The sequence below is a fragment of the Phocoena phocoena genome, chromosome 3 (assembly GCF_963924675.1).
Source record: "Phocoena phocoena chromosome 3, mPhoPho1.1, whole genome shotgun sequence".
Classification (NCBI taxonomy): Eukaryota; Metazoa; Chordata; class Mammalia; order Artiodactyla; family Phocoenidae; genus Phocoena; species Phocoena phocoena.
In genome coordinates, this window is record NC_089221.1 from 70017154 (window position 1) to 70305511 (window position 288358).

The following is a 288358-nucleotide window of genomic DNA, read 5'->3' on the forward strand; positions in this document are numbered from 1 at the left end:
CTGCTTTCACTGCATCCCATAGATTTTGTATGATTGTGTTTTTAATTGTAATTTGTCTCAAGGTATTTTTAAATTTCCTCTTTGACTTCATCATTGACAGTAAATTTCAATTTACATTGGTATCAATCAGCTTTCCTATAAACCAATCAAAAGATATATTTTAACACTTGTAGCAAATGAATTTAAAACTCAATAAATTATTTGAATCATTTAGAATAAGTTGGAAAATTCTTTTTTAAGTGTGCAGATAAAGGAGCTTTATAGGTGCTGTACTTAATCATTTTCAGCCATGATATCCCATAAACATGGAAAATTTTGCAAAGATTTGTATTCAAAATTCTCTCCCTATAACACACATTTCTCTCAAAAATAAGTTGATTTTTCACTAACTGCTAAAGTACTATTTTTATCTTTAAGGAACAAATTAAATACAAGCATTTTTTTTTCTAAAAAAACTTCTGGGTAAAATACATACTTGGAACAATTGTCTTTTTGTGATGAAAAATGACTTACTCGTCTTGGCCTCATCAGTCCTTGGGACCTTTGTGCACTTACTCCAGCAGCTATTGCAGCAACATTCTCTGTGGACTTCAACCAACTTCACACACATACAAGCTAACAGTGCCTCTCCTCCAGCCCTGGGACTCTCTTTTGATGCTGAAGCGTAAGATGCCACAGGACTGCTTGGCAGTCATGCAAAAGTCAGAGTGTGGGGGAATTAAAGCCCCACAGGCTGAACCTTTGTATTAGTTAGAGTTCTCCAGGGAAACAGAATCAATAGTATATATGCATATATAAAATGATATTTATTATAAGATATTGGCTTGTGTGATGATGAGGCTAGGAAGTCCCACAGTCTGCTATTTGCAATCTGAAGACCTAGGAAAGCCAGTGGTGCAGTTTGAAAGCCTGAGAGCTGGAGCCCTGAGTCTGAAGTTTTGAGAGCCAGGATCGCCAAGGGCTGTAGAAGATCCATGTCCCATCTCATGTATGCATTCAGGCAGAAAGTAAATTCAACTTTTGTCTGCCTTTTGTTCTTTTCAAACCCTCCACAAATCAGATGTTCCCCCCAACCCCAACACTGGTGAGGACAATCTGCTTTAATTAGTGCACCAATTCAAATCTAATCTCTTCCAGAAACACCTTCACAGAAACACCCAGAAATAATGTTTAACCAGGTGTCTGGACATCCAGTGGCTAGATAAGTGGACAGATAACCATCACAATCTTTCATTAAAAGAAGGAGGCCAGAAGACTATTACTTCCTAATTTGTCTTCCCAAGGGATGATGGAGGATGAAGTCACTTATACTGTTTCATGGAAGATGATCTCATAGACTGAGCTGTGGCATTTGATACTAATGGTGACAAACTTGATAATGCAACTTTGTATTGGTTCTTTCTCATTCCCTGCCACACTCCCCTGTTCTGTCACATGACACTATAACACATAAACCTTCCCTTCAGACTCTGAACCTAATGTAATATAAATACTTTTCCCTGAGATAAGTTATGAACCTTTTATTGTATAAAATATATTCATGTAATACTTCTAATTATATACTATTTCAGATAATATAGGAAGTATAACCACCTGATCTATCCAGCCAAAAACATATAAACTGCACTACGTGGTAATATGATTTTACACAAATGTGGGTGCCAGTGTAAAATCTTCCACACTGTGGGACTCTTTCCTCAGTCATACCTCACATTCTGTAAGTAAAGTGAATATCTGTCAGAAGGTCTGATTTTAGTCAGATACATATATATGGATCTCCAGTCAATCCATATATTAAACATAAGTAAAGTTTAATATCTCTATCTGTATTGAGTTGACTACGCACCCCTTCTTGGGGACATACATCTCACTAGGGAGATAAGTGTTCTAGAAGTTACAGTCAATGTCTCTATTGCAACAGTTACCTCCATGATAGTAGTGAAGTCATTAGTCATCTATTCCCCACAAAGAAAGAGTTATAGCCAAATAGGTGGGAAAAATCATATTCAGAAATTGCCAAAATTAATTTTAATTGCTTCCTGAAATGATACAAGGCAATGCTTTTTAGAGCAGAGGATTATTTTCTTAAACAGTATTTGCTAATTTCTTACTCAACATCTAAATATAAATTAATTGTTCATTTTGAGATAAATTGTTCTATCAAAGATTTTGTGTATCATCTACCACTAATTTCATATTTTAAGTATAGCTATTAATTCTGAGCCTCAATTGAAAATATTTGGCATTATACCCGGACTTATTCAAATTATATCTCCTCTGATATTAGTCATCTCCTGCTCAACTCATTTATACTTTAGCATTTAAACTGATATTTTCTGTTCTATAAAAAGTAATATTATTTCACAAATTTTTAAGAATATGTGTTTACTTCATAATAAGTTTTGCAGACATTAGGGAAAGTTTACCTCAGAAAACAGGCAAAATTCTAACAGCTACATACTGGCTAAAGATCAAAAATCACAGATTAAGTAAATACTGTTGTTTAAAGTTATAATTTAAATACCAATCATAATTAAGTATATTAACAAGTTTGATGTTTATCTTAAATAATTGTATATCAACAGATGACATTCCAATCATAACCTCCAATTAGAAGGAATATTATGTAGATCTTTTAAAAAATGTTCATTTGTTCACTCTCATCTTTCTAGTCTAAGATGACTGCCCTATGCAGCCATAGTATTGTTTTTACAAGTAATGTACTATTCATTGTAACATTTATAAAGCAAACAAACTGTTTTCAGATTAAACCTTCCAGAAAGATGGTTCATAATTAGGCCACTCTCTTAGCGTGGGTTCGCCGGAAACCATGGCCTGGTAACATCTTATGGGCTATTACTTTATCTTCGATTCCAGTTCCAAGGAAGCAAGAGTGCGAAAAATAGGGTGTGAGGCAGAGCGTGTTAGGAAGAGTGCATTACCCAGTTGCCATTGTTTGGTACTGAGCACAACTGATTGCTTGTCATAGGACTGTCTTCCAAGGTATTATATAAATCACTTCTTCTCCAGACACTCCATAAAAGAAGGGAGAAGAATTTACATGCCAGCTCTTATTTCCCATTGCAAGAAGTTCTCTGCACAGGAAATTACTCTGTTGCTCTCCCAAGCTGGGCCTGCCTGGGTTATGAGGGGGTCCTATAGCCTCTTATGATTCAGAGGTAACAGGGAAGTCCTGGTGTAGAAGGTGAGAGGCAAATGACACAGGCTTGAGGAGAAGTGATGTTGCATTGTAGCCCTGAGGAATTGGTTATGTGGATGCAGCAGAGCACAGCCTATAGAGAGTTCATGACAGCAGCAGTGGCTGGGGTAAGACAAGAACGTTTGAGGAAATGCCAAAGAGTTGTCTTATGGAGTTGCCAACTGTGTGTCTATTTTCCTCACTTTAAAAAAAAAAATTCAAAAAGTAACACAGACCCAACATAGAAAAGGAATATTTTAGAAAGAAAAACACAGCCAAAAATTACTATTTATGTTTAGTTGAATTCTCTTCCAAAATTGTAGTTTCTTTATATTGCTCACATAATGGATATCTAACTTTTTCTAAAGCTATTTACTTAAGTATATAAACATACAGTCTCATGGTAAAATTTCAAAAATACAGAAAAATATAGCTACAAGTGAGAAAGCAACCTTCATTTCTCTAGCCTTCTTGCCCCAAACACTCACCCTTGTCCAAAATAATAGTTTGGTGTAGGATTCTATCAAGCCATTTTCTATATATATACACACACACATATATACACATATATACACACACACACATATATATATACATATATACACATATAGTGTATAAATTATACACTTTATTTTTTAATAAGTAAGATTTTATATACATAAATAGTCTGTGACCTGCATTACTCAATTACATCTTTGATATATTTCCATGTTAGAATACCTCAAAATATGTCAATTTTTTAATAGTTTTAAAGTATTACGTAGTATGAATACATGTAATGGATGTAGCAGTAACGTTTTAATGAATATTTGTGAAGTTTTCAGTTTTTCACTATTGCAAACAATCCTCAATGAATATTTTTGTATGTGTGTCTTTATACACATTATTTTTTAAGAGTATGGGTTCTGACAAATCCCAGCTCTCCTACTTCCTAACTCTGTGTGACCATGAACATGTGGAAAACCTCTCTGGTCCTCAGTTTTCTCGTTTGTAGAATAAACAATAGTAGTATTTACCTGATAGATAGTTGTTGTGAGAATAAGTTTGGAGCATTCAGAAAATTTCTAGTACGTTGGAAGCATCCAATTTGTGTTAGCTATTATTACGTGCAAGTATTTCTGTAGATACGTTTCTTAAGTAGGATGGATAGTTAAAGGGTATATGCGTTATACCTTTGTATAGATACTGCCAAGTTACTCCACAAAAAAGCAGTACCAATTTAAACTGCCGTTAACAATGTATGAGAGTGCCCAAGTCCATACATCTTGTCAGTATTGGATATTATCACTTTTAATTTTTGTCAGTGCAATGAATAAAAAAATACTTTATTCTTGCATATTCCTGATTACTGGTAAACTTGGATAATGTTTTCATAGCTGTTAGTCATTTATACTTCTTCTGTGAATTGCTTGTTCATATCCTTTGGCCATGTTTACATTGAGTTGTCTTGATCTTATTTGTGGGTCTTTTTTATATAATATAGATATTAAAAATCGATATGTATAGTGCAAATATTTCTCTTCAGTCAGTGGTTTGTCTTTTAAGGTTTTTTCAATGGTTTCCTTTATCTTGCAGACATTTTAAATTTTTTAAAAATAAATTTATTTATTTATTAATTTATTAACTTTTTGGCTGCGTTGGGTCTTCGTTGCTGTGTGCGGGCTTTCTCTAGTTGCGGTGAGCGGGGGCTCCTCTTGGTTGCGGTGCGTGGGCTTCTCACTGCGGTGGCTTCTCTTATTGGGGAGCATGGGCTCTAGGTGCACAGGCTTCAGTAGTTGCAGCACGCAGGCTCAGTAGTTGTGGCTCGTGGGCTCTAGAGTGCAGGCTCAGTAGTTGTGGCACACGGGCTTAGTTGCTCCGTGGCATGTGGGATCTTCCCGGACCAGGGCTCGAACCCATGTCCCCTGAATTGGCAGGCGTATTCTTAACCACTGCACCACCAGGGATGTCCCAGACATTTTAATTTTATGTGCTCAAATCTACCAACATTTCCATTATGGTTTCTGATTTCTGGGTCTGGCTTAGTGAAGATTTCCCTATGTAAAAATTATGAAAATAGTTTCTTATATTTTCTTCTAATATATTTATATCCATTGGTTTTATTTAATGCTAATTTGTCTTGAAGTTTTTTGTGTGTATGGCCTAAGCTTCAAGATTTTTAATTGTTTCACTGATCTATTAATATAATCACATAAACAATTCTCCACTTCTGCTTTTCCTTCACTGTTTTTTAAATTTTTTAAATAATTTTTTGTTTTTATTGAAGTATATTTGATTTACAATATTGCACTAGTTTCAAGTGTACAGCATAGTGATTCATTTTTTTGCAGATTATATTCCATTATCAGTTATTACAAGATATTGAATATAATTCCCTGTGCTATACAGTAAACCCTTGTTGCTTATCTATTGATATTTTATGTTTAGTAGTTTGTATCTCTTTATCCCATACTCTTAATTTGTCTGTCCACACTTCCCTCTCCCCTTTGGTAACCGTAAGTTTGTCTGTGAGTCTTTCTGTTTTGTATATAGATTTATTTATATTATTTTTTAGATTCCACATATAAGGGATATCATATAGTATTTGTCTTTGTCTGACTGATTTCACTAAGCACAATATTCTCTAGGTCCATCCATGTTGCTGCAATGGCAATATTTCATTCTTTATTATGGCTAAGTAATATCTCGTTTTATATATATGTATATATATACATATACATAAGATTTATATATATGTATATACATTTATATATAAAACACATCTTCTTAAGCCAATTGTCTGTTGATGGGCACTTGGGTGACTTCTTATTAAAATAATACATTCTCAATATAAAAAGTTTAAACAATAAGGAAAGTTGAAATAAAAACATCACCCCAGTTCCCACTGTCAACAAATTTTCATTGAGTGCCTACTTTATACACTGAACTAGACACTGAAGATCTAGCAGTGAATAACTCCAATAAATTTTCCTGCCCTCATGGTACTTGTATTCTAGAGGGTCAAAAATCATATTTAACATTGGAATAAAAATCATCCCAGACATCTCTTTACACAAATATATACAAATGAGAGAATAGTTTGATAGAAGAAATATGTTATAATGGGATGACACAGCCTGTTTCAAGTAAAAATATTAAAGTTAATTTTATTGGAATTTACCAAAGGTGAAAGGTCCTAATGTGACTGAAACAATTAACATCAGATAAATGTTTCTTGATCTCCAAAAGATATTAAGGTTTTTTTAAATCACTCTAGCTTGAGGAAATATTAAAATCATTGAGTTTGAAGTCATTGTGTATTTTTTTAATTCCTTGTTTTAATTTTAGCCATTTCTTGATTGACTCCCTAATAATAAATAGAGGAAACCAGCATGCTTAAAAGCTTCCTCCTGTCTCCTTTTTATCATCTCCCAATCCTATTGGTATTTATTCCATCAGTTTGAATAATATCTACCCTCTGTCCTCTGACATAATATCCACATTGCTTAGTCTTAGTTCTATATTTAAATGGATTTAATATTCACTAGAGTCCTTTTATCACAATTTCTCCATTCCTGAGTTGTATTGTAATTTTTTCTTTTTTTTTTTTTTTTTGGTTTGGCTGGATTTATTTGAATCACAACTCTTCCCTGGGTCTCCAGCCTGCCAGCCCTACCTGCAGATTTGGACTTGCCAAACCTGCACAGTTGTGTGAGCTAATTTATTTAAAAGTTCTCTCTCTTTCTCTTTTTATGTATATATCCTGTTGATCCTGTTTCTCTGGAGAATCCTGACTACTACAGTAGTAGGAATTCTTTCATTATTTTCTTCTCATAAATATTTCATGGTTATTCTCATATTCCAAATGAAATTAAAAGTTATCTTGTGAATTTTCATTAAAAATACTATTCGAATTTTTAATTGGATTACATTAAATTTGTATTTTAAATAATTGATATTGTTTCAAAATTATTTTTTCCCTCCAGAAATAAGGCAAATCTTCCCAGTGATTCAGAGCTTTATGTATGTTGTTCCAAAAGTTTTGTAACTTTCTTAATAGAAATTATACACATTCTCTTCTTTACTTTTATTCTCAAATCATAAATATTTCAAGCATACTGTCAAATATGTAGAATAGTATAAAAACCATATACTCAGAATTCAGATGTAAACAATATAAATGTATTCCCATGCTTGTTTTAAATTTTTATTTAAATAAATAAAACATTTGAATACACTTGCTACTCCTTTGGTAGTTGTCCCCAAATTCCATTTCCTTCACAACATTACTAATCACTAGTCTGAAGTTGATATTCCTTCTTACCCATATTTTTATGCTTTCTAGATAAATATGGGAGCTTAAACAATATGAAAATTAGTTTGTATGTTAAAATTTATATAAAAGGTTTGATATATTATATATATTATCCTTTTGCAACTTGTTTTTTTGATTCAAAAATACATTTTTGAGAAATATCTGTATGGATACATATAGGTCTAGTTCACTTATTTAACTTGACCTGTATCATTCTACTGTGTAAATATTAAAAGATGTATTATTTGTTTATTAAGAGACAATTAGATAGTTTGCAGTGTTTTATGATCAATGTTGCATTGTGGACCTTATGCATATCTCCTTGTACACATGTGCAGGATTTCCTATAGGTTATAAAATAGATACCCAATTTCCAGTTTTTAGGATAAGAACATGTTCAGCTTTACTATATATTGACAAATTGCTCACCAATACAGTTTGCCAAATAGGGTTGTTATCCAACCAAACTTAAGTCAACTCTCCCATGCAATAAAGCCAATCTACTGACACTAGGTTGTGGTGAAGGAAAGTGCAACATTTATTGCAGGGCACCAAGCAAGGAGTACAAGGAACTAGTGTTTAAAAGACCCAAACTCTCCTCTGGCTTTCAGGGAAAGGTTCTTAAAGACAGGGTAAGGGAGAGGGGTTGTGGGGTGCATGATCAGCTCGTGGACATTCTGATTGGTTAGTGGTGAGGTAGTCTGGAGTCAGTATCATCAGCCTTCTGGTTCCAACCCGTCTGGGGTCTAGGTGCTTGTGGGCAACACACAGTTAAATTCTTCCACTGTGTGGGGGTTTCAGTATCTGCAAAACAGCTCAGAGGACATGGCTCAGAATATTATCTATATCCCTTGAGGGAGAACTAAAGGTCTTGCTTGACTGTTTTCCTTTCTGCATTTTCTCATTTCTCTGATTAAAATTATTTTTTGGAACTTGGGGAAGGCCTAGGAGGCTAAAGTTTTTCTGCAAACAACAGACAGGTAGAGGAAATGGGGAGGGGCGGGGTCCTGTCCTGGGAAGGCCCCATAGGGTCCTGCTCAGTTACAAGATGGCACTTGGCTGCATGTGTAAAAGAACGTAACTATAGCAACTGATATGTTTGCAATTCTCTTTGTCTTTATTCTTGGTGACAGGATAGTTGCCACAGCTCCAGCCATCATTTTTAAGTACAAATAAGGAAGTAGAGTGGATAGGACAGAGACAGCAAAAGTTTGCACAGAAACAACACCAAAATATTTCTCCTTATGTCTCATTGGCCAGAAAAGTTTCACACAGAGCTGCTATCTGCAAGGATGGCTGAGAGAGAGGGGAGAAGTCATGTCTGGGTCAGACTAGTCATGAGTCATCATTGGGACCCTACCTCTTTTGGTTCTGGACAGTATTGTGCGTTTATTCTTTAGGAAGAAGGAGGGATGAATATTGGATAGGCAGTTAACAGTGTCTGCTATAGTAGTTGTTCAAATTCATGCTTTTATTAGTGACTTTCTGGTTTTGTTTGATTTGGGAGTATGTATGTGTGTGTGTGTTTTACATGCTGACACTTTAAGGCTTTTTGTTTTCTAGTTAATTCGAGTTTTGTATATCTGTTCTGTGTTATAGGTAAACTCAATTGTTCACACTGGCATTTTTCTGATACTAAAATAGTTGAGCATTTTTTCATGTTTATTAGCCATCTGGGTCTCTTCTGTGAACCATGTTTATGTCTCTTTTGTTATTCTTCATCTGTTTGAGGAGCTCTTTATGTAGTCTAGACATGAAGTATTTTATAAATTGTATACATTGTAAATATAACAAGTCTGTGACTAGTCTTTCAATTTTATTTTGATGTCTTTATTGGAACATAGATTATTAATTTAATGTTATCTAATTGTCAATATTTTCATTTTTGTGCCTGGTTTATGAAATCCTTCCCTATCCTCAAGTCATAAATTCTCCTGTATTGTTCTAAAACTTTTAAAGTTTTGCTCTTTACATTTAAATTTCATTCATCTGGATTATATTCTCAGAAATAATGTAAAGCAAAGATTTTATTTTTTCCCATGTAGTAAACAGTTATCCCAGCATCATTTATTGAGTAGGGTTTTTTTTGTTGTTGTTGTTTTTGGGTTTTTTTAGCCCTGAATTGTAACATCATGCCTGTCATATACCAAGGTCTCGCATATGCGTGTCTCTTCCTATCGCTGGGTTTTGTTTTATTGGTCTATAAATTTATTCATGAAACAACAACACAGCTTTACTAATTTAACTTTAGGATATCAATATTTAGTAGGGCAAAATCAGTGACACATTTACACATTGCATGGGAAAACATTAAGTCATCGTATAAACCTCATTAACAGCTGACATACAGATATTCTATTGATTTTGGTACCTTGCTCTTATATTCAGGAACTCTGCTTAACTGTCATATTAGTTCTAGTTGTTTGGTTGTAGATATTATTGGATTTCTGTACAAATAATCTTCAAATAATAAATATTTGATTCTTCCTAATTCATACAACTGTTATTTCTTTCTTATTTTATTTCACTGGTTAGAAACTCCAGAGCAATGATGATTACTGGTGGAGATAATAGGTATTATTTGCTCATTCCTAATACTAATGGGAATGTTATAATGCTCAAACATTAATCCTGGGATAAACCATCCTCAACCATAATGTATTTTTTAAAATATTTGTTTGATTCAATTGGTCAACACTTTAAGATATTTGCTTGTGTACTCATAACGGAGGTTAAGCTATCATTTTTCTTTCTCTTACTTGCTTTTCTAGTTCTGGTACCTAAAATACATTAACCCTATAAAAGCAGCTGTAGAATTTCCCTCTTTTTGTACTTTTAAAAAATTTTTCTGCACAAAAAAGGAATTTTTCTGTCCTCTGAAGTATTGGTAAAGCCTGCCTGTAAGATTTTCTGGACTTGGTGCCTTTATTTGCTATAGATTTTTGTCTGCTAATTCACTTTCTCTGGTGGTTGTTTCATCAGATACAAGTTTATTCCTTTTGAGTTAATTTAGGTAATCTAAATTTTTATAGAAAATTTTCCATTTGAGTTAGTCTTAAAATTTGCTTTTATAAAATTTAACATATAATTTTTTTATGATCTTGGTATTTTAATTTGTACTATACCTGTCATTATCTTATTTCTATTCTTAATATTATTTATTAATGTCCTCTCTTTGCATTATTGGTCATTCTTTCTGATAATCTTTTATTTTTATTACTCTTTGGGAAGATCCAGCTTTTGTTTTATTGATCAATGTACTTAGTCAAGGACCCAGTCATCTTTCTTCTTGTGGCATACAATCTTCATCATGTGGTCTCCACGATCACCCCAAAATGGGAACAGAAAATGGAGGATGGGGCACATAAATTATTTCTGTGTACCAGGACTAGAAGTGGCATAGGTCATTTCTGTCCACATCACCCCAACCCAAGTGTAAGACATCTGAGAAATGTATTTGAACTGCTGGTCCGGAAGAAAAGGAGAAAAGGAACGTTATGTGATCATTTCACTCTTAGTTCTACATGAAGAATATACTCATCTTCTCTCCAGGGAAGACAGCACAAAGTGCCTTCCAGTCAGTGCATTCTAAGTCCAAAATATCCGAGGAATGTGCAGTCTTCTCCAATACATGATTATTTGGCTTCTCCTAAAATGGAATCCTATGAATGTAAGACAAGCTTATCTTCACGACCACTCCCAAACACACAAACACACATCTAGTATAAAATAATGGATCACAAACAGGATAACTGTGATAAAAACTCTGATCAGTATGGGGGGAAATGGAAGACATGTAGCAATACATAATGCATATCTGTCTTCAACAACAAATCTCAAATATCACTGCAGAATGGAAGAGTCTGAAAGGTCACACATCAAAAGAGTTAATATACCAGACCTAGAAGTGGCAAATGTAATTGGATATATTCCATTGGCTAAAATTCAGCTACACTGTTCTAATAAAATTATAAGAAGCCTATGGAAGGATTTTAGCTGCCCACCAAAAAAGAAGAGAAGAAAATGAATATTGATAGGCTCCAGCAGTCCTTGTCTTCACAGTGAATTGATCCTTTTATCATTAAGTAGTCAGCTTCTTTAACCCTAATAATGATATAGCTATAAAGTGTTTCTTCTAATATCAATATTACTCTGCCAGATTTATTTTGGTTTCTTTGTGTAACCTTTTTCACCCCATTATTATCACCTCATTACTTTCAATTTGCTGAGATTATTATATTTTAGGTGTGTTTCTTAAAAAAAAACAAGTATAGCTTAAACTTAGATTTTTAAAAATCTAGTCTGAGAATCTCTGTATTTTTTCAGGTGAAGTTAATCCATTTTCATTTTTACAAGTTTGGTGCTAGGAAACAAATATCTTCAAAGGATAAAACTGTCTTTTAAGATTTATTGCAAAATAAAGACAGTTATCAGGAAAAGAAACCTAGTTTACCACTTGCAGACCCTCCTTAAAAGAAATGCTAAAGTATATGGGATGCAAGAAGCAATATTTGTGTTTTAAAAAACGTGGTAAACATGTTGATAAATCTTACTAAGCACTGTAAAAAATGACTAATCTTAGAGTGCTTAAAAACAAGGAGGACTTAAAATACAGTATAACTAAATATAGGAGTGGGATATCAAGCTTAAAATATTTCAAAGTAGTTGACTTTGGAGGGAACAGAAGAAAAATATTTGTGGAAACTGTGGGCTACAGGAATAGGTTTGGCAACTAATAAAGAAGGAAGAAAGTCACAGGAGTATTTTTGGATGAAGCACTTTCTCTAGCGGACATGAATCAGAGTAATTCTAGGTAATATAGTAAGGTAGGCTAACAGCTCTGAAGAAAGAACTCAAAGTGTACAATGGCTCAAACACAATAAAACTTTATTTTTCTCACAGTAAAACCGACCAAGACAGCTGCAGGTTCCTGGGTGGAGATGAAAGGGATTCTGCTCCATGCAATCATTCAGGGACCCAGGCAGAAGAAGGCTTTTTCATATCTTCCACGTTGAGCATCAACATCTATCCAGTGAGGAGGAAAGGAGCATGTTGTGCCTTTCTCAATGTATCATAGCAGGAGGCAATGATGCTGACGCGTCTCAAAGTAATATCATCAGTATGAGACGTGTCAGCGTCATGAGCCTCCTGCTATGAGGCAATGAGAAGGGCACATCACTTCTGTGGTGAGCTTGCCAAAAATGCCTGATCTGAATGTAATCCTAAGGAGATGTCAGATAAACCCAAACTGAGTCACATTCTTCAAAATATGTGACTTGTACTCTTCAAAAGTGTCAAGGTCATCAAAGACAAGGATCTCTCAGATTGGAGGAGACCAAGGAGACATGACAACTAAATGTAATGTGTGATCAATTAATGACATTTTACTAAGACCTACAGATTAATTAATAGTTATTAATTTCCTGCTCTATAATCATCCTGCGATGTTAACATTTGAACTATCTAGGTGAAGTAAATACAGAAATTCTTTGTAATATTTAATAATTTCTTATAATCCTGAAAATTTTCCAAAATGAAAAAAAAATTTTTAATGAATAAGCAAATTAAGTCCCATCATGCTTCCACACAGATGGACAGCTGTTGTCTGACATAAAAAGTATTGTGAAGACCACTCAGGTGCCACTACTCTTTGTTTTTCATCCTATATCTAGAGTATCATTAGATTAGCCGCACCCGTGTGATTTTTTTTAATAACTAGGGTGACCCCTACCCTTTCTGGAGTGTAGCTAACACACACGTTTACCTGAGAATATAAGTGTTTAATCCCTAACAGTCCTGCAATAGCAGGCATCCAGATCACGAATCTAACGTGTTTGGAAGTACCCACACTCTCTCAGTTATGTCTCCGGTATTCCTCTCAGACTCTTTAGTGTCTGGAGAGACAGGGAAGTCCAGTCTGCCTCCAAGCATTAGCTATAGAAGAGTGCAGTATAGAAGCTGGGTGACGTCTTGGGTTTTCTAATGCCTCAGATTCTAAGGTCGTATTGTCTCCAGCAATCTTGACTGGTCCTAATCCAGGATTATATTCAGTTAACAGAATTTTTACCTGAACTAATCAGGGTCCTTTGAGTTAAAGGACATGGAACAGTTGAGATTAGGGATAGAGTGGACCAGTGCTGTTGAGCCCAAGATGAAATGCGAACACATCGTTTTCTGTATAAGTGATACAAGCTCAGAGAGGAGGCAATAGTGAAGACTCTCAGGTGGAAAGGATGGGCTACAAGAAAAGAGTTGATGACTTTTCTCATTTGTTAAAAAAGAAAATCAGAAGTGTATTCTCTGATGGGGCACTTTGTCTAGGGTACTGAATTTAGTTAAGGTAAACTAAACTGACTAAGACCTGTAATAATTTGACCCAAATTTATAATGGTTCAAACATAATGGAAATTTATTTCTCTCATACATAAACAGACCAAGGCGGCTGAAGATTTTTAGGTTGCATTGGGGTTTATTTGCCCCACCACAGTCATTCAGCACTTCAAACTGTAGCAGACTTTGCCTACTTCCACTTACGCCTTCCAAGATCATCCTTTAGCAAGTGAAAGAGGAAAGGAGAATGTAGGATCACATGGACCTGGTCTAAAAATGACACACCACACTTTCTTAGATTCCACTGGCTAGAATTCAGTCATATGGACATACCTAATTGCAAGGAATGCTGGGTAGTGCTTAGTGGTTTGTCCTGGAATAAAAGGAAAAGGTCATAGTGAGCAGAGGTTGTGCCTGTGCCAAAGACTCCCATACACGCATATGCTTTGTAAACAACTAAATTTTTACCATTTCTTTCTAGGTGCAATATATATATATATATCAGAGTCTTTGTTCTCTAGAAGACTACAGGGATTATAGATTTTGGGATACTGGAAGCATTCTGTTTACTCCTACTCTTCCTAAGGTATAGCTTTTTTTTATGACAGATGGGGAGGAGGTCAGACAAAGTACAAAATATGTGTAGTCCTTAAGAGTTGTTCTCTCTTAGAAGAACAGACCATGAGAGGGTATTGGTGCTTGCACTGGATTGCAAGCCCCCCAAAGTTGGTTCCTCTTCACTACCTTTTTCAAATTCATCCTTCCTATCCTTCTGTAATGAACTTGGATGTTGTGTGAAGTATTTTAAGCATCATGAAATCAATGTGAAGGATTCATCCCTTGCAAGATCCATCAGATTCCCTTTGTTTTGTAGTTGCTCCTTTTGATTTCTTTCAGTTGACACTAAGAGAGACAAAGCAAAGAAATTCATGCAAAGAAATTTCTATGAAGATGCAAACCCTTCACCACTTTTGGAAAGAAGATGAATACAATTTTTTAATAATGCTAACCTCCAAGCATTATCTTTATAAATGAAATACAGCGTGCTATAGTAAGAATACAGGCAAATTATGGGCTGTCTATATATTAAGATACTAAATGGAAACAAATTCATTTTTGCAACTATAGCCACTCTGTCTTGACTGTTCCATTCTTCAATCCAAAAGTGTATGGGATTCCAAAAGTGTATTGGATTCAGAATTAGAAGACTCAGTTCTAGTTCCTGTTCTGCCACTTAGTAACTTGAATTTTGGCAACCTAATTTCTCTATATAATTTATTCATCTGTAAAATGGGGATAACAAGAACTACTTTGCCTCACCAGGATGTTATGAAGTAGAAATGAAATACAATATATGACAACCTTATAAATCACTCTACAGATTACATTTTTACATGATCACTAATGGTCTTAGGATCAGAGTGACAAGGATCTGATCCAGGGTGTTTTCTTATTTCTGACATTACCTCATGCTCTTGGCCATGGTTGTTGACCTTCAGGGCATTGTGCCAGAGATACCTTTTTGTGTTTTTATTCCGTTCCTGGTTTCCTGCTAGGATGTGTTTTTTTACTTCTGTTTTTAAGCAAAATTTCATTCTTTAGCAAATACACTTCAGTTGATTGTAGTTTTTATTTTTATACTACCAGAGTTCTGTCATTTGTAAATCTATTTTATTAAATTTAAAAATCAACTCATTTCAAAATGATTAAATAATTTTAAAAGACTAATAGAAATACTCCAAAGGTTTTGCAAAAAAAAAAAGGAAATCTTAATTACAAAAAATTTTTGACAAAATTTGGTTAATATGAAAAGAAAACATTATAATGAAGGAAATGACTAAATTTCATATGATCAATGGTAATACATAAAAATATGTACGTATATCTAATTATTTATTATAAGGAAAAAAAAATATGAAAAAGCAGTAAGTTTTCCATGCCCACAAATGTTCCTTTATTTTCAGATCACTGCTGCAAAGTTACTGGTTTACTCAGACTTTCCCTAGGAAACAGTCACCATCTGCCTGATTAGTCTGTTTCCTTGGTATCCTGCCCATTCTAGCTATTTAAGTTTCTGCTCTATTTCGAGAAATGTACTCATTAGGATGGTCACATCTGTTATCATTTGAAAAGAAGTACACATATTAAAAAAACATATAATAGAGCCTTGATATTTTATTAACTATAAACAGGAAAATCTCCTTTCAACTATCTTACCCTTAAGTGCTAACAAAGGATGACATGATCTCTGAGGTCCCTCTCTCAAATTCCATGAATCTGAAATAAAAAAGGAGTGCTCAAATAGTAAAATGACAACTTATACATTTTCATTACATACATATTTATAAGCACATTAAAAAATACCATCTATTAAAATTATTTGACTGAATACTAGCAGAGAATAACATGTAAAACACCTATATTGGCCTATTCTGATGACAATTTATATCTGCTTATCTCCTAAAGCTTCTGAAATGGTAACATACTAGTATCTTACATATATATATATGTCCTAAACTTTCTAGAAATGTATGCTTCACATGCTTCATGTGGTATGGTATTTTTATATTGTTTTCCTCTAATGTGTCCCATGTAATTGGCCACATAGTAAATATCTGATTCTTAGTTAGAATTCTTAGATGGCCTTCCAAGATTCCTGGCTCCTGATGTACACATATCTTCTTCTACTTATTCAGTCAAAAACCATGTGTTGGTTTGAAGGGATTTTACAGATGTAATTAATGTCTCAAATCAATTGACTTTAAGATAGGGAAACCACCCTGGTGGGCTGGACCTGATCATATAAGTCTTTAATAACAGAGTTTTTCTCTGCTGATCACAGAAGAGGAAGTCAGAGAGACACATTTTGACTGGTCCACAAGATGGCAAAAGCCAGCTGTGCATAAGACCATGTAGCAGGGAATGGTGGGCAGCTTTTAGGAGCTAAGAGCAACCCACAGCTGAAGGCCAGCAAGAAAGCAGGGTCCTCAGTCCTGCCACCACAAGGGGTTAAATTCTGTCAACAACCTGAATGAGCTTGGATGGGAACCTGAGCCCCAGATATGAAGTGCAGGCTCAGGCAACACCTTGACTTCAGCCCATGAGACCCTAAGCAAAGAATCCTGTCATGTCGTGCCTGGACTTCTGACCTACAGAACTTACAAGTTCCCTTTGATCTGGCCACTCTTATGACCTTCTTTTTTTTTTAATCAAGAAAGAAGATCTACCACCCTTGGCAGATATATTTTGAGCAACTTTATATGTAGTAATTGGGAAGAAAAGTCAAAGAACATGTTATGAAAGTGACAACATGGTACAATGAAAAACATTAATAAAACATAAAGGCAGAAAGAAGAGTTGCTAAACAACATTCTGATAGGGATATGTTTCCCCTTGTCTTGGCCACTGATTACGAGAAGATTTTCTTATTTGAATTATTTAAATATAACAATGCCTGGTTGAGTTCTTTAACTGTGATGTTTTTTGTTTTTTTGTTTTTTTGACTGTGTTGGGTCTTCGTTGCTGTGCACAGGCTTTCTCTAGTTGTGGTGAGCGGGGGCTACTCTTCGTTGCGGTGTACAGGCTTCTCATTGCAGTGGCTTCTCTTGTTGCAGAGCATGGGCTCTAGGCTGCACAGCCTTCAGTAGTTGTGGCACACGGGTTCAGTAGTTGTGGCTCGCAGGCTCTAGAGCACAGGCTCAGTAGTTGTGGTGTGTGGGCTTAGTTGCTCCTTGGCATATGGGATTTTCCTGGACCAGGGATGGAACCCGTGTCCCCCTGCATTGGCAGGTGGATTCCTAACCACTGCACCATCAGGGAAGTCCTACCTGTGATTGTTTTAAAGGAAAAAAAGATTTGTTAAGGATTTCTATTCTATACAGAATAATACTTATATTCCATTAAACAGTTAATATAAGTATATATATATACTCTTTATTTAACAGTATATATATATGAATAAAGCATATTGACTATAAAGGCTAGTCAGTGGGGTCCTCATCAATAAAATACTGAAAGCTATCATTAAGGACAGGTAAAAAATAAATTTTGTTCTGGTCTCTAAATTTCTCTTTTTATACCATTGGTCTTCCATTGTTTTACTTTCAGTTAACTTCCTATCTTGATCCTATCTTTCATTATACAGAAATACAAACTGCTCTGGTTTTATTAGAATAAGTTCAATAGTTGAAGAAAGAGTGTTTGGAGTGTAACCAGAGCTGTTATTCAGTTATTTATGCTCTATTTAACAATATCTGTTCTGATTGGTTGCCATCCATGCATTACTAGTAGTTAAATATATTGACTGCAGTTACTTGGGTATTAGTACCTTCAAATAAGCCTGGCCTAAAAAGGTAGGTTATGAAAATAATATGACATATGTGAAAGTACTTTGAAAAAAGTTAAAAATATCATGTAAAACAAGATATTACTATTATTGCACTTAAATGTATTATGTTGTCCCATAGTACCAGAAAATGTACTTACCTTTCGCTTTGTGGAAATCTAGGATTAAAACAGCCTTGCTTTAGAGATCCTGAAATGGAACTAAAATATCCCTGTCATGATATCAGAACAAAGTGGATATAAAGGCAAGAAGTATTGTTAGAGATAAAGGGATTCATCCACCGGAAAAATATCATAATTCTAAATCTGTATGCACCTAAGAATATATATTTAAAATATATACAGCAAAAATTGACAAATCTCAGAGGAGAAATATACAAAGCCACAAACATAATAGGATACTAATAAAACTCTCTCAAGAGTCAATAAAAAGAGAAGATAGACTATCACTGTGGGTATAGAAAATTTAAACAACACAATGAACAAATTTGAGCTAATCAGTATAGATAGAGCACTGCATCCAACAATGTCAGAATACAAATTATTTTCAAGTGCCTATGAAATAAAATAAATAAAAGGCACAAAGATCATGAATAAATAAAACTGCCATTGTTTGCAGATATGATTGTGTACACAGAATATCCAAAAGACAGCATACCAAAATTAATCTCAGATGAATTGTAGAGCTAAATATGAAAGGTAAATTATAAAGCTTCTAGAAGAAAACATAGAAGAATATCTTCATGTCTTTGGAGTAGGCAAAGGTTTCTTAAATGGGACACAAAAGATGATAAACTAAGAGGAAAAAAGATGTTTGGCCTTCTTTAAAGCCTAAAATTTTATTTACCAAAAGACACCATTAAGAAAGTAAAAAGGCAAGTTATAGCATGGAAAAATGTATTTGCTGTTTATATGTTTAACAAATACCTCATATCTAGAATACATAAAGAGCGTATACAAATAAAAAAGAAAATGACTGATAATCCAATAGGTAACTGAGCAAAAGACTTAATAAAACACTTCACCAAAAATAGCCAATAAAATGTGAAGTAGGTGAACAACTTAAATATTTGTCAGGGTAATGCAAATTAAAACCATAAAGTGACAACACTCTATGTCACCAACATTGTTAAAATTAAAAAGAGACAATATCAAGTGCTGGTGAGGATGCAGAACAACTGGAACACATACATGCTGTTAAGAGTGTAAATTGGAGCAACCACTTTAGAAATGTTTGGCAGCATCTACTAAAGCTGAATATATGCATACCATATGTTCTAGGAATTCCACCTCTTGGCATAAACTCAACAGAAATGTATATACATGTTCAACAAAAGAAATGGGTAAAATGTAACATCACTATCTATAATAGCCAGAAACTGGAAACAAGCCAAATGTCCATCTACAGTGGAATCCATAATTCTATGTTCATACCATAGAATAATATATGGCAATAAAAATGAATGAACTACAACTACAACAACATAAATGAATATCACAAACAAAATGCTGAGTAAAAGAATCCAGATATTAAAGAGAATATACTCTATGATTCTATTGATAAAAGTGTAAAACAGGCAAAATGAATCTGTGGTGTTGCATTCAAGTTAGTGGTTACCACTGGGATAAAGGGTGTAGGAACTGGAAAGGGGTTTCTAAGATTCTATCATTGTTCTATTTATTGACCTTGTCACAGGTTACTTGGGAGTGCTCATTCTGTGAAAGTCAACTGAGCAGTACAGTTATTTGTATACTTCTATGCATATGTTATATGTCAGTAATATTTTATTAAAAAGCAAAACTAAAGCACCATCCGTCTCACCAGCAAAAAACTTCAACAGAATAGCACTTCACTTACCTGTCTCTATGTACCTGAAAATGTAGATTAACTGAAAATTAAACTTAAAATCTTGTTAAGCTGGGAAATGCAAATCAAAACCACAATAAGATATCATCCTCACACCAGTCAGAATGGCTATCATCAAAAAGAACCCAAAGAACAAATGTTGGTGAGGGTGTGGAGAAAAAAGAACCTTCATACACTATTGGTGGGGGGAATGTAAATTGATGCAGCCACTTCAGGAAAAACATTATGGAGGTTTCTCAAAAAACTAAAAATAGAACTACGTGTAACCTGGCAATTCCACTCCTGAGTATATATCCCCCAAAAACAAAACAAAACAAAAACCCCCCACTAATTTAAAAAGATACACATACCCCAGTGTTCATAGCAGCATTATTTACAATTGCCAAAATATGGAAGCAATCTAAGTGTCCAACAGATGAATGGATAAAGAAGACGTGGTACATATATACAATGGACTACTACTCAGCCATTAAAAATGAATGAAACTTTGCCATTTGTAACATGGATGGACTTGGAGGGCATTATGCTAAGTGAAATAAGCCAGACAGAGGAAGGCAAATACTGTATGATATCCCTTATATGTGGAATCTAAAAAATAAAACAAACTAGTGAATATAACAAAAAAGAAACAGACCCACAGATATAGAGAACAAACTAGTGGTTACCAGTGGGGAGAGGGAAGCAGGGAGGGGAAATATAGTGGTAGGGGATTAAGAGGTACAAACTGTGAGGTATAAAATAAGCTACAAGGATATATTGTACAACACAGGGAATATAGCCAATATTTTATAATAACTATAAATGGAGTATAACCTTTAAAAATGGTGAGTCACTATATTGTACACCTGTAACCTATATACTATTATACAACTATATACTTCAATAAAAAATAATAAAAAATTAAAATATACTCAATAACTATTAGAAAATTTTTAAAAAGGTTGTTAAGCCTATTGCTAAAACTTCAGATAAAACTATATAAGCACTAAATATTCATTTGAAATCAAAAAGCATGCTACTAATCTATAGATATCACACACATACACACAAACATTTTCACTCCTTTGTTTGTAGTACCAAAGATGATTGTTTATAACTAATTAATATCTGGACATTAATTTGTACTTTAAACATGTGATTAAAGGTATTATCAATCAAATTATATGATTAACAAATATTGAGGAGAAGGTTATGGTTTGTCAGTGATAATTAATCTTCTAATAGGATGTTCTAAAAAATTAAAATGATAGTAATCCAGAGGCAATTCAACTACTAATCTATGCCAGAGGCCATAAAGTCTAAGGTTTGGATAATTAAGGACAAAGAAATATATAAACTGGGGTAATCAGTGCCCCAAAATTTCAAAAGTAGGATAATGATACTAACATTTAATATGCAAGATAAAGAAGCTGGTGGATTATAATAGAGTTATAGGTCCTGTGTTAGTTTTCTATTATTGCATAACGAATTGTCACCAGTTTTGCAGTTTAAAAAAGGCACAAGCTTTTTGTCATGGTTTCCGTGGGTCAGAAGTCAAGGTATGAGTTAACTGCATCCTCAACTCAGGCTCTCACCTGGGTGTCAGATGGAGTTCTGATCACATATAAAGCTCTGGAATCCTCTTCCAAGCTCACTGGTTATTGGCAGAATTCATTTTCTTGCCATTGCAGGACCGAGTTCCCTGCTTTTTTGCTGGCTGTCAGCTGGGACCTGTTCTCAGCTTCTAGAGGCTGCCCACCATTCCCTACCACATGGTTCTCTCCACAATATGGCAATTCTTCAAGGTCAGAAGGAGAATTAGTCAGCTTAGGTGGAGTCATATATAATATAACCTAATCAAGGGAGTAAATATCTTGTCATATTCATAGGTCCTGCCCATACTCGAGAGGAGGGTCTGTATACCAGGGAGAGTGGATCCTAAGGTTTGTTTTAGAATCCTGCTTACATAGGCGCACATTAATCATATATGAATTTCCAATATAAGGAGCAAATTTAATAAGCCACTCTGTCATGATGTGAAGATTAGAAAAGAACGCGAGAGACATATTTAAAGAAGGAGGAAAAGGAGGAGAAACAGTGATGGCTCAAGGTTAAAAACTACATAGATAAAACAACGCAAACATAAAATGATATAAATTGAACATTATTGTCCTAAAGTACAGTACACAATTTTAAAATGAAAAGAAACCCATTTGGGTTACCAATATTTGTACTTTTTACCCTAAAATAGTTCATTTTAAGAGAAATAACCCATGCAAGGATGTTTTTGAATTTTTCTAATATCTTACACAAAGGATAACTCTAGAGATCATTCACAAAAAAATAGGACTAATTTTGTTGTAGCTAACATATCTGTGAAACATAAACTGTCATTGAATTTGTTTAATAACTACAAGCATTTACACATATCTTAAATTGTAGTCAACATTTCTAAAATAAAATGCAGCATTTTCTTCCCTGAAACTCCTGTTCCTTCCTAATTTATCTATTTCTATTCATGGCATCACCATCCTCCCAGTCACTAATAATAGAAACTTCAAAGTTATCTTCCATGCCCTTCCCTACCTTATCCCCATAACAAATAGAGTCAGTTCGTTATATCATTCTCCTCATTCATTAAATAAACACTTACCAAGGACCTGCTGTCTTTAGGTACCATGCCAGGCATCAAAACTGGCACAATGAGTAAGTCATAACTCCTGCTTCTAGGACCTCAGGGCCCAGTATAGTGGTTTTACAATGTTTCCTTTAATTCCCATTGTCACTGCTCCTGCTTTATGTCAAAAACCTCTGGACTAGTTGCCTTGCCTCTAAATTCTGCTTTTATCTAGTTTGCTCTGCATACTGCTGCCAGATGAATCATTCATTCATTCAGTGACCCCTCTGTTAGGCACCTGTCTAAATGCGAAGACTACAGCAGTGAAGAAGACAGCGAAAGTCCCTGCCCTCAGGGAGCATACGTTCTAGCAAGTAGGAGGATACATATGTAAAAGAGTGTATCATATAATATCGGAGAGCCACAATTACTCTATAGAGTCTCCTTCACTGTGTCACCCCATCTCAATCTTCATTTGCTTTTAATGCTTAAAAAATAAGTCCTTAACTTTAGGACCTTCCTCAGTGTGCTTTTTCCTCCTTTTCACTGCTCTTTTTTACAAATCATCCCCTTTAGTTAGGCTAGCCTTCTGACTTCATTTTACAGCTTACAAGCCCATGCCTACATTTCCTCCCTCTCTTCTGGCTTCCTTCTTCCCTCTACCTAATTCTACCTAAACATTCTCTCATTCATTACAAAATCTTTCCTGACTGATTCAACTCAAGGTGCTTTCCCTCTTCTGACCTACCCATAGTATTAAAGCTCATATTTTCTGGTAATATTGTTAGTTGCTTTTTTGCAAGTATATATGTTTCATATTTCCACCAGGTCTCCATCTCCTTTAGGGTAAGAACTGTTTCTTTTGTGTCTCAGAATCTTTAATACTAATTTTGTTGAAGATACAAATGAACATTTCTGTCTTTCAGAATTAATCTCCTATCCAATACCTAGTCCCTTTAGACAGTAGTCATTGTCAGATAATTAAATCATTTATATATAATTTTTCCTCACAAAAATGGAGGGGTACTTCATGTAAAGAAAACAATTACAATCACTAATACAAAAATAAGAAATTTGTGGGAAAAAAGTCTTGAAAAATTCCTATAGAAAGTCTATAAAAATAACAAGACCTCTGTGTCCAACCTATTTTTGTATTCCCCAGAGTGCATTCTTTCCAGAATTTTGTCATCTCCAAAGCACCATCACTTTGACACCCTAGTCACTCACCCCATAATAACTAGCTATATTGAGCACTAACTATGCTCCAGACACTGTTCTAAGCATTTTATGAATATTGTCTTCAAATCTTACACTCATCCTAAGATATCTGCTATTACCGCCAAGTCACATAAAGACAGACTTCTGTTACCAGCAATATGGCAATCTATATCTGAAAAACCTCCAAAAGAACACACCAAAAAATGCTTGATAAAATATAAGAAACCTCCTTTTAAACACATAACTGAGCTTGCAACAAAGTAGAGGAAACCCCTAGAGGTCAAATGTGAAGAGAAAACTAAAAACTAAAGCTCAAAGTGTGAGCTGATGGTGGGGTTGTCTGAGGGAGGACACAGGAATGGTTCTCACTCACTATAAGCATAGATATGGGGGAGACAAGGATTGGGCCAGGCAGGGTTGGGGGTTAGAACTGATCCTCTGCAAAAAGATGGACTAACGGTCATCCAGGGAAAGGGTGATGTAGAAAAAATTAACCCAGTAACACTAAGAGACAGAAAAGCATGTCATCTCCCTGCTTTCTGCTTGAGAAAATAGCCTCCCCAGAATTTACCTCAGAACAGCACTCAGATTCGAGATTTGAATTTTTACTCTCTGTAGGGCCTGGAAAACTTTAAGCCAAGAAATTCCCAGCCTCAGTGCCAACTCCCAGCCTCTTATTTGTCTAAGGCCCACTCTCCTCTCCCTGTGTGTCCATTAATATCAAAGCTAATAATACTCATAGGGGGACTTGCAGAAGCAAACACCGAATCAGTCTATAAAATTTCTCTATCCTTGGTAACATTCTTTGCTTTGGAATCTATTTTATCTGGTATTAACATAGCCACTCCAACCTTCTTTCCTTTGGTTAGTGTTAGCATTGTATATTTTTTTTCTGTCCTTTTACCTTAAAACTGTCTTGTTATTTAAAGTGGGCTTTTTGTAGATAGTGCATGGTTAGGTCTTGCTTTTTATCCAATCTGTCAATCTCTGCCTTTTATTGTAATTAGGGTCCTTAGAGTTGAGGAGACTCTACAGGTCTCTAGAACTCTCTCTCTATGAAGCTCTCTCCTCCTTGATACTGTGCTGTTTAAATTCCAGTCTCCTTGGCCTTTTACATTCCCAGTTCCACCTCTTTACCTCAAAAAACTGCCAGGCTCCTCTTGTGTGCCCTTTCTCTGGAAGCCTTCTTAATTGTGGAGCTCACCTCATTCATTTCCTATCTCTCAGAGGTCAATTGTCTTTGTTCTTAATGTCTGTTGTCTTTAAAAACTGTTGCTCCATATATTTTGTCCAGAATTTTAGTTGTTTCAGGCAGGAGGATAAATATAGTCCCTGTTACTTCATCTTGCCTACATGTAAAAATACAAACTATTCTAGAAGCATAAGCATAGATATGGGGGGGACAAGGATTGGGACAGGCAGGGTGTGTCCATGGCAGAAGGACACACCATGTAGGATTACCACAAATAAAATTCTCATTATGATGCACTCACAATCCAAAATTACAAAACACATGAGGAAATAATCCATCGTGTGTTAGTCAACACACACAAGAAATAGCATGCTTATACCCCAACAACTTTAGAAAGTAGAATTATTAGATATTGACTACAACTTAAGTATGTTTCAAATAATTCATGATTTTTTTAAGTAGAAAAAATGACATTCTCAAACAGTATCAGGCAATTTTGAAAAAATACCAAGTGGAACTTCTAGAACTAAAAAATATAGTAATTTTAGTTATATATGTAGAAATAGAAGTTTGTTAAGTTTGATTTGCTTAAAATCACCCTACTTGTATATGGTGAATCTGAAAACAATGCCTGTGATCTTTTTATTATACTGAATCCTGAGTTTAGTGGGAAAATGAGTGAGCAAAGAGGGCTTTCCATATATAATGTCTCCTTCCAGTCTTTTGATTTTATATTAACTAATATTTGAGTCATTGATAATGAAATTAACATAACATCTTTATAATGGTGGCCTTAAAAAGCAGCATTAACACACGTGCTTTAGGCTAATGTGAGTGAAGCTCATTTTATAGAACTGAAACTCGAATAAAACTGGGACTACCTTATTTCAACTTCAGACCCATATCAACTTGGAAACACATCCAAAATAAATGTAGATGTAACTCTAAAAGCAAATTATGCATATTCTGATCACCCTTCAAAAGTTCATTATAACCTTCTTTACACATCTTGCTTTCCCCCAAACTACTTTCTCTGCCTAATAAAATGAAACAAGCAACAATAACAAAACACAACTCTACTCCCCTTCGTATTGTTTTCTCTCCTGTCTATTCCTTCATTATGATGCCATTTCTTTATTGTATAAAATCTTATTCCAGTTCCTCTCATTTACATCTTTGTGACATACTTGAAAACAATTTTGATGTTTAATTTTTGATTTTACTTGGTCCCTTCTACCCCACTGTCTCCCTTTTTTTATTGTTTTCTTAGATAGAGATGAAAATAAACATTATTTAGCTTTTGGTTTGAATCACGCACAGGAGTGATTTGGCTTAGCATCAAACCATACCACATTCAATAACCCTTGCCTCTTGTTCTTTTAATTAACATTTTTGCAGAAGTGAATCCTGGTAAAAATGAAGCTATATGATTAGAAAAATTTGAGTGAGAATTCAGTACAAGCGTGGCTTTAATGTACATCATGCTATTTGTCTTATTTCATTTCAAATCAAAGAGTATTTGAATCTTAGAATTGAAATGGAACTTAGAGGAGGTATATATATATATGTGTGTGTGTGTTAATTGCTTTATTTATTTTGGTTCTTAACTAATATAAATGTCATGCTGATTTTATTTTAGATTCTCAATTTGCCTTAACGAGTCAAATGTATAGTGAAGAGAAAGACCCAAAAGAAATAATAAATAGCTACAAAACTATGACATAATGTCCTAAAAGTGGGGTGTGATATTGACTCATAGCATCTAGTCAGTCACACTAATGGAGTGTTGTAATGTAACCTCAGTGTAATGAAAAGACCTTGTGTTTTCAAGAACGTTTGGTAGATGTCTTCAGATCCATTTTGTACTGTCCTCCTTTCAGGCTTTTCCTTCTTCTGGGCTGGGCAAGTGTTATTTCCAAATGCTTGGGAAATGATAATTTTTTTATTTCAGTTGTTGGTTGATATGAGTGCATCTCTCTGAGGTGAGCCCTTCTCAGCTCTTGCTGGAACCTCCTCCCCCATTGTTCTAAGGGTCTTTATACAAAGTGAGTTATAAATAACTAATCGAAGTTTAAAATGTTACTGTTTTTTATTCTATTTCTATGGAACTTTTCAGGTGTACATCAAAGTAGAATGAATAGGATGATAAACCTCCAAGTACCATCATCACCCAGCTTCAACAAGTATTCACGTTTTGCCAATTTTATAAAAAATTATGTTTTCTCAAATCTATTTATAAAGATGCATAATATTTTAAAGGAGCTCTTCCTATAATCTATGTGCCTAACTTAGATCAAAACTGTAAATGGGGGGCTTCCCTGGTGGCGCAGTGGTTGAGAGTCCGCCTGCCGATTCAGGGGACATGGGTTCGTGCCCTGGTTCAGGAAGATCCCACATGCCACGGAGCGGCTGGGCCCGTGAGCCCTGGCTGCTGAGCCCGTGCGTCCAGAGCCTATGCCCCGCAACGGGAGAGGCCACAACAGTGAGAGGCCCACGTACCGCAAAAAAACAAAACAAAACAAAACAAAACTGTAAATGGTTGTAGTCCATCTGTAAAGAGAATCGTGATCCACTCAGAGGAAAAGGGGATGCATGAAGCATATCTCCACTGCAGAAAGCAGTGAGTGATTCCTTCTTTTGTTAAAAAATACAGTGTTTAACTACAAAAAGCCCCTGTTTAATTTTCAAAAAGTGCAGTGCCAGAAATCTTTTTGACACACACAAAAATTTTCAACAAAATTTTGGATAAATCAATATATTTCACATATATTTATGGAAGTTTCTCTTTTCCTCCTTGGTATTTTCACTCTAAAGTGGATGTTTGTATGAGGTGGAAGAAGGAAGAGGCATTTTGAGAAGGTCGATTTTGATCTCCCATTATCCAAACTTTTAAATATAATAAAAGCTTTCCCGAATGCCAAAGATAATTATAATATGAGAGGCTTATTGGTGCTTCCTCTTTTTAATAATACCTCACTCTGAGAATCAAAGATGTTTTTAAAGCAGCGTAGGTGTGTAATGGGAGAAAAAGCAGACAGTAATAAGTGCAGAAAAGGAGGAAGTTATATTTAGAGAGAGAGAGAGAGAAAAAAGGTGGATGACTACTTCACTCCTTATTCCAAAACAAATTCCAGATGAATTAAAGATTTGAACAACACAGAAACTGAAACCATAAAAGCACCGGAAGATAACTTGGGAGAATTTCTAAAAATAGTCTTATAATGAAGGAGGTCTTTTTAACAATGACAAAAATCTAGAAGCCATTAAGAAACCCATATGGATCACGTGGCTGTGTTTAGTTGTAAGGGTGTGTGGGAATTAAGTTTCTGTCAAATGGGAACAGGGTTGTTAAAGACTGCTTGGAGCAGTTAGGATTCCTTGCTCAAGAGGGCTCATTGCTCTCCTGAAGAATTCATGATTCAATTAGCAGGAAAGGAGGTGAGAAGAGGTTTGTGGATAAACAACTAACAGGATCTGCCATAATCACTGTGTCCGTTCCCTGCAGAATCCTTAAATTTTGTCATAATACTTCCTGATCTTATCTTCTCCTAATATTTTAATTACAGAGGTAGAAATAAATGCTACTGTATCAAAAAATTAATCAAAAATATGTTATAAAATATGTGCTATGATAGAATATGAGACTAACATAAAAGTTTTAGATAAGTACTAATGTTATAACATGGAACAATGGAAGTCTTAATTAAAGAAAATATATTTACCTAGTCTGTATAAAATGAAAGAAAATGTTAATATTTTATCAACTTGACCAAAAAAGAAAAATTTCAAATCAATTTAAAAATAATTACTATAAGGAAGAGCAAATTGTTTCAGATAAAAATGAATTACAGAAAAGTAATTCCTTTAATAAATCTCAGAACTCTTCTTCACATCAGAGGAATAATATAATATGAAAACTTTATAGCTGCAAAATATAGAAAAGAAAGCAAGTATAACCATATAATCTTCCAATAATTATTTAACTAGTTTTAAATTTATTACTGTGATGTTATAATGATTGGTTTAGTAGAACATTTTATAAAGCTAAATATATTTACATCATCTAAGAACAAAGATTATATAAGCAGCATATTGTCCATGACTTCCGTCAGAAAGGTCAGGAAATAAGCTCATCAATATATAATGCATTTAAGAATCTTCAGGCCAAAATCATCTCATGGTTTGGTTAATGCCAAGTCTTAAAATTCTGTTTATTTTACTTGAAGAAAGCACAATTTTAAACAAATCAGACTATGTGAATAAGTCATAAATTTTTAACTACTAGGAAAATAACATGGCACTGTATTTTTCAACCTACTATGTTTGTTTTGATCTTTCAGCAAAAAAGTTCTTGACCAGATTTTCTGGTTTGTTCAAGCATTCCAAAAAGTATAGAAATTTAATGGATATCCTTTTTATTAGGTAAGACATAAAAAGTATTTATACCAAATATCAAAGTACAAATTCAGAAACCCTCAATAGCTTTAGGACTTATTAATAAGCAAAGTGAATGGAGATATGGCAAAATTGAAAACATAAAATCAGTTTGAATACCAAGGTCTAAAAGAACAAAAAAATCTAGATTCCAAACAAAAATTAATTATCTATGGTATCTATTACGACTGCTCAAAATCTGTAGAAAATTAATGCATCTTGACCTACCAATGGCTCTGTAGACAGTTATGTAGATAAATCAGATTTTAAAGCCTTTTCATTCTTCAATAATCTTCATAATCTTATGGAAGATATTTTTTGTTATTCCATATGGTAACAAAAGCTCATTTATAATTCAGATTTTAGGCTATATAAAGTTGCAGCATTCTCAGTCCATTAACATAATCCTAAATCACCATTACTTTTCACTATATTTGATTCTATTCATTATAGGCCCATCACCTTTATCAGTCAACTTTGCTTCAAGAACAAATGATCCTAGTAATCTGTTACTTAAAATAACAATGGCTTATTTCTTGTTCACATTACACGTTGGCCAACAAGTTTGCCTGTAGTTTTACTCCATGTATATTTTCTTATTCATATTTTGGTACCTCGACTGGAGGAACAGTCTCTGGGTAGAACACTCTGTTCTTATTGGCAATGAGAAAGAGCAAGATTGTTGGCAGAAATGTCCAGTGGTATGTGTCGCTTCTGTTTACACATCATTGGCCAAAGCAAATCACATGACCAAACCTGACAGTGGGTCAGGAAAGTATACTTCACTGAGCAGGGGGCACTGCAAGTCCCAGGGTAATGAGTAGGGACACATAATCCCTCTTACAGATAAGCAGGGAGCAACTCAGGAGGAATATAATCTACCAGTCCTATCCTCTTAGGCTTAATATATTGGAGTCATTAAAAAAAAAAGGAAAAGAAAAGCCTTTGTCTTCTTTGCTTCTCACACCCAGTCAGTTACAAACTCTCTTTAATTCTTCCCCTGGAGTATTGCTTGATTCGGAGATCATCCTAATAAGGATCTATAATCCAAGACAAGTTAGAGAATACTAAATGGGAACATGGTTGCTTTGAATGGACTCCAACAAATAGCTTCATAAAAATTACATCTTAGTCTACTGAAAGAATTTACAGATGTGATAATGGATTCCCTGATACGCTGAATGAGTTGTTGTAATGATTACAAGAGAACCCAGAAGATAGATGTTGGATATATGTTCTGATTAGAAGAGTACTGTAGTATAGGGTGACTTGGCAAGTAGTTTAAACTTGGGAGCTTTGGTTTTCTTATTTACTGAATGGGAATAGTATTATTTCCATAAGTTCACTGACAGGATTAAATGAGATGAGATGTAACACAGAGTAGAATTTTAAAATATTAGCTCTTTCCTCTATTAAAAAAAAAAGTTTCCAGAAATGCATAATAAATATATCAGTGCCTAACAAAACTTTAGAAAACATCATTAACCAATTGTCTTGAGTCTAGAATGAAAACAATGATTAGTTATGTTCACCAAGAAGAAATTCATAACAAAATATATGAAGCTCTCCTTTGTTTTATTTTGGGTTTATTTTGATAAAGTTATTAAATTGATAGATGGAAAAATGCTATAGACATTCTTTTTGAAATTAGAAGGTATTTTTCAAAATCACTTGTAATATACATAGAAATAAGATAAAGGTAGGTTAAGAGGATATATTGCTTGTTGAAAAAATACTCCTAAATAGTATTTAAAAATGGATTCATGTCCACACAGAAAGGTTTCTGCTTTGTAGTCTTTCATTGTATTATTGATTTGGATTTGAGTGATGATATACATGATTTGCTTTTCACATATTTGGACACTGTTTTTGCCAGAGTTCTCCAGAGAAACAACTAATATGAAATAGAAAGATGATAGTTATATAGATAGATAAATAGATAGATAGATAGAAAGATAGATAAATAGACCTAGATATCTCTCTATATGTCTCTAAAGAGATCTCTCTATAAATCTGTATTTATCTCTATCTATATAAGATATATGATATGATATGATATATATGATGTATATATGTGTGTATATATGTGTATATATATATATATATATATATATATATATATATATATATATCTCAGAGAGAGGGATTGCGACTTTATTTCTAGGAATTTCCTTACATAATTGTGGAGAAGGCAAGCTAAAAATCTATAGGGCAGGTCAGCAAGCTAGAAACTTGATAGGGGCTGACAGTGCAGTCTTGAGGCAGAATTTCTTCATCAAGAAGTCTGTTTTTGCTCTTAAAGCCTTAAGCTGATTGGATGAGGCCTACTCACATTAAGAGTACTCTTCTTTATTTATAGTCAGCTGTTAACCATATCTTCAGAATTCCTTCACAGCAACACCTAGACAGTATTTAATTAAATAACTAAGTATCATAGCCTAGCCAAGTTGACACATAAAATTAGTCAGCACAGATACCAAAAATGTGGAAGAAACAGTCAACATATTTTATTACATAATGTGGATTTTTAAAAAATATCTTGAAAGCTTGAAATATTAAACCTAAATTAAAAGAATGCACCAGATTAAATTCTATGAGCTGCATAAACACAGCACTGGGGAGACTTCACTTGGTGAGCACTCAGAGGGAAAATATTTCAATAGTAATGACTCTAAACTCAATGTTTTTCAACAATGGGTGTGAATTGCCAAGAATTCTATTCATTCCTTCCATTCTTCCTTCCTTCTTCCTTTTTTTCCTATTCTTCTCTCTTTCCACAGAGATTTGTTGAGAACTTACTAGGTGGCAGGCACTGCCCTAGGCAAGCAGAACATAGCAGTAAATACAGGCAGAATTCCTGCACTCATGAAGCCTATGATCTATTTGTGGAGGTAGACAAGAAACAAGTAAACAAATGAAAATATGCCATAACTTCAGGCACTGAAAAGCACTAAGAAGGAAAGTCAAACAGTGTAAGTGGAGGTTAAAGTAGTCAGTGCAGGACTTTATGAGGATATGACATTTGAGCAGACTTCAGGGAAGGGAGGAAGTAAGACAGGCAAAGCTCTGTTGAAGAGCATTTCATGCAGAGCGTATAGTAAGTCTAAGGACTCTGAGATAGTAGACTTTTTGGTGTATTCGGTAAACAGCAAGACATTCAGTGTGAGAAGACTACAGTAGAGGGGTAGAGGTGTGTGGTAGGTCTTAGGGTTAGGAGAGAGGAAGAGGTCATGTCATGGAGGACCTTACATATCCTCCTGTAAGGAGGAAGTTTGCATTCTATTACGTGTGATAGGAGGATCTTAAAAAAGGATGTGAGGTGACTTGATTTACATTTTAAAAAGGTCATTCTGGCTAATGTGTGCAGAATAGGCAAGAGGAGTAAAAGTGGAAACAGGAAGATTGCTAGAAGATTCTATTATAAAAGTCTAGGTAAGAGATGATGGTAGCTTAGACTGGAGTGTTAGCAATTAAGATTGAAATGTAGTTAAATACAGGGTATCTTTTGAAGGCAGAGCTGACAGGACACGCGGATGAATTAAATGTGGGATGTGAGAAAAAGAGAGGAATCAATGATGTTATTTAGGTTTTTGGCCAGTAAGGGAGCGGAGATACCATTTGCTACATGAGGATACTGGGTGAGGAGCTTTTATGCATAGGAAATTCAAGAGTTCTAGTTTGAACATGAGATATTCAAATGGAGCTGCCAAGGGACAGTTTGAGTTAAGAGGAGATGCTGGGGTTGGAGATATTAATTTGGGAGTTATTTGCATATATATGGTATTTAAAGTCATGGATCTAGATCAAATTATTTAGGAAGAGTAGTAGACAGTGAAAAAACCAAGGGTACTCCTGACATTTAGAACTTAAAAAGGTGTCTTGAAGGAATTATTAGTTATCTTCAAGTATTATAAGGGCTCTATGTTTAATATAAATTTAGAAACATGAATCAGGACTAATGTGAGGAAGTCACCAGGAGCACATTTCTGTTCAATAAAGGGAACCACTTTTTAACACTTATAGCTAATGCCATATCTTATGAACATGGAATCACTGCAAATGTTCATATTTTCACCAAGTCACAGACTTTCTAGAAAGGCCTTTTGTATTGGGTAGGACTTATTCTATATAAATTCCAATGTCTTTTTCAAGATTTAAGACTCAATGTTCATCCTTCAATTTTTGTTTTCATGATGGTTTTCCTTATTCAGCAATCTTCAGAAGGTGCCTATTTGCCTCAAGATAAAATCCAAATGCCTCTGATTAACTTTTAAAAACTTCCTTAACTTTGCCCTAACTTACAACTTCATCTTCCTTTGTGATTATGAATTCTCTGCTCTAGTAAGGCTGCTTCTTCCTTCTCTACCACAGAAAAATGTTCATCTTGTCTTCTTACCTTTTCTTATCTCCTTGCCTGAGAGATCCAGTCCCTTTTCTTTCACTATTAAAGGAGTTAGAAACTCAAGGAAAAGCTTTGCCCTTTTTCTCTAGGACACAATCTATCAGACTCTTCTGAACTGCCATTGTGGAAATATAACATGTTAACTCATGTTAACAATCACATATTGAATTTTACATTGTAGTGTGTTATTATGTTACCACGTCATATCTCATCCTCTCAACAAGAATTTTATTCATTGTAATAGATACAGTTTATTGAGTTCCTACTTTGTTCCATTATCTTCTTATCTCAAATCCTCATAAAAACCTCCTGAAGGTAGGGTGTAGAAGCTCTCATCGCCTCACCCACATTCCCTTGTCACTCACCATTCTAGTGCATGGCCATGGAATCTCCCTGGTAACTCCCAGCTTTGCTTTCTCTCACCTGTGAGCATGGGACATCTCAGAAGTACAGCGAGTTAAAGAATCTAGGAGCAGCCTTCACCAAAGGTGGAAGGGAGTTGGGGCATAAGTACCTCAGCTTCCTCACTCCTCATGTAGTATAACTCTGAGGTGTGTTTAACAAGATTTCCCCTAGTTCCCCATCAGATTGAGCTCACACCCCTTGCCCACACTGATTACCTACTTGATGACATACCCTTTATTGGCTTCCTTCCCTTCCCTGTCTCACTTCCCTCTGCAGTGGAGTTTCTTGGGATGATCTCTCAAATAATTTATAAACCAGTTCTAGTCTTGGAGTCTGATTCTGGGGGAACCCAACCTCACAATAGGTATTGCTACCCACACAGGTAACAGATGAGAAAACTGAGACTCAGAGAGGTTAAGCAACTTGACCAGAGTTATAGAGCTAGCAGTGGCAGAGGAGGGATTTACATACAATCTCTCTGTCCAAGCAACTCAGGTTTGGAGCTGATTTACTATCTATGTTATCATACTGTAACGCTCTGTGAACACCCAACAAAGAATCTGTCAAGTGACTATAAAAACCATAAAGATTTCAAGACAGTTTAGCTTTTCTTTCCCTAATATCATTTATCTTAGTGTTAAACGCTGCATTTATTTATTAGATGATTAAATGTTTGCCTCACTCTAAATTGTATGATCCATGAGAGCAAGGACCATGCCTATTTTGGCTCAGCATTGTTTCCTTGGAACTTAATAAATATTTGTTAAGTGGAAGGAAAGATGTAATGGAAGCCATGAGTAAGCAGGAATCCTGAGATAGAGAGGTGTGAGAGAGAGGTGGTTGGGGGTGGTTGATACTGGGGGCAGAGTCAGAATCAGTGGCTGTGTCGAGCAGAGAAATAGAGTGAAGGAGTGACAGGGCTCCTGAGCCATGGGAATGGTGGCACCGTGAAAGGAGATAATAACATGGTCCCCATTCTTCAGACATGACCACAAGCATGGCTGTTAGTGATCTTACGGTTCCCTATAAGACTAGATGTTTCGTTGGGGGACAGTTTGCTTCTCCTACCTTACTTCCCTAGAAATCCTTATAATAAACCTTCATCACTTAAGGTGAATCGACCACACCTTTGGAACTCAAAAGCTTACAGATCTGTCTGTTGAAGATAATAATATTGTCATACTTTTTCAGAGTTGTGAAAGAGACAGTGCACAAGAGAACACTTTGACAACTTTAAAAGTTTCTATCAATACAAATATAAGGCATGAATTTTGTACAACTTTTAACAAAACAAAACATATTATCAGATTATTTCTTCACGAATGCCACTGTAATACCCATGATAGTTTTTCTTGAATTTTTCCCATTTGGTCGTCAATGAGCTCTTTTATGTCCAATGCATAACCACTTTTGCTTCTATCCTATTATTTAGCTGAAAATACATGTTAAAAAAAAGACAAAATATATTTGAATCAAGCAATAAATAGTCCTAGAAAGTCACTCCCTCTGGTCAGCATTGCTCCAGTGATAACATTCATGACTGGGAAATGGGTTCTCATCCCAGCCACACCATGACTAACACTGAATAAGCTTAGCCGTTTGTGCTAAATAGCCTTAGTTAGGCCATACAATAGGATAACTGAAATACAAAATGACTCCAGTATAACAAACAACATGCCTATATTTAACAGAAATAAATTCTTCATCACAGGGGTTCTCAAACCCTGGTGTAAGTAGTGCGAAGCCCCTACCCTTTGGCATTCATCTGTTCTATGCAGGCAGTGGTCTCTCACTGCAAACACCAGTTCCTTTCTACCTGTGGGCTTTCTCTGGCCAGGGGAGATGCTCAGGCTGCACACAGGGCAGTCTGGAGGTGTTGGAAAGGAGATGCTTTCAGAAGCAGCCCTCAACCAATGACAAACAGGAGCTCAAGAATAAAAACCAGTTTCAGTGTCCTTCAGGTGTGTCAGCTCTCAGAGGAGTTCTGTGCTCTCTCCCAGAGCTCCCCGGTAGGATCGAGCCCCAGCTGCTCTCAGCAGTGACCAGATCCTTAACACATCTTGTATTAACTTCCTTCCCTTCCCTACTCTCCTTCTGAAATTTCCCAGGATCACCTCCCAAATAAACAACTTAACACTCAAGTCTTAGTTTCAGAGTCTGCTTCTGGGAAAACCCAAACTAGGATACCTGGTCTGCAAACCAATGCCAATTTTTAAAAATCCATGGAAAAATGAAAAAGAAGGACATAATATACCATGCACATTTCATGAAGCTAAATTTATGTAATTCAAAAGACTTTGCTTTTTTGCTGAAATTATTTCCTTCCCTTTTCTTTTTTTTTCCCTCTCTCCCTTCCTTTCTCTCTCCCTGTCCCCTATTCCCTGACCCTGCTTTTCACTATTTCTGCTAGAAATGTCTTTTCCTTTTATGAAATAGAGTTGTAGGAAATGATAGTTAATAATAACAAAATACTCCTCACTTCACAAAATTCATAATTTAGTAGTCTCTCAATTTTGTTGAAGCTTTAGTTGTCTGTAAAATCCAGAGATCTGGAAGTTACTGCTGTACTACATGTTATATTTCATTGTTATTTTCACAATTAAAGAATGAAGAGAAAGTTAAAATATTAAAAAGTTGTGTTAAGATAAGTGAAATTGAGTTCTTCGAAAATGTGAATTAAGAAATAATTATAGTTAGAAATATCTTAGAAAGGTAGTTTTAGTTAGGTAAAGTTACATTACTCACAATTTCTTTTGATGTACATAAAACTCACCTTATTTTATCTGTAATTATCTCAAGGCTCTATTTAACCCTTTCATTGTATAGTTACTTTAAAGCCTATTAAAAAGGTTTGTGTATTTGATGTACTAACTAAATTCAGAGATGAATGGGTTACTGGGAGATTCTCAGGTAGACCCAAGAATGCAACCTGAATTCAGAGACTTTGCAAGATTCCTAAGGTGAAGAGGCCAAAGGTTAGTTGGATTCCATGACTGTGTTTCAGGTGGTATTTAAATTGTTACAGACAGAGGCAAAGAATGGGAGTGTAATGATGAGGAGAATGTGAACTGGAGTCCTATACCACCTTGAGTCCCCCATTTCCCTTGCCCTGAAACCATTCCACTTCCTTTTCTTTCTTACTTCTAGCATGGAGCACTATCATGTAAAGGAACCTGGTGCAGAAAGGAAAAATAGAACTATTCCTGGTTAGAGGAAACTAGTAGGCAAAGAAAAACAGACTAGAATTGATGAAGGGGAAAAATTTCTGATATAGAATAATGAAAAATCAGCAAAATAAAGACCAAAGGATAAAAATAACCTAAATAATAAAAAATAAAGATATTTTTCTACTCTTCTTTCAAGAGAAGGGATATTTAGATCTAACTGATCTAAGCTCCTTTAACCATATGTAAGTTTAAATGTTTTAAGAGGGCTCCTAATAATTTTCTTTGAAGTTTATTTTACTGCCTCAGAGATTGTACTTTTCTTTAATTTCTCCATGGTGTTTATAATTTTCATCAAGCTTAGTTATTATACCACATACTGTAACCTCTGCAGAGCTATTTACTTTTTCATCAAAATAATTTCCATTAACCTGTATCTCCTCAATGTTATTTGCTCAAAACATCTCCCTAATAAGGAAATTTGTGCTCTTGAAAATTTTAAGATGAGGTCAACAAATGCAGTAAGGATATTAGGGGTTAGGAGAAAAGGCTTCTTTTCAAAATTCTGAGGTCAATGAAACCTTTTGACACTCTTTAGAGAAACTTGGAAGCCTATTTGTTTAGCTGAGTATGCACTAGGGCATGAAACACAATAATACTCATCATGACTTCTTGCTTAGTTTTCCCTTCAGAAACTACTCAGATATTTGATCTAAATTCCTTGAGTTTCTCTAAAATTGTATTACTGAGTCAGTTACCTTTTCACATATTGAGTTATCAAAACTGCAAAATGTTTTGGAATGTATTACATTCATATTTGAGTGGCCAATAAAATCAGAATGAGCCAAATTCATTTTTTAAAAAATTGTGTTCAGGTTCTTTTACCCATGTCTTTGCCCAGCATTTCTGATTGTTTATTCTTCATTAAATACTATGTTTAATTCCATATCTGGAATAACTTTTCTTAAATCACAGATATCAAAAATTGTTTTACTAAAAGTAAAAGCTATTTTGAATTTTCCTCTTTTGTATACTGTTTTTCAGTGCCTCCCTGTTTAATATTATCTGTGAATTTAATTAACAGACTGTTTACTTCCCTTTGTTAACTAATGTTACATAACACCACACCTAACACCAGTCCCTGCAGAAACCCTGTAATGCCCCTCTTCAAATAAATATTTCATAGGTTTTTGTTCTTTTAAAATTTTCTTCAGTTTTTGACTCATGAAACTTCAAGGAGTGTATCTATGTCAGGAAATTCAGGGGCTTGGAAGAAAAGGAAAGGGAAACACAGAAGAAACTGAGAGAGAAATTAGCAGAAAAACAAAAACAAAAACATGAGACTATAGAGACTGTAAATGAGAGATGGGCAGGTCAAGGTGAATAGAGAAAGAAAAAAGGCAATAGATAAAAATAAAGGAGGTAAAACATTTAGCCCTTTTGGAAAAAATTGAAAGTCAGTGAAGATAGAAGACTTGATTTGAGATTAAGGAAATACACAAAGAACAGTAAAGATCAAGGCCTAGATCCATCCAATAAATGGAGTATATAAAAAAATTTGAAAATATCTCATCAAAAATATTTGGTAATCTCTTTAGATGAAAAGGACAACACTACTCTAAGACTGAATATAATGTAAGATATTGGTATTAGGTTGATACACAAATAGACATAGTAGATCCCACTGGTTGAGCAATTGATGTCTAAAGATGTGAGCTGATCTAATCCAGGATTTGTTAAAAGAATGGAGACCTGTTCAAAGCAGTTGGCAAGCATTGGGCTAGGCAGTAGGATAGACTACAGGTTGTATCTGCAGTATACCTTTGTAGTAACTAGAAAACAATATAAATCAGTATGTAATCGATGTTGGACTACATTAAATATTGGCCTTTAGAGGCTAAAGAATTTTCAAAAAAGGGGAAGGACATAATTCCGCAAATTAGGGTAGTGAATCTTACCTGGAATCTCAGGAAGAATACCTATGGTGTGTGAGCACTTAGAAAATATCAGTGATAACCCAGAGCTGGTGATTACCTACCAGTCCAATGTCTTATGATGGCTGATGATGGTGTTGCATACCATTTTCTTGTTTAGCGTACTATAATATAGTGGTTCTTAAACTTAAATGTGCAAATCTTGGAGGGCGTGTTAAAACACAGATTACTGCATTTTCTGATTCAGAGGGTCTAGGGTTGGAGGGGTCCAAGAATTTGCATTTCTAACAAGTTCCTAGGATATTGCTGGTCTGAGACCACTCTTGCGATTAGTCAGTCCATCTTCACTCTCCCAGGTAGTACACTGCATAAGAGGTGAGCAGAATGAAGGAGTCCTTAGGATTACTGGTAATCACATTGTCACTGATGTGGCAAATAGGGTTATGGAAATAGACATTTCTAAAGGAAAATGTCTTGTGTGCACCTTGCCACCTCGTTTACTGGTCTTTTCCTTTTTCCCTTGGCCTCTATTTCAGACCCTTCCCATCCTTAATGTGCTTCTTGTTGGTTTGACTATCCTTAGCAGAGAAAATACTGATCTCAAAGATCAATATTTAATGGTATTTAATGTGGGATTCCTCCTGGGAGAATGCAAAATATAAGAATAATATATGAATCCAAAAGGGCAAATCAGATACTGGAATTTCAAAAAATGGGAACGATTCCTCCACCTATGTTTATACATATTCCAGTAGAAAAGACAAAACAAAAACCATTCTCTTCGGCTATATATTGAGTGAAATTTCAGTTTATTGATAATTTTTGAAACCATACATAATTGTAACTGACACTTTGGGACCTTGACATCTGCCAGTTGAAAGTGCTCTGTGCATTCACATGTACATCGTGGAGTATGCCCTGCCGTGTTTTGCACACAAACGAGGACAAAAGGGCGTTGATTAATGATGTCTGGGGCACCTCTCCTCTCCACACCTTATTAGTTACCCAACAGACTTGCAGTGGCAAGGTAGTGTGTGTGAAAGAGAAAGAAAAAGAGAAAGGGAATAGAGGGGGAGAGTGGGAGAAGAAAAAACGTGTACGGTGGTAGAAATCTGACTTCAAACAACCACTATTTCTACTAAAATTCTTAGCCCTCCCCATATGGCCCCCCCATTATCCATCTCGCTTCCTTTGAGTTTCAGAACCCAGTTTTTAAAATTTCATTTTATTTTTTAGCTTGTAAGAGTCATATAGTAATTTATACTATGAAAAGAAAACGGAAACAGTAACAGTACGGTCTCGACCTTCCAAGCGGGCCGCCCCCTCCAACACCCCACCTCCGAGGGCCTTGAATGTCTGGTTTCTGCGCCGCCGGCCACGGGTGTTTGTTCTACCGGTCAGGAAGCAAGGAATTGGCTTCGCGGCATCTTCCTTTCCCTCTCCCCGGTCCTCCCTCTTCAACCCCTCCTTGTCTCTCCCGTCTCTCCGGTTTTCACCGCGCTGAGCGGCCGCGCGCTCTGGACCCACTCCTCCCCTCCTCCGCCTCACCGGCCCTTCAAACAAAGCCCAGGGAGGCCGGCGCGCGAGATTTGCGGCCGCGCCGCCACGCGCTCCACCCAGAGCGGGTCAGCGAGCGCGGCCGCGCACCGCGCGTCCCCGCCGCTTCCTTCCCTCCCGACTCTTCCTTTTCCTTCTCCAGGCCCAGTCCCCCAACCCCCGCTCCGGGAAGGCGCCTGCGCAGAAGCTGCCCTCTCCCTCCTCCTTCCCCGCCCTTCCTTCCCTCTGCTCCTCCTCCCGTGCCCCGCCTTCCTTTCTCTCTCGTCGATTTCACTGAGCGCTCCAGGTTGCGAGCAGTTCAGTCCGTTTTCCCACTACCCCGCCCCCCTTCCTCTTTTCTCCCCACCCCTAGCGTCTCAGCCCCGTGGAGGATGAAGCGGCTGCAGCGGCCCCAGCCCCAGCAGCGGCACCGGCGGTGGCTGCGGTGGGGGTGGCCGGAACTGGGGTGGTGAAGAAGCGGTGGCGGCGGCGGCCGTGGCGGTGGCTGAAGGAGCAGCAGCCGCCCCAGCCGCTTCCCCTGTGCTTCCCTTCCTCTTGAGTGCAGCCAGGAAGTTTTTCGCTTCTGTGCATGTGTGTGTGCGTGAGTGTGGGTGTGTAAGGTGAAGATTTGGGCGGCGTTTGTGCAGGCGTTGGGTTTTTTGCCCACTTCTCTTCCCGTAACCCGGGTAGCTCCCGAGCCTGGGCTGTGGCCCGAAGAGGGGGCGCGGCGGCGGGCTCTCTCCTTTTGTTGTTGTTTCCTCCGCCTGGGGAGCTGAAGAGGGGACGCGCCTGGGTGGGGCGGCTCGGAGCCCGGGCCTGGTGGCCCCCGGGGCTCCCGGGCGGGCAGGGTAGGGCAGAGTAGAGCGGGCTTCAACATGATGGCGGCCGAGGCCGGCAGTGAGGAGGGCGGCCCGGTCACCGCCGGGGCAGCAGGAGGCGGCGGGGCCGCGGGCTCCAGTGCCTATCCGGCAGTGTGTCGGGTGAAGATACCCGCCGCCCTGTCTGTGGCAGCCGCCCCCTTTCCTGGGCTGGCGGAGGCTGGAGTGGCCGGGACTCTGGGTGGCGGAGCCGCTTTGGGGTCAGGGTTCCTGGGACCCGGGTCTGTGGCGGGGGCACTGGGGGGAGCCGGACTGTCAGGGGGAGGTGCTGCTGCTGGCGTGGCTGGTGCTGCCGCCGCCGGACCTGGCGGGGAGATGGCTTTCACCAAGGGGACCACTTCGTTGCCTGCTGAGACCTTCGGGGCAGGCGGCGGATTCCCTCCTTTGCCGCCTCCTCCTCAGCTGCCCCCTTTGGGCGCGGGCCTGGGAACAGTGGACGAAGGTGACTCTCTGGATGGACCAGAATACGAGGAGGAAGAGGTGGCCATCCCGCTGACCGCTCCGCCAACTAACCAGTAAGTCAAGACCGGTGTTTTGGGGGAAGCTGACTCCTGGAAAGAAGTGGGAAAACATGCCTCGTTCTTTCAGCTGTTACTCGTTGTGAAAAGTTTTGAAGCTTATGGTTCTGTGCATAGGGATTTAATTTGATCACTCATCTTCCCTACAGGCACACTCCCTGGCGGCTTGGTATATCTGTTGCTCCTCTGGAAAGATGTAAAGTTTTAAAGATGGGAAGCATGGGAAAATGTGTATCCAGTGAGAACCGGATATGGTTCTGCCCCTTCCAAATTGAGGTGGCGTCCTGGGATTCAGCTGAGCTTGCAGCTACCAAGGCAGTCGTAGTCTATATTAACCTGGTTGTGTTCCCTGTTGAAGCTAGATGACTAGTGAGAAGCTTGGAATACAAGCATTTAAATGAGTATTGTGTTAATATCATTCGAAACATGCATTGGTCAGAATGCTTTGTTTTTGTTGCACTGCAAATCCCAGCTTCTGCCTGTTGAAATCATTGCGATGCAGAGAAGTCTTTGGATCACTTTTGAAAACGTGGGTCAGCGAGAAAGGAAAGGAGTTCTGATAATTACAGGTGTGGTTAAGGGCTCATACTCCAACAATATTTGTAACTTGTGCCGTAGAATTCCCATTTATTAATATTAGTGTAATTCTTCTATAAGTTGAAGCTTTCTAAACACAGTATTGGAGCAAAACAAAATCAATAGTGTGCTTCCCTTCAACACTTTGTTGGTGGCAAATACAGTATTCTATTTGAAAATTAATTTTGCCAGTCTACTGCGGAATATATATGACAAATGACTTTTCTATATATAGTACCTCCCCCTTGTTCTCTTCATAAGTGAACTTAGGTATGTATTTATAAAGCTGGACCTTGATGAGAGGAAAATGTTGATGGGAAGAGGTAATAGTAGGTAAAACTTGCTTTATAGATCCCTCATATCTGTCTTAGTTTTCCTTTAGAATGTTGACAACCTTGGTGAGTATCAGAAGAAGAAAGATTTGGTTTCTGTGTTGACAATCACTCTAGACAATTGCAGGTTTTTTTGTTTTTTCGTGGGTTTTGTTTTCGTTTGTTTTTTTTGATAAGCTTCTTTGGAAGAATTAAAAAGGACTTAACGAATTAGGACATTTTTGACTTAAGGCTACATCTTTTGATGGAAAAGTAAAGTTAGTCTTACTTGGGTCAGCCATGGTATAGGGGTGTTGTATTCCTTTTATATTATTCATTGTGAGTTCAATTTTTTGGTCTGATTTCATACCAACTTATCATTTCACATCTGTATATTGCAGACTTTTCTGAAGGTGTTCTGAGAGTGTTAAAAATTTAAAATATACTGCACTGCTTACACACCTTCAATCAAGCCTTCTTGAAAAAATCACTTAAGCATTAAGGTTCCTGTGGTTACGATAAAGTGCAACTTTTCATTATGAAAGAATATAGGCTTATGCCAGTTATTAACTAAATTGAATTAGGCATATTTAGTATATTGCAGTTTTAAATATTTTTAAAGGTAGAATTTATTTTGTAGAGCAATTTTAGCTTCACGGCAGAATTAAGCAGAAAACACATAGTGTTCCCATTAAATTTTTAATAATAAACATGAGTGAGTATATAGGAAAAATTATGTTTCTGAGAAGTCCATTTGAGATTTTCATCATTATTGTTTATATTTGGGAATAAAAATATTATTTGTGTGACTGTGTATACAAGAATTGTACCTGTTCTAAAAGGTATCCTCCATTTCTAGCATGTTTTTTAAATTTGCCACTGAGAAGTACAAATTTCCCTCTTTATCTTAGATATCAACCCAAAGTCACTGGAGGCAATACAGTGTAGTGGTTAAGCGTGCAAATTCTGAAGTTAGACAAGATTTGGGTTGGAATCCTGACTCTGCTACTAACTAGCTGTGTGATCTTGGAAAGGTCAGTTTCCCCATCTGTAAAATGGGGACAATAATGGTGTCTCCCTCATACGGTCGTGTGTGTTTTTTTTTTTTTTTTGCGGTACACGGGCCTCTCACTGTTGTGGCCTCTCCCGTTGCGGAGCACAGGCTCAGCGGCTATGGCTCATGGGCCTAGCCGCTCCGCGGCATGTGGGATCTTACCGGACCGGGGCACGAACCCGTTTCCCCTGCATTGGCAGGAGGACTCTCAACCACTGCGCCACCAGGGAAGCCCCATATGGTCGTTTTTAAGGTTAATGAGAACCCCCTGAACATATTCAGCACAGTCCCTGGCACATAGTAAGTGTGCAATAAATTAGTAGTCTCCCCAAATAATAATATATTATTTTATTGTCATTAAATTGCCTACTAATTCTATTGCTATAGGAACTCCCTTACTAATAACTATTTGAGAGAATGTTTTGAACTCCGAAGGTCTGTCTACTATGATTGATTATATCAAAAATTTTATTTTAAATTCATAAAGGCTTCTTGCAGGCTAAGCAGGTTTAGAGATGGAATTCAAGTGTTTTCTATAAATTCCTATTTTTAAATAAAAGGAAAAGCCTTAACGACTTTGTTAAATAATGTCAAATCTTTCATAAAAGTATTGAAGAAATGCTTTTGGACTAATACATGATTACTAGTGACTGGTCACCTTAGTTATTGATAGCATGATATTAAGGAGGTTCAGGTCATAGGATCGCATCCACAGTGGGTTTGTTAGATAGACCAGGGCTCCCTGATCATGGAGTTCAACCATGTGTCCAGCTGGTTCAGTGCTGTTGGTCACAAGAGTCAAGTGACAATATGTAGATAGACCAGTGCAAATATAATAACACTATTAGTATTTTGTACCTTGCTTTTCTGTGTGCATGGTGAATCATTAGTCTCATGTTTATTACTGAGCATTTTCATTAGTTGGGTTAAGGCCAGAAAAGTTTGTATAATTTTAACTATTACATGTATTTGAATATTCTTTTTTTTGGTGCAAATTTTGAGGAAAAAATTTTAAAAAGAAAAAGAATTCTCTCCATATATTTTTATGCTATAAAAGGTTCTGTATCTAAAACTGCTGAAAAAGTTTTTTTTCAATACAGGTACTCCCTGTATTGTTATGTAGCTGCTTTTCGTGGTCCTTGTTATTTCTTTCTCTTTTCCCCAGGGGTGAGGGGTGATAGGAAAGGAGAAGTTCCCTTAGTCCACCATCAGTTATGTACAGAGATTTTTAACTATGAGCCTGCAGTAGCAGGAGGCTCTTGGGCTGAATCCAACTGACAGATATATATTGCTTGCTCGTAGTGTATTTGGAGCATTTAGTGATTACTTGCCACCATTTAAAAATAGGAAAACTTCATGTTTAAGAAGTTTCGATTTCTAGCATCACTTGAGAAATCAGAGGAGTTGGCTCTACCTGGTTGCTGTTCCTGCTTGAGAATAGATTTCTAGAGCTGAGTAGTGATTGCCCCATTTAGGTGAATTCTGAGCTCTACAGTTAACTGTGGTTACTACCAGGCCTGCTTTGCCTTTGATGTTATTTGCCTGGCATCTGGCTTAACTAGATCTTACCTTGGACCTAAAACGCAGGCTTTCTCAAGCCTGAAAGTCGAAGGAAAAAAGAAATAAGGAATGTAAATAATACCTTTCTTTTCCTTAAGAATCATCTTACTGTTTCTACAAAAATAAAATCATTCTTAAGTCAAATAATTGTTAAATGTTAGTACTAAGACATGTAGCATTCATTAACTTTGTCACTGATTGCATTGTAACTCTGGCTGAGTCATTATTTCTTAATAAAAATGGGGGTGAGAATTGAAGAGATTAGTTATGGACAAAGTGGTTTCTGACCAGGACCAGATATTTTTGCTATATGAGTAGTAGAGCAATGTAGTAGGAGCTTAATTTAAGGGATACAACAATGAGTAAGATACCCCTTTTCTTAATGTCTCTCTAGTAGAAAGTTAAGTTACCAATTACTGTCATTCAGGCTAGCTTAAGATAAATATCATGAGTGAAGTATGAGCAAAGGGTCATGGGGGTTAAAAGAATAAGATATTTATATAATTAGAATCAGTAAAGTCTTAGAGGAAAAGTAGCAGGTATGTTTTCAATGCTGCTTAATTTATTCTGAACAAGAGGTAATTGGTTCCTATGCCCTTTGCCTAAAGATTCTGTCAGGTAGAAAAGAATTACAAATTAATGAGTATAAACTTTTGACCTTTAGTGAGGAGTCTGTCCTACTGAACTCTTTTTTTTTTTTTTTTTTTTTGCGGTACGTGGGCCTCTCACTGTTGTGGCCTCTCCCGTTGCGGAGCACAGGCTCTGCACGTGCAGCCTCAGCGGCCATGGCTCACGGGCCCAGCTGCTCCGCGGCATGTGGGATTTTTCCGGACCGGGGCATGAACCCGTGTCCTGTGCATTGGCAGGCAGACTCTCAATCACTGAACCACTAGGGAAGCCCCTATTGAACTCTTAATTATTTACCTGTGGTCTGGGGTAGGTTGAAGGGGGTGCCTACAGTTAACTGAGAATACACAGCACTACCAAAGGCTTGAATTGGTCTGGATCATTGATTAGCCACTCTGGGGAAACCAGGTGAACATTATCGACAGAGCCAAAAAAAAGACCCAAAAGCCAAAACAACAGCAACAAAAAAACCTTACAGGGGTAAATTAGGAAGAAGAAGGGGAAAATAAAGAGGTCTTTTGGTTGCTTTGCTCCCTATCTCTTTACTAGCCATTAGGGAACTGAGAGAATGCCTTTAAGAGCAGCTCAAATACTCCAAACAGTACCTCGGTGGGGGCAGGTGATGGAACTTAGAGCGATTATTGTCAGGTATTACTGATGACATTTCTTGGTTGCTTACTACCTAACAGGAACTGTTCTAATTGGTTTACATGTGTTGTTGTAGTTGCCTGTTGCTTCACTCCAAAACTTAGTTGCTGAAACATTTATTTGCTCTTGATTCTAAAATTTGGGCAGGGCTTGTTGGGGACTGCTCCATGTGTCACCTGTTGGCTATAATGTCCAAGGTATCTTTTTAACTCATAAGTCTGGTACCTCAGCTGGGATGGCTGGAACAGCTGGTGGATAGCTGGGCATCTGTGTGTGTATGTGTGTATCTGTGTCCATGTCTCCCCCCACCCCAACTTCTCCATTTCATTAGCTTGAACTTCTCCACAGCATGGCAGATGGGTTCCATGAGGGAGCATTCCCAGAGGACAGGCCTCACCTGCCGACACGTATTAAGCCTCTCTGTTCTTCATGTTTGCTAACGTTTCAATGGCAAATGCTAATCACGTGAGTCAGTCTAGATTTAGTGTGGGAGTGGGCTATAAAAGGGCACCAATATTAGAAGGTGAGATTTCTTGGGGACATCAGAGTAGCTGCCTACTGCATGTATTATTCATTTACAAGTAAATATTAGATAATATTAGAATACTAGTGGTTAGGGAGAGCGTGGGAGAAAGGGCAAGTACTTTGAAGTTTTTCCCTTAGGGTCTACATGGTAAATTGTCTTTCATCGAATGGTCCAAATATCCCCACAATATATTTTGCTTCTGACCACCATTATCTTAATTTTAAACCAAAGATACTGAATATGGATGTTGGTTATGGCTCATTGTTTGAATATGCCAATGTATGTACGGTAGGTGTGTTATCTTGAAATCACCTGCAGTACATTTCAGTTGTGGGCTAAATAAAAAATAGTTATCAGGTAAAATGTATGGATAACTTCTCCATATGTCTAATCACATCTCAGTGGGATTTGGAGTATGCTTTTAGGTGTTCCAGTGATTACATGATTTTGTGAGTAAAACAATGAACATTGCGGGGGACAGAAAGAAATATAAAAGAAAGTACAATGTAGCTGGACAATAAGGCATTAATGATATAGAAATAAGATGATAAAATTAATCTACGGACACATTGTACTAATTTTTCAAATTAGAGGATAGTTTTGGAAGAGTTGAAAGAATGAGAGTGTATGAAAGTGATTTTGAAATTTTATACTGTAATTCTCTTTTACTAAAGCTTTATAGCAAGTTTAATTAGCTTTTGTAGCATCAGTATTTGATGTTATAGTAGTTCCCCCTTATCCACGGCTTCACTTTCCACGATTTCAGTTGCTCTCGGTTGACCATGGCTCAAAAATATTAAGCGGGGCTTCCCTGGTGGCGCAGTGGTTGAGAGTCCGCCTGCCGATGCAGGGGACATGGGTTCATGCCCCGGTCCGGGAAGATCCCACATGCCGCGGAGTGGCTAGGCCCGTGAGCCACGGCCTCTGAGCCTGCGCGTCCGGAGCCTGTGCTCCGCAATGGGAGAGGCCACAACAGTGAGAGGCCCGCGTACCGCAAAAAAAAAAAAAAAAAAAAAAAAAAAAAAAAAAACAAACAAACAAAAAATATTAAGCGGAAAATTCCAGAAATAAGCAATTCATGAGTTTTAAGAATTGTACACCTTTCAGAGTAGTGTGATGAAATCCTGCTCCATCCCGCCCAGGCATGAACCATACCTTTGTCCAACGTATCCTGCCATCACTTAGTGGTCCTACCGTGGTCGTCAGATTGACTGTTGCACTATCACAGTGCTTGTGTTCAAGTAAGCCTTATTTTACTTAATAATGGCCCCAAAGCGCAAGAGTAGTGATGTTGGCAATTTGGATATTCCAGAGAAGCTGTAAAGTGCTTACTTTAAGTGAAAAGGTGAAAGTTTCCTACTTAATAGGGGATGAAAAAAATCATATGCGGAGATTACTAAGATCTACAGGAAGAACAAATCTTCTATCTGTGAAATTGTGAAGGAAAAAGAAATTCATGATAGTTTTGCTATTGCACCTCAAACTGCAAAAGTTATGACCACAGTGTGTGATAGTGCTTAGTTGAGATGGAAAAGGCGTTACATTTTACAGAAAGATATTTTGAGAGAGACTACATTCATGTAATGTTTATTACAGTATATCGTTATAATTGTTCTATTTTATTATAGAACGTATAATAAATGTTATTGTTATTGTTGTTAATCTCTTACTGTGCCTAATTTATAAATAGGTATCTATATATGGGAAAAATAGAGTATGTATGGGATTCGGTACTAATTTGAGGTTTCAGGCATGCCTGGGAGTCTTGGAATGTATCCCCTGAGGATAAGAGAAGACTACTGTGTAGTCAGGAGAGTGATATGCATAGATACATAGTATTTTAGTAAACGAGGAAACTCTTTCATTGACCATTGCAGAAGCAGACTCTGGTAGAGTGACTTGCTTAAGGTCAAAGAGCTAGGTGGATCTGGGACAGAATCCAGTTCCCATGATTTTTTAGATATGTTTCGATTTGAGTAATATTTAATTAATTTTTGCGGGGGGAGGAAGTGGAGAGGCACAGGCCCATTATTGAGTAATCATTTACTAGATTCTAGGCAGTTTACATAGGTTATCTCATTTAATTCTCATAACTATACAGTGAGAATAGATATTATCCACATTTTTTTTTGTTGAGAAAACTGGTAGAACTGGAATTCTCATGCAAATACTTGTTCCATTCCAGTGCATATAACACACACATATATACGTGCACCCATACAAAACTTAATATACTCCAGGACTGGCTAGTCATGGGGTGTTGGACTGAATTTTATCTCTCCAAAATTCATAGATTGAAGCCCTAACCCCCAGTGTGACGGTGTATAGAGTTAGGACCTTTAAGGTGGTAATTAAGGTTAAATGAGGTCATAAAGGTTGGATCCATAATTCTATAGGACTGGTGTTCTCATATGAAGAGGAGGAGACAAATGGGAGCACATGTGAACAGAGAAAAGGCCATATGAGTTCACAGTGAGAAGGTGGCTATCTATATATAAGCCAAGGAGAGATGCTTCACTTAGAAACCAACTCTGTTGGCACCTTAATCTTGGACTCAGCCTCCAGAACTGTGAGAAAATACATTTCTGTTGTTTAAGCCATTTAGTATATGGAATTTTGTTATGATATCCTGAGCTGACTGATACACTGCATAAACCTGCATCTTTAAAAATGGCTTTGGAGGATTTGGAGCAGATTAAATGCTCATTTACTACTTGAGAAACAGGGTCTTCATGCTTTTATTTCCTATTTTTCACTGTAGGAAAGAAAACCTTTCCTTATACTTTAGCTTCATTCTTCATGAGTTCGTGACTTAACATCTCCTCTTTTGGCTATACTTGTGTTGAAAGTTGGAAAGCATTTAAATGCATGTCTGATTATTATAGTGTGAAAAGATCCTACAGAAGACTGTGGGTGGTAGCTGTAGAAAACCTATGGGTGAGACATTACTCCAGGAGATTTTCTGTATTCACTCTGTGTTCATTGTTGTAACATTCAGTGTTACTTTTAAAATTCTTCTCTTTTATGTATCTGTGTCTAGCTAAGGGAAAGACCTAGAGATATCCCTCTCAATTCATTTAAGTCTTCTTTGTAGGTATAGCCCTCTACACTGGGTTCACAGTTAAGATACTTGTATAATAGTAGAACCATACCTCTCTTCCATCCATGTCTATCTACCTAAATATTGATTTATCTCTCAGATTTTCCAATTAAACTTCTTATTTTGAGATAATTGTAGATTCATATTTAGTTGTAAGAAATAATACAGAGATGTTTCCTTCACCTATTTTTCCAGATATATGGCAATATCTCGTGATATCACAACTAGGAGTCAATTTCATTGATATAGTTCATTTATTCAGATTTCACCAGTTCTACATACACTATGTGTGTGTGTGTGTGTGTGTGTGTGTGTGGTGTTTATTTAAATCTATGCAGTTTTATCACATGGGTAGATTTGTATAATCATCACCACAGTAAAGATACAGAACAATTTCATTACTCCCAGGATCCCTTGTGTTGTCCTTTTATAACTAAACCCACCTTTCTCCATCTTTAATCCCTGGCAACCACTAATCTGTTCTTCATTTTGTCATTTCCAAAAGACTATATAAATGGACTCATACAGCTTGTAACCTTTTTTTTTTGGTCAACGTCTTTACTGGAGTATAATTGCTTTACATTGCTGTGTTAGTTGCTGCTGTATAACAAAGTGAATCAGCTATACGTATACATATATCCCCATATCCCCTCCCTGTTGCGTCTCCCTTCCACCCTTCCTATCCACCGCTCTAGGTGGTCACAAAGCACTGAGCAGATCTCCCTGTGCTATGCAGCTGCTTCCCACTGGCTATTTTACATTTGGTAGTGTATATATGTCCATGCCACTTTCTCACTTCATCCCAGCTTACCCTTACCCCTCCCCGTGTCGTCAAGTCCATTCTCTACATCTGCGTCTTTATTCCTGTCCTGCCCCTAGGTGCTTCAGAACCATTTTTTTTTAGATTCCATATATATATGTGTGTTAGCATACAGATTTGTTTTTCTTTTTCTGACTGACTTCACTCTGTATGACAGTCTCTACGTCCATCCACCTCACTACAAATAATTCAATTTCGTTTCTTTTTATGGCTGAGTAATATTCCATTGTATATACGTGCCACGTCTTCTTTATCCATTCATCTGTCGATGGAGACTTAGTTTGCTTCCATGTCCTGGCTATTATAAATAGTTCATACAGCATGTAACCTTTTGGAATAGCATTTGTCACTGAACACAATTCCCTCAAGATTTATTCAAGTTGTTGCTTGTATCAATACTTTGTACCTTTTTGTTGCTGAGTAGTATTCCATGGTTTGGATATACTACAGTTTGTTTAATCATTCACTCATCAGAGAACATTTGGGTAATTTCCAGTTTTAGCTATTATGAAAAAAAAACTGCTATGAACATTTGTGTTTATGTTTTTGTGTGAACATAAGTTTTCATTTCTGTCAGATAAATGTCCAAGAGTGCAACTGCTGGATCGTGTAGTAATTGCATGTTGAGTTTTATAAGAAACTGCCGATCTATTTTCTAGAATAGCTGTATCCTTTTACATTCTCACTAACAATTCATGAGTGATCCTGATTCCCTATGTCCTCACTACTAACCATTTTTTATTTTAGCAATTCTCATTGCCTAGTGATCACTAGATGCCTAGTGATAATCTCATTGTGGTTTTGATATGCATTTTTCCTAATGATTGATGATATTGAAACTTTTTATGTGCTAATTTGCTATCTGTATATCCTCTTGGGTGAAATGTCTGTTCATCTCTTTTGCCCATTTTCCAGTAGGATTGTTTGTTTATTATTGAGTTTTAAGAGTTCTTTATGTATTCTAAATATTAGTCCTCTATCTGATAATGTGGTTTGCAAATATTTTCTCCTATTCTGTAGCTTGTCTTTTTCTCCTTTTAACAGGGTCTTTCACAGAGCAAAAGTTTTTAATTTTTATGAAGCTTAAGTTATTAATATTTTCTTCTATAGTTGTGCTTTTAGAGGCAAGTCTGAGAACTCTTTGCCTAGCCTGGATCACAAAGATTTTCTCCTATGATTGTTTCCAAAAGTTTTGTATTTTTATGTTTTACAGTTAAGTCCATGATCCATTTTGATTTCTTTTTTATAAAAGGTATGGTTTAGATTGAGGTTCATATTTTTGCCCAGGAATATATGATTACTCTAACACCATTTGTTGGAAAGGCAAATATCTTTCTTCCATTGAATTGCTTTTGCACTTTGATAAAAAATTAATCGGGCATATATGTGTGGGTTTACTTCAGGGTTCTTTATTGTATTCTGTTGGTCTGTATGTCTCCATTTGCTGATATCACACTCTTGATAACCGTAGCTACGTAGTAAGCCTTAATATTGGGTAGAGTGATTCTCTTTTCAATATGTTTTTAGCTATTCTAAGACGTGTCTTTATGTATAAGTTTTAGAACAAGCTTGTCCATGTCTACAAAAACTTTGTTGAAATTTTCATAGGAATTGCATTAAACCTATAGATCAGTTTTGGGAGAACTGACATCTTTACTATGTTGACATGATATGTTTCCATTTATTTAGTTCTTTGATTGCTTTAATCAGCATTTTGTAATTTTTAATATATCAATCCTGTATGCCTATTGTTTAATTTGTACTTTTTTTTTGGTTTTGTTTTATTTGGAGCAGTTTTGTAAATGTTATTATGTTTTTAAGTTTCCACATGTTTCTTGTTAGTATATAGAAATGCTGATTGATTTTTGGTATGTTGGTCTTATATCCTGTGACCTTGTTAAACTTCTCTTTTAGTTTTAAGAGACTTTTTACAGATTCCTTGGGATTTTCTACATAGACAATCATGTCAACTGCAAATAGGGGCTGTTTTTTTCTTTCTGATCTGTATGACTTTTTTTTTTTGTCATATTGCAGTGGCTAGAATTTCTAGTACTATATTGAATGAGAGTGGTGAGAGCAGACATCCTTGCTTTGCTCCTTGTCTTAGGTGGAAAACATTTAAATGTGTTTTGCCATTAAATATGATGTTAACAGTAGCTGTTTTGCGGGGAGAGTGGATAGATACTCTTTATCAAGTTGAGGTTGATCACCTCTCTTCCTAGTTTACTGTGAGTTTTTACCATGAATGGGTGCTGGATATTTTCAAATTCTTTTTTCTGGGTCAATTTATATGATCATATGATTTTTTCCGTAACATGTTGAGATGGTAGCTTACTGATTTTTTTAATGTTGAACCAGCCTTGCATAGCTGGAATAAATCTCAGTAGGTTATGGTGTATAATGTTTTTCAAGAATTGCTGAAACTCAGGTTTTTGATGTGTTGAGAATGTTTGTGTCTAAGTTCGTGAGAGATATTGGTCTGTAGTTTTCTTGTGATATCTTTGTCTTGTTTCAGTATTTGAATAATACTGGCCTCATAGTATGGGGTAGGAAATGTTCCCTACTCTTCTGTTCTTTGGAAGAGTTTGTGAAGTATTGGTATTAATATTTGGTAGAATTCTCTAGTGAAAACATCTCAGCATGGGATTTATTTTTTTTTTGGAGATTTTAAATTATGAATTCATTTAAAATGGTTATAGGGTTATACATCTTATTTATATTATTTTGGTTGGATTTTGGTAGTAAGTGGGTTCATTTCTTCTAATTTGTCTAACATAGCAGCATAAACTTGTTTGCATTATTACCTAGTTACCCTTTTGATGGCTGTAGAATAGTGATATTCTCTTTTACTCTTGATACTTGAATTTGTGTCTTAACTCTTTTTTGTTTTGTCAGTCTTGTTAAAGCATTATCATTTCTATTAATTTTTTCAAAGGGTTAGCTTTTTGTTTCATTGATTTTTTTTCCTTATGGCCTTGTTTTCAATTTCATTGAGTTTTGCTCTTATTTTTATTGTTCTTTTTTTCTGATTGCTTTGGGTTTATTTTGTTCCTGTTTTTCTAGCTTCTTGAGGAAGGAATTTAAGATGATTGATTTGAGACTTTTCCTGTTTCCTAGAGTAAGCATTTAATGCTATACTTTTCCCTCTTAACCCATCTTTAGCCATATTCTGCATCTTTTGATATGTTGCCTTTTCATTTTCACTCAGTTCTGTGTTTCTTTTTTTAACTTTACATTGAGACTTACATTTTGACTCACGAATTATTTAGAAGTGTGTTGTTTCATTTCCAAGTGTTTTAAGATTTACCAATAATCTTTCTGTTATTGATTTCTCGTTAGTGTCCATTATGGTCAGAGGACATACCCTTATGATTTCAGTACTTTTAAATTTGTTGAAGTTTGTTTTATAGTCCGGGATTTGGATATGGTCTATCTTGGTGAATGTTCCATGGATGCTTGAAAAAAATGTGTATTTGGCTGTTCTTTGGTGGAATGTTCTATATATGTCAATTAGATTCTTCTGTTTTGTTCAGAACTTTTAAATCTTTCCTCATTTTCTGTTTAGTATTTCTGTGAGTTTCTGAGATAGGAATCTTAAAGTTCCCACTATAATTTTGAATTTATCTATTTTTTCTTTCAGCTCTATCAGTTTTTGCTTCATGTACTTTGGGGCCCTGTAGTTTGGGTGTACACATTTAGGATTATTATGTATTTCTGGTGGATAGATCCTTTTATCATTATCTAATGTCCCTCTTTTGTCTCTAGCAATTGTCTTTGCTCTAAAGTCTATCTAATAGTAATATAGCAACTCCTGCTTTTATTTTGTTTGCCTGTACATTTTTCCATCATTTTACTTTCAGTGTGTCTTATTTTAAGTGATCTAATTATAGAGAACTTATAGTTGGGTCTTTTTTTTTTTTTTTTTTTCATGCTGTTAATCTGTCTTTACTTGCTGTATTAAATATGTTTACAGTAATTATTGATATTTTAGGGCTTAAGTCTGCCATTTTACTTTTTGTTTTCTGTTTGTTCTCTTTCTCATTTCTCTTTTTCTCTTTTCTTGCTTTCCTATGGGTTACTCAAACATTTGTTAGGATTTCATCTTGAAGTATTTATAGTGTTTTTTCAATATATCACTTTGTAGATACTAAAATAACATGTAATTTACCACAGTCTGTGGGTATAAGCATTTTATCAATTCGAGTGAAGTGGGGAAACTATTCTTCCACTTAGATCCCTTTACCTTCCCACTTTGTAAATATTGTTCTCTTGACTATTTCTTCTACATACATTGGGCAGCTTTTCAGATGGTGTTAATATTTTTGTTATTGTGATAAAATATACATGACATAAAACTTATTTTAATCATCTTTAGGTGTATAGTTCTGTGGTATAAAGTACATTCACATTGTTGTTCAACCATTGTCACCATCGTTCTCCAGAACTTTTCCATCTTCCCCAGCTAAAACTGTACCCATTATACACTAACTTTCCAATCCCTTTTTCCTCAGCCCCTGGCAACCACCATTTTACTTTCTGTTTCTATGAATTTGACTACTCTAGGTACCTCACATAAATGGAGTCATAGAATATTTTACTTTTGTAACTGACTTGTTTCACTTAGCATGTCTTCAAGGTTCATCTGTGTTGTAGCATTTGTCAGAACTTGTTTCTAGAGTCTGAATAACATTCTAGACTTATTGCACATTTTGTTTATCCATTTATCTATTTGTGGGCGCTTGGGTTGCTTCCACTTTTTGGATATTGTGAATAATGCTGCTTGAACATAGTGTATAAATATCTGTTTTAGTCACTGCTTTCATTTTGGGAATAGGAATTTTTGGGTCATAGGGTAATTCTGTGTTTAAGTTTTTGAGGAATTGCCATATCATTTTTGATAACAGCTATACCATTTTATAGTCTCACTAGCAATGTATGAGGGTTCTAACTGCTCCATATCCTCACCATCACTTGTATTTTATTTTTTTTTTTCTTTGTTTGTTTTTTGGATTTTTTTGGAGATGAAATAGCTATTCTGATGGGTGTGAAATGGTTTCTTATTGTGGTTTTGACTTGCATTTTCCTAATGAATAGTGATGTTGAGCATCTTTTCATGTACTTATTGTCCTTTTTTATATCTTCTTTGTAGAAATGTCTCTTTTCAAGTCCTTTGCCCATTTTTTAATCAGGTTGTTTGTTTTTGTTAAGTTGTAGGAGCTCTTTATATATTCTGGATATCAGTCCCTTTTCAGATAAATGGTTTGCAAATATTTTCTCCTGTTCTAAGGAATTGCTTTTTCACTCTGTTGATAGTGTCTTTTGATACACAGAGGTTTTTAATTTTGATGAACTCCAGTTTTTTATGCCTGTATAATTTTTATTCCATTCATCTGTTATGGTTTTAAAACCTCTTGAGTAGAAAGGTAGTCTATTGTATTTACCTATATTTTTGCTTTTCTCATTGTGCTTTCTTCTTTCCTGATGTTCCAAGAGTCCTTGTTTTATCAATTGAAGAACTTCCATAGCCATTCTTGAAGGATACATCTGGTAGTGACAAATTCTTTTAGTTTTCCTTTGTCTGCTGTGTCTTTATTTCTGCTTCATTCCTGAAAGATAATTTTGTCAGATACAGAATTCATGGTTAACAGTTCTTTTCTTTCAGCACTTGAAAAATTTTTTGTTACTTTCTTCTGACCTTTGTGGTTTCAGATTAGAAAGCTGCTGTCATTTGAGTTGGTGTTCCCTATAGGTAATGCATCCTTTCGATGTGGTTGCTTTCAGGATTTTTCTTTGTCTTTCGTTTCAGATATGTATGTCAAGGTGTAACTTCTGTGGGTTTACCTGTTTGTGGTTTGCTCACTTTAATCTGTAGCTGTACATCTTTCTCCAGATTTGGAAGTTTTCAGCCATTTGTTGAATACTCTTCAACTCCACTCTTTTTGTCTTCTTTTCATGGGGCTCAAAATGATATGGATCTAGATCTTTCATTATTGTCCCATCCATCTACGAGACCTTGTTGTTTTCAGTGATTTTTCTTTTTTGTTCATATTGGGTAAATTCTGTTGATCTGTCCTCAAGTTCACTGATTCTGTTCTCCATAATTCCTACTATTGAGCCCATCTAATAAGTTTTTGGTTTTCTTTCTTATTGTAGTTTTCAGCTCTGTAATTTCTTTTTGGTTCTTTTTTTTTATATTTTCTATTTCTTGGGTTGAATTTTGTCTATTTCAAGAGAATTTGTAATTAATGGATGGAAAATTTTTATGATGGCTGCTTTACAGTCTTTGTCAGATAATTCCAATATCTGATTCATATCAGTGTTGGCATCTGTTAATTATCTTTTTCTCATTCAAGTAATGATTTTTTTGGTTCTTAGCATGATGGATGATTTTTGATTGTATGTTGGACATTTTGTCTTCCATGTAATGTTTTTAAAATCAGTTTGTCCTGTAAGTATGATTTTTTTTTAAAATTTGGCTGCACTGGGTCTTAGTTGCAGCATGCGGGATCATTTTTCGGTTGTGGCATGTGGGCTGTTTAGTTGTGCCATGTGGCCTCTATTAGTTGCACCATGTGGGATCTAGTTCCCTGACCAGGGATTGAACCTGGGCCCCGTGCATTGGGAGTGCAGAGTCTTAGCCACTGGAACTCCACCAGGGAACTCCCCCAATAAGTGTGATTAATATATATTTACTGTAGAAAATTTGGAGACTATTGAGAAATACAAAGAAAAAAATCACTTTTCTATTGCCAAAGATAGTTCCTGTTATGAATAATACATAACATTTATCTGAAAGGAAATATGTACAGGTATGCTTTGGAGGTATTATATTGCAAGTTCCATTTCAGACTACCACAATAAAGTGAACATCACAATAAAGCAAGTCACAGGAATTTTTTTGATATCCTATTGAATTAATTTTAATTTATCCATACTAAAATTATGTTGATGGTGGTGGGATGAATTGGGAGATTGGGATTGACATATATACACTAATATGTATAAAATAGATAACTAATAAGAACCTGCTGTATAAAAAATAAAGTAAAATTCCAAAAAAAGGTACAGAAAATTATATATGAATTCAGAGAATACAGGCGATCATTAAAAAAAAAGTTATGTTTACACTGAACTATAGTGTTTGTTAAGAGTGCAATAGCATTATGTCTAAAAAATACACATACCTTAATTAAAAAATACTTTATTGCTAAAAAAAAAAATTAACCGTTATCTGAACCTTCAGCAAGTCATAGTAGTAACATCAAAGATCACTGATCACAGATCACCGTAACAAATCAGTAATAAGGAAAAATTTTGAAATATTGTGAGAATTACCAAAATGTGACACAGAGACACAAAGTGAGCAAATGCTGTTGGAAAGATGGACTTGCTCCATGCAGGGTTACCACAGACCGTCAATATGTAAAAAAACAATTATTTGCAAAGGGCAATAAAGTAAAGCACAATAAAATGAGATATGCCTGTGTATATCCCCATCCCCTCAAATATAATTGTAGCTAACACTTTCACAGATGAGGAAATTGAGGTAAGGAGGGTTTTAGGTAACTTTCCCAGATCACAAAACTACCAAATGATTCAACGCAAACTTTTGATTCCTGGGTTTATGTGTTTAACCACTGTGGTACAGTCTCTCTTGTTCTGGTTTTTTTTTTTTTTCTCCCCCTGTACCACTTCAGAAAAATTGTTTCAGTAGGAGAATTAACTTATTTTGGGAGGGATAATCAATAGGTTAACAGCCCTCTAAAAGGCATTTTGAATAGTGTTTAAGTAGTTCAATATATATGTCTATAGATACTTGAATGTGTTTATATACATATATATACACATATGTGTGTTTGTGTGTGTGTGTATATATATATATATATACACACACACACACATATGCATTTTGGAAGATTATCTTAGGTAGTAGAGAAAGGAGTTTTGATACCTCTTGTTAGGCATCCACTTGGGAATATTTAAATAAATGAATACCTCCTTCCATTTGAATGGGAAGCAATAACAGGCTTTTTTTTCTTTTTACAGGCTTTTATCTTCCTTGAAAAGAAAGTTGTGTTTTTGTTTTAAGTAAATCATTGTTAGCTTCCTTACTCATTTATTGAGGAACAAATTGTGTAGAAGTTCTTCCACGCATTTTTTCACTTAGGTGACTGTAAGGTCACCCATCACGTGTATGTAGTGAGCTTGGTTGTTTATCCATATCAGCGAGTTTTAGGGTAGCTGTCTAAGAATTGATTTAGGGGAAATTCCTAATTATTGGGTTAAATAGTGACTGTATGAGGGCTTAGGAATAACTCACTACCTTTTAGTTTCTACCTAAGAAAACTAATCCAGTTATCTAAAGTGCAATTGCTACTGTATGTATTTACTTATGGGACACAGCAATGGTAGCATGATGGTAAGAGAAATATCAAGAGAAATTAAATCTTCAGCAATTCTTTGGAATCCTATTAGAATTCTCTACATTTGTCATTGCTGGCAACTAAAGATGAGTTAACGATGTGGTTTGATGTTTGCTTTTAGTCATTACATAAATGTGACTTTTCATGGAATTCAGGAAAAAGGAACACACTGACAGGGGCTGTATCCTCTAGTTAATAGTAGAATTCATGAATATTATCCTCAGAATATTTTCATCATGAAACCATTTTGAAATAATTATAAAAGTGAATAGCATTTAAAATACCTAATCATTTTATTTGACACTTTTTTAGGGACCTATTCTGTGTAATTTGATAAAATGACATTTATCACTACAGAGTCAGAAATCATACAAAGTCTTAGAGTGCTGTGGAGAAATAGTACAATACGTTTTAATAAATTAGTATTAACTTTCATGGAAATAATATTATTTTGCCTAGTGCACAGGGCCTGTGAATGAGTACAGTGGACGAGAGGTTGAAATGTAATAGCTAGCAGACATATCTTGATATGTTGTAAATGCCATGGTAAGGAAGGAGCGGAGCCTGAGCATTGTCCTGTAGGCATGTGGAATCCATAGAAAGCAATCTTTTTCTACTAAAGTTTTCAAAACTTTTTTTTTTAAGATTTCAGTCAATTTGCCCTTTTCTCCTTTCCCACTTCAATGTAATCATTTACTGTGATGGTTCTTTTCTACTTCCTAAATTGCTTTGGAATCTAACTTTTTTAAAATCTCCTGTGGCTTCAAACCCTCATTTTCTCTTTCCTTCTGTTGGGGTAGTCATTAATTTTTCCCTGTCCCTGATCTCTCTCTTTGCCAATTAATAATTCGTTTTGCAGTGGTTTTCAGAATTTTCTAATTTCATCCAAGTAAAAATTAAGAAATTTATTGTACATTGTGACAAAACTTGGGTGTGTGTAAATACAAAGAAAACCAAAAATTGCATGAAAAATACCCTTTTTAATGACTACTTATGATACATTTTGCTGTCTTTTTTTAAACTCTGTTCTACTTAAAAAAAAAAAAAAAGACATATTGGTGGAGAGTAAATTGAATTCAAGACTCCCAGCAGTTTTCAAAACTGCTTTATATTACTGCCAGCATGATTTTTTAAATATAGACTTTACTGTACACTCTCTTGAGACCTTTCTGTGAGTCTCCATTGTCTAAGAGAGTAGTGGCTTTCAAACCTAATTTTGACCATGACTCACCAAAAGAAATAGATTTTACATTTGTGACCCAGCGCACACATATAAACAAACATATATAACAGAAACAAAGTTTAATGAAACAGTACTACCTGGGATGCACTCTATTTATTGTTCTTTTCTATTTCACTTCATTAGAAGAAAAAAAACCAAAACTGATTGTGACCTACTAAATTGATTTCTTGACCCAATGGCTTGAGACCTGCAGGTTGAGATCAGAAAATTAAAGCTTTATTACGACATATAATGCCATTTTACACTGTTCTCCAATATTTAATTTTTCATCAATACTATGCTGTTTATTCCTTAAACTTGCTATGGTATTTTTTTTTTTTTTTTTTTTTTTGCGGTACGCGGGCCTCTCACTGTTGTGGCCTCTCCTGTTGCGGAGCACAGGCTCCGGATGCGCAGGCTCAGGGGCCATGGCTCATGGGCCCAGCCGCTCCGCCGCATGTGGGATCCTCCCGGACCGGGGCACGAACCCATGTCCCCTGCATCGGCAGGCGGACTCTCAACCACTGCGCCACCAGGGAAGCCCCGCTATGGTATTTTCTGTTACTCCATTTACTATTCTGTCTGGGGTGCCCTCTCTCTTCCTTGATTGTGTGACAAACTTTGTTCATTCTTCTGAATTTAGCTGAGATGTTACTGAAGGTGGTGGAGAATGACAAAAATAAAAGTTTCTTCTCAAGAAATGATGACAGGGATCTCATCAGACAAACTTGGAAAGAAATCTTTTCTTAGAGAAGTAAACCACAATATCTCAAATTAACGTGGTGACTTAAAGACGCTTTCTGTTTAGAAAGATCTGACAGTAACAAGTTGGTGGTATTGACATATTTAAAGAATGGGGATTATAGCAAGTGACATAGTCATATTGGACTCATAGAAAATGGAGCCTTATTCAGGATAAGTGTGTCAGTGATCATCTATACGTTCAAGGGAGTGGGAGCCCAAGGATGAAACCCCTTTGTTTCTGGTGCAGGTTTTTTTTTTAATGTTTTTTAAAAATGTTTTCATGCTATATATGAATTATATATATCCTTTGTGCAGATTTTGTGCTCAGTAAGCAACCTCCCCCCACAATTTTTTAAGTTGAAAAATCTGCAGAAAAGTTATAAGAATAGTGCCCTGAGTAACTATATATCCTTTACCTTGACAGTTTGCCACATTTCGTTTATCCTTTTATCGTTATACATCCACATATTGTATATTATTTTTACTAAACTGTGAGTTACTTGCAGAGATCATGTCACTTTCCTCTTAAATATGTATGATATGTAAGATGCAGTTCCCTGCATCTTACATATCCTAAGAATAAGGGCAGTAGCTCACATAGTCAAATATAATGAATTAAACACTAACATAGTATTCATGTATCTTCAATTATTCCTGTAATGTCCTATATATGTTTATTTTTGTTTGTTTAATTCCATTTAATTGTTATATCTCTTTAGTCTCCTTTAACCTAGAGCAGTCCCGTCAACTGCTTTTTCTTCCACGATATTGACCTTTTTTAGGAGTCTAGGACAGTTGTTTTGCAGGATATATCTCTATTTGTATTTGTCTGATTGTTTCCTCATAATTAGGTTCAGGTTAACCATTCTTGGCAGGAATACTCCATTGGTTCTTGGTACATCACGTCCAGGGCGTATGATGTCAGTTGTCTTATGGATGAGGTATATAAGTTTGAGCTTGGTTTAGGTAGATTCTACCATATTTTGCTATTAAAAGGTAATTAATAAATAATAAGTACCCAGGGGTTTTAGTATTCATTGATGATTTTTACCTGAATCAGTTATTACTCTGTTGTAATGGTATGGTAAAAAGGTGATTATTATTTTTTCCTATTTATCATTCCTTTGAAATGTATTAGTTAGCATTCTTCATTACATAACCTTGTGATTATAATTTGGCTTCCCACTTAACAGGATTTCAGGAGTAAAGTAAGCTGGAAAAAGATGTGTGAAGGCTTTTTCCTTTTTTTTTAAGAAGATGTTGGGGGTAGGAGTTTATTAATTAATTTATTTATTTTTGCTGTGTTGGGTCTTCGTTTCTGTGCGAGGGCTTTCTCTAGTTGTGGCAAGCGGGAGCCACTCTTCATCGCGGTGCGCGGGCCTCTCACTATCGCGGCCTCTCTTGTTGCGGAGCACAGGCTCCAGACGCCCAGGCTCAGTAGTTGTGGCTCACAGGCCTAGTTGCTCCGTGGCATGTGGGATCCTCCCAGACCAGGGCTCGAACCCGTGTTCCCTGCATTAGCAGGCAGATTCTCAACCACTGTGCCACCAGGGAAGCCCTGAGGCATTTTTTGTTGTTGTTAATAGAAAAATTGTTAGTTTGGTTTCTGTATTAGTCACTTGTGAGCTTTGTTAGGATGGATCAACAGCCTCGAATCCAGTCTACTATCGAAACTTGACTAATTTGAATTTGAGTAGCAGATCCTGGAGAAGTCACCTTGGCTATTGCTACTCTATGAGTCTCTTGGCAGCCAGCACCTTACCCTTTTGTTTCAGTGTTTTACAGTGATCTTTTCAAAATAATAAGGGCTGGAAGAATGCATATCAGAAAAGGTGTTGGATTTAATATTAAAGGTGATGGGTAATTAATAGGAATGCTATTTGGATATTAGAAAATAGTAAATGCTTGTAGATAGGCTTAAAGGAGTATTATTTTCCAACTCATTTTTTTTAAGTTAATAAACTTAATTTTTTTACAGTAATTTAAAGTTCAAGGAAAAATTGAACAAAAAGTACAGAGAGTTATTATATATCCCCTGTCCCCACACATGTACAACTTCCCCCACTATCAGCATCCCATACCACATTGGTACATTTGTTACACTCGATGAACCTACATTGACACATCCTTATCACTCAAAGTTCATGGTTTACATTAGGATTCACTGTTGGTATTGTATATTTTATGGTTTTTGACAAACGTAAATGACATGTGTCCACCACTGTAGTAACACAGGGAATAGTTTCATTGCTTGTTCTGTTTGTTCATCCCTCCCCAACCCCCCTCAATCCTTGGCAATCTTTTGTACTATCTCCATAGTTTTGCCTTTTCCGGAAGGTCATATAGTTGGAATCCTATAGTATGTAGCCTTTTCATCTTGGTTTCTTATACTTAGTAATATGTATTTAAGGTTCCTATATGTCTTTTCATTGCTTGGTAGCTCATCTCTTTTTAGTGCTGAATATTTTTGCATTGTCTGGGTGTACTTCATTTTATTTATCCCTTCACCTACTGAAGGACATCTGGGTTGCTTCCATGTTTTGACAGTTACCAATAAAGCTGCTGTAAACATCCGTGGGCAGGTTTTTGTATGGACATAAGTTTTCAATTCATTTGAGTAAATACCAAAGAGCGTAATTGCTGGGTTATGTGGTAAAGGTATGTTTAGTTTTTGGAAACCCTGAACCTGCCCTCCAAAGTGGCTGTACCATTTTGCATTCCCACTATCAGTGAATGGAAGTTCCTGTTGCTCCCCATTCAGGCCAGCATTTGTGTTGTCAACGTTCCAGATTTTGTCCATTCTAATAGTTGTCAGTCCTTTGGTAAATGTCTTTTGCAAATATTTTCTCTTAGTCTGTGGCTTGTCTTTTCATTCTGTTGACATTGTCTTTCACAGGTCAGATATTTTGAATTTTAATGAAGTTTAGCTTACCTATTATTTTAATGCCTTTGGTGTTGTATCTTGAAAGTCATCACAATACCCACGGTCATTTAGATTTTCATCTATGTTATCTTCCAGGAGTTTTATAGTATTGTGCTTTACATTTAGGTCTGTGATCCATTTTGAGTTGATTTTTGTGAAGGATGTAAAATCAGCCTAGATTCCTTTATCTTATTTTGTTTTTTTTGGCATTTGAATATTCAGTTGTTCCAGCACCGTTTGTTGAAAAGACTATCTTTCCTCCATTATATTGCCTTTGTTCCTTTGTCCAAGATCAGTTTGGCTATATTTATGTGAGTCTGGTACTGGGTTTTCTGTTTGTTTTCCATTAATCTGTTTGTTTATTCTTTCACCAATACCACTCTGTTTTGATTACTGTGGCTTTGTAGTAAATCTTGAAGTCAAATAATGTCAGCCCTCTGACTTTGTTCTTCTCTTTCAATATTGAGTTGGCTATTCAGGGTCTTTTGTCTCTCCATATAAACTTTATTTTATTTTATTTTTTGCGGTATGCGCGCCTCTCACTGTTGTGGCCTCTCCTGTTGCAGAGCACAGGCTCCGGACACTCAGGCACAGCAGCCATGGCTCCAGGGCCCAACCGCTCCGCGGCATGTGGGATCTTCCCAGCCCGGGGCACGAACCCGTGTCCCCTGCATCGGCAGGTGGACTCTCAACCACTGCGCCACCAGGGAAGCCCTCCATATAAACTTTAGTTTGTTGAGAGCCATAAAATAACTTGCTGGGTTTTTTTGGTTTTTTGTGTTTTTTTTTTTTTGCGGTACGCGGGCCTCTCACTGTTGTGGCCTCTCCCATTGCGGAGCACAGCCTCTGGATGCGCAGGCTTAGCGGCCATGGCTCACAGGCCCAGCTGCTCTGCGGCATTTTCCTGGACCGGGGCATGAACCTGTGTCCCCTGTATCGGCAGGCGGACTCTCAACCACTGCGCCACCAGGGAAGCCCCTTGCTGGGGTTTTGATTGAGATTTCCTAGAATGTATACATCAAGTTAGGAAGAAATGACATCTTGACAATAGTGAGTCTACTTATCTATGGACATGGAATATCTCTCCATTTATTTAGCTCCTCCATGATTTTGTTCATCAGAGTTTTGTAGTTTTCCTCATATAGATCTTACACATGTTCTGTTAGATTTATACCTGAGTATTTAATTTTTTGCTAATATAAATGGTAATATGTTTTAAATTTAAAATTCCATTTGTTCATAGCTTGTATATAGGAAAGCTATATTAACCTTGTATCCTGAAATCTTGCTAAAATCTCTTATTAGTTCTAGCAGGTTTTTTGTTGATTGATTTGAATTTTCTTCATAGATAATCATGCCATATGTGAACAATGAGACAGTTTTATTCCTTTCTTCCCAATTGTATGCCTCTTATTTCCTTTCCTTGTCTAATGCATTAAGACTTCCAGTACAATATTGAAAAAGAGTGGTGTGAAAAGACATCCTTGGCTTGTTCCAAACTTAGTGAAAAACTTCAATTTTCTCACCATTAAGTGTGATGTCACCTGTAGGTTTTTTGTAAAGTTCTTTAAAGTTGTGAGATCTTTATTACGTAAAGGAAGTAATTGTGTTTCTAGATATTTGAGCAATTTTCTCTTATCATTAGTGAGTGTTGGACTTTGTCAAATGTTTTTCCTGCATCTATATGCTCGTATGATTTTTTTCTTTAGTGTGTTGATGTAATGGATTACATTGATTAATTTCCAAATGTTGAACCAGCCTTGCATACTTGGGATAAATCTCACTTCGCCATGGTGTATAATTATTTTAATGTATTGTTGGATTTGATTTACTAATATTTTGTTAAGGAGTTTTACATCTGTGTTCATGAGATATTGGTCTGTAGTTTTTTCTTGAAATGTCTTTGTCTGGTTTTGGTCTTAGGATAATGCTGGCCTCATAGAAACAGGAACTATTCCCTCTACTGTCTTCTGGAAGAGATTGTAGAGAATTGGTATAATTTTTTTCTTAAATGTTTGATGTTTGGTAGAATTAATCAGTGAACCCATCTAGGTCTCGTGCTTTCTGGTTTTGAAGGTTAGTAATTATTGACTTAGTTTCTTTAGTTGATATAGGCCTATTCATATCATCTGTTTTTTCTTGTGTGAATTTTGGCAAATTGTGTTTTTCACGGAATTGATCCATTTGATCTAGGTTATCAAATTGTGGGTGTAGAGTTTTTCATAGTGTTCCTTTATTATCCTTTTAATGTCCAGGGAATCAGTCATGATATCCTATCTTTAATTTCTGATATTAATAGTCTGTGTCTTCTTTCCTTTTTTCTTAGCCTGGTTAGAGGTTTTTCAGCTTTATTGATCTTTTCAAAGAACCAGCTTTGGATTCATTGATTTTTCTCTGTTGATTTCCTATTTTCAATTTCAATTTCAAAAAAACTGAGTTTTGCTCTAATTTATATTATTTTCTTCTTACTTTGGGTTTAATTTGCTCTTCTTTTTCTAGTTTCCTAACATGGAAGTTTAGATCACTGATTTTATATCTTTTCTAATTTATGCATTTAGTGCTATAAATTTCCTTCTAAGAACTGTTTATACTACATCCTGAAAATTTAATAAGTTGTATTTTCATTTTCATTTAGTTAAAAATATTTTTAAATATCTTGAGATTTCTTCTTTGATGCATGTGTTATTTAGAAGTGTGTTGTTCAGTCTGCAAGCATTTTGGAATTCGTGAGCTATCTTTCTGTTACTAATTCTGTTTTTAATCCCATTGTTGTATGATCTCTATTTTAAATTTAAGATGTTTTTATGGCCCATAATATGGTCTGTCTTGGTGAATGTTCCATGTGGGCTTTGGGAAGAACATGTTAACTGCTGTTGGATGAAGTAGTGTATAGATGTCAGTTATATCCAGTTGATTGATGGTGTTGTTGAGTGTAACTGTGTCCTCATTTTCTGCTTGGTGGGTCTGTCCATTTCTGATAGAGGATTGCTGAAGCTTCCAACTGTAACTGTGAATTCATGTGTTTCACCTTGCTGTTCCATCAGGTTTTTCCTCACAAATATTGCTGTTCTATTGTTAGGCATGTACACACTAAGGATTGCTATGTCTTCTTGGAATATTGATCTCTATCATTATTTAATGCCCCTCTCTATTCTATCCTTAATAAATTTCCTTGCTCTGAAACCTGCTCTGTCTGAAAGTAATATAGCTACTCCAGATTTTTTTTTTTTTTTGGATTAGTGTTAGCAAGGTATATCTTTCTGGATCTCTTTACTTTTTTTTTTTTCTTTTTTTAACACATATTTACCTAGTTACTTTTTTGTGGGGGTGGGTAATGAGAAAGTTTAAGCTCTCCATCTCTTTATCTTTTTAACTTTTAGTCTTTATGTGTCTTTATATTTAAAGTTGGTTTCTTGTAGGAAACATACAGTTGAGTCTTGCTCTTTGATCTGCTCTGACAATCTCTGTCTTCTAATTGGTACGTTAGACAATTGACTTTTAAAGTATTGATAATTATTGCTATGATTAGATTAGTATCTACCATATTTGTTACTGTTTTCTATTTGTTGCCCTTGTTTTTGTTCTATTTATGTCTAACACATTTTTTTCCTGCCTTTTGTGGTTTTAACTGAGCATTTATATGATTCCATTTTCTCTCCTTTCTTAGCATGTCTGTCATAATTCTCATTTTACTTTTTTTAGTTTTTGCCCTAGAGGTTGCACTATACATTTACAACTAATCCAGGTCCACTTTCAAATAATATTATGCTGCTTCACAGGTAGTGCAAGTACTTTACCATAACAAAGTATTACTAATTCCTCCCTCCTGTCCCTTGTATCATTCATTTTATTTATATATAAGCTTATATATATGATATGTACATAAGCATACATAGTCAAATATATTGTTGCTGTTATTTGGGACAGACTTTTATTTGTTAGATTAGTTAAGAATAAGAAAAATACAACTTTCAGCCATACCTTCACTCATACGCTTCCTTTCTTTATGTAGATCTGAGCTTTTGACCTATATCATTTTTCTTTTCTTTGAAGAATTTTTAACATTTCTTTCAAAGCAGATCCATTGTGAACAAATTCCCTCAATTTTTGTCTGAGAAAGTGTTTCTCTTGCACATTATGCAGGGTACAGATTTCTAGGTTGGTTGTTTCTCTCAGCACTTCAAATATTTCACTCCGTGTTCCTCTTGCTTGTATGGTTTCTGAGGACAAGTTAGATTTAATTTTAATCTTTGCTCCTCTCTAGGTGTAAGGTGTTTATTTTTTTCCCCCTCTCGTGCTTCTTTCAAGATTTTTTCTTTGTCTTTGATTTTCTGAAGTTTGAATATGCTATGCCCAGGTGTAGTTCTTTTGGCATTTATCTTGCTTGGTGTTTTGAGTTGCCTGGATCTAGGGTTTGATGTCTGACATTAAGGGAAATTCTCAGTCATTATTGCTTGGATATTGCTTCTCCTCCTTTCTCTTTGGTTTCTCCTTACGGTGTTCCCATTACATGTATATTATATCTTTTGTATTTGTCTCACAACTAAATCTAAAAATCTGAACTCTCAAAAGTCTATTTTTTTAACTGAAAATGTAAATTTATAAATATATTTAGGAATTAGAATGCTGTAGGTGGCAACATGCAGTTCATTGTTTTGTGGTTTTATTTTACTTTCTACTTGTGTTTGCTTAAACAAAATGACGGCTTATAAACACATAGAAGCACTTTATTGCCCATGATATATATATATATATATATATATATATCCTTTAGAAAAATTAAAAAGAAAAAAAAAAACTAAATTCACAACTAAGTTCTTTGGATATTAAAAAAATTTTTTTTTCCCCAGTTTTTTTTCTCATTGCTTTTCAGTTTCAGAAGTTTCTATTGTCATATCTTCAAGTTCAGAGATTTTTTCCTCAGTTGTTTCCAGTCTACTAATGAACCTATCAAAGATCGAAGGCAGTCTTCATTTCTGTTACAGTGTTTTTGATCTCTAACATTTCTTTTTGATTCTTTTGTAAAATTTGCATTTTTCTGCTTACATTATTCTTTTGTTTTTGCATGTTGTTTACTTTTTTCCGTTAAAACTCTTACCATATTAATCATGGTTTTTTAAAAAAGATTTCTGGTCTGATAATTCCAGCATTCCTGCCATATCTGACTCTGGTTCGGGGGCTTGCTCTATCTCTTCAAATTGGTTTTTTTTTGCCTTTTAATGTGCCTTGTAATTTTTTGTTGAAAGGTGGACATGATGTACTGGGAAAAAGTAACTGTGGTACATAAACCTTTAATTAGGTAGTGCTAAGGTCTGGAAGGCAGAGGGAGGAAGTGTTCTATAGTGCTATGGTTAAGTCTTAGTCTTTTGGTGATCTCATGCCCCTGGATTGTGAAATTCAGTGCCTCTCAGTTGTTTTATTAAAACAGGATGGCTCTAGAGGATTGGACTTGGGTATTTCCCTTCCTTCAGGTGGGTTGGGACTCCTGATAAAATCCTAGCAAGTTAGCCTCTGGTAAATTAATTTCTCCTGGGGACAGGCCTTGTTAAGAAAAACAGAATGCTCTGGTATATTTCAAAATGGTTTCTTTCCTTCTGCCTCCCAAAAGCATGAGGTGGTTTTTCTCAGATATTCACTGTGAGGACCTAGTAGAGCTTCTGAAAGTTTTGGGGTGCCCCCTTAATGCCTGGGTCACCCTGGAGTTAAAACTCCATAAGTTGTCCACACTGAACCTTCAGTAATTTGTCAGATACAGTTCAGGTTTCCCTACTCTGTTGCTGGTTCCCTGGGGAGATTTCTGCTCAGGTAAAGTATGATTCGCTTCATCTGGCTGGCTGTCTCTCAATTTGCGGGGCAGCAGTTTGCCTTATGGCTTCACTTCTCTGATGGATCTAAGAAGAATTGTTGATTTCTCAGTTTGTGCAGCTTTTTACTTGTTAGGACAGAGTAGCAACTTCTTAGTTCCTAATATGCCTGATTGGAAACTGGAAGTGGCTTAAAGAGGTTTTAACTTAAAAGTTTTTTAGCAATTAAAAAAACATTTTTTTCTTTTTCAAAATATTAATTTATTTTTTGGCTGCATTGGGTCTTCATTGCTGCACACGGGCTTTCTCTAGTTGCAGTGAGCAGGGGCTACTCTTTGTTGCGTTGCACAGGCTTCTTATTGCAGTGGCTTCTCTTGTTGCAGAGCATGGGCTCTAGAGCGTGTGGGCTTCAGTGGTTGAGGCATGTGGTCTCAGTAGTTGTGGCTTGTGGGCTCTAGAGCGCAGGCTCGGTAGTTGTGGCACACGGGCTTAGTTGCTCCGCGGCATGTGTGATCTTCCCGGACCAGGTCTTGAACCCGTGTCTCCTACGTTGGCAGGCGGATTCCTAATGTCTGTGCCACCAGGGAAGTCCTTAAGTTAAAAGTTTTAAAGAGGTTAAATAGTTTGGTTTATGGGAATTTGGAGGATAAATCCTTCAAGAGAATGGTAGCTAGAGGAGATAGCAAAGTAAGGGGAGCAACTTTTTCAAAGTAGAAGCAGAATGAGAATATTTTTATTCCTAACAGTAAATATTTAGGTGTCTTTTGAAGCAATCACTTGGGTTGAATTTCTTGTTTTTACTCAAGTATATTCAAAAGCAAGTTGTGCTTTATTTTTCAATCTATGTTAATACATTTAATCAAAATCTAGAGAATTAAGGCAGAGACTTTATCATTAGAAGAAAGTAGTTTGAAAAAAGATGTAATTACTAGCCAGCCAACAAGAGTCCACTGTTTGTGTCTTGTAGCGTTTTATAAATTGCACACTGCATTGTTCAATTATAGGAATTGGTATTCTATGACTTTTTTTTGACAGTTAAATAATTTGGGTCTGTGTTTTTGGAATTCCAGAATGCACACAGTACAAGATTCCTGAGTCTTTAATATACTAAGCAAAGCTTTTTGTTAACTCTGCTTTTCCTAAACTTAAGTACACGCTTGATGAACATTCTTTGTAGAGCATGCTTTGAGAAACATAGTAATAGCAAGTAGCTAGGTTTCTGTCCTCTTGGTGCTTATAGGGGAAGTGTAGTATAGAGGAAGAACCCATAGTTTAGTCTTTGGAAAAGTTGAGTTTCTGTTTTTAATGCTTTTAGTGAATCACTGTATTGGAAAGTTTATTTAATTTCCACATGCTTTAATTTTCCTTTTGTGAAATATGATAACTTTTCTCCTTTTCTAATTCAGTGATGTTGATGTTTTATAATTATCAAAAAAGCTTTAGTAAAACATATATAAGGTTTGTATATGGTTCTTATAGAAGGTGAACATTTGACGCCTACCTTCTGGGGGCAGGTGACGTTGATGTGAATTGTCATAGAAACCAGAAACCTGTATAAATATTGAAATAGTAAATGAATCAAGTACATAAGTGAATGGCTTGTTAATGTTAAGTCGAAGTAGGAGTGCTAAGAACTTATGTTTTCATGTAGGTTTTTTCTTTGTACATACTATAACATGTGACCACAATAAGATGACAATAAAGCAAGAGTAAATATACATTTTAGTGTTACTCATTAAGATTTACAGGGATAAGAGGAAGTTTCCTTAGCAAGGAAGTTTATCCTAATTATTAATGACACAAATATGATAGAAACAGGATAGAACATTTTGGGGTAAAATCATGCAGTTGTTTTTGAGATGACTTACACACTTTTAATTGCTTTGTTCTAAGGAAGTTAAAACTGAGTTTTAGAATAATGCCTACAATAATTTGGGGTGGAAGAGCTTTCTATATGGAGAGAGACTGAAGTATTCACAATTTTTTTTATTATTGAAAAAGCTTAAAAGTGATGGATATGAGTAACGTTTACATAATTACTTAATGAATAAAGTGAAAAATGGTGACAAAATCCCTAGAGGTATAAAAATACGCATGCCAAAGAGGCAAAAGCATGTATTCCCATCATATCTCTGACCTCAGTGGTCATAAGTCATGGGAAGACAACAGGTGAGATGGGGCTAGAGCCTGGCTCTGTGTCATCCATTGACTCTGCTAGTACTGACCATAGACTCTCAGGCTGTTGAGCAGAAGATAATGTAAATTTGCAAAAGTTACCACAGTCTTGACCTGTGCAAACATTTGGTGGTATTGGGGGTTAAGGGAGTTTGGGTCCAAGATATAATAGATGAGGGGGAGGGCAACAGTATGCTGGACAGTTGTACAGTATACTGGTATGAGGTATGTAATATAGATATAATTTTGACTACATAATGTTGTTTGCATGTGTATAAAAATGTATTTAAGCATGTTCCCCTTTAATATCAAAATTAAAGTTTTAGTGTAAAGAGTTTTTCTGTATTTCAAGTTACTTCTTTTTTAAATTTTTATTTATTTTTTTGAATTCTATTTTATTTATTTTTTATACAGGAAGTTCTTATTAGTTATCTATTTTATACATATTAGTGTATATATGTCAATCCCAATCAAGTTACTTCTTTTTAAGTATGCTTTTTTTTGACATATAATGTACATAAAATGTACATAGCATCGTAAGTTTTCATCTCAATGAATTTTAGCAATGTTATTAATAGGTGTTGTATGTACATAATATTATGTATTAATACATATTAATGCATTATTATTTGCTGATAATACCTATGTAATCCAGCTTTAAATCAGGGAACAGTATTAGCAGCATCCTAGAAGTCCTTTTGTGTCCCAGTCTAATACCCATACCACTTATCCCAAAGATAGACACAATACTAACTTCTTATACCAGAGATTATTTTTGGGTTTTTGAATTTTTGAGTTTTATATAAATTGAGTGATATAATATGAATTCTTTAGTGTTACTTCATAAACTTTATGAGGTTTATCCATGTTGTTGCATGTAGCAATATTTCACTCTTTCATTGCTTGTATTGTTACACTGTGACTAACACATTTATTATCTTTTCTGCTATAGATAGACGTGACATTTAGGTTGTATCCAGTTTTGTCTATTACAAATTGTTGTACTACTATGAATTTTTATTGTATTTTTTGATTAACATATATATGCAGTTAGGATTAGAATTGCTGGTCATAGGATGTTCATATGATAAGGTCGGTAGATACTGTTATTTTTGCAAAGGGCTTATACCAGTTTACATTCTCAGTAGCAATATATGAGAATTCCAGTTACTCCACATTCTTGCTAATGGTTGGTATTGTTTTATTGTAGCTATTTTGGTGGGTGTGTAACGAAATAGCCCTTGTGGTTTTAATTGGTATTTTCCAGATGTAATGATGAATGATGGTGTGTATCTTTTCATATTTATTGACTTATTTGGATCACTTCCTCCATAAATTGGCTGTTCAAGTCCTTTGCCATTTTTTCTGTTGGCTTTTCTTCTTTCTCCTTCCTGATTTCTAGTTGGTCTTTTTCCTGGGCCTGAGTCCTTCATTGGATATACATCTTATAGATAGCAATTTTGTACCTTGCTTCATCCTCCTTCCTCCACCTCCTCCCCCTCCTCTTCCTTTCTTCCCCCTCCCCCCTCATTCCCCCCTCCTCCTTTTTAAAATATTGATATCCAGTTGACCCAGCAACATTATCTGAATGACCATATTTTTCAGGTTTATTATTGTCATAAATTAATGGCAGGCTATGTGTGAGCCTGTTACAACTCAATTTTATTCCTTTGGTTTACTTGTTTGTCTTTTCAATAAGTCTTGATAAATGATAGTGTAACTATCATTTGTATCAATTGTTCTTCTGTAGGACCTTTGCTTTTCTCCCTTTTCATTACTGAAAATGAGAATTTATGACTTTTTTCTTTTGATTAGTTTTTCTAGAATTAACAATTTTGTTACTCTTTCCTGAAACCAACTTTTGATTTGCTGTCTGAAGTTTTGTTATACCTTTGCTTTTGAATTCATTAATTCTGTTATTTTCTACTTTCTGCCTTTTTCAGATTTAACTTTTTGTTCTTCCTCTAATTTCTTGAGGTAGATACTTAAATAATTATTGTCATTCTCCTTTTTTGATATAAGCATTTAGGGCTACAGATTTAACTCTTAAGTATAGCTTAGGCTGCATGTCACAACTTCTTATATGTCCTATCTTCATTATCATTTATTTAAATACTCCCTATTTTCCATTGTGATTTCTTCTTTGATTCAGTAGTTAGGAGGTATATTGCTTAATTTCCAAATAGCTGTATGTAGTGTTTTTTGTTTTTTTAAATTTTGTTTTAGTGACTTGTTAGTATCATTAAGTCCAGAGAACATACTCTGAATGATATCAGTCCTTTGAAATGAGGCTTCCTTTTTGATTTAGCATATGGCAGTTTTGATAAATGTTGCATGTTCACTTGAAAGGAATGTATGTTTTTTTGTAATCAGATGTTATTTCTGTGTAGGTCTTTACATTATATTTATGAATCTTGGCCATATGTTTACTGTTCTTTTTGTTTGTTTGTTTGTTTGTTTGCTTTTTGTTTTGTTTTGCGGTACGCGGGCCTCTCACTGCTGTGGCCTCTCCCGTTGTGGAGCCCAGGCTCCAGACGTGCAGGCTCAGCGGCCATGGCTCACGGGCCCAGCCGCTCCGCAGCATGTGGGATCTTCCCGGACCGGGGCACGAACCCGTGTCCCCTGCCTTGGCAGGCGGACTCTCAACCACTGCGCCGCCAGGGAAGCCCTGTTTGCTTCTTTTAACAACTATTAAGAGGAGCATGTTAAAGTTTCCCAACCTACTGTGCTTTATATTTTGATGTTCCATTATCGTGTATATGCACCACCAGCTTAGCTTAAATTCCTGGTGAATTGGTCCCTTAATTATTATGAAATGCCCCTTATTATCTGTAATAATACTTCTTGCCTTAAAATCTAGTTTGCCTGACATCATTTTTTATTTGATTTTGCTAGCATGGTATAACTTTTTCCATCCTTTCACTTTCAACTTTCTTGTGTTTGTTCATTTAAGATATATCTCTTACAAGTGTGTTTTATTTTTTATCCTTTCTGACAATCTTGATCTTTTAGTGGTTGCCCTAGAGATTACAACACATATCATTGACTTATTGCAATCTACGTAAAATATTTACTCTTACCACTTCCTTAACAACGCTAAGAACTTAGAACACTACATGTGCTTCTCCTGCTTTTTACATTATTGTTGTGAATTTTCATTTATGCTTCAGTACTCATTAGATAGTATTGCTTTATACAGTCAGTGTTTATTTAGATTTACCCATATGTTTACCTTTTTTCTTTTTACTACATTTCCATGCTTTTCCGTGGGAATCTTTTTTTTTTCCTATAGAACTTCGAGTATTTCTTTTGCTAAACATCAACTGTCAACAAATTTGCTTTGTTTATCTAAAAGCATGCTAGTTTTGGTTTTTGAAGGATATTGTCTTGGGCATAAAATTCTAGGTTTGCAGTTATTTTCCTTTAAAAATGTAAAGATAGTCTAGTTTCTTGCTTCCAGCAGAGTCAGTGAGGAGTTTTATTCTTTCTTTGAATATAATGTCTTTTTGTTCTGAGTGCTTTTAAAATTTAGTCTTGTCTTTGGTTTTTAGCATCTTTACTGTAATGTACCTAGATGAGGCAGTCTTGTCTTTTTCTTTCTTTCTTCCTTCCTCCCTCCCTCTCTCTCTCTTTTTCTCTTTCTATCTGTCTCTGTGTCTCATCTTTGGGTTGATATCTTTCATTGGATTTGGAAAATTCTTGGCTATTTTCTCTTCATATTTTGCCTTTGCTCCATTCTCTTCCTCTTCCTTTTCCTTCTGAGATGCCACATAAATAACCACTTAAAAAGTTATGTCCCATTTATCTTTTTTTCATATAATTTTTTATTTATTTATTTTTGGCTGCTTTGGGTCTAAATTGCTGCGCACAGGCTTTCTCTAGTTGTGGTGAGAGGGGCTACTCTTCGTTGTGGTGAGCGTGGGCTTCTCATTGCAGTGGCTTCTCTTGTTGCGGAGCATGGGCTGTAGGCACGTGGGCTTTGGCAGTTGCGGCACACCGCTCAGTAGTTGTGGCTCACGGGCTCTAGAACGCAGGCTCAGTAGTTGTGGCGCACGGGCTTAGTTGCTCCACGGCATGTGGGATCTTCCCGGACCAGGTCTCGAACCCGTGTCCCCTGCATTGGCAGGCGGATTCTTAACCACTGCGCCACCAGGGAAGTCCCTGTCCCATTTATCTTATATGCTCTTTTCTCTATATTCTGTCCTTTTCTTTTTGTGCTTCAGTAAGGATACTTTCTATGAAAGTTGTCCATTTATTAGCTTTTTAAAAATATACCTAATCTGCTGTTACTCTAATATATACTTAGTCCTTAATTTTGTAAATTCAGCTACTTTTTTTTTTTTTTTTTGCGGTACACAGGCCTCTCACTGTTGTGGCCTCTCCCGTTGCGGAGCACAGGCTCCGGACGCGCAGGCTCAGCGGCCACGGCTCATGGGCCTAGCTGCTCTGCGGCATGTGGGATCTTCCTGGACTGGGGCACGAACCCATGTCCCCTGCATCGGCAGGTGGACTCTCAACCACTGCGCCACTAGGGAGGCCCCTCAACTACTTTTTTTAATCATTCCAATTTTGTGGCTAAATTCCAGCGTTACCGTTTCACATATTTTCTTGGATTATTAAAGTCTCTGTTTATTAATTTCAAATTAATTCACTTGTGAGTCTGAGATTGATAATTTGTGACATTTTTCTTTTTCTGATCAGTCTTTTTAGAATTTCTCCAAGTTATTAGTCTTTTCAAGAACCAATTTTGAATTTTTTCTGAAGTTTTATATTGTATCTTTGTTTTATTTTGCTTATTTGTTTCATTTTATTGGGTCCTGTCTCTTGGCATGCTGTTAATTTTTTAATTAAGTGCCAGACCTGTTTGACAATTTATAGAAGATATGAATGATAATTTGATACAGAAGGTGCCTCACCTTTTCCTCTGCTAAGCAGATAGAATGCAGTCAAATTACTTTAATCACAAAATTTTCCAGTACTTCATTTTGCTTTGCAGTTTTTGCTGAGCTTCTTATCCCTGTAGCTTCAGAATTCAGTCTCTGGGAGGGAATTAGTTCAGACTATGGTTCAATTTTCTGTTTCCTTTATAACGGGAATCCTGGCCCTTCAAGTCTCTAATGTTTCACTAGCTTTGTGAGACTGTCGAAAAGCTCTACTGGATCCCTTTCCTCCTACTAGGACCCAGGCAGAAGAAGTGGTCTCTTGCATGGATTATCAGCCTCTTGCTTTGTGACTGCAATCAGCAAATACTCAGAGGGGAAAGGTAGGCAAGTGGCTACTGAACGGCACTCTGACTTTCTCTGTAATTTTGGCTCCTCAGATTCTAATTGCCTTACCAGTTCTTCGATGACTTCAAATGGACAAACCTCTTTTTTTTTTTTCTTGTATTCTATTTGCCATTTCTGGTTTTCTTAGTTGGAGGATTATTCTGCTGCAAGTAATGTGACAAGAATTAATAAATACCTCTTGTTAAAAAAAAAAAAAAATTACAGGGCTTCCCTGGTGGCGCAGTGGTTGAGAGTCCGCCTGCCGATGCAGGGGACACGGGTTCGTGCCTTGGTCTGGGAAGATCCCACATGCCGCGAAGCGGCTGGGCCCGTGAGCCATGGCCGCTGAGCCTGCGCGTCCGGAGCCTGTGCTCCACAACGGGAGGGGCCACAACAGTGAGAGGCCCGCGTACCGCAAAAAAAAAAAAAAAAAAAAAAAAACAGGAAAATGTCTACTCCATTTCTTCATACCTCCCTAATCTCACTGTTCTTAGTAGTAGCCATTGCTATTATATAGTATATACATAATATATATTTTTATTTACACACATATATGTATAATATTGAATACATATTGTTATGAGCATTAAGATTATTAAGTTTTCAGTAGGCAATATATACTTGCACACAGGTTAAAAAATGCAGTATGTATAGAAATGTATACAGAATTATTCTTTAGTTAAAAAAAAAAATCCCTGTCTACCATTGGCTCTCAGTTCTCTAGTTACACTTTCTAAGCTCAACTATGTCACTTTTTTGTGTATTTATTTATTTAACAGATAAACGTTTTAGAACCTATCATATACCAGGTACTGTTCTAGATGCTTAGGATAAATGAATGAACAGATGAAGATACTTGCTTCTTTGGCGGTTACATTTTGCTGGGGGAAAGACATAAACGTAGTAAATAAATCATACAAAATATTAGAGGTAATAAGTGCTATGGTAAAAAAAAAACAGAAAAAATTGGATAGGATAAAGGAGGTATTAATAGTGCCAGAAAGGAGGGTGCAAATTTTAATTAGGGTAGTCAGAATAGGACTCATTGAGGAGATTTTGTACTTGTATACATTTGGATTATTCTTTTAAGTAGCTACATACTTTTCTATTGGATGTACATAGTTTATTTACTCAGATCTCTAGTTATTAATTTTTATCTAATCTTTTGGAATTGAAAACAACTACAGTGATGTTCCTTGTGTGTGTTATATGAGCACATGTGTGCACTTAAAATTTTGCTTTTATTTTGACATACTAAGTTTTTGTGCTGTCAAATCTCAATCTTTGTAGCTTTTTTTTTTGGCTTTTAAGCATGGATTATCATATTAAGATTTATATGTAAACCTATAGTTTTTATAGTTTGATTTAAAAAATAATTATTTAATTTCTCCACTTATTTTGTGTATTTTGTTTGGAAATCTTTGCCTGATGACTTTCCAAACAGCTAATTGGTTGTGGCAGGACTATTAATGAATACTTTTTGTAATATGCCTCCCACTGCATTCAGTTTTTATGTGCCACAGGGTCATTTTCTGGAATTGATGTGTGTGAGGTGCTTGACAGATGTGCTGCTGGCTGGGTGATCTGGAGAGAAGGCTTTAGGGGGGGAAGAGGAAAGAGGCATATGTAATGTTTTGACTAGAGGAAAGGCTCAGATTGTTCACTATGGCAAGTCATGTCAAGGAACTTATTGACTTTGAAGGTCAATTAGATGATAATTGGCTGGCTTGAAGTTGATTTCTTTGAGCATAATTTAGAGTGATCTGTAAGACATTCCAAAATAATTGCTGAAATTATGTTAAAGGTAAGGAATCAAACCATCAAGTGGAAACTAAGGAATTTTTAAAGAATTCCATAAGCCTGTAATTCAACTAAAGAATAATTACTAATCTAAAGAGAATGGAATTATTCATCAAAATATTAGTAGAGAAAGATGTCAAAGCTAGGAAGTTAAAAAAAACTGAAACGTCAATAAAATAAAATAATGTTTGAATTAATAAAATATTTGGAAATAGGGTGCTTCATAACAGAGTTGATCTTATATAAAAACAATGACAACGGAAAATTCATAACTAATGGAGGCTGGGTGAGCTTGGCATAAAGAAATAGAAAGGGAAGAATTAAAATTTTGGTTATAATATTGGCAATGGCTTTGTCTTCCATATTAAAGGTGACAGGCTTAGCTGAGATGCTTCAAGAAGTTGGAATAGCTTCCCTAGGACTCTTGTAAAGTCTGCTTTGACTAGGATATTGGCTTCGAACCCTGGGGTTCCTTGAGACCCTTTCGGAGGTCTGTAAAGGTTTTCATAATACTAAGTCATTATTTACCATTTCCATTTTGTTGACGTTTGCACTGATGGTGCAAAGCAATAGGAGGTAAAAACTTCTGGTACTTCAATATAAATTAATGCAGTGTCACCAAACTATATACTACTAGGCATTTTATTTATCACTGCCATACACTTGTAAAGAAAAAGAAAAAAGGCAGTTTCAATTAAGAATGTCTTTGATGGAGCAGTGAAAATTATTAATTTTATTAAGTTACAATTCTTGAGCATATGTCTTTTTAATATTTAGTGTGATGCAATGGAAAATTCACATAATGCTGCATCCCTAAGTACTTTGTCTTGAAAAGAAGTTGTGTGATTATTTGAGCTGAGAGCTGAACTGGCCCCTTCTTTTATGGCACACTATTTTACTATAAAGAATGATTGACAGACAAACCTTGGTTAGTCAAACTTGAGTATTTGGAAGAAACTTTTTTGGGAAAAGAACAAAGTGAGCCTCTTACTCTAAGGGAAATAACTGACAGTATTTGGTGCTTTCAAGCAAAATTTGAGCATTCAAGTAAAAATTAGAATTTTGGAAACCTTGTTATCTGCAACTGTAAGTTTGAGAGCTTCCTATATACTTAATGTCTTTTCTGATGATATTTTTCTTTCTGGGCAAAGATTTCTTATGGCATTATTAAACTATTTAACATTTTTTCAAAATATAAGAACTAGTTGGATGAAATATTACATCCTATAAGCTTCATATACCTTATGAAGGTATACGAAGCTTCCATGAGCTGTGCTCATTTACAGACTGTATATAGTTTAACAGGTATTTTTGCAGCTTATTTTTTCCAAAGAGAAAAATCATTTGTGAGGAATTCTTTTCTTGTTCCAAGATAAAATTGCATGCTTATATTTAAATTCCTAATATATTTAAAAGAATAAATCTAATATTAAAAGGTATAATTAAAAAAATAATCCAGACTTGATCTGAGAAAAAATGTCAATTGATAAGCATCTCAAAAAAATTCAGGTCAGTATTTAAATATACCATTTATTTGAAATGCTACTAATCCATAAACTATAATATAGATATTTTTCACATGTGCAACTATAATAGCTAGAATTAGCAACGGACATGACATTTCACTAAAACAAAACAAAAATTAGAACTATTATGCTGAACTCTAGAACAAATCTGTGGTCACCTAGAAAGGATATATAATGTACACATGTGATGCTTTTTATTTCTTGAAGAACACCCCACCAAACCCAGGGTCAGATCACTTTTTTGAAGACAGTGCCACTTTTTCTTCAAGGTTACACTTACTACCTGAAAAGAGTTGTGACACCCATGTTATATTGATGCCTGTTGTTGGAGGTTCCTAAAACCACACTCAGTTTCGGTGATTTTCTAGAGGGACAAACAGAACTCGGCAGAGCTGTTACACTCACAGTAGCAGTTTATTATAGCCAAAGGACACATTAAAATCAGCTAAGAAAGAAAGTGCATAGGGCAGAGTCCAGGAGAGAATAGATGCAAGCTTCTAGTTGTCCTTTCCCAGTGAAGTCACACAGACAGTGCTTAATTCTCTCAGTAACAGTGTGGGACAACACATGTGAGGTATTGCCAATCAGGAAAGCTCACCTGAGCCTTGCGGTTTAAAATTTTTATTAAGGTGTAGTCATGTGGGCCTGGCGCCCCCTTGTGGCAGACCTTAGTTACTGCATCAGTTTGACTACAGGTGGACCAAATCCCCCACCATAAAATCATATTAGCATAAATGATCTGGCATGGCCCAAGGTTCTCAGTAAACAAAGAGACTCTTACTGGGCAGGATATTTTAAGGGCTTCGAGGTTATCTCCCAGGAGCTGGGCAAGGGGGAGATAGGCAGTTTAGACAACCCAAGCCTACCTTATTGTGTAGTGGTGATATAAAGAATGTGATATTTTGATATTATAAAACATGTTAACACTTGGGAGATCTTCATAACTCAGTGACCCAACATTGCCAAGTGGCTATTGCATAATGCTACAAAATACGCATGAATAAATGGTACACCAATGGATTTTAATAGCAGAGTGGAACATTTATAGGTGTGGTTAGATTGTACATTTTATTTAACTTTTAAGTAGCTTCATTGAGTAGCAGTTTTCGTAACCTATGAACCAAAACAATATACAGCAACTGATTGAATTCAGAAACAGATATGAGAATCCAGCTGTCTTCTATTCAGTGAGCTATGAAAGAGTATATAAAATTTAAGGCTACTCTTTTTTTTTTTTTTTTTTTTTGTGGTACGCGGGCCTCTCACTATTGTGGCCTCTCCTATTGCGGAGCACAGGCTCCAAACGCGCAGGCTCAGCGGCCACGGCTCATGGGTCCAGCCGCTCCGCTGCATATGGGATCCTCCCGGACCGGGGCACGAACCCGTGTCCCCTCCATTGGCAGGTGGACTCCCAACCACTGTGCCACCAGGGAAGCCCAAGGCTACTCTTTTCACTAAATGTTTTTTGGAAATTATAGTTATCTTATATAAGGAATATGTTTTCTATATTGACAATATTAACTCCACTATGTGTTAATTTAAAATTAATCGTAAACATTTAGAATGTACTCAGTTTTAATTTCTATTAATATTGATAGAAACTACCTACATAAACACATTTCTTGGGGGTCCAGTAATTTTTTAAATATGTGAAAGGACCTGGAGATCAAAAAACTGGTCTAGAGGTAATAGATGGGTGAGATGAACAGCTAAACTAAGGGAAGGGTAGGCTTGTAACTGGGATCTCAGAGATAAGTGCAACAGGGGTTTGAATGTTCTCATGAATCTTTAGTTCCATCTCTTTATCTGTTTGGCCCTGTCACCTTCATTCTTTCTTATTATAGACTGGGTCTTCCAAGTGGTGGAAAACCTAGCAAGTAAATAAACAAAAACCCTTTCTTTGACCTTACTTCCTGTAGCTTTTGCCTTCAGAAAAAGACTGACTGTCAGTTTCAGCGTGAAGAACTCTGCTTGGTTCAGGTGCTCATCATGGAATGATAGATTTGACTAGGCTGCATTCTTCAAAGAAAATGAAAGCTTCCTCAGAAGTGGGGGAGGAAGAGTATCCAGAGGGTGGTGTGAGTGTGTTTTCCCCGAATGGGATGGGTGCTGAATAGGCAACAACCAAATCAATGTCTTTGAGTGTCAGCAATTTGTATAAATTGCCAATATTGTGAAAGTTCAGAGTAGGAGAGGTTGGGGGTATTGGGGTATTCAGGTGAGGGAACTAATATTTCTACTCAGTTTTTCTACTGAGAAAATAGATGTGACTACAAGGCATATACTAGATGATTTTTAGACTTGAAACATCACTTTGGGCAGAATGGTCTTTGGAAGATTCCTTTGAGGGGTTGGCATTTGGGCTCAGCCTGGAGTCACGGTGTCCCCTGGAGGGAAGAGTGATAAAAGATCTCTAGAATGCAGGTGGGAGGACAGTGCAGCTTGAGGAAATAGTTTGAATGAGAGAATGCAAGGCATTCTCTGTGTGGATTCCAGTAAGGGATTATGACTTGAGAATTTCAGCGTAGGCAGGAATTTTTGACAAATTTGTTTTTCTTGGCCTCCCACCTGTCAATGCCTACCATGCTGAAAGCATTGTGCCAAGGGCTAGAGTAGAGAATGTGAAGATGACTTAACGTGCCCAGTGTCCTCAAGTACTTTTCAATCTAGTGGAAAAAAGAGATGTGAAAATGACTAACTATATTACAGTAAGATAAAATATCAAAAAAGAATATAAGAAATAAGCTGGTAGTACGATAGAAGAAGATTAATTATGCCCAGAGGTTCAAGGAGATAGCACGTGAGGTAGGCATTGAAGAATGACATGGATTTCCGTAGGCAGGCAATAAGGGCATTTCAAATGAAAAGACTAGCATGATCAAAGGGATAGAGGCTTCAAAAGTATGTGCTTGATGTGTTTAGGAAGTGACAAGTAGTCCTGTGAAGACTGGAAAAGTCATAAGAATTACTGAATGTCATGTCAAAAGTTCGGATTTTATTCTATAAGCAATGGGACCATTTCAGTTTTTGAGATGTGGTTTCAAGCATAGCTGTTTGGGGAGGTATTATTACAGATGTATAAGGAAATAGAAGAGCAGTGAAGCTAGAAGACCTAATGCAGGAATTACTACAGGACATGATGAGGAAGAATGTTGACAGTGAGAAGGGAAAAGACTAGATAGATAAAAGGGTATTGAGAATTTGGAATTGTTAAGGCTTTTTGACTAATTGGATATGAGGTAAACAGAATAGAGGAATAAGTCAGAGGTACTGATGAGAGGTTTCCACTAGGTTGAACCATATGTAATTGTTTTTTTGACCTTAAAAAACACAGCAGTATATAGTTTTACCTAATAGTTTGGGTGAGTGGATTGATGTGTGACATAAGTCAAGATGAGAAGCAGGAGAGAAAGAAGAGAAGGGATGTGGGAAAGAATGATGGGGAAGTCTTTTTTTTTTTTTTTAACATCTTTATTGGAGTATAATCTTTGCACAGTTGTAGGACGGGTTGAACTAGAAAGAGAAAAAGAGGGCCTGAACGACAGTAATTGGTGAGGTTGGAGATGCAGTATGCAAGTTGGCAGTAGTGTTATGGGTAGAGAGATAGGAAGGAATCAGTGTTGCTTTTGAAGTTTTGAGTCTAAACACTAGGAAAGATGCTGGTGCCATTAACAGGATAGAGGAGTAAAGAGGAAGAGGGGTGTGTGTGTGTGTGTGTGTGTGTGTGTGTGTGTGCGCTCATGTGTGTGTTTGTAAGGATAGTTGCTGATATTTTAGATTTGGCTATAGTCATCTTAAGGTGAAGCTTCTTAGCAGATACTTGGTAACTTAGGCCTGAAGCTTAGGAGGAAAGCCAGCTTTAGGGAGAACAATTTGGGAATTATCCTCATAGAGAAGTTATAATTTGAGCTGAAGAGATACTGATATTTCTATGAGTGAGAATAGAGAAATAGAAATTTCTGAGGGAAAAAAAAACATAGAAAATACCTTAATTTTAGGATGACTTTTGGCTAAATTGCATAATCTTTTCACCTTATTTAAAAAAATGTTACATAGGAAAAACATTTTGAGAAAGCATAGGGAGAAAACCTATGTCTAAAACAGTGCCTAAACATAGCAGGTGCTTAAAAAATATGTGTTGAATGAATAAATGCAATTTGTCTGGGATATAGGGAACATAGGAGAGAAAAATGGACTTACGGTGGAGAACTTTGAGTGCTGTGTTCTAATGCCTGCCCACTGCCCCCACCTTGGGTTATTGCTGGGAGCAAATGAGTGGATAGATCTGAGAATATTTTGAACTTTTAAAATGTTCTTTGAGATACATTTCTCTTTGAGGTACGGAAAGAAGTTCAGCAAGGAAGGTTATAAATCTAGTCTAATTCAGAAGGTTATATTCTTTCCATATTATCTGATAAGAATTAGGCTTGTAAAATATATTTTGAAAGTTTAAAGTATTCTCATATTCCCATATCTGTATATGAATTTTTTTTGGCCTTTGCTTGTCTTTACTTTTTCCCTCTGCCAGTGACATCTTTCTCACCTTCTCAGTCCCTTGCTTTCTCTGAATTAGTTGCTACTTAGCTTGTAGGTTTCCGTTTAGCCATCAGTTTTTTCAGGAAGTGTATACTAAAATGCTAAGACTGAAGTTTTTCCATATACCCCCGCATTCTAGTACTTGCTGTAACAGATTGCAGTTCCCTGATTTGTCTGTGTTCTCCATGAGACCTATGTCGTGGAGTTCTGTGGTATTAACTTGTTTTTCTACCATGTAGCCCAATGCTTGACACATAGTTTGTTGGAGATGGACGAAATAAAAGGCCATGCCAGACTAAAGTTTGCTTTTCAACTTCAGATTCAGTGTTTTAAAGGTATATCTTAAAATACAGGTTAAGAAATGTTATGGTTGCAGTAGGTAGCCACTGAATCACCATACCCTCCAAAGTTTTAGATTGAACATTGTGAAATTAAACAAAGCAAAACAAAAAAATCACAGTGTTTCTCTTTAAGTAGAAAAACTACCCTTCAAGATAGTTTACAACTATGTTGCAGTAATGCATTCATTGGACCAGATGGTCACAAGTCATTTCGTTGCCCTCTTTTCATGTACTTAGTTACTGATATGACCCTGTAATTGTTGAAGTTCTAAGAAAAGGTCAACTGTAAGAATTGGTAGTTTTTTTTGAGAAATGAAATTTCACTGATATAAGGGCTAGAGGCTGTGAGGTAGGAACTGATGTTAGCCTCGGGCTAGTAAGTATTGTGCTTTTCCTTTTTTTTTTCCTTTGGTTTTTTAAATAAATATGTTTGATTAGTGTATAACATTTTTCGGAGAGGGTGTGGCTCTTTCTACTCTTCATTATCTGTTTTCTAGGGTGATGGGAGTTAAGGTTAGTGAGAATGAGACTATCTTGGTCAAGTGTACTTCAATATAAACTTTTTTTAAGTCTTTACTGAATTTGTTACAATATTGCTTTTGTTTTATGTTTTGGTTTTTCGCCTGTGAGGCATATGGGATCTTAGCTCCCCTACCAAGCTTTGAACCCGCACCCCTGCATTGGAAGGCAAAGTCTTAACCACTGGACCATCAGGGAAGTCCAGTATAAACTTGTGATTGCATAAGCATTGTGTTGTTGGTCCCACCTTTAGTATATTAGTCTTTCAGTAAACTGAATTTTTGGGTGGATGGACATGTAACAGTGTTGTTTCTTTAAAAAATACTCCTTCTTTGGACCCTATAAATATGTTACCTGTGGCAAAAGGAAATACAATTTCCTTTCTTGAGCTAATTTGATCTGAGATATGTAACTAAATGCATAGACAAACACACACATACATACATACATACTTCTTATTTGCCTGGACACACAAATATACTCAAGATGTCAAACATACACATGAATATTTCTTAAGTAATGCAGTTGGTCTAAGGGGCACTACACCTCTTATGCTTAGTCCAGTGGTTGTTCAGGTGAATTTACTAGTGACCAAATTTTAGCCTGTCTGCATAACAACGTGGGGGAAAAAAAAGACAATAAAATCATTTACTATAAGGTATCTTTACTTTGCCTTCACTTTAAAAAGTCAGTTTATTTTTCTTGACCACCAGCTCAGACTGTATGACTGTGGGGACTATGTTAGTTAAAAAGAAATATGGAGAGCTTCCCTGGTGGTGCAGTGGTTGAGAGTCTGCCTGCCGATGCAGGGGACACGGGTTCGTGCCCCGGTCCGGGAAGATCCCACATGCTGCGGAGAGGCTGGGCCCATGAGCCATGGCCGCTGAGCCTGAACCTCCGGAGGCTGTGCTCTGCAACAGGAGAGGCCGCAGCAGTGAGAGGCCCAGGTACCGCAAAAAAAAAGAAATATGGAGGTTTCAGGAGATTTATAGTAGTTATAGCAAATGTTTTTAGTATATGTCTTAACCAGACTGAAATAACCAATTTAATTTCAGAAAGGACAGCATGTGTGAGAAAATATGATTAACATCTTTGAGAGTTACAGAAAAACTTTAAAAGTTCATGGTATGATCAGGCACACAGAGTTCCAGGTAATTCAGGTGACAAGAGATTGTTTGGCAATTAGATTTCTGCACTTAACGTTTCTCTCTGAGAACTTCGGTGCCTGTCAGTGACATAACTAGGAAGAAGAGCATAGTGGAAAGTAAAAGTGATCTGCTGGGAACTTCAATTTAGTTTCCTTTTTAGACAAAGGAAGCTTGTTGATGGTAGTGCTATTTTAATTGTTTTCTACTGTAGTAGACAGTTTCCATTTAGTATTGTCACGTTAGTTTTAAATAATTGTGTAGTTTGAGTTGTATCTGTCTATATTCACACCAGGTTGTTTTCTCATTGTATAGATTTCTATATTATTCTACCTGATTAGGAGAGACTAAAAAACACAAAAGCCCTCCCAAGGCCCCTTAAATATACTGCACCAATGTACAACATGTTTATAAAAACATTCATGTGATTCCAAATTTAAAAGTAAAATGATTCCTGCAGCTTGTCCAACTTGTCTCTTTTCTTGTTGACTTACTTAATACGTAGTTTCATCTTGGATGTTTTATTTTAGATAAACTGATTGTGTAGTGTCTAAGAAAATGAAATCAAGAGACTCCATATCTGTCTGTAAGATTTCGCAACCAAAAATTGCAAAACTAGCTGAGAAAAATGTATTTACTTCTTAAATTTCCTGCGGTTTCTTTTCCCAATCTTCCTTGAAAGAGAGAGAGAACAAGAGAGAGGGATAGTTTACTTTTAAATAGAACATTAGATATTTTATTATTAGTTTAGGCAGATTTAAGTCACAGTATCTCAAATGCATATTGTCTTTGCCATTCCTCCAAAGAATATATCCACATTGGGGAAAGAGTGGGGCTATTTGAGGGTTTCCTTTTAGAATTGCCAGAAGTGGAAGAATTTCTAGTTTATGAATACTTTGGAGCTTCCAATGTCAATTAATATGTATGATCTGTTACTGTTCAAAAAAGGCGCTTTGGAAAAAGAAATTTCCTCTTAAAAATCAATGTTTTAGCAGAAATGAAGATTGGTTTCTCCCGTTCTCTTCCCAAAATTAGATGCAGTGTAAACAGGACTGGAAGGTAGGAAGATAACAGAGGCTTAGGTGATCTAATCATCCATTATGCAACAGTATAAAATTTGATATTTTCATTGATGAAGCTGAATTAGCCCCATAGTCTGTGTATACTGTATATAATTTATATGTATATAATTTTATATGTATTAGTTCATTTATAATAATATCATGCAGCCTTCTATGAACCAGGTACTGTTATTATGTGCCTTTTTTAGATGAGGAAACTCAGGCTAAGAAATTAAGAAATTTGCCTATATTTGTACAGCCAAGTGGCAGAGCTAGGATTCAAACACAAGCAGTGACTCTGGAGTCTTTACTCTTAACCATTATACTATACAGCCTATATAGTGCTTTTTCAGTTTTGTTTTTCTTTGAAGGAGTTTAGGACAAATATTTAATGTGTTCTAAGGCTGAGATGGAGATTATGTTCCTTTTTTTTTACAAGTGATAGTAATGAGGTACAAAGTATAGAGACTTGACCATAATTATGGAGGTTTCTGATAAGTCCTAGTCTCACCAGTCAGCTTAATCTCTTCTGAAGACGTTTAGGAGGTATCAGTGCAGCCATCCTATCTGTGCAGATATTTAAAATATTCTTGTTAGTATGATTCACCTTGATAATTTGAAGTGAACAATAAAGATAATTCAAGAAATTCTAAGTTTTGATTAAGACCATTCAGTTTTTTCCTAGAACAGCTGGAGACTTGTAACAATGGAATGTTTTGAGGATCACGCTCAACTACATATGTGCTCATAAGCCTATTATTGGATAACTTAATTTCAGTTTATAGTCATAATCAAGAATTGACATGTTTTACCTAATGTGTTCAAAACTTAAGAGTTTTGGGCATAAAAGGAATTACTAATAATCAGGAAACAAAGTTGTTTATTAAGATTTATGTCTCTGTCTTGAACTGAATACCTGTTTTAATGCCAGAATCTTATAGAAAGTACATAGATGTAAAAACTGAAAATCACAAATATATAAGTCTTTAGTCAGGTATTTATTATAAATTAGTTGTTGTGTAATGCCTCATGCACCTTTGTGTATCATCTCATGGTGAGTTCACAAGATGAATGAGATTAAAAAATCTTTTAATCTTGACATTTTGCTTAAAACACACCAGAAATTTAACAAGTATCAAGTATACAAAAATAGGTACTTTGTTTAAAATTGTCCTTAATTTTGTCTTTGTTCAATGTGTAAATCTGCTCTGTGGGTTAGCTCCACTACTTAAGGTAATAAGGAATGTACCAGCTTCACATTCCAAGGTTGTCCCATATATTTTCACAGTTAAATAAATTTCTAGCCTAGAATTTCAAAATATTGTCCTGATCATCTACCATTAAATTTTAGCTCTTCAAGGAACTTTTAATGATCATTGGTCCAAGCTTTTCCTATTAGAATTAAAAAAAAAAAAAAACTACAAACAGCTCTTAAAAGCTAAATTTGCTTGTCAGTATCCTCAAAGACAGTGGTTGAACTAGACTAGAATTTTAGAGGAATGCAATGTTTATTGTTCTTTCCTTTCTTCCTCTAATACTAATGGTTTACAATTATGTTTTTTTCTATTGAGTTATACTGAAGCTTCATGATTGTTTTTCATCATTTATTTTATTTCTGTCTTATACACAAACTGTCAAATAAATGGGTTGGGTTTTAGAAGAAAATTAACAATAATTCTTCGGGGAAGTTCTAAGTTTTTTTTTTTTTTAAATAAACTAAGGAGTCAATGTAAGCTTTCATTACAGCAATCTTACAAAAATAGTCATAGTTCTATTATAGTCTTGACTGTCAACTTATGGCTAGATATTTAAGTATATCAATGTAATATGAATGTTTATTATTTTCCTCTGAATGTTTCAAGTTAGACAAGTACCAAAGGAAAGTGTAAAAATATTTCATAACAATTGCTTTGTAGATTTGTTACCATGACCATATGAAAATTCCAGTCTGTTTCTAAGTGTGCTTCTGTTTATATCAATCCATGTGGCTTTTATAGGCGTAGATTGGTAGTATGGATAATGCTAGAATTGTAGCCATGGTATAGCCAGTCATTTAAGCAAATCATCTAGTAGTCTGGTAGGTAGAAGATAGTTAAATTGAGAGCAGGAAAGTTAAAGGGACAAAGGTATTATTTATTGGTTTGGTCAAAAAGTTCGTTTGGGTTTTCCTGTAAGATGTTATGGGGAAACCAAACGAACTTTTTGGCCAACCCAGTATTTCCCACATGTTTGTTAAATAAATGTGAAGAGTTCAAATGCGTGGTTATGGAATGGATTATCTTAAGACAAAAGAGAATAATCAGCTTCATATTGAAATAGGAAATTAGAATAGCAGCCTTTAGACAGTGTCATTCTGTTTTTCTATTTTAGGGCACAAACATTAAAATGGAATAAAGTTTTATTTTCTCCCAGGTACCATGTGCCTTGTTATATCAAGTCTTGGTTCCTTAGTATATAGAGAGGTAGTAAATGAACCATTTGTTTCCATTTGCCCATCTTACTCTCATTTTTCTAGGTAGGCATTAGATTGTAATAAATGTTTCTATCTTGAACAGGTAGACAGTCCTGGAGGTAGAGAGATGGGCAGAAATAGAAGAGGTGAATATGTGAGGTGATTAGACCTGAGCTTATCGAACAGATTAAAAACTGAGTAAATGAATTATTTTTGAGAGACTGAGAAATTAAAAACAATTGAGTTAAAATTGGAATGACTGGTTCAGAGTAAAATGTAAATGTCTAAGTTACATGTAGGTATGTAAAATCTGTAGTAGTATGTTTTTCAACTGCCAATAGTAATTTTATGGTTGCTATTTTTATTCTAATCTCTAAACCTTTTTTCTTAGGTGGTATCATGGAAAACTTGATAGAACTATAGCAGAAGAACGCCTCAGGCAGGCAGGGAAGTCCGGAAGTTACCTTATAAGAGAGAGTGATCGGAGGCCAGGGTCCTTTGTACTTTCATTTCTTAGCCAGACAAATGTTGTCAACCATTTTAGGTAAGTCTTTATTCCTACTATGAGGCTACATACTGTAGCTATTTTGCTGTAGTATTCATAAATATACCTGCTTTAGTGACATTTAAATAATGGAGAAAGAAATGTGTTTTCAATGAAATGATTTAATAAGTGATTTAGAGTAGATACTATTGAATGCTTACTTTTTTTTAAAAAACAGTATCATTGGACTTTTTTGTGCTAATCATAAGTGTAGTTATCACTTTTAAAGTATAAAGAATTACAAAGAAACTTTGAGTGGTAAAGCAGAGACAAAGGAAATGTATACTTTCAGACCACAGAGTAACAGAAAAATATAGAAACAGTATTTTAAGAGTGCAGTTTAATTCATTTTAGCTTCACTGTTCTGAAACTCTTTGCATTCATTTCAATTAAACAGGCGTCTAGATTTTCAAGTACAGATATCAAAGTCTGTATCAATATATTTACATATATTATTGTCTTTGATTTCATTTTTATGGGAGCCATTGAAAAAAAATTATCTAGTGCCTGTAAAGTTAACTGATAAAATGTTTGTATACCCTTAATTTTCAGATTTTAAAATAGACTTTAAGAGTACTGTCATATCACATGTAAAATGTGAAATTATTATTATACTCTGTAAATATTTCAAGAGATCTGTAAACTACTTTTAGCCAAAGAAAACTAATTAAAATTGCTATTTTGTCTTAAATATGGAAAGTAAGAAGAGTTATCTGAGGATGGATTTATAAATATTTTAATGAATTATGTAATTGAGGTTTATAAGTCAGATATGTATTTCATATCAAATGCATACATATATCTTTTCAAAAGAAATAATAACCTCAAGTAATTTGCATATGGTGAAGGTATTAATAAGTGGTATTTTAATATAAGGATGCAGATAAAGGAAAAGTATGAAAATTATCGGTTTATAATTTATATGGAACTTGGTCTTAAAAATTGGATATAAAGGTTTTTGTTTTACTGTATTTTTTTTCCTGTACAAATAGGATTATTGCTATGTGTGGGGATTACTACATTGGTGGAAGACGTTTTTCTTCTCTGTCAGACCTAATAGGTTATTACAGTCATGTTTCCTGTTTGCTTAAAGGAGAAAAATTGCTTTATCCAGTTGCACCTCCAGAGGCAAGTAAAATACCTTTCAAAACTTTATTATTTCATTTTACTAATGGGTTTAGCTCTTGTTCAGTTTCTTGTGACGTTTATTGTAATATAATTCAAGATTTAATTCTGGTTGTAGTGTCAGACCATAACTGGCAACTTCTTTAAAAAAAGAAAGTAATTTTTCTGTTACTTTATATTTAAGTTACTAGATTTTTTTTATCGTACTGTATGGTGATACCCTAACAAATATTTCTGAATGAATTAGGAGTAATTACTGATATCACAGTGCTAATGCTGAAGTTGCTGCAAGATTCTGAAATGTCTTCTGTATCATTGGAGAAAGGTTACTTTATATGTTGCGTAGTGTATTTAAAATTAAATGATAACTCATATTACCTGATTAAAAACATATTGGTTATACTGTTAAAAGAATTTCTGTCCAAACAACAACAAAACAAGATGAGCATTTCCAGGGTTTGGGTATTTAGAGCCTCAGTAAAAAATAGTTTGAATGATCCTACAGAATTTATAATGTGGAGTTTTACTGGCTTTAACTTTGTGTGGACATACCCAATTTGACTTTGACATAGAAAGGTTATCTTTTGTAAATCAATTTTTTTATGGTTTCTAGCCAGTAGAAGATAGAAGGCGTGTTCGAGCCATTCTCCCTTACACAAAAGTACCAGACACTGATGAAATAAGGTATTTTATAATATAATCTCGTTTATAGGCATTTGAAACAGGCATTTGAAAGACTGAAAATCTGTTGCTCTTGGACTAGGAAGGTTTTGGAAATTGAGGAAATAGCATCCAGCAAAGCATGCCCTTAATATCAAGTCCATTGTTCCTGTCCCCCTGTGTTGGCTTATCTGTTCAGACTGTGAATTTGGATCAGAGAGGCCACAGTGAAGATGACAGGAGAAATAACTTAGCTTTCATTAGACTATCTGTGACAAAGTGAGGAGAGTTCTTATATATAATTTGTTTTTATTATTTCTATCGAATTTGATTTATTATATAATTGGATAATTATTATCAAATTATCTGTATCTTTCTATAAGTTTAGCTTTCTGATAGAAAGTTTGTTTATTATTGGTAAAATGTTAAGGCTACTTTGAATAATTACTGATTCTGAGTTTACAGCTTCTCACTGAAATCAACAGCAGTATTTAAAATGTAGTGATAACTTTTGGGAGGTACTAAAAATTTCTGGAAATATGGTATTTTAAAAAACAAAGATTCAACTATCTGAAATCTCCAAGTAGGCATTCCATTTTTATATGATTGTCCTCAAAATAACTTCTCATTTAGTTCTTATTGGCACACCTTTTTTTGTGATCTAAGCTGGAAAAGCCAGTGAAAGAAAGAGAAGGGAAAGAAAAACAGCACTGAACTGCAAATTCGGGAATTTTGGGTAATTTGTAAATTCCCAGTGGGATCATCTAGGACAGCAGCTCTCAAAGTGTGATCCATGTAACCCTGGGGATCCTTGAGATCCATTCAGAAGATTCATAAGATCAAAACTATTTTTATAATAATACTAGGACATAATTTGCCTTTTTCACTGTGACATTTACATGATGGTTCAGAAGCCATGGATAGTAAAACTGCTGGTGTCTTAGCACAAATCAAGGCAGTGGTAACAAATGTATATCGTTTTTCACTGCCCCATGCTTGCAGTTAAACAAAAAAATCCAGTTTCGCTTATGAATGTTCCTGGTGAGACAGTAAAAAATATTTGTTTATAAATCTCAACCTATGGCTACACATCTTTTTAATATCTTTGTGATGAAATGGGACATACTCATAAAGCACCTCTACCGTGTACCACGGTTCAATGTCTTGAGGAAAAGAGGTGCTTTGAGAGCTGAACTAGCTGCTTTTTTTTTTTTGTGCACATCATTTTCACTAAGGAGAATGGCTGACAGGCAAATTATGGTTATTCAGACTTGAATATCTGACTTTTTAATTTTTTTAAAGAACAAAGTGAATCTGTTACTTCAAGGGAAATAACTGGCAATATTTGTTGCCAATGACAATTTGAGCTTTCGAGGAAAAATTAGTATTTTGGAGACCCTATATTTGCCATCAGGAGTTTGACAGCTTCCTAGATACTTAATGACTTTTCTGATGAAATGTGCTGATGTTGAAGAATGTGATGTTTTGATACTGTATAATGTGTTTATATCTGGATGATCTGCATAGCTCAATGAACCAGTATTTTCTAAATGATCAATGCATGATGTTACAAAATTATGGCTGGGTAAAAGATCCATTCACAGTGCAAAATAGACCAATAGAGGTTATTAGAATGGTACAGAAAGTTCATTGATACATAGTTTTAGATTCCACATTACAACCAAGCTCCAAGAAAGTACCACTAGTCAAGTTTTGGGGTTAATGTAATAGAATATCTATAATTATCTGAGAGGCTATTAAAATACTCATCCCTTTCACAACTACATATTTGTATAAAGCCAGATTTTCCTCATATACTTTAAGCAAAAAAACGATATAGCAACAGATTGAATAAAGAAATGGATATGAGAATCCAATAGTTTTCAGTTAAGCCAGACATGAGATTTGCAAAAATGCAAGACAATAACATTCTTATTAAACTTGTAAAGATTATAATTATTTTTCATTTTTTATGTTACCATGTTAATAGGGCATATTATTATTTTAAAAGGAATTAATATTTTTAAACATTTACATTTTAAATTCTAATATGGTAATTATCAATAGATATAATCCATGTAAGTGAATAAATGAAAGCCTGTTAGGTAGGGTATCACTTTTTAAAACTGAAGGGGTCCTGAGAGACCTTCCAAAAATTGAGTACTTCTGATCTAGGAAGATGAAAATTTAAACAAGAATTAGAATGACAGAAATATGTATGAAGTTATGAGTCTTTTTAAATTTATATATACCTGAGAAGTGTTTTGTTTTTTTTTTAAAGTAAAAACATCTGAAGATTAATGAGATTTAATAAAGCACTTTAACCTGTTTTGAGGAAAAATGCAAAATAATGCATAATTAATCTTAGGATTATGATATTTCTGCCAGTAAGCTTTTTATTTTTCATGTTTTTGTTTTTTGCATCATAAAAAGTTTGTAGTATAGAAACAAGTCAAAATTAAAAAAAAAAATCTTAGGACTGCTTTTGACCAAAAGTGAAACTTGTCATTTCTCATTTCTCTGACTTCTATTTTAATGTATTTATTTAGGTGGTTGGTTCCAGAAAGGAACAATTTATGCTTGGCTAAGTGGTAATGTCTGCCCCCTTTCAGCTAGTGAAATACTGGTCATTGTTAAGAGTTGTAGAATCAAGGTAGAATGCAGTATTCTGTGCTTATTCAAAAAGAGTGCATCTGAAGCATCGTGTACAAGTTTTTATCCTTGAACTGGTCCAAGTAACAGTGAAGCTTCAGATATTTTAGAGAAAAACAAAGTTTTCAAAGGTATGAGAAGAGATTTACTTACTATAACTTTGGTTTGTGAATATTAAGACTTAAAGGAAAATCTATTTTAAAAATACATATATATTACAGATAGGGATATAGATACAGGGTCAATGGTAGCATCCAGTCAATCTTAAAACCTTAAGCACTCAAAGGCATTTGTTCAAGCCTAAAAGGAAAAGTTCAAGGAATTACTGATGGTTTTATATTGATGACATACATCAACAGCTTTTTAATCCTGTGATTGTGTGGAGGTTGAAAACATCTAGATTCCAATTAAAAGAAACTAGATTGTGTATACATCCCTCCACTCAGGTATTGGTAACAGAAAAAACATGCATGCATTCTCATTATATATACCCCTTGGTACCACTTTCGGAGAAAGAATGCTATACTTGTTGGACCATGGATAGCTGAGTGAATTAAATAAACCCTAATGCTTTTTTATGAGAAAAACGTTACTCTCATAAGCATCTGTGTGATAAGGCTAATTATGCTTATTTAAAATAAACTTCTTCTAAAGTAACCTTATCTTGTATATGTGGAATGAGTTAATAATATTTAGTTTATGTTTATAATTTTATGTCTAACCTATATCTGAAAGAGTAATAACATTGAAACTTAAATTTTAAAGTTCAGTTTTCTTGTAGTTACACCCCAAAGCCTGTAATATATGTATAATTACTGTTTACATAAATTCCTGTTTGAATCTAACAATAATCCAGTGATACAGATAGTATAGGTACCTTTATTAAACCCATTTTATGCGTGTCGAAATTAAGATTCAGATAAGTGTCTTTCACATGTAGATGATGACAGAAACAGGACAAAAATCTAGAGTATTTGACTTTAACCCCTTGCATTTTCCAGTATCATATTATCTCTGTGAGGTGGTACATAATCAATTAAATTTCCATGTTTAAAAATTTTATTTAATTTTAATAACTTCATAATTGCTATTTTCAGTTTCTTAAAAGGAGATATGTTCATTGTTCATAACGAGTTAGAAGATGGATGGATGTGGGTTACAAATCTAAGAACAGATGAACAAGGTCTTATTGTTGAAGACCTAGTAGAAGAGGTGGTAAGTTTTGTTCTTTTCTTCTCCTTCTCAGAATTCTAAATACTTTTTAAATTTTGGAACTTGTCCATAATCAGGGAAATTAGCTATGGATATATTTCTTTTATGAAAAACCTCAATTCATAAGTACAAGTAATTTTTCATTAAAACGTATTTACTGTTGGTAATGCTATTTATTTGTAAATAGCACAACCAAGCTATCATGTTTTAATCTGTGGTTGCCAATTTTCAGGATGTTTTCATGAGTTTCTAAGAATTAAAAATGTATTAACATGTGTGCTTATTTGTATCCCTTTTTGTCTTCTTGGTCTTCCTTATAAATGATGTTATGTCCAACTGATCATGGGATCTCAAATGGTTGCACGTTTGCTTTCAAACACTTTATCTCCCAAATATATGTATAATTTTCTAGTAACCTTGGAAAAATGGAGTTATATTACACATATATTATCACATGGTTCTGTATTTTGAATATTTCCCTTGTTTTCAATGTCATCACAAAATACATTATCAGTAGTCTTAGACACTATAAATAATCGTGTTTGTGCATTTTTAGATACAGATCAGCGTTCAAGCGGCATATGCATTTCAGATACAGTATTGAGTATCACTGAAACATATTAAACATTGTATTATAGTTTTGGAATTCACTCTTCTCTTTTGGATTTGTCCAGCAGGATGGAATGGTTGTCTGTTATTTTTTACAACCCTCAGAGTGACTGTTTTTAAATTATGCCTTGAACCTGATAATATGCTGAAACGTGTGCTCTATTATTGTTCCAGGAGGACGGCAGTGGAGAATATTTTTCTTTGCTATTAATTCTCTTGTCTGCCTATTCTGGCAGCCAGATCTTGATATGTAGCAGTAAAACATACTGAGGAAAAGTGGGAGGAGTTGAGGAAATGGTATGATACGTTCCATACTCATAGTCACATAGTTACTTAGTGGAAGAGCTGGGATTAGAACTAATTCCTAGATTAGAATTCTGTACTCTACAGCAAGAGTGATGTTTATTCTGTATGGACAGGAAGTGTTCAAACTGAAGAATCTTAACATCTACGTTAGTTTTACTACAAAGTTTCTTAGTAGTATGTTGGACTTTCTTTCTGCTGTAACCCCCCCTACCCCCATTATTCTGATTATTTAAAGGAATTGAGGTGTAGTTGAACTTTTCTCTCAAGCTCTTGGAACTCTGGGTCAAATTTAACAAGATAAATTTTAATAAGGATAAGTGAAAGTTATCCATTGAATATAGGGGAAAACGGAAAACAAAAGCCCAGTTTAAGATAAGGAGACATGACCTAACATACAAGGAAAGAAAAAAAAAGGAGAACAAGTTAACAACTCAGTGTGAGTGAACAATGTGATGTGGCTGTTAAAAATGAATATGGTCATACTTTGAATTAGTAGTGGAATGGTTCCAAGTTAGAATTATAAACAGTTTTTACTTCAGTATTTAGAATAATTTTTCATAATGGTCTTCATTGAAACATAGTGAATCCTTGTAGATTGGAGAGCCATTTGGAGATTGTCTAGATTTCAGACATTTGGTTGCTGGATGGATTTAAGGAAGTTCCCACCCTGAAATTCTAATTTTCATTACTGTTCTCCAAGCACATTTGTACTATATTATGTCTTAATTCCAGAATGTAAGCTCTGTGAGGATTTTTGTCTCTGATTCAATGTGTCCCTGTTGCCTAGAATAATGTCTGGCATTAGCAGGCATTCAGTAAATGTTTGTTGAATGAATGGATGTCTCTATGCCTATTCTTTTCCCTCTTCCTTGACACTCCTGCCCTGCTAAACTGCTTTGTAAAATTTGATTCATCTATCAATTCGGCTCAGATGTTGCCCCTTTTTTCACACCCTTTCTTAGGCTAAGTTGTTTCCTCCTGTGTTTCCATAGCACCTTGTTAACTTTATATCCCATTACATTTAAAATTAATTTATTCTGTAAACCTCTTATATAGAGATTAACTCCTTTTGGGCAGGGATAATGCATTTTGTTTTTATGTAATTTGTTTTTAGCATTTTGTAATATAGAAGGCATTTAGCAAGTGTTTGATTTTAATTTGGTTAGATATTTGATATTTGAGTGAGGACCAAATTTAGAGAAGTAAATCCATGTGTACTTAGTTCATTTTTCTACCCTTTCCTTTGTTATTCAATGGAAACTTGATGCCAGGTACTGTGCTGGGTACTAGGACTACAATTCAACAGATATTCAGTGAAAATTATGTGCCATGCGTTGTGCTAGTGGTTGTGGTAGTCAGTGTTAACAAAAAAATGGCTCAGGTCTTAAGATGCTTATAGCCACGATAATGGAATGAGTATCACCTAGTATATCTTAAATAATGGCAATATCAAATAGAGTAGGGTAAAGTTCAAAAGATGAAAAAGAAGGATGTCTTTTCTATTCAGAGTAAAAGTTCATGTTTATGTTTTAGGGACTCAGTGTCTTACTGAGGAGGTAGTGTTTGAGATAGATCCTGCCTAGATGGTTTAGGTTTTAACTAACAGGTAGGAAGTAGTGAGTGGAAAGGACATTCTAAGTAAAAAAGAGCAAGCTACAGTGGTGGGAAAATGTAGATTAGCAAAGAAGTAGTTTATGAGTGACCATGGTCTAGATACCTAAAGAGAAATGGTAGTATGAGACAGGAAACGTAGACTTGAGTCATTTGGTAAAGGATTCTGGTTGTAAACTGAGGAGTTTGTGGGCAGTAGAGAGGTACTAAAGGTCTGGTTTTTAAAATTCGTTTATTTTTGTTTGGTGTGGTTTGGTGTTTCTTAATGCAGGGCAAAGTTGCAGTTGAAACTGATGAATCCAGATTGGAGTGGTGGGGTGGGATGGGGCACAGAGATAATTATACTAGTTGGCTGTTAATAGTTTAAGAAAAGAGAGGAGAAGGGCCTGGATTAGAGTAATCACAACAAAAAGAGAAGAGGACTAAGGGGGAGACTTTTGGAAAGACCTTTCATGAATAGAAGCACCTTTTCTTGTATATACATAAATAAATATGAAGGTCAGGGTGTAGATATGTTTGAAGATAAGATTTTATTAATTTTAATAAAAATATATTAATAATTACATAAAAACTGTCTTAATGTTTTTCCCTTTAGGGCCGGGAAGAAGATCCACATGAAGGCAAAATGTAAGTCTGTGTTAACTATTAAAGGGGAAAAAAATATATTGTAAACTTACTAATTGGAAAACTTTGATCTAAAAATATTTTAAAAGAAAATTGATACTTCTTGAGCTGACTTAAACATTTTTTTTATTTGGCTTAAGTTGATTTCTAACTATTTGCTTAAGGACCTAGTGATAATGAAGGTGGCTTATACCTACATATAACTCTTATATCACCAAACTAAAGACTTTTTGATAAACAGTACATTAATAACATTATGAATGTCATAATTCCTCACATTTTTTTTGGTTTTCTTATTGATTTATTCATAGTGTTTCTTGTTTTTATTGCCATTATCTTTTATGTACTTTATGGTTCCGTTTTTGTTTTGTTTTTTTAAAGTCAGAGAGCTTTTCCCCCAAATTATGGTTCTTTACCATATTAATAAGATTCTGCAAGGACTTTATTTTCATAATTTTTTCAGGCTGATTTTAAGTATAAGGACTAATTCAAAGACCAGGTATTACTACACCTACTACTTGCCACATTCTTATTTTATATTCCTACTATTTGCTACATTTTTCTCTTATATTCCAGAAGTTATTAGTTGCTTTTATGGGAGATCACTCCACATGGTGTTTCAGCTTTGCTCTAATTTTATTAATGTCCTTGAAGATATTTTTAGTGTCCTTCTCATCCCTCTTGATATTTATTTGTATATATGTTTTCTTTTAAAAGGCTTAACTTTAAAAAAATTTTTTTTCTTTTTTTTTTTAACATCTTTATTGGAGTATAATTGCTTTACAATGGTGTGTTAGTTTCTGCTGTATAACAAAGCGAATCAGCTATATGTATACATATATCCCCATATCCCCTCCCTCTTGCATCTCCCTCCCACCCTCCCTATCCCACCCCTCTAGGTGGTCACAAAGCACCGAGCTGATCTCCCTGTGCTATGCAGCTGCTTCCACTAGCTATCTATTTTACATTTGGTAGTGTATATATGTCAATGCTACTCTCTCACGTCGTCCCAGTTTACCCTTCCCCCTCCCCATATCTAAAGGGCTTAACTCTTAATCCAAATTCTGTTTTACTCATATTATTTTAATAAACTGTTCATCTAATGTTTTCAGTGGAATATTTTTTCTTTCCTTCCTGTCGGCAATTATGGATGGAATTTAAGGCTTGCCTCTCGAGGGTTTGCTTATTCTGAATTCTAACCATCAGAACATGAAAACAAACTGAATACTCCACTTTCAGTCATCTAATTTAGTTCCCACCCTTTCTTAAGTGGAACATATGAGATTTTCTGAGTTCATTTTCCTTATTGTTCTGTGTAGCTGCAAAGTAGGCTTCATCAGTGAGACTGTACTTTGTTGATAGTACTAGTTTGAAGTCTTCTCACTACCTATGTGAGGAGTTGCAAATTCTAATTAATGTTTGGAGGAGGCATACAGATAATGTAAGCAAATGAACTGGGTCAGGTGTATATATTCCCATTTTTCTCAAATTACAATAATCTTGATCTTTCTTATTTTCCCACTTTGATAGCAATCAAGGAACATGGAAATGTTTGGCTACTGTAAGAAAATAAAACTGCAAGTGTGGTAGTAAATGGAAACTAACATTTACTGTTTGTATCACAGAAGACTGCAGGAAGTCAAAAACTAGACAGTGTTTGCCGGCAGTGAGGTGACCCGTCTAACTGATGTGTGAAAGTGTGTGAGTCTAGTGTTATGAAAGCCTCCTGATTTTCAAGAGAAGCAAGAAATCTATATTTTTATCCCTATTTAAAATAATACCATAAATTCTTTTTAAAAAGAAAAGAAAAAAACGAGAGGTCAAATACCAATAAACATTTAAAGCTATATCCAGTTTTCTTATAAAATATAAATCCCAGTTTCACTGGGAAATCTTTTTTTAAAATTTAATACATTTGTGATCATTCCATATTCTGAACTTTATAGTTTTCAACTTATTTGGTATTTAGCATAAGCTAAATTTGCATTGTTGGTTTATTTTATGTATTTGTCAGCTCCCTCTGATTTCTTAAGGTGTTGACTGGCAGTGAAGCATCCTCAGTAACATCCCCGAGTGCCTTTTGAGACTAAATAGATGGTATAACTTTAGCTGTGTTCCTTTTCAGCTCCATATTTCCATGACACAAGTACCAAGTCCTGCTGTTTTTATCTTCTAAAATATGTCTTGAATGTGTGCCTTCTTCTCAGTCTTAAGCAACCATATTCTAGTTCAGGCCCTTTTCATCTCGTACCAGGACTTTGATGTAGCGAAAACCTCTAAGTTGGTCTTGCTTGACACTTTAGTCTCATCAAATCCTTTCTTCTAACAGCTAGAATAATCTACTTAAAACATGTGTCTGACTGTATTACTTTCTCACGTAAAATTCTTGCCTGATTCTCTTTACCTTAGCAGAGTCTGAAAAGATCTGATCCAGGTCTTGTGTCCTTTATAAGCTCTATCTCTTGTCATTTCCAGTTTTATATTCTACTCTCCGGCTTGTAGATCTTCAAATGCTCAGTACTGTTTTTCTCCTTCGCTCAAGCTACTTCCTAGGCCAGAATTCCCCTCCATTGTGTTTGGTTAGTGCCTATTCTGACTTAGAGACTTAACCCATTTATCACTCTTCCCAAGAAGTCTTCTGTTATCTTCCCCCTTATACACCCTACAGAATTGGTGCCCTTCTCTGTTATTCTAAAAATGCCCTCAGCATGTACCTATCACTGCGCTTTGTTATATTTTCTACATTCTTTTTATAGTTATACAGTATTTATGTTCCTTTTTCTTACTAGAATGGGGACTTCCTAAGGTCACAGTCTCATTTTTCTATTATTGGTACAAACCATGTGCTTGAAATATACTCATTTTACATGTGGTAATAAATGCCTGAATGAGGAAACTCAGATCCAATCCTTTCAGAAAACAGTATTGCCAATTTGTTCTCTAAACGCTATTTTTTGCCCCCTCCCCCTTTCAGATTCCCCCTTTCTCCTTTATTCTAGCTATAGAGAAATATAGAATGGGCCTTTGAGGTCATCTGATCAACTATCTACTAGAATATAGAAATGTTGTTTTAGCATTTGTAGTAAATGGTCATTTCAGCTGTGTTTGAATGCAGTATGGAACTTTACTGCCTTTTAAGGCAGCCTGGACTGCTCCAGTTATTGTATACTTGTTTTAAATTATTCATAATTAGCTTTGTGAGCCTCAGGAAATCTGAATTAGTGAGTTAAGGGTTGGAATAAAGTTAAAGAGAGAAAGTAAAAGTTTAACATTTTATTCATGTGAAAAGGTAAAAATTCAGTTATATTTTATACTCTGACCAGTAATAATATGGATAATTTAAAACAGTATGAACAGCCTCTAAACCTGTAACTTTGGATTTTAGGGCATTTATATATTTTAGTCTTGTAGTATTTTTACTTTCCAACTGGTTCTTTAAGCCACAATTAAAATAATTATAGACCCTAAGAATATATGGCAAAGTGGTAGAGAGGTAATCTGGAGTTGTCAGCTTGGTATTAACATATAACATGTCTTAATCAGCAAGATAGATAATAGTCCTTCAGATGAGAGATTTTAAGTAATTACTAGTAATTAATTTTTTAAACCAGATATATCATTTTAAGGTAAATTATTTAAATACTTTAGTTATTATATGCAGTAGATTTTGACTATAATGCCTTTTATAATAATTACTAAAGGCTTATTTTAAGTATGCAGAATATTAAATATTCTAGCAATCTGATATGATAGGCCATTAGCTCAAATAGAATTAGTAATACTAAGTCATTCTTTTCTTTCAGTTCTTGATGTTGGTATCTATTATTTCTCATCATTCAGTCTTATTTTCTGGCTCTCAGTAAAGTATGAATCAACCATGTTGATTTGAAGAGAGAACTTATAGAGAAATTCACTTTGAGAGAAGTATGAGAAAAATTAATCCACTAATTTTTTTTCTGGGCAGTTGTGGTGGGCTCTACCTCCACCACTCCCCCCTCCTAATAAAAAGAAAAAAGAATGCTAGCTATGATGTAAGCTTAACAATTTGTCATTATCAGAATTAAAATCATTGCTGTTTTTGTATTGGTAAATAACATGGAAATTGTAGTTCATAATAGATAGTCCCTAATTTTTCTATATTTTATTGAACTTAGGCATGTTTACAAAGTGTAGTAACAAATGTTAAAGGAATGAGGTCATTTGATCAATTGCATTGCATTTATTTCATTATGTCAGCTTGAATTAAACTTATTATGTTAGTTGTTTTGTTTTGATGGTATAACAGCAAAAAAGACTTTTGATTTACATATTTAATATATTCTTTTTTCAAGATGGTTCCATGGGAAAATTTCCAAACAAGAAGCTTATAATTTACTAATGACAGGTATTTATATATTCACTTTCCTTTTCTAATGTTGTTATTTAAAAAGAATAAAAAAGTGAACCAACCATTTATCATGTATTTTGCCTTTAGCATTCACTTGATATTTATGTATATTGTAATTTCTTGCCCAGCATAGAGAAATTGGTGTTCTTGGTTTTGGGTGTTCTTTAGTTGAAAACATGCAGTATAAAATTCAGTGCAGTGCGTTTTCCTTCTGCACCAGGCCCCTGTATTCTTCCTTAGAAGCAGTGCCAGATGAGTGTTTTTTCCAGAAGTTTCATGTCTGTCTTCCTCACCCCTACTTACCCCGCTACACATACCCCCCCACATGCTCTCACAGGAACATACAACACACTTTTTTCATGTTAAGATGTATTTTGGGAAATCATTCCGTATCTGCATATATAAATTTTCATTATTCTTTTTAATGACCATAAGCTTTCCATTGTACAAATACCATAATTTATTATCAGTCTCTTATAGAGGAATATCATGTTGTTTTCATTTTCTTGCTGTTCAGGTGCAGCAAATGTTCTTGCATTTATCTTTGTATACTTGTAGAACTTTAAAATTGGGCCTTATTTAAAATATGTTGATTTTAACATTTCCTAAAACTGTGCGGTTACAGAGATATGCAAAATAAAAATTGAATTGTACTGTGGGTTTATTATTTAAAACAAAAACTATTTCATTATCACTTATCCTAACTAAAATTTAAGACTGAATTAATTTAGTTACCAAATATCTCTTCAGGAAACCATACTTTAGAAAGACTTGAGAGAAGTTTAAGCAGTAATCTGTAATTTAGAAGATCTTAGTTCTTTAAAAATGACCAGAGTTCAATGTATATGATGAATAAACCACTGATCATTTAAAGATCTTATCTGAGTTACTGTTCAAGCCATAAGGCATTGCCTTTAATGTAATTAATAGTTAGCTCTTTTGAAAGATTTATGGCAGTTTTAGGAAGTATTCAATTTTATTGTGGGGATATAGGTTAAAAATTCATTAAAGAACATGGTAATTCTATATGGTAGTAACAGAGACCAAATGCTCAACCAAAATGACATGGTACCTGCTTTCAAAGTGGGACCAAAATATTTATTTTAGTGAATTTACTGAATTTTGAATATACACTTATGATTTTGTACTTGCACCACCGAATACCTGAGGCACTCAGTCTTGTTTTAGACATGTAAATTGAAAAAGAGCTAAACTTAATTTCCTTACGTTAGTTTTTATTTTCTTTCGGTCATGTGCTCTTTTAAGAGTCTGATGATTTTCTCCCAGGAAAAATACACATAAGCACTTGCATGCACAGTTTTGCAGTAATTCCTATTTTTTGTATTGAACATGAAATTACTTGGTAGTAAATGCCTTGGATAGATGATTGGAACTATTAGTAATTTACATAAAAATGATGTCTGATATTCTAAGTGTTCATTGTGCTTTCCTAAAAGCCATCAAGTTCTGATCTTTTCTGTTATTAGGACTTAAACAGAGAAAAGGTAAAAAAGCATCTTAGTGGTAAAAGTCACTGCCAATTGCAGATGTCAAAAAGACTTCTCTAAAATTAATATGAAAATATTTAATACATGATAATTTGCTTCTGTATGACTATTCAAGATCGTGCCTGTTAAATGAAATATAGTGCATGTGTATTGATTTTGATTGGGTACACAAATATTTCAGTTGTTTTGAATCTACTTTTGTAAGCTTTTGGTACTATTTTATTATAGTTATGACTTTTTAATGTTTAATCAGAAGCATTACTTAAGTACAGAGTATTCTTAAGTAAAATTCACTTTAACTTTTTTAGACTTTTCTTTTGCAAACAGAATATAGTAGTTTTAGCCAGTAACCCCATCTGTGGTTAGAGTGTTCTTTCCAAGTTATGACAGGTGTAGACTTGTTAACCAGAAGTCAGTGCTGCACATTTCTGCCCTGTATTTTTAAGTAATAAAGACAAGCAACATCATGGATGGTTGTGCCTCATAAACCAGAAAATACAAAAAGAAATTGCCTTAAAATTATCTTTATTTTTAAAAAGTTTCAGGAATTCTCTGGTGGTCCAGTGGTTAGGACTCGGCCCTTTCATTGCCCTGGCAATGAAATCTAGGTTCAGTCCCTGGTCGGGGAACTAAATCCTGCAAGCTGTGCAGTGCAGCCAAAAAAAAAAAAACAAACCAAAACAATCAAAAGTTCCTGGTGAAAATTTTACATATGTTTTTGACTTTTGAATGTATTTTGTAATTGTACTACTTAACGCTTTTTCTTTTTTAATTTGATAATTAGGGAATAAAACTAACAGCTTAATTTTTATAGTTGGTCAAGTCTGCAGTTTTCTTGTGAGGCCATCAGATAATACTCCTGGTGACTATTCACTTTATTTTCGGACCAATGAAAATATTCAGCGATTTAAAATATGTCCAACACCAAACAATCAGTTTATGATGGGAGGTCGATATTATAACAGGTAAGTTGTGAGAAATTTTTAGTTTTACTTTTGGCAAGGAGAGTTGAAATCTTGATAATATATCAGAATCAAAATTATATAAAAGTTTCTGACTTTGTAATATTTAAAATTATAAGACATTTAATATAATTTAGTAGTAGTCATATCCAAGAATTCTTTAGCTAGTGTCAAATGTGAATATAAATTAATAACTTTTTATTTCCTTCCAAAATTATGTAATTTTTTGATTATTTATGCACAAGTTATTTGCAGCAAATTTGCTAAATCCATACATTATCTGTAGGACAGCAGAACATTTAATCTAAGAAAAAGAAAATATATTACCGTTTTTTATCAATGAGACATTTTAATAGGTCACTCTTTAAGAACCTTTTTACCTGAGACTTATTAATAATGTTACCCCAAAATAATTGGGTTGTTCTCAAGTTGGTATTATTTGTAATTATTGGTTCCTACTTCTCACCTTTAAAATTCTTGGTAAACTCTTTGCTTGTCCCAAAACTCAGGTTGGACTTCATTCACTTGATTAGGAAAACCAGTTAATAGAAAAAAACATATGATAGAATGTCAGCTGGTTTTTTTTCTGCATAATAGAAAGTAGTCTTTCATTTTATTTCTGAGTGTAAACGTTTTCCCATTCCGGATAACTCTGGAGTAGCATGATTTTCCTCTTTTGGAGGCTAGTGTAAGCTAAAATGCTGGCATTTTCCTAGTTTAATGCCTTAAAATAAAACAGAGCAAAAAACCTAAAACAAGTTCTGTTGCTTGCCAGTTATTCAGTGGATAGTGCTACGACATCAAATGGAAGATGAATGTAGACGATTGGACCCTTTCACACACCTCATATATGAGCTGCTTGAACCCCTTCTAGCATTACAGTCTGATCTAGACATCCTCACTGAAAATCTAGCTAGGTGCAATTTGAGCTCTCTATGAAGGTAAATTAAATTTTCCCATTGTCCAGGTTTCTAGGGGCATAGAATATATAAAACAATAAATTGAAAACATTCTTAACTGAATTGATGTTTGCATGGAGTTTTTTTTAAGATAAAGTATTTTACATTAATTCTGGTGGAAGTTTGTTTTGCTTGATTTAAACTTCTTTATGATACACATTCTGTAAAGATGAAAATTCTTCCTCCATAATGGAGGCAGCCTGTAAAATATATAAAGGTAGTCTCTTTTGTTGATAAAGACCAGAATGAAACAGGAAGAAATACATATTTGAAGTATATTTCTTTCCAAATTATTAGTCTGCTTGCAAAATTATGATTTAAATTTTTTTCAAATATATGTTAATGTAGTGTCCGTGGTCATTCCCCCAAATTAGACTGTTTATTCCCCTTGTATATGTTCATCTTATAAAGTTCAGGAGTATTGTTGTTGTTAGCTTTAATATTAAAAAAATCATTTTTAAAGGAAAGCTGGAACTATGTGACCCTCATGCCTAGAAAATGGCAGTTTTTATAATTGTTTTGGAAATACATACTCCATTTCAGCATTAATGTCAGTAATGAAGTAATTTCTAAGAAGATACACCTTTATGATGATCACTTATTGTTTAGATATGGAAGTGTAAAGTTGGATTATCCAATAAATCTATGTAACAGAGCCAAATTCTGCTGACCTGTCTCCACATTAACTCTACATTAGTCTTCGGGCAAAGAGAAGTAGCAGTTATGTCCGTTTCATTTAGAAACTACATTGTTGAGACATAACTTTAATATTCCTATATTTTAAATTTTAGAAAAGTAGGAGAGGCATTTAACAACAAATATAATTCAGTAAACATTTATTGAGTGGTCTACTTTTTGAAGTGTATTATACAGATCTGTGCATATATAGTAAAGAAAAAAGATACTGTTCCTACGTTATTAGTGCTCAGGTCTTCTAGAAAAGATGGTAAGCTGACTGATAAGTTCAAGGATGTACAAATATGCATAGGAGAATCAGTGGGAAGAGAGTAGTTGAGATGGTGATTAAGAAGGGAGAGGGAAGATTTTGGTCAGACGTTTAAGATTACTAACATGTAGTGTTCAAGAAGAGAGAGAGTTGTATTTATTAAAAAGTAAATTATTAAAATGAAAGTACAGGATATAGTATCTCTAGAAACTCACAGTTATTTTACAGATTTATAGTTAGCATGTTTTAATTTTCTGAGTTGTAAATCTGATTTCATGGCTAGAACTATGGAATGTCTAGGAAATTTTTGTTTGTTGTGTCTCTCTTGACTGTTTCCTTAGGCATATCTGGGTAGACTATGAACTAAAGAGTAATTAAAAAAAAAAAACTTCTTGGAAGTCCAGGTCATTGGTAAAAAATATATCTGATTGGTTGCCACATGCTTGTAAATTTGCTCCTGGACAGTCTGAACTGTATGTACTCCGTGCAGTAGTATTCTGTTCTTTCAGCTCATGGTCAAGAATTATATCATAACATTGAGGTGCTACACAGAATAGATTGCATTTACAGTTGTAGAGCCAGAGACCTTGGATATTTTCTCAGATTTGGTGCCTTTTGCTTTGAAACACATAGTCAGTCATCTCTGTTGTGGTACCTAGGTATCTTCAAATGTATTCTTTCTGATTTTCGTTTTTCTTTAGCGTTAACATTTTTCCTTTAAAAACGTATAACCTTCTTTGTCCTTCTGTGATAATACCTTTTTACTTTTCTCATTCCCCTACCCCCTCCTGTTAAATGCTACATCTGGTATTTAGTTCATATTCATCCATAATTTTTTTATTAATCTTTCAAATCTTCTGTTTGCTTTTTAACATTATACTTTAGTTTAAAATAATTTTGTAGTATAGCAGATATTTTATTATCAGAGATATATATGTGTGTGTATATATGTATATGTATCTCCAAAGATAAAAGACAACATATGTTCCAATTATTTTTTCAGTAGGAAGAACTGTGAAAAAAAATCAAGTGATAAATATATATCCAATTATATATATAAATATATATGTGTGTGTGTATTCAAAGTATTGGATCAGTAGGAAGAACATGAAAAAAACCAAGGAGTAAACTAATGAGATCTCTTTTGAGAAATGTTGCCTAGCTGTTGTTAAATACCAATTCCTCTAGTGTATTAAAGGACAGTTTAAAATTCTAGGATTTACATATTCAGGACAATAAAATGACAAACTGATTATGAGAAACATTTTATATTTAAAAAACTCATTATGTCATGTTAAAATTTGTGTTAAAATACATTATATAATGTTACTTTCAGTTTTGTTTTATTTGTAGTATTTCCCAAATATTAAGAATATTTTATAGCACGTTTTATCAAAATCATCAATAGGCCCTTCCTACTGTAGTGATAATTCTACATATAAGGTTAGCTCCTGGTCTTTCTGTCTGTCTTTCTTCTTTTTATTTTTTAATTTGTTTCTGCTTTCACCTGCTATTTATGTCTCATGACCTAACTCCATCTGATTAATATAAAAGCAGAATATGTAAATGTTTTGATGATAAAAATTCTTGAAGTTTACCTGAATTCACTACTTGCTAAAAATAAATGCCATTTGTCTGTCGGTTTTTCTTTCTCAGTCTCTCAAATACTTTTGTTTAAAAAAAAAAAAAAGACTTTTAATCATTTCCTCACGTATAGTGGTGCTTTGAGTACGTTGATGGAAAATAGAAATCTCTGACTCAAGTATTTCTGATCTGTAAACCAATATTAGGAACATTCTTGTTTTTCTAAAGTAATGTGACTGTAATGATCATATAGTCTGTTAATGTATTCTGGTTATATGCTTTGGAAAAGACTTGCAAATAGAGAATCCTTGCTAACAAGGTTTGGTGTATCTTTAAGATTTGCAACTTTTATGAGACAAATTATGTCAATGTTAGTAATTTTTATTTTAACAGCATTGGGGACATCATAGATCACTATCGAAAAGAACAAATTGTTGAAGGGTATTATCTTAAGGAACCTGTACCAATGCAGGTCAGTGTTGTTTTTCTTTGAACAATAATTAGCATTTTATTTTAAAATGCATTTTTGGTGATATGTTTATGCACACATCCATGCATTTGAAAATGGATAAAATTTAAAACTGCAGATTATTCAGATTCTTTCAGAAAGTGAATACTTGTAAGCGAATCTCTTAGTTTTTATTTATGTTGGTTCTAGATAATTATTAGGAAGCCCTTGGTGGCTTTTTGAGAATAGAAGCAGTGGTGGGGACAGAAGCCTAGTTGCACTGGGTCAAGGAGTGAGTTTGTTGGAGGCAAAAGTGGAGACAGCCAGGATAAATCACAGCCAGGCTTATCTAGGTGAGATTGGTAAGAAAAGAAAATAAATAAAAAATGATAGCTAGAAGATGATGTAGGGCCAAAAGGCCTTTAAATTTTTATTTCTTTGTTTTATTTGCCCATAGTTTCATGGTGAGAAATTTTTGAGCATGTCTCTGTACTCGGGAGGAGAGTGACAGTGGTGGGTGAGGGATGGGGTAATGGCAATACCCCACGTACAAGGTCCTAGAGAAGGCAAGAGTGGCTGAAGTCCAGAACATAAGAAGACTAGCCTTGAACAAGAGGGCCTGTTGAATACTAGTTGCTTAATGCATAGGGTGATTGATTAGCTTCTGTTTCTTGCCCATGATACTTCCTAAAGTGTGGTGGGAAAAGGTTGTAGCAAGGGTTAGAAAAAGGTACTTCAAAGGAGTGATTAAGAATTTTCCTATGTGGAAAATGGAGGTAGTGATATTCTAGGGACATAAAGAAGGATTGTGAGAGGTTTTGGGTACCCCACTAAACTTTCACAGTGATTTGTAGTGTCTCGAGCTTCTCAATATTTCTTCCTCCGAACAAGTTAGTTTCTGATGGTTATAGCCTACTATTCATTGCAGCTGCTGAAGGGGGGGGGGCATCATTATTCTGATGCTTAATATAAATTTAAGAATCATCATCTTGAAACATTTTAATGTATCTTGCTTCACTTCCTCATGCTTTTCTGGTAGAATGTAAAGTTCAGGAGGACAAGTGTTTTGTGTTGTATTCCTAGTGCCTAGAATAGTACTAGGCATTAGGTATTCAATCAATATTAATTGAATGAATAGCTCCTCTCCAACAGGAAGCACTCACTTCATCCTCTGAATTATCACTAATGTGTCTTATTGTGTTTGTTGCCATCTCCATGTCAGTTTCTTCCTCTCTGCCTATCTAAATCCTGCAAGTTTAAGATCCATCTCAAGTTTTACTTCCTTGTTGACACCCTCCTAGTATCTAGTTAGCATTGATGGACCACTTTTGTTGGCAGTTCTGGCGGACTTTGACCAATTTTTTTTAAAACCACATAGTGCGGTATGTGCTTTCTAGAAACCACAGCTTAGGATCTTTTTATTAGGAATCAGAGGTGCCTTTACCTACAAATGACAGATCCTGCCACTCAGTCCCATTGCTATATCATTAATTCTGATTCACATTGGCTGTTTGAATTAATGATGATTTTAAATTGTTTCTAAGTCAACAAAATTTTTTTAAACAAATTTTATTTTATTGGCCCACAAGTTAAGTCATGCTTTTTTCCCATCCTGAATTTATGCTTAGAATTTTCTAATTTAATTTCTTACAGTTGGAAAAATAGCATTTGACATCTAGTAAACTTAAACTTTATACTTATGTTATGAGATAGTTTTAAGAATTACTTCAAATATACAGTGAGCCTCATTCTTACTTGTGTTACTATTTCATAACTGAACAAACCTCAGATTATTGTCATCTGCAAAAATGCCTATAATGCTTTGAATACTTCAGAAATAACAAATGCTGATTACAGAGCAATTTGATTACTTCACAAAAACCATTAAATGCTATTTGAAGTCAATTATTTTGGGCCTGGAGTAAAAGTAGGTTACAGTAGAAGTTTGAGAATCATAACACTTACCTATCCTTCCTAGCAGGATTCTAACTGTTAGAGAACCCAAAGGCTAATAATGTCCTTCTATTAATGTAAAAGTGATTAGCTGGCAGAATCATCTCATTCCCCCTGAGGTGATCCTGCATACTCCCACTCCGGGTAAGATGCTGGAAGAGAAAGAGCAGAGTCCTAGCTAGGTGTGCTTACTTAGTGGAACTAACACTTCAGATGAATTAGAGGAAAAGAAGGAGCCTTTTGAGACAATGCACCCCACACTAAAAATATTGATATCTAACATTTTTGGAGCACTATGTTTTAGGCACTGTTTCTTATACGTATTAATTTAACTTTTTTTTTTTTTTTTTTTGCGGTACATGGGCCTCTCACTGTTGTGGCCTCTCCCGTTGCGGAGCACAGGCTCCGGACGTGCAGGCTCAGCGGCCATGGCTTACGGGCCCAGCCACTCCGTGGCGTGTGGGATCTTCCCGGACCGGGGCACGAACCCGTGTCCCCTGCATCGGCAGGCGGACTCTCAACCACTGCGCCGCCAGGGAAGCCCTAATTTATTTAACTTTTTAAACAATTTGATGAGGTTGATCCTGTAGTTATGCCCATTTTACAGAGAGGGAGACTGGAACCAGAGAGTAAATTACTTAAGGCATCAGATCATCCTTGACTCTTCTTTTTCTCTCCTACACTCTGTATCCAAACTGTCAAGAACATCATGCTGTCTCTGCCTTCAAAATATATCTAGAATACAACCATCACCAGAATCTGGCTTCATCTCTCTGTTTCTACTTTTGCCCCTCCTTAACACTGCACTGCAGTCAGAGGGATCCATTTAAAATGTGTCAGACCATTTCACGCCTCTGTTTAACACTTACAGGTGTTCTACATTTCATTCAGAGTAAAAGCCAGAATCCCTGCAGTGGCATGCAAAACCCTAGAGTGGTATCCCATGGTGGTCCTCTGAACGCTTTCTGCCATCCTTCTCTCTCACTCGTCTCCACTCACGCTGGCTTCTCCGCTATTTTAAAAAATATGCCAGGATCTTGGCATTAGAATCTTTGTTCCAGCTGTTCACTCTGCTCAAAATGACTTTCCTTCAAATATCCACTCGCCTCACTCTGTTATTTCTTTCAAATTTGGCTCAGAAATTAGCTTCACAATTGAGACCTACTTGTACACATTATTTATTGCTGCTACTTGCCCTACCCTGTAGAGCACTTACCACCTATTAACATACAATTTGCTTATTATGTTTATTATGTCTTTTCTTCATTGGTATATAAGTTCCTTGGGGGTAAAGATATTTATTTACTGATGTATCTCAAGAACTAGAACAGTACCTGGCACTCAACAAACATTTATTGAATTAATTTATTAAATGAGTTCTCTTAGCCATTACGTGACAAAGGCAGGATTTACAACTGAGGTCTGGTTACAGGAGCCTGCACACCTAACCGCTATGCAAAAGCTTGCTTCAGTGGCTGTTAAACTCTCACCCGTCAGATTATCTACTTCCCTTGGGGAGTAATATATAAGACTTCCTTCTTCAGAACTGTGTACAAAGAGTAGGCTGAGAAGCCTTCCCTACTGTCATCCAGTAATCTACTAGAACTTGGACCGTGAGGTTGTGTCCTTGCCTGTAGTGTCTTCTAATGTAGGAGTTACAGATCAGTTGATCAGCCCCTATCTTAAAATAAGTAGGGAAGACTTATATAGATTATCTTGAAATCAGATATTTAAATCCAAATGTTAGTGTAGTAATAATAGTTTAAATAATAAACTACAAATGTGCCCCATTCTGCACCTAACAGTAAATATTATCACTACTGTAATAAAGACTGGTAAGCACAAATCTATACAACTAGGGAGGTAGCCATCACTATTTATCATCTGGGTGCAATGTATCTTTTCAAATTTTTTATATTCTTAGTCATTTTCTGAATAATTTGTAGAAGAATAAAGGTTTAGTACGAAAAAACTATTAGAAAATTTAGTAAGAATTTAAATGTAGCAAACCCCATTTTTGTCCCATATTTCCTTGGTTATAAAGGGTTACATAGTTGAAATAGAAGGCAGCTAACTGCTCATCCACTATCATGCACGGACTTGGAACATATTCATCTTGTAAATCCAAATTTCAGATACATCTTTTATAAGTTCTTGCTTATGATTACTCTGGTTCTTCTTACGTTTTTACTGTCAAAATGCAGTACTGATTCCAGATTTTAAATATATTTCAACTGGGTTCTAGTTTATGATTCTTTCTTGCTCTTCTTGCATCATCAACTGCAATACTTTTGAAAAATTTGATGGTTCATAATTTTGTTGGATAGTACAGTCTTTATTGCTTCATAAGTGTAATACATTTTTATGTTTAGGTTTATAAACATCAGAATGATCAATATGGTGAATTTTTAAATTTCTACATTATATGTTTCCTTCTAGTAACCTTTGTCCATTTACAAATCATACTGAGTAAATCTTGGTGCACAATCATAAAAATTTAAAGAATCCTCATTTCCTTTTAGGAAACAGGATAATCTAGATTCTTGTTACAAATTATTGCATGATGATGTCCTTCCTATTGAATCACTAACTATATGAGAGCACTATATTTCTTTTCCCCTAGAAATATATCATTCACTCAGCGATTCTTAGTTTGAGAAAAAATCACCAAGGAGATTACCATCTGAAGAATTATAATCTGAGATTTTGCTTATCAAAATCAATTTTATTATCACAATAGATCCCAGAGTCTTGCTGTTTCTTTGCATTTATCATCTGAGTCTTTTTATAATTGTCAAGCATCTTTCTTTGTCAATTTTTTTCTCTTTGCTGTTATGATCAGAAAATTAAGAATTCTGAATTTTCTTATGTGTTCAATGAAAACTAATAAAAATATAACAAAGATGGCCTTTTATACTTTTTTGAAAGATGGTACAATAGTTGGCCACACAGTAAAAAATGCCAAAGGGTGATGCAATAGAGATGATTTATTTCACTGTTGGATCACCCTCTAGACCAAGGGCTGGCAAACTTTTCTGCAAAGGACCAGATAATAAACATTTTAGGTTTTGTGGGCCATTCAGTCTCTGTCTCGGTTACTAAACTGCCTTTGTAGTGTGAAAGCAACCACAGACAGCATGTAAAGGAATGAGCCATGGCTGTGTTCCAATAAAACCTTATGTCCAAAAACAGGCAGTAGGCTAGATTTGGTCCATGTGCTGTGGTTTGCCAGTGCCTGCTCTTCGGCATACTTCAGAATAATTGTTAAGTCGTGATGAAATGGTTCCTATGATGATGAAATAGCAGAGTGTTTCAAGATATAGGAAAAATATGATTCGTGAAAATCCCATAGCATATCTTAGACTTATAAAATGATCAGCTGGATCCATAAGTCTCTAAGAAAACAAAGTCATTAAATATTAATTCTTGCAAATAGTAAGAGCTGCTCAAGAAAGAAACTAAAAAACTAAAATTGGGTCCATTGGACCTTGGTGGTAATATTGAAGATTGACTTATTTTGGGAAGATCATTTATAGAGGCACTCTTTGCTTTGTATTCTTCCTGACATCATAATTCTTTTTGTTACTTGGAGGGGGGGCAGGGATTTAGCATTTAACACACATGCGTTCCTGTAAGTCACGGTGTTATATGAAATCATGCAATAAAAACCACAGGATTATGGAAAAAAGGGGGTTAAAGGTACAACACTCAAAAACTTCATCAGTGACACATAAAGATAAGCTAGTAAAAATGTAGCGTAGTTTTTATACATGCTAAATGGGTAAGAAATATTTAAATATTATAATAAATAAGGCACTCTACCTTGGAAAAGACCTGAAGTTTACTTGTGGAAGAGGCCATCAGAAGGGCTGTAAACAGCGGGAAGTGGTACAAGGAGGATTATCTGAAATCAGATACGTTAGAACACCAGATGTGAATGGATGGGTATGGCGTGTAACACTCGGTGAAGCTGGGGAGGCTTTTAGGCTTTTGAGATGTATTTTGCATATTCCTAGGCATCTCAGTTCAGCTGGGTGCAATTTTCTGCATTCACATAGTTTCTCATGGATGTAATTGTCCGTAAGCAAACATGAATTTGCTTTATGCTTAGATTGGTTCTAATCTATCAGTTATGCTTGGACAAATTCATGTTTTCAAAACAATGTTGCTTGTAAAACATAAAAAAACCCTGTATTTTTCAAAAAAAAAAAGCTTATTAGTTGTCCATATTCTTGAGAAATGGTAAGTGCACTTTTTTGAAAATTTCTTTGGAAAGCAAAGATCTCTTAATATGTTACATTATTTTAGATTTTAGTATTAAAATTTTTTTAATGTCTAGACAGACAATCTGGTTTTTAAATTGGTAGTTTAGTAGGTTTTACTTCATTTCCATCAAGAATTCATGAAATAATTTTAGTATTTTTGAAAATTCAGGATCAAGAACAAGTACTCAATGATACAGTGGATGGCAAGGAAATTTATAATACAATTCGTCGTAAAACGAAGGATGCCTTTTATAAAAACATTGTTAAAAAAGGTTATCTTCTAAAAAAAGGTAAGTGTGAAACTTTTAAGACTAAAGATTCAATTTCAGTATTTTACCGTTAACATTTATTAGAAGCATTGTAAATACTGGGCATAAAACTTATCATTGAGATACGTATTTAATAAGTTGGTATCTGATTCTTGAGCCCCTCTCTACCCCATAACTTTTTTTTTTTTTTAAGAGAAAATTCTTATCAGCACTTGGCACACTCATAGTATTGATGTTTCTATTTTATGTATTTGCCTCAGTTTGGCATTAAGAAATGTTGGGGCATTGAGGGGTGCATGATTAGAAGAAGAGTTTTTTTTCTCATGACTGGAAAAGAATGAATCCTAAGCAAGAATTTTAAAGATTTTATCATAATGAAATCTCTAAACATACTGTTAAGGTACCCTTGTCACTTACTCAGTGACTCATTAAAGCAAGCAATATAACAAAAGATATTTTTCTACAGATATATTACAGACACTTTCTCATTTTGTAAGGATTGGTGTTATTTAAGCTTTGGAATAAAAATATATTTAATTTTTAGTTTTAGCAACAATAATTTTTATGATTTTACTATATGTGACTTCATAGTTCATTATTTGGCTAAGGGGAAACAATTTTTTTTAACAGGCAAAGGAAAAAGGTGGAAAAATTTATATTTTATCTTAGAGGGCAGTGATGCCCAACTTATTTATTTTGAAAGTGAAAAACGAGCTACAAAACCAAAAGGATTAATAGATCTCAGCGTGTGTTCTGTCTATGTTGTTCATGATAGTCTCTTTGGCAGGTAAGAAATTGGTTTCCTATTTCTTTTTGGAATTGTTTTAATAAAAAAAATAGTATGTTCAGATCATTTCAAAGCATAGCAAACCAATTTGTGACATCTGAAAATTTCACATATACTCTCTAGGGTAATTTCTGTCTTCCTTACTTATTTTAGACTAACCTATGCATAAAATTCTACTCCACTGTATCACATAGAAACCTTTGGAATCTATGCCTCTCCTGTAGTAAGACTTGATCTGTATGTAGTGTGTTTCCTGCCTGCACCTACCACCACTCTTTTGAGTGACTTACTTTGAGTCTTGTCTCCTTTCCCCTATTTTATCATTCTTGGTTAACTCAGTGCATCTGATGGTAGTAGATACACTCAGTTGTACTATTAACTTGATTCCTAAGAAAGTTGACACTGAGAGACAACTACAGTATAAAAACAATTATTTCAGTAGGAAAGAGGAGTATTTCAGATTTGAAATAAAAACATTTTTTCTTAATGTTAGAGTTTTTAAAAAAATAAAATAATTGTATAAACTAAAGGTAAATACTGAACAGCACAAGGCAAATTCAGCTCTTGATTACATCTAGTTTTTTGTAATAAGGGCCTTTCTTTGTATTTCACCATCAGAATTATCAATAATCCATTCTAGAGTGTTTTTAGATATATTTAGCACTTTTATTACCTATTGCTATGATGAATAAAATGCAGGCAATTAAAACAAATTTGTTAAACAACTTATGCGGCAGGATGGCATTTCTACTAGGCAACCCTAGTTTATCCTATTTAAGTTGGGAAAGCTTCAAGAGAAGTACCTGTGGAGCATAAAACTTGTCATTTCTTTTTTTCCAAAGTGTGTTTAGGAGATCACATTAGTGATTTTAACAGTTAATTTTTTAAATGGTCAGATAGGTTTGAGAAATGCTGAATTGAACAAATAATTTTCCTTACAGAGGGGCATTCTGGAGTTTTAGCCAGTGTTTGTATTGTGAATCACCAAGAGGGGAGTATAATATGCAGTATTTCATGAATTCATTGGACCTTGATACTCTCCCTTTTTTTCTCTCAAACCCTTCTTAATATCTCCTAAAAACAGCTGTCGTTCCCCCCCCCCCAAAAAAAAAGCAAAAGAAGTTTGGGCAAGGTAGGATTTCATAGGATTCTTTTCCCCTCCCTTTACAGTATGGGAAGCTTGGCCTTTAGATGTAGTTGGATCAGACCTCTGGCTTTTCAGTCTTACTACTCTGCCTTACTTTGTGTGTACTGGATTCCTCTCACAAAGCCGCTTCCTTCATGATAGTGAGGTGGCAAACAGTACCAGAGAAAGGAGAAGTTGAACTATTGAAAATCCTGAGAATACACTATTGTGTATTCCAGTAACTAATGAAAATCCTGAGAATACACTGTTGTGTTATCAAATAGATAGCAGTCATTGAATATTTCTCGCTTTGTGTAAGCATAGAACCCAATACACTGACTGACCTTGAGCATTTAGGTGAAGTCTAATGTGAAAGTTAATGGCAGCCCTCACCAGTAGAGATGACTGGTATGCACGCCTAGCCTGTGGAACACTGGATAGCACTGCTCGTTCGGCTGTTTTCCCTGGCACTTTAGTTGCACAGCTCTACAATTTTTCCAGCTTATTTTCAGTATTATTAACAGGTCTCTAAGCATTCTATCTCTTTGTATTAAACTTCTGACTTTAAATACTGCTTTACCTTTTTTTTTTTTTAACAACTTTGTTGGAGTATAAGTGCTTTACAATGGTGTATTAGTTTCTGTTTTATAACAAAGTGATTCAGTTATACATATACATATATCCCCATATCTCTTCCCTCTTGCGTCTCCCTCCCTCCCACCCTCCCTATCCCACTGCTCTAGGTGGTCACAAAGCACCCAGATGATTTCCCTGTGCCATGCGGCTGCTTCTCACTAGCTATCTGTTTTACATTTGGTAGTATATATATGTCCATGCCACTCTCTCACTTTGTCCCAGCTTACCCTTCCCCCTCCCCATATCCTCAAGTCCATTCTCTAGTAGGTCAGCGTCTTTATTCCCGTCTTGCCCCTAGGTTCTTCATTACCATTTTTTGTTTTTTCTTAGATTCCATATATATGTGTTTGCATACGGTGTTTGTTTTTCTCTTTCTGACTTAACTTCACTCTGTATGACAGACTCTAGGTCCATCCACCTCTCTACAAATAACTCAGTTTTGTTTCTTTTTATGGCTGAGTAATATTCCATTGTATATATGTGCCACATCTTTTTTATCCATTAATCTGTTGATGGACACTTAGGTTGCTTCCATGTCCTGGCTATAGTAAATACAGCTGCAGTGAACACTGTGGTACATGACTCTTTTTGAATTACGGTTTTCTCACGGTATATGCCCAGTAGTAGGATTGCTGGGTCGTATGGTAGTTCTATTTTTAGTTTTTTAAGGAACATCCATACTGTTCTCCATAGTGGCTGTATCAATTTACATTCCTACCAGCAGTGCAAGAGGGTTCCCTTTTCTCCACAGCCTCTCCAGCACTTATTGTTTGTAGATGTTTTGATGATGGCCATTCTGACCAGTGTGAAACGATATCTCACTGTAGTTTTGATTTGCATTTCTCTAGTGATTAATGATGTTGAGCATTCTTTCATGTGTTTGTTGGCAATCTGTATATCTTCTTTGGAGAAATGTCTATTTAGGTCTTCTGCCCATTTTTGGATTGGGTTCTTTGTTTTCTTGATACTGAGCTGCATGAGCTGCTTGTAAATGTTGGAGATTAATCCTTTGTCAGTTGCTTCATTTGCAAATATTTTCTCCCATTCTGAGGGTTGTCGTTTTGTCTTGTTTCTGGGTTCCTATGCTGTGCAAAAGCTTTTAAGTTTCATTAGGTCCCATTTGTTTATTTTTGTTTTTATTTCCATTTCTCTAGGAGGTGGGTCAAAAAGGAACTTGCTGTGATTTATGTCATGAAGTGTTCTGCCTATGTTTTCCTCTAAGAGTTAAATAGTGTCTAGCCTTACATTTAGGTCTTTAATCCATTTTGAGTTTATTTTTCTGTATGGTGTTAGGGAGGGTTCTCATATCATTATTTTACATATAGCTGTCCAGTTTTCCCAGCACCACTTATTGAAGAGGCTGTCTTTTCTCCATTGTATATTCTTGCCACCTTTATCAAAAATAAGGTGACCGGGCTTCCTTGGTGGCGCAGTGGTTGAGAGTCCACCTGCCGATGCAGGGGACACGGGTTCGTGCCCCGGTCCAGGAAGATCCCACACGCCATGGAGCGGCTGGGCCCGTGAGCCATGGCCGCTGAGCCTGTGCATCCGGAGCCTGTGCTCCGCAGCGGGAGAGCCCACAATGGTGAGAGGCCTGCGTACTGCCAAAATAAAAACAAAACACAAAACAATAAGGTGACCATATGTGTGTGGGTTTATCTCTGGGCTTTCCATCCTGTTCCGTTGATCCATATTTCTGTTTTTGTGCCAGTACCATGCTGTCTTGATTACTGTAGCTTTGTAGTATAGTCTGAAGTCAGGGAGCCTGATTCCTCCAGCTCCGTTTTTCTTTTCGAAGATTGCTTTGGCTATTCGGGGTCTTTTGTGTTTCCACACAAATTGTGAGATTTTTTGTTTTCTATTTCTGTAAAAAATGCCAGTGGTAGTTTGATAGGGATTGAATTCAATCTGTAGATTGCTTTGGGTAGTAGAGTCATTTTCACAATGTTGATTCTTCCAATCCAAGAACATGGTATATCTCTCCATCTATTTGTATCATCTTTAATTTCTTTCATCAGTGTCTTATAATTTTCTGCATACAGGTCTTTTGTTTCCTTAGGTAGGTTTATTCCTAGATATTTTATTCTTTTCATTGCAATGGGAGTGTTTTCTTAATTTCACTTTCAGATTTTTCATCATTAGTGTGTAGGAATGCAAGAATTTTCTGTGCATCAATTTTGTATCCTGCTACTTTACCAAATTCATTGATTAGCTCTAATAGTTTTCTGGTAGCATCTTTAGGATTCTCTATGAATAGTATCATGTCATCTGCAAACAGTGACAACTTTAATTCTTCATTTCCGATTTCGATTCCTTTTATTTCTTTTTCTTCTCTGATTGCTGTGGCTAAAATTTCCAAAACTATGTTGAATAATAGTGGTGAGAGTGGGCAACCTTGTCTTGTTTCTGCTCTTAGTGGAAATGGTTTCAGTTTTTCACCATTGAGGACGATGTTGGCTGTGGGTTTGTCATATATGGCCTTTATTACATTAAGTTCCCTCTATGCCTACTTTTGGAGGGTTTTTATCATAAATGGGTGTTGAATTTTGTCGAAAGCTTTCTCTGCATCTATTGAGATGACCATATGGTTTTTCTCCTTCAATTTGTTAATATGGTGTATCACATTGATTGATTTGCATATATTGAAGAATCCTTGCATTCCTGGGATAAACCCCACTTGATCATGGTGTATGATCCTTTTAACATGCTGTTGGATTCTGTTTGCTAGTATTTTGTTGAGGAGTTTTGCATCTATGTTCATCAGTGATTTGGGCCTATAGTTTTCTTTCTTTGCGACTTCTTTGTCTGGTTTTGGTATCAGGGTGATGGTGACCTCGTAGAAGGAGTTTGGGAGTGTTCCTCCCTCTGCTATATTTTGGAAGAGTTTGAGAAGGATAGGTGTTAGCTCTTCTCTAAATGTTTCATAGAATTCGCCAGTGAAGCCATCTGGTCCTGGGCTTTTATTTGTTGGAAGATTTTTAACCACGGCTTCAATTTCAGTGCTTGTGATTGGTCTGTCCATATTTTCTATTTCTTCCTGGTTCAGTCTCGGAAGGTTGTGCATTTCTAAGAATTTGTTCATTTCTTCCAGGTTGTCCATTTTATTGGCATAGAGTTGCTTGTAGTAATCTCTCATGATCCTTTGTATTTCTGCAGTGTCAGTTATTACTTCTCCTTTTTCATTTCTAATTCTATTGATTTGAGTCTTCTCCCTTTTTTTCTTGATGAGTCTGGCTAATGGTTTTGCAATTTTGTTTATCTTCTCAAAGAACCAGATTTTAGTTTTATTGATCTTTGCTATAGTTTCCTTCATTTCTTTTTCATTTATTTATATATCTGATCTTTATGATGTCTTTCCTTCTGCTAACTTTGGGGTTTTTTTGTTCTTCTTTCTCTAATTGCTGTCAGTGTAAGGTTAGGTTGTTTACTTGAGATGTTTCTTGTTTCTTAAGGTAGGATTGTATTGCTATAAACTTCCCTCTTAGAACTGCTTTTGCTGCATCCCATAGGTTTTGGGTCATCGTGTTTTCATTGTCATTTGTTTCTAGATATTTTTTGATTTCCTGTTTGATTTCTTCAGTGATCTCTTGGTTATTAAGTAGTGTATTGTTTAGCCTCCATGTGTTTCTATTTTTTACAGATTTTTTCCTCAAATTGATATCTAGTCTCATGGCGTCTTGGTCGGAAAAGATACTTGATACAGTTTCAATTTTCTTAAATTTACCAAGGCTTGATTTGTGACCCAAGATATGATCTATCCTTCAGAATGTTCCATGAGCACTTGAGAAGTGTATTCTGTTGTTCTTGAATGGAATGTCCTATAAATATCACTTAAGTCCATCTTGTTTAATGTATCATTTAAAGCTTGTGTGTCCTTATTTATTTTCATTTTGGATGATCTGTCCATTGGTGAAAGTGGGGTGTGAAAGTCCCCTACTATGATTGTGTTACTGTCGATTTCGCCTTTTATGGCTGTTAGTATTTGCCTTACGTTGAGGTGCTCCTATGTTGGGTGCATAAATATTTACCATTGTTAGGTCTTCTTCATGGATTAATCCCTTGATCATTATGTAGTGTCCTTCTTTGTCTCTTCTGATAGTCTTTAAAGTCTATTTTCTCTGATATGAGAATTGCTACTCCAGCTTTCTTTTGATTTCCATTTGCATGGAATATCTTTTTCCATCCCCTCACTTTCCATCTGTATGTGTCCCTAGGTGTGAAGTGGGTCTCTTGTAGACAGCACATATACGGGTCTTGTTTTTGTATCCATTCAGCCAGTCTATGTCTTTCGGTTGGAACATTTAATCTATTTACATTCAAGGTAATTATTGTTATGTATGTTCCTATTACCATTTTCTTAATTGTTTTGGGTTTTTTATTGTAGGTCTTTTTCTTCTCTTGTGTTTCTTGCCTAGAGAAGTTCCTTTAGCATTTGTTGTAAAGCTGGTTTGGTGGTGCTGAGTTCTCTTAGCTTTTGCTTGTCTGTAAAGGTTTTAATTTCTCCATCAAATCTGAATGAGATCCTTGCTGGGTAGAAGTAATCTTGGTTGTAGGTTTTTCCCGTTCATCATTTTAAATATGTCCTGCCATTCCCTTCTGGCTTTCAGAGTTTCTGCTGAAAGATCAGCTGTTAATCTTATGGTGATTCCCTTGTGTGTTATTTTCCCCTTGCTGCTTTTAATATTTTTTCTTTGTATTTAATTTTTGCTAGTTTGATTAATATGTATCTTGGCGTGTTTCTCCTTTGATTTATCCTTTATGGGACTCTCTGTGCTTCCTGGACTTGATTAACTATTTCCTTTCGCATATTGGGGAAATTTTCAACTATAATCTCTTCAGATATTTTCTTAGTCCCTTTCTTTTTCTCTTCTTCTTCTGGGACCCCTATAATTTGAATGTTGATGCATTTAATGTTGTCCCAGAGGTCTCTGAGACTGTCCTCAATTCTTTTCATTCTTTTTTCTTTATTCTGCTCTGCAGTAGTTATTTCCACTATTTTATCTTCCAGGTCACTTATCCGTTTTTCTGCTTCAGTTATTTTGCTATTGATCCCTTCTAGAGAATGTTTAATTTCATTTATTGTGTTGTTGATCATTGTTTGTTTGCTCTTTAGTTCTTCTAGGTTCTTGTTAAGCGTTTCTTGTATTATCTCCATTCTATTTCCAAGATTTTGGATCATCTTTACTATCATTATTCTGAGTTCTTTTTCAGGTAGACTGCCTGTTTCCTCTTCATTTGTTAGGTCTGATGGGTTTTTACCTTGGCTCCTTCATCTGCTGTGTGTTTCTCTGTCTTCTCATTTTGCTTATTAACTGTGTTTTGGGTCTCCTTTTCGCAGGCTGCAGGTTCGTAGTTCACGTTGTTTTTGGTGTCTGTCCCCAGTGGATAAGGTTGGTTCAGTGGGTTGTGTAGACTTCCTGGTGGAGGGGACTAGTGCCTGTGTTCTGGTGGATGAGGCTGGAACTTGTCTTTCTGATGGGCAGGTCCATGTCTGGTGGTGTGTTTTGGGGCGTCTGTGGCCTTGTTATGATTTTCGGCAGGTCTCTGCTATTGGGTGGGGTTGTGTTTATGTCTTGCTAGTTGTTCAGCATAGGGTGTCCAGCACTGGCGCTTGCTGGTCATTGAGTGGAGGTGGGTCTTGGCGTTGAGGTGGAGATCTCTGGGAGATTTTCACCGTTTGATATTATGGACCAACGTCCTGAACTTGGCTCTCCCACCTCAGCGGCACAGCCCTGACGCCTGGCTGGAGCACCAAGAGCCTGTCATCCACATGGCTCAGAATAAAAGGGAGATAAAAAAGAAAGAAAGAAGAAGATAGAATAAAATAGTTATTAAAATAAATAAAAAATAATTAAAATTTTTTTTAAGTAATTAAAAGAAAAAAAGGAGAGAGCAACCAAAACAAATCCACCAATGATAACAAGCACTAAAAACTATACTATAACAAAACAACAACAACAAGGAAACAGAACCCTAGGACATGGTAAAAGCAAATCTATACACACAAAATCACACACAGAAGCATACACATACACACTCACAAAAAAATATCATTGCTCCCAAAGTCCACCTCCTCAATTTGGGATGATTCGTTGTCTATTCATGTATTCCACAGATGCAGGGTACATCAAGTTGATTGTGGAGATTTAATCTGCTGCTCCTGAGGATGCTGGGAGAGATTTCCCTTTCTTTTTTTTGTTGGCACAGGTCCTGGGGTTCAGCTTTGGATTTGGCCCCGCCTCTGTGTGTAGGTTGCCTGAGGGCATCTGTTCTTCGCTCAGACAGGACGAGGTTAAAGAAGCACCTGATTCGGAGGCTCTGGCTAACTCAGGCCATGGCGAGGGAGGGGTATGGAGTTCGGGGTGAGCCTGTGGCGGTGGAGGCCGGCATGACGTTGCACCAGCCTGAGGTGTGCTGTGTGTTCTCCCGGGGAAGTTGTCCCTGAATCACGGGACCCTGGCAGTGGCTGGCTGCACAGGCTTCTGGGAGGGGAGGTGTGAATAGTGAACTGTGCTCGCACACAGGCTTCTTGGTGGCTGCATCAGCAGCCTTAGTGTCTCATGCCCCTCTCTGGGGTCCACGCTGATAGCCGCTGCTCATGCCCATCTCTGGAGCTCCTTTAAGTGGTGCTTTTAATTTCCTCTCCTCATGCAGCAGGGAACAAAGAGGCAAGAAAAAGTCTCTTGCCTTTTCGGCAGCTCCAGACTTTTTCCCGGATTCCCTCCCGGCGAGGTGTGGTGCAGTAGCCCCCTTCAGGCTGTGTTCACCCAGCCAACCCCAGTCCTCTCCCTGTGATCCAACCGAAGCCCGAGCCTCAGCTCCCAGCCCCTGCCCATCCCGGCGGGTGAGCAGACAAGCCTCTGGGGCTGGTGAGTGCTGGTCAGCACCGATCCTCTGTGTGGGAATCCCTCCGCTTTGCCCTCCGCACCCCTGTTGCTGCGCTGTCCTCTGTGGCTCCGAAGCTTCCCCCTTCTGCCACCCGCAGTCTCTGCCCACGAAGGGGCTCCTAGTGTGTGGAAACCTTTGCTTTGCTCCTTCATAGCTCCCTCCCACTGGTGCAGGTCCTGTCCCTATTCTTTTGTCTGTTTTTTCTTTGGCCCTACTCAGGTACTTGGGGAGTTTTTTACCTTTTGGCAGGTCTGAGGTCTCTGCCAGCATTCAGTAGGTGTTCTGTAGGAGTTGTTCCACATGTAGATGTATTTCTGATGTATTTGTGGGGAGGAAGGTGATCTCCATGTCTTACTCTTCTGCCATCTTGAAGCTCCTCCCTGCTTTACTTTAAATATAAATGATTTCAGAAGCACAAATTTGAAGACATTGAATCATACAGAGTTATTACTGTAGTGAATATTTATGTGGGAATTTCATACCTGTATCTTTTCTTAGGCTGAATCTTTTAGTGTGGCAGTATTTATTGTTTTATCTATGTTTAGGAAGGATGTTTTTGCTGGATATTAAATTTTAGGTTGGTAATTATTTTCTTTCAGCATTTTAAAGATTTTCTACTTTTCAACATTTTGTCATTCTGTTTCTCTTTGAGAGATAATGTATCTTTTTTCCTTCACGATGTACTGTATTTCATCTTTCTCTGCAAGCTTTGAGATTTTTCCTTTTCTTAGATTTTCAAAAGTTAAACCAAATATGCCTACTGTAAAAATATATATTTTAAAAATGTATCTTAATGTTTGTAGAGCTTCTTCAATCTGAGACCTGATGTCTGTTGTCAGGTTTGGAAAATTCTTCATTAGTATCTCTTTAAACAGTTCTACTGCCACATTCTCTTTAATCTTCTGGGACTCATGTTACATGTTATATTCCTTTTACTATGTCCCATGTGTCTATTAAACGGTTTTCTCTGTTTCTCATAATTTTTTTCCTCTCTGTGCCTCAGGCTGGATGTTTTCTTCTGATTTGCCTTCAGCTCACAAATCTATTCTTCTGTAGTTAAATGCATTTGTTGAGGTCTTAATTTTATTTATTACTTTTGCCACTTTAGAATTTCCATTTGATTCTTGTTCTAAATATCTAGTTATGTGGCAGAATTCTCTGTTTTGTTATCTTTTTATTAAGCACTTTAATTACAGATAGTTGAAAGTTGTATCTGTCCTCAATATCTGGATCATATGTAGGTCTTTCTTGTTTGTCTGTTTTTCTTTCGGCTTTTCAGTCATTTGATCCTGATTCCTGTAATGTCTACTTATGTTTGACTGAATAGTGGATACAGTGTATGAAAAACTGTGGAAGCTTGGATAATGTTATTGTCTCCAGAAAGGACTATTCTTTTGCCAGATAAGTTAAAGTAGGGTTAGTTCATATTGATCCTCTCAGGGATCAACTGGAGGTATCGGTGAAGGCTGTACTATTTCTGGTTTGCTCTTATTCTGAAGGCATAGCTCTTCAGGGGTCTCAACTGAAAGCTTTCTCTTTTAAAGGCCCTGAACTCATTTCTCTCTCCCAGCACTGTGAAACTGAATGTGTTTCGTTAGCTTTTTAGCCTCTTAGATGCTGTTTTCTGCTTATTGCCCCAGAGTCCTGCCCTACACGGTTTAGGAATTGGCAAACACCTTGAAAAGAAAAGCTGTGAAGAATGTCAGTCTCACCTCACTATGATCTTGGTCCCTTCAGTCTGAGCTGCTTGTTCTCCAGTGACTTCAAACAGTTGTGTTTTGTTTGGTTTATATTTTATCCTGCCAGGAGGGTTAGTCTGGTACAAACCACTTTCAGAATCAGAAGTTTTCAGTTGACATATTCCATTATTTTATGGTATTCTCAAAGCATTGAAGAGATGGTTTTATCTTTAATAGATGTTAAGCTTGTACTCTGGATACTTTGCTATGACCTTCTAACACTAAAGTGTAAGATATACTCTTTGGTTAAAGCAAGAAATAGAAATATTTATTGAATTTCAAAAACTTGAAGGCCCTTATTAAACATTTTATAAACATTTTCAAATCTAGTTGGAAAGGCAGCACATCTTCAAAAAAGATATAAGCTACCATCTAATATTGTACTTACATGTCAAATGAATTATACCACAGTGCATACTATAGGAAGATAAGAACTAATATTTATTGCACACCACTGTTAGGTCATTTGATCCTCAGAATAAGCTGATGATGTTTCCATTAAAATGGAATGAGGAAAAACAGCCAGTTGTAAAAAAAAATTTGAAAGTAAGTAAAATTATAAAGAAGAAAATTAAAATCACCCACAATCTACTGGGAGATAACCATTAAGAACATTTTAGGCCTAAAGAACATGTCTAGTCTTTTCCCAGTACATATAAATGTATATTATATATCATCCTGAAGCACTGAGTTTAGTAACATTTTATTTGCTTTGAAGTCTTTAAATTAGCTATATGCAATTCTAGCACTCCTGCTTCAATTTTATTGTAACTTTTCTATTTCTAATGCCTTTTAAAATTAATCTACACAGTACTGTGAGATATTTTAAACTTTGATAGTTTGTTAAAATTTCAATAGTGCAGACAAAAAGCTTTCTAAAATATATGCAGCTGACATTTTCTTTTTAGTAATCTAGTACAATGGATTATTTCTCTAAATTAAGAATTTTGTTAAGTTTATATAAATTACATAATTATATTGATTTTTTTTTCTTAAGTTAGTGTAAAGTTGGTATGTTAAACTTCCTAATAACTTTTTTGTTTGTATTTTAAAGGCCAAACTGTTTTCAGATAGTGGTTCAGCACTTTAGTGAAGAACATTACATCTTCTACTTTGCAGGAGAAACTCCAGAACAAGCAGAGGTAAGTTAACTGTTTTTTCAACTACTGTCAACTTTATTCAGCTCTTGTTTTCTGGAATAGAAAGCTGTTGCATTTAAGATAATGGGATAAAAAGGATGCCTGAAATCTAATCATGTTTTATTTTAAGGAATGAGAAACTTTCATGTGTAAAAAAATTTTTTTTGAAAGAAATGCAGAAAAACACATTGTAGGGTTATTAGGAAAACTCCATTTTAAATTGACCTTTAAATAGGCTATGATGTTGAGTCCAACTGAGAATGTTCATTGAAAATCCTCTCTGCAGAAAGGTTATATTCTAAGTACAGTCAAAAAGGTAAGCCAGTTAGTTTTGCTAATAAGCATTGTTGTTATTTACTGGTTGAACTGTGTCTAAAAATAGAAATTCAGTCATCACAAGGAAAAAATTTTGAGGAATTTTCTGTTTTTCTCTAAGTCTAGATATAATGTTTACTTTCAGCACTAGTCATTGATCCATGTGCAATGCCCTTATTAAAACTTTTATTAAGTGTTAAGTAATGCTGTGAAGAAACGTTTTTAAAAATCTCCTTTTAAAAGTACTTTGATTTCTTTGAACCATAATATTTCTGGGGTGTTTAAAGGTATTTTGTAGAAATATGGCTATATTTCTTCTGCTTATACTCTATGGAAGGAACCCGAAGGTAGTTTAGAGATGAAAGAAAGTGACTTTGTTGAAAAAAAAAGATAATTTGCCAACCCTGGATATGAGGCAAATGCTTCTAAAACTCTGGATCCTGGCATGGGCCCCTGACTCATAAATTATGAAAATAACTTAGGGTGTAGAATAAATTTGATGAATGAGCCATTGTGTTTCATGGCTTATAATTGAATATCATTTTTCCATCATGGAAAAATATCTCAATTGAATACTCATTATTAACTAATAATACACATAAAACCTTGTTTTGTGGGTGTGTAGCCCTAATTTGCAAAAATAGGGCTCATAATATTTTGCTGTTTGACTTTTTTTTTTTTAATGTTAGATATTGAGTTAGAAAAGAAACTTAAACTTGAGTATCCTATCTTCCAGTTATTTTATCATGTTCTTTCTAAAGATGTGTTTAACTTACTTACCTGGATGACATTTCAATGTGTTTTGCATGCCTCACATAAATATAACATTATCTTATTGGATTTATCTATACTTTTTCCATATTCTGTTTCCATATATCCCTTAAAGTTCAAAAATACCACTGATAGTCCCAGTTTTTTATTACTTTGGTGGCCTGTGGTATCTCTGGTTATTGTCTTCTCTTTCTGAAAGCTATGGTAATTGATTTAGTCTTAAGTTTGCTCCATTAAAAGACGTTCTCTAAACACTGACAGAGTTCAGATTCATTGAAATAGCCAACAAACTAAAGACCTAATTGAGTGAAGCAGTAGTACAGAGCTCTCTAGAAACATGTATGCCAAATAAAATATTTAGATTTATTGGTAAACCTAAAATTGTTCTCTCCTTTCTCCAGAGTACTAGATCATTAAACATTTTAGAATATAGCTGCAACTTAATATTAGGCTGAAATATTGTTTTAAATATAATGTTATATTTAAAAGGCTTATAAATCACCCAGACCCCCTTATACATTTCTACCTATATCATGGTCTAAGGTAAAGATTAGAATGTTTGTCATCAAATCAGTCATCACATTATCAACTGGTTTTGCAGTCAGCCTTCCTTTCACAAAATGTATCAAGTTCAATTCTGCTTTAGGGTGCCTCAAGTTTAACTGCTTATATATATGTAAACTTATTTTCTGGCTAATAAATTATCACTCATTGGTACTTAAGATTAATATAGAGATTCTACAATAATACAATCAATATTTTACATAATTAATTGTTTTGGTCACTGTTTTATTTTGTTGGAGCACAGATGTATTTAAAGCACAGGATACTCTGAGTTTAGAAATGGCAGTCTAGAGAAGGAAGGAACTATTGAATTTGGGGAAAAAACCCAAACTGTTGATTGGAAACTGCATAAACTATTGTATACTATATTTCTTTGAAATGCTGTTATTTTTCCTAGGACTGGATGAAAGGTCTGCAGGCATTTTGCAATTTACGGAAAAGTAGTCCAGGGACAGCTAATAAACGCCTGCGTCAGGTGAAACTTGATTTTCTTTGATTTGTGATTGTCACAAATTTGTGATTGTATTTTGCTTTATCAGTTTGCTCTTTATTTTTCTCTATGACCTATTTTGGGCAACATTTCAAACACTTTAGAATTCTTGAGAGGTGAATCTTTTCAGGCATTTTAAAGACATGCTCCCACTTGCTTCAGCAGCAGGAGAAATAGTTACTTCTTTATGAAAGAGAATATTCTTTATATACTTGCTGGGTACTTAGCCCATAATGCCATCTTTTGAATACATATCAAGGACTTTTTTTCTTCCACTTAAAGTAACAATACCAAGCCAACAACAACAACAGAAACTATTCTGTTCGGCACTATTATTTTTTTTCTTCAAAAAGTTATTTTGGCCTGTGTCAGAAAGGTACTTACTGAAAAAATCATCTGACTGAAAGTACTAATACTGGTAAACTTTAGGATTTTTCATTTTATAGTAATTGCTTTTGAAACCTATTACATAACTTATGGGTAGTATCCTGTCTTATTTGAAACCTTCACATGCCTGCATGTTCATTTATGGAGAGTTAAGCTAGGCTTTCTCTTTCGTTCTAGGTATGTAAACTCAACTTTATATCCTCCATTTCTTTGCATTTTTCTTTTAGTTATCCCCAGATAATTGGAAAAAGTTAGGTAAATTTAATATTCTTGGAGTTTTGAGGAAAGTTTCTTTTTTGTACAGTATTTACTGACTAAAGTGACTCTTGTTTTACTTATGGGAATTTCCAATAAGCTTGGTGAATTTAACATACTGTTCTATTGGAAGTGGATAAATGGTTATTATTTAGATGACTGAAAGTTTTATTCTGTGTAACCAGAAGTCTGATACTTTCCCCAGGGACATTTAATTATATGCATAATCACTATGTGTTCTCAAAGCATGTTTTAACATTTTGAAAGCTATGGAAAATCATATTCAATTTTTGTAGATTGTATCTTGTGAGAAATTTCAGGCATGAAATTATTATTTGTAGGAATAATATTATATAATAATAATGATAAAATAGCTAACAATGTCTTGAGCCCTTTTTATGTGCCAGGTACTCTGCTTGTGCTTTTATACATATCATTTCTAATCTTCACAACAACTTGCAGTGTAGACTTTATCCTAATTTTATATCTGAGGAAGCTGGGGCTCATAGAAACTGACTTGTGCAAGGCCACACAAGTAGTACGTGGCAAGAGGGAAAGAAAACCTGACACTAGAAGAAGGTGGTTTAAGTTTTGCATCAAAACTGAAAAATAACTTCGCTTCTTTGGATCTGTATCCTTTCCTGTAAAATAAGAAGGTAGAATCAGTATTTTAAAAATATTTTCTAGCTGTGGAACTCTGTATAGAAAGAAAATCTTCCAGATGAGCATTATATAGCATGTTAGATTTTGATTTGGGTGGTAAGAGTTATTTACTTAAATTAATAAAGAATCCTCAAAAAAAAGAAAAAAAAGAATCCTCAACTTCACTTTCTCTGAACCATTGTTTTATAGCAGAAAAGGTGTATTTCATTATTTTTGCAGGAATGTAATTGGAGGAATAACTTGTAAAATACAATTGTATTTATTTTTTTAAGTGGGAAGAATTTATTAAAAGGGAAAATATAACTGAAGGTCATGTTTTCTGAAAAAAGGGGAAAATAAGTCACTATTTTGGGTTTTTATAATTGCCTTTGAAACCTAATGCATAATTCTTGAAATCTGGGATAATGATTTCTGTGTTTTCTTTAGGTCAGCAGTCTTGTTTTACATATTGAAGAAGCCCATAAACTCCCAGTAAAACATTTTACTAATCCATATTGTAACATCTACCTGAATAGTGTCCAGGTAGCAAAAACTCATGCAAGGGAAGGGCAAAACCCTGTATGGTCAGAAGAGTTTGTCTTTGAGTAAGTCTTATTTTATCATTACATTAGATGATTTTCTTTTGCTGTAATGCATTTTCTTTCCTTTTTATTTTTTTTTTTAACTCTGTATCTAAATCACTCAGAACACAGTGCCAAGCTCAGGCATTTTAATAATACACACTTTTTTTTTCTATTGTATTTGTTCACTTTTACTAGTAAAGTGCTATGTCCTTGGTTTTTCACCCAGTTATTAATATGAATTACCATTACTGATGAATCCAAAAACATTTACTAACATACACAGACAAAATGTTTACAAGGGTTTCCAGGATTTACTCCAGGAAGGTAAAGACAGTAGGGAAAGTGTAATTTGCTTGTCTGTATTCCTGTGTACCAAATAATAAAACATGTTTTGAATCTAGTTTTAAATCTAGCACTTTCAGCTGGGTTAGCAGCAGAAATAGGGGGTTTATTCAATACTAATAAAGGAATTAGATAGTTTTATGCCAGGACTTTTTAAAATTCTTTTTCTCCTTGCTGCTTTAGTGATCTTCCTCCTGACATCAACAGATTTGAAATAACTCTTAGCAATAAAACGAAGAAAAGCAAAGATCCTGATATCTGTAAGTTGACACAGAAATTTCTAAAGTAAAAAAGCATGTTTTATATACTTTGGAAATTCATAATGAAGTATAGTCTAAAATGGAAATTAAAAAGGTGTGTAAGCAGTGTAACTTGAGATAGCTTCTTTTTATACTTCTACAAGTATTGATTGCTGTATCTAAAGAAGAAAAAATAAAAAGACCAGAAAGGCTAAATTGTATATACTGTAAACTTAAGCCCTTAGGATTAAAGTAGGATCTGCTCACGCTCCCTCCACAATGTATAGGAGGAAAAAGAAAACAGTAGCAGTGGTCATCTTTCTGTGGTGCTTCCTTATCCCTTCTTCCTACTTTCTAGGTTTCTCCTACTTTCCTATACTTTGCATGTAAATGAAAAAAAGCACTGTGTTAAATTTTTTTCTTTAAACTAGATTACACTGCTCACTTCTGGTAGTCAGTACTGGTTCTCGGCAGCACAACTTTTCCCAGTCTGTTTCTGAAACAGGTGGCAATGGGATTTAGCAATTCACACCAGAGTGAATTAGGTTAATCCTTAAATACCTTCTTAAAAATCAGGCTTAGGGGGAAAAAAAAGTGATATGTGTTAACAGAATCAAAGCCTGAATTTTTTGCTATAAATATATTTATTCTGTAATTTCTGTACTACTATTAAAATGCTTAACATTTTTAGTGGTCCCCCATTATTTTTAAGATAAACTCTAACGCCCTAGCAATGATACAGAAGGCTCTTTCCTGATCCACTCCTCCCCACTCTTACTTTCACTGTGGAATCTTTTGTATATCCTTCTCTCCAGCTACACCAGCTTTCTTATAGCTCTTAAATTGTCCATGGATTTTTAAAACCATCCACCATACCTTCTGTTCGGACTGCACACACTCTCTTTTTTTCTCTGTTTCTACTTAGCTACAATTCCAGATCCTGTTACAAGTCAGCTTAAGGGGGTACCTGTTTGGAATGGATGTTTAACTTCCACAGAATGAATTAGACATTATTTCTCTGTACTTCATTAGCATACACCACTTTACAGCACTTAGCATGGGGTATCATAATTGATTTCTTGCCTCCTTGGCTAGACTGTTACCTCCATGCAAGTCAGAGACTGTATCTTTATCATGTCTGTATCCTACATCCCTGCCTATCAGAGAGTCTGGCACATAGTAGGCATTCAGTAAATGAATGAAGTAAGCATTTAGTATTAAATTTATGATATTACTGTAAAGTACTTTAATAAAAAGCATTTAACACTATAGATAAGATAGAACATTAGGAAAATTTGTGTGACTAATTACAGTGTCATCTTTTCAGACAGTAATCATTTGATATTTTTCTGTCACAGTATTTATGCGCTGCCAGTTGAGCCGGCTGCAGAAAGGGCATGCCACAGATGAATGGTTTTTGCTCAGCTCCCATATACCATTGAAAGGTATTGAGCCAGGATCCCTGCGGGTCCGAGCACGATATTCTATGGAAAAAATCATGCCAGAAGAAGAGTACAGCGAATTTAAAGAGGTATTAAAGTTATTTACCAGTCCAATTATTTTTAAAGGCATTAAGAAAAATAACTTTTTATCCCCCCAGGATCCCTACTGGAGTATGATTGCTCCACAATACTGTGTTAGTCTCTACCGTACAACAAAGTGAATCAGCCACACGCACACATATATCCTCATATCTCCTCCCTCTTGCGTCTCCCTCCCTCCCACCCTCCCTATCCCACCCCTCTAGGTGGTCACAAAGCACCGAGCTGATCTCCCTGTGCTATGTGCTGCTTCCCACCATACCCATTGAGTTAAATATAGTAATTTCATAGTTTAGTGGCACAGTGACAGGCATAGAAGGTTGAAAAGCCTTGCAACAGTAGGACATTGCTTTGAAGAGACTATAAGTATGTAGGTTACAAACTCATTCTGTTTTTAATAAATTTATTCAGTAGAACATATTCCTAAATGTATACATATAGAAGAACATATTTCCTGTTAATGTTACTGAGAATGCTTAATGCTGTGTACTTTCAACAATCTTTCTTGATGTCATTTTTAGCTTATACTGCAAAAGGAGCTTCACGTAGTCTATGCTTTATCACATGTATGTGGACAGGACCGAACACTACTGGCTAGCATCCTACTGAGGATTTTTCTTCATGAAAGGCTTGAATCGTTGTTGTTATGTACACTAAATGACAGAGAAATAAGCATGGAAGGTACAGTATGGATGTGTTAGTGTGATACTTTTAAAAACTGGTTAATGATTAGATTTTATATATCAAGTATATATGTACTCTATCTTAGAACATATTAAATAGGTAAATCATTTTACAAAGTTACTCAGTTTTTCATTCATTAAAAATTACAGTTGGAATGTCATTTCTGATTCTTAGGCTGGCTAATATGGGGGGGGGGTATTATCTCTAATACAACTTTCTGTCATGGCAAATTAGAAGCCGTAAGAAAGTGACTTTCGTGTCCAGATCAATGGCTCATACTGCTTGGTTATTAAGAATAGTTTGGTATGCTTATCATGTTCTCTTGTTTGTTTTTTGCTTATAAATTCATTGCACAAAAGTTGGGTGTTAGCTGCATTTTATTTCTGCCTTCTATAGGTAGGTAGTTTCCAGGCCATTTAGCTGGACCCACAGTAGTTTGTAACAGCTTATAAATATGTCAGAATAACCCATTTCAAACCAGCCCTTTGACTCAATAACAGTACTTGCTTCTAGGTTCCCCAAATAAACTGTAAAATCTAAAACTATTTCCTCCTGATCATAGAAAATATAAACATTTGTCAGGAAAGATAAAGTGGTGGTACATATTTTACACTGAGATTGTCTTTTCTGGCAATATTTGTGTTTTTTTAGGATTTTATTAGAAGTCATGAATAGCCATATTTTAGGCAAATAAGTTAATTTATACGGGGGTTTTACGTTACATTCTTGTTTGTAAATTAACTCAGATTTTTTAAAGCGTGGGCTCAGTGGACGGCAAAGGTGGATTCTGGTCCTAGTTTTGTCACTATTTGGCTCTTTAGTCTTAGATAAGTCATATAACCATCCATATAACCATCCAGAGCCTTTGTTCATATAATGTGGCAGTGTTAATTCCTTCTCCTGTTTATGATCTAATGAAGTGAAGGAAAGGAATAGAAAGTCTTTTGAAGAGTTAAGTTTATAGGAATATAGGATGTCATTATAATCAATATTTAATGCTACATGCAAATAAACATAAAGAGCTATAATTATTTGAGGAAAAAATGAATTCATTTAATTTCCAATTTGATTCACGTTAGTACAATCCTTTACAGATAATTTTTTAATATATATATATTTATGTAGATGAAGCCACTACCCTATTTCGAGCTACAACACTTGCGAGTACCTTGATGGAGCAGTATATGAAAGCCACTGCTACACAATTTGTTCATCACGCTTTGAAAGACTGTATCTTAAAGATAATGGAAAGCAAGCAGTCTTGCGAGGTGAGTATTGCAGCAAAGAGCATATTTTAATAGGTAATGCTTTATAGCTAACTGCACTTCAAGGCAAATATATTAGCTGTCTGAAACTGTTCATCAGAACAGTTATACCTTTTGTAATACGTTTAGAAAAATGTTATGCAAAACAGACTTTTTAAAAAAGATGTACTTTATTTGGAGATTAAAAACCTCAAATTGCACCAGAAATACATGAAAGTACTCCTGCTGTACTAATGATAAAAGTGTATGCTACTTTCAGAAAGTGTGCAAACATAAATTGAAGTTATTGTTAGAGATTTCTGTTGTGTAAGTTTTGTGTGACACTTGCTAATAACATCTAGGTTTCTCCTCAAAGGTTTTTCTGAAGTGGGGGTGGTGGTGGGAGGGTCAGAGGTACAAGATAACCCCCTCAAAAGCAAATAAAAACATCCTTTTAGATTATTGAGGCTTCAGTGTAAACTCTTAACAAACCATTAAGAAAAGGAGTAGAATCTCATGTATATGGCTATTCCATCATTTTATTTTGAAGGCAGAGCAACTATAGAAGGAGGATATTAAATATATTTTTTATGTCTGATACAAAATAAAGGAACTGCTTTTGATAATGTATACTGGGAGCACTCAAAATGTTAATTCTGCACCAAGTTGTCAATTTTTACTAATTAACTTAAGAGGAAGAAATGGATAATTTAGTGTTGGAAACCTGGGGTTAACACCATAGTTGGTCTAATAAGTGTAAAGGATACAGAAATGCAGCAAGTCTGCAGAAAGTCTGGACGTTAAATCCAGGCTAGGGAATTTAGATTCCTATAGATAAATCTACTCCATTAATTCTAGGTAAGAATTCTTAGATTTTAGAAGTTACTGGAAAGTTTTTAGAAGGGTTCATGATGCTGCCTCTGAGGCATTTGGTATTTTATTAGTCATCTAATTCAGAAAAACCTTTCTATTTTAATCAGCTTTTTTCCTCAAATAAATAGATTTAAGATAGGTTTTATAATAATATACGGTGATCTTTCTTTCCAATTAAATACTTCTAGTATATTTGTGCATGTGGCCACTGAAGCTGGGATTTTTTTGTCTTCTGGTTGGGAATATTATATTTAAAATAAAGTCTAATACAGTTTTATGTGCCTGTAAAAATCTGTGGTAAAATGTGGTAAATGAATAAAAGAAAACTTCATTAATGGTATTTAACCCAAAGCAACTGAAAACTGTTGAATAATCATTGCTCTTCAGTTGAGTAGATGGGAATTAATGGTAACAAGTCCATTAGGAGTTCCACAGAGCAAACCCTAGTTAGCCCCACACCACCACCAAAAGACTAATACAGTTTGAAAAATGGAAAAATAGAGAACCTTGAAAAAAACTGCTTGATTACCTTGATTCATTTGCATTTATCATTGCCAAGATGCATTTATATTGATTTATTCCTTCTCTTAGTTAAGTCCATCAAAGTTAGAAAAAAATGAAGATGTGAACACTAATTTAGCACACCTATTGAACATACTTTCAGAGCTTGTGGAGAAAATATTCATGGCTTCAGAAATACTTCCACCGTAAGTGGTGAAATTTTAATTTGACAAGAAATTGTATATTTGCATTTAAAAAAAATTGTATTTCTAAAACATGTGTAAGCTTTTCCACTGTCCTGATGTTATTATACTCTGAAGAAGTTAGGGTTTTTAATCTTTACACGATGAATTGTGTTTAAGGAAACAGTGACTTGAAGAAACCAAAGTGTAATATTTGCATTAAAATAAAACAAATCATGTTTTTATACAGGCCAGTATGTCTGGTTTATATAGTAACTTGGGGAAAGAATAGAAGCTTATCTCAGGTTTGAGGAGGTCATAAAAGACATGTATCTCTCCAGTATGTAGTTGAACATCTTGCTCAAAATGTACACGAGATAATTACTCGGTGTCTGCTTAGCGGCTTCCGGTGTTAGCTCGCTTATTCAGGTAGAAGTTAACTTACATTAAAATCTGTCTCCCTGGAACCTGTACTCATTAGTTCCTCTATATCTGCATTCCAGTACGTTTTCATACTTTTCTTTAATACAGAAGTAATCTAAAAATGGTAGGATTTCTTCCGAAGTAGATGTAAAGAACTGGTTAAATGAACTGATGATGCAAACTTTTTAAAGTTTTCCTTATCCTTTGCTAAATATCACTACTTGTAACAGAGAACTTTTTTGGGGAAAATGGCCAGTTGCATTTAAAAATGTCATGGATTTCGTAAATTAAGCTTTAGGCTGCAGTGAGATCAGTATTTTCAAGTGCTTTCTGTATTAAGATGGTTGTGTTATTTTGGCAGGACACTGAGGTATATTTATGGATGTTTACAGAAATCTGTTCAGTACAAGTGGCCTACAAATACCACCATGAGAACAAGAGTTGTTAGGTAAGACTTACTGTTTTGTTAAATCATATAGCCTGCACTGAGAGCCAAATGGATAACCGTGAAAATGTGGAGACTAACAGTATACAGTATACAATTTCAAGACCTTTTTTCTTTGACTTTTATGTCAGAGTCCTGTTGAATATTTTCTGAATTCAGATAGCTCCTGAACTTTAACTTACTTTGTGTTTTTGTTTTGAAGTTACTATGAGATACTTAGCTAGCAAGCTACTTTTTGCATTTTCTAAAAACCTCAACATTCAATGATGGGAGGAGAGAAAGACTGGTTGATTTGTGCTGAGAACGAAAAGCAATAATTGTACAATTTAGATATTAATTAATTGGTTTGTAACAGTTTGTGACTCAGGGCTGATCTCCAACCAGAGTCTACTTAGTTCTGAAGCTGTTACAGTGTGTTCATTGTGCAGTAATTAGGAGGAATTGCTTTGTCAAGTCACAGCATTTTGTAGCTTATATAGGGGGACTTTGTTGTCATTTCCGTAACTTTTCCAATGAGGAAGCAGATCTGTAGAGATTAAATTGTTTGCTTAAGGTTATACAGAAAGTTAGTAGCTAAGGCAGAACTAAAGGCAAAACATCTAAGACCCAATCTAATATCCTTAACACTCCTGTACGCTTTTGTTAAGCACACCCCAACCCATTCAAGACAGTAGGAAATTAGTGCAAAAGCATCAGAGAATTCAGGAGTCTAATAATAAAATTTATCATATAGAATATATGCTGCCCATCATGTTATACACTATTAAAAAAAAATTGGGCAACTACTGAAGGCACCAATATCATATAATTAGTTTTGTAAGATCTTTCTTGGTTAGTAATGATATGACATAAATGTTTAAGAATTGTAGATTCCGTATTTCTTGACTTTAGTAGTGACTGAGAGGAATAGAAACGTATTACAAGCATATAATGTTGCAGCACAGTTGTGTGTGATGTAAATGAAAACTTCTGTAAGTTTCACACAAGTATATTTGTTAAGCAAATAGCTGCAAATTCTGCTATGTGGATTATCTGATACTACAGGGTCTTCTAAGGGGCATTTATGGCCAAGGTGGTGATTTCTATCCCTAGTTAAGCTTTTAAATATATGTGTAGATACCTAGTATCCCTCTTAAATTTAAAATCACCTCTAAAAATTCCCAGAAAGTGGATTTGCACACTGAAATTCTTTTATGGTTCGGTGTTGCTAGGTTATATTTCAGATCCAAAGACAAACATATCAATGTTTTCAAGCAAAATTTGTGCAAGATTCTTCATAAATTATCTGCTATAAAGAAATCTAAAGACTTAATAATTGTATATTAAGAATAAATGCTATCTGAGAAGCAACACATTAATTTTTCTAAGACTCCCCCAAATTAGCAAACAACATCATTGGGAGGTAAATGCTGAGAAATTGCGTTATTCTCTAATAGAGAACAGAGACTATGTCAATTATTTTAATCTCTAAAAGGAATTTTATCAACTTGGAAATAATGCTTGTCTTTACAAGGGCAGGTGCGAGGTCAATTATTAGCGTGGATTCCTCTTAAGAGGAAATTAGAGAAATATTATCTACACAAAAACATAAACTCTACCAGTAACCAAAGAAGGGAGCAGACTAGGAATAGCTATATACACTTGTAGTTTTACTTTGTACTTTGTTCCCAGAGTAAGATTAGCAGGTAAAATCATATATGACAACTGTTACTAAGCCATGTGTTTTTATACTAATTTTTGGCTTTGCTATTAATATTTTGTAATTTGAGAACTTTTTTTTTAACTTTAGAAAGCTTGATGTCTTTTTCTTCATTGCCTTAAAAGCTTTTCAACATTGTATACATTTTCATTTATCAAGAAGTCACTTTTTCCCTAGTACAATGGATTAATTTTTATGTAACTCAACAAAATCAGTATAACCAACTTCATTTATAACAGACTTTACTGAGCTGTTCTGTTTAAAGAAAGAAAGAGCAGTTAGAGAATGTTAGTTTTAGGACCTTACAGGACTATGTGTCTATTAAAAGGGTTTATTTGTACTCCTACAGTATTTCAGAAATTCTTAGTGTTCCTAAGGACACACCTTCCTCAAAGTAAGTATAAAATGCACTACTAGCTTGGAATAAGTAAATAGTAGCCAAAACAGTAAATGTTACAGATACAACTTAAATCTTCCCAAAGTAAATCTAAAAATCTAAATATGAGAAAAGTGAATAATGTTTAAGCAGCAAATATATGTTCTTAAAGTAAGATACTTTAGCTTATTATTTTCATAAAGTTGCATATTTGGTCTTCCCTACATTAGTTCAAAGTTCATGGTTCTAACATTTTTGTTTATATATATTATTTTAATGTAACACATATTGTAGTTTTCTAAAAAAAACAAAATTTCCCTCCCATTCAGTGGTTTTGTTTTTCTTCGACTTATCTGTCCTGCCATCCTGAACCCACGGATGTTTAATATCATCTCAGGTAATCAGCTTTTGATAAATTTTGAAATTAAAAAAATAGTTTCATACTCTTTAGTAAGGTTACTCATTTTTCCTTTTAAATCTTTTTTTTTTTAATCCAATTATAAGACTTGGTATAAAACATTCCAAAGCACCCCTTTCTTCTTCCTTTTGGTACTTTACCTTTTCTTTCCATTTTGTTTCTTAACCTTTCTTTCCATCTAATATTTGAAGCCTGAGATGGCATGATTAGACACAAATCATTTTTTTCCCATCCCTACCTATGTCTCAAACTCTTATGATGATGATTTTTTCCAGCCTGCAACATTGGCTTTTTCAAGTTGGGAAGAAGAGCTTCCTGTGTGCTTTTAACCCATGCTAGACCCTGTCACTACCATTGCAAGTCGGATTTTAAAATTATAGCTGCAGTTGCAGTAGTACTCTGTGAATACTTATGAAGAAAGCAGCCCTTTGAGATTTCCCAGTAGAGATTTCTTGTCACCAGCTATATAATGTTAATTGGCATTTTAAACTCCAACAAACCAGATTCAGTTTTGCTTATTACCCAAATGCCCATTATGGATTGACTTTCAGATGTTGTAGACTTTTCAAATAAAGGGTAAGAATGATATTTGTGACTACAAATGTAATCATGAGCCATCATTAGCAGAAGGAATCTGAAGTATTTTTGTCTTGATAATTTGAAGCTCAAAATTGTATTAAAATTTTTTGGAGTATCTTACCTTTATAGCCATCATATCTCTGTAGTTATCTCCAATTGCTACTAAAATGGTTAAATCTATGGGTCTACTAAGAATTAAGGGTTTAGAATTCTTTTGGAGAGATTTATTTATCTGAATGTTAGACTCTGAACCACTAGGCAATATTATTTATAGTTTAGCAACTTCAGATAAAAAGAATACAGTCTAAAATCAGGCAGCCAGATAGACTATCTATAGGTTTTTACTGTTAAATAATTATGTTTCAGAGCTTAAAATTAATAGAGACAAATAATTTTCATTTACATCCTATTATCTATATAGGGCAGTGCTTCCTGATTAACCTTTAAAATATTTTTAAAAAATTAATAAATTGCATGTTTTTCTCCTCAAAATAAAGCAGAGATTCCAGACTTTGTTATTGAGCTTTAAAGTGAATTATTTGAGTCAGTGGAGGCTGGGAGAAAGGAATTGCTCATATTGCAAATTGCTAACCTTGGATGGGTTGAAATTAGCTTTGTGAATTGTCCTGTAGGATATGTGGAGTAACGAGTCTTTTTAGCAATAAGATAAAGCTTTGAAGTATTTTGAAATACCCTGTAGTACCCTTTTCACAAACTAAAGGGACTGATAAGTGTATTCAGTTTTTCCCCCTTTAAATCAAGCTCTTTTGAATTATACAGGTCATACTTTTTCCAAAAAACATTGAGTTCTGAATGGAAGAATATTAGTATTTTTAACAGTAAAGAAATATTAAAGTGCTAAATTTATAATGGTTTACTTGGAAGTACCTTTGGAGTTGGTGTCATTAGCTGTGCCCAATTCTCTTATAGATTCCCCATCTCCTATTGCTGCAAGAACACTGATATTAGTGGCTAAGTCTGTGCAGAACTTAGCAAATCTTGTGGAATTTGGAGCTAAGGTAAAAACATTTTGATACTTTAAAATGTCATTTATGAATGAAACTTTGACACGATAAAACCATAAAATATGGCATAAGTAAATTTTCAACAGTGGGTATTTCATAAAGATAATTTATGATTTTTTTGATATGTTCATATTTTTAGATGCTTTTAGATTTTACTTTTTAATAGTGGAATTTTAAAAACCACCATTTTCGCTAGTAGTATAGAAAGGTATTTTTTCAGTATAATTTCCAGTATAATCAGATTCTTCCACTTTTAAATATAAAAATCAATGAGCATATTTTTAAATGCACCCAATCAATTTTGTTATGTATTGCATAATAAACATTCTCTGTAAATATTAAAATTCAGATGAGTTTTTAAAACACCCATATGTGATCCCACTATCCAAAGATAATGACTGTTAATGTTCTGGTAGGGATAATACTATGTCATCTGCTTTTGTTAATATTAACAGATAACAAGTATCCTTATATGTACTTCCTTTCAAACTTGTCCAGTTATTTCTTTAAATGAACTTTGGAGTAAAAGTACTAAGAAAGAAGACATTTTGCTCCCCACAGCCTTGCCAAAACTCAACTAGTATTATTTTTTTATTTTTGACAATCTGATAAGCATGTTACTTTTTGTATCATTATTTCATTACTCTTAGAACTGTATGACTTTTCATGTCTGTTTCTTTGGAATCATCTATTGAGGTCCTTATCTCATCTTACTGATTTTAAGAGAGTGTGTATTAATACTAACCCTTCCCCGTTTTACAACATAGCATATTTTCGAATTGGTTTAAGATTTTAGAATGAAGCAGTTTATAGTATGACTCAGCTTTTGAATTTATCTGAACCCTGAGGCACGTTATGAGTACCAATTTTTTATTGCAGTCCCTACCACACTATATTTTAACTTCCTGTATTCTCTGCTAGGTTCTAGTAACCTCTGGGTATTTGGCAAATATTGACAGTTTCTCACTAATTATTTTTGAATGACCTACATATAAGAAATTGTGTTTGCTAGGCTATGTGTGCTTTTTTTCATCCAGGAGTACTTTATTAAAGTACTCCATACTCCTATTCCTCAGAATAGCTGCTTGCTTATATTAGAAGGAAAAATATGGTCATTGTATAATTACGTTAATTCTTATGAATAATGTGCTGCTACTGATAATTTGATTTATAAGAATTTTTGCTACATGTATGGTTTTTGTTATGGACCAGATAATGTTTCTGATTCATATATAGTAAGCTTTTTATTTTTATATTTTTAGGAGCCTTACATGGAAGGTGTCAATCCATTCATCAAAAGTAACAAACATCGTATGATCATGTTTTTAGATGAACTTGGGGTATGCATATAATTTTTCAAGTACTTTGACATCTATACTTTATGCATATAATTTTTCAAGTACTTTGACATCTATACTTAATATAGCTGAGTATAACTCATTGAAGCAACAACCTTTAGAAAGCTTTTCTATCCAGAGCTTAAAACAAAACAAAACAAAAAGCTACATATTTTTGTCTACCTTCTTAAACAAATTACTTCATTTGATATAATTATAACAATTTATTCTTACACTGAATGATTTACACCAAGAATAGAGGACTGTGGCTTTTGAACTGCCTGTGTCAATTTTTAGTTTGTCCCACCTTACCACTATGACATTCTGTTGCTGCTTTAGCTACTTTAACTTTGCTGCTACTGTGTGGAATTTGAAACAAGATGGATAACCCACAGTTCTGGCCAGGTTAATAAGTAAATGGACTGGAGAATGTATGTTCCTGTGGCTTTTCTAAGAATAAAATACCTGGATTTGGTGTTAAACTTCATTCAGTGGGACTACATATGCCTTACTTAGGCATTTATAAATAAGTTGTGATTATAAAATTAAGAATGGGATTTTAAAAATAATTTTTAAGACCCTGGATTTCTTAAGTAAAGTTAAATTTTCTTGTTATAGATTTTCAGATACTGCATCAATTAAAAACTAAATAAATTTATTAGCAATTCAGTTCATATATATAGAAACCAGAAAAGAGATGTGAATTTAGCCAGGTGTATGGCACTAGGGAATCCTAGGGTAGGAGAATGTTCTGCTTTAATACAGTCAGATTCACTTAAAAGCACAAGTAAACAACCACCACACCACTGTATAGTCAAACCAGTCAGGACAGCCTGTGGGCCCCTAGTTTGCAGCTTCAGGTATAAGAAATTTATAGTGTTGGTCCATATTGATAATGAAATTGAGAAATAAAGGAGCAGATGCTAAATGTCCATCATGTTCCTATATGTGAACTCCTGGGAAGTTTTGAAGAATATAAGTATTTCCGATTACCAAAAAAATATAGTTGGTCCATGACTGAAATTTTTTTTTTTTTTACTATAGTGATGTTTAAGGAGCTGTATGAAACTGTCCAATATTTAAGGCTAGCTAGTTTATCTCAAGACACATTTCTAGGTGTAGATTCAAGATTAGGATTCCATTTACTTTCCATAATCACATGTCTACAGTCCAGCTTTCTCTATCACTTTCCTAGTTATGCCACACAATCTAGCCTTTCAGATTGCTTAGAATTCCAGTATTATAATACTCTTCCAGTCTCCTCATACTCTTCCACTGCTTTACACCTATATAAGTCAAATAAGACTCACTTCAAACATCTCCTTCAGGCAGGCTTTGCTGAGCCCTAAACCTGAACTAAATAATACCTTTTGTTCTGCTTCCTAAGTATCCTCTGCATATCCTTTGATATATATAACTCTGTGATCAGTTCACATCTAGTCTGTGTCTTCTCTACTAGGTTGTGAACTCTTTAAAGGCAAATGTGGTTGTCTTTCATCCCATCTCTAGAAGCATCCCATCTCTAGAAGCCTTCATTCACTGAATAAAAATGAACTATATTCTAATTATGTTTTTTAGACCATAGAAAACTGAGTGTTTGCAGTTTTTAGGAGTGTATAGCAAATATTGTCACCATTAGGGAGAGGAATAGATTTGTTTAAAACCACTGGTAATCTAAACTCATGTTAAATTTTATTCCAGTGCTCAAAATAAAATCAATACTTAGTTACTATAACAAGTTGGTAGTACTGTATTGGCACTAATTTACTTTATGAACCTTATCTAAAGATACCGTAATTAACACATCATTTCTACACATTAGCAAGTGTTTTGGGCAGATAATTATAGGCCCGAAAGGTTCTCATCAATGCTTTCGTAATGTAGCTCTTATTTATATATGCTGATCAATTTGGACAAACTATAGCAGTTTAATAATGAAACTCAGTCTGAAGGAGTGGAGGAATTTTAAGTTTAGGTTGCGTTTAATCCAGATTGGCAGTTAATGCTTGCATTATTTATGTTCCAGTTTAAAAAAAATAATACTGCACAGTATTCTGCCATGTGGTTGAAGAAAACGAAACTTGGTTTTGTGTGAATACTGAGGTCACAAAATCTATCAAGTTGAATTTTAAGAACATTTTAAGAGAATATTATGTGTTAAATTTTATCTACTGTACCAGTTAGGATCTTTTCAGAAGAGATTATAAAGAGTTGTATTTCTAAATGCAGTTTTATGATTCCCTTAAAGAATGTACCTGAACTTCCGGACACTACAGAGCATTCTAGAACTGACCTTTCCCGTGATTTAGCAGCATTGCATGAGATTTGTGTGGCCCATTCAGATGAACTGCGAACGCTCAGTAATGAGCGTGGTGCACAGCAGGTAGGTTTTTGCCAACCTTTTTTAACAATGATGTTCCTCACACTTAAGCAGAATGTCAACATAGGATTCTTTGGGAGGTGATAAATAGCTGAATTAGTCTTATTATATTGTTTTTGAGAATCTGAATCATAATCCACAAAGATCTCAGCAAACAGGAATAATGAGCCCAGACTAAGATTACATATTTTTGATACTGCAAAATGTCAAATCTTGCTTTTAAGTTAATGTGAACTCTACTGAAAAATGGTGGTGTTCATGCACCTCAGTGGCATGTATGAAAATGGTAAGTGAGCTACTGATGTCAGTAGTGATGTGGCTTTTTCTGTCTCTTCTGTCACACACATGGTGCCTGGCCAAGTACTTTTCAAACTGTCAAACACACGAGAATTATTCAGGAAGATTGGTAAAAATATTTTAAGCTCCAGATCCAGAGATTGTTTAGTGTGGCCTTAGAAGAGCTTATCAAAAATGGCAGTTTCTAAGGACGGTCACCACAGTGGCCAACCATTTGGCAAGGACCTTATAGAAGAGATTAACACATTGAGAGTGGTGATTCTGAGTTCTCAATCTGAGATTCTAAAATTCTCAAGGTTTTTCGAGTTTAGATAACAGCATGGATCATTTAGGTTCCAGTCACTTGAGAAACTTATGCAGAATATGTGCCATGGACCCACTTATATGCCCTTGGCATGTACAATGCCTTCTTGCCACACTGACTTGCTTTAAGTATTAAAAAAAAACTTACTGGAGAATTATTAGGCTGTAACCTGACTGCCCTCATGTGCTCCTACAGGGCTTAAGATGTGTCATTTATAATGATAAATCTTTCTTCTGTAAGGTGTTCTATTCTAGAGAGTGTTCTGGCCTAAGTAGGTATGAGAATGCCAAACGCAAACGAGTTTCTGTTTACTTTAGTGTACAAAAATTCTCTTCTATCTCAACCAAAATAATATGACCTAGTCAAGGGCTGAATGATACATACTTAAATTTTATGCTTTTTTTGAGTAGAATGGTAATATTATTTTATTTATTCCTTTGCATTTATATGGCTTTTTTCAAATCCAGGTTCCCATCCCTGAGATTGATCAAGCTTTCATTTATTTACTAATTATTTTCATACTGTTTTTCCTTGTCTAGCACGTACTGAAAAAGCTTCTGGCTATAACAGAGCTGCTTCAGCAAAAACAAAACCAGTATACAAAAACTAATGATGTCAGGTAGCAGCCTTCGCCGCAGTGTTCTGCATGGATTCAGCATGCCCAACATGGTAATTCACATCAGTATAACGTCTCCTTTGCTCTTGCCAAAAAATAGCACACCTTTCCACATTCCAGTGATGTGTGAACTATGCAAACAAAACTCGAGATTCTCCTGGTGAGTAACTGCGCCAGCAGCTTTGTAAGCTATCTGTGCAGGATATTTGCACTTTTTCCACATATGGAATCTTTACCAACCTCTGAGCCTTGGTGTACAGATCACCTTTCACACAATGCTATGACTGTATCTTGAACTTGGAAAATATATTTTCAATACATTCAATTGCCAAAGTTTTGCTGTCTCTTGGAAACAGAACGATGAAAAAAAGCATTCTCTGTTGACAATTGAGTATAACTGGATTGCAGACTGCTCTTACTGTTACTTCTTCCTGAATTAGGAATATGACCGTTTGACTGTTCAATGACTTTATTTGTATTTACAGTTTCCAGAGTTTACCATTACAATAGGAACAATCTTTGCTGTATACTTTTTTTAAATAACTGCTATTTCTCTTTGCTGGAACTGTTGAAAGAAAATACAGAGAATGGATCTATTGCTCATCAGCTTTATTTTTTAAACATGCCACTTATTTTGTTCGAATTGTCAAAGACTGTATTTAGATCTCATAATGCTTTTTTGTTAAATGTTTACAACAGTAAATAGTTTGAATTCAATAAATATTATTGGTCACTGTGTACTGATCAACGCATGTTACCCATTCAACTGTTTTATAGATAACCGATTTCTTTTATATATGATATATGTTTAAAAACCCTAGAATGCTTTCATTGAAAGTATTCATTAATTCCAAGTTGATTTTTTAAATTATGCAAACAATTTCATCAGCCACTGAACAGCTATCCATCTTTGCCCTTCTGACTACTTGTTGTATCTGCTGGATATTTAGTTTGACTGTATAGTCTTATTTGCTTCTGTATGTGTATTTTTGTGACGTATTCACAAGGGTTAAGTTAAAATAAAACCAAGGGATATCATAAATATCTGATTACTTCTGTCTAAATACAGCTAAACATTTAATTTCATTATTTTCTTCCTCCTTTTAGGGGCAGTTCAAATTTAGTACCAGAGCAAGGCCCAGGGAGATGAAGGATTCCATTATGTATTTGTTAACGATTCTTTCCCTCCCATAACTGTGCAGGGTAGGGAAGGCATACAAGGCGAACCAGACAGGGTTGTACTGGGAAAAGCATTTCCCCACTAAAAAAAAAATCTTCTAAAGGCCTAGGTTCTAAGAACAACACTTTGTTTCTTCCTGTATTTTAAGCATTAAAGTGTTAAAACTATACTATGCAGAAATTTTGTGAACCCTCACTAAGCTGCAAATATTAAATGCTGTTATTTATATAGAGGTAGCTAGCCCTGAAGTAGCTGCGATCACAGTTGAACAGTGATAGCAAAACACAAACAAACACACCAGGTGCTTTTTCTTGAGGTCAACCCAATTCCATATTTTCCCCTCTGCTTTTCAGTTAGACAATAGTATGCCATTTGGTCTCCTTCCAGGTTAGACTAAAAGGGATATGGACATCTCCGAAAACATTTCAACAATATGCAAAAAGGTCTAGATTCTAGTGCCCAGCAATTTGTTCTCTCTCACTACTCACATCTCAGTTTTAACCATACTGACCTGCCATTTCTCAATCTGAACTGCTTCTCCTGCCTTTTACTTCTAAAAAAACCCCACAAACCTAAAGACACTCTGTTAAGCTGGAATAGGAAACTTGTCATTTACCTTTGTAGGCCTTGGAGTAACTTAGCTGGTCAATGATGAAATGAAACCTCTAAACATTTTTTTTTAAAGGGGCTGGGTAGGAAAATTTTCAGAGATTGCTCTGACGCCCAACTTTAGTGACCTAAAAAAGAAACAAGATAAATTCGGACCACTGCTTCACCGGGACTGCAGTGAAGGACTGTCAATTTCGGCTTCTTCCCCTCCACGTTTATAAAATCACACTTCGTGAATTTTATTCCTCAGTGAGAAGGAAATTAAAACAACGCAAACCTAAAATATAAAGCATTATTAAAGGATATACATAGAGTAAATACTACCTTCAAATACTGAAATGTAATTAAATGGTACCTACACTTTATGGAAAAGTACATCCTGGGGTGCACTGAGGAAAGGTGAGGAGAGGTTTGCATCTGTAAAACTTAATCGATTTAGGGCAGTTGAGTTTCCCAGAATTCCTTCAACCCCATTTTCCAGAAACAATCTGACTGACAGACCTTCATAATTTGGTTCCAACTCTAGGAACTGAATAAGATCACAGTTAAATAACTGAATAAATGCTATAGTAGCCAACATTCCTTAGCACTTTTAAAACTGACTAGTAACTAAGTTTTATTTTTTGTGGTGCCTTTTCAGAAAAAGATAAGTTTGCTTAATGACATCTTGTATAAACAATTTGTATAAACAATATAGGCAAATAAATTACAGCTTTAATTTGGCTACCACAGAAAGACTGATTTGATATTAGTCATGGTGGGGCAAGATTACCCAAACCAGGTGCTATTCTGGCTCCTTTGAAGATGTTTTATTTCACATAAAGCTACCCTGAAAGGAAAAACTTTTAAATAACATAAATAGAAAAGTTTAATATATTTTGATGCTTTCACATTACTTCATTTTTAAAGTTAAATGCCAGATATGCTTCATCCTTCTGTTGAGTAGTTAGCATTGACAAATCAATTTCAGATGGTTAGAGGGAATCTACCAGGTCATCGTCAGTCCATTCTTCCTAAGAAGGAAAGAAAATGTTATAAGGATAACATTATACTGAAGCATAACCAGTACTGTTTACCTTCTTGCCTCCCTTTAGGAAAATGTTCTCCTTTCGCTATGCTGATTATAAAAGGTAAATTAACCAGGAAAATGTGTAGCAGTTTAACCTTATAATAATATGGCATGGTCTCACCAGACTAGTCCAGTGACAGGAACAAACGTTACAGTTGTGAACTTCTGCCTCTGATTATTCATTTTTATCTGACTTGCCAGGTACAATTTTTTTTTAAACAAGGTAGGAGAAGAATCCTTGAAGATCAAAAAATATATCCCTACTGCCTTCTATGACCTTAGGAGGGATTCTTCATCAAGTAATTATTATACTGCTTCAGAAAAGGCCAAGACAGAAGTGAGAAAAATTCCTCTAATAATGGACAATGTACATAAAGGATGCAAAAAAAGAAATGAAAGCTTTCCAATACCCAACACCTCTGTCTATAATGCTCGCACTCTGGAACAGTAAAATCCTAACATTATGGTTGTACCAGAATATACAGCAATGATAACTTAAAATTTACCTTTGGAGAACATACCTCCTCATGTTTGGATTTCTTTGAGACATAATCATCATCTTCATAACCTTTCCTCTTTTTCCTGTAATTAAGCAACCATCAACAAGCAATCTTATACTGGCAACAGAATCTATAAGCTAGCAAGGCTATGAGATACATCTGTTGGAGAACAAAGCCTGGATAAAGGGAAAGAGGTGAAAAATTATGGACAGGAAGACAGTATCTTTCAAATTCCTCTGAATTCAATGCAATTCTAATTAAAATCCTAAAAAAATTTTCATGGAGCTTATCAAGTCAAACTCTGACCTGGGAAAGATGCTGCAAAAATAGCAAAAGAATCTGAAAAAGAACAAAGCATGGGGAGCTCGCCCCACTTAACATCAAAACACACACTATATATGTAAACTAAGTAATTAAAAGTGTGGTAGTCATCCCTTGGTATGAGGGGCATTGGTTCCAGGACCCCCCATAGATACCAAAATCCTTGGATGCTCAAGTCCTTTATATAAAATGGCAGCAGGACAGCTGGTGCTCTGCATCTGCACATGCAGAGGGCTATCAGCAAAGAGTTACAAGTACCAATGATCAGAGCAGACAGGCAAAAAACAGCAAAGTATATATAGGGATTTAATCTGTAGTAAATGAGTATTTAAAATAACTAGAAAAAAATCATGAAATATTTTTAAATGGCTGGCACAACAGTTAACTTATTTGAACAAAAATTAATATTACGAGATTTCTACCTCAAACCAGGCACAAACAATTGTAAATTGCTTTTACAGCTGAACAAAAGGCAAAATAAAATATTGATTAATTTAGGGTAAGAAAGGTGTTCAGATGTAAGAGTGTGAAGCAAAAGACAAGGTGCCTAAATAATAAAGTGAAAGAAACAAGAGAAGAAAATACCTGTATGATATATATAGAAAGATGGGTAAATAAAAAGAACTACAAGAAAATAACACCAGAAAGTTCCACACGGGTTATAATTATGCAATACAGAAGAAACACAAATGATTGTTAAACACAGAAATATCAATGCTTCAAAGTGTTAGGGGAAATGCAAATTAAAATACCAACATGATACTATTTTTTCACCCAGACTGGCAAAAGTTAAAGATTGATACTATTAAATGTTATACAATTTATATGAAAACAATGAAAAGAAAACTTATTTCATATACACATACACAGAGAAAAGCTTGGCAAAGGTAAAACACCAACTATATGTTACCTCTCAGTTGAAACTGGAATTTAGGTTTTGGTCAAAGAGAACTTTGGTTTACCTGTATTAACTGGCTTGAATAATGACAATATATTATTGTGTGTTGAAAAAGATAAAAGAATTTTAAAGACCAAGGAAAGATATTTTACCCTGAAGTAGTACTTATAAGTGTGGTCCATGGACCAATGCTGCTGCTCCATGAACCATTTCCAGTGTGCAATGAGATAAGTACAGAAATTAAGTGTATGTTTAGAAACTTTTATAGCAATTTGATAGATGAATTTATGACTGTTGATTCTAATAAAATTTAAGCTTATTTTTTGTCTTTTTATTTTGTTTTTCTAAGTAATTGGTTGTTATATTTTACAGAAGTATAGGTCTGTAATGGGTTAAAAAGAAACCCAACAGTCCTGTACAGTTTGAGAAGCACCCCTCAAGTACTCATAGATATGCAAGATTTGCTTGACACAGTGCAAAGCAAATGGTCACCTGGAGTAAGATGTAAATTCTGGCAATTAGGAATTTTGGATTATGGTCCATTACCTAAGTGGAAGGGTAGGATTAATAGTTCAATGGTCTAATTCAGAGGTTGACAAAATTTTCTTTGAAAAGGTCAGAGAGTAAATATTTTAGGCCTCGTAGGCCATGCAGTTTCTGTGACAACTACCCAACTCTTCTGCTATAGTGTGAAAACAGCAGTAGACAATAATGCAAACTACTGGGTGTACCTCTGTTCCAATAAAACTACTACTATAAACAGGTAGTGGCCCAAATTGGCCCATGGGCCATAGTTTGCCAACGCCTGGTCTAAGCTCATTTCAAAATCAATGTGAAAAGATTATAAATCAGTGCTTTAATACTTTCATTCATTAAGGTCAACATTTTTCTTTACCTCTCTGCCACCACTCCTTCCTTCCTCCTAGTTACCACTGAAACCCAGGAATGAAATTTACCAATTTAAAGTTCTATGCTAAGCCATGTTTTACAGTTACAGCTACAAATATAATATAGTCCCGTATGTTGCACACCTGATAAGTCCTTGGATATTCTACTACTACAACTTTATAGTTAAAGAATTTGAGTCATGTGTACCTGATTTGAAGACCTTGGAATGCTGTTCTGGCTTCTCATATATTATGCAATAGGATACAGTCCCCGATTAGAGATCAAAAACATCTCAAATGCATCTTACTGTTCAGATGCCAGAGCTAACCCCCAGTAAATTTTACAGAATGAATTCCACAGAATAGAAAATAATAGTTTTACCATTCCTATACCTGCCCATATCCTCAATTGTTTTAAATGTCTAAAAGGGTTAAGTAGATCCTTCAAACTGCAAAGCATAAAGAATCTGAAAATGGTGATTTCCACTTTCAGCCTACAAATCAATAAGACACATTAACAGTGTTCCTTATGGCTGCAAGAAGAGATCGAACAGCCAGCACATTTTCCTATTGGTTCTGTCTTCAATATAAAGTTACCACTGAGAGAAAATATGCCAAGTTTCCCCACCCTAGCTAACAGAAATAAGTGTGGAACAGTATACTTGTTCTTCAGAGGAGATACCAGACCTACAGAGAACCGAAAGATTAGAAGGGCGAGAAGAGGTGCAGGAATTCCCTAGGAAAACTCTGCCCACGGGACCCCACAAGGAGTAACAGAACGGGACAGGGCCCACAAGCCAAAGAACACATTAGTCATAGCAGGAGCAGAATGTACTATGAAAGCCAAATTCGTAATTTATTATCTCGTGTTTAATCCTGTTAGAAATCTCCAGTCAATAAAAAAAATCTGATTTAATGGGTAAGTCAGTTTTCCCCACATGAGCAAACATTTACCAATTAAGTAATTTAAAGACTAGCTAGAGACAGTAACAATTATATCTATTCTTGAATTAACAGTCTCACATCTACTTACGTAATTACGTTAAGTGCAAGCTCAGCAGAGTGACATCTCTCCAACTTCTGTTTCAGAACAGCAACTTCTTCAGGTCTGGGTGGTTCATATTTTTTTACCAAGTTCCTCATGCCTATGTGGAGATAAAAAAAGGCTTTATACCAGATAATAAAAAGCCTTGTTCTCATAAAGGAGTTGAATGATGTTTTCTCATCTAGTTTTGGGAACAAAAAACACTCTTGAAATGTGATTATTCCTACCAGGATTAATACTGTTCCACATTAAAATCCACTGACCACCATACTTCTAGTTCAAGTTATTATAGCTGTCTGCTGCTTAGCCCACATCGTGTACAGCCTGAAGATAAGCGTGCTCTACTAGTCAGTATTTTTTTTAAAATCCTACCATGGTCGCTTTTTGCTTTGTTTTAATAAGGCTTTTTAAAAATTCCTACGCGATTTAGTAAACATGCTTTGTTCCCTGCCACCAACCAGATTCATAAGATTCTATCCTACAGATGGCAGGCCAAGAGTGTACTACTTATTTACAAAGAAAACCATTATTACATAACATGTAATGAAGGGAAAACGCTTAGTAAAAACATGTCAAGATTTATTAGGGAAATGATGAGAGATCCAGGGCTTACTATTAGCCATCCACGTGTTCCAAATGAGTTACTTATTTCATAATGCAAATAAAGCAGTGTTTGCAACTGAATTAATACTAGTGAATTAACACCCTTAGGACAATATCTTTGTGTGAAAAATGATGAATAAGATACCTTAATATCGCTAAAGCTCTGAGTGTTTTATCAAGAGCTATTCTTATTTTGTACTAAAACAAATGGAATAAAATAAAGGTACTGAGACAAAATCAGTAATAAAACTGTCAGCTATAAAATGAGCACAGTGAGTTACCTTTAAGACCTCTTCTACTTACTAAATTCCCTGATCCAAATGTCTATGGCCAAACTGCAATAAGCTTTGGAAGTGAACCCTCTAGTGGTATAACTGAAAACCTACCTTATGATTCGTAAATCACAAATCCATTTTTCTCAAAGAGGGAAGGCATCAAAGATCATTTCAAGCAAAGAAATAAGAAATAATACTTCCACACCCTGAAGCATGTTGACTTTTGAAACATAAAACATGTAAGAAGTACTCCCTGTCATCCAAGATCAAGATATTCAATCTCGTATTTTATTGGTTTATTCAGTATTTAAACCACAAATTTTATTAACAAGGACAATTGGCACAAAAGGTTTGGAAACAAACAAACACACTGTTTTTAACCCTAACGAGTAGTCTAGCAGCCATGAGCATGCAGCGTGACATGAGCAAGTATGAAAATGGAAAGGACTGGCTAACCTAGCCAACCAGTTTAGTGGAGGTTCTGACTCAACAAGTACCTACTGTACAGCTAAGGAAACTATATTCAATATCTTGTAATAACCTATAATGGAAAGGAATCTGAATCACTCTGCTGTACACCTGAAACTAACACAACACTGTAAACCAACTATATTTTTAAAAAGTGAAAGAAGAAAAAAAAAACGCTTAAGACAGTGTTTCTCAGCATTGACACTAGTTTGGGCTGGATAATTCTTTGTTGTGAGGAGCTGTGTTAGTTTCCTGAGGCTGCTATTAAAAATTACCACAAACTTAGTAAGGCTTATTAAAACAACAGAATGGATTCTCCCACAGTTCTGAAGCCCAAGAGCCTGAAATCAGTTTCATTGGGCCAAATTCAAAATACTGGCAGAACTAGCAAATGACACATATTAACTAGTTAAAGCTAATTTACCTACAAAACAGAAGTTTCAAATTTAATTAGGCTTTAATTCCCTGAGATCTTTTTCAGTGCTCATCATATTTGGGTATACTTTAAAAGGACCCTGTTTTGAATCTCAATCCTTTCTGAATCTGATTATATTTTCACTTTCCTAAAAAGTTCTGTGTAAAAACTACTTTCTTTCATGTACCTTCTATTTGTTCTTCACCAATGTATCCTTCATGCATCCATGATACAATAATTCAATATAAGTAAATCTAAACAATAATCTGTTATCTCAAGTTAAATACCAGGGTGTTATTTACTTAGAAAGTAGCTTTGTGATAGAAGAGTATTTTATAAAGTGTTCTGTTTTACTTACTTTTCATTATATCTAGTAACTGTGACAAGCAAGTTCTGTTCTCTTTTAGCATCAGACTTTCTGATAAATAACTGGAAAAGAAAGGAAAAAAATTTAAATCTATTGAACACATATAGCATCTTGAGAAAATATGACATCATAAATTATTTTCCTCCATGTTCATTTCATCATCAAGATCAGTTTTTAAATAAATTTACTTTAAAACTGTTAAATGACAATACTTTGAACTCTACTAAACTATAATCTGTATCTCTTACAGTCTTAAGGATTTACTACAATTTATACTAGATTCAAAACATTTAATGTTCAAGTTAATTTAATTTCCATGATATATTCAGAGAGAAAATGATATGAAACTAACAGGAGCAATACTCAATACTTTTAACGTTAAGTGTTTAATATTTAGACCTATGAGTCTAATCTCACTCATTTTACAGGTGAGGAATCTGAGTCACAGGGACAGAGAAGTTATGAATAAAGTCAGGTAGCAGCAGAGCTAAAACCTGGCACTAGTAAGGATTCTCTCTCCCCTTAATATCAAGCCCATGTTAACTATAATTGCTCTTCTTGGGACAAACAGGTACTCAAACCAATAAGAACATCACCCCACGCTTTACAAATCTCTTACATCTTTTTTGCATCAAGTCCAGATCAAAGGTGTTAATACTATTCCATAAATGTACATAAAGCCCAACTATCTGTTTTCTTGGAACTAATGACAGTATAAAAATGTAATTTCTATTTTTAAATTTTTAGTTACTCTGAGGTTTTATATACTTGAACTTGATCTATAACTGATAAAAGCCCAAGTGAACAGATTCTCAAGGCAACGTAATCTTTCAAACATGAATGTAAAAAAAGCTATTAATTTTTCTCTTGGGTGAAATAAAATTCCAAAAATTAGAAAGACGATTCTTTAAGAAATTTTGTTGCTGTATGTCTTTTAAAATATCAAAATCATTTAAACTACATTACAAAGTTTTGATAACTACCTTTGCTGTTACATCTTCATCGTCTATTGTGGGAGTTTCATTTTAGATATGGAAATCAATAACTCCCCTAGGGCTTCCCTGGTGGCACAGTGGTTGAGAGTCCGCCTGCCGATGCAGGGGACACTGGTTTGTGCCCCGGTCCGGGAAGATCCCACATGCCGCGGAGCAGCTGGGCCCGTGAGCTGTGGCCACTGAGCCTGCGCGTCCGGAGCCTGTGCTCCGCAACGGGAGAGGCCACAACAGTGAGAGGCCCGTGTACCGCAAAAAAAATAATAAAATAAAAATACCTCCCCTAACAACTAATACATTTCTTGTTATCAGTAATTCAAAATAACAATTAGTTTTTTTCCCTTCACTTTTCTCCCTAAAACTCCTCACACTTTTGACATCTTTTTTTTTCACGACCTAAGAAGTCAAACTAGGAGATGCAAAATAAAGCTCTAAATCCAATGAAAAAGAAGAAACCTCTAATCAACAAGGTAACATTCTATGACTAATAATCTTAAAGCCTCATTCAGAATATAACAACAGCACAAGGACTCCCCCCTTTTGAAATCAGTAATAAATATAAAGGCAGTTTCCATGTATCTCAAAATTTGCAAAGGATTTCAGAAGCTAAAAATGATTTGAAAGCATTTCCTCAAGGGAAAAAAATGCCCAAATGTCTATAGTCCCTGGGAATGCAACAAAAGTGTATTCAATTTGCCATGAGCCCAAGGTACCACAATTTCACTTTCACCTGCCTATCTGAAATTATAACTAACTAAACTTCTAAGATGAAATACACTCTAATTTGGACCTTAGGATCCTTCATCCCTCTCTACTGACATAAGAAAAATCTCACCACTGAAAAATTAGCATATACCTGCATAAGATACAATGCTTAAACAGATTAAGCAAACAACTGGTTGTTTGAATTGTGAAAAAGAGGCTTTTTCCCTTACACTATGGAAGCTCCATAACCCGCAAACTCCATAGGTATCAATTTGTATGGCCACCCTTCCCACAAGGATAGCTTGTTCATTCTTACATTTCCACAGTATAGTACAGTGCATGGTACATAGAACGCAATGTAAAAAAAACCTCCATAAAGGTTTGCTTAGTAAACAAATGAAGGTAGAGATCACTTTGGGATTAAATGTATATGCTTATATACAGTTGGTGAGCTGTGTTTATACAGAAGAGTCATACCATAAACAAAATACAAACCCACAATCCTTTATCTTGGATTTGTTTTGAAATTCAGAATTATTCATGTCTTAGAAACTTAACATGGTGCATATACCATGAAATGTGAAATACTTCAGTGATATTTTGGGGCAGTATCATGTAACCAGTAACATTAATATTTCTGCAAAGAAACCTAAAACTATTCCCATTCAGTTGAATAAAGACTAAATCACATCTGTTCATGTTTCCTGCCACTGTATCAATGGATTATGAAATTACAGACGAGGGATTACAAACATGCAGAAAAGTTTAAATTTAGAAAGTTTTATCATCTTTCCTCCTCAGCTATTTCTACGAATGAATCAAGCAGAGCTTTGAAGGTATAAAGAAATTAAATCGCTAGAAAGAAATTAAATGTAAAGATTTTTAAAGGCTAACTTACTGCTAGCCTGTGCTTGAGTTAGTTATAAATGAATAAAATAGATATGTAATTAATCTTCACACAAGATATTATCGTAAGAATCAAGTGAATTTAATTCATGTAAAGTGCTTATCACAGAGCCTGGTTCTCAGTGCGCACTTATGTATCAGCTATTAGTATCTGTAGTTCACTAAAATTCATTTGGACATTCCCTAAAGTATTATTCATTCAACAAATCTTTACTGAATTCCATGTGCCATACATGCTCCACAGCAGGAGATTAATGATAAAACAAGGCAGACGTATTTGTTGCACTCATGCTGCTTACCAGTTCATAAAACTTCTAAATTTGCCATATATTGATAGCTGTTATCAGTCTTTTGAGGATCACCTGATTTAATTCTACTTCAGTCATAAATGGATCCTCTTAGCTCAAAAATATTTTACTGAATTTTTAAATATTTCCTTAAAAGGTGATTCCATTTCTTCCCTCAGTTGCCCTCAACAACCCTCAACCACAGGAGATATGAAGGACTAATGTTACAAAGTGAACCTTACTTAAAAACTTGGTACTCCAGGAAGGAATAAACTGAGGGACTGAGTCTAATCTAAGTTAAAATACAAAATAATACCTTTCCATAGTAATTCCTGCTCTGGATGCACTAGATAAAATGGCAGTCAGAGCAATCTGGGAAGGTGTGTATAAAAGGTGAGCATCCGTCAGTGCAACTCTATTAAGAAAGTCATCAGCTGTTTTCCTCAAAATCTCTGGATTCTCCAACATGGGATAGCGAGTCTAGAAAGAAAGTTTGCAAATGTTATCACTTCTGAGGGTCTCATGGAGTAATAACAGTACAAAACGATTCCTATAAACCAGGAAGTGCTTAACACAGGATACTTTTAGTTAACTCCTGTAAGATCACATTTAGAAACCAAAGCACCACCTCATTTTGATTTGAAATTCCTTCTACTAAAAGTTTACTTTTGGGAAATGAATCTTTGTTTGATTACAGAACTATTTTTAGTATATGCCCAAGAAGTATGGATAATCCCCTATTTTCTAACCATTCTTACCCTTTAAAATGAACCCTAAATCCTAAACCCTCAGATATATTTCAGATATCTACATTCAAGTCCCAAAGCAGTAAGAAATCTTTTCTATACTCTGAAACAAAATAGCCAGAGTCAACTGTACAATCACACACAGGTCCTGTCATCCCCAAATGCCTGACCTCTGATATGACAAATCCAACATTCTACTCTGACCACAGCATTCCCTTTCCCAGTACGTACATTTGCTCAGTTACTTCACAGCTGTTCTTTGACTTCCTCCTCAGGACCTCTGGTTCCTTATCCCTATACTTGCTTATACTCACCAGTGTCTACTGGTTCTCATTTCCCTCTTCTATTCCCTGCCCCAGTATGCTGCCAACATATTTCCAGCAAAACTTCAATAGTGGTCGAATTCAACCAACCTTCTGCTTTGCAACTATACCCAGATTTCTGGGTGCTGCTAGAGAAAACAATACAACCAACAGGTCTGGTAATATTACTATAAATTCAAGTTCACTGACCTCAACAAGGCTCAACACTGCCTAGCTAAAATATTCCACAGAAAATATATTCTCCCATTTTTCAGTGATTATGTTAAACACTTTCTACCTGACTCAGTATCTTTGATAATTCTCAGAAACTCCACTGCTCTCAGAAAATGATCTCTGTTGATAACAAAGACACTGTATTTCCTGCTATGGCCAAATCCCCAAACATAACGTTATCCTCACCCATGCTTTCCTCTTTCCCTCCGTTAAGAGAAATAGCCAGTTTTTCTACCTTGCTTCAAAATCCCATGCCAGGCCCTTCTACCACACTCCAAAGGAAAACTTGAGCTACACATGTTCCATTAAGCTTTCTCTACTAGTGTTCTAAAGTTTCTCATGCAAAACAAAACATGACAAAAAACTGTTCCTTTCTTCTACTTCTAGCAGTTCCCCCATCTTCTCAATCATCCCATCTTCTTTTCCCACTTCAAAGACAAGCTGTTTAATCCAAGTTATATACACACTTGTTTTCTCACCTTCTATTCCCCAACCAGCTCCAATCTGTTTTTTTCCTTTACACTCCAAGAAGACTAATTTCACCAAGATCACAAGTCACCTTTCTGGCACTAAATCTAGCAAATGTCAACTTTTACTTTGCCTGAATTCTGTGCAGGATTGGAGAGCTTCCCCTGATCATATTCTAAAAGTATTCTACTTCCCTTCACTTCTCCAAAAGTCCTACCTCTTTGGATATTCTTCAGTCTTCTTACTAGCTTCTTACTTTTCTCTAGCTACCCTTTAAATGGTCCTTATGGCCAATCCACTTTAAATCTTCCTGAGGCAGCAGTGATGCCCAAATCTATGCCTCCAGCCTAGCCATCTTCTCTGGCCTCCAGACACAAATATGTACCAACCTGAATGTCTTGCAAGCAATGGAAATTCATCATGTCCCAAACCAGATTCATCAAATCCCTACCCCACCACCATCAGTAAATCTCTCCTGTGCCACTGTTTCCTGTATAAGTGTACCACCATCCACCAATACACTCAGGCCAGAAACCTGGGGGTTCTTCCACTGTCCTCGCTCTCTGTATGCAATCATTCCTCAAGCTCTACTGATTCTAAAGCCCAAGAAGCTCTCTCTGTACCCACTACCACTTCATGAGTCAAACCAACCACTGTCTTTCTGCTTGAACTACTGTAACAGCATCCCAACTGGTATCCCTTCATCCATTCGAATCCATTCTGCACGTTATGCCTGACACATACAGGTGTGCAATAAACATCTGACGCAGGCTGATGCATGAATTTGCCAACATGTTTTTTATAGCTGCAAACCTAATCACGTCACTCATCAGACTTGACCCTCTCACTGGCATCCCATTGCTCTACTCAAAATCTGTAATGTTACCTCCACAGTCTACACTCTGCCTTCCACTCAGGCAGCACTCCGTGGCAGTCCTCCCCATTTACCTCTAAGTTCTGTTTAGGTTCTTTAGTACACCATGGTTTGTTACGTCTGGGCCTTTGACCAGAAAAGTCTCTCTGAATGGGATGCTCTTCCACCACCCAATCCCTACTCTTGCTCTGAATTTTACTTCAAATTACACTTTCTCAGAACTGTCTCCCCTTCTTCTCAATCTGCTATCCCCTTCTAAAGTACCCTGTGTTTCCCCTTCTGTTAACACTTAGCACACTGAATATATGATTGTCTTTCCCATTAGACTGTAAGGCCTATAAAGGGGAGGCTGTTCCTGTCTTGTTCTTGACTACATCCTCAAGCACCATGTTTGACATATAGAAGGCACCCAAATTTGGCCACTCAAGATGAATGAACCAGTTTTTGACTTCTGTTCACTTAACTCACACTATCTAAAGTCCTTCTTCAGGGCCAAAACAAAACAAGCTGCTTTTGTCAATGTTCTGACAAAACATTTATTTACTGTTATTTTTGATGCCCACATATTGACTTCAGTTCACAACGCCCTAAAAATAGAAGTCACTTAGCAATCTTGTAGTTTAAAATTAAGAATTTTGTAAAATTTCTAAAAATAGAAGTCAGTTAGCAATCTTGTAGTTTAAAATTAAGAATTTTGTATGTATGAAGATCCAAGACAGTATACTGGAGTTAGAAGAGTTACCTGAAGTCTTTAAAAGCATTACAATTGTCCTCATTATGGTCCCTGGACCAGTATTTGCAGATCTACTAGATCAGAAGCTCAAGAACTACAGTCTGACACTCTCAGTTAATAAGCCCTCCATGTGATTCTGATGCACACTGAAGTTTGAGAACTATTGCCCTAGAAGTCCAGGCCAAACACATTTTAGCAAGCCTAACTGTGTAACAATTAGGATCATTACTAGTTATAATAAAATTTTGATTATTTTGGTTAAAGAACAATAGCAAAGGAGTTTACTCCACCAGTTTACTTTAGTCAGCAAGATTACCTTTAAATCAATGAGAAAGCCCTCAAAGGGTCTATAAGGATTGTGGACAATAAGGTGGAAATTAAGTTGCTGTATAAGTAGTAGTTCATATTCCAAAATCTGTTCGAGTGCCTTCTCTTGTCCAAGAGGACTCTCCCGCAGATTTCCAACAAACTGTGGACTAGACACATTGAATTCATCCACTTTGCAAGCCAAAAATGCACAAGTGAGCCTAGAGGAAAAAATAAGGGGAAGGATATGTATATACTTTGAAAAATACCAAAATATTTCTAAAATATGTTCTAAAATTGCCTAATATTCACCAATGACTATACTAGACATCTAAGGAAATTGATTTAAAAAAAGAGAGTTTCCTGTTTAATCTTTTTATCCATACGGAGACTATAAAAATTAGGTTGAACTGTATAACAGTGCCACAGCATTCAATCATTAGTAACTTAATGCCAGTTTTATATAGTTCAGCCCAAGTATCTGGAAAAACAAAATAACTGAAGAATAAGGGTACTCAGCATCATGAAATATAGATGAAAGAGAAAAAAAATAGTACACACATATGTACATATGGGCCTGAGAAGAAAGGTGTTAAAGAAACATTATGGAAAGCCATCAGTGGAAGTCTCCAAGGACATTTAAATAGGGGATTATTACCTCAGGAACAAACCTATGAAACTCTCATGGCTACTACATAAATTTCAGAGTGAGAAATTAGTAGTAATAAGATTACCACAAAAACCAAGACTGGAAGTAACAAGGGCCTGACCTAGACTGGTAGAAACGGAAATGAAAAAGAGAAAATATACAGGGACAGCACGATTGACAGCAAGTTCTTTGATGAGTCTCATACTAACTTCATCCTTATTTTTAATGATAAGCACAGTGCTTAGCAGAGGGCAGAAACAAAACAGACCTTTGTTCAAGTGAAATGACTATGGAACTATAGGACTTGTAAACTGACGGGATGTACAGGAAGAGGAGTTACTGTAAATGATTCTCAGAGCAAATGGGCGAAGACAGGTTCAGCTAACAGAAAGGGATATTATGGAAGCCAGTTTAAGAAAAACAGAATTTGAATTTGGACAAGTGCCAAAACTGATGCCATCAGTATTACAGGGAAGGAAGAATTATACAGGTATATTAATGAGTATCAGGAGGGATCTTAAGTTCAGAATAGAATGCAAGTCTAAATTACCCTTTATTAGGAAGTCATTTTTTCACACACACATGCTCAAAGAGTATAAAAGTTTTCTTAAATGAAAATCAATAAATTATACTTATACTCACATTATTATCCGGGGGTGATATTCCATTACTGAGTTATTAAGATAAAAGCGCTTGAAATACATACAAGCTGTACCCTAAGATTAAAAATACATTTATTATCAGAACCTATTCACACGTACAAGTTAAATTTTGTATTTTAAAAAAAACTTATTTATGCCAAGGTTTCTTTGAAAAAGTCACCTTAAAAAAACCCCAAAACTTACTTCTTAAGTCAAAATAAATTGTGATAAATTACAACAGAAAAACCACAGCCAAGCCTTTGTTGTCCTTCCCCACCTATCCTGGCTTATCCTTCCTATGGTCACTGGCTTAATTTTAAAAATGTGTGGGGGGGGTTTACACAATTATATATATTTGTATAATTTATACAAATGATCACAGCTTAAGCAGTCCATTTAGTAAAATACTGGCAGAATAACATGGTCAGGGCAATGAGCCTTCTCTCTAAATCCACTCTGGTTCTGTGATCTAACCTGCTGCCACACCAAACAGGAGAAGCAGCACCTACCATTTACTGACTGCACCCCATGTGCCATACTCTGTGCCAAGTATAAAACTATCATTTATTTTAATTCTTATAACAGCTTGGTGAGGTACTGCTATCTCTATAGAAAAAGAAACTGAATATCAATGAGGTTAGCTGACTTGTTCAAGGTCACAAATCTAATAAGGGACAAGGCTGTTTTCAACCAAGGTCTGCCTGTACTTTTTAAAAAACTATTTCATTTGGTTAGAACCAATGAAATAAATATTTATCTACTTTAGAATAGAAAAAAATACATTTCTTTTTAAATATTTTAAAAGTTTAGTTTTGTCATTTTATGTGAAACAAAAACCAAAACTAACAGTTATAAATAAGCAAGTTATATAAAGACAAATTCCACAAAGAAGTTCATTCAAGGATTCAGTTTCTTCATCTGAAAAGATCACTTAAACCTACCACCTTGTGTTACAGTTTTCTTATCAGAAAAGACTAAGATCAAATCTGGAAATAGAAAGCAAGCACATCTAAAATTTTTCATGAATCAGATCTCTTAGATAAAGGTCCAGTAAAAAACAGAAAACACTATGAATACTTTTGGACTTGGTATTTTCAATATACTTCAGTTTTTTCAACTATAAAAATGGAGAATATTTTCTAAGAGCTTATTCTTTTCTGGGCCATAAATTATTCACTTGGTATAACTTTAAAATGTATGATCTACTTTCACTTAAGACAAAACTTTCATATTTGATATTCACAACAAACCTGTGAGATAAGAGAAAAATATTTTATACACCTTTCCCCCTTTTTAATCTTTCAGCTTTTAAATTTCAGTTTAATTTTCTATCAACAAAAATACACAAATCCACGCAAAGGAACAAAATAATACCCCAGTTGGACAACTAAGTGAAGTGGAGACAGGTAATCTACCTGAAAAAAAAGAGTAACGCGGTAAAGATGATCCAAGATCGGGAAAAAAATGGAGGCACACAAGACACAAGAAATGTTTAACAGAGAGCCAGAAAATGTAAAGAACAAACAAACAGATGAACAATACCTTAACTCAAATGAAAAATAGATTAGAAGGAATCGATAGCAAAATAAATAAGGCAGAAAAGTGGGTAAGTGAGCTGGAAGACAGAATGGTGGAAATCACTGACACAGAACAGATTAAAGAAAAAAGAATGAAAAGAAATGAGGACAGTTTAAGAGACCTCTGGGACAACATTTAAGTCCACCAACATTCGCATTATAGGGGTTCCAGAAGGAGAAACAGAGAAAGGGCCTGAGAAAATATTTGAAGAGATTATAGCTGAAAACTTCCCTAAAATGGGAAAGGAAACAGTCACCCAAGTCCAGGAAGCACAGAGGATAAACCCAAGGAGGAACACAATGAGACACATACTAATCAAACTGACAAAAATTAAAGACAGAGAAAATATTAAAAGCAACAAGGGGGAAAAAGCAACAAATAACATACAAGGGAATCCCCATAAGGTCATCATCTGATTTTTCAGCAGAGATTCTACAGGACAGAAAGGAGTGCCACGATACATTTAAAGTGATGAAAGGGAAAAACATACAACCAAAAATACTCTACCCAGCAAGCCTCTCGTTCAGATTCGACAGAGGAATCAAAAGCTTTACAGGCAAGAAAAAGCTACAAGAATTCAGCACCACCAAACCAGCTTTCCAAAAAATGCCAAAAGAATGCCTTTCCTATCAGAAAAGAAAAGGCCACAACTAGAAACAAGAAAATTACAAATGGGACAGCTCACCGGTAAAAGCAAACATAAAGGTAGGAAATCATCCACACATAAATCAAAAGTAGCAATTGTGAGGAGAATACAAATGAAGGATATTGGAAATGCATTTGAAATTAAGAGACCAGGAACTTAATCTTTATGTGTGTGTGTGTGTGTGTGTGTGTGTGTGTGTGTGTGTGTGTGTGTGTGTGTGTAGACTACTATACCAAATCCTCATGGTAACCACAAACCAAAAATCTACAATAGAAAAAGCAATCCAAACACAACACTAAAGATAGTCATAAAATCACAAGAGAGGAGAACAAAAGAGGAAGGGAAGAAAAAAGACCTATAAAAACAATCCCAGGGACTTCCCTGGTGGTGCAGTGGTTAGGAATCTGCCTGCCAACGCAGGGGACACGGGTTCAATTCCTGGTCCAGGAAGATCCCACATGCCACAGAGGAACTAAGCCCGTGCACCACAACTACTAAGCCTGCGCTCTAGAGCCTGCAAACCACAACTACTGAGCCCGTGTGCCACAACTACTGAAGCCCGTGTGCCTACAGCCCGTGCTCCGCAACAAGAGAAGTCACCACAATGAGAAGCCCATGCACCGCAACAAGAGTAGCTCTCGCTTGCTGCAACTAGAGAAAGCTGGCACATAGCAACGAAGACCCAATGCAGCCAAAAATAAATAATTTTAAAAAATATTCAAACTCCATCTAAGAGTACACAGCTTAAAAAAAATCCCAAAACAATAACAAAATGGCAATAAGAACATACATATTAGTAATTACCTTAAATGTAAATGGATTAAACGCTCCAACCAAAAGACACACACTGGCTGAATGGACACAAAAACAAGACCCATATATATGCTGTCTACAAGAGACCCACTTCAGACATAGGGATACATACAGACTGAAAGTGAGGGGATGGGAAAAGATACTCCATGCAAATGGAGATCAAAAGAAAGCTGGAGTAGCAAGACTCAGACAAAACAGACTTTAAAATAAAGACTGTTGCAAGATTCAAAAAAGGCCACTACACAATGATAAAGGGATCAATCCAAGAAAAAGATATGACAATTGTAAATATATATGCACCCAGCAGAGGAGCACCTCAATAGATAAGGCAAATGCTAACAGCCAGAAAAGGAGAAATCGTGGGGGATTTTAACACCCCACCTATACCAATGGACAGATCATCCAAACAAAATCGATAAGGAAACACAGGCCTTAAATGACACATTAGACCAGATAGACTTAATTGATATTTCTAGAGCATTCCACCTGAAAGCAGAATACACATTCTTCTCAAGTGCACACAGAACATTCTCCAGGATAGATCACATGACGGGACATAAAGCAAGTCTAGATAAATTTAAGAAAACTGAAATCATGTCAAGCATCTTTTCCAACCACAATGTTGTGAGATTAGAAATCAACCACAAGAAAAAAACTGTAAAAAACACAAACACCTGGAGGCTAAACAATATGCTACTAAACAACCAATGGATCACTGAAGAAATCAAAGAGGAAATCAAATTCCTAGAGACAAATGAAAACGAAAGCATGACGATCCAAAACCTATGGGACACAGGAAAAACAGTTCTAGGAGGGAAGTTTATAGCAATACAATCTTACCTCAGGAAATAAGAAAAATCTCAAACAACCTAGCCTTACACCTAAAGCAACTAGAGAAAGAACAAACAAAACCCAAAGTTATCAGAAGGAAAGATATCATAAAGATCAGAACAGAAATAAAGGAAATAGAGATGAAGAAAACAAAAGAAAAGATCAATGAAACTAAAAACTGGTTCTTTGAAAAGATAAACAAAACTGATAAACCTTTAGCCAGACTCATCAAGAAAAAAAGGGAAAGGGCTCAAATCAATAAAATTAGAAATGAAAAAGGAGAAGTTAGAATGGACACCACAGAAATACAAAGGATCATAAGAAACGACTACAAGCAACTATATGCCAATAAAATGGACAACCCAGAAGAAATGGACAAATTCTTTGCACAGTAAAATCAAGCAAAACTGAACCAGGAAGAAATGGAAAATATGAATAGACCAATCACAAGCACTGAAATTAAAACTGTGGTTAAAATACTCCCAACAAACAAAAGTCCAGGACAGGATGGCTTCACGGGCAAATTCTATCAAACACTTAGAGAAGAGTTAACACCTATCCTTCAGAAAGTATTTCAAAAAACTGCAGAGGAAGAAACACTCCCAAACTCATTCTATGAGGCCACCATCATAGAATGAGTAGACAAAGTACCTGATACCACAAGTAGACAAAGATACCACAAAAGAAAATTACAGGCCAGTATCACTGATGAACATAGACTCAAAAACCCTCAACAAAATACTAGCAAACTGAATCCAACAATATATTAAAAAGATCATACACCATCATCAAGTGGGATTTATCTTAGGATGCAAGGATTTTTCCATATCTGCAAATTAATTAGTGTGATACACCATATTAACAAATTGAAGAATAAAAACTATATGATCATCTCAATAGATGCAGAAAAAGCTTGAGAAAATCCAACACCCATTCATGATAAATACTCTCCAGAAAGTGGGCATAAAGGGAACATACTTCAACATAGTTAAGGCCATAAATGACAAACGTACAGCTAACATCATAGAGGATGTTAAAAAGTAAATGCTGAAAGCATTTCTTCTATGATCAGGAACAAGACAAGGATGTCCACCCTCGACACTGTTACTGAACATAGTTTTGGAAGTCTTAGCCACGGCAATCAGAGAAGAAAAAGAAACAAAAGGAATTCAAATTGGAAAAGTAGTAAAACTGTCACTGTTTGCAGATGACATGATACTATACTTAGGAAATCCTAAAGATGCTACCAGAAAACTACTAGAGCTCATCAATTAAACTGGTAAAGTTGCAGGATACAAAATTAATATACAGAAATCTCTTGCATTTCTATACACTAACAATGAAAGATCAGAAAGAGATATTAAGAAAACAATCCCATTTACCATCACACGAAAAAGAATAAAACACCTATGAAGAAACCTACCTAAGGAGGCAAAAGACCTGAACTCTGAAAACTATAAGACACTGATGAAAGAAATTGAAGATGACACAAACAGATGGAAAGATACACCATGTTCCTAGATTGGAAGAATCAGTATTGTCAAAATGACTGCACAGTTAAGTCCCCTACATCTGAATGAGTTCCAGTCAGAGTGCGTTCGTAAGTCCAATTTGTTCGTAAGTCCAATTAAGTTAGCCTAGGTACCCAACTAACACGATTGGGAAACTATATAAGTACTATACTGTAATAGATTTATAATACTTTTCACACAAATAATACATAAAAAACAAACAAAAAATAAAACATTTTTAATCTTACAGTACAGTGCCTTGAAAAGTACAGTAGTACCAGTTACATCTCCACTGCTTTTTCGCTTGCTTCTGGACATCCTGGGTTTGAAATAAAGATACTGTACCACTGTACTCTATACAGTACTGTAAAGTACACAAAAGCACAACCACTTGTAGAGGATGCACACATATGACAATGTATGCCAGACATGTGAACTAACTTAATGTGATTGGACATGTAAACGCATGTTTGCATCTTTGAAAGTTTGCAACTTGAAGGTTCATATGTAGCGGACTTACTGTACTACCCAGAGTAATCTACAGATTCAATGCAATCCCTATCAAATTACCAATGGCAGTTTTTGCAGATCTAGAACCAAAAATCTTAACATTTGTATTGAAACACAGAAGACCCCAAATAGCTAAAGCAATCTTAAGAAAAATGGAGCTGAAGGAATCATGCTCCCTGACTTCAGACTATACTATAAAGCTACAGTAATCAAAACAGCATGGTACTGGCACACTAACAGACACATAGATCAATGGAACAGCATAGAAAGCCCAGAAATAAACCCACACACCTATGGTCACTTAATCTATGACAAAGGAGGAAAGACTATACAATGGAGAAAAGACAGTCTCTTCAATAGTGGTCCTGGGAAAACTGGACAGCTACATGTACAAGAATGAAATTAGAACACTAACACCATACACAAAAATAAACTCAAAATGGATTAAAGACCTAAATGTGAGACCAGACACTATAAAACTCTTAGAGGAAAACAGGCAAAACAGTCTTTGACGTAAATCATGGCAATTTCTTTTTTGACCCACCTCCCAGAGTAATGAAAATCAAAACAAAATAAACAAATAGGACCTAATTAAACTTGAAAAGCTTTTTGCACAGCAAAGGAAACATAAACGAGAAGACAACCATCAGAATGGGAGAAAATATTTGCAAACGAAGCAACCAACAAGGGATTAATCTCTGAAATATACAAACAGCTTGTGCAGCTCAATATCCAAAAAACTGACAACCCAATCAAAAAATGGGCAGAAGATCTAAATAGACATTTCTCCAAAGAACACATACAGATGGCCAAAAGCACATGAAAAGATCCTTGACATTGCTAATTATTAGAGAAATGCAAATCAAAACTACAACGAGGTATCACCTCACACAGCTCAGAATGGCCATCATCAAAAAATCCACAAACAATAAATGCTGGAGAAGGTGTGGAGAGGAGGGAACCCTCCTACACTGTTGGTGGGAATGTAAATTAGTACAGCCACTGTGGAGAACAGCATGCAGTTTCCTTAAAAAACTAAAAATGGGGGCTTCCCTGGTGGCGCAGTGGTTGAGAATCTGCCTGCTAATGCTGGGGACACGGGTTTGAGCCCTGGTCTGGGAGGATCCCACGTGCCGCGGAGCAACTAGGCCCGTGAGCCACAACTACTGAGCCTGCGCATCTGGAGCCTGTGCTCCGCAACAGGAGAGGCCGCGATAGTGAGAGGCCCGTGCACTGTGATGAAGAGTGGCCCCCGCTTGCCACAACTAGAGAAAGCCCTCGCACAGAAACGAAGACCCAACACAGCAAAAATTAATTAATTAACTCCTACCCCCAAAATCTTAAAAAAAAAAAAAAAAGGTTGGGGACCGCTGTGTTATAAGACTCTCCTCTTTAAAAAAAAAAAAAAAAAACTAACTAAAAATGGAGCTACCACATGATCCAGCAATCCCACTCCTGGGTATACACCTGGACAAAACTATAATTCAAAAAGACACATGTACCCCTATGTTCACAGCAGCACTATTCACGATAGCCAAGACATGGAAACAACCTAAATGTCCACTGAAAGATGAATGGATAAAGATGTGGTACATATATACCATGGAATTCTACTCAGCCACAAAAAAGAACAAAACAATGCCATTTGCAGCAACATGGATGGACTTAGAGATTATCGTACTAAGTGAAGTAGGTCAGAGAAAGACAAATATCATATGATATCACTTATATGTGGAATCTAAAAAAATGATGCAAATGAACTTATTTACAAAACAGAAATAGACTTACAGACTTAGAAAACTAACTTATGGTTACCTAAGGGGAAAGGTGGGGGGTGAGGGATAAATTAAGAGGTTAGCATTACTATATATAAAATAATCAACAAGGACCTACTGTATAACACAGGGAACTCTACTCAGTACTCTGTAACAACCTATATGGGAAAAGAATGTTAAAAAGGATATATGTATATGTGTAACTAAATCACTTTGCTGTACACCTGAAACTAATACAACACTGCAAATCAAATATACTGCAATTAAAACAAAAAAACACACACAATAGGAACAATTACAGGGACAGCATACACAAATCCATATAGCCAAGAAGTTCTAACTACCTGTTTCTCCTCACCATTACTGCACCACAGTACACACACACACACACACACACACAAATAGGGTCCTCAGAACCACACATCTGAAACAACCACATGAGAACCTAGAGGGAAAGTAATTTGATTTTTTCTTTCTATATAAAATGAGTATGTCATGACCTATCTAGCCGACCTCAAAATTCTTTAGATATGGAATGATTCTTGAAACACTGTAAGATACAACACAGGAGTTGATAATTTAATGCCTTTATTGAAAAATATGTGACAAAACTTAAATACATAAATTATATATTTATATAAATACATAACTCAGGTGCATTTTTAAGTGGATAGCAAATTGATTTAAATATTTATAAGAAGACAGATTTTGTAAGTTAGCTAAAGGACATTATACTTCATCACTATAACTTACCACAACAGACCTTGGCATTGCTGGCTTAAACACCGAACAGAATTCCAATAATCTTTTCTCATAATACTTGCAGAGCGTCATTTCTTCAGGAGGCTCAAGAAAGACTGGGTCATTTGGAAGAACCTTTGGGTCGAAGTTACAACAAAAATTTAATTAGATAATCTTAATATTTTTTTCTCTTTCTAGATTAAGTTTATATCTCCAATCAAAGGGAAATATACCACACCTCATTTTCTCTTTATAGAATTGCTAATATTACACAAAATAGCTTTTAAGAAAACATTTAATAAACTAAAACTATACTGTAATTGCATAATTTCTCAGAATGTCGGCTGAATATTTGCTTCACTAATGTATAAGCAATCGTGAGGAGTGTGTGCATACGTTCACAGATTTGATGTCACTATTTATAAATCAAAAAGAAGATACACATTGTCAATGGTTGGACAATATCCTTTTCTCAGTCAGTTATTAAGTCACACAGGTTGAGGTAAAAATCAACAAGTGCCTCAAGGATAATTTTGACCCTTAACACATTAACTCTTCTCCATCTTTATAAAATCTCTACAGAATACACTACACGGTTGATAAATACTATAATTTTACAACAAATATCTATTTGGTGCTGTTATTGGTTTAATTACAACAACCAAAAAAGGTATGTTGGGTCCTAACCCCCAGTACTCAGAATGGGAGGAAATAAGGTCTCTGCAGATGTAATTGGTTAAGATGAGGTTCTACTGAAGTAGAATGGGCTCCTAATCCAACAAGACTGGTAGCTTTATAAGAAGAACATGTGAAGAGACAGAAACACAGGGAGAACACTATGTAAAGATGGAGCTAGAGACCGGAGTTAGTTGCCACAAGCAAAGGAACACCTGGAGTTACCAGAAGCTGGAAGAGGAAAAGAAGCTGCACAGAGCACCACTCGGCCAACACCTTGATCTCAGACTTCTAGCCTCCAGAACTGTGAAACAATAAATTTCTGTTGTTTTAAGCCACCCAGTTTGTCGTAATTTTTTTATGGAGTTATTTTTCCTAGTTTCCTAGTAAATTAACACAGGTGCTAATTTTATAGAGACAGCATGGCACTGTGGTTTACAGAAGGAATGCTGAAACTAGATTCCATGGTTTCAAATCTTGGCTCTGCCACTTACTAACAATATAGCCTGAAAGTTATTCAACCTCTCTGTAGTTTCCTAAGATGTAATGCAAGGATAATAATAGTATCTACCTCATGGGGTAGTTATGAGGATTATATGAGCTAACACTTGCTAAATACTTAGAATTTAGCACAATATGCAGTATTTTGTGCAGCACAAAAATAAAGTGATATGAAACAGACGAGACTTCCAGGTAAAAGTAAAGCAGGAAGGACGTGGCTGACAGACCATATAGTCCAAACCATCTGTGGTCAATTGGTTTGTGCTAACCGTCTCTCATGCCCCTGCCTCCACCCTGCCCCCATCCAGTCGATCCATTCCTTCCCAGAAAGCTCTTTCTAGGACAGACTCTGATAAGGTTTATTTCCCATTTAAAATTTTTCAAAGGTTTCCCTATTCCTCCATCACAAAGTTCAAACTATTTATCTCCGCTTACAAGTTCCCTGCTTACCTTCTCCAACCTTTCATACACAAATACTCAGGTTCCGCCACACACAATCATGAGCATTCCGGGGACCAACCCTGAAACTTCTGGCCTCCTACTTTGCACCTGTGGCTCTGTCCACCGGGAAAGTCCTCTCCCCATCATCTCCACAACAGGCACTAAGAAAAGCCTCCCCCCCACTACATTAGCATGCTACAAAGTCTTCTTCGCCATGTTACTGGTTATTTGTCTGCCACTCGATTATGGAGATGGATGGCCTTGTCCGCCTCCGTAGCCACTGCACCTAGCAAGGTGCTCACTGTTTATTAAACAGATAAACGCACGCCGCGCAGAGGAGGTGGGAGGGAGGTGCGCGGGAAGTCCCGGGGGAGAGGGACGGGCAAGAGTTTATAGAGCTCGAGGGAGAAGGGCGGCAGCCGGAGCCCTCACCTTCCCGTTCGCCACAGCTTTGCATTTGAATTTGCGGTTGGCGTCGGCCCGCAATCGCGCCAGCTGCTCCTCACTAGCAAAAGTCCAGTGCCGCTTCTGGCTACTGTTGTGGTACATGGTGAGGTCGGAGGCAAGGCCCAGGGAGTCTGCAGAGAAGACCGCCAACGGCACAAAACCGGAACGTAAAGCAGCTAAATCACCACCAGGATCCCGCGGAAGCCCAAGGATTCAGGCCGGTCGGCGCGGGCGCGACGTCAACGTCACGTGGTAATTCCGTCCGCAATCGCGTTTCCGGAGCGGATTAAGAGAAAGTCTCGCGGGGTCTCTGACCAAGGCCCGCGAATCAAATGGGCGTAGCCAACCGACACGCTCCTCCTTTTTTGTGAGCCTCGGCCCTAGCTCCGCCCCTTTCCGACAAGATTTAAAGGAGACACGACAGACAGGGATGTCCAAAAGGGAAGTACATTAAGAGCATGTGGAGGCTAACCTAAACAATCCACAAGGGATAATCAGAAGTTAGGAAAGCACTCTGGAGGAGGTCAACTTTTAAATAGGATGTTCAGAGGAGGCCCCAGTGAGAAGGTGACATGTGAGCAAAGACTTGAAATAGTTGAGGGAGTAGGCTACGTAATCATGTGGGGATGATCTTGGGGCAGATGAAACAGCCAAGATCCTAAGGCAGAAGCATTCCTGGCTCTTTTAAGGAAGAGTGTGTCTGGAGCGCTACCTAAATTCTTGACCTGAGAGAGACTGAAACATGGTAGGAAAACTAGAAACAGTGCATGTGTATCGTTCTTTATCGTTCTGACACTGTGTCCCTGTCTATTCTTTTTCTGTGCCTTTTTCCTTCTGCTTCTGTTGATAACTAGCCAATCCTTCTCCCCCATTTCCATCTCTGAAGCCACTATATATAGTAGTTTTAGGGTTTCCTTGAGATTCCCATCTTTATTATTGACCCCAAGGGAGCCTTACACCTTACAATAAGCTATTATTAACACTTCAGAGATTTTTTTTAAACTATTAGTGCTTTCAAAATTGCATTTGAGATACAAAGTTTACATTGATTACAAAAGCCTTTACCGGTTTTGAAATTTGTCCCATTTAGCCATACCTATGCATCATACGTGGGGTTAGAAAGGTGGATTTACCCACATCAAATTGTTTTTCTAAAAACAAACAAAAAAGGAGATAAACATGATATACAGAGAGTTGAAAAGGTCACACAGGACAAAGGGGGCAGAATATTTCCAACTTTGCTTTTAATGAAAATATTTTTAAAGGCTTAAGAAAGAGAACACTTATTCTTTTTTGTTTAATTTGGGTGGGTGCAGTTGAGGGTAGACTTTGCCAGAGTTATTTGAATTCCTTCTCAAACTTATACCATTTGTAGTTAATAACTTTGGAGATCCAGACGCTCCTTAAACATATGTTAGTGATTTAGTCTAGTAAATTGGCTGAGAAAAAGAGAAAGAAGGAGAAAATGTGATGATGTTAAGGAATGACATGGCAAGTTATGAGTCCAGTGGATTGTGAGAACCCTAAGATTGTATAATTGGAAAGAATAATTTAAAAGGAAAAACAGAAAGACAGGAACAGAAGTGATTTAGATAAATAAATGTATGTATAAAATCTTAGAACCATGACAGTTATGTATACCCTGTCAATTCTTTTTATTTTGTTTTTCTGAAAGTCATTTGACAACTCCTTTAGTTTCATGTAAAGGGAAATAAAAATGGGCATTTGAGAGATGACAGAATATGATTTCCACAGGCATAAGAATAAAATTGCTGAGTGTCATAGTTCATTTAGGAAGGCAAATATGAAAACCTGGTGTTGCTGGTATAGCTATTTTTTTTAAGCCTTTAACAAATCTTAGTCTATGAAAATAAGCATTGACCATATCTGGGGAAATGTAGAAGAAATTGTAGCTGAATTAACCATCTACAGAATAAAGTTGTTGCTGATGTCCTGACATTAAGGCTCATACATGATTTCTTCTTCTTAAAGTGAGCAAGCTGGATGCTGCATTTTCAGTCTGCCTGAGTGACCTTCCCTTGTTCAGCCTATTGAGCATAAGTTTACTTTTTGTGCTATTTCTACAGTGGAAAGCAGACTGTGGACTTAGAATATGGTGCCTTACTTATCTCCATTTCTTTCCAACTAAAAAGCAGCAAGTGTTTCTCTCTATTTTATTTATGGAAAAGTTCAAACATAAAGAATAGAGAGAAATGCATTTCAACAATATCAATTCATGGCCAATTCCTACCTAACCCCTGCCTCCACCCCCATTACTTCTTTTTTTCTTCCAGTTTTGTTCAGAGATAATTGACACGAGCACTGTAAAAGTTTAAGGTGTACAGCATAATGATTTGACTTACATACATCATGAAATGATTATCACAATAAGGTAGTGAACATCCATCATATCATGTAGATACAAAATTAAAGAAACAGAAAAAAATTTTGTGTGTGTGATATGAACTCTCAGGATTTACTCTCTTATCAACTTTCATATGTAACGTACAGCAGTGTTCATTATATTTATCATGTTGATAAATGTATATTTATCATCCCAAGCACTTAGTTGTCTGGAAGTTTGTACCTTTTGACTACCTTCATCTTTCATCCCCATTACCTTTATTATTTTTTTATACAGCAGATTCTTATTAGTTATCCATTTTATACATGTTAGTGTATACATGTCAATCCCAAACTCCCAATTCATCCCACCACCACCACCACCCCGCACTGCTTGCCCCACCTTGTGTTGATACGTTTGTTCTCTGCATCTGTGTCTCAATTTCTGCCTTGCAAACCAGTTCATCTGTACCATGTTTCTAGGTTCCACATATATGCGTTAATATATGATATTCGTTTTTCTCTTTCTGACTTACTTCACTCTGTATGACAGTCTCTAGATTCATCCATGTCTCTACAAATGACCCAATTTCATTCTTTTTTATGGCTGAGTAATATTCCATTGTGTATATGTACCACATCTTCTTTATCCATTTGTCTGTCGATGGGCATTTAGGTGGTTTCCTTCACCTGGCTATTGTAGACAGTGCTGCAATGAACATTGGGGTGCATGTGTCTTTTTGAATTATGGTTTTCTCTGGGTATATGCCCAGTAGTGGGATTGCTGGGTCATATGGTAATTCCTTTTTTAGTTTTTTAAGAAACCTCCATACAGTTCTCCATAATGGCTGTGTCAGTTTACATTCCCACCAACAGTGCAAGAGGGTTCCCTTTTCTCCACACCCTCTCCAGCATTTGTTTGTAGATTTTCTGATGATGCCCATTCTAACTGGTGTGAGGTGATACCTCATTGTAGTTTTGATTTGCATTTCTCTAATAATTAGTGATGTTGAGCAGCTTTTCACATGCTTCTTGGCCATCTGTGTGTCTTCTTTGGAGAAATGTCTATTTAGGTCTTCTGCCCATTTTTGGATTGGGTTGTTTGTTTTTTTACTATTGAGCTGCATGAGCTCTTTATATATCTTGGAGTTTAATCATTTATCCATTGATTCATTTGCAAATATTTTCTCCCATTCTGAGGGTTGTCTTTTCATCTTGTTTGTAGTTTCCTTTGCTGTGCAAAAGCTTTTAAGTTTCAGTAGGCCCCATTTGTTTATTTTTGTTTTTATGTCCATTACTCTAGGAGGTGGGTAAAAAAAGATCTTGCTATGATTTATGTCAAATAGTGTTCTTCCTATATTTTCCTCTAAGAGTTTTATAGTGTCCAGTCTTACATTTAGGTCTCTGATCCATTTTGAGTTTATTTTTCTGTATGGTGTTTGGGAGAGGTCTACTTTTATTCTTTTACATGTAGCTGTCCAGTTTTCCCAGCACCACTTACTGAAGAGACTGTGACCATAGGTGCATGGGGTTATCTCTGGGCTTTCTACCTTCTTCCATTGATCTAAGTTTCTGTTTTTGTGCCAGTACCATATTATCTTGATTACTGTAGCTTTGTAGTATAGTCTGAAGTCAGGGAGTCTGATTCCTCCAGCTCTGTTTTTTTCCCTCAAGACCGTTTTGGCTATTTGGGGTCTTTTGTGTCTCCATACAAATTTTAAGATTTCTTTGTTTTAGTTCTGTAAAATATGCCATTGGTAATTTGATAGGGATTGCGTTGAATCTGCAGATTGCTTTGGGTAGGACAGTCATTTTCACAATGTTGATTCTTCCAATCCAAGAACATGGTATATCTCTCCATCTGTTTGTATCATCTTTAATTTCTTTCCTCACTGTCTTATAGTTTTCTGCATACAGGTCTTCTGTCTCCCTATGTAGGTTTATTCCTAGGTATTTTATTCTTTTTTGTTGCAATGGTAAGTGGGAGTGTTTCCTTAATTTCTCTTTCAGATTTTTCATCATTAGTGTATAGGAATGCAAGACATTTCTGTGCATTAATTTTGTATCCTGCAACCTCACCAAATTCATTGATTAGCTATAGTAGTTTTCTGTTGGCATCTTTAGGATTCTGTATGTATAGTATCATGTGATCTGCAAACAGTGACAGTTTTACTTCTTCTTTTCCAATTTGTATTCCTTTTATTTCTTTTTCTTCTCTGATTGCCGTGGCCAGGACTTCCCAAACTATGTTGAATAATAGTGGTGAGAGTGGACATCCCTGTCTTGTTCCTGATCTTAGAGGAAATGTTTTCAGTTTTTCACCATTGAGAATGATGTTTGCTGTGGGTTTGTCATATATGGCCTTTATCATGTTGAGGTAGGTTCCCTCTATGCCCACTTTCTGGAGAGATTTTCTCATAAATTGGTGTTGAATTTTGTCAAAAGCTTTTTCTGCATCTATTGAGATGATCATATGATTTTTATTCTTCAATTTGTTAATATGGTGTATCACACTGATTGATTTGCATATATTGAAGAAGCCTTGCATCCCTGGGATAAATCCCACTTGATCCTGGTGTGTGATCCTTTTTATATGTTGTTGGATTCTGTTTGCTAGTATTTTGTTGAGGATTTTTGCATCTATATTCATCAGTGATATTGGTCTGTAATTTTGTTTTTTTGTAGTATCTTTGTCTGGTTTTGGTATCAGGGTGATAGTGGCATTGTAGAATGAGTTTGGGAGTGTTCCTTCCTCTGCAATTTTTTGGGAGAGTTTAAGAAGGATGGGTGTTAGCTCTTCTCTAAATGTTTGATAGAATTCACCTGTGAAGCCATCTGGTCCTGGACTTTTGTTTGTTAGAAGATTTTTAATCACAGTTTCAATTTCATTACTTCTGATTTGTCTGTTCATATTTCCTATTTCTTCCTGGTTCAGTCTTAGAAGTTTATACCTTTCTAAGAATTGTCTGTCCATTTCTTCCAGGTTGTCCATTTTATTGGCATACTGTTGCTTGTGGTAGTCTCTTAGGATGCTTTGTATTTCTGCAGTGTCTGCTGTAACTTCTCCTTTTTCATTTCTACTTTTATTGATTAGAGTCCTCTCCCTCTTTTTCTTGATGAGTCTGGCTAATGGTTTATGCATTTTGTTTATCTTCTCAAAGAACCAGCTTTTAGTTTTATTGATCTTTGCTATTGTTTTCTTTGTTTCTATTTCATTTATTTCTGCTCTGACCTTTATGATTTCTTTCCTTCTGCTAACTTTGGGTTTTGTTTTTTCTTCTTTCTCCAGTTCCTTCAGGTTTAAGGTTAGATTGTTTATTTGAGATTTTTCTTGTTTCTTGAGGTAGGCTTGTAGAGCTATAAACTTCCCTCTTAGAACTGGTTTTGCTGCATCCCATAGGTTTTAGATCGTCGTGTTTTCATTGTCATTTGTCTCTAGGTATTTTTTGATTTCCTCTTTGATTTCCTCAGTGATCTCTTGGTTATTTAGTAATGTATTGTTTATCCTCCAAGTGTTTGTGTTTTTTATGTTTTCTTCCCTGTAATTGATTTCTAATCTCATAGTGTTGTGGTCAGAAAAGATGCTTGATATGATTTCAATATTCTTAAATTTACTGAGGCTTGATTTGTGACCCAAGGTGTGATCTATCCTGGAGAATGTTCCATGTGAACTTGAGGAGAAAGTGTAATCTGCTGTTTTTGACAGGAATGTCCTATAACTATCAATTAAATGTATCTGGTCTACTGTGTCATTTAAAGCTTGTGTTTCCTTATTTATTTTCATTTTGCATGATCTGTCCATTGGTGTAAGTGAGGTGTTAAAGTCCCCCACTATTATTGTGTTACTGTCAATTTCCTCTTTCATAGCTGTTAGCAGTTGCCTTATGTATTGAAGTGCTCCTATGTTGGGAGCATATATGTTTATAATTGTTATATCTTCTTCTTGGATTGATCCCTTGATCATTATGTAGTGTCCTTCCTTGTCTCTTGTAACATTTTTTATTTTAAAATCTATTTTATCTGATATGAGTATTGCTACTCCAGCTTTCTTTTGATTTCCATTTGCATGGAATATCTTTTCCCATCCCCTCACTTTCAGTCTGTATGTGTCCCTAGGTCTGAAGTGGGTCTCTTGTAGACAGCATATATATAGGTCTTGTTTCTGTATCCATTCAGTGAGCCTGTGTCTTTTCATTGGAGCATTTAATCCATTCACCTTTAAGGTAATTATTGATATGTATGTTCCTATTACCATTTTCTTAATTGTTTTGGGTTTGTTTTTGTAGGTCCTTTTCTTCTCTTATGTTTCCCACTTAGAGAAGTTCCTTTAGCATTTGTTGTAGAGCTGGTTTGGTGTGCTGAATTCTCTTAGCTTTTGCTTGTCTGTAAAGCTTTTAATTTCTCCATCGAATATGAATGAGATCCTTGCCGGCTAGAGTAATCTTGGTTGTACTTTCTTCCCTTTCATCATGTTAAGTATATCACGCCACTCCCTTCTGTCTTGTAGAGTTTCTGCTGAGAAATCAGCTGTTAACCTTATGGGAGTTCCCTTATATGTTATTTTTTCCTTGCTGCTTTCAGTAAGTTTTCTTTTTCTTAATTTTTGCCAATTTGATCACTATGTGTCTCAACGTGTTTCTCCTTGGGTTTATCCTGTATGGGACTCTTTGTGCTTCCTGGACTTGGATGGCTATTTCCTTCCCATGTTAGGGAAGTTTTCAACTATAATCTTTTCAAATATTTTCTTGGGTTGTTTCTCTCTCTCTTCTCCTTTTGGGACCCCTATAATGTGAATGACGTTATGTTTAATGTTGTCCCAGAGGTCTCTAAGGCTGTCTTCATGTTTTTTCATTCTTTTTTCTTTATTCTGTTCTGCAGCAGTGAATTCTACCATTCTGTCTTCCAGGTCACCTATCCGTTCTTCTGCCTCAGTTTTTCTGTTATTGATTCCTTCCAGTGTATTTTTCATTTCAGTTATTGTATTGTTCATCTCTGTTTGTTTGTTCTTTAATTCTTCTAGATCTTTGTTAAACATTTCTTGCATCTTCTTGATCTTTGCCTCCATTCTTTTTCCGAGGTCCTGGATCATCTTCAGTATCATTATTCTGAATTCTTTTTCTGGAAGGTTGTCTATATCCACTTCATTTAGTTGTTTTTCTGGGGTTTTATCTTCTTCCTTCATCTGGTACATAGCCCTCTGCCTTTTCATCTTGTCTATCTTTCTGTGAATATGGTTTTTGTTCCACAGGCTGCAGGATTGTAGTTCTTCTTGCTTCTGCTGTGTGCCGTCTGGTGGATGAGGCTATCTAAGAGGCTTGAGCAAGTTTCCTGATGGGGCATCCCCATTACCTTTAAATCACAATTTCCCTGCTACTAGAATGAGATATTTCAAACAAAGAAACAAAACAAAATGAAACAAAAACCCAAACAGACAGTATCTAAACTTCCTAGAAGAGTAATGGAAATATTCAAAACTTGAAAACAAAGGTGTAGTATTTCATTAGGCACTACCCTGAAGTGAATGTTAACAGGAAAGATTACAGTGACTAGTTTACGTAAACATAATCTCTTTCATTGTGCTACAGTTATTAAATTGGAAAGGCTCTATACTTACCCACATGCTTTGCCAAAGTTTCCCACGAGAGTATTAGGAATTCCTCTCTTGCTTTAGGACAATCTTCTCTCTTCTTCAGGCTCTGCCCCAGTGATCTTAATGTTTTAGGAAAAATAAAGAACATCAGACTGCCTGATCTTAGGAGTAAAGGAAGAGAAGGGCAATTAGGAGGGTGAACGAGTGACCAATAAATATGTGTGGGACTGGGAATAATTTTGCAGTCTAATAAAACAAATGATTAAGTTCCCTGATTAATTTATAGTTCTTATTTCTCAAACACATTAGCATACTCATATCCTCATAGTTTTAGTTTGCAGGGCCACAAAGACAAAAAGGGGTGGTAGTGGGGGATGGGAATAAACCACATCTATGCTCACAAAAACACACAATGTCTTTCTTACTTTAAGATCTGACATGAAACTACTCCTTCAGCTACTGACACAGGTTTCTCACATTCTAAATATAGCATTGCAATGATATTCAAAAACAATTAAGCCCCTTGCAGTTCTATTTGATTTACATAATTAGCATTGGCTCTAATATCCTTTCCTAGTTTTTTTTAACCAGTTGTCAGGTTACAACTAAGAGAAGAAAAGGAGTTGCCTGCAGTAAATACCTAGTTTCTCCAAAACAGAGTACTACTAAAGGAAAAGAAGTAAAAAAAGAAGAAATAGCATTTAAAAAATATCCTTGATCTAAATTTAACCCCCCAAAATTGAAACATTTTTTCTTTTATTTTTTAGGACTATTGAAAATTAAGGTGTAAAGACAACATATTGAGGAGCAAATTCTATAAATCCATGTTCAATTCAAAATGTCTTACTAAATCACCACTATACTGCAGACCTGGTACTAATTGTTAGGTGGTGGTGGTGATGACAATGAGGACATGAAAATGGCTATTTCGCAGTCCTACCTCAGGGTCCTTAAAGTGTAGTGGCACGATTATGACATAGACAAATACAGCCCCTTCTCAATGATAGTAACCTTGAGTAGGGCCCAGTAGGGAGCTGGGTAATAATATTTCTTATCCCTGAGTACTGATACCTGGTACTAGTGTAGATAAGACCCTTTAGGTGGCTTGAAACCAATGGAAGACCCAGGGTTCATTCAGCCCCAACTAGCCATGGTTTAGTCCAAAGGCTCAGTGTCTCTTCTGCTAGCCAGGGGTATGTGGTAAACATGAAGGTAATTCCTGTGGGGTCTTTTTAAAATCACTGTTAAAACAACAAACAAATGAATAAACAGAGTTGGCCTTAGTTCTGTTACAACCATGACTGGGAGTGATTTGTTACCACCTTATCCCTTTTTTTATACCAATTCATCAAAAGTGAATAGAACTATATTATATCAAGTACCATATGGTCATTTCCAACACAGTTTTACAGCAATTTAACCAGGTGGAAAGATCTCATTTGTGATTCAGTAGATCTAGTGTTTCAGAGCTCAGGTTCTGAAATCAGAATTCTAGCTTTACTGCTTGCTACTGAGTATTCTTGGGAGAGCTACTTCAATCTATTTTACCCTGAGTTTCATCCTTTGAATGGTGAAGAAAGTAGTGTAGCTACCTGATAAGGTGGTTTTGAGGAGTAAATTAGTTACTGCATGTGAAGATTATAGCAATGTGACTGGCCTCTGCAAATTGTTCAATAAATGTTAGTTATTACTTAACTGACACATGGAATAGGTTAGTTGGGGGATATAACATTTGTATGAACTTGTATTTGTTATTGATACTGAGGGAGGGCACGCTGTAGGTGGATGGGATGTGACTGGGCAAAGTAGAGGAACACAAAGTACAAGGTGTATCCAGAGACCAGAAAAAGAGCATAGCTTGGTTGGCTGGACAAGAAGGTGAATTAACTGAGATATGAATTTGTAAGAAGATTAGCAGAGGGTCTTGAATATCAAGTTGAATAATCTGTATGTAATAGAGTCAAAAATTTTTGAGTGGGAGAGTAAAATTATCAGAGTTGCATAACTTTAATCTGGAAATTATTTGTGATTGTTTTCATAATGAGGACTTTATAAGGTCTAAATTAAAACATATTAAAACACAACAAGGGGGTCAGTTCAAATAGTGAGGCTCAAATGTCTACTCTTGAGTAGCTACACCAGATTTAAGATTATAAGGGTAAATTCCTCACCATGTTCCCAGATGGACAGATAGTATAGCATGTATATCATATGTATCATATAACATGTTATTTGAGATGTAATACATTTATATATTACATTTTTCTGTGTAATTCTGGAGCAGGGCCTGGGAACCTGTGTTTTTAAAAATCTGGGGTTTTTCTGACGATTATCATTAGGTTTGGAAGTTTTTGCAAATGTAAAATTTATAGGACTTGGCAAAGGTCTTATAGGCTGGATGGGGTGGTGGGATGAAAGAGAAGCAGCAACTCTATAAAGTAGTGACTTTCAAATATGAATGAGCATAACAATCATCTGGGAGCCTGTTAAAATGCAAACCAGAGATTCCCACTCAATAGGTCTGGAGAAGAAACCCAGGAATCTGGATTCTTATCAATAGTTGTCTTGAGTTTGGCAGTTTTCAAACTTTAATGTTCAACATACCCACTTGGAGAACTTTTAAAATGTAGACTGCTGGGCCCCGTCCTTCCTCCCACCCCAGCCCTCCTGTCTGCCCCCACCCCACCTTCCTGTCTTGGGCAGGCCCAAGAATTAGCATTTCTAACTAGTTCCCAGCTAATGCTGGGAACTTGGATAAGCTTCAAGAACTACCATTCCAATTGCTTCAATGTGATTGATTTTTAAAGCCCAAGTAATAGGGAGAATGACAGTGATCTTATCATGGAGAGTCTTTACCTTTTCTGTTAGGTTGATTGAAGGAAACCATATTTATATTCCAGGTTGCCTTTGTGAGAGAAAAAAATGGAAGATGCTTAAATACCCATTTGAAAAAAAATTAATAACCACATTCCTACTAGCTTAAAAAAAAACGTGAAGAAAAATATTATTCTCCTATTATTGGATTAAATATCCCTGGCTATAGAGTAATAAAAATTATCCTTTGGCTATAGAGTAATAAACACCTCTATAGTTATTATTATTCTATTGTTGTAGACTCTCGAATTTAGACAATAAAAATAATTGAAGGGCTAACTTGTTTTCGGGATCTCTACTATGTTCAATGTTCTAAGACATAGTTGGCAAACTATGGCTCACAGACCAAATCCATCCAATGTCTGTTTTTGTATGCCCTGCAAACTCAGAATGGTTTTTAAATTTTTAAATGGTTGAAAAAACTCAAAAGAAAAATAGTATTTCACGACACATGAAAATTATATGAAATTCAAATTTTGGTGTCCATAACTGTATTAATCAGGGCTCTCCAGAGAAACAGAACCAATAGAATATATATATATATATATATATATATATATGTATACACACCTATATATTATAATAGGATATAATAATATGCATTTATTATAAGGAATTGACTCAGGTAATTATGGAGGCTGAAAAGTTCCATGATCAGGTGTCTGCAAACTGGAGACCCAGTAGAAACAATGCTGTAAGTTGCAGTGTGAATACAGGAGAAGATCAACGCCCCAGGCTCTAAGCAGTCAGGCAGAGAGAACAAATTCATCCTTACCTCTCCTTTCGTTCCATTCAGGCCTCCAACAGATTGGAAAGGCCCACTCACATTGAGGAGGGCAATCTGCTTCACTCAGTCTACAAATTCAAATGTTATGTTATCCAGAAACATTCTCACAGACACACCCAGAACAGTGTTTAACCAAATACCTGGGAATCCCCTGTCCTAGTCAAGTTGATACATGAAATTAACCATCACAATAATAAAGTTTTATTGGAACCCATCCATGCTTTTCCGTTTACATGGTGTCATCTGTGCTGCTTTCATGCTAAGTAGCAGAGTAGCCTGCAAAGCCAAAAATATTTATTATCTGACTCTTTACAGAAAAAAGTTTACTGATGATATTCTGAGAGAGTGCTTTAAAATGTTTAACGTCCGTACAAATCACCTAGCATTCTTGCTAAAATGCAAAATTGGATTCAGGAGGCCAAGACCAAGATTCTCTATTTCTAACATGCTCCTGGGTGAGGCCGATGCTGCTTCCCTGCAAATTCTATCCTAGTTCTCAGTTTTTGCTCTTGTCAGTGTCCCTGACTACAATGCCCCAAACTCCTTCTGCCTATACAAATTTCTTCTAGGTCCATCTAACTTAAACCCTGTTACTTCTATGACTTCTCCTAACCATTCCAGCTGACTGTGATTTCTCCTTCCTCATTGCACTTAGTTTACTTCCCTCTTTTGGCTTTTTTATGTAATCCGTTTGTTTTGACTCCTGGAGGTGTGACTCTCTTACCTCCCCTCAAAGACTTAAACTCTCTTGAAGTAGGGATCCTGTTTTTAGACATCTGTCACCTGTGACGCTCATAGAGTACCTTACATCTGACAGATATTCTAAAAATATTTATTGACTTAATTACTGTCTCACATCTAGAAAAGACATTTTTTGTTAACAGGATGTCATCACAGTGAGGCAATATTCTTATCCATTCATGTTTTTAGAACTAATTTATTTTTTTCTTTGATAGATTTTGATACATTTCAGTGGTAAGGATCATGTTTCTTCCAAAACAGAGACAATTTTGAAGTAAAGTATACATCTTTGAATTGATGTATTAAACCAGGTTATAAAACTGAAATTTTAAACTTGGTTCAAACCTTGAGATGAAAAGTACAACTTAATTATGAACTGAAAAACTGCTTACTGAGCAAATTGACTGGAGGCTAGAGAATTAGAAATGCAATGTTAATTTCACTAGTTTAATAATCTCATTTTCAGAATTTGCTTGAAGAGTTATTGATAAATGACAATAGCCAATCATGTATGAAAGTTTACAGACTATGAAGATGTTTTATTTTGCCATTAAGAATCACACATTTCAAGCTTTTAAAGGGAATTATGTGAGTAGTTAAATAAGATGAGAAACTTCCGCAGTCATAAAAATTAATCAATTTATTTTGCTCTTTTTCTAATCACTTTAAAATTTCTACCTGAATTATTTCAGTATATCCCAAGAATAAGAGTGGTATGATTATGAAGCTACTTTCATGGAATCCTATCAAGATAAAAAGCAATTATAAATGTTTAGCATTTCAAGTCTTCAACACTCTTTACAAATCTTTTTCCCAAAAACAAATGTGATAATTTCACAATTCAATAGATTTTTAGACTTAATAAATAACAAATAAATACCTTTTTCATAAAGGTTGTGCCCAAGGAAAAATTCTAAAGTAATTTCATTTGTAAAGCATTATATCATATTTGAATGAAGTACTTGAGTTCTAAATCTTTTCAGGTGCCTATACATATTTTTCTTCTAGTCAACACATTATTTTTGGCTTTTTAACTTATTTCTACTAATTTTCTCATGTTATAGTGAGCAGCATCTGAAGGAAAAAAGCAATCAGCTGATTTGATACATCACAGTTCATCCACATGGTGGAGCTATGTGGCTAGATCCTGGAGACACCAGTTTTCTTATACTCACCGTTTTGAAATAAGTCATGGTAAATCCAACCAACCAAATTTTTTGTTCCTGCATACAGTTTTCTCTGGTACTATTAATTTAGTTCCTTTTTATCTCTTACTTAGCGTAGGGCAGTCTTGTTCCATCCCACTCTTCCGTAGCAGTGGTTCTCCAACTTTGGCTGCACATTAGAATCACCTGGGCTGTTTTTAAAAGCCCTTCTCTTTGGGGCCCTACCGGAGACTAATCGAACAGGAATCTTTGCAGGGTGAGGTTTTGCATAGGCAAGTTTCAAGGTTCCACAAGTGATTCAATCTTGAAATCAAGATTGTAAACCAGTGCTCCAAACTACTACTATAAATATCTTTCTAAATTATAAATTTAATCACATCATTCCTCATTAAAATCATTCACTGGCTCCTTTAGGATAAAATCAACTTCCTTAACAAGGCAAACAAGCCCCATCAAAGACTGACCATTGCCTTTCTAAGTGTTATCACCGTCTCCCACCTTCCAACACACAAAGACGTAGCTTGCAGAATTACTTGCAGGCCTCTACAATCACCAGGTTTTTCACTCCTTGAGGCTTGGGCTCATATCCCTAGCAACGAATACAGTAAGCACTAATTAATATTCATTGAATGACTAAATGAATACTGTAAAATGGCTTCGTCTTACTTGAGACAGGGATGTTTATTTCTGTCAAGCAGCTCCCAAGTGTTTGCTTATTTTTCGTTGCTTGGGCTACAGAATGTGGCATTGGATTAACCAACAAATGTTAAGTATATTCTAAAGTAGAAACTGTGTTCTGCCAACTTATTTGATCCAAAGGGAACATTTGAAAGCTTCCCTAGGAATAGCTGCTTCTACATTGTACTTCTTTTCCATCTAAAGTTTTCAACTCTAACATTTGTGTTTAAGTCAACAGCAAAATGGACTGCTTGCCTGTGAGTGATGATGCTTTTCAGTTACTCTTTTTAAATTAGTGGATCCTTGGACTCATGGCTAGTCATTTAGAATCTTTGGTCTTATGATAGTTCTCACCCCAGAAGTGCCAAGAACCTAACTGAACTAGAGTTTCAAGGTTGGATGTTCTTGAAGAGAAGAGGTGTGGTTTGGGGGAAGACCACCTTATCTACTGGGCACGGTAGGGCACAGTGCCTGGTGGCCACAATGCTTTTAGTGGTCCATGAACATGTTTTAATGTCTTTTAAATCAGAATTTCAGGTCAAAGAAAGTGTTTTAATGTGAGATAGTAATATACTCATCTTTATGCCAGCAGAGTGATAAAATACAATACAATACATTCTGGGGCCCCAGAATGTCATGTAGCCCTGATTTCAGGGAAACTAGAGAAGGGGTCTCCAGCCCTCAACTGTCTCCCCATTCGTGCCTACCAGCTGACATAAATGCTTATAGTGGCTACCAGTGAATCTTGGCCTCTTTCAAGCCATCAATATCTATCCCAATACAATTTTGTTTTGTGGGGGAGAGGTGGAGATCACTGCTGGCACTCATTATGCCAGACAACTTATAAAATGTCCCTCTAGTCATTCCCTTAACCTGCATTTTTACTATGGCATATACCTTTCTTTTGGATAAAAGTGAGGCATTTGGCATGTAGAAACCACTTTTTTTTGAACTGACACATCTCGATGTTACTCTGATGAAAAGTGCCAATACTAGCAATAGGTGCAAACAGTCATAAAAAAATACAGTCCTGTCATGTTTACTCAGCCTTCAAAAGCAGTCTTCTAAAATGGCCTCTAGTGAAAGAGGTTGCCAAAGTTTTCAAGTTTATGAAAATGTTTTTGAAAGTGTTCATCATTGCAAAGAGCTCATGTTTAGCTGAGCACCTTTGATATCAAAATCTGTGATTAGAATATGGATGCTATTTGTGTGCAATCACAAACAAGTGGTTTTGCTTTTCTAATGTAAATTCAAATAGGCTGTTGAATCAATTAACTAGTGTGTCTGTGACATTGGATAGGCTTAATATAGTTTTTTATTAAAGATAAATAATAAAACTCTACTGCCTTTATTGGCCTTATCAGGCAATCCCTCTTTGGTAATAGGAATATTTTAGGGTTCATGATCCTTGATAACTACAATGTGCTTAGAATATATTTCTTGGCTATATAGAGCATTATTATTATTTTTAACCTCCTGTATCATGCTCAAAAATGTGAGGAGGCTCTTAGCTATTTAGGTTCGGACTTCCCAGATGGCATTCAAGTTACATACTTGAGGAACAGTTGAACTTCTTTCTTTGCAAAAACTAAACCAACGATATTGGTAAGATTAGTTCATAATTTTAAAGTAAAGATAGATCTAATCTATTGTTGTGGATATTTGTTTGCTTGGTTTGCCCAGCATCTTTCTCTTCTGGGATTTAAACTTGCCATTCAGCAAAGGTTGCAAATTATAGTACACTGTGCCAAGGAGTGAGCACCTGATAGGTATTGTGCCAATCAGACTCCTTCCTAGTAATTTAAAATAAGTTAGAGAGATAGGCCATTTTATCTCAAGTGGTGAAGACATGAGGATATGAATCCAGGAGTTGCAAGTGGTGGTCATTCGGCATGGACTGTGAATTCTAAGCAGAGGAAATAAAAGACAAGAATGAACCAGAGAAAAGAAGGCAAGAAACTGAGTCCTGAGGAGGACATTCACATCTCTCCTTCCAATACCTGATGTCCTTGAAAACCTTGGTTTTTGCAGTTCCTGGTCCATTGTTCCAATCTATGAGCTAATCCAATGTCCTCCAAATACATCCACAAGATACACCCCTCTTCTTTAACACCCTCCTTACCCTAAGCTTCAATCTACCCATATCCTTCAGTAAATATTTTAAAATATTAACTAAGGATGAAACATCAGACATGTTGTTAACTGGTTGAAAAAAATTGAGGATAACAAGATTTTAGGATTAAATGAAATAATATATATATATCAAACATTTGATCAGTAGCTGAAATATAATTCAATAAAATGTGAGTTATTATTTTAAAATTATTACTTTCCTGGTTACTTACACATTTTGAGAACTATAATACTTAATAATATGATTATATTATTTTGGAACTCTTAGTTTCACCGGACAAAAAGCTGACTTGGATACATTTTCTACTTATTAGCATAAGTAGCCATTCAAATCATGGAAACCTACCTAGGGCTATCCCTAGGGTGTACAGAGTCCAGGGCAAATATTTTTTTGTTGGGCTTCTATGTGGCTAGTTTGATTTTAAAATGTATTACGAAATTCATAGGCCCATGTAAGTTATAGTGACATATTGATAACAATTTAGGATAATGAGCAGAGAAGAGATTTTTTTTTAATTTGTTTACTCTCCAATCCAGGCACCTGAAAATTCTTCTTAGTATCTGCCAAAGCCTGTGAAGGCTGTGAAGAATTTACCCTCCTTGCAATCTAACATGTTAATTTGTTTCTATTTCAAGGGTGCTAGCAGAAGACAGAAGACTCCTGGTCCAGAGACAAAGGACTTACTGGTTCACAGCATAGAAAACAGCATGATCATCAGCATATTTGTACTGGTTGTTTTGCCAAGTCCCACCAAATGATGCTATGGGCCCAGATGACACCTGCACGTGCCGTGGGTTGCATTACAGGAGAGGACCCAAGGGCCAAGAGTGCAGAACTTTTTGAGCAAGTTGAAAATCATTGCAGCAAGCAGCAAACCACTCAGCCCTACCTCCACCTCCAGTCTTGCTGCAGTCACCTTGACCTACTTAGTATGTATGTGACTAGTTACAGAAACTGATCAGGAGCTGGGTAACCTTGCAATCTAGCACACAGAGCAACAACATGCAGGATGGCTCAGGGCCCATGGCCAACGGCCTTTCCCAATAATATCCAGGCATTATTTCTTCCTGTTCAGGTTCAGGACCATCTCTTCATGTTCTGTATTGTCAAATGCTTCATTTGTGGCTAATTTCATATCTCTCCTTGAGAAAAAAGGCATTAACGTTGTTATTACTCACGGGTCATAGCTCTTCAGAACCTGCTTATATTGAAAAATATATCTCTTGCCTCTGCAGTTCCGTAATACCATTTATTTAATTCTGGTTACATGATTACTCATGACTGCATCATCCACAGTGCCTTTCATTATTGCCAGCTTCTGAGGACTCTCTCAAATGTTGTCACTATACTTCAATGACTACAATGTAAGCTTTACTCAGCCCATGCAGGAAAATGTGAACAACAATTTATTTCCCACTTATGTTAAATTTACCATTTAGAATGTTATAAACACAGAACAACATGTCTTCCAAACATGTCTTCTCTTGAATTCTTTATGCCACAATCACTGCATTCCTAGAGTGCGATCTCTTTCAGTTTTGACTGCCAGTCTTCCTTCCATACACTGCCATCGGCAAATAGGTAAGGGGCTTGGGGGAGGGGAAGCAGAAGAGTAGTCCAATTTGTGCAAGGAAATTCAATTCAGAAAAGCATGGCATCCATCATCAAAAAATCCACAAATGACAAACGCTGGAGAGGGTGTGGAAAAATGGGAACCATCCTACACTGTTGGTGGGAATGTAACCTGGTACAGCCACTATGGAGAACAGCATGGCAGTTCCTTAAAAAACTAAAAACAGAGCTACCACATGATCCAGCAATCCCACTCCTGGGCATATAGCCAGAGAAAACTGTAATCCAAAAAGATACATGCACCCCAATGTTTCTTGCAGCACCATTTACAATAGCCAGGACATGGAAGCAACCTAAAGGTCCATCAACAGAGGAATGGGTAAAGAAGATGTGGTACAATATATACAATGGAATATTACTTAGCCATAAAAAAGAATGAAATAATGCCATTTGCAGCAACATGGATGGACCTAGAGATTATCACACTAAGTGGAGTAAGTCAGACAAAGACAAATATCATATATCGCTTATATGTGGAATCTAAAAAAGGGTACAAATGAACTTATCTACAGAATAGAAATAGAGTTACAGATGTAGAAAACAAACCTATGGTTACCAGGTGGTAAGCGGGGGAGGGATAAATTGGAAGACTGGGATTGACATTTACACACTACTATTAGATAACTAATAAGGACCTACTCTATAGCCCAGGGAACTCTACTCAATATGCCATAATGGCCTATTTGGGAAAATAATCTAAAAAAGAGCGGATATGTGTATACGTATAACTGATTCACTTTGCTACACATCTGAAACTAAGACAACATTGTAAACAACTATACCCCAATAAAAATAAAAAAAAAAAAAGAGAATGGCATTACCTTGATCAAAGGCAAGAGCGATATCCATCTAAATCCCTTGGATAGATAAGTACAACCACCTCCATAGATGTGTCAGACATGTAGCATGGAGTCTGCAGAGGGGACAGGTGACTGCACTAGGGGCCAGTAGCCAGAGGTGCACAGGGTAAAGGGCACCCTCGGATGCTAGACCAGACATGGCATTGTGGTCAGAGCAGAGATGAGTGGGAGCTCATTCACAAGCCCACACACATAGCTCAACTCCACAGTTTGCCAATGGATCCTTGTTACCCCAGTCTTGAACTTGTCTTATATCTGATGATAGAGTCAACCAACATCTGCTGTTTGTCACTGCCATTCTGACAACCCAATCTCACGTGATCCTGCAAAAAGAAATGCTGTACTGACCATTGGGAGTTATCCACTCACCAGGCCACCCTCCTGAAACAGTGACCAACTCTGGGGTGCAGGACAACTGAATCAGTGTGAGGCCCAGAGCTCCTCAGGGCATTTGGTTGACTTTACACCTTGGGAGGAAGGTTGGAGAATTCCCCAAAGAAGAGAAATGGGGACTGAAGCCCCTTGTGGTTCATGATTTGAGCTCAGAGAGCACTGTCTTAGTGTTTCAATGTTCCTCTCACTCTTGTTTAAATGCTCATATTTAATATTTGTGTTTTCTAATTTTACATGTGTGTCTCAACTGATTTGTAGTTGCTAATTAAAATAATTCTGTGGTTAATGAGTGGAATTTGGCTATAATAGATGTATTATTTCATTAAACCATTAGACTAACTTGTATTTTTATAATAGTTTGCTGTGATTGTGCCCATTACCTTATTTGCTCCTCTCAATAATCATAGGGAATATGATGAGCTGTTTCTGACAGATGAGGAAACTAAGGAAAATTACTTAAGGTTGTCCAAGGTTACATGTTTGGTGTTACAGTCATGAGCAGAACTGGGCTTGCTGGACCTCCTCATCTGATGCTCTTGCTCTCTTAGTAACTACCACTTGCTTTCCCCAGGCACACCTGTCACGAGTAAGGTTAGTATTTATTCTGAGTCTTTTCCAGTGTTCACTACATCAAAGAAGATAACATGTCATTTTTCTTTCTTTCTTGATGCCTCTACTGCTTCAAGGGAATATAGTTTTAATATTCAATAGTGAATATTAAATACACCTATTAAACATGATATATGACAAGAAATCTATATCCTGCATTAAGAATTTTATTGTTACTCAACATTCTGATATGTATGTCAATGCAATGAACACAGTGGATCCTCCTTGCCAGTCACCTATTAACCACCTAAATCTCACAGCTTCTCAGGGCTGCAGGTAGGAGGACCTTGCTGCATGTCAGATTTGATGCCCTCATGCCCCTTTCTTAAGTCTGCATAAAGAACAAAGAGTATTAGTATCCTTATGGGCTTGGTAACTGATAAGCAGAGCTCTGCTCCACATTTTCAAAAGAAGTGATGCTGTCACACCTGCCCTCCGGGTTCCAGCACAGCTTCTTGTCACTGTATAAGATCCTAGGGAACTGATAGGTTCATGATGATCTCCTAGGTGTGCAGGCCGACTTTATATAGTTAGGGGGTGGTACAGCATAGTGGGGTACAGCAAGAGTTCTGGAATTGATGAAACTGAGCAGACTCTTACTTTATTTACTAATTGTGGGTTATGGTCAAGTCATGTGTTTAACATCCATTTGTACTCACATCAACATGTATTTTTCCAACAGAATTTCCCAAATGAAAACCATTTCGCTTTCCTCTTGAAATGACTTGAAACACTGGCTTCTTTGGCATCAAAATCTCCAAGGTTCTAACAGTGGTTTTAGGATAGCCCATGTTCATCAGCAGAAGGTTGGGACAGAAGTAAGATCAGTGAGTTCTGGGAACAAAAGTTCAACGTTCTACACTATTTCTTTCTAGTTCTTTTTTCCCCTCCCCTTTTTGATGGTAAAAGTTCAGTTTTAAAAACATTTTTTGTCATTAATAATTAGTGATGTTGAGCATCTTCCTCACACCAGTCAGAATGGCCATCATCAAAAAGTCTACAAACAATACTTGCTGGAATGGGTGTGGAGAAAAGGGAACCCTCCTACACTATTAGTGGGAATGCAAACTGATGGAGCCACTATGGAGAACAGTATGGAGGTTCCTTAAAAAACTAAAAATAGAGCTACCATATGATCCAGCAATCCCACTCCTGGGCATATAGCCAGAGAAAACTGTAATTCAAAAAGATACAAGCACCCCAATGTTCCTTGCAGCACCATTTACAATAGCCAGGACATGGAAGCAACCTAAATGTCTATCAACAGAGGAATGGATAAAGAAGATGTGGTATACATATACAATGGAATATTATTCAGCCATAAAAGGGAATGAAATAATGTCATTTGTAGCAACATGGATGGACCTAGAGATTGTCATACTGAATGAAGTCAGACAGAGAAAGACAAATATCATATGACATCACTCTTTTGTGGAATCTAAAAAAAGGGTACAAATGAACTTATCTACAAAGCAGAAATAGAGTTACAGATGTAGAAAACAAACCTATGGTTACCGGGGGTAAGCAGGGGAGGGATAAATTGGAAGATTGGAATTGACATATACACACTACTCTATATAAAATAGATTACTAATAAGGACCTACTGTATAGCACAGAGAACTCTACTTGATACTCTGTAATGGCCTATATGGGAAAACAGTAAAAAACAGAGTGCATATATGTATCTGTATAACCGATTCACTTTGCTGTACACCTGAAACACAACATTGTAAATTAACCATACTCCAATAAAAATTAAAAAAAAACATTTTTTTCCATGATACCTAATGTAGTATATAGGAAGAAGAGGCATGGCCGGCAATGTACATTAGAAAAAACAGATGCGAGAATTTACTTTGACATTTTTTTTTAATCATGTTGATGCACTTTAGGTCCCCCTCAGGAAAATGATGCTACTTGCTAATGTCCTTTGCAGAAGATGTGTGTGAGAAAAGTGGTGCATGCCTATCGTCTTTATGATCCTACTTTTTCCTTACTTCTATATCACAACCAAAGTGATTAAGTCAATCTGGATTTATTAAAGGGTTAACAAAAACTAAAAGTAATGGAGAAAGAATTGTAAATGAGTATGTTAGATATGGCTTTCCCTTAGTCCAAAGGGAAAGCACCCAAGAATTTTCACCTTTCTTGAGGGTCCTCTTGGGAAGGTATCCCAGTTCCCAACCTCATTCTATCCCCAGATTTTTAAGAGTTTCTCCTTTACAATCTCTCCAATAACTGTTAGAAACTCTGTATATTATCCACAAGGGCTAGTTTTACTCCAGAATCTATCTCCTTCACTTCCAGAAGGAAACAGATTCTGGAGTATTCTTCCCAGTGTGAGTTAGAATAATCCCATGGGAGCTCAGGAAGGAAGTTCCAATTTGGCATTCACAGCCCACATCTCATAGAAAGGTCCAAGTTTTGTCTCTAAGAGTCTCCTAAATGGTGTGAGTTGAAGATGGGCATTTTCACTCAATGTTCAGTGAGTAGCTGTTGAATCATACACACACACACACACACACACACACACACACACACACACACTCTCACTCAGTCACATATGCACATACCCCTGTCCAAAGGCAAATATTAATGTTCATGGATAGGAAAGACCAAACCCATAAAGAGGAAGAGGACTGATTTCCTTCCCTATAATTTTTCCCATTATCCAAAATTTTTCTTAGCATTAGTTCTTTTCATTTACCTCTCATTTTCATTTAACTCCCATTTCCAAATTGTGTCTCCGAAAGCTACTAGAGATTAGTAAGTAACTGATTCATGTTTCTTATGGCTGCTTCCTTAGCTATGTATGACAAAACCAAAACAGGGACATTATTGCTCATAAATAATGTACCATTCCTCTCTCTGGTCTGGGGGTGGGGTGGCGGGTAGACGTAGTGAAGAGGCAAGAAGTGGGATGAGAGGTTTCATTTTTTCTAGTTAATAACTGTAGAACCGATTGTTTTGGCTAATGAACTTACAGGGATGATGTTTGAAGTAATAGCCAAATAAAATTTGTTTTTTAGGAATACTGGAAACTAAACTATTTGGGTACTTAACAGTATAAGGTAAGCACTAAACTCGATACTGAATTTTAGCTATGCAACTGTAACCCTTTTAACACAAATGTAGTTAACAGGCAGAACCAATTATTTGCATTTTGTTAAAGGATAAACTTCTCTTAAATGATAAATTTAATTACTGAAATAACAATGAAGAAGTAATGTCATTTGAGACTAGAAGAACTCAGAGAGTGTCTGTGAATCTGCTATATTAAAGAGTATTTTCTGGGACTTCCCTGGTGGTCCAGTGGTTAAGAATCCACCTTCCATTGGTAGTCTGATAGGGATTGCATTGAGTAGTATAGTCATTTTCACAATGTTGATTCTTCCAATCCAAGAACATGGTATATCTCTCCATCTGTTTGTATCATCATTAATTTTTTTCATCAGTGTCTTATAGTTTTCTGCATACAGGTCTTTTGTCTCCTTAGGTAGGTTTATTCCTAGGTATTCTATTCTTTTTGTTGCAATGGTAAATGGGAGTGTTTCCTTAATTTCTCTTTCAGATTTTTCAGCATTAGTGTATAGGAATGCAAGAGATTTCTGTGCATTAATTTTGTATCCTAATACTCTACCAAATTCATTGATTAGCTTTAGTAGTTTTCTGGTAACATCTTTAGGATTCTCTATGTGTAGTATCATGTCATCTGCAAACAGTGACAGTTTTACTTCTTTTCCAATTTGGATTCCTTTTATTTATTTTTCTTCTCTGATTGCTGTGGCTAAAACTTCCAAAACTATGTTGAATAATAGTGGTGAGAGTGGGCAACCTTCGACAGATGAATAGATAAAGAAGATGTGGCATATATATACAATGGACTATTACTCAGCCATAAAAAGAAACAAAATTGAGTTATTTGTATTGAGGTAGATGGACCTAGAGTCTGTCATACAGAGTGAAGTCAGAAAGAGAAAACCAAATACCATATGCTAACACATATATATGGGATCTAAAAAGAAAAAAATGGGTTCTAATGAACCTAGGGGCAGGACAGGAATAAAGATGCAGATGCTGAGAATGGACTTGAGGACATGGGGAGGGGGAAGGGTAAGCTGGGATGAAGTGAGAGAGTAGCATTGACATATATACACTACCAAATGTAAAACAGATAGTGGGAAGCAGCTGCATAGCACAGAGAGATCAGCTTGGTGCTTTGTGACCACCTAGAGGGGTGAGATAGGGAGAATGAGAGGGAGGTACAAGAGGGAGGGGATATGGGGATATATGTATACATATAGCTGATTCACTTTGCTATACAGCAAAAACTAACACAACATTGTAAAGCAATTATACTCCAATAAAGATGTTAAAAAAAAAAAAAGAATTTGCCTTCCTATGCAGGGGACACAGGTTCGATCCCAGGTCAGGAAACTAAGATCCCACATTCTGCTGGGCAACTAAGCCTGCGTGCTGCAACTACAGAGCCCATGCACTCTGGAGCCCTCCGGCCACAACTACAGAGCCCACATGTTCGGGAGCTCGCGTGCCAGAACTAGAGAGCCCACGCACGGCAACCAAGAGCCCGGACACCACAATGAAAGATCCTGCATGCAACAACTAAGACCCGACACAGCCAAAAATAAACAAACAAATAAATTTAAAAAGTAGAATATTTTCTATTTTTCATGTGAATTTCCCTTATATAGAAACATTGCTGTTAATTTTTGACATGCAAAATCATAGAAATAGCAAGGAATTGACTAGCTAGCTGACAAATATCCAGGCAAAAAACAAGAGATGTAATTATAGCTCAAGGTGTTGTCTAATTTTCCCATAGCAAGTAACACAACTTCCTGAAATCAGGGCCAAATGAAATCTAAATGTTATACTTGGCCAGGGAGATATAAAGTTCCTTTGATATTATATCATCCTTTAAACCTTTGAGAAATGTAACATAAAATAATAACTGAACTTAAGATTTTCACCTTAACTCTTATTCTGGGGTCAGATATAAAGGTTGATTTTTTTTTTACTAAGTTATTGATTTCAGAAATTTATATTTCCATCACTTTGTGTTTGGGATAACTGTGTACATATTTTATCATCTCTTTTCTTGCACTAATATATTTTTGTGTGAAAAACTCTTGCCCTTTCACTGATATATATCATGACTGCATAAAATTTTGAGTGTTTTTCACACAAGCTTCTCAGATTTTAACTATCTGTCCTGGATGTTTGTATATTCCAGGCAGATCCTCTTTTAAATGGTTTGGTCCTATTTATGGGATGGAATGGTTTGGGTTTCTGGTGCAAAGTAAATAACGCAGAAATATATCTTGTAAAAATGAACAACAGACCAAAATCAAATATCTATTCAAGCCTATCTTCTGTGTTATTAATTAATCTAGCCAGTTCATATATGTTAAGCACTTATAAAAGTGGCATGTAGTCAGAGCCCAAGAACTGCTAGGCTCAAGCAGCTGTAATCCCCCACCCCCGACATAACTGTAAAATAATATTTTTGAACCACTGCAGTGGTTTTCAACTTAAGCATTATCTGGTGATCTTCAAAATTCTCCAGGTTAGGCTTCACCCCAATCAATTAAATTAAAAATTTGGCTGCTAGGACTAAGACATCAATTTTTTGCCAACACTTTATTTCAAAATAAAATATGTCAAGCCTACATAATATCCACTAGAATAGTAAATTAACGTCCACATTCCCTTGCAACGTTTGCTTTAGCTCTCTATGTAAGTATTAATATATATATATTTACTCTTGAAACATTTGAGAGTAACTTACTCTCAAATTATGAAATTTTACCTCCAAATGTTTTCTCATGTAACTTGAAGAATAGGGCATTTTTCTATATAAGCACAACACAGTGATTACACTCAGGAAATCTAACAATGATATATCATTTTCTGATATATGGTCCATATTCAAAGTTCTCCACTTATCCCAATTATGTCCTTTATAGCATTTTTTTCTTTTTAAATCAGGCTTCAAAGATCTCACATTATATTAATTTGCCTTGTCTTTTTTTTCTCCTTTAATCTAGAACAGTTCTCTAGCCTGTCACTGACCTTCATGAAATTCAGTTTGTCCTTCAACTTGGATTTGTATGGTTTATCTTCATGATTAGATCTGGTTAAACAGTTTTGGCAAGAAGACTATTTCCCTATATGAGGTCACGCGATGTTGCTTGTCCTATTATTGGTGATATTAGCTCTGATCCCTTGGTTGAAAGTTTCTACAATAAAATGTACCTTTTTACTTTGTGATTTATAACTTGATAAATAGGGTGACACTTTGAGACTGGATCAACATCCTGTTTCCCAAAAACCTGATGGTTTTAGCACCCATTGCTAATTCTCGCCTGAATCAATTATTACAATGGTTTTGGTAAAAATGATGATTTTCAAAATGCTTATTATGCCTTCTACATTTATAAGTTGGTATTCTAAAGAAATCTAAAGAACTGCTTTCCTTAAGAAACAAGTGAGGTCCTCAGGACTGGAGATGGAAGGTGCAGAGACAAATGATTTAATTTTTCCTCTGGTAGTTTAAGTTTTTTTTTTTTTTTTTGCGGTACGCAGGCCCCTCACTGTCGCGACCTCTCCCGTTGCGGAGCACAGGCTCCGGACGCGCAGGCTCAGCGGCCATGGCTCACGGGCCCAGCCACTCCGCGGCATGTGGGATCTTCCCGGACCAGGGCACGAACCCGTGTCCCCTGCATCGGCAGGCGGACTCCCAACCACTGCGCCACCAGGTAAGTCCTTAAGTTTCTCTTTATCTCACTTTGGTTTGCGGTCTCTTCTTCAAATCTCACTTTTGGGGGTTTTGGAGAAATTTTCTTTTCCTAAGAGAATCTTTGCTAGGAAAAGTATTTTTCAAACTTCTTGCATTGAAATTCATAAGAATACAAAATTCCTCTGGTGTTATTATTATTTTTTAACTAGAAACCTGATCCTATTCTATGTATTCGTCCTTGGTCACTTGGTATAGAAGCAACTCCTTGGCATGGGATACTAGGCTTCTACTTGCCTCTTCTGCCTCAGTTTCCAGCCCCCAGGCTCCAGCCATCTGGAATTACTTCTTGTCATAGATGTCTCTCTGGCTTGACAGACTGTTGTCTTCACCTGAAATGATGTGACCTCACTTTTTTGGCCAGTGAACTTCTACCCAGTCTCCCAAATGCAGCTCCTCTATGAACCCCCTTTTTTGACATCCCCTTCACCAAACAGAGCCGATCATTCCTCCCTTTTTACCCCTTTACAACTGACCCTTCAATAGATGTCCTTCTATTAGAGCACTTACACTGGGTTTTTTTTTTTTTTTTCCCATGGTCCCTGCCCTTTGTGATTGTGGGCTCTTTGAGGTAAGAAACTTTCTTAATCACATTATTTCTCTAGTTTTGAGCCCAGAGCTTTAAACATAGCAGTACTTCATAAATATCTAACAAATGAATGAACGCTCACAAACCCAATTATTAATTCCATAGTGGTGAGGACCTAGGTAGTGTTCAATACATTCCAGTTCTCTAAAATAATGTTTCTTGAGCTTTAATCATGTTTGTGGCCATATCTGATATCCCATGTTATAATATTTTAGTTTAAAATTATTACTTTTATTTTATTTTATTTTGCGGTACACGGGCCTCTCACCCTTGTGGCCTCTCCTGCTGTGGAGCACAGGCTCCGGACGCACAGGCTCAGCGGCCATGGCTCACGGGCCCAGCCGCTCCGCGGCATATGGGATCTTCACGGACCGGGGCACGAACGCGTGTCCCCTGCATCGGCAGGCGAACTCTCAACCACTGCACCACCAGGGAAGCCCTAAAATTATTATTATTATTATTTTTTTTTTTTTTTTTTTTGCTGTACGCGGGCCTCTCACTGCCGTGGCCTCTCCCGTTGCGGAGCACAGGCCCCGGACGCGCAGGCTCAGCGGCCATGGCTCACGGGCCCAGCCGCTCCGCGGCATGCGGGATCCTCCCGGACCGGGGCACGAACCCGCGTCCCCTGCATCGGCAGGCGGACTCCCAACCACTGCGCCACCAGGGAAGCCCTAAAATTATTATTTTTAAAACAGAAATGTTTGTTTTTCAACCCTATCCAAAGCAACATTAACTATGGCATGGTTTTGATGTGATAGTTATTTTTTTCTAAGGTACATTATAATGTATTCATAACAATTAAAGATTTTTTTTTTTGGCTGCATCGCACGGCTTTCAGGATCCTAGTTCCCTGGCCAGGGATTGTACTTGGGCCACGGCAGTGAAAGTGCAAAGTCCTCACCACTGGACCGCCAGGGAATTCCCACAATTAAAGATTTTTAAACAGTCTGTCTCTATAGCACCTAAAATCAACTTTTCTGCCTGCAATGGTACACATATTATTCTTTTGGAAAATGTCTTTAGTATAAAGCTTAGGCAAGTCTTAAAAACACACAGCACAGCACATTTTGTAGCTATGAAGTAGATTTTATGACATTTGAGTTTAGAAAACCAACAAAAATTTATAGGCCAAATGAGTCTCCTATTCTTGATACTTAAAGTTAGATTCAAGAGATATATTGCCTAAACAACATTTTTACTGGGCCACCACATTTTTATTAGCTTCATCCACTCTTCCTAATATCACAACAGTTGCTCTAGTGGTAGGAAAAATCATCCAGATTTGCCAGATCAGTCAATCAAATCACTGCACATACACTTATACACATATGTGTATGATAGGTGATGTACAGAATACTTAAAAGCATAAACTCAACAGTTGCCTTCAAGGAATGTGGCATTTACTTGGCTATATTAGTATATTAAAGATATTTAATCAGATGGTTACATACTAAGTGTAGTATAGAAGAAGAATACAGGATTTTATAATAAGACACAGAAGTATTTCCACCTAGGTAAGTCAAGGAAGCCTTGATGGAGTTGACATTTGATCTGAGAATTAAAAGGATGGATAAGATTTAGATAGGCAACTCTGAGATACAGTTCCACAATAGAAAAAAGTGTGTCCGGTGGATTGTGAATAGACTCATTTGATTGATTCATTTATTCACTCAATCATTTAATTATGCATTAAACAACTACATACTGAGCACTAGGTGTGTGCCAGGTGTTCAAGCAGACTCTGAGATAAAATGGTAAAGAAAATGGGCACAGTATCTGCCATCTTGGAGTTAGAGTAGGGCGTGGTGAGGGGAATAGGAAATAAGGCTGGAGCTTGACCACAGGGACTTGCTGTATTAAAGACTTTTGTCTTTATTGTAAGAGCAACGGGAAAGAACAGAAGGATTTTAAGCCAGATGGTGACATGATCAGATTTGTGTTTGGAAAATAATTCTGGCTGTAGTATGGAGAATGATGGATTGGTTGGCAACTACAGTGGCTACAGGTCTTTGGAGACTAATAGAAAAAAATCAAGAGATGATGGTATTCTAGACCAAGACTACTGTGGTAGAGCTAGAGAGAAACAGAAGGAGGAGTGTATTTAGGAAGTAAGACCAACATGATTTGATGATGAATTGGATATGTGGGATGGGCAGGAAGAAATGTCAAGGACAAACTGGTTTCTGGCTGGCACAACCAAATGGATGCTAGGACTATCCACTGATATGGAACATTGGAACAGAAAAAAATTTAGCAGAAAATTGTGAGTTCAGGTTCCACTTAAGGTGTCTTTGAGACATCCGGGAGATTACTTAATAGATGTATATATTTATAGGTTTGGAAATCCAAGGAGATGTAAATTTGTGAGTTAACTGGTATGTCATCTTGGTTTCTCTGAGAATCAGATGCTGATTTGGAGTTACAAAGAAGGATTTATTGATCAGAGACGTGGAGGGTTGATAATGCCTGTGAAAGGTAAAGGAGTGAAGAAAAAAATAAATGGTCATGGAACACTTTCACACCATGATGTTGATCTGACACCAGGCAGGATAGAGGAAGAATTGGGCAGTGAGAGCCTTAGGATGACAAAGTCCTGGCCAACTCAGTGCTGAGCCCCAGATTAAAGATTGACCACTAGAAGAGTCCCTCATAGGGCAGAAGGCCCTCATCACAGGCTGGGTGCTCCCCAAGAAAAGCATGGCCTTGGCTCAGATACTGTGGTGAGTTCTGAAAGGACTGCAGCTGGAGGCTCTCACGTAACAGTCCTCCTCACTGCTGAATGACAGGCTCTTTCTTGAACAGAGACCTGAGTGTCGCACCTTCCTGAATTTCACATCTAGCATAGGTGCTGGCTGGAGACATGTATGTGGTAAAGATGCCCTATCAAGAAAACTGAATGTGAGAAAATAAAGAAGGGTTTATTGAAGAATGATTGTATTTAGGTGAAAAGTGGAAAAGTTAGGTGAAAACCATGTTCTGAAGTATTATAATGACAAATAAGAGGTTTGACTGATGCATTTATACACTTATGTATTTTTCAGATTGTTCAAGAGTAATTAAGTCTGTTTCTACAAATATGTTCAGTATAATAATAAAATAAAACTTAAATTTTGATGAAGAAAACAGGACAAAAAGAATAATGAGAGTAGGTGAAAACAATGCAACATGAGTAAGTTCTTTCAAAAATCACGTCATAAAATTATATACACTGAGTAGAAGTGAAAACACGGCTCTGAAACTTCTAGTTGCCAACAAACAAGGAAAATATAATCAGCTATGATTCACAGTGTACATGAGACAAAAACAAATCAATTGCTTAAGAGAAACCCTTTTTTTTTTTTTTCTCTGATACCAAGATGAGGAAGGACCTATGGGTCTTCATAAAGAGCACACCACATAAGGAACTGAGCAACATCTTCACAATAATTTTTACAACAAACACATAACCCTGATTCTTAAATTTCCCTCCAGGATGACTAACACAATTCTATGTGGGGGCCTAATGACTAATTCAGAAAGAGATTTAACAGAATTTAGAGGGGGAAAAAATAGACTGAATGTCCTAGAGACAATCCAAAACGGATTAGGATTGAAATAATCTCATAAAAATCTGAGGAGCCTGGTCAGAAGAATAAGCCACCCTACTTCCCATAGAATTGCCTTGAGGGGCTATCAGTGAACCAAACCAATAATTTAATCAAGAAGTAGATTTTGTTTCTTTGAGTTACACAAATAAGAACAGCTTGCCGTAAACATTGCCTGCCTTTGACCATGGTTGCAGAAATATCAGCATTAAAAACAAGTAAAACAGTGAGCTAAATATCTCTTTTTTAAAAGAAAATATTTAAAAAGAAACCCTCCTACTCTCAATAAAGTGTTCGTAGGACATATAACCTATGGTATTTTTAGCTCCACTTCATGAAATCCTCATATGAAACCATCTATATTTAAGATTTTCTCCTGATAAAAATTTTTTCCTGTAGTGGTTTTAAATTGTGTCAACAAATTCTATGATTCTCCCTTCAGGATGTGGAGCTTAATTCCTCTTCTTATTTAGTGACTCCCTTCTAATGAATACAATACAGCCCAAGTGATGATTTGTTTTAGGGAATATTCTTCTTAAATATATTTAGTAAATATGATGTGTTCTCTTTAAATTTTAGTCAATAGATATATCCTTCCTAGCAGTATATTAAGAAATATTTAAACCTTTGAAAGCAGAGAGTAACAACTGATTTGATCTCCTTATATTTTGATATATTGAATACATTCTTAAATAAAATCATTAATATAATTCTGTGAATGTCATTTTATGAGCCAGAATGGCATAGTATGTCCAACTCTGCAGCTTTGGCTGTGTAACCTTGGGAACGTTACTCAACGGGACTGTGCCTCTGTTTTCTTCTCTAAAAATGGGGATAATAATAGAATATAACTTATAGGATAGTTGTGAAGAGTATATAAATTAATTTATATTAAGTAATCAAAATACTGCCTGACAAATTGTAAGTCCTCCATAAATGTTAGGGGGAAAAAAGATTGATTCAGTAGATGTATAAAAAATTCATTTTCATTAAATATATTCTAAAAGAATATTTCTTAAAGCAAGTTTTTGGTAAATTTGATCGAGTCAGGAATTGGTTATTCAGTAACTGATTTTTTTTTTTTTTTTAGTTTTATTTTATGGTATGCGGGCCTCTCACTGTTGTGGCCTCTCCCGCTGCGGAGCACAGGCTCCGGACGCGCAGGCTCAGCGGCCATGGCTCACGGGCCCAGCAGCTCCGCGGCATGTGGGATCCTCCCGGACCGGGGCACAAACCCGCATCCCCTGCATCGGCAGGTGGACTCTCAACCACTGCGCCACCAGGGAAGCCCTCAGTAACTGATTTTTATCGTTTAATTTTATATTAATTTCTATGCTATCTGTTGATGATGATTATTTATGTATTTATTGTTTGTGATTGTGCTTTAAAATTTTATTTCTCCAAAAATCATGCCATAGATGTCATACATGATTAAATATGTAATCACTATTTTAAAAGGCAGTAATCAGTATAAAAAGTCCTTGAAGATTTCAAGAACTGGTATTCAGAGCATACATGGTTAGAAATCTGATTCATCCACCAACCAGAGAAGGTTTCTCTGATATTTTACAGCCCTAACTGAAAAATGAAATATTAAGAACATTTTATTATATTATTTTCACACTTGAATATAAAGTTGCCGAAATAGATACGGAAGGTATGAGTTATAAGTAAAGTACAGGAGTTTGCTGAAGAAAAAATTTAAGACTCAGACACCCTGAGTCCGCTAGATGACAAGTAATCCAGGGTCACAAAAACATCTTCATCTTTGCAGTACTGTACAATGTTTCCTAATTGCATTTAATAGAAAATTTTTATCAGATCATTCTTTAAGGGAATGAGAACACAAATCTCTGCCTTGTTTGATTTTGTTGGTAGCCCAGTGCACACTGGACATTAATTAATAGTTAATAGCTGAACAATTCAGGCAGCCTGTTTTGGATCCAAAAATATTCTTAAAGATGGGAAAGCCATATTAACGACAGTAAGCTGTAATATCCAGCTGGTTCTGCTGATCCCAAATCACAGGATTTTTGCTTTGCAAGGGGCTCTGTAAATCATCTAGCCCAAACCTTCAACTGAGGCTACTTAAGGGAAGTTTTTAGAGACTTCAAAGGCTTCATAAGACCATATATTTGCTAGGACTACTTATTACAGCTAAATGCTCCAAGGCTTTTGAATGTACCCATGTACTGAAGAAATTATTCAGCTCGTTGAAGGTCACTTATTAAAATGTGGCTCTGGGCTACTTGGAGAGAAAGAAAAGTGTAAAAGGCAAGGAGAGGCTGGAGGAAACTCTCATGTCAGGTAACTGCGGCTGCTGCCCAGGCTGTGGTTGGGTGTGCAAGGATGATTTTAGACACAATACACAGGCTTCCAGTTCACCAGGAGACAAGGCATACTTGATTGTCACACATGAACATGATGCTACTACAGTCTTCCAAGTTATGGAATTGTTTTACCATTTTCTTTAGCCTTTTTTCCCCCAAAGGAAACACTGGATTTGAGAAACTTCATCTAAAGAAATTGATGACCTGAATATCATGGATATTTACTGTTACATAACACTTGGAAAACTGAGACCCAAAGGGTCTAGTCTTGCATTGGTGTAGCATTTCAAGAACATCCTAAACAGGGATTCCAATCTTCTTACACATCCCTTCTCCCCTCCAGCCTCTTATGCTCCCTGAGTTTACCGTCCATCCTACTGTGCTTTCCTACAAGGAACCCACCAGACACTTCACTACCTCCCACCACTGTCAGCCTCCTGTGAAAGGTAGTTTGTCTTTTACTGTTTCCCTCAAGACTTGACTGAGTGGATTTAGACCTCTTTCTCTCGGAGAGCAGGGAGCAGGGGAAGCTAAATGGGATATGACCAAATGCATTTTCACTGGGGATTGGCGTGGGGCACGAGATGGTGAAGGAAAGGGTACACATTTCACTCATAAATGCTTGTCCCGCTGGAGGTTACGTAAACTATCAAACATTATGTAATCACATATGCTGACTCTGTGATTAGCTCTGTTTTAGGCGTTGGTGACTGACTTTTGAACCAATCAAACAAACCACAAAGGTAATTCAACCCTTCGCAACTTGTCAATGCCCTGATTCGTCAAAGCACAGAGTTGATGCCTTATGATGGATGGTTATCAGAACAAAGTTCCTAAATTTTATTTGTGGTTTGTGCCTAACATTAAAATGATAAGATTATACTCATGTTAGGAATATTATGGGTAGGAGGAAGACATCATCACAAAGGGCTGTACACTTGCATCAGATTATGGATTAAAATAAAGGCAGACAACTTTGTAGCTCGTGTTGCATATGGCTCTCTCTTTGGTGCTGTGATATTAAAGCTACATTTTGGGGAGCAGAAACAGGTCAGATTTAGACAGACACTTTTGAATGTTACGTGCCTCTTTTTTTCTCTCTCTCTATTGGCATGCATGACTAAGTAGCTCCTACATTACATGGGAATTGGGTATTTATTACATTTGCAACTAATTTCTCAGATTTTCAGGAAGGGAATCCTGTATTTAGTACTGGGTTACTGGGAAGATAATCTTTATCTAGAAAAAAAAGGGAATTAAAATTAGTACAGTCAATAGAAATTTATTATTTTCCTGTTCATAATCATTTAAAAATAAATTTAGATTTATCTCTCGGAGACCTCAAGTATATCTAAAACTCTCAAAGATGATGAGAAAAACATGTAAAAAGGGAGTTCCAGAAGATAATTTGGAGATGTCTATAGGAGGAAAATTTGAGGGCACCTTTGTTTTGTGAGACTGCCTATAAGAGCAGTCAAGAAACTGATGGATGAATTTTGGTTCTGACTGGGCTGACAAAGATTTGGAGACAACTTGCTTCCGTTTTTGTAAATTTGATAGGTTACTATTACATTTGGGGATGTAGGTTTGCATAGAAGGTCACTCTTGAGAGCCTAAGCGAAACAAATTTTAAGTTAGTATGGTTATCTGGGGAGGTCTTCTAAGGTACTCTGCATAGTAGCAATGTTCAGAGACCACCGTCTATTATCATTCAAGAAGACACAAGTATATATATATGTTATAAGGCAGTAAGTGCAGTATGAGATGAAGTTCCAGGTTTATAAAAGAATAAAGGAAGCTGACTGACTGAATAGTGTCTTTTACCAAGCTGTACCCATGACTACATCTGGTTCACATAAGCAACTTTTGATTTTTATGGTTCTTTCAGATTAAATTTTTTTTTTTTTGGAATCCTGTAGGTGAGCTACTTGCATAATTATTTACTATGGCTACAGCTTTTTTATAGCACCACTGACGTCAGAATTTGGTAAACATTGCTTGCCCTCTGCCATACTAATTTTGTACATTCAATTCAATTTAATGGATGTTTGCAGAACACAGCAATAAATGCTAGAAAACCAGAGTAAAACAAAAACAAAAAGCAGTAGAGGAATTGATTATATGGCATCTTATAGATGCACAGGTGATAACAGAACTGTGCTTTTAACTGTATTCATCCAAAGTAGTTACTGTGTATTATCATTTTTTAGAGTTTTGGTTTTTGTTTGTTTCGTAGAACCAGTTTGGGTCTCTGAGTGTGCTGCTAAGGGGTCCAAGAGGAAGCCAATATTGGATTTATAATAATAGTTACCCTCATGACATATGGTTCTTTTACCAGCACATATCAGCTTTCTTTTTATTTATTTACTCACGATGCTCTCATTTGGCTAGCTGGCTTGTTTCATAACTCAGCCTGACCCCAGGACCCAAGGAATCTCAGTACTTCTTATACTGGTTTTTAGAGTCTACTCCTATAAAGCCCCTTCACTGATCACACTGCCTGCCAGGGACTCTGCCTCTCAGAAAGATCACAGGGCTCCATACTGACCCAGAAAGCCCTGGGACTCTGATCTGCCAAGCCCTGTCCTGTCCGGGCCTGACACATGATATTCTCTTCTTCAATCACAAGTCTGACTTGGAAATTGGTGTTTTTGCATGCTTGAATGTGTGAATGTGGTAACTTGTAGCCACTAGCACATGTACACATAGCAGCTTCAGAGGACTGATTCTGTATTTCGTTTCCCAGAAGTCACTACCATGCAGATTTTCTGAGAAACATTTGTGTGTAGCAGGATAATGTACTGGTTTCTGTCCTTTTTGTTTCCTGTTCTTATGCCACGCTGTGATGTTGCCCTTCTTGAGAGGCAGTGATGCCAGATACTGGGATGGACAGGCCGAACACAAGGATTAGAAGAAAGTGGTTTCCCTGGCAACAATAACCATGCGAGGGGAGCCACACTACTTATCCACTACGCATGTCACTTTTTCTCTGCTTTAAATAACACAGAGGACCTGAATGCTATGTATCTGATTCTGAATCATTTCTAGTGGATGGAACTACAGAAAACCAGCACAGTTTAAAAAGAATTTGGATATTTGACCAGTGTGCCATATACTTTTTCTATGTTAATAGACACCTCCCAAAGTATCTCCTTTCTATTAGTGTGTCATTGCTTTTGCACTTTTCATGACATGAAGCTGAGAAATAGTTTTCTCTTTCAAAGACAAAGCAGGTAAAGAATTTGCAAAAATACCAGATTTTTAAAAAATTATAAGAAAACTCTAATTATATCTCTTAACATTTCAAAATTATCCTTTCTACACCAGTGGCCAAAAACAATCTGTAGATGAAATGATATGATAAGAAAGGCAAGAAAGTCACTCTAAATTAATAACTTCATCCTAGTTCTTTATAGTGCTTTTTTTAAAAAAGTCTTTAAATTATTCTTTTCTGAACTCTGCATTTATTTTATTGGTATCTTGACATTAGTTTATTAACATTTTGATGTGATTATTAGTCATTGCTGATTAAATATTAATTAAATGGGAAGGAGTGTGCTGAATAATGCTCTCCATATTTGCTGGTCAGCACTTTACATTTATCTATCTATCTATCTATCTATCTATCTATCTATCTAGTATCATCCCACACAACCAGGTATAATTTTGGTATCAGAGTATTGCACACAGCCTAAAGTCAAAAAACTGTCATTATATCTAAAAACAACTAACTATTGTTGAAAGAAATGGTCACTTTTTAAAATACTACCCCTCAAACGCTGACCCATCTTTGAAAAATCAGTCGTTATCCATTACTTTCTTAAATTTTCTGACTTATTATTAATAACTGGTAAAATCTGAAGTACTGAATAGTTATACATTCCTGAAAAAAATTCTAATTTGAGCTAAACTGGGTAAAAGTATAGGACAATGCTACCAATGCTTGGGTTATATTTCTATACTATACAGAAATATAACCCAAGTCACAAATACAAGCTACATGTGAAATTTTAAACTTTCTAATAGTTGCTTTTATAAAAGGGAGAACAGGTGAGATTAATGTTAATAATCTATTATTTAAGCAAACATCTAAAATATTATAATTTCCATATAAAACCAATATAAAAGTTACTAGTGAGATTTTACATTATATTTTTCATACGCAGTCTTCAACATCTGACTTGTATTTTACATTTAAGCACATCTCAGTTTGGCCCAGCCGTATTTCTAGTGTTCAACAGCCACATGTGGCTAGTGGTTACCATATGGGACAGCACAGGTCTAGAACATAAAATATCACCCAAGTCATTTGAGGTTCAGTTCCTTAAAAGTTAAAATGCTGATCCTATAAGTAAAAATCTATCTCTTGAGCTGTTTGGAAAAGTTAATAGATTGACTGTTTTCTGGATTCAAATACTAGGTGCTCCTGAAAAAATGTTTAAATAATCAATAATCATAAGAACTTTTCCAAGGTTCTTCCCAGAGACATTAATTAAGTTGATGATAATATGATTTCAGAGACTAGAAAGCACTGACAAATTTAGCTAATTCTGTTAATCCCATAAGATATTCTTGGAAAAAAATTCTTTGCAGATTTAGTATATCAGCGTGTTGTAGTAGAATAATTGAACTGAGAATATCTTACAGAAACCAGCTCTTTGCTGAATTTCATTATAACCAAAATTTTGGGGATGTAAATATACACTGTGGACTGAGTGACTAAACCGAGGAAACCATGAGTTTTTCTAAAGGAGGTTTCATTCCAGTCTCCTAAATTACAGAGATATACTTGCCTTCTTCTGAATGACATTACAGAGAAGAAATAGAGAAAGAAAGGGTATGAATGGTTTATCTCTGCCAATGGGCTGAGTGAAGAAAATGTCCTTTTCTCCCAATTTGCTGTAATATTTAGAAATCATTTTTAGAAAGCCTGGCTAGCAGGAATTACAAGTAAATTTTTAATAATTTCCATGGATATCATAATTACAAAAATATTTGGAATAAATAAGGAACTATTATGTGAGCTCACAAACTCATTTATAAGCTTTCTATTTTCAAAAAAATTCGAGACAAGTGTTTCATTTGGTGATTCTGCCTCTTACCATTTATTAATTCTATCAACAGCCCAATGAGATTTCTGAGAACCTATTCTCATTAGACAACTTGAACAAGTCCAAATTGTCAACAATTAACAGTAACCAATTTGTGAATTCAAGTGAAAAATTATCTACTATAAAATGGATCAGACTAATAGAAGAACTAGATTTCTACAGGGATGAAAGTGGCTTGTGAGATATAGAGGCAAGCAGCAACAAATAACTGGTGGTACATTACCGGTATACCATCATTTATTTAATTTACTGAGGCAACAGATATTTTTTAGAACTCCTACTATAAGCAAATTGCTTGTCTTAGATGAAGTAGGAACTCAAAAGACAAATCGGATGTGAATTCTACATTTAAGGATTTATAATGTAGTGGGTGGAAAAAGACCATAAATAGCTATAATGGAAGCCCAAGAATTTTGAGAGATCTGAGGAAGGGAGATCAGCTTCAAGGGTAGGAGCTGGTATTGTCAGGTAAGTAGACAGAGCAACTTCCCAGGGGAAGTAGATTTGAGCTGGGCCTTGATGAATGGAACGAACTTAGTCTTACAAAAAAGGAGGAGGCATTTAGGTAGAGAAAATGTTAGCAAAGGCAAGACTCTTACGAGAACACAGGAAAAATTTGATCTAGAAGTAGTGATGTATGTCTATGCATTTTCAAAGATCCTGTTCTGCATGGAAAAAAGTTCTACCACATTAAGGTTTAGCCAGCAAAAGGAAAATAATTTATTTATATCAAATGGGAAAGGAGCTTAGTTAAAATAATATGAATTAGAATTTGATGTTATTATCAGTAACAAATACAGGCAATTTTTATCCAGTAAATTTTGGCTTTATATTTTATTGCTGATACTTTGTTTTTATGTTATCTATATCAGATCTATAGATAATTTCACTAAGCATAATATTGTCTAGGTCCACTGATGTTGCTACAAATGGCAGAACTTCATTCTTTTTTATGGCTGAGTAATATCTCATAGTATTTATGTATATATATATGTGTGTGCCTATATCTATTTATATACCACATCTTTTTTATCCATTTGTCTATTGATGGACACTTGATGGACACTTCCATATCCTGGCTTTTGTAAGTAGTGTTGCTATGAACATTGGGGTGCATGTATCTTTTCAAATCATGTATGTTTTCATTTTTTCTGGATATATACCCAGGAGTAGAACTGCTGGGTCATATGGTTGTTCTAATTTTAGTTTTTTGAGAAACCTCCATATTGTTTTCCACACTGGCTGCCTCAATTTACATTCCCACCAACCCGTACAAGGGTTCCCTTTTCTCGATATCCTCTCCAATGTTTGTGATTTGTAGACTTTTTGATGATAGCCACTCTGACAGGTGTGAAATGACATCTCATTGTTGTTTTGATTTGAATTTCTCTGATAATTAGCAACAGTGAGCATATTTTCATGTAACTGGGAACTTAGCCATCATTGTGATGTGTTTCCAGCTGTTAGCCAGCTGTATGTCTTCTTTGGAAAAATGTCTATTTAGGTCTTCTGCCCATTTTTTGATTAGGCTTTTTGGTTGTTGTTATTGAGTTGTATGAGCTGTTTATATATTTTGGATATTAGTCCCTTGTTGGTCATATCATTTGCAAATATTTTCTCCCATTCAGTAGGTTGTCTTTTCATTTCGTGGATGATTTCCTTTGTTGTGCAAAAGCTTTTAATTTTAATTAGGTCCCATTTGCTTATTTTGCCTTAGGAGACAGATCCAAAAAATATTGCTACAATTTATATCTAAGAGTGTTCTTCCTATGTTCTCTTCTATGAGTTTTATGGTCTCAGGACGGACACTGGTTTTAGATTGTTGAGATATGTAATGGTAAGGGATGCCTTTTGTGCCCCCATGTCACATCCCCTCAGCCTGCCTCTAACTTAAGCAACAAGCAATGGTGGATAGTTTCTATGCATAGCACCACAGCCCTACCTCAAGTGCCTACCAAGTCTGTCTACTTTTATAGTTTAGGATTTTTGCAAGCAAAGGACCATTCAGCCAGGAGCAGGGCAGTATGGAATTGCAGGGGAATTAACACCTCTGGGAGCAAACCTCGACTAGTGGAGAAGGGGAGGTGATGGACAAGCCTCAGCCATCATCTTCCCTCCATCATATGTGGAGGGAAGTTCTAAGGTCATGGGGGCTCAGAGAGTCCCTAACTGTACAGAGCCACAGCTGTCCACAACATTAATAGCTCACTACTGCACCCTTTACTGGCTTTGTCTTTTTCCCTGTCTCACTCTCCAGCCCCCTCACTCCTGCTTCTGGGTATCACCTCCCAAATAAATCATCTGCACCCAAGTCCTTGTTTTGGGCTCAGTTTTGTGAAAGAACCAAATATCACCATTCCCATAAAAAAGTAGGTACTTTTTAAAGAAAATCAAGTTTGAGTAACAAAATGACTAAAGAACTTAGCCCCTCAGAAGAAAGCTGAGATGAGAAAGCCTGAGTCCCACTGCGTGAATGGATTGTAACTAAAGGGCTAATTTATAAATCAGTTGTTTTAAACCTGGAATATATTTCCTAATGGAAACACATCACAATGATGGCTCGGTTCCCAGTTAACAGAAATGAATTAAGCTTGTGAATAACTTCAAATATTAAGTAGTAGATGTAATTTAATTTATCCTGTTTTCTGGAATCACACTGTACTAGTTAGCTGAGGCTACTATAACAAAATACCAAAGACTGTGTAACTTAAACAACAGAAATGTATTTTCTCACTGGTTTGGGGGCCAGAAGTCCAAGACCAAGGTGTCGGCATTGTTGGTGTCTTCTGAGGCCTCTCTCCTTGGCTCATAGATCCGCCTTTCCCCCGTGTATTCACATGTTCTTCCCTCTGTACATGTCTGTGTCCAAATCTCCTTTTCCTATAAGGACACCAGGCATATTAGATTAGGGCTCCAAATGCTCTCATTTGATTTAATTATCTCTTTTACAACCCCATCTCCAAATATATTCACATTCTGAGGTACTTGGGGTTAGGATTTCAACACATGAATTTGGGGGTAGGGACACAGTTCAGCCCATAACACATATTTATCTTTAAATTTTTAGTTACAAAGTATTTGATACATGTAAATAAATAAACACCAATGAAATCACAATTCAGCTTAATAATTAGAGCATTATAGATACCTTTGCAACCACCTGCATTCTCCTTCTTCTATCTTCCTCTTTCCCCTCAAGAAGTAAATACTATCCTGAATTTTGTTTACCAACTACTTGCTTTTTAACAGATTTATCACATATAAATGTATAATTAAGCAATACATTGTGCTTTTTTGAGCTTTATAAAAATAGCATCATTTGGTATATAGTTTTATATGACTTTTCCCTCTAAACAGTATGTGTCTAAGATTTATCCATACTGAAGCAAGCAGGTAAGGTTCATTCATTGCACTACGGCATAATATTCCACTAAGCGACTATACATATACATATCTATTCATTCTCCTATTGAGAGCATTTAACTTGTTTCCAGGTCTTTGTTATTAATTATGCTGCTCTCGTTGTACGTATTTCTTTCATGTGTGTAAGACAGATGCTCTGTACCCAGGAGTGGAATTGCTGGGTTATAAGGAATGTGATTACTCACCAGAACAAGAGAGTTACCAAATTGTTTTCAGAGTAGTAGTGCCAGTTTATGTTCACACCAACAGTGTCTAAGGTCTCTTTGATGATTTGTACTGTGGCCAATACATGACATTGTCAGGCTTGTAAATTTATGCCAATGATGTTATGATGTCAAATGATAGCAAATTATTTATAATTTACATTTTCCTAACAACTAATAATTGTTATGAACCTCTTTTATTATGTTTATGAGATATACATGTTTTCTCTTCTATGAAATACCTGTTTTCTTTTTTTGGTCAATTTTTCTTCTGAATCTTCTTTTGTCTTCTTTTTATTTACAAGAGTTTTTCTGTACCTATTTTCTAATCCTTTTCTGCCTACTTGTTGAAAATATCTTATTTCAGTTTGTAGTATCTTTTTATTTCCTTTATGTGTATTTTGATGAACAGAGATTCTTAATTTTAATGTGGTTAAACTTAGCAGTCTCCTCCTTTATAATTATTACTTTTTGTGCATTGCTTGAAAAATTCTTCCCTATCCTGAGGTCATAGTTTTCTCCTAAACTTTTTATCTTATGGATATTTCTTTTTATGTCTTAAGAAATTCTTTCCTATGATGTCACAAATACATTTTCTCTAAAATGTTTATGGTTTATCCTTCACACTTATGTTTATTTCTTCAGTAATGGACTTCTGCATATGGCATAAGGTAGAAACCTAATTGCGTTTTCCTTCCACATGGATAATCAATTATTCTATCAATGTTAGAATAAAGACACCACTAAGTTTTTGTACCTATTGCTAAGTATTCCTGTTAAATCTGAAACTTTAGAAAGAGGAGGAGGTATATATGCAGTCATAAGCATAAAAATATATCAACAGTCAGAAGCCATTCAGTCTTTTTGTTAGCTGAACAGCTAGTGGAGGTTATGAAAAAGAAGGAAGAATGATTTCCACTGCAGAGAACTTTCAATGCTATATTGAAAGGGAGAGGGTAGAAGAAAGGAAAAAACAAAAAGGAAATGGGTGTCCAGTTAGGGTGGAGACAGTGAGATGTATCCTAACTAGGAATCATTTGTAATGTACAGGATATTCATAAGCCTGAATGTGGAATCAGAAACCATCTGACCTTAACTTTAAAATATATATGTTTTAAGAAGACCTTTATTTATTGTCTACTTTAATTCCTTCATCTTGTCAGATATACATGGAAGAAACAGAGATATGAAGTGACTACCCAAAAGATACATGGTGGATTAGGGGCAAAGCTGTGATTATAGTTTAAGTCAGACTTGTGAAGGTAGTAGCCCTATAGCCAAATAAAAATGACAGGGATATACATTATTTGTTTTTATCCATCAACACAGTTTGAAAACTTTTTTGACTTTTCTTTATTTGCTAAATGTATAGAAATGTAAACCCTAGCATAATGTAAAAGATACATTTTGAAAATTTTATTCTTTATGCCTCTACCAAGAAGGAACTTTAAGCCTAAAGATAATTTCTATCATATTCTTAGCATGAGTGGATTTCGTCTTTTAAAGCTTATCAGTTGGCTTCAGTGTGGAAAACATAAGCAATAAAATATTTCTCTCTTGATAAACAAGTTGAACATTCTCACTGCTGGTTAGTATGAATAGTTTTGTTTGGCTACTGACAGATAATAGTTTGAGGATACCATAAAAGAGTAACCAAAAAACACATGTTTAGCTTCACTAGACTTCTTTTATAGCTGATAAAATGTTACAAAGCTCACAAGCTATGATCCATGTATTTATGACTTGAGGTTCTATAACTTTATTTTCTCTTGTGGACAAAACACACAATAGCTATAAAAATTTTTCTTATAGATAGAATTTTCATTCTTCGACAAAGATGTACCATTGTGGGTTATAGCACTTGACTGCCCGGAAATTATTTCTCAGCCTACTATGTACAAAAGCAACTTTTACTTTATAGATATGCATCAGGAACTTGGAACTCTGGAGGGAGGTTCTTCCTTTCTTCTTTAAAACAAAATTGTTCTGCAAATAGCTAGTGAGTCATCAACTTCTTAGGTTTATGAAGTACTGTTCAAGTTATTTCTTCATTTTTTGCATCCTTAAAACTTGACTCTATCTTAACATTGTCGCTATATCAAAAGATGGACCAAAACCACAAAGTGAGACCAGATTATTTTATAGGAAAGTGAAATACTGCAAAGGGAATGTTATTGGTAAGAATTTATCTTTAAATAAAGATTATAATAAGAGCTTTAAATACAAATTTAAAATAGTCTTATAGGTGCCTGGCAAGATGGCAGAGTAGGAAGACCTTGAACTCACCTCCTCTCATAGTCACACCAAAATTACAACTATTTACAGAGCAACTGTTGATGAATGACACTGGAATCTAGCAGAAAAGATCTTCTATTATACAACTAAAGATATAAAGAAGGAAACACAATGATGAGACAGGTAGGGGTTAAGACCCATACCCTCGAGTGGGCGATACACAAACAGGAGGACAATCAAAACTGCAGATGTTTGCCCCAAGGAGCAATGGGTCTCTGCAGCCCAGGGGTGCTTCACCAGGATGACAAGCCCCCAGAACGTTTGGCTTTGAAGGCCAGATGGACTTACTTTTGGAGACACAGAGGGCTGTGGGAAATAGAGAAATCTCACGTGCTCCAGGATCCAAGGTAGAAGCAGTAATTTGAAAGGATCCTGGGTCAGACCTACCTTTTCATCATGGAGAGCCTTCCAGACAGGCAGGAGGCAACTGGAGCTCACCTTGGGGACATGATACTGCTGGCAGCTATTTTTGGGAGCTTGTTCTACCATGTGGATGCTCTTGCTGGTAAGCGTCATTTTGGAATCTTCCCCCTAGGTTATTAATACTAGGACCCAACTCTGCCCACCAGCCTGTTGGCACCAGTACTCAGATGCCTCAGGCCAAGCAGCTAGAAACACAGCACCATCTACCAACAGGCCTTCTGCCTTAAGACCCACTGAGCCCACAGCTGTCCCAGGACGTAGCCCTGTTCACCACAGGGACCAAGACCCAGCAGCACATACTAGTGCAACAGCACTAGCCCCGGGACCCCCAGGGTCCTGCAGCCAGAGACCTCAGGACACAGCTCTGCCCACCAGTGGGCAGGCACCACCCCTAGGACCCCCTGCTCCCTGGCCGTATCCACCAGCGAGCTGGCACTAGCCTCAGGATCAGCCTCACCCACCAGTGGATAGAAATTAGCCCTGGGACCCCCTGGGCCCTAGCCCCATCAACAAGCAGGTGGACACCAGCCCCAGGACAACAGCAACCCCACAGCCTGTCATGACAGGACTCAGCCCATCCACCAGCAGGGTGGCATCAACCCTGGGACCACCTAGGCTCCAGTCCTGCTCACCATCAGGCCAACACCAACTCTGAGATACCTTGGACCCCTCAGCCAGCCATCCCAGGATTCAGCCTCAACCCCTAACAGGCTGACACAAGCTTTGGAACACCCTGCACCCTGCAATCAGCCATGTCAGGAATAGGTCTCACCCACAAGAGGGCCAACACCAGCTCTAGGACCCCCAGGGCCTGCAGCCAGAGACCCTAGGATCCAGCTCTGCCTGCCAGTGGGCTGGCACTAACACCAGGACTTGGCTTCGCCCATTGGTGGGCAGGTACCAGGCCCAGGATCTCCTGGGCCCTGACACCACCCATCAGCAGGTAGACAGCGACCCCAGGACAACCACAGCCCTTCACCCTCCCTTGTCAGGACCCAGCCAACCCACCAGCAAGCTGGCACCAGACCCAGGATGCCATGGGTCCTGGCCCTAACAAACAGCAGGCCAACACTAGCTCTGAGATACCTTTGACCCCTCAGCCAGCTGCCTAGGATCCCGCCCTATTTACCAGTGGGCCAGTACCAGCTTTGGGACACCCTAGAACCTGTAGCTAGTCATATTAGGAATTGACCCCATGCACCAGCAGGCCGACACTAGATCTGGGAATCCTGGCCTCACAACCACCCACCCCAGAACCTGATTCTGCCTACCAGTGGGCCAGCACTAGTCCTGGGTTCCCCCAGGGTTCCATAGCCAGCTACCTCATGACCCAGCCCTGTCAACCAGTGGCCAGTAGCCTCTGCACAAGGCAGGGCTGGTTACCAACTGGACCAGGGGCCAGCCACGCCTACCAGACTGCAAACAGTAGTCAGCCAGCCACAACAGAGGGACCCACACATTCCAAATAGGGAGTACCACTAGAGAATATAGCTCTGATGACCAGAGGAGAATGCACTGCTAAGATGCATAGGATGTCTTCTACAAAAGGCCACTTCTCCAAGTTGGGAAATGTAACCAACCTACGAGATACATAGGAATAAAGTCAGCAAATTAGGTAAAAAGAGATGACAGAGGAACATATTTCAAAGGAAGGAATAAGACAAACCCCCAGAAGAACTACATAAAATGGAGATGGTAATGATTATAAAGATTATCAGAGACTCAGAGAAGAATGAATACAGTGAGAAGTTTAACAAAAAGTTAGAAAATATAAAGAAGAAGCAAAAAGAGCTGCAGAATACAAAATTGAAATGAAAAACTACACTAGAAGGAATCAATATAGATTATAAGATACAGAGGAATAAGAATGGATCATTAAGCTGGAAGGCAGAGTAGTAGAAATCACTGAAGCTGAACAGAAAAAAAGAAAAAAACAACGAAACGAAATTAGGACAGTTTAAGAAATCTCTGGGACATCAAGCATACTAACATTCACATTATAGGGATCCCAGAAGAGAGAAAGAAAGAGGCAGAGAACATATTTGAGCATAATAGCTGAAAACTTCCCTAACCTGCGAAAGAGAACAGATATCCAGGTCCAGGAAGCACAGAGAGTCCAACACAGGATCAACCCAAAGAGGACCAAACCAAGACATACTGTAATTAAAGTGGCAAAAGTTAAAGAGAGGATATTAAAAACAGCAAGGAAGGGGCTTCCCTGGTGGCGCAGTGGTTGAGAGTCCGCCTGCCGATGCAGGGGACACGGGTTCGTGCCCCGGTCTGGGAGGATCCCACATGCCGCGGAGCGGCTGGGCCCGTGAGCCATGGCCGCTGAGCCTGCGCGTCCGGAGCCTGTCCTCCGCAGCGGGAGAGGCCACAACAGTGAGAGGCCCGCGTAACGCATAAAAAAAAAAAAAAAAAAAAAAAAAAAAACAGCAAGGAAAAGCAACAAATTACATACAAGGGAACTCTCATAAGGCTATGATCTGACTTTTCAGCAGAAACTCTGCAGGCTAGAAGTGGACGGCACAATATATTTAAAGCAATGAAAGGGAAAAATCTAAAACCAAGAATACTCTATCTGGAAAGGCTTTCATTCAGATTTGATGGAGAGATCAAAAGTTTTACAGACAAGCAAAATTTAAGAGTTCAGCACCACCAAACCAGCTTTATAAGAAATATTACAGGAACTTTTGTAAGTGAAAAAGGAAAGGACACAACTACAAATGTGAAAATTACAAAAGGAAAAAGCTCATCAGTAAAGGCAAATGTACAGTAAAGGTAGTAAATCAACCACATATAAAGTTAGTAGGAAGGTTAAAAGACAAAGGTAGTAAAATCATCTATAGCTGCAATAAGTAGTTAAGGGATACACAAAACACAAATATGATGTCAAAAACAGCAATCATGGGTGAGGGGAGTAAAAATGTAGGTTTGTTGAAATGAGTTTGAAATTAAGAGATAATCAACTTAAAATAATCATATATATATATATATATATATATACATATATATATACACACACACACAGAGATTGCTATATATAAACCTTATGGTAACTACAAACCAAAAATCCATAAAAGATACACACACAAAAAAGAGAAAATAATCCAAACATAAATTAAAGATAGTCATCAAATCAGAAGGGAAGAGAACAAAAGAAGAAAGGAACAAAAAGAACTACAAGACAACCCCCAAGTAATTAACAAATTGGCAATAAGTACATACCTATCAATAATTACTTTAAATGTAAATGGACTAGACACGCCAATCAAAAGTCATACGGTGCTCTTTCCTGGCTGGAACCATGGAGGGTGCAGAAGAGAAGAAAGAGAAGGTTCCTGCTGTGCCAGAAACCCTTAAGAAAAAGTGAAAGATGGGACTTCCCTGGTGGTCCAGTGGTGAAGAATGCCTTCCAATGCAGGGGACACAGGTTCAATCCCTGGTTGGGGAACTAAGACCCTACATGCCACAGGGCAACTAAGCCTGCACACTCTACAGCCTGTGCACTACAACTAGAGAGCCCATGTGTTGCAACTACTGAGCCCATGTGCTCTGGAGCCCGCATGCCACAACTAGAGAGCCTGCACACTGCAACTACTGAGCCTGGGCACTCTGGAGCCCATGTGCCACAACTAGAGAGAAGGCTGTGCGCCACAATGAAAGACCCCACATGCCGCAATGGAGATCCCACATGCTGCAACTAAGACCCGATCCAGCCAAATAAATAAATAAATAAATAAATAAATGAATACATGAATAAATATTTTTTTAAAAAAAAGAAAAAGTGAAAGAATTTCACAGAGCTTAAGATCAAGAGCCTAAGAAAGAAATCTGCCCAAAAGATGTTTTGAAAGGCAAGGAGGAAGCTTATCTATGAAAAAGCTAAGCACTATCACAAGGAATACAGGCAGACTGAAATTTGAATGGCTAGGATGGCAAGAAAAGCCGGCAACTTCCAGGTACCCACAGAATCAAAATTGGCATTTGTCATCAGTATCAGAGGTATCAATGGTGTGAGCCCAAAGGTTTGAAAGGTGTTGCAGCTCTTTCACCTCTGTCAGATCTTCAATGGCACCTTTGTAAAGCTCAACAAGGCTTCAATTAACATGCTGAGAATTGTGGAACCGTACATTGCATGGGGGTACACAAAACTGAAGTCAGTAAATGAATTGATCTACAAGCATGGTTTTGGTAAAATCAACAAGAAGCAAACTGCCCTGATGTATAATGTGTTGATTGCTTGATTTCTTGGCAAACATGGCATCATCTGCATGGAGGATCTGATTCATGAGATCTATACTGTTGGAAAACTTTTCAAAGAAGTAAACAACTTCTGTGGCCCTTCAAATTGTCTTCTCCATGAGGCAGAAGGAAGAAAAAGACTACCCGTTTTGTAGAAGGTGGAGATGCTGGCAACAGGAAAGACCAGATCAACAGGCTTATTAGAAGGATGAACTAAGGTATCTACCATGATTATTTCTGTAATCTAGTCAGTTAATAAACAGTGACTGTTTTCAAATTGAAAAAAAATTTCACAGAGTGGCTGAATGGATACAAAAACATGATCCATATATATGCTGCCTACAAGAGACTCACTTCACATCTAAAAATACACACAGGCTGAAAGTAGCCTGTGTGGTGATGCTGGAAAAGGTATGCATACCTTTCCTTGCATGGAAAAGGTATTCCATGCAAATGAAAATGAAAAGAAAGCCAGGGTAGCAATATTTATATTAGACAAAATGACTTTAAAACAAAGACTGTAACAAGAGATAAAGAAGGATATTACCTAATAATCAAGTGATCAATCCAAGAAGAAAACATAACAATTGAAAATATACATGCACTCAACATAAGAGCACCTAAATACATAAAGCGTATATTAACAGACACAAAGGGAGAAATTGACAGCAACACAATAATAGTAAGGGCCTTTAACAGCCCCACTTAAATCAATGGACAAATCATTCAGATAGAAAATTAATAAGGAAACACTGGCCTCAAATAACACATTAGACCAAATGGATTTTATACACATATATAGACCATTCTATCAAAAAGCAGTAGAGTACACATTCATTTCAAGTTCACATGGAACATTCTCCAGGATAGATTACATGTTAGGCAACAAAACAAACTCTCACTAAATTTAAGAAAACTGAAGTTATATCAAGTATCTTTTCTGACCACAAGTCTATAAGACTAGAAATCAACTACAATGAAAAAACTGCAAAGAACACAAACACGTGGAGCTAAACAATATGCTACTAAACAACCAATGGATTACTGAAGAAATTTTTAAAAATACCTGGAGACAAATGAAAATGGAAACACAAAGATCCAAATCCATGGGAAGCAGCAAAAGCAGTTCTAAGAGGGAAGTGTATAGAAATATAAGTCTAAGAAATCTCAAGTAAACAACCTAACCTCACAACTAAAGGAACCAGAAAAAAGAAAACACAAAACCCAAAGTTAGAAGATATAGAAGAAATCTAAGTGTCCATTAATAGATGAATGGATAAAGAAGATGTGGAATATGGAATGGAATACTACTCAGCCATTAAAAAGAATGAAATGTCATTTGCAGCAGCATGGGTGGACTTGAAAGGTATTATGCTAAGTGAAATAAGTCAGAGAGAGAAAGACAAATACTGTATGATATCATTTATATGTAGAACCTAAAAAAACACAACCAACTAGTGAATATAACAAAAAAGAAACAGGCTCACAGATATAGAGATCAAATTAGTGGTTACCAGTGGGGAGAGGCAAGAGGGAAGGGGCAATACAGGGGTAAGGGATTAAGAGGTACAAACTATTATGTATAAAATAAACTACAAAGATATATTGTACAATACATGGAATATAGCCAATATTTTATAACTACAAATAGAGTAAAATCTTTAAAACTTTTGAATCACTACATTGTTCATGTGTAACTTATCTAATATTGTATATTAACTATACTTCAATTAAAAATAGGATTAAAAAAGGGGGTCCTTGTTTGTGGAAGTTTCAGTGCTCCAATAAAATGCAATACAACTTTGATTAAAAGATCTGAAATGATGTCCTGTCCCCATTGGCCACAAATTGAGCTTTGAGGTTAGAGTCACAACATTTCCCTGGCAAATGCTTCAAATACCTAGTCACCATTTGAAAGAAAAACTGTTCTAAATGTAATGTTATACATTATGGTAATATTAAACCTTCCTTCTGTTAAAAACAAAACAAAACAAAAAACCCAAAGTTAGTAGCACAACAAGAGCAATAAAATTAAAGATCAAGGCAGAAATAAATGAAATAGAGACTAAAAAAATTAGAAAAGATCAATGAAACTAAGATCTGGTTCTTCAAAAAGATAAGCAAAATTTATAAATCTTCAGTCAGTCTAAGCAAGAAAAAGGAGAGCCCATATCAATAAAATTAGAAATGAAAAAGAAGTTACAACTGATGCTCAAGAAATACAAAGGATTATAAGAGATTACTATGAACAATTATATGCCAATAAAATGGACAACCTAGAAGACATGAACAAATTCCTAGAAATGTATAATCTCTCAAGACTGAACCAGGAAGAAATAGAAAATACAAACAGACTAATTACCAGTAATGAAAATGTCAGTAAAAAAACAAACAAACAAACAAAAAACCCTCCCAACAAACATAAATCCAGGAAGAGCTTCACAGGTGAATTATACCAAACATTTGAGAAGAGTTAACACCTATCCTTCTCAAACTATTTCAAAGAATAGCAGAGGAAGGAATGTTTCTTAACTCATTAGATGAGGCCAGCATCACCTGATACCAAAATCAGACAAAGATATCACAAAAAAGGAAATGACAGGCTAATACCACTGATCAATATAGACTCAAAAATACTCAACAAAATATTAGAAAACTGAATTCAACAATATATTAAAAGGATCATACATCATGATTAAGTGGGATTTATCCCAGGGATGCAAGGATGATTCAATATCCACAAATCAATGTGATACACCACATTAACAAAATGAAGAATAAAAATCGTATGATCTCAACAGATGCAGAAAAAAAACATCTGACAAAATTCAACATTCATTTATGATAAAACTCTCCAGAAAGTGGGTATAGAGGGAACATGCCCAACATAATAAAGGCCATTATGATAAGCCCATAGCTAACATCATACTCAAGATGAAAATATTTTCTCTAAGATTGGGAGCAAGACAAGGATGCCCACTCTCACCACTGTAATTCAACATAGTATAGGAAGTTCTAGTCACAGCAATCAGACGAGAAAAAGAAATAAAAGGAATCCAAACTGGAAGGGAAGAAGTAAAACACTCACTGTTTGCAGAAGACGTGATACTATACATAGAAAATCCTAAAGATGCCACCAAAAAAGTATGAGAGCTTGTCAATGAATTTGGTGTAGTTGCAGGATACACAATTAATATACAGAAATCTGTTGCACTTCTATACACTAACAATGAACTAGAAGAAAGAGAAATTAAGAAAATAATGCAGTTTACCATCACATCAAAAAGAATTAAAGAATCTAGAAATAAATCTAAGGAAGTAAAAAACCTGTACTCAGAAGAGACACTGATGAAAGAAACTGAAGACGACACAAACAGATGGCAAATTACACTGTATTCATGGATTAGAAGAATTACTATTGTTAAAATAACCATACTACCCAAGGCAATCTACAAGTTCAATGCAATGCTTATCAAAATACCAATGTCTTTTTTCACAGAACTAGAACAAATAATTTAAATTTTTATTTGGAAACACAAAAGAGCCCAAATAGCTACAACAATCTTGAGAAAAAAAAATAGAGCTGGAGGAATCCTGTCCCTGACTTCAGACTATACCACAAAGCTACAGTAATCAAAACAGTATGGTATTGGCACAAAAGCAGATATATAGCTCAATGGGACAGAATTGAGAGCCTGTAAATAAACTCATATACTTATGGTCAATTAATCTATGACAAAGGAGGCATGAATATACAGTAAGGAAATGACAGTCTCTTCAATAAATGGTGCTGGGAAAACTGGACAGCTACATGAAAAAGAATGAAATTAGAACATTTTCTTACACATATACAAAAATAAACAAAATGGATTAAAGACCTAAATATGATACCAGAAACTTTAAAACTCCTAGAATTCAACATAGGCAGAAGAGTCTTTGACATGAACTGTAGCAATATTTTTTTTGGATCTGTCTCTTAAGGCAAAATATATAAAAGCAAAAATACACAAATGGGACCTAATGAAACTTAAAAGCTTTTGCACAGCATAGGAAACTATCCACAAAATGAAAAGACAACCTACTGAAAGGGAGAAAATATTTGCAAATGATATGACCAACAAGCAGTTAATAGCCAAAATATATAAACAGCCCATACAACTCAACATCAAAAAAACAAACAACTTGGGCTTCCCTGGTGGCGCAGTGGTTGAGAGTCTGCCTGCCGATGCAGGGGACATGGGTTCGTGACCCGGTCCGGGAGGATCCCGCGTGCCGCGGAGTGGCTGGGCCCGTGAGCCATGGCCGCTGGGCCTGCACGTCCGGAGCCTGTGCTCCGCAACGGGAGAGGCCACAAATGAGAGGCCCGTGTAACGCAAAAACAAAAACAAAAACAAAAACAAACAACTTGATTTAAAAAATGGGTAGAAGAACTGAATAGACATTTTTCCGAAGAAGACATACATATGGCCAACTGGCACATAGGTGCGCAACATTGCTAATTATTAGAGAAATGTAAATCAAAACCACAATGGGATACCATGTCACATCTGTCAGAATGGCCATCACCAAACAGCCCACAAATAACAAATGTTGGTGAGGATGTGAAGAAAAGGGAACTCTTGTACACTGTTGATGGGAATGTAAATTGGTGCTTCTGCTATGGAAAACTTTATGGAAGTTTCTCAAAAAACTAAAAATAGAGCTGCCATATAACCCAGCAATTCCACTCCTAGATATATATCAAAAAAAAAAAAAGAAAACACTGATTTGAAAAGACACATGAACTCCAATATTCATAGCAGTATTATTTACAACTGCCAAGATATGGAAGCAAGCTGATTGTCCCTCAACAGACAAATGGATAAAGAAGATGTGGTACATATATACAATGGAATATTACTTAGCCATAAAAAGAATGAAAATTTTGCCATTTTTAACAATATGGATGAATTTGGAGCGCAATATGCTAAATGAAATAAGTCAGAGAGAGACAAATACTATATGTTATCACTTATATGTGGAATATAAAAAACAAAAAAAATGAATATAATGAAACAGAAACAGACTCACAGATATAAATAAGTGATTACAGTGGGGAAAGGGAAGGGGGAGGGGCAAGATAGGGATTAAGAGGTACAAACTACTATGTGTAAAATAAATAAGCTACAAGGATATATTGTACCACACAGGGAATATAGCCAATATTTTATAATAGCTTTAAATGAAGCATAACTTATAAAAATTTTGAATCATTATGCTGTACACCTAAAACTATTATAATACTGTAAATCAACTATAATTCAATAAAAACTAAAATAAAATGCAATAAAAGAAGTCTTGTAATCCTACTTAAAATTTTTTTGTTCTCACTGAATTTAAAAAAATGTCCTAAACTTCACTGAAGTGTAATTTACATACAATAAATGCATTCATTTTAAGTGAACAGTTTGGTGAGTTTTGACAAATAAGTACAACCATGTAACCACCAATCAAGATACAGAACGTTTCCAACATCCCCAAAAGATTCCCTTGTGTTTTTCTTTAGTTTGTTCCTCCCCTCCTCACTAGACCCAGACAACCAGTGATCTTTCTATCATTACAGATAAAGTTTGTCTCTTTTAGTGTTTCATATATATGAATCAAAAGTTTATACTCTTTTATATCTAAAGTCTTTCACTCAGCGTAATGTTTCTGATATTTATTCAGTTGTTGAATGTAGTAGACGTTCAGTCCTTGTTATTGCTAAGGAGTATCCCATTGTATGGATATCATTATTTGTCCATTTACCTGGGGATGGACAGTGGGTTGTTCTGATTTGGAGCTATTAAAACTGTGTACAAGCCCCTGTGTCCTTGCCTTTTAAAGTAAAAGGCTGACTCAAGAATTAATGACTTGGAAACGTGAAGGTGTAGAAGCAAAGAATAGCTGTTGGGCTGGGGAACTGGTCACAATTTAGACCATAAATACGCCACAGAGCAGAATCACCGAACTCACACTTCCCTGAGAGATATAAAGGCCTGACACACATTCCTAAATTGTTTTAATAGGAAGCAGACACCCACCAGATGAAAACTGCTGACTGCAAGACCCTAGACTGGTTGGAAGCAGAAGGTTGATGATGCTGATTCCCAATTACCTCACCACAAACTAATCAGAAGAATGTCTTCAAGCCGATCATGCCCAGCCCTTGAACCACTACTATCACACTCCCCTCACTACCTGCTTCAGGATGGGGACACACAGTCTTGAGGACATTAGCCTGCTGTGGCCCCTTTTGCCTGGCAAAGCAATAAAAGCTATCCTTTTCTGCTTTACCCAAAACTCTGTCTCCAAGATTCGATTTGGTGCCAGTGTACAGAGGCCAGGTTTGGCAACACTATTATGAATAAATCTATGAAACTTCATAAACAAATCTTTGTGTAGACCTATTTTTATTGCTGTTGGGTGAATATCTAAGGATGGAATTGCTGGGTCATTTGGTAAATGGATGTTTAACTTTATAAGAAACTGCCCAAGTGTTTCCTACAGTGATTGTACCACTGTACATCCCCACCAACAATGTATGAGAATTCCTATTCCATATATTTGCTTATACTTAGTATTATTAGCTTAAAATTATTTTACCTATTCTGATGGGCTTGTGCTATGTCTCACTGTGGTTTTAATTTGCATTTCACTAATAATTAAGAGCATTTTTTATTTCCTTATTTGCTATCTATTTTCTTTTATGAAATTTCTGTTAAAATATTTGCCTAATTTTAACTAGATTGCATATGTTCTTATTATTCAGTTTTAAGAGTTCTTTATATTCTGGATATAGTCCTTAGTTAGAGATACTTATTACAAATATTTTCTCTCTGTTTGTGGTATTTTATTTTTTTATTGGTGTCTGTCATTGAGCAGAAGTTTAAATGTTGATAATGTCCAATATACCATTTTTTTTTGTATTTTATGGTTTGTACTTTTTTGTCCTAAGAAATTTTCAACAACCTTAAGGTTGCAAAGTTTTTTCTTACGTTTTCTTCCAGAAGTTTCATCATTTAGAGTTCATATTTAGTACTATGGTTCATTTCAAACTATTGCTGTGTATCATATGAGGATCAAGACTCAGTGTTTCTCAATATAGCTGTCTAGTTGTTCCAATACTATTTGTTGAAAAGACTATCCTTTCCTCATTGAATTACCTTCATGCCGTGCAGAAAATTAATTGAGGTTATATTACGTGAGTCAATTATTGTACTCCATTTTGTTCCATTGCTTTATTTCTCTATCCTTATGCCAAATATCACATTGTCTTGATTACTGCAGCTTTATAATAAGTCTTGAAACCAGAGAGTATAAGTTCTTCAACATTGTTCTTTTTAAAAAATTCTTTTGGTTATTTTTAGTTCTTTGCATTTCAATATGAATTTTATATGAGTCTGTCAATTTTCAACAAAAGCCTGGGGGGTTCTGATTGGAACTGCATTAAATCTATTGATCAATGCTGACCAATGGGATACAATGTTTCTTAGTCCATTAAGGCTACTATAAAAAAAATAGCACAAACTGGGTGTCTTATAAACAGCAAAAATCTGTTTCTCACTGTTCTGGAGGTTGGAAGTTTGAGATCAAGTTGCCTGCATATTTAGGTTCTGTGTTTGTTGAGGGCCTGCATCTGGTTTATAAAAAGTAGTATTCTAACTGTAACTTCACATGTCAGAACAGGCAAGGAAGCCTGCTCAAGCTACTTTTATAAGGGCACTAATCTCATTCATAAGGGCAGAGCCCTCATGACTTAATCACCTTGAAAGGCCCCACTTCTTAATACCATCACATTAGGGGATAGGTTTCAACCTATGAATTGGGGGAAACACAAACATTCAGATCATAGTACCATCCAAGACAAAATATGAGGCACATACATAATTTAAATTTTTCTGGTAGCAACACCAAAAAAGTAAAAATAAAACACCTGACTGGTAACATGGCTCTAGACAACTCCAGACCAAAAATCTTTCATCTATATAACTCAAAAATCAAAAGGAGATCCTGACAATTTACAATTAGACCCTACTAAGAGGTCCTCTGGTCCAGCTTAAGTCACCAATTTGTGTTGGGACAATCACTGTAGCCCCAGGGATGGGGCAGTATGTTGGGCTCAGTATCAGTCAGGGACCCACCAAACTTTTGGCTAGGGAAGTGGTATATTAATGGCAGTTCCCACTAGAAACATATGGATGGATTAGGGAAGGAGAAATTCCACAAAAGAAGGGGATATTTCTATTAGGGTAATATAATACAGGGCAGGGTATTAGTTTAACAAATCAGCTGCTGTACAGTATGTCATGCAAGCATTTCTAGAAACTGGGATTTTTGGGGTTCCTCTTTTTTAAAAAAGGAAGCTTTAGGGGCAAAGTGGTATTGATTTGAAGGGTTATCCACTTTCCCTTTTGACTTAAGAGATCTGACTTCCTCAACTATGCAAGATATAGAATTAGAAGCACTTTCAATTCTACAGCCAAACTCATTCCCATAGAGGTAGAAGATCTGGTTCAGTTCTCAATGAACAAATACTCAAGCCAAAGATTATTTAAATAACAACAATCATATTTCAGATACACCTCATGAACTGTTATGTACTCATAAGCTACCCATTTCTAGAAATAATTCTCAATTTGAATTTGTGTTTTAAAAATGCCACAAGACCTTATAATGCTACAACAGGGTTTAGTTCTTCAGAGAAACTCATATCACCCAAAGTCTGCCAAGCTCCAGGTCAAAGAATATATGACTTTGAAGACTGAACTCTTAATTTAAAATTCCTCTTTAATTCATGTTAGATTACACCATAATACAAGAAAAGAGAGAGGCTGCGTATGTTGTCAAATTTAATGGCAAAAGTTACATAGATTTGGCTAATTAAATAATAAGTGGATTCTGACTTATATTGAGGTGAATGTCAGAATTCATCAGTGTGAGTGTTATTTGACAGGGGTGATAAATCCTGTTCTCTAGGGTTGATATTTTTCATTACCCTTGTGCATCCTAGGGCATTTCAAATATACTGAGAGGGCTGAATTAGCAGCAGCCTGATTTACTGATACCTTTAGGGTGGCCACTCTAATTAGCACATATCTGAGATCTTTAAAGAGCTTAAACTGGATTCACGCAAAGTGAAAAGAGATGGCAAAGATAACAGTATGTGATTATATGCATGTATAGAATATTATAGATGCTTCATATAAAAGGAGATGCTGATGGAGGCTGGAGTGGGATAAGAGAGCAAAATGGTTATATTGAGAGAGTTTCTAAGAATGAGGAAAATTGAGACAAACTATTTTCAGGTCTTACAATTCACTGCCAAAACCTCAAATAACTGAATTTCAACTAGCCAATGAAAACATTTTATAGTAAATCATTGATTTGGAACCTAAATTGTCCAAGGAAGTGAACATACAGAGATATTTTATATTTATGGAGTTCTGGTCATTCTTTTTTTTTCTTTTTTTGCGGTATGTGGGCCTCTCACTGTTGTGGCCTCTCCCCTTGTGGAGCACAGGCTCCAGACGCGCAGGCTCAGCGGCCATGGCTCACGGGCCCAGCCGCTCCGCGGCATGTGGGATCTTCCCGGACCGGGTCTCAAACCCGTGTCCCCTGCATCGGCAGGCGGACTCTCAACCACTGCGCCACCAGGGAATCCCCTGATCATTCTTTTAGTTCCCCATTTCCTCCCTCTATGACATTTTCCTACTGTCATCACCTCCACTTTCCTCCAGACCCCACAGCCTGAATCTGCTGTGATAGACCACATACTAGCCTGCAGGAAATGTTATAAGCTCATTTATTCTTAATACAAAAATGCAGAAATTTAAGATAAGAGAAGAAGAAATACCATGTTATTAGTGTTGGGGCCCTCTGCTCATGTAACCTTGGCCTTTATGAAGTCACAGGGACAATCCAGTAAAGACTAACTAGTCTGATTTACAGAATCCAAGGAAACCTACTGATCTCATGGTGTACAATGGAATCATGGTAAATATGATGTAACACATCACGCTGAGCTCTCAGAAATTTCACAAAACTTTATATGTTCTCTTTCTCCATTGAAACAGTTTTCACTTTGCCACACTGTTTAGCCTTCTTCTCAACATTATCAAGAATGGAAGAAGAAGCTTGCAAGTAAGAACTTCACTTGCAATTGGGAGGTGATTGTCTTTAGTAGCCCCATTTGCTGAAGACTTGCAGATGATGACCTCTGATAATTCTAGCCAATCCACACTTAAAGGCTGAAGGACTCCAGTAACTGGGGTCCAGTGATACCATTCAGGTCATATGTGTCTTGCCTATTATCCAGTACAAATAAATAAAGTGAAGACCAAGAATATATTGGTACTCTATAGCAGATATGTTAAACCATAAAGAATATAGGTTGTTAATGAAAATGCAGCATGTTTAAATGCCAGCAGTAATTGACATTATCTGTAAAGGGCAAAGGACTGAGGGCATTATTTAGAGTATAAGAATGGAGAGAAATTTAGGCCAGAGTAATAAGGGGATGTGAGTTACCCACTGTAAGATCTTTGTCCGTGGCCTGGGCACACAAGATTGCTTACCTCAATTCAATTAGACCAATTTCTAAAGTCTTGCCAAAAATCTTACCAAGGGCTAAGGATTAGATGTTTTGTTTTACTACTCAATATTTGTTGAACTCTATTTTGGAGTTAACTCAAATATATATTAACTTTCCCAAGTTATTGAGGAGCAATACAGTGAAGCAGAAATCAAGATAATTTTATCTATTTTATCAACAAGAGTAGAAGCAGCAGTGGCAGCAACAAACAAACTTTTTTTGTGTGTTTGGCACTGAGGATGAAGAGAAGCATATACTTTAGCCCCTTAATGGGTTTATAGTTAATTTCTAAATATCCTTTGTAAAAGGAAGTATTTGAGCAAATGAGATGCAAAACAAAAAAAAATTACTATCAACTTATGAATGGTACTTTAAAAAATTTTACATATACTGTAGTCTTAAATAATTTTTAGCATCAGCATTTAGGATTACATTCCTAAGTATGCCTTTGAAAAATAAAAGAAAACAAACTTCTGTATACATTAGCTCAACCCAGCTTCTTCATGGACTCTTAACTTTCTTAATATTAGAGTCTAATAATTAAAAAACAACTAAGAGGTCTTTCACCTTTTAAAAGGTCACATTTATTATGAATTTAATCCACTAGTGCACAAATTCTTATCAATTACTTAAAAGAAGAAATATATCATTAAAAATAATTAAGCAAAATTCAAGGAGCAATTTCAATATCTGTAAGAAACACAGTCATTATTCTAGGCATGGGATGCTAATATATTAGTTATTATTATACCTATGTAGAAATCCAATTTAAAGATATGCAAAGCACCAGTACATTTAAAAGTTTTATAAGATATATGTAGTATGGAAAGTAGTCTACAAAAACTCAGATGTATAATATGATCTTGATTTTGGTGGGCTGTATGTATATATTTATGAAGAGATATACATTGAAATGTAAAGTTTGTGGTAGGCTTAGAGATGAGCATTATAAATTCTTTATACTTTGTTTTCCAAAATTTCCACAATAAACAATTATTATGTTAAAAGTCATTAAAGATAAAATTGTTCAGGTATTATGAGTACATGTGGGTTGATTAGCTGATAAATGATTCAGGAAAATTGTGGGTAGAGTCTGAACTCTGTGCACTAGGCTATCCTATGTTCATTATGAAATGTGGCACTAGCAGTACATGGGAATTTTCAGCCATAGTTGCACTTCCAAATCATAATATATTATTTCATAGTGTCATAAACAAAGAATAACAGCAAAAGATGTATACAGAAATATCAAGAATATAAGTATCAGCAAGGAATTCAATAGGACTTAAAACCAGTATTTTTTAAAGCTATTAAGTATATACGTAGGTGACGACAGACAGAGTTGGCTATAACTGATAGTGTATTTTCATTTTAAAATTTAAAATCAGATAATTCAAGCATCATATAACTATGTAAGCAAAATTTCCTACTTATTTCTTGTCATGGGTTCCTAGTGTAATTACAGAATAGTTTTAGTTCTCTTCTTTGTCAAAAGATGAACATCCTAAGAAAATAATAACAGGTATTTAAAAACTCTAAGACAGATCAACAAAGCACAGAGAAATCATATACTACTATCCATAGCAACTTCCTAAATTGTTACTTACTCATCTGTCTTTAGCTGGTGAAAAACTGTGCTAGGTGAATGGTGACAAATGAGTGGCTTCTGAATCTACTGTAAGCAAAACAGTGAAACTGCTATGGGTTTAACATGTATTTGCAAGCATGATTTGAGACAATTTAAAACTTACTGCTCCCAAGAAGTATATGAGTTATGAGAAATATGTCTTTTATATTTTGCTATGGTTGATCAGTAAAATATTGTAGGTTGCAAGAGGGAGCGTTGGAACATTAACTTACTGTTTGTAATTTTGAAAACTGGAGAAAAATACTTCTAGAGAAAAATATCCTTTGCAATGGATATTTTTGGAAGTATGTGGGGAAAGTCTCTTCAACATATACTGCTGAGACTGGCTGGCTGGGGAGCCTGGTAGCAGGTGCGTGTCCCTGTGGGAAAAATCACAGCCCAGTCCTTGGGTGCCTGTGAGGGTCTGCACTTGCCCAGAAGTACTGCCATCTCCAGAGGGCATGATAGGTCAAAGAAGAGACTGTGGGAAAAAGGAAAACTTTTAATATTTTACTTCCTTTCATGGTACATTTTTCCTGCATTTTGCATAAGGGACCCCACATTTTTATTTTGCTCTTGGCCCCACAAATTATGTAGCTGATCCTGGTGTCAGGAAACACAAAACAAAGGGTCTATAATTTAAGACTGTGAACAGAGCATAATCAAATTTCATCTTATTTGGGACCATGGGTTTACTCAGATAATGTTTTATTTCCAAGTTCATAGACTTGTAACTATTTTCTATTTTTCTTTTCAGGATAGAGAAAGGCTGCTTATAGCAAAGCTTCTGAATAAACAAAAGGTTTATTAGATTTTTTTTTATTGTGCAAGATTCCTGGTCCATATCACACTGTGATTTGCAGTTTCCTACAAATTAAAGCTGTACAAAAGGCTCAAAGGAGATTTTTGAATAATAAAAATGAAGGAACCATACTTAAATATGGTAAAGATTATTTGTGCAAAATTAACAGCAAATATCACTCTAAAGGGTGAAAAGCTAAAAATTAAAATTAGTGATAATATACATCATCATTATAATACAACTTGTTTTGGGGGTTGTAGAGAATGGAATAAATCAGAAAAGTGAGTCAGAATAGAGATCCTAGTATATATGGGATCAGTATATATGGCACTTGAATATCTCAAAGATAAGTTTATCAATTCTTTGGGGGAGGGGTACATTTTAAATAAGTGGCAGCATAGGCTATCTATTTGGAAGAAAACAGAATCATCCTTTAACTTTTGTAAAAAGCAGAACATAATTCCAGATGCAGTTAAAACTTGAATTTGAGAACAATACAAATTTTAAAAGAAAACTTAGGAGAGTACAGGCTGAGGTACTGGTAACATTTTAATCAAGAAAAAACCATTATAGAAAAGTAATAAACACTTAACCATACAAAATGTTTTAAAGTAGCAAGATATCAAAGTAAATAAAAATATTAAAAGATATTTTCAAATTAAAGATTTATCTACAATATACAAAGGGCTCATAAATTATTAACAAAATAATTTAAAATGGAAAAACAAAGGCTATTGAAGGCAGTTCACCAAAAAGTAAATTCAAAATTACTAATAAACAAATGAACATACACTCAACCACTTTTATGAAAGGAAATGCAAAATAATATAAAAATAGGTTATTATTTCATATCTGTTTGGCCAAGTTTACAAAGAGAGGTGACATCTACCGGTGAATGGGATTCAGGGGAAAGGGTATTCTACCTGCTGGTAGAAATATGAATTATTTTGAGGAAAACTTGATCAATAGCTGTTAAAATTGAAAATAGCCCCTGCCCTTTGGCCCCCAAATCCCATTCCCCACAGGGAAAAAAAGCACTACACATGCAAGGAAATATATACAGAGGCTCAAATATATACAAAATATATAATATTTAGTGACCAAGAAAGTACATAAAATAAATGTCTATCAACAGGAGAATGGATGAATAATTTCTGAGCATCTTTATTATAGAGTATTATGTAGCTATTATAAATACTGAGGTAGGCCTATACCAGTTGACTTGGAGGGTTTCTGTGAAATGTATAAAAAAGCAGATGCAGGGTGGCGCAGTGGTTAAGAATCCACCTGCCAATGCAGGGGACACAGGCTCAATCCCTGGTCCAGGAAGATCCCACATGCTGAGGAGCAACCAAGCCCATGCGCCACAACTACTGAGCCTGTGAGCTACAACTACTGTGCCTGCGTGTCACGACCACTGAAACCCTAGAGCCCATGCTCTGCAACAAGAGAAGCCACTGGAATGAGAAGCCCGTGCACTGCAATGAAGAGTAGTCCCCACTCGCCACAACTAGAGAAAGCCCACATGCAGCAACGAAGACCCAATGTAGCCAAAAATAAATTAATTAATTAATTTTTTAAAAAAGAAAAAAAAGCAGATGCACAGAAAAATGTGTCTATTACCTCCTTAACATATATAATGCACATAACACATCATATATATGATTATATGGCATTTGTTTATTGAGAAGCCGATTTTTAAAATTATAGTCCTTTCTCTTGCCACTTTTATTCAACATAGTTTTGGAAGTCCTAATCATGTCAATAAAAGAAGAAAAAGAAATAAAAGGGGCTTTCCTGGTGGCGCAGTGGTTGAAAGTCCACCTGCCGATTCAGGGGACACGGGTTCGTGCCCCGGTCCGGGAAGATCCCACATGCTGCAGAGCGGCTGGGCCCATGAGCCATGGCCGCTGAGCCTGTGCATCTGGAGCCTGTGCTCCGCAACAGGAGAGGCCACAGCAGTGAGAGGCCTGCGTACTGCAAAAAAAAAAAAAAAAAAAAAAAAAAAGAAATAAAAGGAATCCAAACTAGAAACGAAGTAAAACTGTCACTGTTTGCAGATGAAATTATACTATATGTAGAAAATCCTAAAGATGCTACCACAAAACTATTAGAGCTTATCAATGAATTCAGTAAAGTGGCAGGATACAAAATTAATACACAGAAGTCTGTTGCATTTCTATACACTAACAACAAAAGATCATAAAGAGAAATTAAGGAAACAATCCCATTTACCATCACATCAAAAAGAATAAAGTGCCTAGGAATAAACCTACCTAAGGAGGCAAAAGACCTGTACTCAGAAAACTATAAGATGCTGATAAAAGAAATTGAAGATGACACAAACAGATGGAAAGATATACCATGTTCTTGGATTAGAGGAATCATTATCATCAAAATGACTGTACTACCCAAGGTAATCTACAGATTCAATGCAATTCCTATCAAATTACCAATGGCATTTTTTGCAGATCTAGAACAAAAAAAATCTTAAAATTTGTATGTAAACACAAAAGACCCTGAATAGCCACAGCAATCTTGAGAAAGAAAAATGAAGCTGGAGGAATCAGGCTCCCTTCTGCAGACTATACTATAAAGCTACAGTAATCAAAACAGTATGGTACTGGCACACATGGATCAATGGAACAGGATAGGAAGCCCAGAAATAAATCCATGCACCTCTGGTCTTTAATCTATGAAAAAGGAGGCAAGACTATACAATGGAGAAGAGACAGTCTCTTCAATAAGTGGTACTGGGAAAACTGGACAGCTACATGCACAAGAATGAAATTAGAAATTCTCTAAACCATACACAAAAACAAACTAAAATGGATTAAAGACATAAATATAAGACCGGATACTATAAAACTCTTAGAGGAAAACACAGGCAAAACACTCTTTGACATAAATCGCAGCAATATATTTTCAGATCCACTTCTGAGAGTAATGAAAATAAAACCAAAAATAAACAAATAGGACACAATTAAACTTAAAAGCTTTTGCACAGTAAAGGAAACCATAAACAAAGTGAAAAGACAACCTGCAGAATGGGAGAACATATTTGCAGATGATGCAACCAACAAGGGATTAATTTCCCAAACATACAATCTGCTCATGCAGCTCAATATCAGAAAAACAAACAACCCAGCAAAAAAATGGGCAGAAGATCTAAACAGACATTTCTCCAAAGAAGACATACAGATGGCCAAAAAGCACATGAAAAGATGCTCAACATTGCTAATTATTAGAGAAATACAAATCAAACTACAATGAGATATCACTTCACACAGGTCAGAAAATGGTCATCATCAAAAAGTCTACAAACAATAAATGCTGGAGAGGGTGTGGAGGAAAGGGAACCCTCTTACACTGTTGGTTGGAATGGAATTTGGTACAGTCAATACGGAGAACAGTATGGAGGTTCCTTAAGAAACTAAAAATAGAGCTACCATGTGATCCAGCAAGCCCACTCCTGGGCATAGATCCAGAGATAACTATAATTCAAAAACATATATGCACCCCAGTGTTCACTGAAGCACTATTTACAATAGCCAAGACACGGAAGCAACCTAAATGCCCATCAACAGATGAATGAATAAAAAAGAGGTGGTACATACATACAATGGAATATTACTCAGCTATATAAAGAATGAAATAATGCCATTTGTAGCAACATGGATGGACCTCCAGATTATCATACTAAGTGAAGTAAGCCAGAGAAAGACAAATATCATATGATATCACTTATATGTGGAATCTAAAAAAATGATACAAATGAACTTATTTACAAAATAGAAACAGACTCACAGACTTTGAAAACAAACTTACGGTTACCAAAGAGGAAATGTGTGTGGGGGGGAATAAATTAGGAGGTTGTGATTAACATATACACACTAATATACATAAAATAGATAATCAGAAAGGACCTATGTATAGCACAGGGAATTCTATTTAATACTCTAATAACCCATATAGGAAAAAGAATATGTGAAAAAGAATAGATATATGTATATGTATAACTAAACCACTTTGCTGTACATCTGAAACTAACACAACACTGTAAATCAAATACACTCCAATATAAAAAGAGAATTAAAAATAAAGTTAAATAATAAAAATTAGTCTTTTCTAAAAATTACAAAATTATAGAACCTTGTCAAAATTAAAACAATATAGATATACATAAGGTGAAATATGAAAATTTCTTTTTACCCCTTCCCCATGGCACTGTTAAGAGTTTGATGTGCATTCTTCCAGAACCTTTTCTGTATATACACACACACACACAGATTTTTTCTTTAAATATAGAACAGTATCAATTTTTTTGTGATTTTTTTTAACTTGCTTGACCTTTTCCTCCCAAATAACAGCATATCTTAGACATTTTTTTCCCCAATCCAATAACTATGCATCTAACTTACTCTTCAAGGGCTATTTCATAAAATGAATGTACTATAACTTATCAAATCATATTCATATTTCTGAATAGGTTGTCTCCAATTTTTGCTATTACAAATATTGCTGTGAACAACATTCTTTCTCTAAGAACTGTTTCTGTCCTCCCACCAAAGACCCCCAGAAAGTAATTAGGGCTTATTTCTTGTGGCAGAAAGGGAGACCATGCATAATGGAGAACCATGAGGGATCTCAGTAAGAGTATGTTAGAAAACACACAATTGGGGTTTTGGTTTGGCCATTTTTGGTAAGGTTCCAGGGAGCTGCCTTTTTTATTTTGTTTGTTTTGCTTTAGTCTCACTCTATCACAGTCACCAAGTGATCTTGTCCAATGTTAGTGTTCTAGGAGATTTTTTTTCTTTTTCTTTTTTGCGGTACGCGGGCCTCTCACTGTCGTGGCCTCTGCCGTTGCTGAGCACAGGCTCCGGTCGCGCAGGCTCAGCGGCCATGGCTCACGGGCCCAGCTGCTCCGCGGCATGTGGGATCTTCCCGGACCGGGGCACGAACCTGTGTCCCCTGTATCGGCAGGCGGACTCTCAACTACTGTGCCACCAGGGAAGACCATCTAGGAGATTTTTTTTAATGTCCAGGAGAAGAACAGCTCCTTCTAGCTTTGGGTGCCAGGTAAGCAACTAGCACCATCAAGACCTCGCTGTGTAAGACCAGTTCCTGGGTGTTAGGGGCTGCTTTTCTCTTTCTCAAAATCAATCCTTTGGAAATATTCATACAGTGTCAGGATCAAGGTGTATGTGTATTTTAAATTTTAAAGCTATTTCCAAAAGATTGTACCAATACATACCCTACCAACAAAGGAGGGGTGGTGAAAGGAGAGATGGAAGCCCCAGTGGGAAATTTCTTCTAATGAGTAACTTTACTCAGAGTTGATGCATATAGCCAGGATGCTCTCTCATCTGCTATTTCTGTGAAGGGAAAGTAAGTGGGAAGAAATCCAGAAAAAGTCTTTACTACCTAGAACTTGAATCAAAGCTTTTTATCTCTGTCTTCATTCTTGGGTCCGCATGTCACTAAAATGCAAAGAGCAGAACCTCATGGTTTTTTCATACCTTTGTCTTTTATTGATATACTCTACAAAATGGGGAAGAAAATATTTTGTTATAAATAATTTTAATCGAAGTGGAGCCTCGGTCTGCCTTTTTCTTTTTCCTGAGGAAACAGACCTGCTGCTTTTACAACTATCTGGCAGTTGGTCGTTTCTTATCACTTTTAGTTTTTAATTGATAATGTCTTGCTTGATATTTCAGAGACCAAGCAAGATGAAAGGGTTGTTTCTGGCAGAGAACAATGAATGGAAAGAAAGAGCATGAGACGGGCATTGAAGAGCAGCACAGAGAGCTATCATAGGCCCATTAAGTAGTCCATAAGTGTGAATTTAGCTGAATTAATTCCCTTACTGCATACATCTGTTGGTAAAGAAATGTAACATGTTGGCTTGTATAAGGATTCCTGAATTCCCTCAGCATTGGAAGGTCAATTGAAAGGGAAAAAAAAAAGAAAATATTTTATTAAATGTGATTTTGATGCCATCTGGTCTCTTGAGAAACACCATTCTCTAGAGGGGCATGGAGATCTTAGCTTATTTGAGAGTCATCTTAACGATAGTTTTAACGCATCAGGGATTATTTTGCTTAATTCTTTGATGTGTCAACAACTTTTCTTTTCTTTCTTCTTCTTTTTTTTTAAACGAATTAATAGTCCTCATATCACTGCAGTTGTAGCAAAGCAATCACTTATACTCAAGGCTTCTGAATGTTTAAAAATTAATTTTTTCCGCTCTTAATTATCACTTGTCTCCTCTTCTTTTTACTTGGTCATTTGTTTAATGTCTCCATAATGGTAATAAAGACCTCAAAAATAAGATGGGTTGAGGACCAAGCTTGTTTTATTTAAAATACATTCCTAAGATAACACTAACCGATTTTCAAGGCCTGCCTTACTCTGATCTTATCCAATCCATTTGTTTTAGAAAACCTGGATCAGAGATGTCTCTTGCTCCATTCAGATCCTAATTAAGTAATTAGTTATTTCCACAAACAACTGGCTCACAAAACTCATAATTTTAAGAGGCATAAACAATCAAAAGATTTTTCTTTTTTTTAACAAAGCTTTTTTATTTTTAACTTAATTTTTAAAATTATAGTACGTAACATAAAATTTACCACTTTGTATAATTTGATGGTCTTAATATCTAAAGAGTTAATTTTAGGTAATAATTTGATAGTATATACATTGGGTCTTGGCTCTTTGCCTCTTTTTTGTTTGGTTGCTTCAAATTTTCTGTAAGTTAAGATTCATCATCAGTGTTATGTGGGTCTACCAAAAAGAATCTTTTGTCCACAGCCCAAACTCAGAGGAAATGATTTGTTGACTACTTTAAAAGAAGGTGAGCTGGTGGGATTCTCTCTTTTATAAATATGATTAAGAGTGATACCACCCAAATATAACTGTTCTTATTTAGGGCACCAAGAAGTGGTTTTCTATAAACTCTAATAGAAATGTTATAAAGTAGGAAGTAGACATAATTTCCCCAAACAGAAGCCAGGACTTTCAGAATAGTCCATGCCTGTTTCCTCTCACTGTTATAGTTTGTGTAAATTGTCTTTGGGAGGAAAGGTCAAGGCCCTGTAGTCTCCTATTCTAAGCTTAGTGCAAGTTTTTCAAATCAAGTGTAGAGATACTTTTTCATGATAAATAGTCTCAAAGCCAGATATTCCAAGTTTCTTGGCATAGTATTTCATCTATTTCCTGTTCATTTCAACACACGACCTCTATTCTGTAGTCAAGACAGTTTCTCTATCCCACACTTTACTTATTCATCTATTTAATTCTTCACTTTTTTCCAGAAAATATATTTTTTTTAGTTTTAGTTTTAGGGTTTTTTTTTTTTTTTCCATTATATTGAAAACTTAAAGTGCCTTTGTAGTATCTCTTGTCATCATCAGTGGAAACAAGCCCTTTGATGTACTCTTGCAGGGAGTATACATGACTAAATATCCCTTTTGTGGCAGTTTGTCTCCTCTTTTGCTTCTTCAGGATCTGGGCTTCAGGGGTTCTGATCTGGGGCTGATGTTTGTGTAATTACCTTGATATTTCCAGTGTCCTTGGGCCTCTGGTCAGTCTCTTTCAGGCACTGATAATCTGATTTCCTTTTTATAATAAAGGACATGGAATTCCCTGGCAGTCCAGTGGTTGGGAATTTGCGATTCCACTGCAGGGGGTGGGGGTTCAATCCCTGGTCAGGGAACTAGGGTCCCCCATGCTGTGCGGTGTGGCCTGCACTGTATATTTAAGGATATAAATCAGTACAGCTACTATTGAAAACATTATGGAGGGTTCTAAAAACATAAAACATCTTTGTTGGAATTCTTTTCTGCAAAGGCGTAGGGCCAGGACCTTGTCACTGACCATTAGTTGAAAAAAACAAAACTAGACTGCTGTAAGGTTAATTAAAGGAGGACTGGTGGTTAGAGTGGATGTCTGAACCAGTGCTGGGCCTGCAAGGCTGGTCTGGAAACACACCTGAGGACTGGTCAGTCTTTCAGGCTTACATCATATTTTTTCTTTGCATTTCTACATCATTCTCCACTCTACAGATTGCAGTCCTTAAACAGCAAAGGAAACCATAAACAAAACAAAACGACGAGCCACAGAATGGGAGAACATATTTACAAACGATGCAACCAACAAGGGATTAGTCTCCAAAATCTACAAACAGCTCATGCGGCTCAATATCGAGAAAAAGCAAACAACCCAATCAAAAAATGGGCAGAAGACCCATTTTTCCAAAGAAGACATACAGATGGCCAAGATGCATGTGAAAAGATGCTCAACATCACTAATTATTAGAAAAATGCAAATCAAAACTACAATTAGATATCACCTCACACCAGTCAGAATGGCCATCATCAAAAAATATACAAACAATTAATGCTGGAGAGGGTATGGAGAAAAGGGAACCCTCCTACACTGTTGATGGGAATGTAAATGGATACAGCCACTATGGAGAACAGTATGGAGGTTCCTTAAGAAACTAAAAACAGAGCTACCACATGATCCAGCAATCCTACTCCTGGGCATATATCTGGAGAAAAACATGGTTTGAAAGGATACATACACCCCAGTGTTCATTGCAGTGCTATTTACAATAGGCAAGACATGGAAGCAACCTAAATGTCCATCCACAGATGAATGCATAAAGAAGATGTGGTACATGTATACAATGGAATATTACTCAGCCATTAAAAAGAATGAAATAATGCCATCTGCAGCAACATGGATGGACCTGGAGATTATCATACTAAGTGAAATAAGTCAGACACAGAAAGACAAATATCATATGATATCACTTGCATGCGGAGTCTTAAAAACCATGATACAAATGAACTTACAAAACAGAAACAGACCCACAAACTTAGAGAAGGAACTTATGTTTACCAGGGGAAGGGTGGGGGGGATAGACTGGGAGTTTGGGATTGACATTTGCACACTGCTATATTTAAAATACATAACCAACAAGGACCTACTATATAGCACAGGGAATGCTGCTCGATATTCTGTAATAACCTAAATAGGAAAAAAATTTGTAAAAGAATAGATACATGTATATGTATAACTGAATCACTTTGCTGTATACCTGCAACTAACACAACATTGTTAATCAACTATGCTCCAATATAAAATAAAAATTTTTTTTAATTAAAAAAGAAAAATAGGTTAAAGAAAGATAGAAGGATAAGAAATAAATATATGATGAAATACATGTGATAAATGCAAAATCTAGGTAGTAGGTATGCATGTGTTCACTGTAAAATTCTTTCATTGTTCCTCTATATTTGAAAATGTCCATAATAAACTGCTAAGAGGATTAAAAGAAAAAGTCAGTGCTCTCTCACAACCTTGCTTGGCTCATAGCCTAGTTTATGGCACATTTACATGGCCTATGGGCTGCCAAGTAGTTCTGGTTTTAATTTCAGCCTCCCCCAAATGAGTGGCTGATTAGACTTGTCTTTTCACAGACCCAAGGAAGTGAAAAAATTATAGTGCAAAATCACAAACTTAGATGTATGCATTGTGTTCACAATCTCTGGGCACATTGATATGCTCTGAATAACTGTGAGATCATTTCTGCTTGGGGTGAGAGTACAAGGGAGGTAACCCTATGTGACAATTTTTGCAGTTTAAATTAGTCTTCATGTGGCTTGTTTGGGGTTCAGACTAACTTTAGTGTTCCTTTCATTGATTGAGGTGCTTCCTGCAACCCTAAGAGATGATAGGAAACTCACCCAATACCAGAGGCTCTCTTCTTCACCCACCTGTTCCAGAATGTCTGTGAGTCTTGGTACTGAATGGTGTTAAGAGTTAATGTTATTTTAAAAGGGTTAAAAAATGTTAAAATGTGTTCACAATCCTCAGAGCAAGATATTTTCTTTTTTATATGTTAAAAAAAATCAAAAGGAATTGGCTTTACTAAATAAGAGGAAGATGGCTTTAAGTGGTGTGGTCTGACAGTAATTTGTATTAGAGTCTAGAAGAGCACATTTGTAATGTCTTGTGGTAGTACATTTATCTCTTGGTGACAGAAGGAATAATTGCTTTAGAGAGCATATCAGTAGCTGTTTAAAAATTTAACTCTTTATTTCCTCACACCTAAGGTTACAAAATTGAGAAGAGAAAAATATTATGAGAACTACAACCTAGGTAGAACAGTTATAAAATTTTGGTTACCAGTAAAATATATACATTGTCCATTTTCAAGGAATGGTGAAAAGTCTGGAAAAATAATGCAAATACTTTTCATTGTAGATAGGTATATATTATTTACCTACAGGTATTACTATCATGTCCTATTATCGTTTCTGCCTGTTTTGCCTCTGGAACCTGGTTTTCAAGTTAAAGATACATATCTAAAGCGGTTTTTATTCAAAGATGAACTGTGTCTGGTAAGTTGTTAATTAGACTTTGCTGTCCTATGTTCTCAAATTTGGCAGCTCTAATGGCTTCTTGACTACTAGTTCCTTTTCATCCATACTTTATGTAAAGTCTGTTCATTCTTCAGGTCCTTGATTTCCCCTGAAAAGATCTGTTGATATTTATGTCTCTTCTGGTGTCCAGCCAACTCCCCAAGGGCAGGAATGACATCTTATTTGACCCCATCACAAGGCACACTGCTTGGCTACAGGCAAAGAGACATCTCAAGGTAGGGGGATCACATTATTTTTTAAGTGGATCACTTCTGAGAGTGAAAGAGATTAATAATTATGCTGAAAAAGCAGGTGTAAACTGTCCCAATCAAACTAGGATGCATGATTACTCTTCTTCAAGGCAGCCAGGGGGGAAACAAAGGCAGAATACTACCGGAATCAAATTTTTTAGTGAATTGACTATATTTTGGCAGACAAAGATTTAACCGGTAAAATATATTTTTAATTATTTTTATTATAACCTATTGTAACCCAAAGTTAAACATTAAATATGACATTGTCTCCTCAAAGTGACCCACAAAGTTTAAAATGAACGAAGATTGTATAGTCTATATACTATATAAATATACATATATATACACACACAATGCATACATATAATATATATATATATATATAGTGTATATGGTATTCCTTGATCTGTTTGTATTTTTTTTCCTTAAGTCTGCTGGTTTTGCATAATGCAGGAATATACAATTTTGAGAGAGATTGATTTCCTAAAAGGACCAGTCACTGAAGGAGGGGTCAGATTTCCAAACTAAAATTAACCAATATTCAGCTTGTGGCTGGCACATAGTAGGCATTCAATAAATATTTGATGAATGACTAAATAAATCAGTAATGAATTCTAGCTTAGATTTTTCCCCCCTTGTAAGACCTGTGGCAAGCCAGTATTTTCATCTGGTTCATGCTGTTTCTTCAATTTATCGAGGTCACTTTGAATTCTGATCTTTTCTTTTGAAGTGTTAGCAACCCCTTCTAACTTGGTGTCATCTGAAAAATACTACCTGTGTGAAAAGCGTGACTGAGTTAAGCTAGGAGTGTCATGTTGGACATTTTCTTAAACTAGAACACAGTTGGAAATTATTACACAACCAAAAGCATACTTCATTTCAGTCTTATCATGCCCGCCTTGTCCACATTTGACTGATTTTTCCTTCTATCATCCATAACCGATCAATCAGCTTCTTCACTAAATAGAAAGTAAGATGCACAATGGAGCCTCATGAAAATTAGAGTACAAGAAAGGTAATAGGGAAGGGGTGAGGGCATGATAAAAATACCCTGTAAGCATACTTTATAAATTATACTCTAGTGCATACCTGCTGTATTTGCCTCAATAGGCAAGTCTTGACATATAATGTATAGAAACAATCTACTACAGATAGTCCCATAGGGCAGACGTAAATTCTCTAATACATTCACATGTCCTCTTTCAAAAATTTGGTAGAAAAATATCTTTTTGCTGAGAACTTAATTCTCAAGTTCCACAACCAATTCACTATTTTGTTATCAATTAAGCTTTTACTTAAATCAAGAAATAATAATAACCTCTCATTATGTTAAATTCAAAATGCTTAGTCTTCTAAACTGCATAGAGCAAAATTTTTAGGTTTTTTTTTAATAAAGATGAATAGTATGAATTAAGCCAATCAGTGACTATATATGCAATATGAAGGAAATAACTGAGATAATTATCCCAGTAATTTAAAATAAATTCTCGTTTGCCTATTTATTTCTTTGATAAATGAGGTAAAAGTTGCCTCATTTGAGTTTATATTTGTGGACTCATTGACCATGGAAACTACTAAGAGCCACTGCTCAAAAATTAGTGGATTGTATCTACATTTTGATCTTTTCTTTCTTATTCTTAAATTTAAAGAAGACTTTTACACTTTCTTCCTTTTATAGAAAAAAATACAAAGCATTGTTTACTAACATATCAAATAATTAAAATTTTAGTTTTGTACTATATGCCTTTTTTCATTTGGGGAAACTATGACAATGTAGGTAAAAGATCAATATTTCCATGGAATAAGTTTCTAAGACAATTCCTTTTGTTTACATAACAAAGGAAAAACATCCTTCTAATGATAAAGACCCCACGACTAAAACATGTTTAAAATTCCAGGAGCGTGATGTGTTTTAATAGCTCAGGACTGCAGTCGCAACACTCCCTTTGATCCATAAGTGGCAGTATGTGTTTGTATGAGGAGGTACAGTTGGCAGCGTGAATTCCCAATGTTGATGATGATCTGTATGTCACAGGCTTCATCTCCAACAATGCTATATGCAAATTAGTGATAGCTTCATGCCAGGGTAGAATACCATTCACAGAGTAATTGCTAGCATTTTTCCTGGTCATTCTACACATGGAATGAAAATAATAACTATTTAGGGACCTATTTCTATAAATTAGCAGAATAAAAGCATTATGTTGTACACATTTTTCACATTATTTTTATCACAATTAGAGATGTTCTTTTGGTTACATATTTAATATTATATAAAATGGAATTTTAATACACTTTCAATACTTAATCCACTCTGCATTTTTTAAACACTTAGTGATTTAACATAGTTTAGTGTATGAGAACTATTGAAAATAAAATAAATTTGGTTGCAAATTATTTGAAAGTCTTTAAATGCCATAAATAAAATACATGATGATTAGATGTGTGAGAAATTACTCTCAGTTGCTGTGGTAGTACATGGAGCACAAATGTTTAAATTAATTTTTGCTTCACCTAAAAGTGTTTGCTGTTTCTGAGCTTTTCTTTTTGATTGCTAAGAGGAACAGTACACGTGGAACTAAGCACAAATAATGGAAGGGATAATTGTTTCTAATGACAAGAGCTTAAAATTCTTAGGAAGGGAAATTCAGCAACAGATTTTGAAAGTCTATGAAGTGAGGAAAAATGTACTAATAGGTGAATTAGAAACCTAGGAAATTTCTATTATAGCATCTGTGGGCTTTCCTCATTGCATTTAAATTTTCTCTCATTTTAGAATTGTAGTGATATGTACTCCTTCTTTTCAGTTTCACAGCAAAAAGTAAGGCAACTGCTTCCTCCATACGTAAAATGATTTGTAAATGCATTCTGTGAATAAAACACATTAAATGCCATTTGCATATAGTACATTAACACATGTGAAAAATGGTTCACACAGTACATTAGGAAAGGAATAAACAGAAATGACTTTAAAATGCCTGCTATATTCATAACAATTTAAAAGATAACAGAGCAATGAATTTCAGGTGCATTGGACTTAATTCCATGACAGTGTTTGCTTTAGAAGCCCTTATTTATTAATTTTTTTTTTTAAATTCTCCTTTGCCAATTGCAGTGTTAAGCTGCCAAGATTTTCAGAGCTGACCAGGAGGTGGAGAGCTCATGCAAATGAGCTCTTCTCTGTTGGCAACCTACAATGACTGATTCAAAAGAGCACTTTAACCCAGAAGATGAGTCTGAGCTGAATATCACCAGCCAGAAAACACTCCAGTGTCCCACGTTAGATGGGAAGCTGCTTTCCAAATAATATTTTACCTTCCAAAATTCACTGGCTCTGTTTCCAATGATGGAAGAGTTCATTTCCTCCATTTTTTAAAAGTGGAAATCCCCATACACTTAAAACCTCTCAATATTTAAATAAAATTTCTAGGCACTGTTTCTATTTCCCTCAACTTATATAACACCCATTAACAGGAATATATATGTACATCTTTACTTCCAGGCTGTCTGAATTATATATGGCTAAGTTTCAGTGTTTAATAATATACTGAATCTGAAAGAAATGTTGAAAAATATACAATGTGTGTAAGCCTCAAAGTTTATTAGGTTTCCTAGTGTGAACTGGCACATGATGTAATTTTCAAGAACAGTATAACGAGGGTATGTTGAACTGGCGAGATTCAAGTCCAGCAGTATATTATAACATCGTCACTTTACCTCAGATTCTGGTTTCATATACACTTCCGCCTTTGGTAATTTACATAAACATGCAGAGTCTATGAATTATGCATAAACCTTATTTTAAATGCAGAGCTTTCAACTCTCACAGTGCACTAGTATACACACCCATTTGATTGGCTCTGCCCTGTTTTCATTACTCGCAATTTCTTGGAACACAAAAGAGGTTGAAAAGGCTGACAGGAATGGACAGTATTTTTTCTTGTGTGTGGGGGGGAAATATTTGTTTCCTTTTCAAGGCAATTGGTGTTGCAAAGTTTTGCCTGTGATTATTGTTCCTAGTTGTTGTTATTTTTTTCCAAGGAAGAATGCATTAAAGGTCTGAACCTACAAAACAGCAATCACAGTCAGTTACTTTATTTACTTTTTTATTTTTAAAGGATGCTGCAGAAATTGTTCTCTATTTGAATAAATCTGAGCACATGGCTATAATAAAGAAGCAACCATTAGATTTTTTTGGATGCCCAAATTATACTTGAAATAAGTGGGTAAACCTAAGTCATTGATGGAATAGTTAGGCATCCAGAAAATATAAAAATTTTAGTATTATAATTGTGTTTTTATCCAAGTAGAATTGAATGTTCTGATTAATGGACACACATAGTGAGTCCTCTGCATTTGAGACATTGTGTGATTACTCTGTTTTCATATGAACTCAACATGAAATAATCTATCCAATGATATAAGGAAAGAGATTATAGACAGTTTTACTACAATGGTAGTACATTAAATAAAAAACAATACAGTGGCATGTAAACAGAATTTTAATAAAATATTTTATCTCTGTTTACTAATCACCCTGTAGTTTAATATTTTTAATATTATTAGTAAAATAATAATGCTATGTTTTAAAAAATGGTGGGAACTTTCCATTCTCTCTTTTTCAAAATTTACTTCTCATTGCTGTCTTTCATTCCTTTCTTCACTTTCTCCTTATACACCTCTGGAACTTTGTTCCTTTTTCGCTTCTCTGCTTTTTTTCTCCTCTTTGCATAACTTTTCTTTTACTTCCAATTTTAACACTTTGGTAGACATTATTCATCAAAATACGCCTGCTATTATCTTCTCTTTTATTAATTCTTTCTTTTAGCTTATTTCTCTTAACATCTAATTAAGCTTTCATGAGACTTTCTTTCTCTTGATAAATTTTCTATTAATGCTACAGGAAAATGGATATTTGGTTTAAGTGAAAAAGGAGAAATCTGTGCTGCTAGATTTACTTGCGGGAGTATTACCTTTGAGGACCATACAATTTTGATTTCATTCTGTTGCAGGGAATTACCAAGTTCTTCCTTTGTGGGTTTACATTAGAGAGGGACACTTACAGATTAATGACCAAAAGGAACCTTTGAGGTCATTTATTACGATTTAATGCATAGCTTTAACGTAGGGAGCATCTATTCCACAGCAAGAAAGACTTAAATACCAGGAAAAGAGGAGTGAAGCTGAAAACTTAGGTTCACATTTAGTGACTAGAACTCAAAGGGGCCAGCAGCAAACACAAAGTAGTACACTTTACCTAAGAGAAGATGAAGCAATTTGCTTCAGCATTCACTCTGAAAAAGAAAACTACACCTGGCAGAACTTTCTCTGCTGGTTTAGAAAAAAAGACACAGAATAGCCTCCCAAGGCAATAGAAATACAAACAAAAATAAACAAATGGGACCTAATCAAACTTACAAGCGTTTGCACAGCAAAGGAAACCATAAACAAAATGAAACGACAACCTATGGAATGGGAGAAAATATTTGCAAACAATGCAACTGACAAGGGCTTAATTTCCAAAATATACGACCAGCTCATACACCTCAACAACAAAAAAAACAACGCAATCCAAAAATAGGCAGTACACCAAAATAGACATTTCTCCAAAGAAGAAATACAAATGGCCAAGAGGCACATGAAAAGATGCTCAACATCTCTAATTATTAGAGAAATGCAAACCAAAACTACAATGAGGTATCACCTCACACCAGTCAGAATGACCATCATGAAAATGTCTACAAATAACAAATGCTGGAGAGGATGTGGAGAAAAGGGAACCCTCCTATACTGTTGGTGGAAATGTAAGTTGGTGCAACCACTGTGAAAAACAGTATGGAGGTTCCTCAGAAAACTAAAAATAGAATTACCATATGATACAGAAATCCCACTCCTGGGCATATATCCACACAAAACTGTAATTCAAAAAGATACATGCACCCCAATGTTCACAGCAGCACTGTTCACAATAGCCAAGACAGGGATACAACCTAAATCAGCAGATGAATGGATAAAGAAGATGTGCATATATACAATGGAATACTACTCAGCCATAAAAAGGAATGAAATAATGCCACTTGCAGCAACATGGGTGTAGCTAGAGATTATCATACTAACTGAAGAAAGTCAGAAGAAGAAAGACAAATACCACTTATATGTGGAATGTAAAATATGACACAAATGAACCTATCTATGAAAGAGAAACAGAATCATGGACATAGAGAACAGACTGGTGGTTGCCAAGGGGGAGGGGGTTGGGGGAGTGTTGGAGTGGGAGGTTGCAGTTAGCAGATGTAAGCTTTTACATGTGGAATGGGTAGATGACGGGGTCCTGCTGTGTAACACAGAGAACAATTTTCAGTGGCCTGTGATGGACCATATTGGAAAAGAGTATTTTTAAAAAGGGAATGCATAGCACAGGGAGATCAGCTCGGTGCTTTGTGACCACCTAGAGGGGTGTGACAGGCAGGGTGGGAGGGAGGGAGACGCAAGAGGGAAGAGATATGGGAACATATGTATATGTATAACTGATTCACTTTGTTATACAGCAGAAACTAACACACCATTGTAAAGCAATTATACTCCAATAAAGATGTTAAAAAAAAAAATTCACTGAGCACAAACTGGGGAAAGTGGGGCAGGGTTTACATAAAAAAAAAAAAGGGAATGTATGTATGTGTATGAACCACTTTTCTGCACAGTAGTAATTGATACAACATTGTAAATCAACTATACTTCAATAAAAAAAGAAGAAAAAAAGACACAGAAAAGTTGGAGAAGCATAAGCAGAATTAGCTAACAATGTTACCTTGCTTTAAGAGAGTTATTCAATTTAAGTTTAAAATTAAAACTAAGATCTATCTATCTACCCACCCACCTACCTGCTTACCTACCTACCTACCTATCTAATCTTTGGTAATCATATTTGGTAGTAAACAATACATTTCTATTTAAATAATAACATCTTTGCCTTTTTATGCCTGTTTTTCTTTGGTTTTACTAAATGAGTGTGAAGGCTTTTATTCCAAACTACTTAACAGAAAAAACACTCAGATGGCATTTAGTGGTCTAATCACAGCCAAAACTTTTTCATGAGGTTTGGACTCCCTAAAACTATGTATGTTTGAGTAAAATGCTATCAGTCACTCGGCAATAAGCCTAGTGAAAAGAGGATTCTGTAAGTCGGGGGCAGCTTTCCTACAGTGGGGCCCTTGGCCTTGCTTACAGTGGTCATTTGGCGTACACTAGAACAGATACCTCTAACTAAAACATCCGGAAGAGAATCCTTTAACTTGGGATTTTATGACAACAACAAAGGAAGCTAAATGAGAATGATTAAATCTCTATCATGAAATGAAACTGTCTATAGCCTAAGATACATTAAGCAAAGACATCAACTTTTAATCGAGTTCAACATAGTTGTATTTTGTTATATTATGTTCCATATTAAAAACCTTAAGCACCCATATCCTACTCTATCACAGCTCTTTCCTGTCCTCAGTCTCACCCTCATCCCCACTAAATCTGCCCTCATGTTCTTAGACACATCATTTCTTGATTCCTGTTTCCTCATTATTTATCCTTGTTTGGGTTTTACTTACTTTTCCCTACCTGGAACCATGTGGCTTAATATCTTCCCCACTCTCTTTCATCAAAATCTCAGTTATTTGTTGTTCTTATTGTTTATCACACCTGCTCAGTAAAACCACGACTTTTAATCAATTCTGCAATTAGTCTTCTATGCTATTACTGACATAGAAGTACTGCTAAATGTATCAAACAACCATATTTCAGACCACATTTAGGTCAGTTCAAATTCATGGTGTCTAAGCTTATCTGTCCTTAGTGAAGCTTAATAGTCTTTACCTTTCATGATTGTTTCCTTTCATACTTCTCTGACAGGTTTTTTCTTGGATTCTGTAAGTTCATCTCTTTCCATCCCTTACATATTAGTACCCATCAGCGTTCCATCATTGCCCCTATTTGACGGTTCTTCTCACATGGTTTCTGTGGAAGTTCCCATCAACCTTTATGGTTTTAACTTCTGCATCTTACTAAAAACTTTAATTTCTGTATCATTCACTCTACCCCTACCTATGCAGAACTTCAGAGTCATTTACTCTCAATACAAAGTAAGAATGAGCCTGTTAAAAGGCAAGTCAGATCATGACACAATTCTGTCAAGATCCCCCAGAGTCCCCAGCTTTATCAAAAGTAAATCCAGAATCACTATCTGCCTCTGGGAATTTGCATTCCCCTTTTCCCTTCTGCTTTGAAACATCCTTATGCCACCCTCACTCCTTACTTTGTACAATGTCCAACTGACACTGCTCAGTGAGAATTTTCCTGACCACTCTATTTAAAACCATACCTTTTCCCCAGCCTCCACACACACACACACACACACACACACACACACACACACACACTCTCTCTCTCTCTCTCTCTCTCTCTCGCTCGCTCTCTCTATCTCTCTCTCTCTACTCACATTTCCTGGCTTTTATTCTCCCTAGCATGTATTACCATCTCTACATTTTATTTATTTATTTTTAAATTTATTTATTTATTTATGGCTGTGTTGGGTCTTTGTTGCTGCACACGGGCTTTCTCTAGTTGTGGCGAGTGGGAGCTACTCTTTGTTGCGGTGCGCAGACTTCTCATTGTGGTGGCTTCTCTTGTTGTGGAGCACGGGCTCTAGGTGTGTGGGCTTCAGTAGTTAGGCACGTGGGCTCAGTAGTTGTGGCTCGTGGGTTCTAGAGCGCAGGCTCAGTATTTGTGGCGCATGGGCTTAGCTGCTCCATGGCATGTGGGATCTTCCCGGACCAGGGATGGAACCCGTGCTTTGGCAGGTGGATTCTTAACCACTGTACCACCAGGGAAGTCCCTATACATTTTATTTTTTATTTTATTATTTACCTTCTCTCTCATTTCCCCACTCTCCCAGTGGAGTATAAGCTCCATGAGAGCAGAAAATTTTGTCTATTTTGTTGACATATCTCCAGAGCCTATTATAGTGCAAAATATTACAAAATATTTGAAGGAATGGAAGATTCATGGCTTTGGAATTGTAGAGAGTTCACTAATGACATTCAGAAGGTTGGGCTCATAGGAAGGGACATTTGACTTTTTTAAACCTCAGAGATACTTGTAAGAAGGTATCTGGATAAAGGGAAGCTTACACGTGCCTCTCCTCTTTGGTAACTGCTGGCATGGGAGTAGGAATAAAAAGGAAAACATGGGGATTCACATTACACGGAAGACTATGCATTAAGAAATATTTGTAATAAGGAGGGAAAATAAAGGCTTTTGCTATTTCATTAGCTAAACTTGATTTGTTATCTCTGATTTGGTCCAGAATCACTCTGTGACGCCAGCCATGCTATCACCTCTATCTCTTCTTTTTCTTTCATTCTCCCTTCCAGCTCTTATTCACTCCCTCTATTATCATTTTGCTCCTCTGTTCTTCTCTTCCAGTAATACTCTTACACAAATATATTTGTCCTACCATAAAAAATTACTGTTTCTGCATGTCATCCAATCTTTGCAGGAGATTGATTTAATTATGCTAAGGATCCACTGGTATCAATTCAAAGATAGCCAAGAAAACATTCTGGCCATATCTGTAAGCCCAGTGCTATCTGAAATAAACCCATCAGTCAAATAAAAGAATTAAGTAAAGGAAGACCTCCAAATCTAAAGACAGTTTTACTTTAGCACATTCCCTAATTATCAAGGAATTTTTACTAATCTAGAGAGTTGGCTAGAATCTCTTTCAACTTAAAAACAAAGCATGGAAATTGATAGTTCATGGAACCTCATAGCCACAAATATTTTTTTTTCCTGTGCTACGAATGTGTAATTCTTTCTTGAAATTTGTGGAGGTATTTGGCTCACTAAAATCCTGTGGAAATGAGTGCTGTAGATTTATTAGGCACTCCATAGAAATATATTTCCTTTGTGTTTTAAATTAGTTGCATTTTAATGTCACTGAACATGCCCTTGTTCTTGTTTCCATTTGTGGTCTTGTATCCAGTGGGAATTTATAGGACTCAGATTTATTTAAATTATGCTGATGTATTTGATCTTTCAACATACAGTGCATGGTAAAAATGGGTGTCTGTCCATATCCATAAATGAAATATGAGGGAAAAGGCGTGCTGATAAATTCTCCACTAAATCAGGTTTAATTAGATATCAAAAAGGGATAAAGCCAGGCAAAGTTTCTACTCTAAGTGTTACAGATATCTAAGATCAGAAAAGGAAAATAGATATTCAAACACATATTATAAAACATTTTCTTGACTTTTATAGATGACAAAGCAAGAAAATACTTCTAACTCACCCAATTCACTTGTTGAGCAGAAACTTCTTCGTCAATGCTTCCAATTTCACTTTACAAATAGCTTAGGAAAACCTCTCTACCCACCATAAAGGTTATTAGGCTTGTAAAATGTCATCATGCTTGCCTACGTTAGACCCTAAGAACTACAGATTAGTCCCCAAGGGGCCACAATGTCCCTCCATGCCGTGTCCCTAGGCCAGAGCCCATGGTTTCAGCTTCAATCCCTTCAACATCTACCCCTCACTGCCAGCCCCAACACCAAACCTAGTCTTTTGTTTATCCCTGTGAATTATATTGACACTCTCTTGATGATATGCTGTATATTGGCTAAATTCAAACCTGGAGTTGTGGGCAATCTAGATGCCTTAAAGCCTGTAACCACTGCCCCCATCCCCAACTAAGGGAGGTTGGGGAGAAAGGTTAGATTTTGTATTTAGATTTTTTGGTGTATACTTTTGGGATTTAAAAAAAATTGTTTTTGGAGGGTTTATGCTCAACTCATGTTTTATGTCAGTGCCAGTAACATTTAGGACAACATCAAGAAAAAAAATTATTACTGACCCACGTTTGGCATAACTATGTTTCTGCAGCTTTTGGAATTTGGGCAGATTTTGATACATTTTTGAAGCACTGTATGTAAATCAGTTCTTAGGTTTAGTGCCCTGGGGATCGCTTGCTAATTAAAGGAAATTCAAGAGAAAACATTCATGACCGGAAATAGTCTTTTCTAAAGTAAATAATAACCTCCTGATTTGTTTTTTGCACATATTAAATATTACTTTCATATGAGTTTACTTAAAGTGAGATACAGTCTTACAAGTTTCATGGATCCATGTACTTATGCACAGAAGTATGTTTCCTTGTCACAAAGGCATACATTGTCTCTTTTTACTTACTCTATGTGTCTGTCCACTCTTCAACTGTTTTCTTCCAAAATACCTGCCAAAGAAGAGAGAAGTTCTATTAGAATAGTTTAGGCATGGGAAAGACATGTCAAATATGTGGAAGAATAAATGTCATGGGTCCCTCCCATTCCATTTGTCCCCCATGTTCACTCTTTACCCTGGTCTCACCTTTCCTTATACTTCATCTTTTGGTGAGGGGTTTAGAACAGAACAGAAACGAGTAGAGTTAGATGTAACTGAGGTTGCTAAAATTATGCTTGTGGTTCTTCTCCATGTCTGTTTTCTAACTCTAAAAACAAACATAGACTAAAATTTGGGGGTCAACAAATATGTTAAATGTCCTACTTTATTAAAAAGTATAGTAGCAGATGCAATGTGTTATGATTGAATGCATTTTAACATACATTAAATACATAGTATTCAAAATGCTACCAAACTACTAAAAGAAATGATTGAAACAAAAATATAATGTCTACATCCCTTAGAGATTTATGTAGATAGTTCATTTTACCAATCCCATTATTTCCTGTGCTGGAGAAGTTTGAAAATCTCACTAAAACTTCAGAGTTTCTTGTAACTGATTGATTTAGCACACTTTTTCTTAAGCTTCCCTCATATCTCCACAATTCTTTTAAACTTCATTTAGTCCTTTCAAACTTCCCTCATATCACCACAATTCTTTAAAACTAAACTTTTAGTTCTCAGGCTCTGCGATTTCCTCCTGTCCTTCTAATGCCCTAATTTGTCATCCAGTATGATAGCCATACTCATCTCCTAAGCCACCATGACAACTGCTCCTTTCCTCTATGTCAAATATGTAAGTATTCTCAGTACAAAGCAGATTCCAAACTCTGGAGTTATATAGTTCAGTGTTAGTTTTATTTTTTCAGAATATGGATCCATGCTTCAAATCCTATTTGGAAATAATTCCCTACCACCTCATTCTGTGCTGTTGATTCTATTTCCTTCTGTCCCCTTTGGGATCATTTTCCACTAATCACCCTCTCAACACCCCTTTAGTCTTTTGTCCACTGATTCCATTTTTCCATTGCTATCAACAGTTAGCAGACATTTGGTCCTGTCTAAAACGTCCATAAGACATTTGGTCATGCCAAAAGGTGCTTGATATTTGGTCCTATCCAAAACCATGTGGCATGGACCCAATATGCTCATGGACATTTTGGATAGGACAAAATTTCAAGGATCTTTTGGCCTGAACCAAAATGTCTCATCAACCAAATGTCTTATGGACAGGACCAAATGTCCTGCAAGGCTACAAACATACTGAACACTTTTATTCTAAAAGCATTTCCTTTAAGTCTGTCCCCACAAATTAATCTACATGATCCTCCCTCCTTCCTTTTCTTGTATATTAGATAAAGGTATCAGCATTTTTGGTGCCTCCGCTTTTTGCTGCTTATTAGCCTGGGGACTCAACACTTAACTATTCTCTTCATTTAGTCCTTTCAAATGTGAAAGTAACATCTCAGTTGTTTCCCTTCATTTCTTACCCATTCCCAATTTGAGAATATCAAACATTTCTTCTTGGGAAATGCTCCTCTGTTAACACTATTTTTATATATCCGTGGAGTGCTTTATATATGCTAGACACTAGTCTAAGGATTTGATACATATTCACTTGGATAATGTTCCATTAACTACCCTTATTTCACACATGAAGAAACTGAGACAAAGAGGTTAATGACCTTCCCAAGATCACACAATGGCAGGATTTAAACTCAAGCTTGTTCTAGAGACCACTCTACAACTATCCTGTCTTTGTTTTTAGTTTCTGGGCTGTTTACCATTTACTACTTTTGTGCTATCCTTTGTACATATTTTAAAGGATATCTATCTATCTATCATCTATCTATCTATATATATCACTATTAAAAATTTTCCATCAATGCATTCTTGTAAGAATTGCAGATAATACAGAAAAATATGGAATGAAAAAGAAAAGTCCTCTATTATCACCCTATCCCAATTCCAATGCCACCCCAAGAAGAAACAGTTTGTCATGTGTTCTTCCAGACTGCTTTCCATGCATTTACTTATAAGGATGGGTATACACATTCACTTCTTAAATTTAAAAAATAATTTCCAAAAAGGGGATCATAGTATATATTTTCCCATGAGTTAGCTTTCTTCACTTAATGAAGTGCTTGGGAATTACGTAGATTGAGTTTTTCATTTCAGTACATACTGATCTGCATCATTACATTTAATGACAGCATAACAGTCCATAAGATAAAAATACCATGTTAATTGACTTTTAGGTTGTTTCCTATTTTTTTGATATTATACATAATGATGTAATGAATATTCTTATACAAATATCTTTGTGAACAAATCTTTCTGTAAAATAAATTTCTCTAGAATGAATTGTCAAATCAAAAGGGTATGATCACTTATAATATTGATAAGTACTGACAAATTTTCTTCTAAAAAAGGCTGCTCTACTTTAAACTCCACCAACAGCATATCAGAAACCTGATTTTTTTTTACAGCTTTTCTATCACTTGATGTTATTAGTAATAATTTTGCCCATCTGATGGGAAAATTGTTTTATTTTCTTATTTTAGTTTGCAATTCCTTGCTTGCAAATGAATTTAACCATATTTCTATGTTCCTTGCCTTTTCATATTTTTAGTCAATTTAAATAATTATTTCATTTGTCATTCCCTTATTAATTTATAGGAGGTAAAAATTATTATTAATTCTTAGTATGTTTATTATATTTATTACAACTATTATTCCCACTAGCTCCCAGAATTAAAAGTTTAATTAATTTGTTATTATTATGCTTTTTTTCTAATAAAGACATTAAAACTTCTGAATTTTCCTTTCCATTCCATCTTGTCTACATTTCACACATTTGGTATGTAACCCCTTCTCATTGCTACTCACTTCTGAATGTTATGTATTTTCAGTTTTAATTTCCTCTTTCATCTAATAGCTATTTAGAAGGCTGTTTAAATTTTTTTCCAAGAAGATATATAAAATAATATGCACATAAACATATACATAGGTCTGTGTATTTTACATATGTGTAGACATGTTTATTTGTTTATTTCTACTTTATGATTTCATTATAATTCTTTGGGGGGGCATTCTAAAGTTGGTTTTGTATTACTTAAGTTAAATGTTAATTTGATGCTTTGTTTCAGTAACAATAATCAGATTCTGAATATGTGTCTCTTCAGCATATCTACTAATCAAAATCAGCATTACGTTACACATACCAATTGAAAGAGGCTTGGCAAAGAAGGAGGGTAGCAGCGGGCACTGGTGTACCTAGTTATCTGACCTCAGAGCATATCATTTAAAAATATCTTTTCCCCCTATATTTAAGAAAATTATTTTCAGTAGTAACCATAAAATGAAATAAATATATTTCATGCATATTTATGTATATTTTTCACATCTATAAAATTTGCCTTTACGAAAAAAATATTATACCTCTTCATTTGCACACTGTTTTGGTTTTAAACATTTTAAGCACAAACAAAAACTCCATGTGGTCACAGGATGACAGAATTGAGCTAACTCAAGTTCGTTTCTTTGTCTTTACAATCACTGCACTATCATTGTTTATTTTGAGTCTACTCTTTGAAGGCAGGAATATGTGCTATCTCAGGGGATGAAGACACCAACAGTGCTGGAAGCAAGTCAAAGATCTGTAGCTTTAGGAAATTACTCTCCAAACAAATGCATGTAGCTGAATCCACATCTATATGGGAAGCAACTAGAACTGAGGTTCTCTGAATTAACTTCTAAGGAGAATACCATATTTGTTTAGAGGATAATACAATTGTGCTTACTTGAAGTTTAAATATAAAAAGTCATAACTGAAATTGTTATTTAGAACATATACAAGATATTTGGGGGGGAAGTAATATTGTTTATCACTAACATTGTTTAGAATTGCTGGAGCATGGTAATAATAAAAAGCAAACCCATTCTGAGTAGGTTTTATTACTGTTTTGAATTCTCTACAGACACTATACTCCTTATTTCCTACACTTTGGAGATCTACTTACTCCCACCAGCAGCCTGCTATGCTACTGAGGGAAAGGGAAAAAACAAACACAGAAACAATAAAATAACAATAAGGGACTGAAGATTGATGCAGGTTTTTCAGTATAGGCTCCTATACCAGTCTGATTTGAAATAGGGTAAAAGAGGCAAAAATCTGTGCTATATTCTTTGCAACATTTCAGCACACTTCAGAAAATTTTGACAGCATAGTTATTACAATAAATACAATAAGCCATATCTACCTGCACCTTCAAGTTAAATAACCAGTTAATTGTAAATATCAATATATAACTCAGTAAGAAATTATATAAAAAAGGAAATATGCTACCTTGTATTTCTTACAGAAATAAAATTTTCTCCTAGACTCATATTACTAGGAGGTTTAATTTTTTTAATAGAATGTCTATTTCTAATATTTTCCATTGGTGAAGTGATAGTATAGAAACCTTGAGAAAGCCTGTGCTTCAGTGTCTTGAATAACCTTAAAATGAGGACTAGTGAAATTCACCAAGGTTTATTCCTTGCCTTCAAAACACCTGGAAAATTTTTAAAAAGAAATGAAAGGATAAAAGCCTTCAAGGCAGAACCTATATGCTGCACCCAAATATAAAAATAAGAGTTGGTTATTTTTAGTGACTATGGAGATTTTGGAGGGGTGGGAATGAGCAGGATTGGGCTAGTCAGAGGTGAATGTTCCTTTGGCTTTGATGACTCACTGGTTTCCATCTTTCACATCCTGTAATACTTATTCTGTTCTTCATTATCACCCTGGGTGGCTGAAGTCCATAATATGAGTTACTCATGTAACAACTGCATGATGATTGTAGAGTCATTATACTTCCTTTACTCATTATTTCCAATTCTGCAATTGCATCATCCAAAGGCTCTTTGTCAGGTTGCAGCCTCGTACTTTATACAGTAGAATATGGAAAAATTATGAGACCTAAGCTGAATAGGTTGTATTGAAGAACGCTTCTGCCATTGCACTATCTTACAAGCCCTGATGAGTTCTATGAAATCACCATCTTGTCTTCCTGTGGCAAATTTAGTGGGATGCCTATTTAGATTCTTCCCTTTGTATATCAGAGAGACTTCCCCCTCCAGTATCAGCTTGCTGAAAAAAGGATTATTTGCCTGTATGTCCAGAATGTTATAAATGATTTTAGATTAATTTTATTTGGTCTTAAGTATTTGTCATTTTACAAAATTATTTCTAGGTTGTTTTCTCATCCTTCAATTTTTTTCTTTCTGTTCAGTGCATCTGCAGATGGCTCTCAATTTCCAATCATATATTTATATGCATCTGAAAATAAGCATCTCACTTGCAACTCCATCTTGATTGTTGCTCTTTTCTTTCTTCATTCCGTGATACCTTTGTATCACTAAGCCTGTTGTACCTACTTCTCCTGTAATACCAGACACTTCTAATTGCCCACCTTAGCCACAACTCTGACAGAATCTGTGGTTTAGTATCTGATAAATTTTTATAAATTATCTGTGTTATTAAAAAGTATATTTTAATAGTAATACTCAAAATATTTATTTCATCAAATCTAAGATGCCGCTGATTGTACAAATCATTATTTTATGTTCTACTAAGAAAGAAAACTCATTTTCAATAAAAATGACATGTCATTGATAGTAAAATGCATCAGATGCATCAGATTTCCAAGATGTCAAATGTGATCCATGTTAGACTTACAACATGGATGGGCCTTAAGGGTATTATGCTAAGTGAAATAAATCAGGCAGAGAAAAACAAATACCATACGATTTCACTCATATATGGAATATTTAAAAAAAAACCAAGCAAACAAAGAAACAAAATAAACAAAGAAACCAAAACAAATGCATAGATATAGAGAACAGAGTAGTGGTTGCTGGAAGGGAGGGTGGTAAGGGAGCAAAATGGGTAAAAGGGGTCAACTTTATGGTGATGGATGGAAACTAAACTTTTTGGTTGTGAGCATGGGGTGGGGCACACAATTCAAAATATAATGCTGTACACATGAAACTTATATAATGTTATAAACCACTGTTATAAACCTTAATAAAAAATCTTTCACTTGAAAAAAAGGTATATATTTGACATGCTTGTTCTTTTTATTATTCAAATACCCTAAGTGATTCCAGTTTTCCTTTTTAAAATTGGTATGTTTCATCAATATGTACAAATTGCTAAAAAATCAAGTTGACAGCCTTGTAACAAAAATGTATTCTCTTGCCATGTACCACTCTGCTTCTCAACCCACCTCCTCAGGAAGAACCACGTTGAGTCCTTTTAACTGGTCTATATTTCTAAGTGATATAATTACACTATTTTTAAATTTACCAATTTTAGATGTTATTAACTTTCTATTATGATAGTTGAGGATTTAGTTTTTAACATGATTTCCACACTACCTCCTATCCCAATGTAATTTTTGTCATAATTTTTATCAGCAATAGTCAATGTTTCCATCATGAGTATGCAAATATTATTTATTACTGCACCAATTTGTTTACTATGATTAAGTTTCATTTCTAGTAGAATATTTCTTCTTTTTTGTGGGAGGGGGCAGTAATAATTACTTCATTTCACTTTTGGTTTCTTTCTTATTTCTAGCTATCATTTTCTAACCACTTTTTCCAACAGATCTTTCAAACGGTTATCAGGATTTTTTCAAAAGCGCACATATGTCAAATAATCTAGCAGTTCTATTTAAAATTTTTTCTTCTATACACCTCCCTCTTTTATCCCCCTGTTGCTTTGACTTGGTTTCTCTGTAGGTCTGGTGCAGTACTGCCATCTGAACAGCTCCCTTCACTACCCTCTTGAGTAGGGATCCCTGTTTCCTCTCTCTTGGTTTAATTCTTCATTTTTCTTAAGAACATCCTGGAGTAACTTAAGAAAGGATGAATAAAGGTTAATTTTTAAAAGAACTGTATTATGAAAATGTTCACATTAGCCTTCTACTTGCTTGATAGTTTACCTACATATAGAATTTTAGATTAAAATGTATTCACCCTCAGAATGTGAAAGGCAATCCTTCACTATTCTAACATTCAATATTGCTCTATAAGTCTGATGCCATTTTGATGTTTGGCACTTGTATGTCACATGTTTATTTTCTTTGGAGTAATTTAAGTTCATCTGTTGTTAACCAGTATTCTGAAATTTAAGAGGAAATGACTTAAAGTGGATTGCTTTTTACCCTTGTTGGATCCTTTGTGAGCTCATTTGATTTACAGACTTATGACTTTTAGTTCCAGGAGATTTTCTTCTATTATTTCTTTGATTACTTCTTTACCTTTCTTTCCCCTAATCTCTCTGGAACTCTTATTATTTAGATGTTTCTGGATTAACCTTATTTTCTTATTTCTTATTTATTTTACTTATTTTTGTATTCTGGTTCTACTTTTTCCATAACTAAGCATGAAGAATTTTTGCTAATTTTATTTCCTAATCCCTCTATTGATATTTTCACATTTTAATTAGCAAAACTTTGATTTTTTTAGAGTCCTTTTTTATTCTCTAATTATGCTTTCTTCAGAGAAATCTAATCCTGCTTGATGGATGCAATAGCATCTCTACTTATTAGTCTCTAAGTAATATAACATATATTCAATGCTTCCTTATGTAGAGGTAGTCTAGCATAAATCTAATCCTGCTTGATGGATGCAATAGCATCTCTACTTATTAGTCTCTAAGTAATATAACATATATTCAATGCTTCCTTATGTAGAGGTAGTCTAGCATAACTCCCCTGCTTCTTTAGATCAACTTTATTGAATTCTAATTAAAAAATTGCAAAATAGCAATTTTAAAGTATACAATTCAGCAGCTTTTAGTATGTTCACAGAGTTGTGCAGCCAACACCACTATCAAATTTCAGAACATTTCATCACCTAAAAAGGAACTCCATACTCATCAGCAAAAATTCCTGCCTCCAGGCCCTGAAAACCACTAATCTACCTTCTGTGTGTATGAAACTGCTTATTCTGGATATTTTAGTTGATGAACTCATACAATATGTGACCTCTTATGACTGACTTGTTTCATTTAGCATAACGCTTTCAAGGTTCATTTCATTGTAGTATGTGTCAGTACTTTATTCACTTTTATGACTTAACAGTATTCCATTGTATGAATATATGACATTTTGTTTATCCATTCACCAGTTGTTGGACATTTGGGTTGTTTCCACTTTTTGGCTGTTATGGGTAATGCTGCTGTAAACACACATGTACATGCTTTTGGGTGAACATATATTTTCAAGTCTCTAGAATATATACCTAGGAGTAGAACTGTTGGATCATATGATAACTCTAAGTTTAACATGTTTAGAAACTGAAAAAAATGTTCTCCAAAGTGGCTCCACCATTTTATATTCCCACCAGCAATGTACACCATTTTTAAACTGGGTTGTTTGTAGTTTAATGGTTGAGTTGTAAGATTTCCTTGTATGTTCTGGATACTAGACTCTGATCAGATATATGGTTTTCAATATTTTCTCCCATTCTGTGGGTTGTCTTTTCATTTTCTTGGTAGTGTCCTTCGAAGTACAATTATTTTTAGTTTTGACAGTCCAGTTTTGTTTTGTTTTTTTTGGTTACTTGTACTTTACATGTCATATCTAAGAAATCATTGTCTAATTCAAGATTACTAAGATATACATTCATATTTTTCTCTGAGCATTCTTCTAGGTGTTGTAGGTCTTAAATTTAAGTCTTCGATTCATTTTGAGTTAGCTTTTGTATATGGTGTGAAGTAGGGGTCCAAATTCATTCTTTTGCATGTGTATATGCAGTTTCTCAGCAAATTATTAAAATTATTCTTTCCCGCCATTGACTTGTCTTAGCATTCTTGCCTAAACTCAATTGACCATAAATAGATGATTTTATTTCTGGAATCCTATTTTGATTCCATTGATCTAGATGTCTATTCTCAGGCTAGTATGAGACAGTATTACTTCAGCTTTAAGTGAGTTTTGAAATTGGGAAATTTGAGTCCTCCAACTTTGTTCTTCCTTTTAAAGATTGTTTTGGCTATTCTGGGCCCTTGGCATTTCCATATGAATTTTAGAACCAGCTTGTCAATTTCTACAAAAGAGCCAAGTGGAACTTTGATGGAAATTGTACTAAATCTCTAGATCAATTTAGAGATGATTGCCATTTTATCAATATTAAGTTGTCAAATCCATAAACACGAGATATTTTTCTGTTTGCTTAAGTCTTCATTAATTTATTTTTACAATACTTTGTAGCTTTCGGTGTACAAGTTTTGAACTTTTATCAAATTTATTTCTAAGTATTTTGTTCTATTTGATGCTATTGTAAATGGAATTGTTTTCTCAATTTCATTTTCAGATTATTCATTACAAGTGTGTGGAATAAATAACAAAGTGACATCTTTGTTGCAAATATTAGTTTCTAAATTTCTTCTTAAGACAGATAACTAGAATGGTAATTACTAAGTCAATGGGTATGCATCTTCTACAGTAGTACTTGAAATTGGATGTATGCTAGCCAACATACACTACTATAAATTATAAGATATTTGCTAATGTTGTAATTGGCTAAAGAATGTTATCTCAGAGTTTCTTTTGAACTTTTAAAAAATTAGAAGTGAGATTAAGCTTCTTATATATTTATTTTAGTTTTTAGAAATTATGTTCTTTACTTATCTATAGTAATCTTATGCTCTCTAACTGTATATGTTAATTGGTTTTAACTTTTTTCATTTTTTTAATTGAAGTATAGTTAATTTACAATGTTGTGTTACTTTCAGGTGTACAGCAAAGTGATTCAGTTTTATATATATATATATTTATATTTATATAAAACTGAATATATACATACACACACATACTCACACATATTCTTTTTCAGATTCTTTTCCCATATAGGTTATTACAAAATATTGAGTGTAGTTCTCTGTGCTATACAGTAAGTCCTTGTTGATTATTTATTTTATATATGGTAGTGTATATATGTTGATCGCAAATTCCTAATTTATCCCTCCCCCCTTTCCCCTTTGGTAACCATAAGTTTGTTTTCTATATCTGTGGGTGTATTTCTATTTCGTATATAAGTTCATTTGTATCATTTTTTAGACTCACCATATAAATGATATCATATGATATTTGTCTTTCTCTGTCTGGCTTACTTCACTTAGTATGATAATCTCTAGGTCCATCCACATTGCTGCAAATGGCATTATTTCATTTGTTTTTATGGCTGAGTAAAATTCCATTGTATATGTACACCACATCTTCTTTACCCATTCATATGTCAATGGACATTTAGGTTGCAATCCCTATTAATTACCAATAGCATTTTTCACAGAACCAGAACAAAAAATTTTAAAATTTGTATGGAAACACAAAAGACTCCAAATAGCCAAAGCAATCTTAAGAAAAACAGAGCTGGAGGAATCAGGTCCCCAGACTTCAGATTATACTACAAAGCTATGGTAGTCAAGGCAGTATGGTACTGGCACAAATGCAGACACATAGATCAGTGGAACAGGATAGAAAGCCCAGAAGTAAACCCACACACCTATGGCCAATTATCTTTGATGAGGAGGCAAGAATATAAAATGGAGAAAAGACAGTCTCTTCAATAAGTGGTGCTGGACAGCTGGACAGCTGGACAGCTACATGTAAAGAATGAAATTAGAACATTCTCTAACACCATATACAAAAATAAACTCAAAATAGTTTTAATTTTGTAATAGCTTTTAAATTTATCTTCCTTCTACTCTTGCCACCTACTGGGCTATTCTCAGCTCAGCAATTAAAGATTCTATTAAAATGTAGCTCAGTGCCTGCACTCCTTAGCTTAAAACCCTCCACTGGTTTGTCCTTTCATTCAGAGCAAAGCCCTTACAATGGCCTATATGATCTGACCCCATTTCCTCTCTGATCTCATTCCTACAATTTATTGTTATGACTCTATTCCTCATGTGTTCCCTTCTAACTGTGCTGGTTTTCTTTCCATTCCTTCAAACCTCTCAAGCCTCCTGCACAACTCAAAGCCTCAGTTTCCTCTGACTGGAATGTTCCTCCCCAGATCTCATGATTGCCCTCTCACCTCCTTTAAGTCTTAGATCAAATGTCACCCTCTCAGTGAGATCTTCCTTGAAATCCCAATTTAAAATTATAAGCACCCTTAGTTTTTATTGAAATTGCATTAAACCTATAAAATAATTCTCAAAAACTGTAATTTTAAAAACAATATTCAGTTTTCCTACCTAGGAAAGAGGTATACCTTTTCATTTATTCAAATCTCTAACATAATTTGTAAGGTTTTCCTCATAAATATCCTACTTATTTTTTAAGTTAATTCTTAGGTGTTTATTTCTTGTGGCAGTATTTGTTTTTGATAAGATTTTACTCTATTTTTTTCATGTTATTTGTGTTCTATGGGAAAATCATTTATTTTTATATATGTATTTTATCTTCCAACTAGTTTTGAATTCAACTAATTCTAATTTTTAAATGACTTCCTTATTTTCTTATATACATTTCAATGATATGCAAATAATACTTTGCTTCCTTTCTTCCACTATGATATTTTTATTTTATATTTTACTGTATTGTAAGAACTTCCAGAATAATATTGGAAATAATTCGAGGTGCAGTGGGGTTCCACCTCTTATTAGAAAGCAGAAAGACATGAACAAATTTTAGTCCTGCCAGAAACTGTCAGATAAACCTAATATACAGCCTCTTCTAGATAGAAAGAACACCAAAAGAACCCTTCCTAGGATCAAGGGATGGAGGATGCTTTTATACTTGGGACCAGTCGCTGAGGTTAGGGTTGAACAGGCAGAGAAGTGAAATTGCTATGAAAGGTCAGTCTTTACTGGGATGAGGTGAAATCAGTCAAAATTTTGACGAAACTATGGGCTGGCATGCTGACTTTAAATCTAGTGGAACCCCACATGCAAATGTAATCCTCTCTGGTCAAAATTTTCACATATAATTTTGCTGAGAAAGCAGGGGCTGGGGAGCAGGATGGGAACACAAAAAAGATCGTGTGGTCTGACAGTGCAGTTTCATAGCATGGAAGTCTCCAGGTTTTAGTCTTCAATCTCATTGTTCCATGGTCTCAAATACCAGACATTAGAACAACCAGAATAATGGAATCAATTCTTCCTCTCCCACCAGTCTCTTACTCTTTATACCAAGAGAAGGAATTCCCTCAATTTTGGAGTTTCTCCTCAAATCTTAGTAGCTGATCACATTAATAAAGTCTTGTGGACCAGAACTTGACTGTGCTTGAGGCATGTTTTAAGATTAACTGGCTTGCTTTTATGAGGCAATTCATGAGGCTTAAGTTGGATCTCAAAGAATAAAGTAAATAAAGCATGATGTGCTCAGCAGTAAAATTAACCTATAGCCAGGGCTCAGAATGTAGGTTTTATTTTTAACATTTATTTTAAATTAAATTTCCTTACAGACAATGTATTCACAAGTGTTTTAGATCTGGTTCCCTGGAAGGAGATCCTGAGATAGGCATTCTTGTTCACATGATTTAATAGGAAGTGCTTTCAGGAAAAGTATAGTGAGAGAAGTAGGGCAGAATGGTCTGGACTGGAATCAAGCTTCAGTCTGTGCCATGGAATCCCTGGAGCATAAATTACATTGAGTTCATCCCATCTTAAGGCAAGGAGGTGGCTTTCTGGTCTTTATGTCAGCTTTCCATCATAGATGGTCTTCACTCTATGATGATCAAGAATAGTACAGGTTCTACTACTTTAACAGTTTCCATTTTCTTTTCAATTTTTCATTTTACATTTAAACATGTGATCCAACTGGTAATTATTTTCATGTGGGGCATAGAGTTTCCCTAACATTTTCTCTAACACTGTTTATTGAATTACAAATCTTTTCAAAACTGATTTGTAATTCAAACTTTATCATATATTAAATTCTCATATATATATTTGAGTCTATTTCTGGAATTTTAAAATGTTGTCTTCTATACATGAGCCAGTATTGTATTATTTGTTACTTATATAGTTTTATAATATAATTTAATGCTTAGTAGAGTTGGTCCACCTTTATTACTATCTTTTTCTCACAGTTTCTCTGGCTATTCTTGCTTATTTACTTTTCCACATGAAAAAACTTTTGAATAAGTCTGTCTTGCTAAAAACATCTCATTTTAAATTTTTATTAGGATTGTAATATGTTTATAAATTACCTTAGTAAGAGTTGGTAATGTTGTGACATTGAATTTTCCTATTCAGGATTATGTAATACTGTTCTCTTTGTCCACATATTATTTTCTTTTAAAGTTTTAAAGCAGTCTTTTAAAGTTTTCTTTATAGAGCTATTGCTCATTTCATATTGTAGCTCCAACCTATAGAATATGGCTCTTTTTTTGTATAAACAAAAGCCAATATGCAGCTAAAGCAGTTCTAAGAGAAAAATTCATAGTCATAAATTCCTACCTCAAGAAACAAGTCAAATAAACAACCTAACTTTATACTTCAAGCAACTAGAAAACGAACAAATGAAGCCCAAAGTTAGTAGAAAAAAAAGGAAATAACAAAGATCAGTGCAGAAATAAATGAAATAGGACTTCCCTGGTGGTGCAGTGGTTAAGAATCCGCCTGCCAATGCAAGGGATAAGGGTTTGAGCCCTGGTCCAGGAAGATCCCACATGCCGTGGAACAACTAAGCCCATGCACCACAACTACTGAGCCTGCACTCTACAGCCTGTGAGCCACAACTACTGAGCCCGCATGCCACAACTACTGAAGCCCGCACACCTAGAGCCTATGCTCCACAACAAGAGAAGCCACTGCAATAAGAAGCCCACACGCTGCAACAAAGAGTAGCCCCCGCTTGCCACAACTAGCAAAAAGCCTGTGCACAGCAACGAAGACCCAATGCAGCCCAAAATCAATCAATCAATCAATTTTTTAAGAAAGAACTAAATGATATAGAGACTAAAAAGACAATAGAAAAGATCAATGAAACTAACAGCTGGTTCTTTGGAAAAATAAACAAAATTGAAAAACCTTTAGCTAGATTCACCAAGAAAAAAGGGGGGACACAAAATCAGAAATGAAAGAGGACACATTATAACTGATACCATAGAAATACAAAGAATCATAAGAGACTGCTATGAACAATTATATGCCAACAAATACGACCACCTAAAAGATATGAATAAATTCCTAGAAACATAAACCTACCAAGACTGAATCACGAAGAACCTGAAAATCTGAAGACAGATTACTAGTGAGGAAATAGACTCAGTAATCAAAAAGCTCCCAACAAACAAAAATCCAGGACCAGATGGCTTCACTGTTGAATTCTACCAAACATTCAAAGAATTAATGCCAGTCCTTTACATACTCTTCCAAAAAATAGAAGAAGGAACACTTCCAAACTCATTTTACAAGGCCAAAATTACCCTGATACCAAAACCAGACAAGGATGCCACAAGGAAAGAAAATTATATGCCAATATCCCTGATGAACATAGATGTAAAAATCCTCAACAAAATATTAGCAAACCAAATTCAACAATACATTATAAAGATCATACATATGATAAGTGGGATTTATTCCAGGGATGCAAGGGTGGTTTGACATCTGCAAAACCATCAATGTGATATACCACATTAACAAAATGAGGGATAAAAATCATGATCATCTCAATAGATGCAGAAAAAGCATTTGACAAAATTCAATATCTGTTTATGGTAAAAACTCTCAATAAAGTGACTACATAGGGAACATACCTCAACATAATAAAGGCCACATATGACAAGCCCAAATATCATAGTGAAAAGCTTAAAGCTTTTTGTCTAAAATCAGGAACAAGGCAAGGATGCCCAATCTTGCCACTTTTATTCAACACAGTATTGGAAGACTTAGCCAGAGCAATTAGGCAAGAAAAAAAGAAATAAAAGCCATCCAAATTGGAAGGGAAGGAGTAAAATTGTCATTATTTGCAGATGACAGATATAGAAAACTCTAAAGACTCCATCAAAAACCTGTTAGAACAAACAAATGAATTCAGTAAAGTTTCAGAATACAAAATCAATATACAAAAATTGGTTACATTTCTATACACTGATAACAAACTATCAGAAATAGAAATTAACAAAACAGTCCCATTTACAATTGCATCAAAAAAAATGCATAGAAATAAATTTAACCAAAGAAAGAGGTGAAAGGCTTGTAAATTGAAAAACATAAGACAATGATGAAAGAAATTGAAGAAGACACAAAAAAGTGGAATGATATTCCATGCTCATGGATTGGGTGAATTAATATTGTTAAAATGTCCATACTACCCAGAGCAATATACAGATTCAAAACAATCCCTGTCAAAATTCCAATGGCGCACTTTTCACAGAAATACAACAAACAATCCTAAAATTTGTACGTAACCACAAAAACCTCAAATAGACAAAGCAATTTTGAGAAAAAGAACAAAACTGGAAGCATCACATTCCCTGATTTCAAACTATATTACAAAACTATAGTAATCAAAACAGTGTGGTACTGGCATAAACACAGATACATAGATCAATGGAAGAGAGTAGAGAGCCCAGAAATAAACCAACACTTGTATAGTCAATCAATTTATGACAAAGGAGCCAAGAATATACAATGGGAAAAGGATAGCCTCTTCAATACATGGTGTTGGGAAAACTGGACAGTCACACACAAAATACTAAAAATGAACCACCATCTCACACCATACACAAAAATTAACTCAAAATGGATTAAAGACTTGAATGTAAACCATAAAACTCCTAGAAGAAAACATAGGTGGTGAGCAGCTTGGCATTGGTATTGGTAATTAATTTTGGGGGTTTGACACCAAAAGCAAAGGCAACAAAAGCAAAAACAAATGGGACTACATCAAAATAAAAACCTTCTGCATCACAAAGGAAACCATCAACAAAATGAAAAGTCAACCTACTGAATGTGAGAGAATATTTTCAGATCATATACCTGATAGGAGGTTAATATCCAAAAATGTATAAAATCTCATATAACTCAATAGCAAAACTAAAAAACACTAGAAAATGGGCAGAGGACCTGAACAGACATTTTTTTCCAACAGAAATATACAGATGGGCAACAGGTATATGAAAAGATGAAAAGATATTCAAAATCACCCACCATCAGGGAAATTCAAATCGAAACTACAATAAGATATCACCTCACACCTGTTTGAATGGCTGTTATCCAAAAGACAAGAACTAACAAGTGTTGGCAAGGATGTGGAGAAAAGGGAAAACTTGTATACTGTTTGTAGGAATATAAATAGGTGCAGCCACTATGGAAAACAATATGGAGGTTTCTCAAAAAATTACAAACAGAACTACCATATGATCTAGCAATTTCACTTCTGGGTATTTATTGGAAGAAAATGAAAACACTAACTTGAGCATGTATATGCACCCCCCCCCCTCCATATTTATTGCAGCATTATTCTCAATAGCTAAGTTATGGAAACAATCTATCAACAGATGAATAGATAAAAGATATGGTGTATATATATATATATATATATATATTTATAATGGAATATTATTCAGTCATAAAAAAAGAATGAAATCTTGCCACTTGTGACAACATGGATGGACCTTGAGGGACTTAGTCTAAGTGAAATAAGTCAGACAAAGAAAGACAAATACATTATGATCTCACTTCTATGTAGAACCAAAAAACAGAGAACAACAACAAACCAAGCTTACAGATGCAGAGAACAGATAGGTGGTTACCAGAGGCAGGGCATGTGGGGTGGGCGAAATGGGTGAAGGGGTCCAAAGATACAAACTTCCAGTTATGAAATAAATAAGTCATGGGATGTAATGCACAGCATGGTGATTACAGTTAATAATACTGTGTTGCATATTTGAAAGTTGCTAAGAGATAAATCTTAACAGTTCTCATCACAAGAAAAAAAAACATTCTGTAACTATATATGATGATGGATATTAACTAGACTTATTGTGGTGATCATTTTGCAGTATATACAAATATTGAATCATTATGTTGTACCCTTGAAACTAATATAATGCTGATATCAACTATACCTCAAAAAACCCCTCTGTATGGTGATTACAGTTAATGATACTGTATACTTGAAAGTTGTAAAAGAGTAGATCGTAAATGTTCTCACCACATAAAAGCCAAAAACTTCATAATTATGTATCTATCAATCTTCCTGAAATCTCTTGTAATAGTACAGATAGTTCTATTATATTTCCCAAGATACAATCATATTATCTACAAACAGTGACACTCTACCATTTCCAATTCTTGTACTGATAATTCCTTCCCCTTTCATAAATACATCGACTAGTTTCTGCAGAGAAATATTATGTTGTTATCCTAGTGTCCATCCTTGCCTTGATCCAGACTTATATAGGCATGCTTTAGTGTTTTTCATCAAGCATGACATGCTCAGACATTTAATTAGCTCCCGCTTCCAACTCTGCCCACAGAGTCAGGGGACCTTCTCGCTGGGCTTGCCCACGGCTGTTCTTCAGACGCACCAGCCTTAACTATCTTTCTTTGACTTATTTATCAGAAACAAGACTTACTGGCCCCCTCAGAGTCCCCTTTTCTGAGGGAAAAGGATGCCTTTTTTCCTTCTGAAGATGCAATTGGTCACATTCCTGGGGAGTGCTGCTTCCTCACCCTTGTCTTGCACGATGCACGCAGAGAATTTCTGGATTCTCCTGCCACTATCACACGTGGTATGGGGTCGGGCATCTGGAGCAACTGCTGAAGGGGGCCAATAATGAAAGCTGAGAGTGAGGAGGCAGTAGCAGTCTGTGTGTTGAATGTTGATTCCTGGGAAGCAGGAGACGGGGGGCCCTGCAGGTCCATTGCCCTCCACCCCGTCCCACAGAGGACTCAAGGCACGGCTTCTCCTTGCAGCCTCTCAGCACACAGCACACAGCCACACAGCAGAGAAGTCTGTGTGTTCGCTAGTGCACCTGCCATGTGACTTGCTAGTTTCTTTGTCGTCTTGTGAGGCAGTATTCAGCACTGTTAATGTTTCAGTTTACAATGCTTCTCATACTTCCTTGCTGCACTTTCCTTTTTTCTCATCCTTGCAGTGCTGCAAGGACTTCCCAAATAAAAGATTAGCACTTTCCTCTTTGTCTCAGTCTTTGCTTTCTCAGGAACCCAGGATAAAACACTTCCCTTAATGCATATTTCCCCCTAAATCACACTTAAAGATGTAAAGGTTTGCCTATTATTGTCTCACGTTCTCTCTTTTACCTAGGGAGACAAGATTTAGTAATTCTAGAAATCAAAAAAATTTTTTTTTCTTTCCAGGTCAATAAGTAGCAAAATAATCTCTTCTATAAGTCAGGGTTCTATCACAGAAGCAGAACCACTGGGAATAATGTAGAAGAAGGGATCATTATAGGGATTTGACTTTAAGAAATTGTGAGAACTGGTAAAAGTAGCCTTAGTGTGGCCGTTTCTTGTGTCTGGTCTTGAGCCAGAGGACACATGACAGGCTACTGGAAGAGAAGAGGAAGTGAGGTGAGGGAGAGCAGCAACAACTGGAAACCAGGAGGAACAAGCTGAAACCTGCATCCATCACCAGCAGAACTCCTTCTGGACTCTCTCCATCTCAAAGCCTTCAACCCCACTTCCATGGATAACATGCTGGGGAAGCTATAGTTTTGCTGAGGAGCCACATTTGTAACTGGCCCAGAACTTTGAGAAACTGAAAGAATGATTTGGCTGTAGCTGGAGGAACTGTGAGCAGTGCCGCTGCCATGCTGATAAAGTGAGGCACTAGATCAGTGAAATTTAGGTGGGCTCCAAACAAGGCCTGAAGTGCAGTGACCTTCAGACAGTAAAACACGGCTATTCCTTACATTCTGCCTTCTAGCTCTCATGCAGGTGTCTGTTATGACTGCTCTAGCTGAGACTATTCAGGGAATTGAATACTGACAAATGCAGTTTAGCTGAGCCAAGTTTACACATTACAACGCCAACTAACATGATAAAGCAACCATCTCATGCATAAATGAAACATGCTAACCCTCACCCCACAAAGGATACCATGTTCAACTATCTATCTTTGGTTAATGTTCGTTCTTTATCTAGCTGAATCCCACACTCACTTTGATATCTTTTAACTTAAATATGGAGGTGAGAAACGGAATATTTCCTGCCATATCAGTAAACAAAGGATGTCACAGTCATCTCCAATTGCAGCCACTGCCAATGGTGAGCTGGTGAGCCCCGAGGGAACTCAGGAGGAAAAGAATACCTGCCATTGAGCAGCCATCAGACTGCAGTCACTCCCTATGGTGAGCTCTGAGGAGACTCAGGATAAGAAAGCACAGGATGGTGGCCCCAGGTAGCTGAGGTACATATCAAAGGAAGGATTTCAGTAAGTCCAGACTTTTGTATCTTCCCGTACATAGAAAAGGGCTAAATTCTTTAACTTGGGACATCTGGTTTCCTTTAATCAACAGTAACCTTTTGATGTTCCAACAACCTGCCCTTTGTTACAAAACTCCCCCCTTGCCTCCTTGGAGCAGTTCTCTCAGGGTTACTTGAGATGCTGCCTCCCAGGCTTGAAGTCCTAAAAGTTCCCGCCGAATAAAACGTAACTCTCGGGGCTTCCCTGGTGGCGCAGTGGCTGAGAGTCCTCCTGCCGAAGCAGGGGACACGGGTTCGTGCCCCGCTCCTGGAAGATCCCACATGCCACGGAGTGGCTGGGTGCGTGAGCCATGGCCGCTGAGCCTGCACGTCCGGAGCCTGTGCTCCGCAACAGGAGAGGCCACAACAGTGAGAGGCCCGCGTACCGCAAAAAAACCCCAAAAAACATAACTCTCAACTTTTAGGTTGCATGTTTTGTTTTGTTTTGTTCAGTCGACAGAGCTATAACATTAACTACCATTAACATATCTTATGACAGATGATAGGAGGGTCATCTCCCTGGTCAGAGATGAGGCTATGAAAAATCCTATGATGGTGGATGAGGCATCCTTTTCAGTCCACAGATGGTAGTTCTGGCAAAAGTATTGCAGACAGAGAAGGCAAATGTACTGTTACAGTGTCTATTTCAGTAAGAACCAAGCACTACTCCTTTCACAATGGAAGCAATCCAATTTAATCAACCTGCTACCAAATAGCTGGCTGGGGTTTTTGGGTTTTCCCAGAATGAAGCCGTATCAGGGGCTCAGTGTTGGTCTGTGCTTTTGGAAGACTGGGTACTCAGCAGTTGGCTGTAACCAGATCGGTCTTAGTCAGTAGAAATCACACTGCTTCACCCCTATATAATCTCTCTCTCTACCAGCTGCCATGGCCACTTTCTTCATGAGCCCATTGAGCAATTAAGTGGCTGGAAATTGATGTTGACTGATGTCCTCAGATTGGGTAATCTTCTGCTTGATTGTGAAAATATTCCTCTGATGAGGTCATAATTTGCTGAGCATGGGATACAAATATCTTCACACTATGTGCCCATTCAGAGAGATTTTTCCAAAAGTTTTCCTACTGTCTCTAACTATCTAAACTGTTAGTTACAGCTCACGTACTGGCACAGATCTGTATATCTGGCTATCCTCTTTTCTAGGCAAAATGAACCCCTAGGTACACAGCTTCACGTGGGCCTCCTGAAAGGACTTCCCTTCATCAGTGTCTGTCAGAGTAACCCTGGGGTGATGTTATAATGCTGCAGCTGTGCACTTCTAGGGGATGCCTGCATATCATGTGCAGAACCATATGCATACCAAGGATGAGCTTTTTTTTTTTTTTTTTTTTTTTTGCGGTACACGGGCCTCTCACTGTTGTGGCCTCTCACTGTTGTGGCCTCTCCCGTTGCGGAGCGCAGGCTCAGCGGCCATGGCTCACGGGCCCAGCCGCTCCACGGCATGTGGGATCCTCCTGGACCGGGGCACGAACCCGTGTCCCCTGCGTCGGCAGGCAGACTCTCAACCACTGCACCACCAGGGAAGCCCACTGTCCACTTTTCTATTGGCCATCTCTGAATAGTGATCCACATGTGCATCTTGATCTTCCTTTTTCTTGCTAATGTTTTTTTAATGTTGATACTGTTTGTCAGAGTGTTTATGAATGAAAGATTAGTATACATTTTCTTTGCATTTAAGGAAGTTTTCTTCTCCAATGTCATTAAGTTTTTGGGGGGTGGGTAGGTGGGTGGAAGAGGGTTAGTGGGTTGTTCTGTACTGACAGGCATGATTTCCTGAGAATGTGTGTGGAGCAGGCAGGCTAGTGGTCTTCCTAACTGCAGAAGTAAATGGGACTTTATTGTGTATGTGAGTAGCTTTAGAATATTCGACATCCAAGCAGATCTGATTTTCTTTTTTTCTTCAGAGTCATTGGAGGTCTTAGCTACTTTTTTTTATTATGGCTGTCCCCAACACCAGTTGTGTGTCTCTCCCCATAAATATCACCCATTGTCTTGAGACAACATTTCTTAGGTTTTATCCTCTGCCTAAGCTCTACCCTTGCTGCCAATTGTGATCATACCATGCACACATGGAAGGTGAAAAGGGGAAAGGGGGCTCTACTGACTCAGCTGTGCTGAAACGCGCTCTTTAACTAATTATGCTATGATTGCGCCTGCTGTATGCACTTGTTGACTTTGAGCAGGGAGTTTTCTGTCACTCTCATTGGAACAACCCACCTTAATTCTGGAAAATCACCCCATATCTGAAGCTTGATATAATATTTTATAAGGATGAAGAGAGTTTTATTTGAACAAAGATAGTATTAAAGCAAAATCCAGAGAAAAATTACTCTGAACCAATTATATTTCTATATGGTTAGAGAAGATATATTTTATATAAATATAATATCAGCTTTGGCACTTTTGGTATAATTTTGGGCAAATTATGTAACCTTTATGTGCCTCAGGTTTGCTTTTTATAATGTTCACAATGTTGTGAAATTTAATTAGTTGATATATGTAAAAAGTAATTAGAATCACGCCTAGCAGAAATGTGCTCTAAATTATCTTCTATTATTCTTCATATCTCACAATTTTAGGCTATACAAATATCTTTGGATTTGTCACTGTTTATACAGATGCAACATCGATATATATATATATATTTTTTTTTCGGTACGCGGGCCTCTCACTGTTGTGGCTTCTCCCGTTGCGGAGCACAGGCTCCGGGCGCGCAGGCTCAGCGGCCATGGCTCACGGGCCCAGCCGCTCCGCGGCATGTGGGATCTTCCCGGAACGGGGCAAGAACCTGTGTCCGCCGCATCGGCAGGCGGACTCCCAACCGCTGCGCCACCAGGGAAGCCCCAACATCGATATTTTTAAAAAATGTCTTTTTTTATTTTGAAACAACCTCAAACTTATGGAAAAGTTTCAAATGCAATAAAAAATAACTTCTCCCCTGAATCATTTGAGAATTATTTGCCACCTTGGGACTCCAAATACTTTAGTGTACATTTTCTGCAAACAAATCCATTCTCCAATATAACCACAGTACTACCATCAATATTAAGACGTTAACACTGATACTGATAATCCTCAGACTCCAATCAAGTTTCACATGTTGCATTTAGCTGTCTTGCCTCCTTTGGTCTGGACTATTTCCTCAGTCTTTCCTCGGCTTTCATGACCTTAACACGTTCGAAGATTACAGAAGCATTGTAGAATGTCGCTAGAAGAATATCACTAGGTTTGGTTTTGTCTGACATTTCCTCATGATTTGATTCAGTTTATACATCTTTGGCAAAGTATCACAAAAGTGATGCTGCGCTCTCATCATTGCTTCCTATAAGGTGGTGAACAAATTTTGATTTATCTTGTTACTACTGACGTTCCTTTTCATCCCTTAAGATGCTATTTGCTGGGATCACCATTTTCAAGTTACTTTTTTAAACTCGGTAATTAATAAGTACTTGGGGGAGGTACCTTGTGAAGCTGGATATACTTTTTTTTCACAAAAGCTTTCAATTTATTCATTTATTAGAATGGACTATGGTTTCCTGTTATATTCAGTAAGCTATAATCCATTAGTGTCATATTTATTTGGTGCTATATTGTCCAAGGTTTGGCATTTGGAGCTCCTTAAAGCTGACTCCTGTGTCTTTTTTGACATGACCCCTTTACTCTTTGAATACTTCATTGCTTCCCAGCACAACAGAATGTTTCAGACACATCTGTACTTTCCTGTCCCAGCCCTGGAAACAGACATTTCTCTTAGGAGCCTGGGTTCCCTTAAATGGATAATGATGTTCAAAACCAAGATCTGATGCTACCTATGTTCATTGCTTTGGGGGGTTTTCAAGGCTTCTAAGTGGAGAGAGCTAAGGAATATGTGTATATATAATGCATATACACACATGTATATCTATATTTATACATCTATCTCTATATTTATTTCTATCTCTATTTTTATATTTGAAAGCCAGTAGTTCACTGATATCTGATTTCAGATCAACATATAATTCAATATAATTTTAACCCTTTTCATATTTGTGATTCCTTTTTCTGACAGTAAGATATTTGGTTATTTGTATTTATTTCATCATTCCCCTTGTAAGTAACCTGTGTCCCATGCACATGCCCACCTCATCCCACTGGCTCTGACATCCTGCTTGGATGCCCTCCTCACCCAACTCTTGTTTCAATCCCCTGAGCTGCTTTGTACTACTATACAGAAGCCCTCCTCACCTCACCTGGGCCCTGAAACTCACTCTGGGCCAATTTCCCACCCCATGCAGATCCCCACTTCATCTCATTTGGGCTTTGATTCTTCTCCACATCGGGCCTCTGCCTCCCATACCCAACAAATGTAGACCACCTAATGGCTCTAGTACTCAACTGTCCTGGGAGGGAAAGGATAAGAGAAGGGGTCTCTGAGAGGGCTTCGGCCAGAAAAAACAGATGTGGGATCTGTAGTGTACAGAATGATTATGCATGAAATCACTCATTCCTTACAGCTTTTGGTCACATATCCACCTCTATATGGTCATTGGCACCCTGGTCCTTACTGTGTGGGGCCTGTAACTGGTTGGAAACATCCATGAACCTGCAAAGTCTGGGCTCTAGTTTTATTTCTCTCTTCTTTCTGATACCCCAGGATTTCCTGGGTTTTCATTTTGAACTTTACTATGCACTTAAATTTTCTGGTTTATGGTTATGTGTCCAGTCTACCTATGAGTTTGTAATGAGAAAAATTTTATTTCTATCAGTTTAGCCCACCATGTTGCCAGACATCTTTTTGATACAACTTTTTTCTTTTTGGATACAAATTTTAAACATTTTTTTCTGTCAGATTTATATGATTATTTTCTTAACAATATCCATCAAAGGACAGAAATAGAAGATGACAGATGTCTCTCTTTAGTATTTATCAAAAATGTTTCCAGCAGTTAGTATGTTTAGTACAGTTATCATAAAAGTAATTTAGCTTGAAGCGTTATCTCTTAAATGGAGTGACCTTGGGCTTCCCTGGTGGCGCAGTGGTTGGGAGTCTGCCTGCCGATGCGGGGCGTGCCCCGGTCCGGGAAGATCCCACATGCCGCGGAGCGGCTGGGCCTGTGAGCCATGGCCACTGAGCCTGCGCGACCGGAACCTGTGCTCTGCAACGGGAGAGGCCACAACAGTGAGAGGCCCATGTACCACGCAAAAAAAAAAAAAAAAAAAAGATTGACTTGGTTAAAATTTAGCAGCTTAATTAGGTCCCATTCATTTATTTTTATTTCTATTTACTCTGAGAGATGGATCTAAAAAGATACTGCTGCAATGTATGTCAAAGAATGCTGCCTATGTTTTCCTCTAGGGGTTTTATAGTATCCAGTCTTATATTTAGGTCTTTAACAAAAACTTTTGCACAGCAAAGGAAACCATAAACAAAATGAAAAGACAACCTACAGAATGAGAGAAAATATTTGCAAACGATGTGACTGACAAGGGATTAATTTCCAAAATACACAAACAGCTCATACAACTCAATAACAAAAAAACAAAAAACCCAATCAAAAAATGGGCAGAAGACCTAAATAGACATTTCTCCAAAGACATACAGACTGCCAACAGATACATGAAAAAATGCTCAACATCGCTAATTATTAGAGAAATGCAAATTAAAACTACAGTGAGATATCACCTCCCTCTGGCCAGAATGGTCATCATCAAAAAGTCTACAAATAATAAATGCTGGAGAGGGTGTGGAAAAAAAGAGCACTTCTACACTGTTGATGGGAATGTAAATTGGTACAGCCACTATGGAGAAGAGTATGGAGGTTCCTTAAAAAACTAAAAGTAGGGACTTCCCTGGTGGTGCAGTGGTTTAGAATCCACCTGTCAATGCAGGGGACAAGGATTCGATCCCTGGTCCAGGAAGGTCCCACATGCCGCAGAGCAACTAAGCCCATGCACCACAACTACTGAGCCTGAGCTCTAGAGCCCATGTGCCACAACTACGGAGTTCACGCGCCTAGAGCCTGTGCTCCACAACAAGAGAAGCCACCGCAATGAGAAGCCCATGCACTGCAATGAAGAGTAGCCCCCACTCACCACAACTAGAGAAAGCCCACACACAGCAGCAAAGACCCAACGCAGCCAAAAATAAATAAATAAATTTATAAAAAAAGAAAAATAAAAAACTAAAAATAGAGTTACCATATGATCCTGCAATCCCACTCCTAGGCATATATCCAGAGAAAACTATAATTCAAAAAAATACATGCACCCCAATGTTCACTGAAGCACTATTTACAATAGCCAAAACATGGAAGCAACCTAAATATCCATTGACAGATGAATAAAGATGTGATATATCTATATCTACATTTATATCCATATCCACATAATAGAATATTACTCAGCCATAAAAAAGACTGAAATAATGCCATTTGCAGCAACATGGATGGACCTAGAGATTATCCTACTAAGTGAAGAAAGCCAGACAGAAAGACAAATGTCATATGATATCACTTATACGTGGAATCTTAAAAAAGAGAGAGAGAGAGAGAGAGAGAGATACAAATGAACTTATTTACAGCCCAGAAAAAGAATCACAGACATAGAAAACAAACTTATGGTTACCAAAGGGGAAGCGGGGGGGAAGGAATAAATTAGGAGGTTGGGATTAACATATACACACTACTATATATAAAATAGATAACCAACAAGTACCTACTATATAGCACAAGAAACTATATCCAATATTTTATAATAACCTATAATGGAAAAGAAGCTGAAGAAAGAACATATATATATTCTATATATATATAGTATAGAACATATATATTCTATATATAGTATATATATGTATAGTAAATATATATATATAACTGAATCACTGTGCTGTACATCTGAAACTAACACAACATTTTAAATCAACTATACTTCAATTTAAAAAACCGTATATAGTTTGGTGCTTTTCTGATATATGTTCATGAAATAAAATACACAAAATAAAAAAAAAATTAGTAGCTTAATATATACATTTTATTTTTAAAAGCTACAAGTTCTAAGATAAAATACTAATTTTTCTTTAAAGAATGCTTTACAATATTGAAAGAATATTATGGCCTTTCTGTGTGGTCCACAGACCAACAAGATTGGCATCCTATGAGACTGTTAGAAATGCAGAATGTTAGAAATGCAGAATCTCAGGCCCTGAAACATAAACTGCATTTTAACAAGATCCCATGTGGTTTATATGCATATTAAGGTTTGAGAAGCACAGTTCTAGATAACATATATAATTTGAAGAATTACACGAAAATGAAACACTACAGCTATGTAAAAATTTACATTTGACATTTAACAATGAACATAGTAAAGGAGTGTGGTATTGATGGAACATCAACATATGAGGCATTTTAAAACCTGCAGTTGTTTTCTAAAATGTGGTATGATTCCTCTTGAAATACTGCAATATATTTGCGGTAATTATTTAAAAGATTTCTAAACACTTTTTGTAGTTTTCAGTATCTGACTTTTCTAATATCATTTCTCATTGGAGAAACACTACATCTCAAAACTAAAAATTATTAAGAACATAAAGCCATTAATGTCTATGACAATGTTTCTGTGTAGTCCCCTTTTCTATAAAAATGAAGATACTGGGACAAGGAAGCATCAAAACTGCCACAAAGAATATCACTACCATGAAAGCAAGAGAAATGAATATTTTATAACAAATTATTATATCTTAATGATGTGGCTCTTAATTTCCATTTTCTTTTACCTTAGATTCAATTATTTGATCTGTGTAATTTATATGAAATAAGTTTGCTGTCATCATTGCAAGAGAAATAATACACTCCTCTCAACCTTCTTTATTGAGGAAAGAGCATTTTTTTTTTTTTTTACACTCATGTGGAGACACCATAAGTGTTAACAGTGTGTGGAAAGAACCAGTTGGTCGTAGTTAGAAAAAGGAAACTCTCTGAAAAGGCCAGGGTGATAGTGGAGGGACTCAACCTGTGATCTCTCTCTGGCTGAGATGGTTATAGCCCGGACCTCATTCAATAGCATTAGTGTCATTCACTAATTTACCCTATGATTACTATGTTTTCTTGCTTTGGCACTGTTAATGTACGTTTCTAAGACAGTCACTTTGTTTCTTTTTGTTGTCTTTCCTCTCTGTGATGGTTCTAACTTATAAAAATCAGTTTTTCTGAAATCAATTGTGTAAAA

General features: G+C 35.8%; 2 protein-coding genes and 1 pseudogene across 3 annotated transcripts; 2 read left to right on the forward strand and 1 right to left on the reverse strand.

Annotated features, from left to right (window-relative positions):
• The first annotated feature begins 41697 nt into the window (after positions 1–41697).
• On the forward strand, positions 41698–149930 carry RASA1 (RAS p21 protein activator 1). The gene is made up of 25 exons (XM_065873560.1): positions 41698–42308; positions 91863–92015; positions 93008–93143; positions 93754–93824; positions 97550–97667; positions 100786–100817; positions 105146–105198; positions 107524–107674; positions 111554–111632; positions 117996–118116; positions 118726–118882; positions 130326–130413; positions 132458–132535; positions 134282–134439; positions 134944–135020; positions 136358–136530; positions 137062–137221; positions 138350–138492; positions 139933–140048; positions 140809–140895; positions 143297–143364; positions 144895–144983; positions 146252–146329; positions 148575–148709; positions 149847–149930. Exons 1-25 carry the CDS (start codon positions 41791–41793, stop codon positions 149928–149930), a joined length of 3123 nt encoding a protein of 1040 aa, XP_065729632.1. The 5' UTR covers positions 41698–41790.
• A 2522-nt stretch (positions 149931–152452) lies between these two features.
• On the reverse strand, positions 152453–177104 carry CCNH (cyclin H). Of its 2 annotated transcripts, none has more exons than XM_065873987.1 (9): positions 176858–177104; positions 174821–174943; positions 166405–166478; positions 165124–165334; positions 161767–161930; positions 158552–158622; positions 156421–156532; positions 153288–153363; positions 152453–152541 (listed from the first exon to the last, which is right to left on the reverse strand). In XM_065873987.1, the coding sequence occupies exons 1-9, from the start codon at positions 176972–176974 to the stop codon at positions 152527–152529; spliced, it is 963 nt and encodes a 320-aa protein (XP_065730059.1). In that variant the 5' UTR covers positions 176975–177104; the 3' UTR covers positions 152453–152526. The 2 variants fall into 2 exon arrangements, with proteins under 2 accessions (XP_065730059.1, XP_065730058.1); XM_065873986.1 differs by lacking the exon at positions 152453–152541 and adding an exon at positions 152687–152725 and having other exon boundaries at positions 153303–153363; positions 176858–176974.
• A 47658-nt stretch (positions 177105–224762) lies between these two features.
• Positions 224763–225917, forward strand: LOC136120796 (large ribosomal subunit protein uL30-like; annotated as a pseudogene).
• The last annotated feature ends 62441 nt before the right edge of the window (positions 225918–288358 follow it).

Coding starts and splice junctions, on each gene's coding strand:
- RASA1 (XM_065873560.1), top strand. CDS start 41,791: ATGATGGCGGCCGAGGCCGGCAGTGAGGAGGGCGGCCCGGTCACCGCC. Junction 93,144..93,753: donor ATCCAGTTGCACCTCCAGAG/GCAAGTAAAATA, acceptor TATGGTTTCTAG/CCAGTAGAAGATAGAAGGCG. Junction 135,021..136,357: donor AAGCAAAGATCCTGATATCT/GTAAGTTGACAC, acceptor TTTCTGTCACAG/TATTTATGCGCTGCCAGTTG.
- CCNH (XM_065873986.1), bottom strand. CDS start 176,974: ATGTACCACAACAGTAGCCAGAAGCGGCACTGGACTTTTGCTAGTGAG. Junction 161,931..165,123: donor GCTTTCTCATTGATTTAAAG/GTAATCTTGCTG, acceptor CTTTCTTTCTAG/ACTCGCTATCCCATGTTGGA. Junction 156,533..158,551: donor GTTACTAGATATAATGAAAA/GTAAGTAAAACA, acceptor ATCTCCACATAG/GCATGAGGAACTTGGTAAAA.